The sequence below is a fragment of the Canis aureus genome, chromosome 12 (genome assembly GCF_053574225.1).
Source record: "Canis aureus isolate CA01 chromosome 12, VMU_Caureus_v.1.0, whole genome shotgun sequence".
Lineage (NCBI taxonomy): Eukaryota > Metazoa > Chordata > Mammalia > Carnivora > Canidae > Canis > Canis aureus.
In genome coordinates this window covers 35,818,903-36,101,387 of record NC_135622.1, presented here as the reverse complement: position 1 = coordinate 36,101,387, position 282,485 = coordinate 35,818,903, and the positions used below count along the sequence as shown (strand labels likewise).

Below are 282,485 nucleotides of genomic sequence, written 5' to 3'. Positions count from 1 at the left end.
TATATAACAGTCAGAATTGGAGAAAGGTCAAAATATCCCCACCCTGAGGTAAGGGTCAGGAGCTGGCCCCCTTCTGCATGCGGCCTCTCTGTGACTTCTAAAGCACCACAGTGAATAAGCAGGCCAGATAGGTGGGAAGAAGCAGGGCCTGAGTCAAATCTCTTAAGCTTTCTCAGATTCAGCTTCCTCACCTGTATATTAGGGGTGGGGAGGTGAGCAGAACTTCTTTCCTCATGGAGTTGTTATAAGAATTAAATGAGATTACTTCTATGCAGCCCTTAACATAGTGCCTGGCACAGTGGCACATAGAAAATACTAAAAAAATAAAAAATAAAAAATGCTATATCATTCCTCTAACAATAAATTAGAAACACTGAAAAGTTTGTCAGGCATAGTACAAAAGAAAGGAAAATTGTTAAATGGTGTTCTCCAGAGCCTTTTCACACCCTCTACACTGATGCCCACATTATCAAAGTGCCCGGGCTTAAAATAAATGGATGCACAAGCTGATCACTGAGAAATACTAAGGTCGTTTATAGAGAAGGCAACCCAGTGAGTATACCTTTCATTAATGTTTCAGGCAACAAATTCTATCCAAATACAAATGAGATCACATCAGGCTCTTCCAAGATGTCAACAGCAGGAAAGTTAAGGAAATCTGTTTATGTTCTTTTTGTAACAAACACCCGCTAATTGGAAGTAAAAGACTCTCTCTGGTCCTGCTTCCCAGGTACAAAGCACTATGTCTCTGATTAATGACCCAGGTATCTACAGTAACTACTATGCCAACATTCTCAGAGTCTAACGGAGTCAGCTTCCTCTGCCCAGGTGTTCAACTGATGCCCTCATCCTGGGGGGCATCCGGTAATTAGCAATGCCAGCAGGTGTTTGCACTTGCTGCTGTTCCTGGTAGTGGAACATATGTGTCAGGTCCCTGTTGGGGGGAAAAAAGGGGGTGAAATAGATGATTCACCCTAGCAAGGTCAGCTCTTCAAAGAAAGAAAAAGCAAACTTTCTGCTTCTGCATCTCCTTTCCTTGTTATTCTCTAAAACCTGCAGCTAATTTTGAAGTTGCCTTGGCATTCTCCAGCTGCCATTTGGCAATACCTCCTCATGTGGGCACCCTCCAAATAGCTCCCTTGCAATTTGCTGTGCTCTGGGCCTTTTATTTACTTACTTACTTACTTACTTATTTTTGCAGTTGAAACTTCCCTGTCTTGAATCTTGCCACATTCTCTCAGACCCGACTCCCTGACTTTCCAGGGAATTCTTAGCTAGGCTGATAAAGTAACTCTGCTGAGGTATAGTGAGTGCCCAAGTACTACTTGGAAAAGGGTTCCATCCCACACTAACACTCTTCCCACAGAATATATTCAGATGTCTGCTAGTAAGCTAGCTCACCAGAAGGGGGATTGGGAGAGTGAGCCCAGGTTTGTGGCATTTGCCATTTTGTACGGTGCAAATGCTCCCACCATGGCCAGTTTCAAGCCTCTGATATTGCAGAGTTGTAAAGAGATGCATAGAATCAGCTGAATGAACTCCAGCAGACCCCTGAATGTAATATGATTCATAATGGTTTCTAAAGAAACTGTCATTACTCCCAGGAATGAGGATAGCATGGCAGGATCAGGTTGGCTTAAGAAACATTTTAGGGCACAAGGGTGTCTCACGGAATTCTTCCAATTGCATTGAGGACTTCTGCAAGTTGGCAAAATAAACTTGCATGCTTAATTCCTTTCCCTCCAGGGGATCCTTTAAAAAAAAAAAACAGCTAAAAGATTTTTTTAAGTGTAAACATACAGCAAGAAACAAGGGGATGAAAGCCATCAGAAAAAGCTAACTTTGAACAAATTCTTATGAGATGGAAAGTAAGCATACTACTGATGGATCGATAGCACAGAGCAGAGGAACACACTGCCCCAGGAACACTCGCAGAAGAAACAAGGATGGAAGCCTGACATCCTTGACACCCATGGCAGCCCTCAAAAGGCTCAGCACCCTGGGAAGACTAGAATGGGAAGATGTGAGGGAAGGGGCTGAAAGTTGTAAGGAGTCGTGTAGAAGTCAAGTGGTTTGTGGTAATGGAAATGCTTGGCATCTTCAAGCTGATGAATAACTGAGTGAAGACAGTATAGAGGGAAACAGGAGAAGTTTGGGCTAAGTGGTCCTTAAAGAACTCTCTAATTCCAACCAAATCAAAGTCTTCAGGGATCCTACTTTGCGGATTCGGATTAATCACAGGATGTCAGGGTACCTAGTTATATATAGCTTTGGGAGTTCTCCCAAATGAATGCATACCTGTCACTGAGCACCTATGCCAGCGTGCACAGGAGCAACTTAAACTCTCTGCACTAAGCGAGTGTAGCCCATGCTCAACAGAATAGAGTGCTGGCACTGGAGAGAGACATTCAGGAGCCCATCGAATGTTCTAGGAAACACAGCTTTAAGCTTTAGATGGCAGAGAATTCTGATTTCAGTAAAAGGCTGTGGCCTTAAAGAACTTGCTTATTTAGGAAATGTTCTCATCTCAGAGTCCGTATAAATACCCTGTGCATCCATTAAATAAATATGCATACGCTTACTAAGAGCTGGTTCTCAGCTCCACAGTGCGGAGATAGGGAGATGAATCAGGGCAGGTCTGACATCAATATGCTTAGAGGAGAAGGGAGGGAAAGGGAGGGGAGGGGAGATGTCTCCACAGAAATGTGACACTATTGCTTTAAGAGGAGAGAGTGGTGTGGTGGTTTATAAGAGGAATGGAATATTCCCAGCCTGAGGGAAGCATGGGGTACTAAGGTAGCCAGATAAAACACAGAACACCCAGCTAAACTGGAATTTCAGAACACCATTAAATATTTTTTTAGCATAAGTATAAATATGACAACTGTTGGGGCTGGGTTTCATAGGGCAGGGAGGGTATGAATTGCCATGGAGATTGGGCGCAACGCATTCCAGGCAGAAGGGAAAATAGTTTTTCATTTTCAAGCTTAGAGATCATCTTCCCCTATCTCTTTGTTTAAAATTGCAACCACCCAGGGGTGCCTAGAGGGCTCAGTAGGTTAAGTGTCTGCCTTCAGCTCTGGTCATGATCTCAGGTCCTGGATGAAGCCCTACACTGGGCTCCCTGTTCAGCATTGGGGAGCCTGCTTCTCCCTCTGCTCTCCTCCTGCTTGTGTGTTCTCTCACTCTTTCTCTCTGTCTCTCTCGTATGTGTACACACTCTCTCTCTAATGAAAAAAATGAAAATATAAAAAATAAATCACAACCACCCATTCCTGCAGGATTTTTCTCCATAGCACTTATCACAATATGACATACCATGTGCTTTGTTTTTTTTTAATTGTTTATGTCCCCCTTCTAGAATGTTACAGCAGGAGATATTGTCTGTATATCCCTAAGACTGCAACAATGGACCATGTAGATGCTCAATACATACTTGTTGACTGAAGGAAAGACAAATGAATGCGTAAACAAATGAGGAAAAAAGATGGGAACTGATTCATTCATTTTCTTTCTCTTGTGACTGGCACTTAAACCTGCCTGGTTCATATTGGTTGAAATGTGAAAACACGAAGACAATTCCAGCCCTGAAGTAGCATTTAAGCTATATGGGGTCAGAAAGACATCAGCCAAAGAGACATACGATCATCAAGAAATATAAACTTGGGCAGTTCTGGTGGCTCAGCGGTTTAGTGCCGCCTTCAGCCCAGGGTCTGATCCTGGAGACCCGGAATCGGGTCCCATGTCAGGCTCCCTGCATGGAGCCTGCTTCTCCCTCTGCCTGTGTCTCTGCCTCTCTCTCTCTCTCTCTCTCTCTCTCTCTCTCTGTGTCTCTCATGAATAAATAAGATATATTCTTTTAAAAAAAGAAATATAAACTTAACAAAAAATCACAACTAATGTCCCACAAAACCTGTGTCACTTCAGCCGAGCCAGCGGCTGCTGCAGGGGTTGAGAGACTCAAGTCAGCAGTGACAACAGCATAGAAGGGGCAGATCTGTCACTGGTCTTGCAGGTAGAGGAGGAGACAGAGCTGCTGCAGAGCAGCACCGCCCTCAGACCTCAGACGGCTTTCCTCCACAGGCCACATTTCCCCAGGAGGCAAACACACAGCCTAGCCTCCTGCTACTGCTCCTCTTCCTGCAAAGCAATTGCCAGCTCTGCAGATGCACTTCAAAGATGGTTAAATGTCCAAGTGCAGGGCGAGCCCACACTCCACGGAGAAAGGTAGGAGGTATTGCAACTAGGGATTAGGAGAATGTATTTTGCATTCTATCACCTGTGGTGGTCAGAGAAGGCTTGGAGGTTTCTCATAACCAATGGATGCCACAAACTGTGACAGTGTCCCTCCCCTCCACCTCAGAAGAGGTCTACACAAAAGGAACACCTCCTACAAATAAAGTCGGGCCTGCTTGCTGTCAATCATCTCCCCAGATAACAAGCTGTCTGTCAAGGAAGAGGCATGTGTCTGCAGATGCTAATTGATGGGCAGGTTTGAGACAGGAGACTCTCAGGAAGGAAGAGTCCCTTCCACTTGGCAGCCACCGCATCACTAAGACCTTTATCACGTAGCTAATACAGTTAAGTTTATCCCTATTCTTTCCCAATGTGTAGGTCGCCAAACTGCCTAAATAAACAAACAAACAAATAAATGAATAAGTACATAACAAGGGCACGCAGAGCTGTTTTTTAGATGGCCATGCATTTGTGCCTTTAGCTTCCTATTTTTCTACTTCCTACTGACATCCCAAGGCCTTCGTTCTCCGTTATTAAATTGTCAGTCACTGTCTTTACGAGCTCATGCCACTTCGACTACCACAGCTAGAAAGCAAAAGGGAAGAAAGAAAGGAGGAAGGAAGGGAGGAAAAAAATAAAGTCAAAGCAAGGAAAGGAAGGGAAAGGGCAAAGCCAAAGATGTCGTGGAGTACATGTTTCTACAGGAGCAGTAAACAATAAGAAAACAAATCCAAAACCCTACTAAGACATCAAGAGCTGTCTTCGAGCCTATATTTCTCTAAAACAGTGGAAACTTAACTTTGCTAGAATAAGCCTGCACTACTTAAGGACTTGTTCACTGGCATATTCCCAGGGCCTAGAAGAGGATCTGGCACATTGTAGGCACTCAGTAAATATGCACTGACTGGATAAAAGCATTAATCAGATTATTTACATATTTTAATGAAGAAAAATATCACATGATGGTATTGTTATTTGAAATGTTTTATGTAAATAGAACTAAATGGAACAGGGAACTTTCCATTTAATTAAATCAAAACATCATGACACTGAGGATAAGGAAAAAGTCAATCTTTGTCCAAGCCTCTGCTCGGAGTAGAGTGTGACACCTGTAGCTTGGGATGGCACCACTGCCTGTGTACTAACATTACTGGGAGGAGAATAAGATTGATTCACTGAGTCCCAGCCAACCCTTAGTGGTGTGTTGCTTCTAGAAGGACTACTCTGTGTGCTCCATTTCTATGGAAATTTCTTTTTTTTTAATTCTTTTTTTTTTTAAAGATTTTATTTATTTATTCATAAGTGACAGAGAGAGAGAGAGAGAGAGAGAGAGGGGCAGAGACACAGGCAGAGGAAGAAGTAGGCCCCATGCAGGGAGCCTGATGTGGGACTCGATCCCGGGTCTCCAGGATCACGCCTTGGGCTGCAGGAGGGTCTAAACCACTGTGCCACCAGGGCTGCCCCTCTATGGAAATTTCTATGGAAATTGGAGCATACAGTCCAGATGGTCCTTCCCACTGACCCACCATGTTGGTAGCATGATGCCATTACAATCAGGCTAGGAGATAGACACATTTCTTGTTCTTCTTTTTTTTTAATTTATTTATTCATGAGAGACACAGAGAGAGGCAGACACATAGGCAAAGGGAGAAACAGGCTCCCTGTGGGGAGCCTGATGTGGGACTTGATCCCACGACCTAAGCCGAAGGCAGACGCTCAACCACTGAGCCACCGAGGTCCCCACATTTCTTGTTCTGATACCATAAGCTTAGGTAGGCCAATGAAACCTAAGGAGTTTTGCATTGTTATTTCAGTCCTTACTCTGTCCAACAACTATTGTCTTAATTACAGAAGGCTGTGACAGCATCCATTAGAATTAGGCCAAGTGTGGTGTTCCAAACACTTGGTGTTTCTCAGGAAAGAATCAAGTTGACAGGAGAGAGGCTGGGATGATGTTAAAGGAGGGAGATGTTGAGAGAGGATGGGCAAGAAGCAGTGGTTAGATGTCATTTCTGCCTCCCAGCCAGGAAGTTTAGCCTACAAATATCAGTGAACTGGTTCCACACCATTCAATTTCTTATATGAGGAATGACACTTCGAGGAAAAAGAGACTGAACACATTTCAGAATGTTCCCTGCCCTGGCTACATTACCTGCCCTCATGAACCCAGCTGACAAGTAGTGTGGTTTCTTCAAGGCTACAGGTGGGAGCAGGTCAGAGTAGTGGTTGTTACAGTGGAGAGAGCAGAGAGGTAGGAAAACAAATTAAGGGCAAAAAAAGGATTCAGAAACCTTGCTCTATAGAATCTGTTGGGATCCTCACTTGCTTTTCCTTTCCCTTTTTCCATGAAAATAATTATTTTCTTGAACAGTCAACTCCATGTACTCCACCTTGTCAGGGTTATAAAGTTAAATAAAACATTGTTCAGCATGTATTTCCTGAGCATCTCCTCTGGGCCAGACATGGTGCTAGGTCGTGAGGACACAAAAGTGTTTAAGATATAGACCTTGCCCTCTTGGAGCTTCCCAGTGAGGATAGCAGTTCACACCTAGAATATCCAGTCTCCTTGAATTTGACTTTCCTATCAGAACATCCATATGATGAATATGGCATGGATTTGCTGTGATTCATGAAATCTCCAACCCAGAATTTCTGTCAGAACAGAAGCTTGAAAGACAATGAGATACGGTGAAATATGTCAGTTGGCCATATTAACTAAAGATTGTCAACCAATAGACTAGCAAAGCTTAAAAAAATTCCTGACAGAACTGTACACAAAGCTGCTTCAGGCCTCTTGAACTACAGGTACAGATGACATCATAGAATCAGAAATAATGCACATCTCATCAGCTCTTATCCCCCATCAACTTAAAAAGGGTCCAATCTTCCCTTACTTGTATCTGGAAATGCTCAAAGGTATCTCTCAGGATCAGGAACCAGTCTGTGAAATAAACATTCTGTCCCATTCTCCTTCTCCTCTGCCCTCCACTTGTTGTCCACTCTATTGACTGCATCACCTCTAGCACGGGTACTGCTCCTCTCATGAGAGTAGTACGTCATGATTCATGTCTGTAACACCAATACTCTCCCAAAGATGCCAACCCTTGAGGTACCAGAATGGTCCTGGGAGCAGTGGGGATTGTCTCTCACACATTTATGTCTTACATCATATCTCACAGTGCCCTCATGGAAACAAATCCTTCACCTCCTGCCCCTCTTTCATCGTGGTACTCCACACAGGAAGCCTTGGGGCCATATTTTCACTCCTCTTTCTCTCACGTACATTAATTTAATGAAATAGATACAGATTCCTGTGTGCTTCCCATTCTCCAAAGGGATGAGCCCAGATGCATCTGAACTCAGTGGCTGTTACAGCTCAGGTTAAAACTGGAGCTCTTGATGAAAATGAATTCTGGACTTCTGTGGAAAAAAATCAGTAAATATAAATTTGGTTCATTTATTCTTCAAAGACTATAAAACACGTAATACATGTTAGATATTGGGAACATACTAGTCTTTAAAAAAAAAAAGACACAGGTCTAGTGCTGATAAATCATTCAGTGAGAAACTTTATAATTACTAATTAAGACAAAGCATCACGAAGGAAATGAATAGTGTTAGAGAGATTTTCATAGGCCTGCTAACACACACAGCCAACATCCTGGGGCCAGTTTCAGAGTTTTTGACGGTGCTTTATTGTATATTATGTGTTGCCTAGTGCAAAGCTATTAAGTTGGAACAAAACATCATCCAGGTAATTCTTACAACTCAATGGGCCCTACAGAAGGTAGCACCCTGTACTTTCTCATTTTAATGATAAGCCACAGACTACTGTCAGGTCATTGAAGAGGATTTGGAACGGCTCTCAAGCTTCTTGACTCAAAAGATTATACCGTGCTCTCTGTGTGTGAGCTTTGAGGTGTTAAGCCCTTCCATCTTGGTGCTGTCTGAAAACTTGATAATGCTCATAATTGCCCTATCCAGGTTAGTGATAAAAATATAAAATACTAATCCAGTGTCATCCACTGACAATGTCAATGCAGGTGGATAGATATTAAGTCAGGATTGCTATAACAACCACTTCTTGTTGATGTTAATGCCATGAGGAATGAAATACAACCCATCGAGATCCAAATATGTTGTCTGCATTGCTTTCTCCCTGGGCACACTTCCCAAAGGAAGCTAAAGCCTTCTGACATGCTCAGTGCTCACAGAATGACTGGGATGACCATGAAGGCTCTTCAGGTCTTAACTATGTTTGCCAGTTAAAGTGTTTATTCATTTACAATCCCACATCACAGATATATAGTTTTCCTGGTCCCTTTTTTTTGTTTCAAACTCTATGTGAATTGAGTTAACAGAGACTGTTTAGGTCCCCACCCCACCCACCACCCACACCCTATCCCCCTACCTTCCTATCCCCGCTATCTGAACGTAGAGTTTCATATGAAACCTTTCATAAGCCGAAATAGCATAAAGCAAAAAGCAATTCCTAATTCCCAATTAGCAATTAACTTATTCAGCAAACTCTTGAGCATTCCCAAAACTCAAAAATTACCTTTCTTAGGCTTTTCTGATCACTTAGGACACATCTTGTTAATGGATGCACAGAATAAATCAAGATAAAGCCCAGGTGCTCACAGACACAGTTCACAGCTGTGGAAGCTTGAGGCTAAGATGCTGAGTGTACCCCTCAGAGAAGGAGCTTGCCCTCACTGCTCTGCCCAGGGTGCATGCTGCCTCTTTTAGAGCTCCATGCAAAACACTGAAAGCTATTTTTGCTTTTGGCCTTTTTCTAGTGAAAGCACAAATCCTCTTCAGTCTTTTTACAGTTAACAAAAATGGGTGCTATTGTAATGTAGGTCCTTCATAAAAGCAAAATGGCAAAAACAAACTGGAAAAGTAGGGGATACCCATTCATTTTGAGCATTACTGTGGCTTTCACATTAGGCATTTCAGTATTTTCTTGAGACTTTATGGAAATCAACTACTTTAAAAACTAATAATATCCCAAAGACTTCAATTAACATTTCAGAGAATGGTTCCCACCGGGACTATGTTGACCATGACACATAGAACCCTCACATTTTGAAAGCATCCTGTCTTTCTCAAGGCATGATCTGTATGCAGTTGTAGCTTGCTTTTTAATGTGTTGAGCAAATGGACAAATCGATTCACATGCTCTTCGTCACCAATTCGTCAGCAAGTTAATGCATTTATTAAAATATATCATATTAATTCAGTATTGCCTTGGATGCTCTCACTGATCTGGAAAACCTGAGTATTTAAGAATTCACAAAGTTCATGTTGTCCTAGGTATTTTATACCACCACCAACTTTCCTGTTTACATAAGGTTCCTTTCAAGCAATGTTCAGATTATGCAAAAAAAAAAAAAAAAAAAAACCTCACAAAGATTTTATGGAGCATTTCAGTCCAATTATGCAATTATTTTTAAATGGTTAAATATTAATTGACCACTTATTTACTGATTAGCAAACTTCACAACCAAATTAAAATTTCTAATAAAGTGTATTGATGGTATATATTTCCATCTGGAAACAACAACTGTTAAACAACAGTTGCACAAAAAAATAAAGAATGCATTTTCAAGGAACACACAGCTGGTATGGAAGTTAAACATATGAACAAATACATATATAAGTAATGCACATAATGTGATAATTACTAATGAAATACTCATTAATAGTGATAAGAAAATAATAAATATAATCAGAAACATAATTGGGGCCTTATCAGATTGTATATTCTCACAATGGCTGCTGTACTTACTCTTCCAATAGTAGTTGGAAGGAAAGCCAAAAAAAGACAGTCCATACACACACACCTCTGTATGTGGAAGAGCTTCATAAGCTAAGTTCAAAACAGTAAATTCTATATAAGAGGAGTTAGAATAAGCACCTTCTATTGATACTCAACTCCTGCTTCTAGGATTCATCCCAAGAAAAAAATAGACTCACATGCTAGTAGAAAAACCAGCTCTGAAAATTCCAAACTTCCTCTTCACATGGACGCTTGAAACAAACAGCATAGGTGGTGATCTTTTTCATGCTGATAATAACTTCTTGCCCACCTAACAAATTCTTTCTCATCCTCAACATCCCAGCCCAATCATGTCTTCTGTGTTAACTTCCACATTGCCAAATTACTCCCCCCGACAAAAACATTTTATTCACACTTTACTTACGTTCCTATTGCACCCTGTAAATATCCTGCCTCCCTCAGTGCCTCTATACAGACTGTTATAAATCTGCCTCCCAGCTGGCACAAGAACCCATTAGGACTACGAATTGTATCCACGTATTTTTAACTTCTATCTGCAGTGTCTAATACAATACTTGGCTCAGAGTAGACAAGCATTCAATAAGTATTTGTTGAATTTGTTAAATAACTAAATTAAATTAAAATTGATGAGAGCCTCATTTCTCACCTCTGCCAGAGAGAATTGAATGGAATTGATCTGATACTTTCACTCCTGACTTCACTGAGTTGTTCTATGCTTCTATTGTAGAATTCTCACTTATTTTTGAGTACTTTCCTCACCGTTACTTTGACCTAATCATGTAAATTTTTTGAAAGTATGGATGAACGGAGTGAAATGAAAAGTATCACATGGCAAAAAAAAAAAACAAAAAAACAAAAAAAAAGAGTACAAACTGTAGCCCCAAAGGATGGTTCAAACCCCAGTTCCTGAGTATTCACAGGCAGGTAGGTCATTTCAGTTCTGTGAGTCCAGTTTTTGATTTGCAAGCTGAGGATGAGAATGCCTCCCTCTGGGTGGGATTGTGGGAATCAGGACTCTCATGGACCAAAGCCCTGATGGGACGCCCGGAACACAGTAGGTACTCCATCAATTACAGCATTATAATGTATTCGAAAGCACTTTGTCAGCTGTAGGCACTCTACAGATGTAAGTTACAGCACCAGCCCCCATCCTGGTATTCCACTGTTATCTGGATTCATCAAAATTGTAATATGCAGAAAAGTGTCCAGGAGGAAGCCATGGTAAAGGTGGGTCCCACTGCCCTAGTAGCCAAAGGAGGAAAAACAGAAGAGGAAGACGATGCATGATTGATTGCTTTTTATTATATTCATGTGTTTTGTGGGTAATCACAGGCCTCCTGCCCTCACTGTCCACATGAGTCCTGCAGTGCTTTATCTCTTTATATTCCTGGCAGTCCCACATCATTACCTCATGCAACATATCCAATGGCCATCACTCCAAGGTGGTGACTTTGGTTGTGGCCTCTGCAACATCTTCTTTGGGCCTGTGATGACCTTGGTGTCCACCAGTCTTTCCATTCCTCAGTCCTTCGACAATAATAAAAAGGGCACCTCACTTGGAATACTTTGGGATGCAAAAAACCAAACCCAACTCCAAGTAGTTTGTCAAGATAGCGATCAGGCCTCCACACTGAAATGGAACCAGAAGCTGGAAATACGTTAGGAATCCAGAAGAGTATTGTCTTTGTTTCCATTTCCACTTCTCTCTTCCTGCCTGACTCATTGGGTCCTCATTCTCCATGATCTGCTTTCTCTGTTTTGTGATTCAGTCACCAACCTCCCCTTCCACCTCTTCACCTCTCCATCCTCCACCAGGGCTCACTTTGCATGTGTCTCCCAATTCTGGCCACACATAGAAGTTAACCGGCCTTTCCTAATCGGGTGTGCACTTGTGTTCTCATAAACATTGGCGAAAAAGGGATGAGTGAACCTCACATGCTGTAAACATGGGAGTCAGGCCGGCCCCTATAGACGGATGGGCCATTCTCATGAGTCATCCGGATTGCAGAGCTAATCAGGCATACCTGCACAGAAATTAGTTTATATAGGTAATATATTTGAGGGTCCAGAGTATAAGCAATTAAGTAATATCAGAATCACTCAAGTCAAGTTATGTAGATTTTATTATCTTTAACTATCACCTCATCCCCCTGACCAATGGTAGCTCAGGTTTTAAACTCTCAATAAGTTGTAAGACAGGCACCATTTGTCTTTATTCTTTCTAGAACAACCTATGCTGCTAAGTCACCTTGTTAGCCCAACTTCTCTGGAAGGAAATCTGTATAGTAGTAAGATGAGGCCTGCATATGAGTTCTGATTCCATGACCTCGGGTAAACCTTATTGCTTCTTAAAGCTTCAGGGTGCACATTTGTAAGATGGGGTTAATGCTGTCTGCCCTGCCTACTATTCTTGGGATAGTGTCTATAAATATATGTCAAAAAACATTTTGAAAACCGTAAAGCATTTTATGAATGTCATTAAGCACTGGGGCTAAAACTCTGACTCTGGGGTATTTTTTAAAAATATTTTATTCATTTATTAGAGAGAGAGAGAGAGAGAGAGAGAGAGAGAGAGAGAACAAGCAGTGGGGAGTGGCAGGCAAATGGAGAAGGAAAAGCAGATTCCTCACTGAGCAGGGAGCCTGATGTGGGGCTCAATCCCCGGACCCTGGGATCCTGACCTGTACCAAAAGCTGATGCTTAACCAACTGAGCCACCCAGCCACCCTCTGGGGTGTCTTTGATCTAAATTTAATTCCTGCCTCTACCACTTATTAGTGTGTCCTTTGGGGCAAGTTATCATGCTCTTTAAGCTTCAGTTTCTTTATCTGTAAGACTGGCATAAAAAATACTACCTCACAGGTTTATTGTGAGCATTAAATGTGATGATATGAATGAAGTACTTTGTACGGTTATGTCAGGAATTCAACAATTCTTCATTATTTTAAAACATCATTAATACCTAATAATATTAATATTGGGGCCATAGATTAAATTTTTGCTTTCTATTCAAAGCTACCTTAAGTTTTCAGTCATCCCTTTTACTAGAAAATTAGTATGGCCTTTGTTCTGACTTTAGAGTAACCTATTTTCTTATCTCCACAGACCATTTGCTTCTTGGGTAAATTATTTTTTCTTAATCCACCGTAGACTTGGTCTTTCTGATTTTGTTATCCGTCTTTTCTCCCCTAGGCTACAAGGCTCTGTTTTTGGCTGCCAGGTCCTGCTTTCTAGGCCCTTCATTTCAAAATCAGTCATGTTGGCTCTTGCCTGTTGCTTCATTTATCTCCTTGTTCAATTATTTACCTGTTCATTCATTCAACAAATAAGTACTGGATGCCTAATACATACCAGACACAGCATTAAGTACGGATGATATGTTGGGTGAGAACAGACATCATCTCTGTTTCCACAGTTTGATGGGAAGAGACATGTGATTGGGTAATCATTTTGTGTAATGGCCAACATGCTTATTACCTACTCTGTTCCTTTTCTCTGTGATCCTTCTTCATTTGGGCAGTTAACCACAATGTCTACCACCTCAGAGAAGTATTATCACAGAAGATTAGAGTCTAAAATAGCCAAATTCTTACTTCAGTTTTAAAAGCTAAAATGGAGGTGCAAAAAAAAATTTTTTTATGATTAGCCAATTGATGACCAGGAGGAAGTACTGTATTCTAGCATTCCACTCCTCCAAGTCCATCCTACAAGGGAGAGTTCTAGGACTAGGTGAGAGTGGGGGCAAGGAAAGAAAGACAGAGAGGAATCATGATGAGAGAAAGTCAGGGATGTGGGGCCAAGGGATCAGACCAAGAGCAAGGGTTTACCCTCCAAATTCTGCCCATCTCACTTGCAAGTGAAGCACCATCTTTTGCCAGCACCAGAGAGCCAAATGACACAGGAGTCCCCACTGAACTGGCAGCCCAGTGCCTGTGGCCATCTAAAAACTTTGATTAGTCCCCTTCCAACCACCTTGTGAGGATAACCCCTTTCTTGTCCACACTCACATATCAGATACAAGGTGAGAACCTGGAAATAGAGTGAAATTGAAGTGTGGAAGGGAAGCATATTCATGGGCAGTCATAGTGAGGTTTTCCCTCAAGCTGGGACACTGATTAAACACACCGCTGTTACACAGACATTAACTTTACAATCGTGCTAATATATAACTGCAAACTGAGATAGGTACCCTCAAGGAAAGAAACTTTGAGAGTGCTTAAGAAACAAATCTGACCTAAAATGGAGGGTCAGGAATGGTTCCCCTGAGGAAACAACACTTAAGCTTAATTTTCAATGGTAAATGGCAGTTAATTAGAAGAAAAAAGGGGAGAAGAAACAGCATAGCAATAACCCTGTGTTGGGGATGGGGTACCCTAGTGTGTTCTAATAACTGGACGAAGTCAATGTGGCTGCAGGGGGCATGGGAAAGTGATTCAGTAAAGCTGGAAGGATGATCCAGATCATGAAGGAACTGGTAAGAACATTGGTCATTGGTGCAAGAAAAATGGGAAGACATTGAAGGAATTTAAGTAAAAGAATGAAAGGATCACTCTGCTTGTAGTGTTGAATGTGGATAAAGAGGCAGCAGAATGAAAGCAAGGAGGCAGTTACAGAGATCCAGAGATAATAGGCACAGGTTCAAGGGTTTCTCCTATTCTCTCCAGCTTGTTTCTGGTCCTTAAATGACCTTAGATTTCTGAAAGTTCTTGACCTTGTGAATGACTTCATTCCCACTTTCTATAGATAGTTTCATTTGTATTGTTGATTAATTTTTTAGGATCTTAACCTTCTAAATCTGCCCTATATCGCTTTCCCTTTAAAAAAAAATCTCAGAACTTCCAGGTTGGTAAATATGCAAAGGCTGTGCCAGTGAGCCTGCCCTTCCCCTAGAGCTAAGCCTATGCATCTCTTCCATTTGGACTGCTCCTAGGTTGTGTATCCTTTCGTAATAAGCCATAATCTGGCTTCAGAGGGAGGTTTAATGCTATAGGCATTACAATAGCAAAGCTATTTTCAGAAACATGAAGTTTTATGTTGAACTGTGGATTTTGTCAATGTCCATCCTGAGGACTTCTGTCATTCCAAATGCAGAGGACAGGATGAATTGGCAGGATCTAGCACCAATTTTAAAGGGAACTGTGGAGGGGCAGTTTAATTAATTGCCCTTCTTTTTTTTTTTTTGCCATGGATCAAGTAACCAGTCCATTCAGTGGCCCACACCACTGCCATTCAGTGGCCCACACCACTATGGCAGAATAATATTTTCCTGTATCATACAAAAAGATCAGAAACAGGACTTAAAAAAAAAAAAAAAACAGGACTTACGGGATAATTCTAAATGGGTAGATATCTACTTTAATAGAACAAAAGTTAGATCTTTCTACTGACTGCATACACATAGAATAGGGTATCTTGGGATGAAGTGACCTTTTAATCATTGGAAATATTCAAACAGAATCTAGACAGTCACATCACACAAAGTTGAGGAGAATCAAGCACCAGATAGAGGCTGAAACTGGATGATCTTCACGGTCCATCTAGAACCTTCCTCCCAGTATATATCTATTTCCCCATCAACAACATTAATAGAGGGGAGGGTGGAGTTGGGCCTTATTTCCAGGTCCCAGATGACAGAGAGGAGACCACACCCCTGAAAGAATCAGACTGGTGTTGCCGAAGCATGGGTATGTATGTAGGTGACTGCATTTCACAAATACATCCACTTTTTTTTTTAACCATTAGTTTCACGGCTATATAAATCTCAGTCCCTTTTATTAGCATGGATTATCATTTAACAATAATGCATACTTCCTGCTGCCAATTTGTATAACAGTTCCCACTTAAATCAGTCATCAAGTTGGTAAAAGAAATTGCTATTTTTCAATACATTTTTCAAACAAAATTTGTCAGGAAAAACCTATGTAGATCTCAATTTCTTTTAAAAGCCTACGTTTCATGTTCTTCAGCTATGCAGATTTGGTGCTGTCTATTTAAACCTGGCATGCCTAGCAATTAAGACATAATATTTGGTGATGAGGAGATTTGGTTTCAAGTTTCTTTTCCAACACCTGGGCAATTTAGCTCTAAAGGAAAAAAGCAAAGAAGAAATTGGTCATGTTGACATGATCCTATTGCTTAATTCAGTCATTGTATTTTACCTTTTCCTCATGTCCCCAAACACAGAGTAACAACAGCACTAATTATTGCTCTTTAGATGTATTAAATCTCCAACGCTGAATTCTATCCATGGAGATGGCTTAAGCAGTCTGGTGAAGCCAGAGGCACAAACACACAAGCTCATGTTAAGATCTCCTTCATCATCTTCTACCCCTGTCACCTTCACTCCCAATCAGCGCTTTAAAGAGAAAACATCCTCCTTTCTTATTAACTATCACTTGTTTCTCTTTACTTTCATATAGCCTCTCTTCCTTCCCCAATCCCCACCCTGTGTGTGTGTGTGTGGGCACACGCATGCGTGCACAGGTGCATATTTGCGTACGTACATGCCTGTGTCCCTGGAACCTCAGTGCGATATTCCATACCTCTTCTTTCCACACCCATAATTTTCTATCATAATAAAAAAAGAGGACATCAGTGGAGAACAACAAATAGTAACGGACCAAATGGTGTTCAGATGACCTGTCTTTTAACTTAGAATACATTGATGTCTGGAGCTCTTGAGTATTTTTTCATCTTTGAACACCTGTCTTTGAATGTTTTCAAGACGTGGATGACTAGGATATCACTTAAATATAATAAGAACATGAACTTTGGAGAAAGATACACTTGGGGAGGATATAAGAAGACCAGAAACATCCTGCACTACTGTGGGTATGTACTGTGGTACAGTCATTCCAGAAGCAACCTGGCAGTACTGAGCAAAAGTAAGGAACATATTATATATGGTCCAGCAATACCACTCCTCAGATACAGGGTATATGCTCAGATTCCATAGTGTGATGGTTTCAAAGATATTCACCAAGACATTATTTGTGATAGCAGGGAATTAGATGGATTGCAAATGTTCATCCACTGGTGAAAGTTTATATGAAGTATAGTGGACTCATATCATGGAATACTAATCAGCAGAAAGGACTTGAACTCATATACAGTGACATGAATATATATCATTAACCTTACCATATTGTTGGCCTCCCTAGCATGGCCACCTACTTTATCAAGGCTTCAGAATCTCCAGCTCCAGTCTGCTAATGGAACCTTAAATAATGTAACCTAATCAAATCTAAGCATGAAAGTGACATCCCATCACCTTTCCATATTCTATTGTTAAGAAGCAAGTCCCATCCACAGGTCCCATCCATACTTGTGAGGAAGAGATTACACAAAGATGAATGCCAGGAGCTATGAATAATTAGAAGGTCACCTTAGGGTCTGTCACTCCACCGGGCAATGTTCTAGACAATGAGAATACATCATTGAGTAAAAGAGAAAAAAAACTGCCTTTGGAGGAAGTACAACCTAGTGTTTTATACATATATATAATTAGATTATATATAAATTATATATAAATATATTTTTCCTCTTTTTAAAACTAATAGAATGGAACATAATCTTTTGCATCTTGCCATTTCATCTTATAACCTCGCTTGGAAATTTCTCCTTTCAACTGCTCACAGAATTAGGTGCTTTATAACAGATTCATAATGTATTCAACCATTATCCTATTCATGAACTTGGAGGTTGTTTCTAGTTTTCCCATTTAACGATACTGTAATAAATGCCCTCATACATGTATCACTGAGTTCATGTGCAGGCTGTCCAAACAGTTTATCTTCTTATGGTCAAATAAAGGTTCAAATCTATTTTAGCCTTGGCTCTGCTTCATTCCAGCCATGAGAACTTCGGAGATTTACTTAAGACTGTGCATTTCCTTTTCCTACTCTATTACAGAAGGATAATTTTAGTGAATTCACATTCACACTGCACGAATATAGTGGCTGGACCATGGTAGACACTTCACATACCACCCTTCCTTTCTTGTGCACTTCAACTGTTCCATGAAATACACATCTACCTACAGACCTTCCTATATATTCCAAATTAGATGAGAGAAAATGGATATTCACAGAAGGGTGACAGAGAGATAGGGAACTTTACAACAAAGAGAATATCCCTATTTATTCCCTGTCCTCTCTACACTTCCCAGGCCCTAATCCTGCCCAGTTTGATTATCCTGATCAAGACCTGCCTCTCATTTCTTTTTCTTTATTATTTGAAACATACACCCTCAAATATATGTCCTCTGTGTCTTTCAAGAGGAAAAATGGCTAAAATAACTCTAATATACTTACATAATTTACTGCTAATGTGTTCATGAGGGGCACCATATAACACAGTACATACATCTAAATAACAATGTTCTTACTTACACAGCACACCAAACCCAGCGGTAAGATTTCACTGGTGTGACCTTCGTTCCACGTTGGAAGGACCCACTAATGAAGTGAAGCGGACAGTTGAGGCAAGGGAAACCCTTGCAGTCATAGCTTCAAATCATACCATAAATGTGGCCCACTCTCATAAAGTTTGCTCTACCCAAAAGGGTTCAAGAATCTGAGGAGATGCTCCACTTGACTCTCTGACCACCAAAGGAAGACCTCCACGAGGCTCATAAAACATGTGATTCTTTAGCCTTCAACGTGTGTTTCTTCATCAAAAGCCCCCAGCTTTTTCTTCTCTTTAAACTCAAGAGAAAATTGACACTAGAAGAAGGAACTCCAGAAAGTTTACATTCAGATCTAAATAAAAGATAAATCAAAGAGTTTCCCTGATGAGAAGGGGAAATCAATCATATTGTGTATGTATTGAATCTTGTCTCTACCTCCTAAAGAAAAGAACAGCTTCACCCGGAATCAAGTTTTCTTTCATTTGCATCTGCTCACATAGGGATCTGTGCAGAGTGACACCTAGTGGTCTCTAAAACGCCTGTAATAGCAAGACAAATGAAGAATGTGGTGCAGGTGTGTGTGTGTGTGTGTGTGTGTGTAGTGTGTGTGTGTGTGTGTGTGTGTGTGTGTGTGTGTTTGGGCATTTATAAAGAAGTCTTTTTTTCTTCCTGCATATTCATAAGCTGGGAACAAACTGAGTTCTTAATTGGCTTTTAGGCCAATACCACCACTTTCTGGCCATATTTCCACTTCTTGTTAAGTAGTAGAGAAAATTAGTATTTAATATTCAAGCAGTACATAGAAGTCACCAAGTGATTCTAATGTGTGAGAAAAATGATTTGTCCAAATCTGGAATCTGAAAGACAGCAGAGAAGCACAGTATCCAACTTGATAGATTTCAAAAGACCAATGGTTTTTGTAATTGGATTCCTGTGGGTTCATGCTTCCCACTCTGCCTTTAAAATCTCACCTGAGCAGAGCTGTCCAGTTGCCTATCCATATTCCTGACTGGACTGGAGAAGCTGGGGGACCAAGAAGTTGATAATGGAATAAAGAAATTTCAGCTTCTCCTTGAGGCCTCTTGTTTTCCAAGAACCATTTACAACCGCTCCATTGTGCCAAGAAAGGGATTTCTACTTCTTCCTTTTATCAATAGATGATTGCTGAAGTAGGCTTTGGAAAATCTTGGACTTGGCCTCCTATGCCTGGAGTTGACAAGGACTTCTTTTTAGGTAACCTGCAAAATGAAATTGGAGGAAGCCATCTAGGATTTATCAAGTTTAAATCTTTAAAAATTCCATTTTGAGGATTAAAAAATTGTCGGATATTATAAATAGGGCTGAATTTGGCCACCAAAGAGATAATGAGAGAAGATCCTGGAAAATCATAACTGAAGGACAGAATTTGGTGGGAGAATTTAAAGTAGCTCAGATTCTAGCAAAACCTGAGATCACTGGTTTGCCCAACTTTATAAACTAAAGGTTAGCTGGCCCTAAACTTTGAAGGTCCCAAGTCATTTTTACCTGGGACCTAGTAGCATTTAATTATATTCATATGCTATAGTCAATTTTTTAAAGCTCATGCCAAAGAGGATGCAGAGAATATTTCCTATCACAGAATTGAATTGTGGATGCTCGTGATTTGCATAAGTGTTTCTCTTTGTCATCTCTGCAGGCATGACTCCACCTAATTTAACTTAAAATACACCTCTCCCAACATACTACTTATAAGTTGTTTAACCCCAAATACACTAATTTCCTACTTGATCAACTTCAAAACTGCCCAATCCAAAGGGCAAGCAAGTTTCAGGCACATTTCTCTCTCTACTATCTACAGTTTTATGCTCTTTGTCACCTTAAAGTAAAATCTCTTAAAAACATCAGAAAGCACCTTTGACAGTAAAGCCAGTTATGGGCTTTGGTGCATGAGCTCAATAAAGATTCCCCATTTTTAAAATGAATACAGAAACTGATCATGCCAAATGATTGAGGATAAGGTTGTTAGCAAAATCTTTTTGAGGAGTAACAATTACAAATGACATAAACTAAGAACATATCTAATATTCCTTATTTTTAATCAATATCTTAATAAAGTTTTTTTAATGACCTGGGTACTTGCACTCCTTAACTCTTATTTTCAAAACAATATATATAAATAAAATAAAGTAATAAAGATAAGCATCTTCATATATGTGTATGGCTTCACTTTATTGTCATGCATTCAGTGGTCTTGATAGATGATTGGTTCTACTTTCTTCATCAAACAATTTATAGTCAAACAGAAGCCCAGACACTCTTTTTTTGAAAGAGGTCCATAGCACCAACATTCCTTAACTTAAGGCTGAAAACCTATAGAACATCGTAATTTATTCAGCAACGTAGGTATATATTTTGTAAGTAACTCCTACATTCCCCAAGGTAATATAAACTATTGATATTCTACTAAATTACTTTATACCACACTGGGCATTTGGTTGCACCTTTTTATAAATATTTCTAGAGTGATAGTATTGAGGCCATGATTAGGGGCCAAAGTTTCAAGGTCTCAATATGCTTCCTTAGTGAACTGGAGTGAACCCAAAACTTCTTCTTAAGGAGAGCTTTGGCCCAGACTGAGGGTTTTATCTGTCCTTTTTGGGGGTGATGGGTACCAGGTGAGGAATGGTCTTTTATTTGGGGCATGTCTCTTTCTCAGGTTCCCCCACTTTCCTCAAACGGTATAAACCCCATGCCTAACTCTGCTTACTGGAAGGGTATGCAACTTTCTTTTTAAACAATGTACAAAAACTTCTACATGGTGCTTTTCACAATAAAGATGAGTAATTTGTGGGGCATGTGGGTCGCTCAGTTGGTTGAGCAGCTGCCTTCTGCTCAGATCATGATCCTAAGGTCCTGGGATCAAATCCTGCATCAGGTTCCCTGTTCTGCTGAGAGCCTGCTTCTCCCTCTGCTTCTGCCTGCCACTCCACCAGCTTGTTCTCTCTCTCTCTCTGTCAAATAAATAAAATATTTTTAAAAAAATTGAGTAATTTGAACTCAAAGTCACTCAATACTTACCAATAGTTGAGTTGAAGATAAATAACAATATTACCAGAAAATCTCCAGTAAACTTATGGGCCACTTCTTGAATAAAGAAAATAAGCTAGGAAAAATGAAACTAAGTAAATTTAGAAAACACAAGAAGCACTGATTAAAAATATAAATCAATACAAGAAAAGTTTAGATAGATATATTCTTAGAATGTTTTACCAGAAAATTCTGAATCTCTAATATTTTGAGGTAAAATCATGAAAGATAAACATATGTGTGAGTAGATACCCATGAGAAAATATATATTAATTTGCCATTGACAATAGAACTTTGATGTGCCTGGAGGATATCAGATTCTAGAAGACAAGTATTCTCTCTTCCTTTAACAACATGCACTAATCTCTTTAGGAATATTATACTTAAGGTTCCAAGATGGCTTTGAAAACACACAGGTTCAAATAGTGTTATAGCTTTCTCTACCATTGAGGTAATACTTCCCTCTTTTAACCACAGATGCTGCAGCACAGTTTCCCGCTTAACAGTATAATTCGGCCTTCCACTCCACTCACCACCTTATTCTTTGCTCCAACCTGTCCAATTCAGAGAATAGCTTGGTGCTTATCTGTCAACTTGTTTAACTGTTGCCTAACAGTTTCCTAAATGACTCTTGAAGGAACACAGAGAGCAGAAAAATAGGCTGTTTGAAGGAACATGTAGAGGTGCATGTGAGTGTACATGCTTATGTATGTATGTCTGGGGAATGTGCATTTCTTGATGTTCTCTGCCTCTTAAAAATCCCAAACCAAGGGCCCCAAAACACATAAACAAAACCTGACAGAATTGAACAGAAAATAGACAATTTAATAAGAATAGTTGCAGACTTCAATACCTCACTTCTAATAATGAAAAGAAAAATAAAAGATCAACAAGGACATATAGCATTTGGATTATTATATTATATTATATTATATTATATTATATTATGCTATATTATAGTAATTTTATAAACCAACTAGACCCAGTAGACAACTCTAGACCATTCCACCCAACAAAAGCAGAATACTTTCTTCTCAAGTGCACATGGAACATTCTCTGGGATAGACCGTAGGCTAAAATATACACCTTGATAAAATCAAAATGAGAGGAATGCTACAAAATACATTCAACCACAATGGAATGACCTTAGAAATCAGTAATAGAATACATTTAGGAAATTAATACGCATGTGGAAATGAAATGACACACTACTAAATAACCAGCGGGCCAAAGAGAAAACCAAAAGAAAAATTAGAAAATATATTGAGATAAATAAAAATGAAAATAAAACATACTAAAATTATGGAAAGCAGTGGGAGTAGTGCTGAAAGGGCTATTTCTATCTGTAAATATCTATATTTAAAGAAAAGAAAGATCTCAAACAGTAACTCAACCTTCCATCTTAGGAAATTAGGAAAAGAAGAAATTAGGAAAAGAAGAGCAAACTAAAGCAAGCAGAAGGAAGGAAATAATAAAGTTTGAAGTGGAAATAAATAAAATAAGTAACAGAAAAACAAAGCAAAATCAATAAAATTCAAATTTGTTTCCTTTGATCAACACAGTTGACAAATGTTCAGCTATCCTGAGCCAAGTACAAAGCAAGAAGACTCAAATTACTAAAATAAAAAATTTAAATATGGAACATTATTATCAATCTTACAGAAACAAAAAGGATTATAAGGTAATACAAGTTAAGTTATAGGTTAATAAATGTGATAACCTAAATATAATGGATAAATTCCTAGAAAGGCACAAACGACCAAAACTTATTCAAGAACTAGAATGTCTGAATAGACATAAGAGATTGAATCAGTAATTTTTTTTTTTAAGAAATTATAAAAAGACCTTCCCATGAAGAAAGCTCAGGATGAGATGGCTTTACTGGTGAACCTGACCCAATGTTTAAAGAAGAAAAACATCAATCCTTCACAAACTCTTCTACAAAATAGAAAAGGAGGGAATATTTCCAACCTAATTCTATGAGGTCAATATTACTGACTCCAAAACAAGCAGACATCAGAAGAAAGGAAAGATGCAGACCACTATCTCTTATAAATATGAATGAGAAATCCTAAAAAAAAAAATACTAGCAAATTGAATCTAGCAACAGATAAAAAGTAAGCCTATGGCCAAGCGAGATTTATCCCAGAAATGTGAGGCTGGCTCAGCATATAATAATTAACCCATGTGATCATCTCAACAGACACAGAAAAAGCATTTGACAAAATCTATCACCATTTCATGAATAAAAATACTCAACAAGTTAAGAATAGAAGGGAACTCCTCAACCTTTATAGATAAAGAGCATCTAAAAAAAAAAAAACCCACAGGTAACATTATATTTAATTTTAAAAAGACCAAAAGCTTTCCTTCTTTTGTCAAGACTAAGACAAAAGTATCCATTCTCTACGCTTCTATTCAACATTCTGCTGGAGGTCCTAGCCAGGGGAATTAAGCAAGAAAGGAAAATAATAGGCATCCATACTGGAAAGAAAAAAATAAAATTATCTCTATTTGCAGATGTCATGATTTTGTAAAAATAAATCCTAAGGAATCCACATAAAAACTATTAGGACTAATAAGCGAGTTCAGCAAAGGTTCAAGATACAAGAGGAACATACAAAAGTCAATTCTATTCTTATACACTAGCAACAAATAATCTGAAAATGAAATTAAAACAATCCCATTAGAGTACACTTCTCTTGATGAGTCCTAAGTAAATAAATACAGGATTTTCAAATCACTATATTGTACACCTGAAACAACTTTAACACTATACTACCACTTTAGTTAACTACACTAGAATTAAAATAAAAAATTAAATTAAATTAAAAATGTTTAAAAAGGAAAGCAATTCCATTTATGATAGTATCAAAAAAAGTAAAATACTTAGGAATAAATTTAGTAAAATAAGTGTAAAATGTATTACTTTCAAAGAAATTAAAGAATATCTAAATAAATGGAAATAAACCCCATGATCATGGATTGGAAAGCTTAATATTGTTAAAATGACAATATTCCTTAATTTGACCTACAGGTTAAATGAAATCCATACCAAAATCCCAGCAGACATTTTTTGCAAAAATTGACAAACTGATCCTAAAATTTATATGGAAATGCAAGAAATCCAAAATAGCCAACATGATTTAAAAGTAATATAATTGAAGGAATCGAATAAAGTTTCCCGATCTCAAAACTTACCACAAAGATATAGTAAGCAAGATAGTGTGGTCATAAACATCATTAGAATAGATTTCAGATTCCAGAAATAAGTCTTACGTTTAGCTTAAATTAATTTGGGGAAATCATTTGAGAATGGGGAAATCCATAGACAGAAACTAGATGAGTGGTAGTCAAAGGCTAGAAGAGAGCAAGAAATGATGAGTGGCTGCTAATGATTACTGGGTTTCTATTTAGGTAATGAAAATACTCTGTAATTACATAGGGGTGATAGTTGTGCAATTTTATGAATATCCTAAAATCCACTGAATCGCACACTTTCTAAGCAATGAATGAGTGAATAAATAAACACATGAATATTTCAATCATTCTCAGGCTTCTGGGCAGTTGTTGAAGTTTGTCTTATACGATTGTTTCTGGGCCTATATATTCTCTCCATTTGGACTATATGATGCTTGAGGACAGTTATTCCATATTATTCACTTTTGTACCAGGCAAAGTACTTGTACATGGTAGGAAGATCAATAAACGTTTTTTAAGTAACAAATTGGTATCCCCAGCACTTCAGCATCCCAACAGTTATGTTCCTCAAAGAGCCTTCAAGACAGCTGAAGTGGGCTCTGAACTGCCGATCCAGTGTCTCTTCCTTTCCCCTTTGAGATTTGCAGCAGTTGCTTGCCAAATCATTAGGACCAAGAGCTTGTTTGTGTCAATGTTGATTTTATTCCATTCTTTGAAGAGCTACTTTGCTAGAATGTTTTGCATCAGGAGTTCAGTCATTGATGTCTCTGTTGTACTAATCTTCCAGGTCTCCCAAAAAACGTCCTGACCAATAATCCAGGCTTTCCTGTTCCTCTTGCCTCTCTGCCTCCTCTCTCTTCTTTCCTTCTGCATCTCCTGCTTTCTACAGGTGGAGTTCTGTAGCTAAACCATGAACACTTCCTCCATCTTTGTAATCCCCGTCTGGTGCCAGGCTGCCAGTTACCTCCACCTTCAGATTTGGCACTCATTCATTTATTCACTCATTTGTTCAATAAATACATACCAAGTACCTAGTATATATACCCTACACTGTTCTAGTTGCTGTTGATGATTACATTTGATGTTTATTCGGTGATGTGGGATTGGAGTGTTTGTTTGCTCACGGAACTAAAGGAATTTGTGTTGCAAAGGTAAAAATGTTAGAAGAACTTGTGTTTGTAGCTGCTGATACCTAGTGATAAACTAGCCGACTCACTGATTAATAATTTCCATATTTGAAGGATTTTGGAAAATGAATCAACTCCTTTTCATCTACTATAGGCACTAGTATTTTAATCAATTCCAATTTCAAATCCATCTTGCAATTTAAACAAATTGCCATCTGTTGCTTGGGTTGTACTGGCTATGGCTTCAGTGTTGCTGTTACCTTCACAGCTTAAGTCAGAAAAGAAAAAAAATGTAGAGCACTAACATCTTGCTTATATATGTATTCATGCTGTTGATTGCTGGCAGCTCTCCAGAAAATTTGGCCTAGTTTCTAGAAACCTCTTCAGTCTGTCATATTAAAAGATGCACCATAATTAAATCAATTCAAGAATCTGATTATCCTCACTTATTTTTTTTCTTTTTAATAGTGCAACAAAATCCTACGTTCCTGCTTGAAGGGAGCCCCCAAAAAACTGGAAGATTTCATAAGGGGGTTGCATCCAGTCAGTCTAGAGGGGCCCAGATGCTCCCAAGGTGGGGTTGCCGGAGCAGTGAAGGGTTGCATGGGTAGATTCCCAGCTCCCAGCTGACAGATACAGTTTCCAAAGAGACAGTGTCTGTGTAGTGCTTGCTCAGGCCTGCCTCATTCTCTCACTTTTCCTTAAACAACCATTAGTCCCATTTTGTAGCAGCTGCCTGCAGAGAAACCTTTTTTTTTTTTTTTTTTTAATCAAGTCTCATTTGGTGTTCATGTACAGCTGCCTACTCCGCTGTGGTTCCTCTCGGATTGTATGTTTGCTCTGTCAGGAACTGGCCTTCCTCCACCCACTCAGACCTCCAGTCTGGTAACTAAATGTCTACACCAGAAGGTTCAAGTGGTTTTAAATTCTGACATTCATTCAGGTCATTTTACAGCCAGAAGTCCCCTGAGAGCCTCTTTACTCAAAATTGAGTCGGTGGACCAGTGGTGTCAGCATCATGTGGGTATTCGTGGGTTAGTAGACCCTGCTCCAATCCTATGGAGTCAGAAATTCAGCGAGAGGGGCCCAGAAGTCTTTCTTGTAGCAAGCCCCGATTCTGATACACACCGAATTTTCATAAGTTCTAGCATGTTATCTGTGCCATTCTTAATACGCTTGTCTAAAGCCTGTGCACCTCTTTCCTACACTCTCTGGCTTGGATTCCTGTTCCATTGTTTCTCCTCTCTGACACTTTTTTCCCACTGGGTTAAGTTCCCGATTCTAGCCTCCCTTGCCCCCTCTGGAGCAGACTCCACACCTGCATGCTGCTTCCTGTGTTTATTCACTGTCTCTCCGGGAAGGACAGCTGGAGTCTGGCCTGTTGATTTAAGATAGCCTCCTTCATGCTTTCTTTCCAACCTCACACTCATGCCTACATCAGCTCCTGGCCTGACTGTAGAGGGTAGAACCTAGACAGGAAAGCCTCCAGGTGTGCTGCCCATTAACACAGGTCTCCACACTGTCTCCTGGACCGTCTTTCCCCCATCACTGCCTGTCCTCCACAAAGCTGCAGTTTTCTTCCTAAGGACAAAATTGATATTATTTTCTGCTTTTCAACTTCTGAAAATGCCAGTTTTCTGCAGGATGAAATCTAAATTCCTTCACATGATATCCAAAGCTCTGAACAGGCTATAACTAATTTATGTCCTCAAGTTCATCACTGTTGCCTCCTCTCAGGCCCAGACTTATGCTTCTGACACTTCGCTTGTCAGCCCCAGTGCCTTTGCACCTGCTGTATCACTCCTCTCCCTGCTTCTCCAGCAGGCAAATGTCAACTAGTCTTTTAAGATTCAATCCAGGGGCACCTGGCGGCTCAGTTAGTTAAGCGTCTGCCTTCAGCCCAGGTCATGATCCTGGGATCCTAGGGTCCTGGGATTGAGCCCCGCATTGGGCTCCCTGCCCAGTGGGAAGCCTGCTTCTCCTTCTCCTTCTGCTTGCTTCTCCTTCTCCCTCCGCTAGCTGCTCCCTCTGCGTGTGTGCTCTGTCAGATAAATGAATAAAATCTTTTTTAAAAATTAAAAAGACTCAATCCAATCCATCTTTCTGATAAGGGCCTGCCCCTCTGCAAAGCTGACTCACCTGCACTCTCCACTGGCATTTTGATTACAACTCTTATTTCACCGCATGCTAGGTTGTGTTTGACTTGTCAATTTATACATCTTCTCAAACTGGAAGCTATTTGTGGGCAGAAACAGTGTCTCATCTTAATTGAAATATCCAGACCTTAGTATAGTGACGGGCACATTGTAGCAACTCAATACATACTGTCAAAATGATGTCAGATAAATATGCAGATTCTTAATAAATGTGACCCAAAGAATATTGTTAGAGATTAAGTCACTTTATCACTGTAATAAGGAAGCTTGCTTTACAAAATTTCATGAAGTATACCCTTTGTAAGACAGATATATTTCCTAAAGAATTGCTTTCTGTCTTAGTCAACTTTGACAGCCATAGCAAAATAACGTAGATTGGGTAGCTTCAATAACAGACTTTTTTTTCTCACAGTTTGTGGAGGCTGGAAGTCCACAATCAAGATGCCAGCAGATTCTGTTCTTGATAGGGCCCTCCACCTGGCTTGCAGACCACTACCTTCTCACCTTGTCTTCACATGGCAGAAAGAAAAGGCTAGCTTCTCTTCCTCTTCTTATAAGGAAGGGTCACCACCCTCATGACCTCATCTAATTACCTCCCAAAGGCCCCATCTCCAATTATGTTCACTTTGGGGGGTTTCAACATATGAATGGAGCAAGGGGGAGACACACAGACGTTCATACATAACCCTTTATAATATAAAATAATTAACCCCCATCTTCTCCATATATTTTTATATATATGTTCACATATCCCAACAGGGTAATATGCCTATTATTTTTCCAAGAATATTTAAAATTGTACTGTCTTTCTAATTCGGGAAGTTCCTTGGTAAAATTTCAGTTCCTTGGGATTATTTTATTATGGCCACTGATAGAACAGGCTGTTTTGGGAAAAGACAAGAGATAGTATATGGGTAGTGACTTTGTAGGTATGTGGGATTTTTAATTAAAAAAATCTTTATAAAGCTTAATTTTTAATACATGCAATAAAATCTTGTAGGCTTTTATGAAGAGAGATACAGCCTAAATAATTTAAAATAGTACCCAGCTAAAGAAAGTTGTTCAAGGAAAAATTCCATGTCAACTAAAGTATATACATAATATTTCACATGTGATCTCACTTGAGGCAGCCAGCAAGTGTGTGGTTCCTATCTGATAACTGAGGAGTGGTTCACAGTCTTTGTGACTACGTGCCCTCCAGGATTGTACAGTGCACAACCTGCATAACCATTTTTAAAAAGGTTTTATTTATTTACTTATGAGAGACACAGAGGGAGAGGCAGAGACACAGGCAGAGGGAGAAGCAGGCTCCCTGTGAGGAGCCCGACGTGGGACTCAATCCTAGGACCCCAGGATCATGACCTGAGCCAAAGGCAGACACTCAACCACTGAGCCACCCAGGAGCCCTTGCATTACCATTCTTGGTGGCCTGCTTATGAGATAAAGGCTTTGTCCTTCATCACAGACTGAATTCTACTAGTTCTTAATTGGGCTTCAGCTGTACCAGAGATTTAACCCTGCCTGCACATTAGACCAATTAAACAGACTCTCTGGGAGGGGGACCCAAGTTATCCACTTTTTGAAGTTGTGGGGGGATTTTTTTTTTTTTTGTGGCTACAATGAAGGAAGGCTATGCTCCTGGCACTTGGTAGGCAGAGCCCAAGGAAGATATGCTTCCTACACTTACAGACCAATTCCTTAAGCAAAGAATTGTCTTTGTATCCTGCATCATTTTTTAATATCTTCTTGGATTTTTTCATGTTCCTAAAAAGAATTGTTTATAATTATCTCATCCTAGAACCTAATTCTGTTTTATGTATAAACATATGTAAATATATGTAAACATATAAAAGTATTTTTGCAGTTTTAATATATACTGAATTTTTTAGGAATTCAACCAAAATTTAAACAGAAGATTGTTCTGTTTTAAATTCAGAACTTTACCTAGAGCTCTTAAGATAGTATAGCATGGGTCTTAAGAGCATGGATTGTAGAGCCAGTTTATCTGAGTTCACACTTCCTAGCTAAGTGACTTTGGACAAAACACTGAACCTTCCTCTATCTCAGTTTCTTCATCTATAAAGCAGAGATAATAACAAAATCTACGTGATAGTGCCTTATGAGAAATAAAGGAGTGAATAGATATATATCAGTTAGTTTTTGATGCATAAAAAACTGCCCCAAAACCTAATAGTTTAAAGCAACAATATTTGGCTCCTTATTCTTTGGGTTGACAATTTGCACTGGGCTCAGCCAAGTGGTTCTTGGGCTGGTCTCACCAGGATATTTCATGTTCTTGTGGTCAATTGGCAGTCGTCTGGGGCTAGTTGGTTCCAGATGGCCTCGCTCACATGTCTTATATTTGGCTTAGGTGACAGAGCCACAGAACCCCAACATTTAGCAATGTCACCTGGACTTCTTCATGTAGTGGCTGGGTGCTAAGGGATAGAAATGTGAAGTCCCACACAACTACTCAAGCACTTTTTGAACTTTTACTTGGGTCACATTTGGTGATGTCTTATTGGCCAAAGCAAGTCATCTGGCCAAGTCCAGAATCAAGAGATAAAGAAATAGACTCTACTTTTTGATGAGAAGGTCTTCAAAATATCATGGTCATTTTTTAAAATTACAGTTGGCCCTTGAACAGTGTAGGGGTTAGGGGCATCAATACACACCCCAGTCAAATTTCTGCATAGAACTTTGGCTCCCCAAAACTTAACTAGTAATAATAGCCTACAAGGCTATTGACCAAAAGTCTTACCAATAACACAATTAAAATATATTTTGTATGCTATATATATTTTATCCTGTATTCTTATAATTAAAGGAAGCTACAGAAAAGAAAATATTATTAAAATCATAAAAAAGAAAATATATTTATAGTACTGTACTGTATATTAAAAAAAGAAAGAAAGAAACACGTATAAGGGGAACTGCACAGCAAACACCCATGTTGTCCAAGGGTCAGCTCCACACAAAGCACTTAGGATAGTGGCTAGCACATAGTAAGCAGTCTGTAAGTACTAGTTAACAGTACGTATGGCAACACTTGTACAGATGCTTTATAAGGCAGCCCCTCTTGCACTTACTCTGAGTGAAAATTATACTAAATTACAAAATTTGAAGTACAGACAGGAAACAGAATCAGAAAGAAACGTTCTCGCCCAGTTCTAATTTATGGAAAAAAATGGTAATTCTGCAAAACTTCCAAAGTCTAACTTCACTTACAAGATGCTATTCAGATTTCTGTATTTTAGTGTGGCTTAGTGGGCAGGATCCTGAGTTCTGGGATCAAATTGCCTATGTTAGAATTCTAGCTCACTACTCACTGGCTGGGTAACCTCAGACAAATTACCTAGCCCCCTAAGTCTCAATTTCTGCATCTGTAGTATTGGAGGAATGGAAAGTTTCAATTCCTGAGGTCCTCATGAGGATTAAATGAAGCACAATATATAAAGTGCTTCTAGCATAAAGTAAGCATCCAGTAAATGTTAGCTATTGTTTTTCTTAATGTTTTAAGAATCAAAACTCATCTAGCACAGTTCACAGATTTCCAGCGTTGGAGGCACATGGGAATTACCTGAGGAGCATAAAAATACTGACACGGGTCCCACTCCAGAGATTCTAATATATATGGCGTGGAGGGAGGACATTGCATGGTGGGTTTTGAAAGCTCCCAAGGTAGATCTAATGTGCTGTGGAGATTTAGGAGCACTAGTCTATTAAAGAGGATACTGGAGGTGATCCAGGGCTAACTTGTCATTTCTTAGATGATCACACTGAGACCCAAAGAAGTGACAGGAAGTGCTTAACAACTTCTGGTTGGATGGTGGGTGGGAAAACTGGAAATTAGTACCCAGGGACTCCCACCCCTGGCCTTTCCCTTTTATGTGGCCACTGCAAGGACAGGTGAGTGACAGGGCAGTCCGCGTGACCCTCCTCACCAAGAACCCATAGCTGGGACAGGGGACACTGACCCCCAAAGTCTACTTGATGCCAAGTTCAAGGCCCCTAAATTAACTCCAGGAATGACTTTGTTTTTCCTTGATTTGACAATCTCCCTAAACTTTCAGGTTTGATTCATAAGAGGATTCAGGTTCTGCCTGTGTTTGCTTGAATCAAGCTTATTTCATTTATTCCATTGTTCTTAGCTCAGAGCTATATTTCGGGGGCCCAAACTAGAACCTTTCTTCATTTTTTTCCCTTTCTTCTTTCCTCCCATGCTCCTTTCTCTTTCTTCTTTCCCTCCTTTCATGCTTCCCCTAACTCCATCCTCTGAAGGACATTTGTCTCAGACAACTACATTCCTCCACCCTCATGAATAATCTTCCATATAGGAATCGCCTCGCCCTTTTAAATTGTTTCTGGAAATAGGAGTGTTCCTCAGTTCATAATAGTGATTCTGCTGAAGTGCCAACAATTCTCAGGATCAGAGGGCCAGCTTCACCACAAGGCCAGGAAATGTTGGGGGAATTCTGTGACTGCTCCCTTGGTGAAAGGTTGACCCCGAAGGGCTCAGAGAAATAGACAGCTAGCTGGTAGTGTCAGGAATTCCCCAGGAGCAGGCACAATATTCAAAAAAAAAAAGAAAAGAAAGAAAATTTCATTTACTTTTTTTTCTCTCCAGCTTTAGCTTTTACAAATATTAGTCCTTTGTCGTTTTTTTCAGAGCTTTTAATTACTGAGATTGAAGGGAACAAATTCAATGAGCCAGAGAAAGGTGTATATAGACCACAATTCTCAAGAACCTGGCCTCTAAAAAATAAAAAAGTATTCTTACATAAATAAAATTGGGTACCAAACTGAATATGCAATATGATCTGATTTTCTCATTTTGATATATATGAATATATATATTTGATATATATGTATATCCCACTGAATGATGGGATTAAAGGAATATTTTTTACTGTTGCTGATCTGTAGCTCCTGATTCTTTTATGATGAATATGTATTACTCGTGTATCAAAAAAGCAATAAACCCATTACTTTAAAAACAAAACAAATGGTAAATATTGATCTTAGAATAAAACCCTGCAGGCATTCTTTTTTAATATTCATTATCCCCAAACTGTTTTCATATGATACTCAGGACCTTAAGAGAGTTATAAAATTAACTGATTTGTTTCATCACTTATTGATTTGTGTGTACGTGTGTGCACACATGCCCTGTTGTGTTTTTGTCCTTTATTCCAACCCCCACTTATCACGAAATTTAGGCCAATTTGTATCATTTCTCTGGCCTTCTCAGCCTTTGTGACATTTCCAATTCCCTCTGCAGATTTAATTAATGTCCTGCTTATTCATTCTTCCACATCACTGATAACAAGAGACATAAAACTGGACCGGTACTGGCTGCTACACAATCCTTGATACCTCCCACCACTGGACACATCTTTCTGCTTTACCCAGTTTTTGAGCCAAGCTGATTGAAACTGATTTTGCAAGTAAAATTCACTCAGACATTGCATCCAATGATTTATGAAGTCCACGCAGCCGTGTGGTGTCCCATTAATCACAGACACTACAATAATCTATTTGTGTGCAGCAGTCCTCATAAATCGGAATAAAATAAATTCCACAAGCGCATCTTCGGCTTTTGCGACAGAGCACATGGTATTATTCAGGGCACCATCCACATAATGCAATGTTAGCAGACTTGCAGATTCCTGAGCTTGGTCAAGCAAGTAAAAATATGCATTCTTTTACCGATGCGTGCCAAAGCTAAAGAAATTATGGCTTGTTCAGCCACCGAGTGAGAAAATTTCTTTGGGGCTCAGCTATCTCAATTTTTTTATGAAAACTGATGTAAACAAAAAGAGTATATGAGGCACAACAGGAAAAGTGGCAAGATGATTTTGTCAACAAACAGTCCAGTATTCTATCTTCAAATAAGCATCAAGCACTTATACGTAGTCACCATTTGGAGACTCTGATTTCAATGATGTTACTAAACAATCTTGTAAATTCTCTTTTGAGATTGATCTGTGTTTCACATGACAAAAGGAATGACGTTAGTGGCAAGCTCACTTCATTTATTGTGCATTTTTTATTTTGAATACTGTCCAAAATTGTTGCACACTATGTCTGGTAAAGATTGTGAATGACCCAGCTAGGTATCAGGAATTTTTTTTTCAAATATAAATGGATTTATTTTTGCCTAATTATAAAACCTAACAATATAAGAATATATTGCATGAAATGATAATGGCATAATCTTTAAAAAGGGGGGGGCGCCTGGGTGGCTCAGTGGTTGAGGGTCTGCCTTTGGCTCAGGTCATGATTCTGGGGTCTTGCACCCAGGTCTCCACGGGGAGCCTGCTTCTCCCTCTGCCTATATCTCTACCTCTCTCTCTGTGTCTCTCATTAATAAATAAATAAAATCTATAAAATAAAGAAATTATAATGGTATGAAAATAAAATTTAAAAGAATTGCATGAAGTCTTAACATAAAAATAATCACCCTTAATATATTACTGAATAGCTTTTCCAGAATATTTATTTGTATTTGTGTATTTGTGGGTGGAGCGATATGGAGATAAATAAAATGGGATGAGATTCTACCATAATTTTATATGATTGTATTACACTAATTATAGTTATAATATTATTATATTACTTGCTTTTGAAAAATCAACACTATAAAAAATAAAAACAAACACTATACTGTGGATATTTCTCTAACACACATCATCATTTTAATAACTATAATTTTCCATTACATAGATTAATCAACACACTGTTAATGGACATTTAGTTAATTATCTATTTTTTAAAATATTTTATTTATTTATTCATGAGAGACACAAAGAGAGAGAGAGAGAGGCAGAGACACAGGCAGAGGGAGAAGCAGGCTCCCTGCAGGGAGCCCAACGTGGGACTCAATCTCTGGACCCTGGGATCATGACCTGAGACGAAGGCAGTTCCTCAACCGCTGAGCCACCCAGGGATCCCAGTTATCAATTTTTTAACTATGGACAGGACTATCATGGACATCCTGGTTGCAAGATATTGGTGCACTTGACCTTATCTTCTTCTTCTTAGGAAAGGAGTTTTTTGAATAAGAAACGTTCCTAGAGTAAGAATTATTTTCCTAGAATAAATTCTTAAAATTGTGATATCTGGATCAGGGATATGTCCAACTAATATTTTGATATGTATTGCTAAGCTGACTTCCAGAAAAATTATACCAAGTTATACTATTGTCAATAAGTAATAAGTATTGTCAATTATTGCCCCCATCCTTGCTAACCCTGAATATTGCCAATTATTAAAAATGTTTGCCAACCTAGCAGATAAAAAGTGTTTTCTCATTATTTTAATATGCATGTCTTTGACTATATTTGGTTGAACATCTTTTCATATGTGCTTTGGTCATTTATATCTCTTCTTTTGGGAGTTACCTTTCCTTATGTATTTCCATTTGGGGGAGGCAATGTCCATCAATTTTATTGATTTATAGAACTATGTTTACATTTTTAATCAAAACTAAGGTATGAACCTAACAAGTCTAATTGCCTTGTAAATTTGTAATCAGATCAGAGGTCGGTTCCAAAAATATTTTGAGAAATGGCAACTCTCTTAGAAAATGGGCTTTATTTTCCCAAGGTGATAATGTTAGTGCTTTGAAAAACAATACTCATCTATGTTTCTGATTCTTGAATGTTTGTTTAAATAAAGCATTATAATCCTTAGACTTGATTAAGAGCCTGTCAGGGTGCCTTCTTTGAACCCTGATTCTTTCATTCAGAACCTGGGTGATGCAGACAAGTTACTCAACTATGCTGTGCCTACTTTCCTCATCTCTAAAATGAAGATGATAACAGTCCCTACTGCGTAGGGTTATTGGGGATTCAATGAGAGGATATACACATATAATGCATGTAGAATAGAGCTGAGAACATTTTAAGTGTTCAGTGAGTATTAGCTATATTACTTGCAATATTACATGATTTCATAATCTGCTCAAACCTTAACCACCAGACTCACTGTGAGGCACTTCTTAAATGTATGTTTAGTTAGTCTTTCTGCAGGCAAGCTTCCCTGATGATAGGCTTATGCTCCTCACATTTCATTTTTGCAACTAAAAAATAGAGTTCTAGAGTGAGAAATAAATCAGGAACCAAATGGAACTGTCTCCTTAGTTCTTTGGTGGCTTTTAGAATGTAACAACAGGAGAATAAAGAAAGACGTTTGAATCCTCACACATGTCTGACAGTTTATGCATCACCATAGATATTTGAGGAGCAGGTTAGTTGGATGCTGAGGGGGTGGGAAAAACCTAGAAGCTGGATCAGTAAATAGGGTTTGGGTAAACTCATGGTTCTCAACGGGTAAATGGCTATGGCCCTAATCTTCGAGGAGGGACATGGAAGTACCAAACAGCCTAGCCAAGACGGTCTAATCCTAGAGTAAGATAAACAGATCAGAGTCAATGCACGATGATTTGGTACTGGATAGAGGATACTACAATGTCATAGTGAGGCATGAAGTCACCAAGACCTGGATCTGAATCCTGACTCAGGTACACAGCCTTGGGATATTTATATAATTTCTCTGAGCCTCAGTTCCTCTTCTGAAAATATGTCTGATCAGGGCAGCCTGGGCAGCTCAGCGGTTTAGTGCCGTCTTCAGCCCAGGGCGTGATCCTGGAGACCCAGGATGGAGTCCCATGTTAGGCTCCCTGCATGGAGCCTGTTTCTCCCTCTGCCTGTGTCTCTACTTTTCTCTCTCTCTCTCTCTCATGAATAAATAAATAAAATCTTTAAAAAATATATGTCTGATCATACCATAAGATGAGATTGTTATGAAGATTGAAAGAGATAATATATGCAAAGCATTTAGCATATATATGATTCCATGTGCTCACCCAATGGTTACTAGGAAGCAGAGGAGACATTTAAAATATTTAAGAATGAAACTGTATGGTCACTGGTTAATCAGAACAAATGCCTGACCAGTGAAGCCAATTAGAAGGAATCCCAATGAATTGGGGAGTCAAGCAATAAATTGAGTCAACCAATAAGAAGGGATGCAGCCCCACACATCCAACTGGTGTGCACTGTTTCTGAGAGGTAAGAAAGAGGTTTTCATAGTGAATAAATGTCCTAGGGATTGGGGCTTAGAGAAAGGAGTAAATATTCAACAGGACCAGACTTAGCATGCTATATAAACAGTCCAGAATTAGATGGAGGGAAAAAACAGTGGGGCTGTCTTGTTTTCTAGAGACTCTACTCTGGGACCAGGTGAAGTGCCTCAGGGTGCTATGAGAGTAGCTGGTGCACAGAAAGACAGGTGGTGCCCATCAGAACTCAAGCAGCAATTGTCCAGACAACAGAGCGCAATCCCAGACATCATCACTACTAATCAGCCAAGGTTAGGATGCAGACAGACAGGTGTGTAGGCAAAAGGAATATGATTCCAGCTATAGAGTGAGTCAGAAAGAAGAGAGAAAAACTAATACCGGATTTATTAATGCTATATTGTGGCATTTGAAGGCAAAAGATCCTTTCGCACCGTCTGCTCAGTAGCAGAACTGGAGACAGAACTAATCCAGAGGTAGATAAACAACAAAGTTGCTGATACTGAGGAGGACGAAGGAGGGCTCTATGCCTCACACACCATGCGTACCATGTGAGACTGCTGAGAGTCAGCAAATGGAACATGATTAGCATGAAGGACCTCACTTTCCTCATCTATAAAATGAAGGAATTGAACCTGAACATATTTGAGGCCTCTTCCAATACTTAATATATATTTTTCTGCTATAAGAAATCTCTGGACACAAAACAGGTCCCCTGGGTAGAGTACTAAAAGGGTCTCCAGCCTCAGTGAGTACTTTCCTTACAAAATGCTGATGACTTATAGATGCTAAATAATACTTTTATGCTTAGGTTGTTCATCTGAGAAAATATGGTTTTAATGCAGAGCTAAACGCTTTTTTCAGGTTCTAACCATGTGGTAAAGAACAAAATGGAAAATTGCAAGGTAAGTTTGACCCGTGAAACTCAGGAACTCTTCACCTGTTTTGGATTTTCAAAATCTCTGTGGCATGTTGGCTTTATCTCACAACTCATTGTCTCACAGCTGTGCCATTTGGTAAGTCTCCCTACTAGTTTTCTTGTTTTCATCCATTGTCGCCCTGCTACTCTCCTGCCATAATTTCAACTTGTTAGTAAATATCTTTAACTTGTAAGCCACATTATTTTATATACCACTGAAAAAGAAAATAAGCTACCAATTAAACTATGATATGCCATCAATTGTGGGATGCATCCCACATTCAGAGCTGTTAAAATATTTTAAAGTGTGTCTTAAAGTCAAGAAAATACATTATCTTTATAAAATATGAACCTGATGTGGTCACTTGTCTCTAAAATCTCCAAACATTCCCCTAAAGGATGAAGTCTAAACTCCTTCCTACAGAGACGCCTGGATGGCTCAGCGGTTGAGCGAGCATCTGCCTTTGGCTCAGGGCATGATCCTGCAGTCCTGGGATTGCTCCTGGGATCGAGTCCCACATCCGGCTCCCCATGGGAAGCCTGCATCTCTCTCCCTGTATCTCTCTGCCTCTCTCTGTGTCTCTCATGAATAAATAAATAGAAATCTTTTAAAATAAAAAATAAAATCTTTCCTACAGATTTGATGCCTCTATGGTCCAGTCCAACCTTACTGGCCTTGTCTCCTAACATTTGCTGCCCTAACATTTCCAGTGCCCTCAAATTTCATTTTCCCACAGCAAAAGCACATGTTATCTTACTTCTTTCAATAACATTTATTAAATGCCTACTGTGTACAAAGCTCTATTCTAGGCATGCCACTGTTTTCTTTGCTTGGAATCTCTTCCTCTCCCTCTCTTGTCCCCTAAACCTAGTGTCTATTCTTCCTTCAAGATTCAACCTGACTCGCTTCTCATTCATGAAAAAGTTTTGTGAAACTGTATCCAATTTTCTCAAGTAGGCTTAATTTTATAAAATTCTATACACTATATTGAAACTGTTGACTTACCAGTTGCCCATGCTAGACAGTGGGCCCCTCAAGCACAAGAAAAGACATTTATTTTTGTAACCAGAGTAGTGATTAGAAATGTAGGATCCAGCGTGCTGGCTTCAAAGACCCTATCTTGCCTTATAGGGAATCATGCACTATAAGTGGTGAGACAGACATGAAAAGTACAGACTTTAGGGGAAGTACAGAGTGTAAGGAGTATAATCACTATGAGGTGAAACTCTTGGGTTTGATCCTCACACAGGCCAGAAGTACTACTGTGTTCTAGAACCACAGACTAGACTGCATTTTAAAAGCTTGGAAAATAGCAAAGATTTAGTGAATATTTGAACCTATTACAGGTTTAAAAAATCCCATCATTAAACATGCTAGAAGACTTATTAAGTATCTATTATATGCTCAGAATCCTGTAGATGCCAATTTCCTAAGTAGTTGATGAGAAAAATGAAGCTTATTATAAACTTATTCAAAGCCACATGGACAGTAATAAACACAGTCAGAATTTCATCCCAGGTCAATCTGATTCCCAAGATCATGTTCTTTCCATTAGAGCACTTTATGGCACAAGGTCTCATGATCATTGAGGATATTCCTGATTTAGTCAATAATTTGTCAAGGAAAAAATTGACTAGTCTTCTTCCTTAAACACCTGTGATTGGCATTGCTAGTTGGCTCCTCTCCTCGGCAAATCTAAACAAGAAACATGACATGGTCTTTGACAATAATCAGCTGATAATGGAGACACTCTTGGAATAACTTCATGCCCTATGAACCCAATCTTCCAGTTTTCTTGCTAATCTACATGGTCACAGCTTGCTGGCAATTAGCACTTGGTCAATGAACTTGTTTTGTTGAATGAACTTTAGTTTGAGCTTGAGAAAGTTTGTGAAGAACAACCAACGTAGCTAATAAGATTATCAAGACTAATCAATTAATTAATGGAAAAGAATATGAATGTGATGGCCTTAGAATCCAATACCAAAATATTAGAATATTCATTAAGTCCAAATGATAAGTAGAAGGAGGTGCTGATTTAAAGTCCATAATAAATTTGTGGATGTTGACCTGATGAGGGTAATACTTGGGGTGGGGAGGCTTCAAAGGGCGGCATACATGGACAGTATTGCAAAGAAGGCTTAGAGAGGAAGTAATATATTCTGACAGGGGGTCAGATACAGAAAAACAGAGAAGAATGAGGGTTTGAAGAGCTTCATCATCTTCTGAGTGCAGAGGACCTTGGTAACCCACAATAAAGTCATTGGGCAGGGACAGTATGAGAGTGTGGAAGTTCACTCTCACTGGGTAGCAGAATGGAGGAGGCCACCTTCTCATTTGACTAAGTGGAAAGTTTTTGACATTATTTATTTAAATTGCCACGATTCAGTCCTAAGAAAATGCTAAGATCTTAGAACATTGTAATAATAAAAAAATGTAAATGCCAGAATTAGTAACATAATCATTTCACATCATTCCATGGTCAAACAAAGGCATGTTGATTATAAGTGCATGTCAAAATGGCATTTTGTCTGAGAATATATAATAATAGCTAGAACCTGAATAAACAGTTAATGTTATTTCTGTTTAGGCTAAAATATGTTAGGATGAGCTGACCACTACAACAAACCCCAAATCTCAGTGACTTAGCACAGTAAAGATTCATTTCTCACTAACATCACCATCCACTGAGATTGCAGTGAGGTCTATGTATGTGAACGTGTCTGTACATAGGAGGTCGGCTTCAGATAGTTATTGAGGAATCCAGGTTCTATCCCTTTGGTAGTTCCAAATTTGTCTGGTGCCTCAGGTCCTCTCTGGCATGCTCTGCAGCCAGCCAACAGAGAGAATAAAAAATTATTCAGGATTGTGGAGAGGTTTGAGGCCAGCCAAGGCAAGATCCCCAGCCACATTTCCATCCACATTCCATGACTCTGTCTAACCACAAAGAAGATGCTAAGTGTTGTTTATTGTGTGTCCAGAATGAAAAGAAGGAACATAAAAATTGATGGGCACTACCATTTTTCCAGAAAACAGGTAATAAATTCTCATTTCAATGACAAAACATCTGTATGATATATAGGATATGAATATAAAAATACCAATATTCTGATGAACATTATCATATCAGAATTTACAATTCAAATAAACGATGTCTCCTTGTCAGCAGTTACTTGGAAAAGATGAATGCTGGTTCCATGGAAACCACCAATGTCTATCACTTTTTTATTGAGATATAATAGACATAAAACATTTATTAGTTTCAGTTGTATAACATAATGATTTGATATTTGTAAAATATTGTGAAATGAGCACCATTTTAAAAAAAACTTTTTAAAAAGATTTTATTTATTTCATACCGAGAGAGAGAATAAGAGAGAGTGAGCAGAAGCAGAAGGAGAGGGAGAAGCAGGCTCCCTGCTGAGCAGGGAGCCCAAGGGGAGGGGGGGGGGCTCAATCCCAGGACCCTGGGATCATGACCTGAGCTGAAGGCAGACGCTTAACCAACTAAGCCACCCGGGTGCCCCTAAACTCTTTTTTAAAACATATTTTCTCTGGAACATATGTCAGTTCTTTTAAATATTCCCAAGTATCCATCCTTTGAGGATGAATTTACTAGAGATTATAAAAATTAAGTTTGAGCCAAGTCTTGTGAATGAGGAAGGTAATCTACTTGAGTTATAATATATTGAGTCATATATGGTAGTTAAACAATGAAGCTTACTTTCCCATGGGACTACACAAGGCAATTCCAAAATAAACATTATAAGAATGATTTGAGCACTTTCACTAAGTGTTTGAGGGAGTGTGCAGATAAAAGTTTCTGGAAGGCAATCTGGCTGTGTAAATAATAGGCATACATTTTGATCCACAATTAGCAATTCCACTTTGGGAATTCACTAAATGAAGTCAATGGACAAATGTTTAAAGATTTTGCTAAATGGGAATGCACTGCAGCTTTGTTTACAACAGTGGATGTGTGAAACAAACCCTAAAGGCATATTAATATGGCATTATTCAATATAATATGGTATATCCATGCAATGTAATAATATTCAGCAGTAATAAAAAGGAAGCAGTTTTCATCCTAAAGATCAATGTGCCATTTATACATATAAGTGAAAAAACATTTATAAACCAGGATGTGTATCCCATTTTATATTTTATACTTTAAAGGGGAAAATAAGCCTTCAAGGATGTGTAAGAAATGTTATTAATGGTTAATATTTCAATTATTGGATTTTAGGTGATGTTTCACTTCTTTTTCTTCTTAAACTTGCTTATATTTTCTCATACCCCCCCCCCAATCCCCATGAGCACATATTTGTAAAGAATATATATTAGAAGTAGTGGTCTGTAACATGGATTCTGGAGCTATACTACCTGTGTTTGAAGCCCAATTTTTCCTTTCGAATCGTTGTGACATTGGGCATGTTATTTAACCTTTCTGTGACTCTGGTTCTCCACCTGTAAAATGCAGGTAATTATGTACTTATTTCATCCGGCTATAGTGAAGACTAGTCATGGTAGTATTCTCAGGTAATAAGCAAATATACACATAGTAAATACTTTGTAAATATTTCTTATTCAATAATTAGGAAAACAATGAAGCTATTTCTATTTTGAAAAAAAACACCAATCACTATTTTAACTTTTCATATGCAAATTAACAAAGAAGGCAAGGTCTTGTCATAGATGTAAATCTTAAATTGGGTCTGCAAAAAACAGTAAAACTGAAAAGAAAAGCAATTTACCACTCCCAACTTACTGCCTGAGGCAGTTACATACACAGGCTCTTACCGTATAATAGGACTGGGTTCCTAACTCAACAGCCCTCCACAGAGCTCTAAGACTTTGCAAGCCACACAGCCTTCTGTGCCTCAGATTCCTCAGCTATAAAGGGGAGACAGCATTTAGGCATTGAAGGTAATATCAGGCATTGGCCTTATAGGGCTCTTCTGTACATTAATTAAAGTAACCCTTGTGAAGAGCTTGTTAGCAGGCACTCTACAAAGGTTAGCTATTACTATTATTATCATTATTATTGATGATACATGCTGTGAACTATTATTAATGAACTAACCTTTAAAATAAGACTGGAATAGGTCCAAGAAAATATCACCAAGGCTACAACCCCAGAGCTAGACAGACTGCCAGAGTGGGACCAACAGAAAGATCATAAGAAGGGGGAAACAAGGCAGATGTCACACAGTAATAGGTACTGAGATATCACATAGCAAGGATTCCAGCTTAAGTGTAAAATTTAAGGAGAAACTCAATGAGAAGCTCTCTAAAAATAACAATATTAAAGGAGAACAACCTTTTTTATCCACACTATATCCTGTGTGGGTAGTATTCAAATTTGTCTCCATTTTACAAGGGAGAAACAGATTCAGAAAGCATAAATATCTCGTTCAAACTTTTATAGACAGCACGAGAGAGAAGAGAACCTGTGTGCCTTACTGCTCTTCTAATACCTCTGGAGCAGCTGCCGTACGTAGGCAGGGTAGGTAAGACAGGAACTCCCTTAGTAAAATTGGGTACTAGACTGTGATACCCTAGCCCAAGTACCAGATCCAGAGCCCAAGATCAGATGGCGGAGCCCCCAAAGCAGGGATTTCCCTGCCACATTGGCCCAAGCCCAATGTGAGCCCAGCTGAGGGAGACCAGAGCCAAGGGGGGTGGGGCGGGTTGGAGAAGGTGAAAGGAACAGGTTTCTTGTCCTGGTTTCTTCATAGATCTTTCTACCATGTATGCAACATCTTTAGAAAACAATGATACTTTTTCCTCTGGTGCAATTCAGTTCTAAGAATATGTTTTTCAGACTCCAAAGGCAACTCCTACGTTTTTCTTTTCATTTCAGGAAAACACAAACATCCCAGTGTGGGACTAGAGTGGAGAGGTTGAACTAGGCACCATACCAAAGAGGAGGGCTCTAATACCAGTGGACTGTCTATTGCTCTTTTATTTCCATTTTCTTCTAGGTCCCCAACTGGGCATTTGACTTTTAGACTTTTTCAAGAAGTTAGCAAACTCCTCCCATCCAACCCCCCCAACGGCCAATAGAGGGCGGACTGTCTCTTCTTCCAGACCTCCATCAGAAGTATAGTCTAACTCTCTTTCCTTTTAGACCTGTGGGATTTTGTTTTGTGCATTAACCACCTACACCCAATTTGGAAGGCCCCTTCCTGCCCAACCACCCTTTCAAGGGCTTATTTTAGAGGCATTTACCAAGACCAAGAGAGAAAGGCTGCAGGCAAGAACATTCATCTTTTTGCCTATAATCCTTCCCTCTCTTTTTCAACTCATCCAGGCACGCATACATTCTTCCAAGTCATGCTCCCCTTCCAATAAGCTGACAATTTAGTGGGGTCCAGACCTATTTAGAAAAGGTTTTATAATATATCCTGATAAATGCTACAAGCAGAGGTATTTACAAAATGTTATAGATCAGGAAATAAGCTCAAGACACTTCCCAGAGGAGGAGGCCTTAGACCATATTCCATGTATGGCTCTAACATGTGTATATGCCTTACAGTCTACGTAATCCCTCCCAGTGCACTTTCTCCCTTGACCCCCAATTGTCACCATGTTGGGCCCACCTATCGTTTCTTCTGTATCTTTACTCTGGTCTCTAAAGATGAGGGAATTCTTTTGTGTTTGGGCTTTAATCTCACTCAGCCTTGACTTTTGGCCACCCAATAGTCCCTCCTGGATCTCAGGGAAGAAAGTGCTATTTCATAACTGAGCTCCTAGTTCACACACTGGTTTCAGAGAAGTTCCCAGGCCCTTGCTGGCTTCTTATTTACTATTAGTTTCAGGCTTCGTGTAACTCTGTTTTCTCCTTTGCTTCTCTATGAACTCTAGGGTACAAGACCACATATAACTTGAGTTTTCTAAGCTCATACATCCATCCTAGTCTTAGGAATCTCTCCAGTCCTTTCTAAGGTTAACCTGAATTCCCATAAGAAGCCAGCCTTTATCACCTTGTATTTGACTACCTTCCTCTGGAATCCCAGGAACGATGGATGGTGACCTCGATATCATCCCTTGCCTGTGTTCAATCTCTAGCTTCCCCTGACCCTTAATATAGTGCCTTAAAGAAATAAAAAACACAAACACAAAAGCAAGACCTTGATAATGATCCTTCTTTCAATCGACAGCTTTCTCACTCCCGCATTTTTTTCCATCACCTGACCTTGGCTTTTCCCGGTGAGTCCTACAATGTTATCTGCTATATTTTAATAATGTCTTTATACTTGCATTTGAACAGAAATATAGATAACCTCTCTGCAAGAGTGGTAAAGGCCTTTTAACACAGCACAATGATGACAGTTTGTTGGCAAATCCCACAGTGAAGTGCTGGTGCCTTTTTGGAGTACAAGCAACAATCTTGTTTCACGGCGTTGTGTGTTTTATCTTTCTTGAATTCTAATAGAAAATCAAGCATATTTCAAATGTTTTCACCAATACTTACAATTATAGAATCTCAGGGTATAAGGTCTTTTAGAGAGCATCTAATCTGACCTCCTACACTACTATAGGAATTGCCTCTACAAATCTTTGGAAACCAGTCATACCAATATCTCTTTAAACCCTTCTAGAAAATGAGATGCTCATTCCCCCTTTCTACTTTTGAACATCCTATCACCCACTGATAATCAGTAATAGTTAATGAGTCTCTTCGCCTCAGGACAAAGAAAAATGGTTGGAGAAATGCTTAGTTTTCTGATGCCAGTGACTAGGGACTATTGCACTGGTTAACTTTGGCTTTTTGGTTCAGAATTCGAGTGGTTAAATCCAAAATATCTAGGATAAGTATAAATTTGTTCCGAAAACAGAGAATTTCAAAGGCATCTTTGTTTCCTTTCTCTTTACATTGCTGTACTATTAACTTTTGGTTCATTAGTCACGATTTTCAGGATCCACTTGGCTGCCACCTTTCTGCAGCCAGACTATTCTGGATCAGAAGGTTTGCTGCCCATTCCTACCTCACACCTGCCACAGGACCTGATTTTTTTTTTCCCCCTTATACAGAGGCAAGTCACTTTTTGTTAATTCGCTAATTTTATTGACCTTGGTACATATCCTGTGAATGGTGGGTCATTACAGAGCCTGTCATTTCGAGAACATTTTCTGACAGCTACAGAAGAGCAACCATCTCCACACAGCGCATTTTGCATCACTTCAGTTACTTCTTTACCAGGTTTATCACAAATAATACTTGCCACATACCTTCTTTATTAATACACTCACAGTAAATAAGCCAACGAGAAAGAGGGAGAGAGAGAGAGAGAGGAAAAAAAACAAACCCACCGCTTCTGTCCAGGAGCTTGGGAAAGAACAGGGCAATGTCAGATGACATTAATGATGCATGAGATACACGGGTCCAATCATGTCAAGACTTGTAGTAATCCAGTGTTTGGCCTTACCCAAGGGAGAGAAATTCAGCTCTGCTACTTTGCATTCACCGCCCCCCCTCCCGTAACATAGCACCTCCGCACACACAGCAGAGCGACCAAACACACAGGATGTGGACAGTTAAAATTCAACTCGAGCTGCAGCAGCAGCCCTCCACCGTCCTGCCCACCCCCTGCGGAATATTTACCTAGACCGTTTAAAGCACTTAATTAATTCACCAGCAGCTTCGCTGGAGGCGTCTCGAGCTTCCCGAGACTCCATTACATAATATCTTTTACAAAGTCTCTCCCCAGCCCGGGTGGAAGATGGATTCTCATCCCCTTGCGGAGCTCTCCGTGCATCGGCTCCCCTTGCGATCCGGAGGGTGCCTCAGCCAAGGCTGCAGCAACCCGCCCCCCCCAACCCGCCCCGCCCCGGGCCCCGAGCTTCGGCGGACCCCGCGGCTCTCCGAACCCAAAGCCCGCGCAGGAGGGGGCAGCCGGCTCGCCCTCGGGACGCCCGGGCCGGCCGCGGTGGCCGAGGCGCCTCCCGCCTCCCGCCTCCCGCTGCCCGCGGTGCGCGCCCCGAGCCCGAGCCGAGCCGAGCCGAGCCGAGCCGAGCCGAGCCGAGCCGCAGCGCGCCCGCGGAGCCCCGGCCCGGGAGGCGCGCGAAGGCTCGGCCGCGGGGCAGGCTCGGCGCGCCGGGCTCCAGCCGGAGGAGCCGGAGGAGCCGGAGGGGGAGGAGGAAGAGGAGGAGGAGGAGGAGGGGGGGGGAGGAGGAGGAGGAGGAGGAGGCGTGTGAGGGAGGAAGGGCCGGGCCGCCCGCGAGGGAGGGCGGGGGAGGGGAGGGGAGGGGAGGGGAGGGGAGGGGAGGGGGCCGGCCGGCCGGGGGTGGGGGGGTGGGGGGGCAGCCAATGAGCGGCGCGCGGCGCGGGGGGGCGAGGTCTGGGGGATGAGGTAGGATGGGGGAGGGCGCAGCCCGGGCGGCGGAGGCTCGAGCCATAAACAAGCGCCCGGAGGAGCCGCGCAGGAGTGAGGCGAGCGGGGCGCGCGGAGCGGACGCCGCGGACCTTGTGCTGCGCCACCGCGCCCACTCGGCGGCTCGGGAGGCGGGCACCGGCCCGGGGGCTGCGCCGCCGCCACCACCGCCGCGGGGCCGGCCGACGCGGAGGAGGAGAGGGAGGAGGCGCCGCCGGCCGGGGCTGGAGCCCAGCGCAGCCGCCGCCGCCGCCGCCGCCAGAAGTTTGGGTTGAACCGGAGCTGCCGGGAGGAAACTTTTTTTCTTTTTTCCCCTCCCTCCCGGGAGGAGGAGGACGAGGACGAGGACGGGGACGAGGAGGAGGAGGAGGGGAAGCCACCGCTGGCGCCAACGCTAGTGGGCTCGGGTCGGCGCGGCCCGCAGAGGGGGCGGGGGCCTCGCCCCGCGAGGGGAGGCGCGCCCCGGGGGCCCCGAGGGGGGCGGCGAGGACCGCGGGCTGCGGGTGCGGCGGCGGCGGCGGCGGCGGCGGCGCGTGTGCCCCGCGCAGGGGAGGACGCCCGCCCCGCTCCCGGCCCGGCTGCGAGGAGGAGGCGGCGGCGGCGCAGGAGGATGTACTTGGTGGCGGGGGGCAGGGGGCTGGCCGGCTGCGGGCACCTCCCGGTCTCGCTGCTGGGGCTGCTGCTGCTGCTGGCGCGCTCCGGCACCCGGGCGCTGGTCTGCCTGCCCTGCGACGAGTCCAAGTGCGAGGAGCCCAGGAGCTGCCCCGGGAGCATCGTGCAGGGCGTCTGCGGCTGCTGCTACATGTGCGCCCGCCAGAGGAACGAGAGCTGCGGCGGCGCCTACGGGCTCCACGGAGCCTGCGACCGGGGGCTGCGCTGTGTCATCCGCCCCCCGCTCAATGGCGACTCCATCACCGAGTACGAAGTGGGCGTCTGCGAAGGTACGGCCGCCCGCGCGGGCCCCCGCCCACCTGGCTGCGCCGAACAAAGTTTGGCCGAGACTTTCCCGAGGAGAGAGGGCTCCGCGGGAGGAGGGGGCCCCCGCGCCCCCGCGCCCCCCGGTTCCCGCCCGCCCCCCTCCCTCCCTCCCCCCGGCGAGGCGGGGGTCGCGTCGCGGGCGGGGGCGGGCGGGGGCGGGCGAGGCAGGGCGGCCGCGCGGAGAGCCGCGCACGTGTGGCGGTTCGGGCCGGGACTGCGGGGAGGGGGCGGGCCCCGCGCGGCGAGGTGGGGGCGCGGCGGGCCCCGGGGGAGTCCGGCCGCTGCCGCCCTCCCGCACTGGCGCAGTGTGCAACCGAGTGCTGCGCACCGTCCTCCAAAGTCCCTCTTCTGCTGGCGAGGAGACGTGTCTTCTGCTAACACTCCCAGTGTTACTCGTATTATTTTTCCCTTGCGCGCTTCCTTCACCCCCTTCCTCCTCCTTCGCATGTAAATCAGTTTCGGCTCCGGAATATGTCAGCGCAGGGGAAGTTACAGACGGTGGTTACTCATTTATTTGCCTATTGAGAACAGCCGAAGGCTTTCTCTTGTGAATGGGGGCGGAGGGGGTGGGGGGTGGGTGTTGCGCCCAGGAGTGAAAAGTTGTTGCTGACTGTTCACGACTGCTCTTCAAGATCAGATACCCGCGTGTTTTCTGTCGTGTGGCCGCTTCCTGCTGTTTATTTGTTTGACAACGAGGGCTGTTCTGCTGTTTTGTTTTTTTTTTTTTCCCCACCAGGCGTTGTGCACCTCGGTGCGGAGCCTGACGGAGGGAGAAAGCGGTCAGAGTAGTGAGCCTCCCGTCGTCGGGTGGATCCCTGAGCCCTGCCCGCCTGCCTCGGCCTCCGGGTGCTTGGTCTGGTTTGGGGACAGGAGAGAGAGGCAGGGAGTTCTTTCTCTCTCTGGCTAATAATGGGCAGGACTCGGTGAGCACCAGTTGAAAGCGGGATCCCTGCTTGGGCTGACGTCGGGGTGATGATGCTGTTCTGGGGCATCGTGGTGCAGAGCCGCTGCCTTACTTCTGGAAGAGCAGCGAGGAGGAGGAGGGGGAAGAGGAGGAGGGACAGGCGACCTCTGACCTGATCCCTTCCTCAGGACTCACAGCCGGACCCAGGGCACCAGGGGAGGATTGATTCGGAGGCATCCTCCTGTGTGCGTGTATATGTTTTCCCGTGCGGAGGTAACTGAAAAACTGGTGGCAATCTTAAGGTTACAGTGGGTCTCTTAAGAGACGTCAATTCCGTGATTTTCTTTAAATACACACACATTTATTTATACCTGTAGTTTTTAGAGTTTGGACAGTTCTGGAAAATTAAGGAGGCTTTTCTGGTTTGGAAGCTAGTGGGCGGTAAGGAGTGAAGGCAGCTCTCCTCTGAGGAAAGGGGCCATGCATGCCCTGTTGCACCCTTAGGACATTGGGTTAGAAGAGTTTAGGTGCCTGAAACACAAAAGCCTCTGCCCTGGTGTTAAGTCCCATGTTAAAACATGTGTTATTATTTCTCCCATCAGGAAAAAAAAAATGGCCAGGAGATTAACTTCGATACAATTTTGTGTGTTTGATTTTTGGGAATTCTGAATGAGTTGGACTAAAAGATCCATCTTTGGATCCCACCACTTGGAGTGTATAATTTACTTTAAGCCAGCCTTCCATAAATCTAAAAAGAACAAGCAACGTGAAACGAGGTTAACTGCAGTGGAAACTGCTATGCTCTCAGAAGGACTTTTGGAGGTTTTAACAATTCTAACCCTTGTTTTGTTTCTTCTTGATGGATATCTGGTGAAGGAGATGTGGAGCCCGGGGCACATTCCCAGTAACCCAGTGTTTTGGCACCAATCTTCTGGTATCACAGTATAGAGTTATTTTGGCAATTTGCTGGTGAGCTTTTCATTCCTCTGAAATGATGCGATCCCTTTTAGCTTCCTTTCTTCTGGTAACACCCCATGCACTTGGTATTAGCCTTGAAGATGCTTGGAAGTATTTGTTTCCATGGTTATATCTCAATTAGCAACACTTTTCATTTATCAGGACTGTTTTCAGCTGCCCAAACTAGGTGCTCAGCATTTTTTTAATCTAATTTTTTTTGGAATTCTGAAATCCGTTAAGTTGTATTGTAAATCCATTAAACCAAAGTAAGAGGAACAGTGCTACCTGGCATAATAGCGTTTGGATTTACACAGATACTGTCAGTTGTCTAAAATTTCAAGTATTTTCACTTTACTGCGAGATTTATGGAAAACATAGGATAAGTGACCTTTTTTTCCCCGTTTACAAATTAGCGGAGTCTTTAAATGTCAGTTATCAGAAAGGTGCTGTCTTTTTTTTGTTTGCAAGAAATTTCTCAATGGCTAGTTTTTCCCTCAGTTTCCATTTTTATTCAGAAATTCACACACTGAAGCACGATTATCATAACTGACACGAATAGGAATTGATATCTTTTATTCATGTTGAAGTCTCTTTCATTGCAATTTTTGCACTAAAATGACCCCTACTGGTTGTATCTGTTAATGAAAACTGCTTTGAAAACTTATTTAATTGTCTACACTGAGAAATCATATTGCATGTTGTACAAATATCATCATGACTAATCTACCTGCTTTCGAGGACATAAATACTAGTTACATTGCTCTGTTTGCCAAATTGCAGTAGTTTTTATTTGTGTTCCTCTCCGTTCTGGCTTTGTGGTGGGGGGAAAAGTCATGTTTTTTTAACTGTGGTTCACATAATGAGTTAGGTAAGTCAGGAGCAATAATGGACACCTTCCAATCTGTGGCTCACTGTCTTCAGTTTTTAATGCATACCAGCCCATAATAGGTTCTCAATAAATGTGCATTGAGCAAATGGATGAACAACCTTCTCCATGGAATAGTGAAGAAAAAAATATTTTCTGAAAGATTAAATGTGAAGAGTTGTGTCCTGTGAGTCATGTGACATGCACACTACACGTGGTCATCTTTTCACCGTTGTTTAGGTTGTTATCAGCCAAACCGTTCCTTTTTTAAAAAAATGTTTTGGGTTTAAGTGCATTTTAAAAAGTGAGCATAGAGCCAAGCACCTACCTTTTTCTTTTCTTTTCTTTTCTTTTTTTTTTTCCTGCTCTCTCTCAGTCTAAAAAGTGTTTTCTGGCCCCCAGGAGGGCACAAGTCTCTTTACTATTTCCACTCATTACATGAGTCCTTGTTGCTCTTTCTGACATCCTGAGCAGCCTGTTCCTTGGCTCAGCTGCCTGCCTCCCGGTACATCGCCAGAGAAACAAGTTTGGATTCTGAACTCCTGAGGAAGAAGACTGGATGGTAGATCAAAGACAGAGTTTTGAAAAATTACCAAAGTGTGATGTTCTAGGAAGAATGTTTTGATTGTACAGTAGATGAGATGGGGGTGAAGACCATTTCCCCCTCTTATGTGAAATAGTACATCATACTTCTGTTGTGAGGGATAGGGGCAAGGTAGGGGGAGCATAAGCAGCCTTCTCTGCCTGTGGAATAAAAGGGCACATGATGACTTGAGTTTGACAGTTTGTGAGGACAGTGATTTGGAACCTGGCAGACATTATTGAGTGGCTTTGCCCTGAGAACTTTGTTGTATTAGAGCCAGGTGATTGCTGTCATAGATAAGTACCAACTATTTTCCAGTGCATATTTACTCAGTAGCTTCATCTTTATGGAACTTTCTGTGTGTGTGTGTGTGTGTTTTTACCCTGGGATCTACCAAACTGTCTCCTTCAAAATATAGTCCTTTTATTTCTCCTGGGTATTTTAACTTTTCCTTGCACCTAATATTCATGGGGGCAGTGAGAAGGAAAAGCATACTCTGCTTATGTGGTGAGTGCTTACAGCAAACAGAATGTTGTTTTCTGACACTGTTGCCTTTAGAAGGTTATAATTTCTTTTCACCACCCTGCAAGACCCTGTCTGGGAGGGAGATGATGGCTCCCTGGAAAAGAATGTATGGAGGATCTGAGGTCAGGCCGCAGGAGGCCAGAAAATGTACCCGACCATTTGGTTAATGCACAAGCCACACGGATCTCCTCTCATTGCTCTGAAATGTAGGACTTGGAGTCAAGAGTCCATGGATTTTAATTTTACTAATTAAAAAGAGGGGAGGGGCAAAGTTAATACTCCTATATTAGTATTAGAAAACTTGAAACACCCAGGATTTCTTGTTTTTGAGGAATGTGTTTTGCTTTCCATCTCTTCAGTTAGAGCAAGCTCTCAGAGAAAACCAGCAGAGGGCCTATAAAATTACAGAACTAGGGTATGGGAAGATAAACCGATGCGAATAAACAAGGAAATAATTAGTTCCTCCCAGAAGTAAATATTGACAAAATATGGAGAGACTATTCACTGCACATATACAAATGACAGGCCTTGGTGACCTTCCTTTGACTCTCAAGCTTATAGAATCCTCACTTTTTCAGGAATCCAGTCACATAAAACACTTGGCAAAGGGCAAGTGAATTGCATAGTACCAGAAAGGCAAAAATTGCACATCTAGAGATGGATGCTGCCATTAATTCAGGCTTAGCAGTGACCAGGAGAATCCACATGCAATTATGTTGGCAGTGCAGTTGTGAATAGGTTAATTTATGAAGAAAATTGTCTGAAGAATCCTTAAACTGTGGGCATTACATCCAGTGAGGGAAGGTATTTAGTGAAATGGTGTAGGTTTGTGTTCTGCGTGGCTTGATTCGATGTGAAGACTTGGATAAACAAAGGAATGGCTTCGGGATGCTGGGGATAGATAGGCATTGTGAAGTTGGGAGAAATAAGTAGATGATCCATGATCCTAAAAAGATAATGGAGTGGGAGGACCAAAGAATAACAAATGGGAGGAAGGAAAAATATTGAATTCATCTTAGGGCAACTGTGTCATCCTTTGAAGATTAATCCAAAAATGCATTCCAGACATTAATTGTGAAATTCTTGAAAAAATTTGGGTGTGTTTAACATCTTTCAGGCTTAGGACATACTATGCGGGATGGCAGTGCTGCTTTAGCATGTGAATTCCATCTGATGAGCCATGGTAAGATGGATGGAAGGTCAAGTTTGTTTGGTGAAGCAGGTTCCAATAACAGCGTTCCATATGTGGCACACATAGTATCAGGATTTTGGAGACATCTCAGTATGGCTCAGTTATTCGAAGAAAAAACTGGACTAACCAAGCACACATGAGTAACAAACTAAAAGCCTTACTTCTCAGAGGTTGAATTCTCCAAATCTGAGTTTTCAGATCTGACTTGTGTTTACAGAGAAATCACTCACTCACTCATTGATTTCCTACTCTGTACAAGGCCTTCTGCTGAGAGGCTGGGAGCAGCTGGGGAGCTTAGGGACCTCTCAGATGTTCCCTACCCTCTGCACTCTTCTCATCTCTAGAAAGAGTAAGGTAGCAGAACCTTAAAAAGTCAACATTTTAGGGACGCCTCAGTGGCTTAGTGGTTGAGTGTCTGCCTTTGGCTCAGGTCATGATCCCAGGGTCCTGGGATTGAGTCTCACATCAGGCTCCCTGCAGGGAGCCTGCTCTCCTTCTGCCTGTCTCTGCTTCTCTGTGTGTGTGTCTCACGCATAAATAAATAAATCTTTAAAAAAAGTCTACGTAATAATGCAAGTTCAAGCCAAGTAGAAATGATTTTGCAAGTGTGTGTATATAATTAGTTGGTGAGTGAAATAGGTGGTTAAAATTTGTCCCAGGAATCACAGGATCTGAAATGATCTTTTCAGGCTCTGGTGGCAAAGGTGAAAAGAATTTGAATTCGAACTAGGTTTTAAAGTATGAATAGGAGTTTTGGGGGTTTTTTTTTGTTTTTGTTTTTGTTTTTTTGCTAGGGGATGGGCTCCTGCTCATTTTTCATTCTTCTTAGGGCCTGTGTAGCATATATCAGAGTGTTTCCCAACATCTAAGAATGAGGCTGCATTCTTAATGCTTTACTAGTTGTGGTTCAAAATGGCAAGGTTCCTTTCCAGAGTGATTTTCTCCTTGTTCTAGCTTGTTCCACTAGACAGATGAGCGTGGGCAGTGAGCTGAGAGGTGTCCCTTTATATCAAGCATCTTCCGATCTCACCCACTCTCTGCTGCTTGTCCTGGCCAGTTAGCCTGGTCAAATTACGAAAAACCTCTGTGTGTAACAAGACCTCTTAGGTCTTCTGGTCAGAGGAGTGGTTGAATATACTTAAATTTAAAAAAGCTCTCAAAGTAAACACCTCTAAGTGTTCATTTTGGGCCCTCATGAAAAAAGAAATGTTAAAGGATCCTTTCTTCCTTTTACAAAATGAACAGATTTTAATCCCGTACCTCCCTTCCCCAACCCCAGTTAATTCCCCATGCAAAAGATTTGTATCTTGATAAAAGTATGTCATGGTTAGAAACTTGGTTTCTGAGGTCAAATCTGTGCATCTCTGTTTTCTACCGGTGTGGTGGGGTTAATAATAGGGTTGCTGTAAGGACTCAGTGAATGAATTGTAATGAAGCCCTGAAAGAGTGACTAGCAGGTGGTAAACGCTTATTAACAATGAAGGTACTAATCAGTAGAAGTAAAACAATTTGATATGGGTGCATTCTCTTGTTCTGCTTATTCTTCATCTCCTGAAGTAATGATCGTCACTAGTTAAGGAGTCTGGGCTCTTAGAGAAGGAGCAAATGATCAGGGTCAGGTCCCCTCCTCTCTCCTCCTACCCCAACACCGTAAGTGCATTGAATCAATTCAGTCCAGGGCATGATCCTGGAGTCCCGGGATCGAGTCCCACATCGGGCTCCCTGCATTGAGCCTGCTTCTCCCTCAGCCTGTGTCTCTCAAGAATGAATAAATAAAATCTTAAAAAAAAAAGAGGGGGGGGGCCTCTAAAGCTATTTGCTGCCTTTTTCATGCCCATTTGTTAAACTTTGTCCAAATTGTATATTTTGGGTAAAAATAAGGAGGAACCTGACATTTTTTGCACTAAGTTGTAGGAGTTATAAATGTAACCATTTATTTGTGGGCTGATGTTTCATGTGGGGAAGGGGAGGGCACCTAACCTCACTGTAATCAAGACTGTACATTTTTGGGGCTCCTTGGTGGCTCAGTCAGTTGAGTGTCTGCCTTTGGCTCAGGTTCTGAGATCAAGCCCTGTGTCGGGCTCCCTGCTTGGTGGGTAGTCTGCTTCTCCTTCTGCTCTTCCCCCCCCCTGCTCTTTCTCTGTCTCTCAAATAAATAGGTGTTTTTTTTTTTTTTTTTTTTTTTTTTTTTAAAGACTACATTTTCCTTCACAGTATATTGTGGAGGAGAGTTTGCCCCTGGCTCCTGGAGTGTTTATGCTGCTGGTCACCACAGGATTTGACCCAACTTGAGCTAAGGATGCAGCTTGTGTAGCTGCAGCTCACCTGCTTTGGGGACTCCCAGTCCACCTGCTGCTGCAGTCAGAACAAACTACACAGAACTAGAGGTCAGACGTTTAACCTGTCCTCTCCTGCCTACCTGTTGCCCTGACATCCTTCCACCTACTAGGTACTGAGCAGCTGCGATGGGTCTGGTCTGTGGGCTACACTATAGGGATGCCATCTTTCTAAGCCTCAGTTTCCCTATCTGCAAATAGCAGTAGGTAGCGTGTGTGTGTGTGTGTGTGTGTGTGTGTGTGTGTGTGGTGAGGATTGAGTGAGACAAAATGTGCTTCTGAAAATTTAACGTGTATACAAATCACCTGGCAATCTCATTCAGCATGGAGGTCCTGATTCAAGAGGTCTGAGATGGTGCATTTCTAATAAACTCCCTGGTGGTGCCAAAGCTTCTGACCCTGGGGCATGCTTTAAGGAGCTAGTCCATGTAAAGTAAAGCATCTGGAACAGAGCATGGCATATGAGACCTGATAATGTTACCTGCTATTATGGTTATTTTTCAGCCAAAAAAATCAGATAGGGACCCTGCTTTCATAGATGCCATAGTCTAATGGCAGATAGCTGAGACAGTTGTATCTAAGATAGTTACAGCTGTTAAGCCCTGAGATAAGGAAGTGCTGAGCATCTCAAGAGCCATTAAGAGGGACCCTAACTTTTAACTACCAGGAAGGATTTAGTGGGGGGCAGGAGGCGGGACCAACAAAGTCTGAGGGTATGCTCTCTTCCTTCCTGCTCCTCTGTGCAGGATGTTTTAGGAAAAAGAAAAAAAGGTCTTAATACTAGACAACCTTGTGTTCAAATCTCTGCTCTTATTTTTTAACTGAACAACCAACTTGCCTCATTGTTTTGGGCTTTAGTTTCCTCAGCTGTAAAAATGGAATACTGATAGCTTTCTGTGAAATAGACATTATAGTGAGGATTGGAGAGAATGCATATAAATATGTATACATATGTATATATAGCCATACACATACGTAATTGCATAGATAATGTGTGTGTTGGTGTGTGTAGTGTAAATCCTGGTATTTGGTACACTACAGGATTTTAATAAAATGTTAAGTCTAATATTCATTCTATTTCCCTTTTTTATATTCTTCTTTGTTAGCTTTATGTATAAGTTTAAAAAAAAAAAAAAACCACTTTGTGACACACAGCTCCTTCACATTCACATCCAGTACTGCTGTAATTCTCAGCCTCTTTGCTGTTTCAGCAGAATGTGGACATTTGCTTGATTTTGTGGTTTGAATTCTAGTACCAAAGAGCTATTTCAAACTAATACTTTTTAAAAGGTGACCTGTCTTGATATTGATGGCCTATGGTTTAATGGAAGCGGATTAAATTTCCTTTTCTTGTTAAAAGTTTTCTTTGGGTTTCTGGGCATCACTGGAGATACGGGAGACCCCAGGAGCATCACCAGGGCCAGGCTGGGATCACTGTACTTATGGAAGGAAGGAAGCAGTGGCAGTCCCACCTGGCTCAAGGGCCAGGACAGGTTAGGAATGTGCAGGAGGTGGTGTGCAGCACAGAGGATACCTGCATTGCTTTTCTTGAACCCATGCATTCCAGCCATCCTTCATGTGGACTTATACTGTGGCTTTCCCGTGGACTTGCTTTGTGGTTTCCCTGTAGTATCTTTGTGCTATTGTGGAAGGCTGAGAAACAACACCTAAAATTAAAATACTTGAAGTTCTTGTCTCTTTAGTTCCTAGTGTAGGTGTGGCCTCCGCTTTAGGAAGACAGAACTACTGCACTGTCTTCATGTCTGCTAATGAGTATCATTTTTATCCAGTAAATATGGGCTGAGGACTCACAAGGCAAATGCTTTATACTGCCTCTTATGGAACAAGAAGAAAGAATTTGATGAAGATACAATCCTTGCAATCGATAGTTTACAACTCTTTTTTATTTTCATCTTGACAACTAAACCTTATTATCACACGGTAGAAATTGAATTTTCTTCCAGAAACTCTTTTAGTACCTATCATTGTAGTGCCTCTATCTTTCATCAAAAGTGCTGGTATTCAAACTTGTAACCTACAAGCAAGGTGAGATAAACTTTGAAATTTCAGGGTTTTGTTTAAGGATATGCTTGTTAGATCCAAAAATAACACCCTAATTTGAAATCGCCTGGGAACATTTGTCTTATGAACATTTAAGAATGAAAATTAAGTGTTAATTATATTTGAAGGTGTTATTTTACATTTCAAGTTCCTGAGAAGATCACTTGAAGAGTCTGCTCTTTGGAAATTTTAGGAGAGTCCTTAGTCCTTAATAACCAGCCACTCTAGCTATAGCGAGGTTAAAAAAAAAAAAAAATAGATATAGGCTGTAACTAGAGACTGTGCTTGTCTTATTTAGCATTTCAAAACAAAAACCATAAACAAACATCTCAGATTCAAAACAGAAAGGAATTTCTGGCAGGGCAGAATGAAACCTGAGCCTGCAAAGTCCTAGGTCTACAAGAGGTAACTTATTTAGCTTCTTATCCAAAGGCCACAAGCAAAATGGTACACAGCTGTGATAAAACAAAAGGCATCTCAGAATTGGAGAGTTGTGATACTTCTTTTTTAAGACTCCAAAAGACCTGCCAAAACAAGGTAAAGCTAACTTCAGGAAGTTTGACCCAAGCTAGACTTTCCATATTAAGAATTAGTTGGACTACTTCAGACCTATAACACGTGGGGAACTGTACACATGGGATGTATGTGCTCAGTTCCCTCACTGTGTATTGATAAATCCACACAGATGGAACGTTCCATCATCTGGTCAAATGTAGATCTGGAAAACCTTTACATGGTTTCCCCTTTCCCTCACTTTGCATAGTTGGCAGCTTTGCTTTTTTGAAGATGCAGACATTTCCTTCTGCATAAGGAAAAAGGGACCAATAGATAGTTCTGTCCCTGAAAACCAAAGTATGAAGATTTTTAAATGGTATAAGGAAGACTGTTTTTCAGAACTACTGAGTTCTTCTATTTCAGACAGATTTTAGGAAAATTTATTACAACAGACTATGACATAAAAATGAAAGGCAAAATAAATTTCCATGTTTTCATCAAAAGAATGAATAGGTTCATATATATATACCAGTTTGTTGCAGGAAGGATTTAAGATAACCACACACCGTTCTTGCATGTGAGACTACACCATGATGCAGGAGCCCGAGTAGCCATACTTCAGTTCTGCTTTCATCCCTTAGTAGCTCAGTAACTCCGATAAAACCTTCTCCACCTCCCTTGACTTTGCCTTATTTGTCTAAAGAGAATTAAATAGTTGCCTACCTGAAGGCAGAGGAACTGAACCGATGATATCTTAAGGCCCCTGTGGTCCTAAGATCTAGGACCTAAGATCTAGGTTTTTACAACCTACGTGTGTGGCACAGGAGTCAAATATTACCCTGTGTTTGCAGAGCCAGGGAAGGGAAGAGTGGTCGTGTCTACAGGACTCTTTGCTGAGTGCTGTAGTTGGAAGGGCATGGAGGAAAAGAGCAAGTGTTCTCACATAGTTTGGTTTATGGTGAGGCGGTAGAGAGGGCAAAACACAGATACTGCGAAGTATTGACGTCTTTAAATGCTGGCAGTCTTTAAGCCCTGGTGACTGTTGGCCCAGCCTGGATTTGGGATAGAATTTAAGCCTCTCTTTTCATGAATGTGCTGTTCTTCACTCTTTCTCCATTTCCCTCCTTTGCTTCATTGATCACAATGACTGTGAGGTAGGTAGGTGACAGAGACCGCAAGGGGAGAAGCCTGAGCAAAGACAGGCCAAAACTTGCCCAAATTCACATGCTCATTTCTGCCTCTGACACTAGGAGAGAGTTGAGTAATTGCTGTTCTTCCTAATACTGCAGGCGGCAGCCAAATTCCCAGCATTCTTTTACCTTTGCTGCTGTTTTCACTTGCCAGGGAGTTTCCTCAAGGAGCAGGCTGGATTTAAAGAAACAGCAGTCCTTGCATGTGAGGGGTGGTGTGGGGAAGGGGGAGACTGCCCCCTGGGGCCTTTGGGCGCCTCTTACTGGGAGGAAGAAATGATTGGTCTCCTCGAAGGGACGTGCTGCACTCCACCTGCCACCCCCACCCTCGAACCTCCGAACCTCTGTGTGTTGTGAACCCTGGGAGCAAGCAGCTCTGCGTGTCTGTGAGATAGCAAGGCCACCCTGATGGTGTTCCAGAACAAGCCAGCTATGAAGCTTGGGAACCTGCCTTTGGGGGTCTAGAAACCTCACTCATCCTTTGCATATTGTCCAGGTGGTGTGGACCTGTGGCTCTGAAACTTCATACAACATGATTCATTCCAAAGAATGGGATGCTCAGCCCAGCCTGCAGTGTACACCAGCATTCAACTTGGCCTTGCCTTGTGGATATTACATTTTTGCCAAGAGCAGCCTTCCAGAATGAGGTGCTAGTTAATTCCAGTCGGGCATTTATTCGTTAATAAGTCTGCTGAATGCTAAATACTCCATTTGGGAGTATGCGACTGGAGAAAACTCAGCAGCTAATTATTATGTAGATCTCTTCTGTGATTCTCACTTTCAGTTCAATTACCTAAGCCACCAATCCTTAGCAATGTGAACTTATTTAATTTTTAGTTTTCTGTGATATTTTGCTTTTTGCTCCCAGAGAATTTTTTTTCTCCAGTCTGTAAAACTGCTGTGAGATTATTAATGGATAGACATTTTACGTTGTTTAACAGAAAACCTTTCTGGGTTGTGGAGTCCTGTGGCTTGCCTGTGGCTTGTTCTGTCTTCTTTTCTCTTCCTTCCTTCCTTTCTAGGATGATATCAGAAGTTAAATCCTGTTCCGGATCTTATCCTATCTATCCTTCCAGGGTAGATGTCTGGTTACTAATAATGGTGATGTCTGAAATAGCCATTGAGGGGTGGCTGGTGTTCATTTACCAACCGGAGCTTTTGCTGAAAAGCTAGGTTATTTTCTACTCTTCTTGGTATATCAATAGGTCTTTATTTGGTTTTCTTCCTGCTTATTTGGTATGTATTAGCTTAAGAACTTTTCCAACGGTGGGGGGCAGTAATGACAGCCTAAGTGCCTGGGGCCTTCTCTCCATAACACTTCTCTCTTGGAAGCGGCTGGAGTATTCAGTGTGTGTTTGCTGCCATCAGAGTGTGTGCTAGAAGGTACATTTGGTACCTCTCATGCCCATGTCTCTGTGCTGTGGCCCTCCTTCACCAGTGAATCTCTGCCATGAACCAGTGGGAGCTTTATCTCAAGCACCCTGAAAGTCATACTTTCCAGCAATCTTTCCATTTGCCTCCATATTCTTCCCAGCATGGTTGCATGAAGCTCTCCAGTTATTGGTAACTCAGCTAGTAAGAGAAGTTGGTGCCAGGCATCAAAATACCTGTGACGACCTCTTCCAGTAATGGTGTCTGCACTAGCAGGATGGCAGAGAGAAGTACAAATGTTTGGAGGGGAAGGTGTTTGTCAGTACATGAAATTCATTTGACTCTGTGGAATATGATAATATGGATCAGCAAGTGATAGAAGTTCATAAAACAAGGTTCTTTACAAGGTTGTGGTGGACTTGCTGGCCTAAAAAATGTGCCCAGGATGATAAAGTATATCTGTAGCATCAGCAGCTGGGCCCCTGGTACAGTTACAGATGTGACTTTGAGAGACAAGACGCTATGATAATTCCTTTTTCAAGATGTAAGTAACTTCATACCTTTGGACATAGAGTGAGTGTGTGTGCAGCTGCCGAGAGCATAATACAAAGAATACTTTGCATTGTGTTGCATATGTGCTGAAAGCGACTTGCATAGTTGAAGCAAATTAAGTATACTATCTACTCTGTAGATCAGCAAACTAAAAATGACTTCTTGACAAATAAAGATTGTGCATTGTTTTATTACACTTGAAAAAAACGATTCTAATTAAAGTGCTTTGGCTTTTAAACTATCTCGTTAATTGGGATATCTATACATGGGCAAGTGCGGCTCAGGAAAATTAGTGACTTCATTTCTTGCTGATTGGGACAAAAGATCTGTTATCCATCTGAAGGGCAGTGTGGGATGATTTATAGTAGGTTATCACTAAACATAGTTTTTGGCCTTACACAGGAATTTTAGGTGTGATGGCAGAAAGGAAAAGCAGAAATTTAGGGTAAGAAATTGAATATCTCTATAGGGAAATAAGCAAATAAAAGAATCCAGAGGTGTTTTTAGTTAGAAGGAGATGAAAATTATATTCAAAGACTATGTTGGGAAAAAGGTAAGCGAGCTCTCAGCAACCAAGTTTATTGACTATCTAGTCAGGAAATTGTATTCAATGCTTTGGAAAAAGAAAGGAAAAAAGCTCTGCCAATAGAGTTCTGGAAAACTTGAGGGAGATAAAGTATTTATATGCTTTATAACATAAAGTATGTCCAAAAGAAATATATAGTTACAGCTACATTTGGCAGTGAAAATAGTCATGTATTATATTTTTTAAACTGTGTGTGAATATGTAAGCATGTGCCCTGGAGTCAGAAATGCTTGGCTGATACCATTTCTTGAGAGAATGGAAAAGTAGAGGGTGTTAGTAGCTGCAAAGAGGGAGAAAACATAAAGGATAACTAGTAATAAAGGAGGAACAGTGAATCGTTCTCTCTTTGGAAGGGATATATTTCATGTGCATGATGATTACAACTTAACTTTTTGTAAAAAATAATCCTGGTATAATAAGCATTTAACTTCCCATAGAGCCTTAGTAATTTGCATGTCATTACTAAAAGCTCACAGGTAAGGGAAAATTAGACTCTTAAATTCAGTACCTGCCTATTCTTTTCAAGGTGTAGGTATTCTAATTTGGTTTCAAGTTTTTATGTTGGGCAAAGACCCTTTGAGAATGCAGAAAATTAGGAGATCAACACATGCTTCCTAATATCTGTCACAACTAGAGGTTTGAGGGCAAACCCAGCAACTGGAAAGTGGGTGTGGTGTCCACTTTCAGATTCCCCCAAATTATCTTTACATCTTTCAGAATGTGTTCTCATCCTTCAAACCCTACCATTTTATGCCGCTTCCTTTGTGAGGACTTCCTGCCCTGCCCAGGAAAAAGCAATGCCATCCCCCCACCCCCAGTGCCCATAAATAGCACTTTCTCCTTCCCCTGTTATAACAGTTTTCACAATGTGTTAGAGTTCACATTTCTGTCTCCCTGCCTCATTGTGATCCATTTGAGTGCCAGGATTGTGTGTTATTCTAGCGCTTGGCACACAGGAAGAACTCAATGAGCATTTGTTGACTAAATCTAGATTCAAGGTCATCCAAGATATTATACAAAAACTTTTCCATCTGAGCTGTTTGGTTTGTATTGTGGAAAGCTGTGCAAATGAAAGCTGTTGAGAGAATCCCAGTGAGAAGTCTCATCGTTGCAGAAGGAAGCTTAGAACTGGTCTACTGTGTTCTCTCTCCTGTCACTCACCTCTCCCGCCCCCCACCCCATCAGTCATCCTTTAGAATTAAGTTTTTTAACTTTGCTCTGATAGTTTAGTTTTAGCCATATTTATTTTGGCAAATATTTAAAGGTAATTTTTATTTGTGAGGATTTTTCCTTCTTTGCCAGTTTGCCATAAAGGTGTCACCTTTCATTCACCAACCTTTAATCAGCTTGTAAGAGTTTTCCTCATGGGTGGCAGCTTATAACCTCTTGACCCCCAGGGGTCTAGTACACTAAGCAATTGAAATGCTACCATGATCAGCTATTTGTGAACCATAGCTGATAAACAATGTGAATTATTATATAGACACACTTCAGATAAGTGGTTGTATGAATAATTGATGGTAGTGAATGCCTACACTTCCTGCAAATCCAGGATTATGTCTGAGACATGTACGTGGACTAATCAGGAGGGAGTTTAACTTAACAAATGTGTCTAGAACTTGCAGTCTGTGTGTGTTACACCCATGAATGACACAGGTAATCTTCCAGTGTCCTCAGCAGTTCAACTGTGTACCTTCTTCGGGAAAGGAAGTTTGAAGCCAACAACAGGAGAGTGGAAGTGTGTGACTGTGAATAATAAAAATGCCTCACAAGGGCTTGAACAGGAAGTCCATAGGAATGCAATATAAGGAATTTAAAAAAAAAAAAAAAAGCAAAATTCCATTTGGATTTACTCCAAACCCTATGACTTCAGGAACTGAGGAATTCTTGATGACTCCGTGGCTGGAGTCCCAACTTGTTATTAAGCCGTGTGGAACTGTTTTTCCTTTAGCACCCATCATGAACTCTGTTTACTTTCTTGAAAGTCTTAAAGTGGTTTACAAATTAAGACACTAAGACGTTATACACCTATGGATACAACAGTAAATTACAACCTTTGGTGATATATTTGGTATTAAACTTTTCAACAGCTAAAACAGAGAGATTTGGCCAAGATCAAGTATATAGGGTCATGGACTCACATACCAAATTATCTTGGCGTGAGTCAGGCATCTCTAACGTCCTGCCACTTCAGTGAGAGTGCCCAGAGTCCCGTTGCCTTAGTGTCGCTTTAATTTTGATGTCCCTGGTACAGCACGTGCCTTCAACTTTCCCGGTTTAAGATGCTCATCTGACACATGATTGTAATGGTTGATAATGTTAAGTGCTGTAGCTGGCGGCTTTGCAGCTTTTTTTTTTTTTAGAGCACCAGTTGTCATAAAGGCTTTGGGAAGGGGGAGGAGGGTGAGCTGGACCTGATAGCTAAGTGAGGTTATAGGAGGAGAACTCTAGTTTTCCATGATGCTTCATTGGCGAAGAAAGGTTATGATTTTTAAGCAAGGTCCTTTTTTGTAGCGTCCACTGATAATCTTCCTAAGGCTCCTTAAAAATAGATTTTTTACTTTAATGTGGCTTCATTACTGTTACAAGTTTAAAAGTCAGCTTCTAGACATTGGGGCAAGTCGTTCTCCTTGAAGTATTGCCTTCCCTATGACTTTTAACAGCAGAAAGAGTATTTAACTTGATGGTAGGTACTGCCCAAATTAGAGGTGGGTGTGTCACAAAAACCTGTGGCTCTTTTGTTAATTTTAGGTAGAAGGGTAAGGACCCAGAACTGTTCTTGCTGCCAGAAGAGCGTATTTACTCTCAGTCTTAATAAAATAAATGAATGGAGGCAGAGAACTGGGAAATACACTTGAAGGAGGGAGGGCCCCTCTTGTTGTGAGCCAAAGTAAACAGTTTTGTAACTGAAACGTAGACTATCAGGAAGGTGAGAACCAGAGAAGTAGGTGTCAAGTGCAACCGGCAAGTACCATTTGCAGCTACAGAGATAGCCAAGTTTCCCCGAGTCCCAAAAAGAACCTCTCAGAGGTGTTTAGGGGAAATCAGTTTCCTGAACTGGCCTTTCATTGGCCTACAGCTGGACCCAAGGTTAGGGCTTGGGGAGAAAAGGGCACATTTCTTCTGGAGAAAGCAAACAGATGTGGCTCTCCAAGGGATAGAGATGAAGTCCTCCTCAGTGACCTAGGGAAAAACCTCTCAAGGGAGCCTGGACATTGGCAAAATGCAGTGGGTTTTGCCAGAGTCTGTGCATGATTTTAGAGTTAATGGAAACAGAGGCATTTTTTTCTCTGTCTTTTGTTATGGTGGAAAACTGTGTCATTAGAGTGGATAGCTGCACACACGTTGCAAATTATGTGATGTGTACATATACTTACACACGTCCATATATGCAACATGCAAACATGTAAAAAGAATTCCTCACATGGTCACATTCCTTGCCCTGATAGTTTCCTTGTGTCCATTTTTCTACCATGATAGCATTTTCTTCTAATTGGAGCTGTTAGACTTTTAATTCCAACAGAAAAAAATGATTCTGTCTCTGGCCATCCTTAATTTATATAAATAAATACATGTAGATTGTCTCCTGAGAGGCTTACATAAAGCTGTGGGTATCTCATTCCTATGTTGTTTCTTCTGGAGTTCATAAGATACTTTGTCAAATGTATAGTTGCAGATGCCTGTTAATGCCATGTGTCAAGAAAGGTAGACCATCAAAAAGGATTGATTCAGAAATTTCTTAGAACTTTTTATACTCAAATATTCTTGGAGCACCTGGGTGGCTCAGTCAGTTAAAGCATCTCCCTTTGACTCAGGCTCAGGTCATGATCTCAGGATCCTGGGTTCCAACCCTGAATCAGGCTTCCTGCTCATTGAGGAACCTGCTCCTCCCTCTCCTGTTCCCCTTGCTTGTACTCTTTCACCCTCTGTCAAATAAATGAATAAAATCTTTTTTTTTTTTTTATGAATAAAATCTTTAAAAAAAATTCTTGGAGCTTTGTTGTGTGTTGGAAAGTGTCTTGCCTTGTTTTTAAAAAAAAAGTCACTTGAATGGTCACTTAGAAGGTGTTATCTAAATTCCTTTTCTGTAGTTTTATTTCTTGAACATCTTAATTCCCTTAACTAGCTGTGTGTGCTAGGGCCAAATATTGGGTGCAGTGCCTTCTTAAAAAAACATATACTTTACTGGGGAATTTGGGAAATAGAGAAGAGAAACCGTGATCCAAAATGCTTTTGTTAGAAACTCAAGAACTAGTTTCATGTTTTTGTGTATGTTTATACCCTGTCTAGTCTTCCACTGTGTACCTACATTTTTAAAATCACATATCTTGTATAGCTTCTTTCCATTAAAATTGTATCAAATGAATTTTCCTATGTTGCTACATACTCTCCATCATGATAGTTTAAGCTTAACCAAGATGTGCTGACTGTTATCTTTCTACTTCATTTTCCTCACACCTTTCCTTTCAGGATTATAAAAAAGGCAAAAAGGGGGGAAAATTCATTTCAGGTAAATTTAAGGCAAAATTCTATTTGTCTTAATTTGTTTCCATGAGTGCCTAGGCTCACCAAGTAGGTGACAACAAGTGAATTCTCTCCTCTCACTGAGGATTTGATCACTTTCTACCTGTGGTTCTTTGTGTCTAGGGCTGTGGTATGAAGATGGCCCGGATTTGTTTTGTCATATATCCTTGCTACCACCAGGACTATGTTGACTCTGAGGACGTTGAAGCTTTTTTTAACCTTTTCCTCTGTTAAGTAATGATTTTTTTGGCCTTGTGCAAATAGCCAGCCTACTGGGTAGGAACATTTTTGTTCAATTGTTTTTTTTTTTTTTTTTGTAGTGCATTATTGGATTGCTAAATATTTATTTAGAATGAAAGATGGATATAATTAACTGCATCCTAAATAGATATTAAATACTAACTTCAAGATGAATGTGCAACCTTTGGGCTTTGCATGCCTAAGACATAGGCTCTTGCTACCAAGGATTTTATTTGAGAATTTAAAAGTTTTCCACTTCTACCAATTTATAAATGAAAACTGGAGGCCTACAAGTTATCCTGTGAGACACATGTGTAAAATTTGGAAAAACTCGAATCACTTTTGGAATTAAGTTTGTTGAAATTTTATCAGGGAAATAAACTTTTTCCCTCTTGTATTATTATTGGCTAATATATTAACTAGTTTTTACAATTCAGGTACTGGTTTCCTATTCAAAAGGTGTAGACAGCATCTGTTGTAATATTTTAGATTAATTTCTGTAGTCCTTGTTTAAAAATTTCTCATTGAAAACCAATTGTACAAACAGTATGCAAAACCAAAACACCAGGCTTCAGATATACTTTATATAAATATGAAGTGCTTTTTGGATTATCAAAAGGAATACAAAAATTTTGATTACCTCTTTAAATTAAATGACTGTTTCTGAATTATAAATCTCTCAAAATTTATAACTCATGCATATGATCTCTACCAATCAATGTTTCCAGTCCAGAAAATACTGAGCATTTACCTGGCTGCTCCTTGGTTGGAGAGAGGACCTGTGTAGATGCCATTAAACCACAGCATATAGTTAAGTACTGCATGTGCACAGCTGGATTTTAAATACTTTTTGGATCAACATATTTACTTAAAATAAACACACATTCTACTGAGAAAGTAACTTGAAGGTGAAATCACATTAAATTTAGTAGTTTAACCTTAGATATTTGTAACTTTAGTTAATATTATGGAAGACTAGGATTCATTAAGGTCAAGTATATAAAATCTTTAAAAAAATTAAGGCACAAAGGTTAACAGATATTCATATTCAACAGTACTAAAGCCAATATTTGATACCCACCACCATCACCAAAATATGTGTGTGATATTGAGTCTTCAGGGTGAATAAAATGGTGTGGGAAAGCTAACAACTTTTAAGGAAAAGTTTTGTCATGGGTGAGGGGTGCGGAGCATGGGATTCTCCTAAGGTTTGGCTAAATAGAAGTAAGGCCTGTCGTTTCTCTTGTAACAAATCTATAAAAATTTATTTAAATCTTTTCATCAGTAGATTATCTCCAATACTAAACAGTTAATCATTAATCAGCTGATCTCTATCATCAACCAAAGCCACTTGCATTTTCATTACAAATACTTCTTAACAATGTGATTATAAATGTTTAAATCAATGGGGAGTGAAATCGATGTGTATGTTCCTTGTCATATGGTAGAGAGTATAAAGCTTCTGGCTTTTGGAGAACATTTCAGCAGTTGGTAAAGGCCAGTACAGTGTCCCTGGGCTGCGTGGTTTTTTTTGTTTTATTTTGTTTTGTTTTTTGCTTATAGAGCTCTGGAACTTGGCCAGTTTTGATGAGGGGGAAGAGGGAAGGTTTGAGTTTGAGAGCCCTGGGTTTATTTCTGGCAGTTCAGATGTGAGACAGTGGGAGAAGGCATAAATATAGTTTGAGGGAGGTCGCAGACCCAGAGCTTCATGCCAGGGGTAAATAAATGCTGGATGGATTTGTTTATAGTGGCTTCACACTTTTACCCTTCAGAGTTGGTGCTTCCAAGGGATGACTCTCAGTGTTTCTATCTAGTGGGTGTCTTGAAAGTCTCTCCTAGTCATAGTCCAAACCGTAGCCACCCCTTTCCTTTTCTTTCTGAATTTGTAGTCAAATAACTACATTCCTGACCTGCCGTGAGACTTGATTTTTAAAGACCTAACACGTGCATCTTGGAGAAAAGCAGTTATGTAAATGCTAACTGCATATAGCATTGGGGCTGGAGTTGTGGGAGGTAGTGGTTGGTGGCTCTGTCTGTGCATCATTAGCTCTAGTGCACAGCGAGAGATGGGCAGACACACCCACTCTGGAGCCCCCAAGCCCCATGTCTTTTGTCCCTTTATGGGTGGTCACTGTTTCCCTATGCAAATTTTTAATCCCTTTCTCTTGTACCCACCCCTGTTGAGGAAGTCCCACTTTGAGCCACTGCCCACACTTAACCCACGGCTCTGCACATAGGTACTCTGCTGTTGGCAATTTGGGGACACTGCCCAGCCAGCCCTATCACAGCTCTCCTCATTGATGCCTCTGGCCTCCTCAACCCTCTTGCTTGCTCCCCCGCTGAGCAGGCACCATGATCTTGGGGGCATTTTACCCACCCATATGGCTAGCTTGTGTTCCTTCTATCTGCTAGGGAGCATTAGGGATGCAGTCTCAGGAAAACCTGCCCAGAGGAAATGACTTCCTCAGGAGAAACCATGTGTATCAAGAAGAGGCAATATTGTGTACTAGCAGGAGCTCAAGCTCTGAGGTCAGTTCATAGTCCATCTTAGTGACTTGACTGGTGCCTTACCCTGGCCAAGCTGCTTGACTTCCACGCATAGCTTCCATCTGTAAAATGGGAATGATAATAAATAGGATCTACCTCATTTAGGTTGTTAGGAGGCATAATTAAGTTAACTCATTTGTGTACAGCATTCTACAAGTAAGTTATACACAGTAAGCACGCGCTGAATGGTAGCTGTCATTGCATCATTTGTTTATACCTTAATATTGAACACTACGGCCTCTATAAAGCAGGTGTTCATTAAATATTTTGTTGCTTAAATGTAATATTCTGAAGGTGGAGAGAAAATTATTTCTCCCCTATAAAATAAAAGTAATATTTGGTTACAATAAAATATTGTCCACATGAAGATACGTACCCTCCTGGCTGGGCAGGGTAGTAGGATGTTCCGAATTAAATATCGGTAACAGTGTGCCATGATCTGTTAATCAGACCTAACATACCTAGTCTGTCAGAAGTTTGATTAATGTTTACTGCCTCCCGAGATAATTTTGTAAGGACAAAACAACTTAATAGTGAATTCATTTCCAGTAAGCATTGTTACTGGAACAAATATACAAACATATTTGATGGCTATATTAAAACAGTCTCTGTCCTTTATGGGTTCACTCTGTTCTAACTTTTGTTTGCCTTTAAAGTGAATGATGAGTAAAAAGATACTAATTGAATAGGTTCCTGCTTTTTTTGTAGACAACTTGGTGCCTACCATGGTGCCAACAAAAAAGTAACTGTTCATTAAATAGTATTTTAAGTTAATTAGTAAATTGATGGTGCATTTTTCTTTACATTATATCACATCGATGGCTTGAAGGTACCTGTGAGGAGGTCTTGTTTATGATTTTCCCCCAGGCAGGTGCCCTCAGATGATGGTCTCTTGCTGTTGGGTGATATAGTATTGAATTTGAGGGCTGCTCTCAGAGTTACTGCTCATCTACTATGAGAGGAACAAATAGTGTTTGTGGGGTCTAGGTAGGTGGTAGAGGAAGAAGCACCACCACTCATCTTCAATGAGATATCTGAGCCATATCTGGGATGAAAGTCAGAGCTCTAACAGGAAGAGGTAAGTCATTGTTTTCTGAGTTAAAAAAGTTTAAAAGTTTATGCTGATACTATTTCACATGGCAAAGGACTAAAGGAGATAGATCTTTGTGTTCTCCTGGTAAGGACTGTGATCCTAAGACCCAGACACTGGAGATTACAATTTGGAAAAGATGGTTTTAAAAAAGTGATTGTGTCCACAAAGGTGACAAGAACATGAACCCAAAGTCCTTTGTCAGTGGTTTGTAAGTGCTTCTTTTCATTCTAAAAATATTTATTGATTCAAAAAATGATTTATGTGACAGGATTGCAACAATAGAGTCCTTTTTCTTGATGGAGAAATTGGAAGAACTTTAACGCATATACTTACTCAAAACCGTCTGCCCTGCCTTTTTAAATGATATTTTTGTTGTCGGTTTTCATTTTAGTGATGTTTCTTTTCTTTTCTTTTTTAGGTCTTAGTGTATTCCAGGATTTTTTTCTTTGTATCATTAAGGTTCTCCCTTGTTGCCTAACTTTAAGGAAATAAATTTATTATTTCAATGCAAATAAATGCTGTATGTTTCTTATGTGGCGAGACGATTTCACAGGTAGTTTGAAGGAGTCATTGTTTTATAAAAGGCATAGAAGAGTGTAGACTGCCTTTCCTCTTTCTCACATCTTTCTCACTGAAATTGAAATGGCCCATTTTGAAATCTGACCTTCGTAACAGAAGAATACTCTTTATGGGCCATTGGACTGTATCTGCTCTAGGTGCACATCGTCCTCACATGCAAGAATCAGCCCTGACAGAGGAACTGTCTGTGGGCAGTACTGGGGAGCACCACATGGTGGGAACTTGTGCATTTTACTGAGTGGAAAGCTGAACCTTTTTCTTAGGAAGGGTAGTGTGTACTTGGGATGGCAGGAGGTCATGTGTCCTGCCAGGGGGAGGGGGTCCAGATTGCAGTTAGTTCCAGATGATTCACCACATAGAAGGCATATTCTCTCACTCATGTTTGGATCTTAGTAAATAAAAGGAGTATTCTGTGTTGAATCCTGGTTTGACAGGAAGGAGGTGGTAATTGATCAGGGATTCTGTTTCGTTTGTTTTCAATGAAAGGGATTACTTAGATTGATATGACTCTACATCTGGATACCTTATCGTAGGATCGTTTTTATCTTTTATACAGAAATAATCTTTGCTGTTGTCAGACCTTACTCATAGGGACTGATTAAAAAGAATTGTTGGTTTTCTTTTATAAAAGGGGGAAAGATAGATATTTAGTTGAAGTACAGTTGGTGGATTTGACCACTCGAGGGTGTTTTCTCTGTGGAGTGTCTTATAGAGGTAGAACCTGGCTGACAGATGCTTCTTATGACTTTGTTTGACACATGAATGGCACCCCTAAGTGGTGCCACCCATTCATTCTCCCCAGTCTCCCTAGCATCAATTCTATTTTCCTTCCCTCTCTAATTCTATTCCCATCAGTTAATCAGGTGACTGATGAGCAAGCTGACCCATGTCTTAAGGATGGCAGAATCCAGTCTGGCCATGGGCCCTCACTGCCCATCCTCCAGGAGAGGACAATCACCTTGACTGTCTTGGGAGGGAGTAGGAGGTCCTGATCCCAGACTGAAGTTGGCAAATTGACACACTTCTACATACACAATGACCAGTTGGGCCCCAACTCCTCAGTCCTGTCCAGCCTCCCCAGTTGGGTTCCAGTGGACTGGAACTTCTGTTTGAGGAGTTCCATAGTGGGCTCTGTGTCGTGGTGTCCCCAGCTGCCCTCCTTGAGTCCAGGTGGTAAGTCCCATCATGCTGCGGTCCTCAGCTCCAGAGGGTGACCTTGAAGGGACATACATCGTGGAACCTGATTTCATGAGCCTTGGGGCTCTGCAAGCAGAACAAGTTGGGAAGCCCTCGAGAGGCCAGAGCCTGAGGGTTTGAGCCCAGACCTCCACAAGGTTAAAACACGAAGGACACAGAGATCATGAGAAAGGCACCGAGAGAGTCTGAGAGACACTGAGTCAGAGGCAAAGGAATCTGATTTTGCAAGAAGACGTTTTGCTCTGGGAGGTTAAAGAAGCTTGGTTGCCTTCTAAGTGAAAGTGGCATCCTATTTGCTAGTCAGAATTACCTCAGGCTATGAGAATGAAGGAGGTTAGAGAACTGTTGCTACACCAGGAATCAGAGAATTATGGAGTTGGAGGGGTCCTCAGAAAAGTGTCTCGAGGCCAGCCTGCTCATTTTACAGATTGAGGAACCGAGGCCCATAAAAACCATTGTGTCCTCTTATGCTTTTTACAGTTTCTAGTATGCCTACAGTGACAGCTTCTTTTGAATCTCAAGAGATTGAGTGGCTGCTTCTTGGCTGTTCTGGAGGGACCTCTCGGGGCCCCTGTTGCCCTCGCTGCCCCCTGACCTTGGTCCCCAAGTAGTGGGCGCAGCAGGCTGAATCCTCCTCTGCTGAACTTTTCCCTCCCTGCTTGCCTTGCCCCACTTCCACCCCCCATGAAGGAATCCAGAATCCTCCTTGCATGTGAAGCCACTGGAATGTAGCACTCTGACCCCTGGCATTGAGTGTCCTGGATGGACCTGGCTTGGGAAACAGGAAGGACTCGGGAGGGAGGGGGGTGGTGAGGGAAGAGTGCCTCATGGCCTTGGAGTGGGACGGAGGGAAAGGAAGTGCTGGGAAGTGTGACCTCCCCAAGGACGCCCAGCTGACTCTCACAATGTGGGCCACCAGGCGGGGGTGGGGTGGTGGGCATTGGGCTGGCAAACTGAACAGGCAGGTTTCCTCAGGCCAGGCCCATAGGTAGGGCCTCTGGCAGTGCTGGGCCCCAGGAGGTGAGCTGCCAGGGGAATTGGGGTGAAGATGAAAGGATTTGAGGGTAAGAAGGGAGGAGCAGACCAGAATGCGGAGGAAACCATTGTAACAGGACGTGATGAAGGTGAAGGTGGTGGATGGAAAGAAGGAATGTCCAGCCACTACAGACTGAGTGTGTGTCCCACTTTAGAAACCACTTTAGCAGGTGAGAAAGACTCTGTTAAAGAAGCTTCCATGCTACTTTGAGACTGGGCTTTTTTAACATGCTTGCCCGTGGCAAGGCAGGGATAGTAGAGAGGGTGACTGCACATTCAGGTGTGAGGCCAGTTGACACTTAGCTGTCCCTTTCTGTCCTCGTTCAGTGAGGGCACCTTGCCCATCCTCAGACGGTTACCAGCCAGTTATCTTCATTGAAGAGATTTTTGAAAAAACTGAGTCTCAGCCTCAAGTGACATCTCCACCAGCTCTTTGCCTATTCCAGGATAAGGGAACCTTCCTTCTCTCTCTGCTCCTTCCCAATTAAAACCTGCTGCAGAACTAGGGTGCAGAGCAAAGGATTGGGACTCACCTCATGGGGCCCTTGAGGAGCCAGAGCAGATCATGCCATAGCCATGCTACATGTGAAGTGCATCAGAATGGCAAACCAGCTTTTTATTGAGGGTGTTTAAAATTAAATTCTGTGCTTATGGAAATGGAATAGGAGCTACAGGTGGCAGAGTGTTTCTGAAACACTGTTCTAAGAGGGGAGAAATCACAACTGCTACCATGCCTGAAGGGATTGGGTTTCCTTTCCTTCTGGAATCTCTTGGTGGTGAGTCAGTTGAGTCTTCCCTTGCCTAGGGTTGCCTTGAACATTTAATGTTCATGGTCATGCCACTTCCTGTCTGAAGTGAGGATGGTAGTCTCCTTTCCTCTTTTCTCAAATGACATGGTATAGAGCCCTAGGAATAGTGGACCTGGTGCTGAGGAAAAATGTCTTGGTTATTTGACTCATTCATTGGGCCTGTAAACCAGTGTATGTGACACCCCTTCCTCTACCCAAATAATACCAAAAGCCACCAGGTGAGGTCCAGTAGGATGCTGTAAGAAGGTAGGCAGGTCAGGCTCTCAAAAAGTCCACCCTGAGAGCCTACTGATTTTCCCTAAATTTGGATGTTTAAAACAACTGAATTATTAAAGGATACATTAAACGCTTCTATGTAAGTTTAAAGCTACTTATCTCTGTATACTCTAACCCTTTGAAAATTGATGATTCTTATTGTTAGTTAAATAGGGTACGAATTTCATCACAGCATCCTTTGGAAATTGCGTTTGGCATTTCCTTTTATATCCTAAAAACCATTAGCTCTTGAAACATATATTGAAGTTAGTAGACAATAGTTTTTAACCTTTCAGGTAGGAGTTAAGGTATATGTATTTCCACAGACAGCTCATTTGAGCAGTTTTTCATGATTTACACCGTGAAGCCTAAGTAGAATAACATTGCAGAATCATGATCCACCTGCCATGTTGCGTATGGGAATACGCTGTGGCATGTAGAAAAAGGACATGGCTTTTATTTATGTTTCCTTTTGGAAGCAGATGATTCTGTGTGTATGTGTTTATGCATGCATGTGCTTTACTTTAAAATTTAGAAAACATATCAACTTTTTTCTTTAGCTTTGACACTGCAATGTTTTAAAAGACCCAAAAGGTACTTGCTCCCTAAGTCCCTAGTAGGTATGAATTACTGTTCAGTTGGGGTTTTTTTTGTACCTCAGACATTCCAGAAAGATATTAAATATAAATGTTACAGATGAATGCATAAGTGTTGGCAAACTTAAGCAAACTGTAATCTTAGATATCCACAGAATATCTTTAAAGCTGCTGCTTTCTTCTTCCACATGAGATTGTTAGTAGAGAACATCCCTTCATATCCGTCACTTACTCTAGTTTACCATTCAGCAAGTTGGGATTGGGGCCCATTGTTTGCCTACCACTCATCTCAGCAGGGAGTGACTGTAGAAATGAGGAAGGCACAGTTTCTGCCTCTAGGAAGCTCAGAATCTAGCTGTCAGCAAACAGCCACAGTGCCTTGGGATAAGTGAAGGGTTTGTAGGTGGGAGAAAAAACAAGTAAACGTTGAGGAGAACATGTTAATTGGTCACAGTAAGATAATTGCAGGTTTCCAGGTGAATGGGGAAAGAAGGGGATGGTGCTTTCTCAGAGGAAATAGAATCAGCAAAGGCCCACCAAAGTGAAAGTACGTGGTCTACTAAGAGAATTGAACTAATTCATGTTTGTGGAGGATCTACTGTGTGGTAAGTCCAGCTCCAGATGCAGAAGATAGAGATGTGAACAAGACAGATCCCTCCCAGCCTGGAGCTTTTGATATAGGGAGACAACATGAACAAAATTAGTCATAAAACTTGTATGATGCCCAAAGAAGATAAGTGCTGTGCAGAAAAACAAGGCAGAGAAAGAGAACAGGGACTGTGTGACACATTTGGTTTGCAGTTTTAAATAGAGTGGTCACGGAAAGTCTCGCCGAGAAATGGGGTGTGATCAGAGACCTGAGCAAGTGGCTGCAGGGGGTGTGGGGGAGAGTGTTTCAGGTGAAAGGGACATTAGTGCCCAGGCCCTAAGGCTTTTTTGGACTGGAAAGAGAAGAAGTGCTGTCTGTGCAGTGGGAAGTAACCTAGAGGTTAGCTGGGGCCAGACATAGGTCTGGTTTATCAATAAAAGGGTTCGACTTGAGGCTGTGGGCACGTGGGAGCCAGTAAAGATTTTTGGATAGTGTTGGGCACCTGGGTGGCTCAGTTGGTTAAGTGTCTGCCTTTGAACTCAGGTCCTGGGATGGAGCCCCACATCGGGCTCCCTGCTCAGCTGCGGTGTCTGCTTATCTTTCTGCCCCTCTCCCAGCTCATTATCTCTCTCTCTCTAATAAAATCTTAAAAGATTTTTGGATAGTGTTAATAATCATTACTATTGTCATCACTGAGATTCCCAGACCCAAGTACCCAATGTCTCAGAGCTTGGTGTCTATTAGGCATAGGGGTCCAATTATTATACCAAGGAAACTCTAGTTTTATGAGAAATGTGCAAATATATTTTCAAACACATTCTTACAGGTTCTTCATCTTTTTGTGGTCTTGTTATGTTTACTTCATATGGTCTATTTCACATGAATCTTAGGGATTAAATCATTGCTCTGTAAAATCATTGTAACTCCCAAAATATTAATGTTCATTTCCTGACCTATCCTAAGGTGAGAGTCCTGCTTTTCATTGTCCCCTAATCTACATTTGCTTTTAGGTAGAGTGTTCTAGGATGGATTTCAAGGAATTGATGCCTTTAAAAGTCAGTATATCAGATAGGCCCTATGTTGGTGAGGTTTCTTAGAGGCCACAGTTGTCTCTCTGATTTTCATTTCTAATTTATTGCATTACTTCCCACATACAAGTATTATAGCAGTGTGGATTCTGATGATATTCTAAGAAAAAAAATGTCTAGACATATACATCAATCTTCCATGTATGATGAAACCAGGTAACAGTAGGATATTGTAAACCATGCACATAAAACAGTGTTCGTTGAATATTACTGACAAATTGTGCTTTGTTTCCAGGCCCAGGTAGCAGGAGATTCATGGCATGTGTAGCAATAAACAAGATCAAATATAAAGATAAACTTGCTTCATTGAAGGAACTTAAAGGTTTGGGAGTTTAAGGCACAGTATTTAGGAATGATATTTCCTTGACGAACGATTCTAGAGTTAGTGGTAAGGATGAAAAAAAAATCATTGGAATTAATCTTGATCATTCTTTTGCTTCTTACCATCTTCCACTTGGTTTACTTTCAAGAATTCAGATAAATTATTAAGGTAAAGTTCACCGCAGTGCTCAAGTTGATTTATAAAAACATTCCTTACAGGGTGATTGTTAACTGATTCCACAAAATTATTATCCTGAAAAGATTCCTTAATGCTACTTACAGATCATTACACCTTTTAAAAATCATCATTTGCACCTCAAGAGTGTTGCTATTTATTTATTTATTTATTTATTTATTTATTTATTTATTTATTTATTTTACTAAATGACTTTTTTTTTTAAAGATTTTATTTATTTATTCATAGACACAGAGAGAGAGAGAGAGAGAGAGAGAGGTAGAGACACAGGCAGAGGGAGAAGCAGGCTCCACACAGGGAGCCCGATGTGGGATTCAATCCCAGATCTCCAGGATCACACCCCGGCTGCAGGCGGCGCCAAACCGCTGCTCCACCAGGGCTGCCCAGTGTTGCTATTTATGAAGGCATTGTTGGCTTAACAAAGAAACCCTTGTTTCTGGGATGATGGTGCAGTTGAGATGATATGTCACTGAGTTTTCTATTTTGATGTTTCCAAGGGTCCTCTTGCAACTCCACTCCTTTGGGCTTGGAAGGTGTCGTCATGAGGCTTCTGCCCCTTGGGTAATGACACCAACTGTGGGTCTCTAGGCCATATTCACTGGAGATGGGCTTCACCAGAGTAACATGGGAAAAGTAGGAGTGTTCCTCCTTCCTTTTCCCTGATGCTCAGGTCCTCTGAACTCACTCAAACTTGAAATTTTGCCCAATCCTTTGAGCACCTTACCTCCTTGTTCCTTTAATTCTTCCTCTCATGGGCTTGATGATAGTCTCTGCAGAATTCAGGTTTAGGTTGCTGAGCTTCTGTCCTTAGCTAAATGTGTTTGTGAGAATTAAGCGCCTCGTCTAGTTCTTGGCACGTAAAAATGTGACTCAATAAATATTAGTTGTTATCAGATTCATTTCTGGGGGGTGTGTGTGTGGGGGGGGGTGAAATGTGCCTTGTTACCTGTGCTAACTGTTCAGCTAGTATAATGAAAAATTTATATCCTTTAAAGTGCTTATTTTCAGAATGCCATGTTCATTTTGTTGTTCTTGTTTGAAATTCTGGTCACATTTCTTCTTTTCATTCTAGTGGTTCACACTTTTGGATGAGTGCAATCAAGAAAAAAGGCCTTCCCATATCTAGTCTTCTCTTTTGCTTTCGGTCATTTGACTAACAGATTTTAGGTTAGGGCATACATTAATATTTATAAAATGGGACCGTGCATTATTCATATCCACAAGTACCTTTCTGGCAAGAAGCATTAATTTGTGTCACATTATCTCATTATGGTCATGATAGACGAAAGTAGTAGAAAGGGGAATAATAGACTTTATTTACTTAACATAGTTGAGGTATATTCATTCATTTAACATGTCATAAATATTTATTGATATGTGGAAGTTTTGGTTAATAATGTTGAGGTTAAAAGAAAATTTGAAGTAGTATTAATACTTTATAAGTAGGAAGATTGGCATCCAAAGATGTTTCTTTCTCCCCTTACCGCCAAACTGACTTTCCAAAAAAAAAATTTGGCACTGAAAGATTCAGATTGCTCTGTCCTCTAACCCATTCCCGTTCATTCCATCTGCAGGCACTTACTTTGTTAAGCTAATATTTGCCAAGTCCTAAAGTCACCCAGTGATAAAAAGAAGAGTAAAACTAGTTCTTTAGCTTCAAAGAACCCACTTTCTGGTGGAGGAGATTAGATGAGCAATCTCATGATACTGCCATAAGTGAAATAATTTTAATAGGTATACAATAGAAGTCCCACAGGGGAAAAATGCTTCATTCAGTCCCTATGGAGTGGATGATACCTGCAGAAAGCGTTAATAACTGAATAGAAACTTTCAAAGCAAGTAAGCTTTCTAGGCGGAGAGAACAATTTGTGCCCAACCAGGGAGTCAGGAAGCAGCTTGGGTCATTCAGGGAGCACGGGAGCACGTAGTCATGAAGTATGGTGAATATTGTGAAGTGGGGAGAAATGGAAGAGGTGAGGTTGAAGAAGTGGATTGGAATCAAATCTAGATAGACTTTGTCTTCCGTGCCCAGGAGTTGGCTGGCCAGATGTTGGACTTTATTGGCTGGCCAGATATTGGACTTTATTTTGGAGACCTTGCTTCCCAGCTCCATATCCTTAAGAAGTTCAGTAGGGCTATTCTTAGAACATCCCACTGTGCTTTTAATCCTCATGCACCTCTGTAGGAAAGCAGAGCACTGTGCACCAGGTACCTAAGAGATGGCTCATCCCGGGCTTTAATCCTCGAGGGCTTTTTGAGTATCTAGGCAAAGGAAGGAAATGGACACAGGCCTTCCACAAGATACTGTTTTCCCTTGGCCAAGGTGTATTAATTATTAAGCAGCAGTTCATTTGATAACTGAAAACCAGTATTCTTTGAAGCTGGTGAAACATGGAATTACATATTTTAACAGACATTCAAGCTCGGAGGAGACTGTATTACTCCATAATGACATGCACCTGAACAGAAGGCCAGTTCAGCACTGTCCAGACATGGACCAGGTGAGCAGGCCTGAGATTTTCCTTAATAAATATTGGGATCTAGGCCCAAAGTAGGAGAAATGTAACGGAGTTAAGTTTCTCACCATAGAGTACAAAATAATTGTAGCTCGGGAAACGTTTCTATGAACAAACCTTCATGATTTAAAAAAAGTTTCCAAAATGTAATCATTTAACATCTGATTTTGAGTGACTTCCTGGTAAAACACCAAAGAGAAACTGATGTGAAAAAATATATATTTATAAGGGCACCTAGGTGGCTCAGTCAGTTAAGTGACTGCCTTCGGCTCAGGTCATGATGCGCTGGGGTCCTGGGATTGAGTCCCACATGGAGCCTGCCTCTCCCTCTGCCCCTCCCCCCTGTCCATGCATGTGTGCTTTCTCTCTCTTTCTAATGAATAAATAATAAAATCTTTAAATAAAAAAATAAATATTTCTGTGTCACAGTATCTGAATGAGTTGACATTCAGGACTGTTTATCATAAGCCATTTATGAGATGTCTTAGTAATCTTTTTGAAGAGCCAGTTTTTAATTTTGTTCATCACCTCTGTTGCTTTTATCTCTGTTACATTGATTTCCCTCATACGTTTATGATTTCTACCCTTCTTGTTTCTTTGGACTTACTCTCTTGCTTTTTTTCTAATTTCTTCAGTTGAATGCTCTGCTCATTTTTTTTTTTTACCTCATTTCCTGTGAAATTTCCCTTTAAACTCTGCCTTCCCTGTTTCCCAGCAATGTTGACATAATATTTCTATTGTTCTTCATTTTTAAGTATTTGGTTAATTTACCTGTAATCTCCTCTTCTTTAAAAAAAAAAAAACAACCTTTTTATCATAGAAATTTCTAAGTCTATATAGAGGTAGAGACAATTGTAATATGACATTGAACCTCTACAGTTATAAATAAATTCATGGCCAGTCCTGTTTTAATATATTGAGACGTCACCTAGTAAATCCTCTAGGACTGAGATGTTAGAAAAGCCCTGCAAGGGGATCTTTGTCATAGTAAAAGCACCCTTGGCTTGCCTTCTGTGCATAGTGACTATTTTCCAAACTTCAGACTGGTCCAATACATGAGAAACTGTTTTAAATTTAAATTGTGACCACTATAAGCATTTGATTCTCTGACACTGTTCCCAATAAATTATTAGCATTGGACAGTGTCAACCAAGATGGTAGAATCAAGGAAACATGAATATGAAGTCTAAAGGGACCTCAGGAATTGTCCATTACTCCTCCTTTCAAGTAATGAGAAAAATTGAAGCCTTGAGGGTTTAAATGGCTTGTTTGAGGTTGCTCTCCTCCTCTTCTTGTTTCATGAATTCCTTGCTTCTAGAGACATTTCTTGCCTTCTCTTAAGCTCCTCTCTGTTCCTCTTAGCTTCCTTATATCAAAAAGGAAATTAGTATTATTTTATTCATACATTTAGTATGATTTTGGTTAAAAGGGCAGAAAATTGTATTGTGAACTCCTGCTTCCTAGCATCTTGAATTCTTAGTACCTTGCTCAGTTCTTGATGTGTAATAGATACAATTATCTGGTTGAGGAACAGATGATTGGAAGGAAGGAAGGGAGGGAGAAAGGAAGGTTGATTGGTTTGTTGGATGGCTGGATGAATCTGCATTCTGTAGCTCATCTCTGGATGAGACCTCTTCTGGACCTCTTCTGTTAGATGTATTGCTAAGGTGTCTGACAAAAATTACAGCAGCAGAACATATGCATCATAAATTGATTTAGTGGGGGATCCCTGTGGCTCAGCAGTTTGGCGCCTGCCTTTGGCCCAGGGCGCGATCCTGGAGTCCCGGGATCGAGTCCCACGTTGGGCTCCCTGTATGGAGCCTGCTTCTCCCTCTGCCTGTGTCTCTGCCTCTCTCTCTCTCTCTCTCATGAATAAATAAATAAAATCTTTAAAAAAATAAATTGATTTAGTGAATTGGATCAGTCCTATTTGTTTTACAGAGAATTCCCCATTTGGACATAATATGAATCAGTGGTCATGTTTGTTTCAGAGATTTGCATCAGTTTAAGAAGTTAGTCTTCAAAAAATAGTTGTGAACATATTTTAGTATTCCCATTGTTTTCAATCCAGGCTTTGTCCACTCTGGTTTACAGTTACATATGCTTCACATAGTTTCATTTTGTGGAAATGCCTGTAAAACAGATTTTTGTAACATGAATCATTTCTACTGATAACCATAATTTTGCCCTTCCTGCTCTGCACTGATTACGGCACCAGGAAGAGAGAGAGAGAGGGAAGCACTGGCTTTTGGAACATCCGCCTTAAGCTTGAAGCAGAGAGAATGAACGAATGAACGCTCACAGCATTAGATTCCTCCTTGAGCAGAACTGAATGCCTGATAACAGCCAGCCAGGAGCTGGGGGAGTTAAGAGCAGCAATTTTACATTACACTGGAGTTTCTAGGCTGGCATAAAAAGAGATGCCAGTATTAGCTATTTGCATCTTACTGTAGCCACAGGGATATGTGAACAGCTGGAGAATTAATTTGATATATATTCCCAGAAGCTTCTTCTCTGCCAACAGAATTCCATTACTGTGAGCTTCTGAGTGTGTGCTGTGAATTTGTTTCTTGCCTTTTAATATCTGCTATAGCATATTTCTGGTAAGTGGATTGCCACATAATGGGATGTAGCTATATCTTGGTTTGGAGTAAACTCCATTAACCTAAGCTGATACAGGGTAGAAAAGGTAAGCCTTTGAGTATACAAATGCCTGTGCCTTCAGGAAGTCAGAGATTTTAGATGAACACATAGCAATGTGTCCAGTAAGTGCAGTCACACCTGAAACATTTTATTCCATATTAGTGGAATTTCAGACACCAGCACGCAGATGGAAAGATATTTTGAAGGGCAGAGAGGTGGAATCCAGGATTAGTCAGGCCAGGGTTGCCATGGCTGGTTCCTGGAGCTGCTGCTTCCCACATCTGGGGTCACATGTCTCCATACCTCTTGTGAAACCTCTTTCCCAGTGCTTTCTTTCCTCCCCTCAGGATTAAAACTCCTAACCAGCCCTCACATTTAAAATCTTTTATGTCAAATGCAGAATGAAGGCTTTTCAGGCATCGTTGAGAATACTGGAAGATGCTTTGTGAAACAGAAAGAACCAATCCAGGATAAGACTGAATATGGCTGTTGGAAGGACAGGTGTTTTTGCTTTGGCACCACATGTGTGCTCTTAAAACAAAAACCAACCTTCTGCAAAATCATTTACTAGGCTAAAAATGAAAGAGGTGTTGGGGAAAGATAGGATTAGGGATAGGTCGCTCAAAACCTATGGAACTGTATACAGAAAAGTTAAGTCTGGACAGTAAGAATCCAAATAAAAACACTGACACAGGTGGTAAGCCCCCCACAGCATTTGCATCTGACACCTGTTAAGCCACCTATAGCACAGCACAGCCCATCCTCTGCAGCCCTACTTCCAAGCTCCTATTGCTTCCTTCAGGGCATGGAACCTTGAAGACATTCACTTGTAATGAAGACCAGGTTCATCAGAATTAAATCTAAGATCCAAGGGTAGTTTCTTCCTCATGATACTTAAATACAGGGGGAAATATCTGTAGTTTTTTTCATTTGCATTTGCAACCTCCCTGGGTAGTTTAATGTCCTGGAAAGTTCAGCCAGTAGAACAGTCATTTCTCACACTGAAGGAAGGAATTTAAGATTATAAGCCTTTTCTTAAGGTGTTCGTTATTGCTGAGAGTTTTCCTTTCATTGTGAGAAAACTTACTCTTGATATTTTCATAACACTAATGTGCTGAGAAAAATCTTGTATGAATCAACACAACTTTTGCATCTTACTGACTTCATTTTCCCTTTTCCTGATTATACATTGGCTGAAGCCCACTAAAGACGCATGTCTGTTTATAGGGTAACCATTAGGAGAAGAGATACCCAGTATCCTTTGTTATTTCTCAGACTTGAATCCTATGCTGCCTTGACCCAGGTGTATCAGCAAGACATGCTCTTTAGAATGGCAACCCCAGAGGGACCCAAGACCAGGGAGTAGACAAGGTCCAGACTATTTTCATAGCAATATTAAAATGTTTCTTTTATTCTGTGTGTCAACATTTGCCCAGTGGTACAAAGGCAGTGGTGGTCACACGACTGGCATCTTAACGTGAATAGAGGCAGTGGCACCAACTAGTGCTAGTCATTGCCTTTGTCTCACCACTTTTTATATTACACATTTTATTACCATTCTGGGGGATGAAAGGGGAAGTATGTGTGAAATAATTATGTTGCATACTGAAGTACTGTGGTTGAGATGTCTTCTAAGCATCCGAGTGGAGATGTCAGGTTAGTAGTTATATATAACTGTCTCTTCACTATAATACTTAACATATTTGGACATATTTGAACATATGTGAATTTTAATTCATACATAAAATTATTAGATTTCTCTCATATTTAGAGAAACAAATTTAACATGCTGATTTGATATCTTGCAGAAGTTACAAACTTAAAAATACATTTGCAAGGGCACCTGGGTGGCTAAGTGATTGAGCATCTGCCTTTGGCTCAGGTCGTGATCCCAGGGTCATGGGATCGACTTCTGCATCAGGCTCCCCACAGGGAACCTGCTTCTCCCTCTGCCTATGTCTCTGCCTCTCTCTGTGTCTCTCATAAATAAATAGAGAAAACCTTTAAAAAATACATTTGCAGGGGTATCTCAATTGTCATTTCAGGCTGGAGACTACATTTTGTCATATGGAGAGTACCAGGACAAAAGATTACTTGAAATAAATATTTAAAGTGCAATAATCCTGTTTTTAATTCCTTCCCCACCCCTCCACCCCCCACCAGTCCAAGGAGAAATCAGGAATCAGAGAATCAGAGCTTTCATCCTTGCATTCTATATATGGATTTGCTTAAGAGAGATTTAGAAACATCAAATTTGCCAAGCACTGTCCGCAGAACTGTTGTGCTCAGATTTGATTTCTATAATCAAACCTCACTAAATTTTTGCTTTGAATCCCTGTTGGTTGGCTGTCAAATTATCTTGAAGTATAATATTCTGTAATAGAAAAACATAAAAGCATTTGTCTCAGAAGCATGTTGTACTTGATCCTATAAAGTAGTGGTTGCTAAGGGAACTATTTGCCAAGAAGAGAAACAAAGTATTGGTTAGGGTGAGGGTAGAGAATTTAAAAGTTGCCCTCTCTAAAAAGAAAATAAAAGAATATAAGACATTTTGGGGTCCAGAGTCCACTGCTTCCTAACTGGACATGGTAGCTACCATTTTTTGAGGGACAGTCAGGCTTGGCTTACCTGTACATCTTCACACACAGCCTGTGCTGCTGCCAACAGGCTTCTACTGGAAACAAAGCAGGAATCAGTAAAGAGTCAGGGAGAGCGTCAACAGCAATTGCCTTTTAATTCTGATTCCACAATCAGAGAAAATGGTCTTCCGAGACAACACATGGACAGCAGCATTGACCGTAACCAGTAATGAAATATGTGGCTAGATAGGTAGCATAATACTATTATATGTAATAGTACTCTACATATAGTTAACACTATACTAGGTTCTGGGGTTTAGGGGGTTCAAAGTTGGATGAGACCTGGCTCCTGCACACAAGGACTCTACCTAGTGGAGAAGTTTGACTTACATAAAGCCATTACCATAGGGGACTAGAGATCTGTGCACATGCCTGAGGGAGCATGAAAAATAGAGCAGCTCATAGTGGAGAAGACTTCCCAAAAGAGCTTTTGAACTGGGTCTTGATGGATGAATCGGAGTCATCGTGGGAAGGCGGGAAGGGGAGGTGTTCTAGGCAGAAGAGATTCTATGAGCAAAGGTGTGGAAGCAGTTATTAAGGGTTTTAGTGAGAATCTTAGTGTGCTAGAGCACTAGGATATGTGAGGGATCGGTGAAAGAGGAGTCTGTAGAAGTACAAGCCGTTTCATGAAGAACCTATTCTTCTACCGTAGAAGTTTGGGCTTCCTTATTGGCAAGAGAGAACCATTGAGCAGGTTTGTGTTTTGAGGATGAGGATTCTGATGATGGCATGGGGGAAATGGGTAGTGGAGGGACAAGAGGATGGTGGCAGGGAGACAGGAGAGAGGATGCAGTCCTTCAGGAGAGGAGAAGGAGATCTTCAGGGAGTTCAAGTTCTAATGGAGCGAAAGGAAGTTTGCCGTGGGAAAAAAAAATCATGAGAATCCACTCAATTTGGTGATAGATCAATATAAATAATAGTAATAAAGATTTCTTCTCTGAATATGATGGGGAAAAAGAGAAAGGAGAAATAGTTTTCCAGTGGATCAAATATTACTTGATTTCTTACAAGTTTTTAAGTTCCTAGGTTTGAACTAACTTTGGCTACAAATTTGGGTATAAAGTCATAAAAATTCCTTCATGACAAATCTCACTGAACAGGATTACAAGAGTGGTACTAATAGCATGTTCAACCAATAAATGTAGAGATGGGAAATCATTTATGTGTGCCATGTATTATATATTATAGTTGAAGACTAAATTATCACCTACTTTCCCATGTAGAATTGTTTATTATGTTCTTTTCTGGTTTTCCTTTCAGGACAATTTAGTAATTTCATTGTTGTCTTGAAGGTAGGAATGTACCTTTGTGTGTTTAATGTAAACAGGAAAACATCTTAAAACATATTGTGTTTTGTTTAAACTTCTAAAACCATTTTACTAAGAGCTGAGACTTTGATCAAGTTAAGTGAATCTGACCTTCTGAAATCAGAACAGAAGAGGTTTTCAAAGAATTTGTGAAGCTCTTTGTATTATGATATCTTTCTAAAGACCCCTTGACAAGAAAATTATTTATTTTAACAAGGGAGAACAGTCTTTTGTGGTAAGTTAGTGATGTCACCAGAAGTAAAATTTAGCTCTAAAAAAACTATAGCCATCTGTTTACACTGTCTTCTATGAAAACACATTAAGATGGCTTTATAACTGCTTTCGTTTGAGCAACAGGCTTAAGATATCTTAAATTCAAGAACTCTTAAGAATTCTCTCCAGATATGGTTATCAGAAACATGTTTACTATTTAACAGGTAGTATCTAGTTTAAGACATGATAAAAAGTATGATTTCCTGTAAGAAGTGTTTCAACTATGAGGAATAGCATTAAGCATTGAGTCAGCCTATGGGTTTTTCATGCTTGTTACATTTGAGCTGGATCTCATGAAAGTAGTTTTGAATTCTGCTTTGTTTCTTAATAGTCTACGACTATTAAAAAAAAAAAATAGTCTACTACTATTATTCCATGACCAGGATAGTGATTTGGTCTCAGCTTCAGCATACGACTTCCTCAGCTTCTTACTAAGCTGTAGCCCTCAGTTTTGTTGTCATCTCTGGCTTTGGTTTTGGGTGGTGGTGGACATTATCATCTGAACTGAAATCCATTGGAGAATCTCCACCATTGTATCCGTTCTTTTGGTGGTGTCTGAGGTTTTACGTTTATTAGCTGTCTTGATGTATTAAGTTGCAGCTGTTTTAAACCCAAAGCTAGTCTTTACCTGATGGACTAAAAAAACTGTAGGTATATTTGAATCAGATTGACAGAAGTGTTTCCTATAGTTTTATTGAAAGTAGGCAAATCCAGGAATCTTTGTTTAAAATAACACATAAGAGAAGTGGTGGTTTTTGATCATATGCATTTGTGTATGTGGTTATTTAATGTCTACATGTATGGCTGTATTTCCTTTTTCTCACTTATTAGGGAGTTGGATTTCATTCATTTGTCAAATTGCAGCCAAAACCACCTTTTTTTGTAAATTGGGGTGTCAATCAATATCACGTTAAACTTGACATCTTTGCACATTTTTGCTTTTAAACAGACCTTTGAATGAAGGTGCAAGCAAATATTCTGTGGTTGTTAATTGTTTTACAGATGAGAACTGGGATGATGACCAGCTGCTTGGTTTTGAACCCTGCAATGAAAATCTTGTGTCTGGCTGCAATATAATCAATGGGAAATGCGAATGTGACACCATTCGCACCTGCAACAATCCCTTTGAGTTTCCAAGGAAGGATATGTGCCTTTCAGCTTTGAAGAGGATTGAAGGTAAGTACTGATTCTCACAATTGTAAGGCCTAGCACTGTATACTATTGAGGCAAAGACACGCTTACAGGGATTGGTAGCTTTTATGATCCCAAACAAAATGCATAAAGTTGACCAAGTACTGATGTGATGATGTGTGTGAGCCTGTGCATTTGTGTTTCCTGGGGGCTGTGGAATTGGTAATGCTGTGGTCTCATGAGCAGGGTAGTTTATGCCAGCTTGCCTAGGTCACCTCTGCATTCTGGATGATTTCACAAGTGGTGTGCTTGAGATCGGCATCTGTTGTCACCAGGTCCATTCCGCTTGATTTACCATAGCATGGTGCTCCATGAGGAGAGTGCTAATAAGAAATGCAGCTCATCTGGCAAGAAAGTGTGTCTCTTTAGCAGAGATGGGAGAATTGCACAGTGATGGTTAAAGGATTCTGTTCAAAGCTAAAGCATGGCAAAACCACATAGGTGTGGATAGGTCATTGGGTGTTTTGCCTGTGGAATGAAGTCAGAAATTACATTAAAATAACAAAATTATACTAATATGGCCTATATTTTTTGTACATTCCTGCATAAAATCTAGACAAAAGATTGGAGACTTAGAAGTATGATTCCTAGCTACAGTGATAATGAGTTGCATGCCCAGAGCTTGTACCATGGCTTGCAACCAGGATTAACAAAGAATAAGGCCCCAGACCAGCATGGTACTCCTATCTTAGCTCCATGTTCCTCTTGAGGAAAAAAAAAGAGCCGAACAAGACATTCTTAACTTTACCTGTTATCTCTAAAATGATATCATCCTAAGATGGAGAGATTAGTAACATGATTTGGAATACCAAGGATTTGTGAGATCTTCTAAGGGCAGTATGGCAGGACTCAAGTTTTTTATTAAGTTTCCAACGCATATTTAAATGGTAATAAAGCATAAGAAATTTATAGTAGCTTCTAAAATAGCTTTTCTATCATATTTACCAATTTTGCTAAATCATAAAAAGAAATTACAGTAGGAAACAAGAGAAATAAAATTTTAGAAGTACAGAGCATGTTAGGTAACATTTAGTCTGGCCCTTAAATTTGAAAATTGGAAAATTGAGCTCCATGCAATTGGTCAGTAACAAGCCCAGGACTGACCATGTAAAAGTATTCTCTCAACTACATCGTGACATTGGACAACATGCTACCTGACTCAGTTTTACCATCCTGTGGCTCTTTGCTCATCCTTGTCTCTACCTGATTGCTTCTTCAAAAAGAGTATTTTGCCAATTTTAACATATGAACTTGCGGGGATATAGATGAAGTGGTCAAATATCTATTTAAATATACATATATATATATTTAAAATCACACGATATAAAATAATACAGCAGTTTAGATTATCTTTGCCACAAACTTGGGTTTGTTTTTTTTTGGTGTTTTTTTTTTTTTTCAAACATTTTGGATGTGTCACTGTCACCGTCTTTGTTCAGACTACCTCCTAAGTCCTTTAACACCCTGTTCCCTGGCACACCCTCTTCACTGCTGTCTATCCGACACGCAGCAGATTTCGAATCTACGTTATCGTGAGAAGTTTTGTTCAAAACTCAGTGTCCTTCCACATAAAAGTGGGACAGTTGCATTTTTAATTAGGGGTATATTTATGATCTTTACAATGTGGAGATTAATGGCATTGGTTTTTAAAGTGATTCTAAATAGGCTGTTTATAAGACCCATCACTTCCAATTTTGAGAGCGCTCCCTCAGGAATAATTACAATAGCTGATTAAATTTCTTTACTTTTTTTTTTTTAACAGATTCTGTCATATGGCCTCTTATATAATCAAAAAGTAGAACTAGTTGATCTCATTTAAAGTTAATGTATCTTCTGCAACGAGTACTTTGTTTCCTCAAAATAAAGCACCCTGCAACATTCAAGATCTTATAAGAGGTCAGCATTAGGGGCAGCCCCAGTGGCCCAGCGGTTTAGCGCCGCCTTCAGCCCAGGGTGTGATCCTGGAGACCCGGAATCGAGTCCCACATCGGGCTCCCTGCATGGAGCCTGCTTCTCCCTCTACCTATGTCTCTGCCTTTCTCTCTCTCTGTGTCTGTCATGAATAAATAAAAAAAAAAAATCTTTTTTTTTTTTTTTTAAAGTCAGCATTAGGGGGTTTCCTTTTCTGAGAAACAAGTTTGAAGGAGAAAGCCCCACTTTTATCCAAATGTATATTGCATATGAAAGAATAGTGATGATCTAGAACCGTATACAATTGAGTTGTTGTTATTAGCAATGAGACTTGGAATGCTTCCTTGTATTGTGACCTGGAATTGCAGGGTAAGGTGGCGGGGAGGAGGTAGAGTCTGAACAATTTAGAATTTGCATGGTGGTGGATTCTAGGAAGGAGGACAATGTAGATAAAAGAATGAAACATAGAAGTGAGCTTTGCATGACTTTCATAAGACATGGGGGATACTGATCTAAAAGAGCAAGGTTTCATGTTGCTAGATTAGAGGAAATAAAGATGGGGAGCAGCCTGGGACTGGATGATGGAGTGTCTTCAGCATCTCAAAGGGAGCTCCAGCCTGGTGATAGTGGAACTATCAGAAACCATTGCAGGTTTGTGAGCAGAGAGAATCAGAACCTGGTGAATTCCACGATGGGCTGATGAGGGTTGAGAGGTGATAATGGAGTGGGTTAGCAGGGGAGATACTGTGGTCTGGAGGCCCACAGAAGAGCCCTTTCAATTATTTAGATGTGGTGCCACTAGAGACTGGACTGGGGGCTAGTAGGGAAATAGCAAGGAAGAGATGGATGCACACCATTTTGCTGAAAGAATCTGCAGTATCTCCTAACAGATAGAGGAGGGTGGAGAATGCACAAAGATGATTCTGGGTTCCCCATCTGAAATAGCACAAGAATGATAGTACAAGTCACAGAGGTGAGGATACTTTTGAGATGTTTCTGATGAAGTGGAACTGGAGAATGGGATGTTTGTTTTAGGGAGATAGTGGGTCAAGAGGGGCTTTAAAAATATGAGAGATATCACAGCATGTTTGAATGATGACAAGAATGATCTAGTAAAAAGCAAGAAAGCAGTTAATGTAAGAAGGGGCATGATTGCAGGAGCAAAGTGTTTGAAGAGAGAGGAGCAAACTTGCTTCTTTTTCTCAGACATAATAAGGCAAGGTCATCAGCTGGCATAGAGGAGGTGGGAGACAAGGTGTGAAATACTGAGGAGGAGGAGAAGAATGTAAACTAGACATCTCAGAGAGGGGATGAGTGCATTAACCAGGGAAGTAGATTAGGGTTGCCCACTAGTGCTGACGGCTTACTTGAGGCTGGTGGTTATACATTTGAAGGGCAATCAGCCAACCACTTGTGTGCTTCCTCCTGCTCCAGTGCAGATGAAGTAGTAGGTGCAGAGGTGGATTTGCCCAGGGTTAGGATTTTTCCTGGTATGGCTCTGATAGAAGGAAAAGGGCCCAGAGATTGAGGGTCATGCAGGAGAGTATTGTTGCTGATAGTGTGCAACCTGTGCCAGGAAGAACAAAAGCAGTGAATAGGGACGACACAGTTCCATGCAGCAGGCACAGAGTCTCATTGCATGTGCTTCACATGACTGAGGTTTTATTTTTTAAAGAGGAAAAGGCAGCGTGATCTGAAAGTGGCAGTGAGAACAGAGTGGACACCGCCCTACCCTCAGGTTTGTGGAGTGTGGAAAATGTAGCCATCCTTCTTGAGAGGACTTCAAGGGACAGAGGAGCCAAGGAGTACCCAGGTTTCAGTTAAAACATGGAGGTGAGGGGAGCATGATGGCTGAGGGGATTGTGGTGATGACAGACCACGAGTTCTAGAATGCACAGTAGAAGGATTTGGGAGTAAGGGTTGTGTAGGGCATGAATGATTTTTCAGAGCCTAGTGATGATAAGAATCCAGTAATGATGAGTAACCTGGTAGATGAGACGTGGTTCTTGGTGTTCTTTTGTGGGAAAATGAATAGTTCATTCTAGCTAAAGCCTTCTTTGTAGGTCCATTCTTCTTGGCAGCTTATATTGTTTAGGTGTGCGGTGTGCAGGAATAGTATTCTTGCCAGAGCATAACGAGAAAACATGGGTCTCCATTTCTATGCTTTAGGAGTAAATTCTGAGCATGAGTTCTAAACATAACCACAGCAACATTTAAAAAACCGTGTGGAAGTCATTGCAGGGCATTTCAATTTCATACTTCTAGATTTATGAAGAATACTGACGATTTCTGGGTATTAAAAAAGTTCCCGCATATTACTTACATCCATTTAAAAGGAAAGGAGTTGGTCCTGGATTTTACCAAATGGTTTCTTTCCTAAAATACATGAGCACATCACCATGAAACCAGTTCATCACAAACGTAGAGGCTGTAGGACACTGGGTAACAGCCAGCCATGGTTCTGTGCAGAATGGCTTATCAGAATCCTCTGTATTTCTCCAAAGAGGAGGAAGTCTGATAAAGGGAATGACCTATAAGGTCTTCCCACGATGATCTTAACAAAGCTTATAATTTTATGCCCCATTCTCTGTTCATCTTTGATTTGCTATATGTTGTGCTGAGCTTCACAAAAGTTAAATTGACCTACCATCAGAGGCGGGGACAAAACTAGCGAGAACTGTACCAGTCCCTATAAGTGCCAGGTTCTCTGGAGGAGCCACTCTGAGCTAAGTAATTATAGTCAGAATAGCTACTAAGGATTTAAACAATACAGTGAATAAGGTAAACCTTCAACTGTGTATATGCCTCTACGTGGTGGTCAGTAGCTTATTTTCTAAAAAATTACTATACTTCAGAGTGGTCATAAAATCAAAAAGTAGTCAGAAATACAAAACCAAGTTCAGAGAAGGATGAAAAACATCCTGGAAAACATTCAAATGTTCATTCATCCAACAAATATCTATTGAGTGCCAAATATGTACTGGGCACAGATCTAGTGGATAGAAATACAGCTGTCATGGAACTGACATTCAGAAGGGGGGGATGACATGAAAACACAAAAATGAACAGAAAATATTGTCTAATGTGATAGCAATGAACAACCGTAGCTAGGATGATATGAGAATTACTGAATTAGTGAGAAAATTGCTTTTACATACAGAGGTCAGGGAAGTTTTCCATGAAGGGAGAGTATTTGCATTAAAATCTGAATGTAAGCATCAAATTTAGGATGATCTGACAGAGAATTCTGTTGAGAGAGAGCCACAAGTGTGAAAGTTCTAAGCTATCTTGGTGTGTTGGAGGAATAGCAAGAAAAAGAAGTCTGGGGATCCCTGGGTGGTGCAGCAGTTTAGCGCCTGCCTTTGGCCCAGGGCGCGATCCTGGAGACCCGGGATCGAATCCCACATCGGGCTCCCGGTGCATGGAGCCTGCTTCTCCCTCTGCCTGTGTCTCTGCCCCTCTCTCTCTCTCTCTCTCTCTCTCACTGTGTGCCTATCATTAATAAGTAAAATAAAATTAAAAAAAATTAAAAGAAGAGCTCTCTCTTTATAAAAAAAAAAAAAAGTCTGAGAGACTGGAATGTCATGGGGGAGGGAGAGAAAGATGGGGGTTAAATCACATAATGCCTTGTAAGTTACAGTGAAGTGAACAGATTTTGTGATGAGAACATAGGAAAGCTATTAAAGAGTTGTGAACAGAGTATTACATGATTTGTGTGGCTTAAAAAAATGAATCTGGTGGAGCAGAGATTTGGGAGACCATGAAATGCAAGAATGGGAACAGAGTCTCAAGTAGGGGTTCTTTCAGTAGCTCAGGGAAGAGGTATGGTGGTTCAGACTTCAGAGCTAGAGATGAAGGGATGGGTGGATTTGAGATATAATTTGGAACTAGATTTGTTGATGGATTGCATGTTGAGGAAGAAGGAAAGAGGAATCAAGGAGTTCTCTTAGCTTTTAGGTTTTAAGCAAAGTGTGGTGCCTTGTACTAGAAGCCGGGATAGATTTAAGAAGATTCAAGAGTTTTGTTTTGGACAAATTAAATCTGACACCCAAGTAGAGCTCTTTGTCACTAAAGTAATTTTTAATGTAATTAACTCAGTAAGTAACATTCAGGCTCCATGGTTAAGTATACTGAGGACCAGAAAGATATATATCCCTGAGAGGAAATCAGCCCTTTCCACAAGGAGGTATAACTTAGTTGGAAATTCTAGAGAAAAATAAAATCAACCCAGTCCACACAGAGGAGACTAGCTGACGAGGTATCTGTGCGGGACCCATCAAGTGTGTTCTTAATACACTTTTTAGGCATTGCTGTATCACACGTTATGTGGATTACTGGAATAATACAGATTATGTGGAACTTACTCCTGTTTGGAGACACACAGTGAACATTTTGCAAAAGGAAGACACTTGGGGTTTAAGAAATTTCCCCTTTAGTTTAGCTAAAAGCACTTAGAGGAAATGTCAAATGGTTTATAATTTGGGGCTGTATTTATTTATTTTTCTCTACAAGATGTTTTAGAGGAAAGATAAAAAGAATTAGTGTGTGATACTTTACATCATCTTATATTGAACAGACAAGATTACTCAACATTCATAAGATGGCTGAATCAAGGAAGGCTTTGTGGAGGAATTGGGAACTGAGTCCAACTCAGAAATGCATTGGGTGGCTCAACAGAAGGGAAAGGAGGACGAGTAAGAGCTGCCTTGGAGATAGAAAAGAGAGGATGGATAGAAGGGTTCAAATAGGAGGAAATTAGAGTGGTTAATGCAGTCTAGCAGTTGATTGACTTTGAAGCATGAGAAAAATTGAAGACAGCTAAATTTGAAGAGGAGAAGGTGATTGTCAAGGTAGGTGCTCGAGGGGTGCGATGGCCAGAATAGATGCTCAGGGTCAGGAAGATCAGGCTCTTTGGCAGTGTTCTTTATTAGAATGTGGACCACAAGAAGAGCAGCTTTATGGGAGGTTGGATGAGGTGGATATTGAGTTTGTTTAGTTGTGTTTGAGGTGTCTATGGAGATCAAGGTGAAGATAGAATTTAGGAGTCTGAAACTCAGAGATCTGGCTGGAGATAAGGACCGTGAGTCATCTCCCAGGGAGAGCATGCTACTGTTAATGAGTATGTAAATGGTGTGAGGAGTATGAGCATTTGTGACAGTAATGTGCATCCTGGAGGACAGATGTGGCTGGCCGTGTTAGCACACTGAGGGTGAGATGAAAGGACCCTTGTGATAATGGTACAGGGAGAGAAAGCCTACAGACCATCACTGGCGGCCAGCTGGAGTTAGCCTCAAACACAAGTGTCGGTGCCTCTAATAGTGGGAGGTATGAAATGGAATATATCATTTTAATTATTAATTATTGGTGGATTGACTGATTTGTACTCCCTTATTCAAAAAAGCCTTTAAATGTGTTTGAGAGTACAGGAGCTGGTCAGACCCACACCTGAGATTAGAGCCGTCCAAGGTAGGACACTATAGACGAGTAAACAGTTGGATGGGAAAGTAAAGTAACAGCACTAGAGTTTTTGACTCTTTTGGTCCAGAAGAATCCTCTCAAAATTGTCTGGAACCTTCTGAGGCTACTGCTTTCTTTCTTCATTCATCTTCTTTCTTTCTTTATTTATTAATTCAAAAAGTACGTATGGAGTCCACTCTGTGTCACTACATCTCAGATTCTACCAGTTTGACTTTGTTTTGCATTTAACTTAGGGGCCATTTTCTAAATGACCCGAATCATAAATAGAATCATATTTTAGATATGCAATGGGAGCTTGTTTTTTATTTTTTTTAAAGATATTTTATAAATGTCTTAAATGATGTTTTGAAGCATTAATCTGTTCTGTAGACTTATGTTGCATGGAATATATGTGCTTAGGCAGAAATTGAAGGTTAGAAAGAAGATGAGAGAATTTATGTAACTGGTTAGATTCCTGCATTTTTTTATCTTCCGAAAACAAAAGGAAGATTGATTTTTACATGATATGGGCTGTATCTTCTGACATGAAACTAATTTTGACACAGATGACTTCTGTTTGACAGAATTTTTTTTTTCAGTTTTTAAAAATCTAACAATTGCTTCAGAGCTTCAATTTTTATTCAGTATTTTCTGTGCTCTAAATTTCCTCTTTCAGTTGTACCCAAGGAATGTTAATATTATATGAGCTTATTCATTTTTAGTGTTTTACATTTCTCTTATTTTTTTTTCACACAAATGTAATTGCTACATTTTATTCTTGCTCATCTTTTCTTCATTCTGCAGCCCACAGTACAACGTGTGCTGTGTGTGGCCTCATCAGATAGTCTGCCTTGTGACGCCATCTGTAATACTTGCCAGTAGACAAAAATTTAATTAGTATTTAGAAGGAAATAGGATACTGAATGCTTTTATTCACAGAACTTTTTTCTCAAGTTTTGTGCTGGAAGTAGGGATGGTGCTTACAAAAAACATTCAAGGAGATGTGATCAAATGGAGATGGGCACGTTATTTAATATCGGTTCTCTTTTTGAAATAGTACAACAGAACTCCTTGACCCTCTAGGCTCTGGAACTGTGCTAGATGAAGGCACTCACTTCCAGCCGTAGCGGGACATTTGCTGCCATCCCATAATACAAGTACAGGGATGACAAGGCACCCAGCTCTGCCCTGGCTCATGTTCTCACATGGGGCTTGGGGTCCATGGGGAGGCCTGGGCATCATGCACACAGGGAGTTTCCTAGGTTCCTTAGACTTGAGAGAGCTTAATGGACATGCCGAGATTTTGATTGCAGGGACTGGACTAGGACTTGGGGAGTCTGCATTTCCAGTGAGCCCCCAAGAGAAGCTGTGCTGACAGTTCTTCACTATACTCTGAGCAGCCAAGAGGGTTTATGCAAATCTGCCTCCCTGTGGAAGAGCATCTTATCCTGAAGTGATCATTGGACTTAATGTTGATTTCTACTACTTTTATTGTTTTTAAAGACAGAGCATAGGTTATAAAGCCTGTCTTCAAATGTTAATACACAGTAATGGTTTTATTATATAATTTTAAAAACTTTTTTCCAAGTAAATATTAAAAGAATATAATTAAATATAAGAGTAAATATAATTTTTCTATCATACATTGAATATATTATATATTAAATTTCTATATAAATATATTTTTAGATATTTATATTTAATTTTAATTATATTTAAATATAATAGTATTTAAATATTAAAACACAATTAAAAAAATAAAACCCAATTGAGGCATTTCATAGTACACACATTGGATCACTTAATGAGGAACCAAACAAATCGCAAGACTTGGATGCTGAGGAAATTGTTTTTAGTGGAGATGATTCCTTATAGAAGTTTACCTATTTGATCTTTGCTAAACACTAGAAAAATATCTCAAGCCTTAGGTCTGTGGATTTTTTTCACAAAAATTATATTGAACTGCGTAGTATTAAATGTTATTATCCGGGATCCCTGGGTGGCGCAGCGGTTTGGCACCTGCCTTTGGCCCAGCACGCGATCCTGGAGACCCGGGATCGAATCCCACGTCGGGCTCCCGGTGCATGGAGCCTGCTTCTCCCTCTGCCTGTGTCTCTGCCTCTCTCTCTCTCTCTGTGACTATCATAAATAAAAAAAAAAAATTTAAAAAAAGTTATTATCCTCAGATATTTCCTACTATAGTATTGACTGTAGTGAAAATGATCCAGTGTAATCATTAATTCATGGGATCAGAGGTACTGAAAGTCAAATCATATGTTTCCCCAAAATATAACTGCTGTAAAATGTAAGATTATGATAGATAAAATTTATAAAGTCCTTACAGTTTATCAATGCCATAATTATTTGGTTGAAGGGAGGGTAGAAATGGGGTGAGGATAGAAAACATTTTAGGGAAAAAACCTTTGGGAAGTACTTGGCCTTTCAAATCTGCTATTATACAATGCTTGATAATGGAATATATGTACTTAACTAGCAAACTAATAATAATACAAAGATAACCTCTCAAATTCTGATCCTTACTTCTTCTGAAGCCAAGCATGCTGTGTTGCAGCAGGGGCTGTGCCTTCTCTACTTCAGGACTTCCACCAATTCATAATTTTTAAGTTAGTCACGCGCTTCATTAAAATTACACATTGCACATTGTTTTCCTTAGGACAGTTGTATCTGAAACCAGTATTATGCTTATGGATTACTTTAGCTCATATAAATAGTTTTAAAAATTATTTTCAAGGAATTCAGTTAACAGTGCTTATCAAGTATGGAGACACCAACCCTTCCCTTGTCTAACTAGATAAAGCCATTTAACCTTAACTTCCAGGTAGATGAGGGTCCTTATTACCATTAGGGTCCCGCCAATTTTGATTTTTCCTTTAGCTATCCAAGTGTCATTAAAGATGTGTGCTTAATTAAGACAGTGAGGTTTTTATGCAACATTAAATCTGTATCGCTGTCTCCCTTTGTAAAAACAATCAGAGATTGGTAATGTGATCTATCTTTTCTTTTTTGGAGTACATGTACTAAGTGACTTTGAGATCTAAATATGTGTATTATTGTTTTAAATTCCAGCAATGCCATAGGGAAGGAAAGCATAGGCAACCATTATTCATTTTCATAAGCAGTAGACTTTTTTATTTAAGTTGACAACGAAATCGGTATTTTAGAATTTTTTGTTATAGGCATAAATTGTTGTTTTGATATCTTGATAACTGGTACAGGGGGAAAAAAAAGCTCCCAAAAGGCGGAAACCAGTTTCGAATATCTGGGAAATCAAAACAGGAAACTCAAGGAACTTGGCATGAGACCAGTAGGAGAGGAGCAGTTGCTTGAATAATTATACCTGCATTTTAACTGTTGGAAGTCATACAGTGACCTTCTGGTTGTTGTGATTTCTTATGCCCAGCAAAAAAAAAAAAAACAAAACCAAACACCATCATGATTAAATATTTTATATTCCAGTGCTTAAGAGGGGAGTGTGTGTGTTTGTGTATGTAGAGGAGCATTTTATTCAGCCACGTTGGGGTTACACTAAACGGTGTAAAAAAAAAAAAAACCCACAGATCTTTGGTCTCACCCTCAGAATGGTGCTTTCTATGCAGCTACATGTAAATAGCCAACAATGTTCTGTACTGCTTATTGATTACCCCCCTACCAAAATACCCAATTCCTTTACTTTAACTCATTTTCTGTGCTCTCAAGCCATCTCTTCTGTCCAAATTGTGTATAACCTAGATGTCTGTCCTCTTCCTATACCTGCTCCCAGGTGTTAGTACGGGAGTACCAGAAGTTATAAGTGAACAGTTTTTGCTACAAGTGTATGTTTGTTTCAAGACTAAGTACCATCTATTTAGTATGTGTTTTTTAAAACACACTTATTGTGAAAAGGATGAAAAAGAACCTGACATGCACAGATAAACAGTATTCTTTGGGGCCAAGCTTAGAACTTTTCTATTTCCATCTACCAAAGACGCTTAAGAAATGTCAGTCTGAGGCTTGCCTTTAGCAGGTGAACATTCAGCTTCTGGGTAACCCTGAGCAGGCCCTTGCATATTTGTGGTTTCTGACTTGGCTGGAGGTGACCTTTCAGTTATTCTCAGGGCTTGGCATGTGCTCTATGGTGAAGAGCTGCTGAATTGCTGCTTTGCCCAGCTGTGTCCTACTGAAAATCCTGGCCCCCACAAGGTTTTTTCCTGACATGAGCTGAAAGGATCTGGAATCCTGGCCTTCTGAGCTGCTACAAAGAGAGCCTGACCACTCCCCACAGCAGGGCTCCCTTCTTCTGAGAAGAGTTGGAGTTGGATCTTCTGTGTCCTCCTGCCCCAGGTCACCTGTCTCCATCAGCCATTCAGAGGGTGTGGGCCTTCAGGAATGGTCATTCCCAATCTCAGGCCATTAAATCCTCATTATTTTTAGTGTAATTAGTATTCCAAAACCAGAATTTGAAATCTTGGACAGCTCAAGCAAAGTCAGTGGTTTTCATTTGCAGCCCATCAGAAAGTGATCATTTCAGATGTTCTTATAATTTTATCAATATAGGTAAGAATTCTCTGGTAGATACTGTGTTTTTAACCTTTTTCCAGCCTTGCCAATATTATATAGTTACTACCACCTTGATTAAGAGATCCTCAGGGGGAAAAAAAACTTTATTGAATAAAGAGGGTTTTAATTTTTAAATCTGTGGATGGAAGGCGACAGGGCGCACAAGGCAGGCAGTCACACCTAAAGACCAACTTCGAGTCAAAGCTACAATTTCTTCCACTTCTTAGTGAAGGTTAATGGAGCCAACCTTAGGTGAAAATAGTGAAGGTCGCCAACTTGTCTTTTTCCCTTGGTGGCTGCCCCTTTCATGTTTCATGTTTTTCCCCCCACTTCATAAGCCAGGCATCCTCTTTCTCTCTTTACCCCCAAGTCCTGTAATCCAGGCAAAATATTACATTATTTATTCTCATTGATTGATTACATTCTAGAATGTTACCTCAGCCAGCACTTGCATTTAATACTTTCTAATTGTGAAATGCCTGTGAAAGGCATTCAGCCCAGAAGTAGGGAAGCTCTTCAGAATGGACTAGGGATCACCAGGAAGTCAGCCCTGCCCCTTCCTGAGCACATCCGCACACCTGAGAAGTATGGGCCTGGGGCTACCGGGCTGCATGGCTCCTGGCTGCCTTTGGGAGTGACATGGAAAGGATCTCACCCTGAGAAGATGGCTGTAGTAAGAACTCAGTGACCATTCCCAGTCCGAATAGGGGTATACATGGGGGGGCCTTCTAGAAGATACTGAGAAACAAACAAACAAAAAAAGCTATTTTATGATCCATAGACATTATGTTTACTCTTAGAACTGGTGCCTATATATCTTCTTTGTGAAATATATAACTTTCTCAAGAAAGATATTTAAGAGCACTAAAATTCAATATGTGGGGCTTTTTAAAGAAATATACTAATAAAAATAAAATGTGGCTCATTCCTAGTTCATTCTAACCACTAAGCATGCTCTTCTGAGCATTTGAATAATTTTGAAATCTACGAGACCATTCTTTTAATGGTGCGTGCTCTCTAAGATAAGAGTAATGGATTCACATCAGTTGTTGATACTTCTGAAGGTGGGGATACGTGCTTTTATAGAGTGCTTTCCTGCTTTTGATTTGAAGTCTCTGTTGCTGAATGTTTTTTGCATCAGGAGGAAGTAACAGCTATAAGTAGTGCCCATAAAGCTGGAAGAGGGGTGGAATTAACACATGATGAATTAATATTTGTGTGAATTTGTAAGAGACTGGAATGTTCCTTTAAATGGTGCATATGTTTTGGTTTCTGGCGGACAACTTCCTAGTTTTCCTACACTTCATTATTCTTTTCTCTGTCACTGGAATTTTTTTTTTTTTTTTAATTTCCCGAAAAGCAAGTAAAGTGCTTGCTCCTTATCAGTAGCCTTTCTTTTCCTGTTCCAATAACAAAAGAACAATACAAGAATTTAATACTGTTAAAAAATTGATGCTTCTTAGTCTTAATATATCCATATATTTGTAGATAAAATCCAAGTTTTATAGACCCAGAAAAAAAACTATATGTCAGTAAAATGAGCTCATATTTTATCATGTTCTTCTTAGGTTGTTGTTGTGTTTTTTTCCCCTTTTATCCAGTTTGGAAGATGAAATGATTTTTTTTTCCTTTTCAAAATCTGTTCCCATGTTCTGTCATTGAGAATAAAAGTCCTGGAAATTAGAAAAATAGGTAAGACTATACCGGCTATCTCCCTAGCAGAAGAGGGGTAGGTATTTAAAATACATTCTGACCTTGTTTACATACTTATATATTCTGGTTGCTTTGGTGCCAAAAAAAAAATCCAATCTGCCTCACAGAGCTTTTATAAATATCAGGGATGTGTTTTTGCAACATGAAAGGACACTTGTTTCAGTGTTTTGATGCAGTTCGAGTTCATGACAGAGGTACATTTAAATTGGTTTGTGCAAGTATCCTTGAAACCAGGTTGAGCAAGAGCACTGGTGACCTGTCCCATGTCCCATGGTGGTCCTGCTCTGGCCTCAGGGGACCTTGCTTGCTTATTTTCTAAGGCATGAAACAAAAATCTCATAGTCTCAGTTGTGTCTGACCCAGATCTGGGCAATTAGTGAGGTTTTCATACTCTCTGAATACCTTGCCTGGAACATTTAAAGTCCTATTTATCTCTGTGGTAGTAAGAGGAAGATGCAATATGACTGCATTTCTGTATTTTCACTGCCTTTTGGCATTCTCATTGCTAATCACAGCAGAACCTTCTGAATGTTTTCTGAGAACCAATTTGTTTCTGTTCTGTCAGGAGTTTTTCAAAGCAAATTAGGCCATAGTGTCACACCTCACTGCAACATGGGACTTCCAAAAATGTTACCTATGTGCTTTTTCCTGCCTCCTGGCCTGGCTTTGTGTCTGCCAAAATTCAGGGCTTATTATCATGTCTTCCTTGGGGGTCATTTGGATATTTCAATAACTAAGCAAACATCTTTAATCTGGAGTGTGTATCCCATGTGGCTCTCTAATGGTGAGTGCCCATGTGTGTTAGGAAATGTGTTTCTTTCTGTTAAAAAAAAAAAATTCTGTCACATGTGTATTTATGTATTTCCTGTACCAAAAGTGCATTATATACACACATGCTCCATGTGTATGCATGATTCTATAGCTAGATATATATAAACTCTTATGTATACATAGCATTTATACATGGAAATAGTTAAACCACATGATAATTTTTATCTTTTTATATATCTATCTATATTTATAAATCTACATTTACCCATAAGTTACTACATGTGACAGTGCTGCAAATAGTGTTAACATTCTCTGATTAACAGTTTCCTGAAAATTTTGCTCTTTGATGGTAGAAGTTAGTCCTAGAATGTAACCCCTGGCTGTACGTTCCAGCAGTGCTTTGTAAGAATCGGTGTAATATTATGCACTTTGTGAATAGCTTGTGGAAGATAAGGCAAGAGTCTTCAAATAAATATTATTCCAACTTCTTCCACTTTCATTTCCCATATCACCATAACAACCACACCCAACTTTGCTATTAAGCTGTATTGTCTATCTGCTTCCCACACACTGGTGAAGCTGACCCTGTTGAGTAGCAAGGGAAATATGAGAGATAAAATTGAAAACTGTCTTCCTTTTGTTGACATTTCTAGAGCAACAAGTCAGAAAGCTTTTCTTCCTCTGGGTAGGCAAGAGCTGCCACGGGTCAGGATTAGATGGTATGTCCTTTAGTAACCATGATGACTCCCAACAGAATTATTTAAAACATTCCAATAAATAACCCAGAATTCTGGTAAACAAAAACGGAGTGGTGTTAGCTTACCAACCATGTTTTAATTTTCTATATATGGGAAGGAGAATACTGGGGAAGAAGGTTAGAATCAATGTAGGATGAAGGTACCTAAACTTCTGAAATGAAGCTATTCTGGACCAGCCTAAGTGAAATGGTGTTTTTTTTTGTTTTTTGTTTTTTAGGAGTACCCATATTTGGCCATTCAGATCTCTGCAGTGGGAGTTCTTTGCTATGTTTTATTGTTCTCTTGGTTGATGTGAGATCTTTATAGTATCTTTTAGTTGTGTCACTCATCAATTTAGAGGGATTTTTAATTAAAGCATATACTAACTTGATGCTCTATGATTTCGTGTCATCTGCTTTCCAGTCATATTAACATCAACAGTTTTGCCATCTCTTAAAAGAACTTCTTTGTGATAGGAGTCATACCACCAAATGGGGGGGCCCATTTGAGAGACATTTTCTTAGCGTAATGTAACCTAATTGATTTTGCTACGTGTCCTTTGGGCTGAGGTCTTTATAAATCTTATGTCAAGTACCTCCTTGAAGAGAAGAGAAATAAAACACTTATATCTCACATTATTTACTGTTACATGTAGCATCAAAATAAACAAATGTCCCCAGAAAAAAAAGTTCTAAAATGACAACACAAACATTAGGAGGATTAGGAAGTAGTCAGTGTGTGGTGGTGGGCTTATGAATGACTTTATTTTCTTTGCTGGCTTTGTGGAAGGACTCAGGCTGTTAGGGAAATGAACCAATCTGTATTAATATAAAGCACTAGAAATTTAAATCAATCTTGCTGGAAAGCGATACCAGGATTTTCTTTGAATGCTGCTGAATAAATGCTGCATGTGAAATCACAGCTAAATATATGTCACTGGCGCACATAAATGATGGAGGAGGGGCCACAAAAATATCCACTCTGGGCTTTCAGATATTTAAACTCTTTAATGTTCTTTTGACCTTCAGTTAAAGGACATAGTCACAAAACAGAGGAAATGCCTTAAATTCTAGCATCTGGGTTTGTTTCTTTATACTTTTTTGGCACAGTTACAACACTAGGGCTTTTCTTTCCTTTAATTTTTTTCACAGTACAGTCAACACGGTCTTCTCACATAAGCTGGAAAGGACAGTCGTGAGGCCAAAAGCAATATGTTTCTGCCCTCTACTCCAAGGCAGGGCCTCATTGAATGGCTTTGCTGTTGCAGAGGAAGCCTAGAACTAGAGAGAGTCCCATACAAGTACAAATGTCGTGTAATATTAGGTACCTACACATGCGCATATAAATAAATGCACTCACAACTTAATGCTCTCATACCCTATTATTTGGAACATCTCGAGTCTTCAGCATTATATTCATGTTATTTCATCTGTATGTGATTTGGGATCTTCATCTGGTTTCTCAGCTGCTTGAAGACATTTCTTCAAGAGTTTCTCCTGTAGCTGAGAACCTAGTTTAATTAAAGTACCTATAAAGTATATGTATCTCGACATGAGTGCTTTATGTTGGCTCTGTTTCAGCCACATTTGTCACTTAGCACCAGCAACAGCGCACTTAAAACTTTAGGGAATAGAGCAGTGGCATCTGCTGTTCCATTAATTTAAATACTCCTGTCAAAACAGTAAGCTTGGGGACATTTTCACATTTATATGTTTTCTTAGCTTTACATCTGATAGGTTTGTGTGTGTCAGTGTCTCTTAAGATTTTAAATAATATGAAACAGTATCCTCCAGGTGTTCTTTTTTATAGGAGTTGAGTTTTTAGCCTTTGCCTCTCTTAATGGCAGTCACCTTAGCCAGTCAGTGCTGCAGACTTCAGGCTGTGGCATCACCACTGCTCATGGGTCATTTGTGGGGTTCTGACACGAAAAGGTTAGGAAGCAATACTATCATGCACAGATGTTAGCCGACTTAAAAGTAGTACCCCAAAGCCATCAGACTCACAAAAGCTTGTTTTGCCTGAAGTTTATGGATTGAATGTATTTATCCTATAAACTCATGTTGAGGGGGATACACATCTGCCCTTAACAAATGCCTATGTAGTTTCCCCTAATTCCTGCATTCATTTATTCATTTAATAAATACTTACTGAGCACCTGCTCTGTGTCAGACATTGTTCTAGATACAGGGTGAACAAAACCAACAAGGTCCCAGTCCCTTTGAGCTTCTAGTCATATGGGGAAAATAAAAGCCATAAATGAAAGTATATAAGTACAGTTGAATAATAGAATGCCAAGACCAGGATAAGATGGTTTGAGAAAGTATGTCTCTGAAGAGATGATGTTTAAGTTGGGCTGAAGGTTAAAAAGGAGTGAACTGTGCAAGGAAGCTGGGGAAGAACATTCCAGGCAGAGTGAACTGCATGTTCGGCAACCGGGAGTAGGAAGGAGCTTTGTGAGCTGGCGGTCTGAGGGGCTTGGTGGGCTGCAGGTCTTGAGGGAGGGGGAGGAGAGCCACCCAAGGGAAGGTTGGAGAGGTGGGTGGGACTAAATCAAACAGACTCTAAGGCCAGGAGTTTGGGTTTTATTCTAAGTGTAATCAGAAGCCATTAGAAGATTTTAATCTTTAGCCAGAGATGATAGGATGCCCTTTTTAAGAAGATCAGCTTGGGCTGCCGGTGGAAAATATCTTCTGGGAGGAGGCTGGAGTGGAGCCAGGGCACTGATTAGGCTGCTGACGGAGACCAGGAGGGTGATATGCAGCCAGACCAGGGGTCTGCCAAGAGGAATTGGAGAGGAGGAGGTGGTGGGATTCTGTGTCTTTTGGAGACATGGTTACAGTCTCAACTTGATTGAATCTGGGGGTTATGTTAGAAGGTAGACTCCATGTTGACCCCAGGCTTCTGCCTGGAATGGAGGATATTATTTCCTGAGATGGGGAAGACTGGCCAGAAACTGGGTGGAATCAAAATTAGCCTTCGAAATGCATCAAAGTAGAGGTGAGTTCTGAGTTCTTTTCTTTATATAGTGATGACATTTGGAAATTAAGTCGTTAAAGTCTTACACTGTCTGGAACACATGAGCGAAATTCCAAAGATTCCAACTTGGTGCCTCTTGGTGGCACTTACTCAGCTTGGTTTTCTGCTGACTGGTTTATCTAATCCTTTATCTCTTCCATTTGAGGCTTCTGTTTCTTCTTTCCCAAGGATGTCAACAAAACCCATATCCCAATTTGTTTAGTTTCCTTTTAAAATTGTCCACAGATTCTTTTTTTTTAAGTTTATGGCATGTGTCTCCTCTCTTGGGCATGATTATTCACACCCTCGAATCCCAGGCCACCTAAGAAAATTGCAGGTGAGTATGTCACTTCTCACGCACACTCCTGAGCTTAAGAGGAAACCCCATTCTGTGTAAATCATTCTCCTACCTCCTTCATGGAGACCTCTGTTTGAATGTGGTGGGACCTCTGGATGTGTATTTATGCTACTAGATTTCTCTCTCCTGCATGCCTGCCTGTTTCCCCCAAAGGCAAAGACAGGGCTGGGCACCTTGAAGGTAATTAATAAATGTCTCATGACTGAAAATGTGGAGGCTCATAAGCAGAGGGGTTCAAATAGAATGTAATGAGGAGGTACTCTAAATTGGTTATCAGAAAGTCTCTTTAAGCATAAAACACATTCAGAATTTGGAAATACTTCAGGATCATGATCATGAATATTCATGATCATCGACCCAATAAGAAGTATGTAATTATTGGAGATTTCTAGGTGGTAGAAAACAGGACAGTAACTCATACTGTAATACTCTCCATTTGTCCTCTGAAAGGAAGAGACATACTAAGTTTAGTATTGTTTGACCTGTCTTTGATTTTACGTGTGCCTAATTTCATTCAGACTTACCCTTTTGGCTCTGGTTGTGTATTTCGTTTTGGTATTATTGCTGCCCATTTTTTCAAACACAAAGGCAAAATCATACTTGTTGTATGCAGTTGGAAGAAACCCTGGCACAGATCCTCCAGAAACCAAAGAGAGAAATTATTAGCAATATCCAGACCAGTAGCTGACTGGCTCAGATTCTTCCTCCCATGACCATTCCTGATTAATGGGAGAATCTGTTCTGTAGTTGAAAAGCTGCTTTCCTGAGCCCAGTCTGTCCTGGCTTCAGAACATGGCCAGCTGCACAGCTAAAGCCATTGCCAGGGCTCTGTTTCTGATTCCACCCTCAGCAAGTCAGATGTGGTGGTCAGAGAGCAAAGAGGTAGAAAGAGCATCCAAATCAATTTAGATATTTCAAAGACATAACACCCTTCAGTCAGAAGCCCTTCACTCACACTGGACACTGTGTCCCCTTCAGAAGCATGCTGTTCTCCTCTGAAGATGTTGCAGTTCTTCCTTCATTCTTTCATTCTTGATTTCTGTCCAGGCCACTTAGCTCCTGAGTCTATAATGATTAATTTGCTCTGGAACTTTTCCTGACATTCTTTTCTTCACCCTTCCTGTGGCTCTCCTATCCTCTCTTCCCCCACACTTGTGATTTCTGTTTGCCTTCCATCATCTCACCTCTGTATCCCCCCCACCCTGAAAAAACCTTGTATGTTGGCGTATTTCCAGCAATATCCATGCACTTCATTTTTTTTTCTTACCAACCTAAAATACTTACCAACTTAACAAAGTCAGTGTACTTGATGGCAGCATTATAGCCTGAAATAACATAATACTATTACAGCAGACCGTATATTTAATTTACCTTTCTCTCTTATTTTCCCTATTCTGGACTGCATCTGTTTTATTTCAGGGGCCTGTTATCTGTGTCATTAGAGTTTGAGATCCTTGTACGGTCTTCAGAGGTAGAGAGTTATGTCCACTATACCTATAATACTTTAAAAACAATAATAGGAAGATGCAGAAAAAAATCTGTAACAGTTGAACTCTTATCTAGGGAGATTTTAGTGCAATAAACATTCACATACACACATACACAATAATGGGTCATGTATAGTCCTAACTCAAGATATGTCCAGTTTTCTTGGGGAGATAGGCATGAAAACAATTGACTAGAATAGAAAGTAGAATGCAATAAGTACTTTGTAATTTTAGAGGTACAAGAAGTCTGTAAGAGTACAGAGAGAAGTGATATTCTGACTGGGAAAATCAGGGATAATTTTCCTTTCCAGAGAAGGTGGCATTATATTTGAACCTTGAAGGATAGACAGGATTTCAGCCGATGGAAAAGAAGGACAAAGGGTCCTTGAGACCAAAGAGTCTGTGGCAGGAGTGGAGAAATGCTGTGTGTGGAGGGGGAGTGCACAGATTCTGCAGAGCTTGGAGCGGCCTGCGCACTGCACATAAGTGGATATGGACTCCACTTTCTAAAAAGTTGCGGCCAGAGGAACAGGGTAGATTAAATTGTAGCCTGCAGGTAACTTAAGATCTAAAGGGAGAGTGTTTTTTTTTACCTGCTACATGTTAGAAACTTGAGCATATTTCTAAACAGAAGGGAAAGAACCAGCAGAGAGCAAGAGATTCAATGCACAAAGCAAGAGCACAAGGCCCATTTACTTTCCTTTGGGTCCTAATTTCTAGACTTTTCGTGTGTCAGCCCTTGCTCCGCCATGTTCGGCCTCCCTTTACCACATAGCACAGAGATAGTGAGGCTGCTAAACCAAGGAATTAGCCCCCCAAATGAGGTCAGGTTGCCTTCACTTGATAGCAAATCACGGCTACAACTCTGTGCAACCGTGTTGGTAGAATTCCAAGAACTGAAGTCTGTCTTGATTGAAAGTTTTGTTTTCTGTTGGGATCCCATTTCTGTTGTGACGTTGGGTAGGTTGCTTAACCTCTTGAAGGCTCCCTCGCCTTAATCTGTTAAAACAAGATGGTGACCCTGGACTGTGTCCGAGGCCGCTGTGCCACACTGTTCGAAGGTGGATTCGCATCCAGGCTCTATCCATTCTATCTCCTCTCCTCCCCACACTTCCCTCCTCCTCTCCTGCTGTAGTTCTGAACCTGACTTATCCTGATGCTAGCCCTGCAATAATTATAAGTGGATATTGCTATCTCAATACTAACATATTTAAAGAAATTTTCTTGTGATTCACTAGAAACCTGAGTGGTTAAGGCTTTCATGTCCAGGAAGGTATCCTAAAGTTTAAAACTAAGGTTCTGGTCATCCATACATTTGTTAACTATTTGGATGACGTTATTTTGTTGAGGGAGGACTTACCTGCAACATTAAAAGACATAAATGCTTCTCTTGGTTTCATTAAAAGCTTTGTCCTTTTGATTTGCATTGAGTCTGTCTTTGAAAAATTGAATTTGACGTCAGGACTAGCAGCATATGGTTCTTAAAGTACTTATGTGAACAGTATAGTCTCCTATTTGCATTATTAATAAGAGTAGGTTTTATTGCCACTTGAAATGGAGTCACTGGCATCCCAGAATAGATAGTTTTGATACTGGTTAAGGCTGCACCCGGGCCATTCACATTCCACATTCCTTGTCATGTGCCAAGTGCTTGGTGCACATACCTTATTTATCATGTTGAGGAGACAGAATGCACTGATTTTCAGGAGGTCTTTGCCAGACGAGCCAGTTTTTTTTAACGTTGCTTTCCATATTCCTGAAACTGATGTTAGAATCCGAGCATACAGTTTCATTTTCTTTTCTTTGGAGCCAGTTATTGAAAGATGAGAAATGTACGCGTTAATAAACCAAAGAAGGACTTTTGGAGACATCCTGACACAGGTGCTCTGAGCCCCACATCTGAAATACCTGGAATGTAGTCGTGTCCAGTGGTCCAATTCAGTAGTGAGACCACGAAATGATGGCAGCTCATAAATAACCTTAATTTATACCAAAGTGGTAGCATTAGAGCCCAATGAGGTGATTGATTCCTTTGTTCTCCTGACCTACAACTTTAAAATCCCGTTTGATTCTCTGCTTATTTTAAAAACTTCACTTCTAACTCTTTTTTTCCTCTTAGTCTGATTGTTTCCTATCTTTGTGTTTGCTTGGGGCTTAACTCACAGGCAGCTTTAATTCTCTCCCTCCAATTTCCTGCCCTCTTTCTTTTCATATCTTGTTTTTCAGATCTTCCCTGCTTAAAATGTCCTCTTGCCCATCAATGAACTATACTAGTTTAATTCATTCACAGACCTCTTATTTCTGAAATTGGGAATTCTGTGAGAAAATAGGATGTAATAATAACTAACATTTATAGCATGCTTACCATGTACCAGATGTCCCTAGGCACTTTATGTGGGTTAATTTATTTAGTACTTCTGAGAACTTCATAAAGTAAGCTCAAGGGATGAAGTAACTTGCACAGGGTCACACAGTCAGGTAGAGCCAAGGTGGGAACCCATACCATGTGCTTAGCCAACTCTGTTACTTCATTGCCTCAGCTGTTCAGTCCATCGAGGTTTAATGATCACCAGTGAGGCCACAACATCATGCTAGATACACAGACACTAAAACTGTAGCAAAGACCCCTTCCTCTTGCAGTACGGAACCCTAAGTGTCATGTGAAAGGCATGTGTGGATACCTCCATTATACCTATGTATGACAGTGCTTAACTCTTTCCAAAGATCAGGGAATTCTTCACCCTTATGGAGCTGAGGTTTGAAGGGTAATTAAGTTGGCAAGCTAGGAAGGAAGACAAGGCATAGAAAGATGAAAGAGGAGAGGATAAGACATTGAGGGAGGGGTGAATCTCATTGTAACTGGAGCAAGCATAGTTCCTATAATAATGGAGAAAAGGAGGCAGGGGTGGCAATGAGGCATGGGATTGGTCATGCCCAGAAGTCAAGGACTTCAAGTGCCATGGTAAAGGGTTTGGACTTTGTTCTTCACACATTAGGTAGCTGGTGTAACCAGGCCATGTTTGCCTTCCTGAATGCCTCCTGCTGGTGTTGCCTCATTCCATGAGAAGCCCCTGGAAATCCCAGGAGCTCCATGTTGTTTGACATCAGTAGCTGAGATCAGTTTAGAGGACAGTTTATTGCCATGGCATTGTAAAGACTAGTATTTTCATACAATCTTTTGATCCTTGGTCCTCCACAACTACTATGAAATTAAATCCAGAGCTATAAACAGAAACTTAATTTCAGTGTTTATATTCTTAACTTGTAAGATTAATACAGAGATATTTTCCAAAGAAGTTTTTATGTAAGATTAAATGTATGGCTTTTATGCAGTGAGGGTTTGTTTCTTCTAATTAAAGTTACTTTTTTTTTTTTTTTTTTTTTTAGAAATTGCACATTTAAATGGTACTATGAAGAAGCATTTGGATATTGTTGAAGAGCTGTAATCACTGGTTTAAAATCTTTACTTCTGTTAATTACTGTTTAAAATTAACCTTCAGAAAGCAAGCATCTTTCTTGATGGCATTTTTTTTCAAAAAACATTTTTATCAGTCATTTCTCTGGTGTTAACAAGATGACTAGATATGGGCCCAATTTTTTTTATTTTAAGCCCATTCTTTCCTGCTTTCAGAAAAATAATCCATAAATTAAAACATTTCAGTCAGATTGCAAATATATTGCCCTAGCTTACACACAGAAAGGAAATTATCAAACTGGCAAAAATCATAGAATAAAATATAGTAAGGTATACCTCACATTGAGATTCTAAGGTGGGGACTATTTAAAACACGATCAAATGAATTTTAAAATATAGAGGATGTTCTCCTGGCAGTCCATGTGTTGTCTTGGTGAGGCAGCCCTGCCCTTAAACAGAGGATGGAGGTTTTTCATGTTCCTTTCTTTTTCCCTCCCTCTCTTTGTTTCTTCTCTGTCCTTCCTTTTTTTTGTTTTTAATTGCCTTCAGGGTTTGTAGCACTTCCCTTTTAAATGCCTTTGGTAGTGGCAAACTTTCATTTTTTGAAGTTGGATTTTATTTTGGGAAATAGCCAGAAGGTATACGAAATCATACCCGATTAATAAAATAGGTGAGCACTTAGGGGAACTCTGTTTTTGCTAAAATATAAGCTAGAACTATTAGGCACTGAGGCTGATTTTATTATGTACCTCATGAACTGCTTTTAAAGAAAATGTCAAAAGGGACATTATAGAACTGTGTTGAGAAATGGCAGATTTGGAATAACTATGTAACTTCTAAGGTGATTTTCTTGGTAGAACACGATTTGAAAGTAATAATTCCTGTTAATTTTTTGGGGGGGGGCTTTGTCCCTTTAATTTGCTGTCATATTTCATACATTAAATATATTTAGTATTTTTTAATTCAAAAAGAACTTTAGAATACATGAACAGCTTTGTTTTTAATTCGAACATTACTTAGTATAATACTGTATATGTGAAGACATATCTGTTAATAGGAGTTCCAGTAAGTAGAAAGTATCAGGATAACCTTCTTTCTCTGCATAAATGATGGTTGTAAGTGCCATTTGAAATTCTGAATATCTAAAAGATTGTTGGACTCTGATAACTGTACAGTCTGAGAAGCCTTGCTCTCAGTAACTGCCAGAGTTTATACTGTTCACTACATATCCCTCCTCTGATTCACCCTGAAGTAGTAATTTACTCATGTGGAAAGGGATAAGCTCTGTTCTTGAGGCCACTATGATACTAAAGGTTTGGTTTGTTAGTGACATTACCTATGATGGGATGTCTGAGGCAAAATATTTTAGATAATGCAGTATAAGTCAGCTTCATGAATTAAATTATCTACTGCTTCTCTCTTGGTTCTTCCCCGCAAAATTAATGGTGCTTCTTTTATTCTTTTGATTTTCTCCCTGAAAATCCCTAAATGTTCTGTTTGATACTTTGGAAATGGTTGTTCTCACCAGGATCTGCCCTGTTACTGCTGTGAGACTCAGTGATGGGTCTCAGGCTAAAATTTGTTCTCTTGACGCTTATCTGTTGTCTTCCTTTGTCATATTTTCTTAGCTGCCTTCAATATGTCCACCCCAAGGACTGGTTACAGGAATACTACAATACATCATCCCATCTAAGCCTTTTTTTTTTCTTGCAAATGAGCATTTAAACATATAAAGCATATAAAATATGTTATGGAAACAATATTTAGGGCACTGGTTAAGAAAGGAATTGCTTTTATGCTAGAGTATTTTATAACTGTGATGATGAGATCTCTTAGTTGTCTAAATAAGAGACCTTTGCATACTTTAGTTCATTTCAGTACACTATAGCCCTTTAAAAATTACAAATAAATTGATGTAGTTTGTTTTCAGAACTGATTTTGAGAATTTCATTGTACTTTAAAAGATAACTGGTGTCATACAGGGGTCCTGAGCCAGAGTTGGTCAAGACTCATTGAACCACCTGCCCACTTAAGGCTTTTGGTAGAGCATGTTTTTAACTTTTTAAAAAAGTTACCTTGCTGATCTGGAGACCTTTGAAAAGCCCATAAAGGTAATTACAGTGTGAGACACACCCTTTGCTCAGCTGCTTAAGCACTGTATCAATTCTACAGTGTTCCTTTGTTAACAAAATCAATGTGGTTGACGTACAGTATTATAATAATATGCAGTTCATTGCGTGCAGGCATTTCTAAAGTAAGATGATAGTAATGACTACATGGTTATTTTAAAAGTTCAGAACCTTTTGCTATTATTGTATAGTTAAGATAGGGAGGCTTTGGGAACTTGGTACATTTTTGCATACTTTGGGTTGGTGCCATCTGACAACTGTGCTAAATTATTTAGTCCATTGCCCTTGTATAATTTGATTCTTTGACTTTACATTGTTGATTTTTGGTTCTGTGACTTATAAAAAGATCTTAGAACGTTTTGGTAACCATTTTAAGATTGGCAATTAATGATAATCAGAGCTAACAAGAGGTGCTCACTTATGTGCCAGGGATTGGAGTAAGAACATGACCTCTCAACAAACCAGTGAGGTGGAGACTTTTATTATCCTCATTTTACAGATGAGGAAACTGACCTAGGAGAGGTTACCTAGGGTCATACGCTAGTTGTAAGTAGTAGAACTTAGGCAAGTGGGTGGGTAAGTAGATAGGCAGGCAGATAGGAAAAAGTAGAGATGTTAAGATTCATAAGGGGATTTAGTGAGACATAATAGTTCACTGGCTGCCTACTATGGTCTAGGCATTTTGTTGGGCAGTGAGGAAATGAAGAAGCACAAGGTTCTAGTCCAGCCCTCATAGAAATTTGATCATGGAATGCCAAAATATAAGTAAGTAATGATGCCATGTGAACATTTTATAAAATTGATTTATGTATGAAGTCTATAAAAATAGACTAGAGGAAGGAATCAGACTTGTGAAGGAGACTGAGCTGAAGGGATATTTCACAGAGACAACAAACGACTTTTATTTGAACACAACTAGAATGCTCTTAGAGGACAAAGACCACGTATCTCCAACCTAGCAAAGTGCCGGGGGTAAGGAGTGCTCAGTAAATGTTGGACAAATAAATGGTGGCAGTCTGGCCAGCAAATGTGGGGAAAGAGCACTGGAGGAGATGCCCTGCTCCCCTCCTTGCCCCACTGAAAGCACAGGGACAAGGAGGGGTGCAGTATGCTCTTCAGAGAGAGGACTGTGAGTATGTAATTGGGAAGTGGTTTGTTTGGGATTGGCAAAGAAGCTTTCTCAGCAGCTGCCATGCAGATACTCTCTCCTTCCTCCCAGCACTCTGTCTCTGACATTCATTTGTCACTTAATGGCATATTGTCTTAGGTCACCTCTTTAATTAATATATGTTATTTAATTTTTCCTCTGTTCTACAATACTTATTATGAAAAGACCCTCAGAAATAATTTTCTAATCTTCCCATTGATAAAGAGGAACTGTAAGCTCAAAGAGTTGGAAAGAATTGCACGGCTTAAGTAAGCAGTTAGATTGAGTCTATCCCCAGAGCCAGGTCCATGCTATCTGAGTGCTCTGCTTTCTCCTAAACTCAGTAGTAAGTTTGTGGAGGCAAGGAACCATGTATCACACTTAGTGTGGACCAAGTAGCTGCCCAGAAACATTTGTAAGTGAAAAAATGAATATCACTTTTGCTCTCTGACTAATGTAAAGATAATGTAGTTCCCAACGAATAAAATATCATCTAGGGGATTGAACAAGAGAGTAAGACCTCAGCCATTAGATATGTTTGTTCAGGGGGATCCCTGGGTGGCGCAGCGGTTTAGTGCCTGCCTTTGGCCCAGGGCGCGATCCTGGAGTCCCGGGATCGAGTCCCACATTGGGCTCCCGGCATGGAGCCTGCTTCTCCCTCCTCCTGTGTCTCTGCCTCTCTCTCTCTCTCTCTCTCTCTCTCTCTCTTTGTCTATCATAAATAAATAAATCTTTTAAAAAAAAGATGTTTGTTCAGAAATAATATCAGAAGAGCAACTAACTGGACGTTTTTCTTGTTAATTTCACTGGGAATATTGTTAAGAGATGGCCTTTGATTCTTACTTTTATTTTATTATTTTTTAAAAGATTTTCTTTATTCATGAGAGACAGAGAGAGAGAGGCAGAGACACAGGCAGATACAGGCAGAGGGAGAAGCAGGGTCCATGCAGGGAGCCTGATGTGGGACTCGATCCCGGGACTCCAGGATCATGCCGTGGGCCGAAGGCAGGCGCTAAACCACTGAGGCACCCACGGATCCCCTGGATTCATTATTTAAAACTCACTTGAACAACTCAATCAGCTTTATATATTTCTAACAGCTTAAACTTAGGTTGTTCATTTTTAAGTTGTGATTAGAAGTTAGTCTAAGTTAATTTCCAATATAAAAAATCATTTTCTTTATAATTTTTGCTTCACATTGACATGATTAAGAATGGAAATTAGATCCCGCAGTGCCCTTGGAATTACTAAATGAGAAATCCTTCTCTGACTCGAAAAGAGGCTTACTGGTGACAAACTATGTTGTCCCCAACATTCTCATCAGAGATTCAGCTGAGGTGGAGCCTTCTAAATGCATTCTGAAGTGGACAATAAGTAGAAGAGTTAGGTATGAGGTTATTGCTAAATAGGAATAGCCATGACTTATGCAAGACTCATTACAGAGAAACCAACAGAGTAGACCCATGTGATTCATTGATTTAACATTCACAAATTCAATTATTCATAGAACAATGACCCAGAAGATCCGTGACATGTAGTAATTTGTCATTTGAATCAGGTGTGCTGTGAAATACCTGTGCAGGAGCAAATCGCTTAGCTGGTAACAAACTAAATGCCCAATGGCTTTTAGCTCATTATCCCATATGTGGGAAGTCATGAACTAGTCAAAACGTTTTTCTGTCTAAAAGAAAACCAGAAGAAGAGGAGTAAAGAAGTCCTAGAAAGTAATGGTTCCTTACCAGAAAACAGAAATCTGGGACAAATTAAAAAGCTGGTGTGCTGTATTTGGCGGTAGATTGAATCTCTGAAATGCCTGGTACGAGAACAAGGAAGAGCAGTTCCTAGAAATGCCTCAGTAAGTGTACTGGCTAGTGTAATATTGCACTTTTTGGAGCAACTGTAATCAGTGGCATTGTGCTCCAATTAGTGTCTTACAAAGACCTTGAGAATTCTCTCTTGTGGAAATCCTGAGTCTACTGTATTTACTATGTTTTCATCCTTTTTTCCTTTTGGAGGCCCCCGTAATGACATGCTGACTAAATAGCCTTTAATTACATCATTAATCTTGCAGATCAGTTGCAGTGTCTCAAATCTCCCATTGTTTAAGGCTTTAAGATCAGGTTGAATTTTTAGCATAAATAGGTAGACACTTGTATCAAACACTGGTTTTTATTTATTTCTTTTTCTCTTTCTTTCTTTCAGAAAGGAAAGGAGAGGGAAAGAGAGAATTTTAGCGGGAGGTTCCACACCCAGCACAGGGCGACCGACACTAGGCTCCGTCTCCCAACCCTGAGATCATGACCTGAGCCAAAATCAAGAGTCGGATGCTCAACCGGCTGAGCCACCCACATGCCCCAAGAACCTGTTTTCCTGTTTTTGTTTCTTAACAACAAGAGCAAAACACCTTAGAATAGAAATTCACATATAACCAACTAGTAAGCTCCCAAACAAACCACTGGAGGAAGCCTGTGGGATCCCTGCCTTCCCTTGTTTATACCTGACCTCCTTCTTTAAGGCTCCCCCCACCTTCCAGGGCAAATTTTTATACTCTCAATTATAAGGATAGTATTAACAAAAACCCTAAATTCTAAAAAGTAGCTTTTCTGTACATATGGATAGCTTATGTAAGGATAGCTGAACATACCAAGAATAATAAGAGAGGAAAATAGAGAAGGAATAGAGAATGCTGGCATTCTCCTCCTTTGCTCCACAGGGGACCCACAGTTCCTTGGCCAGCAGAAGCCTACACTCAGTATTGGGACAGAGGCTGAGTATCACGGGTCACATGTTATCAGAGGATTTCAGCCATCACCAGGTGCAGGTATCCAGATAAGTCACGTCCACCACAAAACCAAGGAGAAGAGCATAGAAGTGCTGTTTAACATGTGAGGAAGCCATGGCAACCTGAAGAGTCAGAAGGGCTGTTCAGAACTAATTCTGAGTTATAGAGGCCATACCACATCCAGATTCTGAAAGCAGTTACTCAACTTCCACATGAGGCTTTTTACCCTCTTTAATGCTGAGAGACTGTCTGGTATTTATTTCCAATTCCCCTGGGCTTAGAGTTTCTACTTTTCTATGACTAGGCTTCATTTTCTGAGTGGACGGGGGGAAATTGCCAGAGGTCCAAACTTCCTGGGGGTTGGGTTGTTACAGAGGAGCCCTATGAGTCCCTGTGGTGTTTTTCCAGGTCCCCAGTCCCAAGTGCCTTGGTGTACACACAGATTCCGTCTTGGCAACCCTGCTATCCCCCCTGTTCCCAGCCTATTTGTACTCTGTGTCTGAGAGCTTCTCTGCCTGTGTGGGCGAGTAGCCTATCAGCACCCAAGTAGTGGACAGCACCATGGCCACCTTAGGACCAGAGGTTGCTCTTCTGACCTTTCTTATGCACTCCACTTATAAAGGGTTACCTTTGGTTTGATTTGGTTTGTATATTTAACTGACTTCATAACAAAGGAGCTTTGTAATCAAAATTTTAAGCTGGATTCTAAGCAATTTTAAGTATTGCATAAAAGATGAATTAGTATCAGGGAAAGATGTAGACTAGTCCAAAGGACAAGAATGTTAGTATGACCAGGTGTCTTGGTGGAACCAATTTAAATTCCCCAGGAGACCTGGCTTCTGGCCCTGTCTCAGTATTCATTAGCTAGATGACCCTCAGGCGAGTCATTTGGCTTTGCTAGACCACTGTTTTCTCCACTTATATATAAGAATTTCTGACTGAGAAAATTTTTCTTTTTCTTTGACAAATACACATCCTGTAGATAGAACCATTCTTACATTTTTATCCAAGGACAAACATATTAATTCCTCTGCTTTCTTGTAGTTAAACCTTCAAACCTTCAGTCCACCTGTATTTCATACTTTAATTGTAGGATTAGATTGACTTGTTGAAATTAGAGCATTTCAAAAGAAGCCTGGGCTTTCTGCTTAATGTTTATGTGCATAGAAAATCTAGGCTCACAGATGACTAAGGGTTTTCTACATATAGCCTTGCTTATAATGAAGTATATAACTTCTGACAATGTCTCTTACATGGTATTCTTTAAAAGGCAGTATACTTCCCTATTTACACAGTTTATTTTCTTAGAAAAAGAAAATATTGTAGAGGTTTCTAGTCCCTGCGTCCATATATCCATTCTCCTCTTCTTCCGTAGGTATAAAATTTTGGCTATAGATATGGCCATCCAAGATAAAGGTTACATTTCCCAGACTCACTTGCAGGTAGGCATGGCCATGTGACTAAGTCCAGGCCATGTGAACAGAGCAGAAGCCATAATGCAACTTCTCAGAGTACTACTTAGAGTTTATCCTTCCCCTTCCACTTTCCTCTCTTTCCACTGGTTGGAAGACTAGATGGATAAGGGTACAAGTTAGGTATTAAGAAGCAAAAACATGAAAGGAATTTAGATCCCTAGCAACTTTGTGGAGTCTAGTCTCTATAAGACATGTAAAGTTAAATTTCATGACACTCTTAATTCCAAATTATCACAAATTACCAGTTATTGGAGTGTGAATTTGTGGGAATTGGTTCATCATATACTACTTTGTTCCCTTTAATTCATTCTGGTTAGACTTAGTACAGTGTTCACTGGCAGCAGTCTGAACCTCTCTGATGTCACCTGAAGGTCTGAACTTTGTGCCTGCTTTCTCCTTGAGCTCCTCTCTGAATTTTATCTCATGTTTAAGATGGTAGTTCCATGTGGGCTGCTATTTAACACAGAAGAGGATAGGGGTCCCTGGGTGGCTGAGTTGGTTAAGCTTCCAACTCTTGATTTCTCTCAGGTCATGATCTCAGGGTTGTGAGAACCACCCCGTGTGCAGCATTGGGCTCCACACTGGGTATGGAGCCTGTATATGATTCTCTCTCCCTCTGCCCTCCCCACTTCCCAGTTGTGCACACACAAGCAAGCACTCTCTCAGAAAAATAAAAACATAGAAGAGGATGAGATTGGCTGGGACCTCTGTATTCAGACCCATGTGGTTCATCACCAGCTCTATTCCCTATCTACAGAGAGAGAAAGAGAGAGGCAGCTGTCCCTGGGGGGAGGAGAGATGGTGGTAGAGTTCATAAGAGATTAAAAATATTCAAATAGGCATGGTTTAAAGCAGCAGTTCTCAAATCGTGGTACCTGGACAGCAGCATCCGTAACCTGTGAATTTGTTGGCAAGATACATTCTCAGGCTTCAGCTGAGACCAACTAAATCAGCAATTCTGGAGGCAGAGCTCACAGTCCATGCTTTAAAAAGCTGTCTAGCACACTCAAGTAAGAACCACTGTTCAGAAGAATGTCAGAAAGCCTGGGAATGATGACAATGGCCATATCCTGATGGGAGTAGAGTCTAGAAAAACTTTGGCTAGAGAAGAACAACCAGGTGGGGAATGAAGTGAGGAAGCACACTCTTCAGATAGAGGAGTAAGAATAGTCTGGGTTCATCATACTCCTGAGAGGAGTCTAAGTCCTGTACTCCTGTGTTTGGTGCCTGGAGCCTATCTGGCCTCTGCTTCTTGGTTCAGGTACTTCATGAGCCAGAGGTGGAGAATTGCCTTTGTATCATTCCATGCACAAACTGTAATTCTTAAATCACTGGTATTTTTGAGTGGAAAAGGTGCCATAGACCCATGCTGACTATGATGAATAAGGAGGGCTCTTCAACCACCTGCCCGTCAGCTTCGCAGGCTGACCTTCACCTTGCCCTGGAAGAGGGTTTTGAGTCAGGAGCCAAGCCCTTTAATGGCTATGAAGGAAAAAAAAAAAAAGTAGAATTTCCATGTAAGGGCTACCAAGAATATAAGTGCCTATTTAATAAATTATTTTTTGAAATGCCTTTTCCATTTTGGTAGTTGAAGTTTGAAAAATGTTTGGAGTACTATAATTATCATTTCTGGGAAAAAATACACATTGCAGTATTTTTGTTTTTGCTGCAGGTCAAGTTGTCGTTCAGGATGGAAAGTAAACACGTCCCTTTGCTCAGCTGCAGCTCACATATTTGTAGTCTCTGGGTGCCCTCTTGGCGGTCGTGGTAGATGAGGGCTTACGCCGTGGGTACACAAAGAATACAAAGACGGCATAGAAACGTGGGGCCCTTTCAGGGGCTTGGCCCAGCACAGGGCTGATTAGGAAGCTAGTGCTGGAGCCGAAGGAACAGTCAGAAGGGTGGGGAGGCCTTCAGAGAAAGAGTGTGGGAAGGGAATGAGGCTGTTCTGAGAGGCCCTGACCACCAGAGGTGATCTGCCAGAAGGAAGCAGGTCTGCCTTTCATGGTGCAGGTACAAATGTTGGGCGGAGAGGGAGCTCTGTAGGTTTGTTTTGGGGACAAACAAATGACATTCCATCTTGTCAATTTGCTAACTTTGTGAGCCAGGCCCATCAGCGCATGTTCAACACACAGAGTTGGGGAAGAATCTCCAGGGAAACTACCTGTGTAAGGCAGCTTCCTTCCTTCTTGCCAGACAGAGACGAGACTATTCTCTCAAAAAAATGGCCTTTTTTTTTTTTTTTAAAAAGGATTTAATAAAGAAAGTCATGGAAGATGACAGAAACAGCATTTGGGTAAAACTTTGGGCATGCAAAGATGACTGGGGGAGGGGAGCGTGCTAAGAGATTTTGGATGTGGGGATATATATGGTGCGCGTCTCAGAATCAGCTTCACCTTTATCGAAAATAGCAAACATATGATGATCACACCCATGTCCCAGGCATTGTGTGGGGTATTAGGTTTAAAATAAACTTGAGAGAAGAAGTGAGCCAGTATGAGGGCCTAAGATAGTGCCCTGTGTGTGTGCATGTGTAGACACACGTGCACATGTAAACATTTAATTTGAAATGTTTTTTATATTTACATAGCATATATATTATAGACATTGTTACTTATGTAACATAAAAGAATGAATATATTCTTTTAATCTCCAAAAATAGGGCAGCCCCGGTCGCTCAGCGGTTTAGCGCCACCTTCAGCTCAGGGTGTGATCCTGGAGGCCCGGGATCAAGTACCATATCAGGCTCCCTGCATGGAGCCTGCTTCTCCCTCTTCCTGTGTCTCTGCCTCTCTCTCTCTCTCTCTCTCTCTCTCATGAATAAATAAATAAAATCTTATAAAAAATTAATTTCCAAAACATTCTTGTAGAATAAATATTTTTAGGCCCCATTGAACACACAGGTATACTGAGGATTCTGAGGTCAGTCTGACTCAAAGCCTAGACTTTTTTTGTAATAATTGATGAAAAGATCTATTCTATTTTGGACGCTTAGACATGCCAGGCAGAGGAATACCTGCAATGTATATTATTTCACTTAACTCCTACAACAACCCTGAGGAAACTTTGACAACAGACAAGTGTCAGGAAACTTGTCCAGGATCACACAGCTACTTGTAGAAGAGCCAAGATTTGAATAAAGTTTTTTCTGGCTCTCAAATCTTAGTAATAAGCCAAAAGGTGTACTGATTCCCATATAAGATAAAAAGTATCTCAAAAGTAACCTCTGTTAAATAGCAAGCAAGTGGTACAAACAAGTATTTTATCTTAAGTAAAACAAATAAAGAAGAGAGGAAGAGAAAGAAGAAATACATGGCCAAAATAATGTTTTCAAAATCGACTTTTATATTTTTAGCCACATGGGTTATGTTTTTTTCCCAGAATGTGCAACTACCAGTGAGAGTAGTTCATGAGAACTACCAGTTGAACAGTTAAATAGCCTGCTGTTCTTTATTTGTGCTGCTGTTGTCAGCAGAGACAAAACAGTAGCAGTATTTTGCAGTACTCTGTACCCATCCTTTATTTATGCTACTCTGTGCCCACCTTATTCTTGATATATCATTTTTTTAGAGAGCATGCCCCAGTTGGGGGAGGGAGAAAAGAGGGAGGGGCAGGAGAGGGAGGGAATCCCAAGCAGGCTCCATGCCCAGTGTGGAGCTTGATACAGGGTTCAATCTTACCACCACCCATCCCCGCCCAAGATCGTAACCCCCCACCAAAATTAAGAGTCAGATGCTTAACCTACTGAACCACCCAGACACCCCTCTTGTTATATCATTTTATTCACATAAGTATAGTCATTTTCAGGAACTTCTGAAGACTTCCCGATCAGCACATAATAGTCTTTGGAGTCCTAAAGACTTTTGAAATCCATATGCCACCTCTGAGACTCAGGAATGTATTAACAATACCCTTGGTTTTCTGTTTGTTGTTTCTTAGTCTCATAAGATCATGTTTTAGTACTAAAACTCTACATTGTTAACAAGTCCTGGGGTTTTAAAAGAAAAGGACTGGTTCCTCCTTTAATTCAACAATTATTGTTGTTCCTCTTTAATGGAACAGAGGCCCGGAGTCCCTGGTTGCATAGGAAGGGCTCACAGAACTCCTTGCCGGAGGACACCCATGGAGGACACCCACAGTGCCAGCCCCCATATTACAGATGAGGAATGCCAGATCTTTCCTTCTCTCATTCTTAAAATCTAATGTTTTGTTTTATTTTTCCAAATATGTATCATGATTACACAAAAGAGGAGCCTGCTTTGCAGCATCTCTTCCTCAGTGGAAGAAAACTTGAAAAATAGAAAGCAACCCACCTAAAGTCAGAATCACTCCGCAAAATAGAGGCTTTGTTTGTATCCTGTACTGGATGTTGCCTTCCGTTTAAACACCACCCCGGGGAGTTCTTCCTTTCTAATGGTCATGCCTCTGTGGCATTTTCAAAGTGTTATGAAGATTCCTCTTAAGATGTTGCTGAACCAACTACACAAATTTAGTTCATTTAAGTTTTCCTCATTAGTCATTTTCCCATTCTCTAATAATTTTCATTTCTTTTCTGTGGGCTTGTGTTTATGGCAAAAAGGGAATGAGGTATTCAAAGAAGTTTATTAGGCAAAATTAGTCTTTTTGAAAACAATCTTCAGATCTTTGTACATTTATCCAACCATCCTGAGGCCTTATTTTATTGCCAGATTTTTAAAAATAAATTCATTGTTACATTTTGAAAACATGTTACCATGTATGAATATATAAATTTAATTATATGAATGGCAAATCCCTTTGGAAGTAAATTGAATACACGTTCCTGATGTGAATTAACAGATGATGAAATAAAATGTTTCTGGACTCAGAGTTCTAACTTTGGTAAACTGATTTAAAATTCAGTAGAACATATACAGGCCATTTTTGGGGTCTGTCTCTACTCCCTATCCTCTTAGCTATTTTCACTCCTCCAGGGAGCTCTGATCTTTTCCAAGAAGACTGCAGAGAACCCGTTGATTCAGATTTCCTAAGAATTAAAGCAGCCTCAAATCTCCTGGCAGTGAGGAGTATTGGTGGGGAGAGGTACATGGACCAGTGGATCAACTTTACGAAAGTTGGGCGACTTTACAAAATCCTGATACCAGCATCCCATTTCCAGTAATTCTGATTGAATTGGTCTGGGGTGTACTCTTGAGCTTCTGGATTGTTAAAGCTCCCCAAGGATTCTCATGTGCTGCCAGGGTTGAGAATCATTATTCTAGCGCTGTGGCTCTCAGACTACAGTGTGTATGAGAATCACACGGAGGGTTTATTCAGAAAAATTGCTGAGCGCCTCTTCCAGAGTTTCTTATTCTGTAGGTCTAATGCGGGATCTTAGAATTTGCATTTCTAGCATATTCTCAGGAGATGTCAGTGTGCCTGTCCATAGCCCATTGTTTGAGAACCATTACTCAACACAGCTGAGTCACCTGAAAATCTTGCTAAAATGCAGTTTCTGATTCACTAGGCCTGGCCCAAGGGTCTAAGTCTTTACAGCCCCAGCAAGCTCCCAAGCGATGGTGATGCTGCTGGTGCAGGGGCCACCCTTTGAGTAGCAAAGCTCTAATCTAAAGCATTATTTTCAACCCAATTCTGTAATATCCTGCTTAGAAAAGATGTGTGGTCTGGGAGACTCCTGGAGGTACCAGGGGGCTCAGTATATAGCTTAGGCCATTTAGTGGCAGACAGAAATCTGGAGGGCTCAGTGATGCTTTGGCGTCTGGCCAGCTGCCATTTGACAGGATGTTTGAACATGCCCTTGGCAAAGTTCTGTTGTCAATAGGGAACTTCATTGTAAAGATTCCCAGTTTGCTTGGAGGAGTAACACAGTAATTCTGAGCTCTAATCACACAATAGAATCACCCAGGGAGCTATTAAAATACATATTAATTCCCAGGGTCCTCCCTGAGAAATTCTGATTTAATTGATTTAAGGTGGCTTGTAGACAGTGCTATTCTTAAAAGCTTGGTAAGTGATTCTAATGGACAGCCAGCATGAGAACCACTAAAGTATCTCATGTTGCAGTTTTACAGATCATTTAATTTTTTCCTTATATTTGGCTAATTTATATTCTACTATGATGCAAACTAACTTTATTAGATAATGAAAACAATTTACTATGGCACTTTTAAGAAATTGCCAAGAAGAGGGCATATGTAGATTCTCTCACTGTTAAATCCTAAATTCAGAGTAAAAGAAATTGCTGGGAAAGTACAGCTGGTGTTTCTGAACAAGCTGAAATAAGAAATATTTCTGGGACTGTATCAACAAGCCTAATTTTTTCCCCTCGGGGTTATGATTGTGTGGAACAAGTCTTCACTGCGAAGCTTGCCAAAAAAGGTTATGATAAAATCATGGAATGTGAATGAAGAGAATTCACAGTGTAACTTTAAAGGAGTCAGTCTCTAAATTTAAAAATGTAGGGATGACATATGTCTTACGTTTGTAATAGAAGTTTTCAGAACAAAATAATGCTGGAAACAAAAAAAGCTCCACCTTTTATCGTGTGACGTCTGCAGGGCCAAGGAGCAAATGAGTTTGGGAGGATGGCTGAGCAGAAAGTGTTGAGGACAATACCAAAGATCCTAAACCTCTCATTGCAAATTAATTTTGTATTCTATAGGTGAGCAAAAGTGTGGCCATTTACTAAATATACAAGTAACAGGAGAGCTGATGAGCAAAGTTGAAGTTCCTTTTGCTTTTGGCATTGTGGACCAGTGGGAAGATTATAGACTTTGGAGGCTCTCTGCATCTTGCTTGACTTTAAAACTTGACTTTAGTCAAGCTTCTTAACCTCTCTGTGTCTAGCTCTTCATCTGCCAAGTAGAAATGAAGATGTTCTCTCTTTTCCCATGGGAGTATGAAAGAGGTGTGAGAAAAGGAGAGGCATGGTGCCTCATGCATGGAAGGTACCCCATTAGTAAAGATTGTTTTCATTTCTCTAGCATAGTCCTAAGAATGGAATCCTTAATAAGAAACATCTGTCAAAATACTTTTCTTATAAGCCTTTATTGGTATTTTCTATCTGTGACTTACATGGATTTAGATTTCTTTTTAATAATTGTGAGATGTATTTTCTATTTGGAGAGATAGAAATACTCTTCCTGGTCCCTGCATCTGAGATACTCCTGCCCAACTATTTGCATGCCTTCTCCTTTCTTCATTCAAGTCTCTGTATAGGTGCCAGGCTCCGTGAGATCTGCCCTCACCCACCTGGTACACCCACATTGCTGATTCTGCTTCAGGGCATTTGTCACCACCTGGCACGACACTGTGTAGCTCTTTGTTTATTGTCACAGAATTGGGAGTCCGGGAGGGCAAGGACTTCATTTTATTCCCTGCTCTAAGCTCTGTGCCCAGAACCCCTGGCACATGGAAGTCATTCAGTAAATATTTGTCCAATGAATGTGTGAGAGAGGGATTAGAGATCTCTCAGGCAGCACCTCAGCTGGTACCATGAGGAGATTTGCCACCCATGACCACAAGTGGCTCCTGTGATCCCCTCACTGATGCCATAGCTACTCTAAGACTTCAAATTATAAGGGAGGGAGATTATCAGAGATTACCAGATTACCTGAGATGTAGGGAAAACAGTGGTCCCAGATGCTTTCCCTCTTTACTCTGTGCTCTCTTTACTAAATTCTGTGATACCAAGTCTGACCTAAACTTCTATCCCTTGAAATAACTGTGTGGTTGGAACTACCAAGGATTGTGTCAGAATGACCATGTACTCCCTATGTGCATTTGTGTGTGTGAGAATTCAGGAATAGATTTCAGGAAAAGGACAGAGCACCCAGCAGTGTTGACTTTGTAGTTAGTTACCTGTCTAAATTTCAGTAGTCTGTTTTATGGTGCCTCTTTTCCCTTAAGCAAGTGTGCAGCATTTTAGGTGACCATTTTAAGAGATTTTGAAAGAGGAAGAAGACTTCAGTGTCAGATGTATGGGACTCTGCAAAAATCAGATATAGTGCCAATCTGGCAATATAATGTTTCTCTTCTGTTTTATCTTCTCTCTTTTAGTAGTTTTCATTTCTGGCTTTGGTTTTATTTAAATCCGTGTTTAAGCAGAAAACTCTTGAATGCGATTGCTGCTTGTAGATCATGATTATACTTTCCCTGTTGACATAGGGACCTGGAAAAGATCTACAACTGGCCAATGTGTGGTCACACAGGTTAAAGTGACTAAGATTGATACACACTTTATTGTAAAATCATTCTAATACTAGGTGACACTGTCAATATCTTAAATGCTAACCTCTTAAAAGAAGGTAATTAATATGATGAAAGAAGCTATTTTCTCTCAATGACCTCTGTTACAAGTGGTACTTTCACTTTAATCTTTCTGTATCTGGGGTAGTTTTTGTTCTTTTTTAATTTTTTTTTTTTAGATGCCAGTTGCGAAGTGTTGCCAAGGCAACCAGACTGAAAAGCTTGTTAACTTAACTATTATATATGGATTTGTTAGACACCATAGGGAAAGAGTTAGGAGAGGCTTCTTTTCAAGTGGATGATTTTAAAATTCAGAGGTAATATCAGCAGAACCTTCTAAATGAGGGAAAATACATGTGTGGCTATAGTGTTCATATATTCTTCATGGAAGAGAGATAGAATGGAGATATATGTGAATGAGCGAAATCTATAGGATGAATTAATTTAGAAATGGGCGGAGAAAAGAAGTATCAGAAAGATACTTCCTGAGGCTATGGTAACCATAGTTGGGTGTAACTCATAGGTGATAACTGGTTGAGGGGGAAGGTAAAAGTTCTGGATAATCCAGCAAGATGTGAATAGAGGCTTGAAAGAAGAGAAAAGCCAAGAATGTTAACAAATACAGAATAAAAAGACACAAATCTTAGAAATCTAGATTCTTCGAAAGCATGATTTTACAACTTGCCAAGTCCGTATAATAGGCTTGAGTCGTATGCCTGCTAGTCATGGAGTTAAGAACACAACCTTAAAAATCTAAAGTAAAAAATGCTAGAAAAACAAGAAGTTATTGGTTCATAATGGATAATTTTAATAGATCCTTCTTAGAAATTTGATAAAAGAGGTGAGATGTAAGTGATCTGAGTGTCATAATTAAGCTTGATTGAATAGATTTACAAGTTTATATCCAATAAACAGAGAATACATGGTCTTTTCAAATATTCATATATTTTTAAGTTGACCTTAGGCCACATATGCCAAAACATAAACACACACACAACACACACACACAAACTCAAGAAATTAACAGAAGTAGAAAATTGTACAGCCTCCATTCTTTGCAACAAAACAATAAAGCTATAAAAATTAAAATCAAGAGGAAAGCCAAAAATACTTATCTATGCAGAAATTTAATAGCATTCTTCTATAAAGTCTTTAAGAGGGAATCAAAATTAAATTATAGGGATCCCTGGGTGGCGCAGCGGTTTAGCGCCTGCCTTTGGCCCAGGGCGCGATCCTGGAGACCCGGGATCGAATCCCACGTCGGGCTCCCGGTGCATGGAGCCTGCTTCTCCCTCTGCCTGTGTCTCTGCCTCTCTCTCTCTCTCTGTGTGACTATCATAAATAAATAAAAATTAAAAAAAAAAATTAAATTATAGATTATTTAGAAATGAGTTGCATTGAGAGTAATGCATATCAAAAAATCAGAATATAACCAAAGGAATATTTGACCTAAAATATTAACACGACAATTAAAATTATTTACATTTCTAAGAAAATAGGAGAGAAGTAAGCCCTCAAGAAAAATCAGTGAAATTACCTGAAGACAAGTGATTCAAAAACTAACAAAACTGATGAGCACATCAAGTACAAAAAAAGAATGCTTGGTCATAAAACCTGAAATGAATTTGAAAATCTAGATAAATTAGATACTTCTTACCAAACAGTGTCAGTACAGATGATTCTAAAGGAGGTAGAATCTAAACACAGAGTTCTGATAGTTTTGTAGTTGGCTTGTATGAAAACATCAAAGAATGTATAATTCCTCAGTTTTATAGCAGAGTAAGGTAGAATGATAAACAACTCATTGAACAATGTAGTATAACTTTAGAGCTGAGACTGGATGAGGGCCGTGCACGTGTGTGTGTGTGTGTGTGTATGTCCATGTCCATGGCATGTGCCCACACACACACACCCAAAGAGCTACAGGTGAGTATTATTCAAGCTTATACATTTAAAAATCTTAAAATGTTAGGAAGTCAAATCCAGCTGGATCTTCAGAAAGAGGATTTAATCTAAGAAAACAAGGATAATTTTAAATCTACTAATTGATTATATAATAAAGGGCAAGCCAATACAATCATCTTAAGAATAGTTGAAAAAGCACTTAATAAGATCTAACTCTAGTTTTTAACATTCCTAACTAGAAATCCCTCAGACAGTGGGGGATAGACAGTGTCTATGTAGCCTATCTTATCCCATTTATATTACATAGGCAGTTCTTAAGCAAAAAAAATCTCTCCAGGTTTGAACTGCAAAATAAATCAGTGGGTGACAACATTGAATATGTGAAACGTAAAGAGTGGAATAAATAGGAAGATCTCATATGTTGGGTAATAATGAAAACATGTTCTATTGAAGCATAGATTTGAAAATTCTGATTATATATACCAAATATTTTGCAGGACAACAGTATAATAGAATGTGATATGGAATAAGTTTATTGCAGCACATGAACAAGAGTAGGAATTACATGTTATTTGCAGTTAAAGTCACGGAGCTCGTCTTACGAGACAATGTGTTTGTGTTGCCAGATAAGCCACCCACTTAATGTACTTCACAAACTCCATCATCAGTCCCCATAGCCAAGATTCATTTTCTCTTCCTCAGCAATTTGATTTGTTGTGTCCACACTGTTGGCTATCCAAGAGTGAGATTGCAGTTATGTTCTCTTCTCAAGGCAGTGGCTTGGGGATATCATAGGAAAATAGGATGTATGCATTCTCCATATATCCTCCTGCAGCCACACTGGCCTTCTTTCTCTTCCTGGGACACACAAGAGTGCATTAGTTGTTTCCTCTGCTGGGATGCTCTTCTCCCAGATATCTCCATGGCCCACCCTCTCCCTCCTTCAAGTCTTTGTTCAGACATTGGCTTCTCAGTGATGCCCATCCTAATTGCAACTGTCCTCCACTTCCATGCACTTCGATTCCCCTTTGCTCTGCTGCATTTTTCCCCATGGCACTGATACCCTTACTACTACACAGTTTGCTCATTTACAACGTTTGTCCTTTAATTCATATCCTCCTCCATGGTGCTGTAAACTATATGAGGGCAGGAATCTGTGCCTGTTTTCTTTTTGGTGCATCCCAGGCTGCTAGAACAGCAGGTGCTCAATAATTATTTTTTGATGAATTTACTAGAACTTGAATACAAAGGCTTTCCTACACTGTATTTTGGTTAGACAGGAAGTGGACAAGGAAGATGGTCAGTGAAATGAATGATACAGGATTCAACATAGGAATGACCTGAGGGACCGTTGGTTTGGGAAATAGATCTACTTTTGTAATACAAAGAGCCGAGTGAACTGGAAGTGAGAAGACCTGGATTCTTGTTTGACTTTTACCACTGGCCACAGGCAGATCACTTAAACTCTTGGGCTTCAGGTTCTGTAATCTATAAAACAGACTACAATTTTTTGTTTAGAAGGCTAAACTAAAAAAAAAAAAAAAAAAAAAAAAAAGGCTAAACTAGGTGATCTGGATCTGACCCTGCTTTTCTGATTCTGTATGGATTTTACTGAGGAAAGATCGAACTAGTGATAACCTACCCCAATACCACGTGGCATCATTTTCACCCAGCATTTTCTGAACCCCCTTCTCCCCCCAGAGATCATGGGGGCTATGATAATGTGCTACTCTGGGTTTGTTTCAGCCTTTTCCTTAAGGATATAATGTTGGTATAGGTTTCTTAAAAGCTTAAACCAAGAGACTCATCTGTGGACTAGGGCTCCAGAAGCTAGGGCTTTGCTTGATTTATTTTTCTTACCTTTTTTTTTTTTTTTTTTTCTTACCTTTTAAAATGGAGGTGCAGTAGTGGTTAGTACATAATATCAGAGAAAGGAGAGAGGGGCATTTGATGGATCTCTGCCAGAGAGAGACACGCCAGATGGCGTTTGGGGAAGTTACACGGGAACTTAGCTCATTCTCCATCTTGCTGAGCTTCCACATCATAGAATCCTATAATCTTAATAAGTTCATCTCTTCAAAATTCAGGGCTCGGAGATGGAGTTCTTTCATGTTGATTATCATGTACCTTGTCTCCAGTCCCTGAAGGAGCCAGATTAATTCGTGGATCTATTTCGGGGTTTTAAACATACACTGTTTTCAAAGAGCAGCCCTTAAAACTTGTTTTTAATTCAGAGATCTTTTGGTCAGTGATGAAGTCCAGTTCCCAGATTCTGCACATCCTGCAGGCACCTTCCTGTGCCACTCTTGATTTTGGCCATTGTGCTGGACGTCGATTACTCAGCCCAGGTGGGTGGGAGGGTGGAGAAGACCAATGCGGCCTCACACCCCGCCGTGTGGTGAGCACATCTCAGGGGAGATTTTTACGGTCGGGAGAACCGAGTGTGACAGTTTCCACCAGATTTCTTTCTTTCCCCTTGTCTTCGGTCAGTAAATAGATCCTCAGGACTGCCTGTGCTTCCAACACCAGTGCCCCACGCTGCCCCCAGGCCTGTGCTAAATTCTTTCTCTCCCATTTAGAAGAGAAGCCAGATTGCTCCAAGGCCCGCTGTGAAGTCCAGTTCTCTCCACGTTGTCCTGAAGATTCCGTTCTGATCGAGGGCTATGCTCCCCCCGGGGAGTGCTGCCCCTTACCCAGCCGCTGCGTGTGCGACCCTGCGGGCTGTCTGCGCAAAGTCTGCCAGCCGGGATACCTGAACATACTAGTGTCAAAGGCCTCAGGGAAGCCGGGAGAGTGTTGTGACCTCTATGAGTGCAAACCAGGTATGCGCGGGCATCGCCTCAGCAGCCTTGCTGCTTTGTGTCGCAGGGTCACAGGCCCCTCTGCCGCTGCCGGCCTCACAAGGAAGAGGAGTAATAGCAGCCTGACTTCCGGCCTTCTAGTCAGAGAACCAGAGTGATAATCTACTGGTACATAAGCGCCTTCACACAGGGACTTTTTTTTCTTCTCTTCTTTTTCTTCTCCTTCAAGTATGCTTGATGGGGGAAGTGGGGTTAAAATTTATGATAATATAGCTACGTGCTTCATTCCCCCAGAGGAGTTCAGAGCCCTTACTTGTAGACACAGCAATCACTTTATTACATTTAAAAACAATCATCATATGTGAACAGAACGTTATTTTTAGATAAATATATGCATCAAAACGCCAGATGTGTTGTAATGAAATTCTCCGCCCCAGTCTTTCTCCCTGCTAGCTTCTCACCATCCATCCCGCTGACTTTGAGAGCATGTGCTGAGTCTTCTTGGACTGTTCACTCACCTTCTTTGCTACATTTGATTTGTTGTCCTGTCCCGGCTATTTCTTGCTCTATATTATTTGTAACATCCTTGTTCTTGTGGCATTTCTGATTTGGTCTGCGAACAGATCTAGATGATAGTGATTTTCCTCTTTGCAAGTTTCTAACCATTGGTCAGAGTATTGTTCGTTTTATTTCCTAACTGCTAGATAAATGCCTCAAGCAAAACCATCCCTTGACCATTTCTTGCCCTGTTCCACCAGAAGCACCTCTGGCTGACTCTCCCTAGCCCCGTAACCACCACTGGTGTCGCTCCTTCCCTGCGCTTCATCCTCACTCCTTGATGTTCTGTACCCTGCCTTCCTGGCACAGCTGTGGGACATATTGCAGTCCTGTAATGTTGGCTGAAATAAAAATGTTCTAGGAGAGGGCTCTGGGATGCAAGGAAACTGCAGACCGACGCAAAGTGCCGGTGTTTCATTTTGAGACTCAAAATGCAAATGAATGTGACCGTAAATGATGCCTCTGTTTGCCTCTGTCAGTTTTCAGCGTGGACTGCAGCACCGTGGAGTGCCCCTCCGTTCAGCAGGCCGTGTGCCCTCTGGACAGCTACGAGACTCAAGTCAGACTCACGGCGGACGGTTGCTGCACCCTGCCAACAAGGTTGGTTTGTCATCAGCTCATCAACTTTCCTCCTTGGTCCTGTGTGTTAGTACAGTTTCAGGCATCCTGTGTGTTTTCCCCAAGTCTCAGGGAAATCTGAAATTCTCCTGTGTCTGTGGAGAAATCTGAACCGTTACTGGGACTTGGTATTTACATGTACGGTTCCTTGGATCAAAGCCAGGTGTCATCAGGTGAAGTCACTAAAGCCTTACAGATTCTTCTTTACTGAGGTGCCTGTGCACTTCCATAGGCTGGGAACCGTGCAGGCGAGTATGTCCCTCATGATGTAGCCAGGGAGGCAGCCAGGTATTGACCATGGTAGGCATGTCAGTTGATCCTCCACAGTGAGTCTTAGAGCTGCTTAACCATTGTGTCCCATGGGATGAGACATTGCACCCCTCATGGAAGTGCTCCTGACAGATCCTTAACGTTTGCAGTCACACAGTTACCCACACTTGTTACTTGCTGAGGCAAAGAGGAGTCTAAATGCTTTTGATGCCTTCCAGAAGAATAAACACAGCTGTCTTTGGCCTGATGAGGGGAAATGTTGTCATTTGTGTCATAGTAGTAGGACATCCACTTAGCCCTATAAGACCAGGTTCACTCCAGAGTATGAGGATCTCCAGGGCTTGTCCTTGACAGTCTTCAGAGCACCACCATGGAGCTGGCCCTCTGTGCATGGCAGTGGGGAAGATTGTGCTTGGAATACAGAGCTTATATTCTGTTTCTCCTGGTAAGATGCCCTCCCCTCTTCCCTGCCATGATCTCTCCTCCATCTTTCCCAGGCCACTAAGGCATCGTTTTGACTAGATCAGTTCATTTCTTTCTACTCTGCTCTGCATTTAACATCCATGGTTGAAATGGTGCCTCCTTTTGCTCCCTTTCTAACCTCTGCCTATCCCAGTCCCAGTCTCATGGTGGGAACCTCCCATTTGTGTTTGTTTTAGGAGTAGTTGTGATTTTATAGATGGCCAGATAAAACAGGAATATATATGGTCTGTAGGTAAGTGCCAGTTATGGAGGAGACATCCAGAGTGTGTTTTGATAATTACTTGTCTTTTCTTCTCTTAAAATACATTACCTTTTCCCTAACCTTTGTCCTGTCCGAAGCTCTAGGAGTCTTTCAGATATAATTTACACCACTCATCTTGTGCTTTATACTATATCATGAAGCAGATACAAAGATTTTTGTGAAGGTAACATACCAACCGTGGTGCAGCGCCTTCTTATGGTATTACAATGTGATAATGTATGTGAAGATACTTAGAAAGGGTGAAGCACTGTGCAAACATAAGGTATTACCAATTAGTAATGGAAAAAGAGGGAGTGCTACTAGCTGTAACAGATGTCCCTTCAAGGTCTTCATGAAAAGGAAGGTGGCACATTGCATTACAGAATCTAATTAATCGAAACTAAGCTGGTGGTTAATTAACAAGTCCTTTAGTGAGGGAAAGGGACAGTTCTCAAGTTACTGTTATAAACATTAACATGGCACCATCTGCACGTAGGAGGCACAGTAGGCGATTTTTTAGTCCCTCTAGGGGGTCGAGATGGGTAAAAGCTACTGGAAGACATATTTAATCTCGGCTTAAGGAAAAAAAATTCTCACAACTAATGATGTACAGTGATGAATTGGGCTGCTTCCTGAGCTCCCCGGAGCTGGAGAGATTTCTTTCCGTCTGGATGGCCACCTGCCAGGAATGCTTAGAAGAAATGTTACATTGGAGAGGAGGTTCAACTAGATGTCTTCCGTTTTTTCCCCAAGCTTCTGTGAGTCTTGTAAACATAAACTTTAAGATGGTTATTTTGGTGTTGACATAATTTTGACTTTGACATTCAGGACTAAATGATCAGGCAGCTAAAGATGCCTCTAATGAAGAAATTGTAAAACAGAGAAGGAAGTCATTCAGAATCCCACTGTGAATTGTTTGCACGGAAGGTATAAGTTCTCACAGCCCTTTAGTTTCCCATGTTTCTGGTAGTCCATGACCCATGTGCACTCTCGGCCCCTTCTCCACATCCATCCTGTGCTCCCACCTGGATGAGACCGTCCCTGTGCTTGCTGCTTGCTGACACTCATGTTCACAGGGGCCCACGCTCACACTCACTCAGAGCCCTTGTGGCTGCCGATGACTTTCCTTTTTTTTTAAACTTATTTATTTATTCATGAGAGACACAGAGAGAGAGAGAGGCAGAAACACAGGCAGAGGGAGAAGCAGGCTCAATGCAGGGAGCCTGACGTGGGACTCGATCCCGGGTCTCCAGGATCACACCCTGGGCTGAAGGCAGCACTAAACCGCTGAGCCACCCAGGCTGCCCTTCTGATGACTTTCTTGAGGGCCTTCCCCTCCTACGACCTCTGTTACCCTTTCAGGACTGCATTTCCTTCTCTTTGAAGTGTTCTCAGTTTTACGCCCTGAGGATGACTTAGGTGTCCTTCTCTCCTGCTCGTAAACAAATGCCCATGGATCTCTTTAAGCACTTTTTATAACAAATTGAAATCATTGATTTTTTTTGGTCAATATTTCCTACTCTGTGTGGTTTTCAAGGGAAGGGAGTATTTTATAGCCTCCAGTAACTAGAATAGGAATTGCTGTAATATGTCTACCTATATCTGTGGATGAATGAATGAATGAATGAATGGAAGAAGGAATGAGTAAGCCCACTCTAAGCCATGTTGATTTATTTGTTGAAGAAGAAAAAAAATGAATATTTTTAGTTTCCTGTTATCCTCCTACCATTGGGTGGTAATACTAATCCTTGTCTCACTTTAAAAACCTTGTGATTTTTCTCCACCCCCTTCTTTATGGCCCACTTCTCAGTACTATAGAAACTCTCCATTCCAAGCACCAAGGTCACCTCTCAAAGCCTTTATCTCTCCCTTCCACCTTTTCTAATATTGTTCACCCTGCAGGACTCCAATTAAATTCCACTTTATCCAAAAGGTCTTCATGCTTCAACCAACACCCATCCTACTCCCTAGGAACTTCTAACATATTCTTTTCTGTGTTGCCAATTAATCACATATTTCCTTGCATTGTTATTTAACTGTTACATGCATAGTCTTGTCTCACCACCTAAAGGACATTTCTAGAGGAATTGTGTCTTATTTCTTTTCCTCTGTATATATGCATTAATACTGAATGAAGGGGTTAATGCAGAATATGTTCAGACTGTGGCTAAGCCTAGGTTAGCATATTAAGTGGGTTCTCACTTATTAAGGAGGATGATAGGTCATACTTTGGCAAAAGAATAAAAATCCAAACAATCATGCAAAAGTGGAAATAAGGAGAGAGCCCAATATGGAGTAATAACGGTATTTTGAGAGAAAAAACTTTCATTCTTTTGTGTGATTTAATGTCTTTAAGAGCATGGTGTGTAGGTGGAAAGAAGAGCATTGTAGAATACATAAAATTCTGTTACAATTATTTGATATTTACCAGCGTATTTATAAAGAACATTATTAAGAACTTAGAGCCATTTCAGATCAAAACCAATCATGTGAAGAATTCAAGGGGAAAGCCCTTTACAGTTAGGGTGAAGGTAAAATACCAGTAGTGATTTATTTACCTTAACAGCCCCTTTTTTGTAAGGATCTATTGGACTTCCAAAGGCAAGGAAGGGAGCTTGTGGACTTGTTCTCTCTCGTCTTGAGGAACAAATTCCTCTCTCTCTCTCTCTCTCTCTTTCCCTGTGAAGGCTGTTCTACCACTGGAGCCCCTAACTGCCCTATTTCTGTGTGGGTCCTTTTTTTTTTTTTTTTTTTTTTAATTTATTTATGATAGTCACACAGAGAGAGAGAGAGAGAGGCAGAGACACAGGCAGAGGGAGAAGCAGGCTCCATGCACCGGGAGCCCGACGTGGGACTCGATCCCAGGTCTCCAGGATCGTGCCCTGGGTCAAAGGCAGGTGCTAAACCGCTGCGCCACCCAGGGATCCCTCTGTGTGGGTCCTTGCGCAGTTTGTGAATTTTCTTTTGAGTTGTCTGTTTTTGGTCATTCATTCGTCAAGCATTAATCAAGCCCCTGCAAGTGACAGACACTACCCTCTAGATGTCCTCATCGTGCACAGATATCTCTTTCCTCTTTGCACGGAAATCTCTTTCCTGTTTTGTTCCTGACAAACCCTTACCTTACCTCTGCCCTTTCCACATACAGCTTACTCCTTTGCTTGCTGCGTCTCTGTTTTTCCTTAATGGCCCATCCTTCATCTTCCCGTCTTCTGCTGGCTTTTCCTGAACTTCATCCCATTTTGACATCATTCTTACATATGATATAATTAACTCTTGACCATTTTTAATTCTTCCTTCCTCAGCTAGGTTTTAGGTTTCCAAGCACCCTGCCAATTCTTTTCACCCTTTTCTCTTCCTTTGGCACTGGAGTAGGATGTGAGCTCATCGCACCTTTCAGGAGACAGTGAAAAGGAATGGGAATTAGCGGCTGGGGGCCTAAAATGTTCAATGATGGCAGAAAGGAAAACCAGGACTGTCCACGGGGCTCAGGACACCTGTGGTCTTTGGAAGGCTCTGTGTACATGTGTACATACAAATGCCTCTATGCAAAAGGAGACTTAACAACAGAGGAAGTTATGTCAGATACATTGATTCAAATGGTGTCTTTATAGGGAAGGACAAGGAATTTAAGTAACGGTGAAGGTGGCAATAACAAGGGTAGCTTAACTGTGTAATGTGCCCTGCTGTTTACAAACCTTTTCCACATTTGTTCTCATTTTATCATTCTGATTCCATGAGGAATTTATGGATACGAAAACAGAGGCTGAGAGAACAGGTGACTTGTGCAAAATCCTAAGTGTTCTTTGGCATAAGGATCAGAGCTGGGGTCCAAGTCTTCAATCCAGCCTTGTCCTCTCCACTGCAGGTTTTATGGATAATGGTGTTTTGCTATTGCCCAGAAAATACATCAATGATTATGAATTTATGTTTCACCAATGTATGTATTTATTTCAGCATCATACCCATTAACAAAATATGCATAGATGGGTGTTACTCATTGTTTCATAACAAGCAGGTTGTCTGGAGCTGGGTGGTCAACAGTGGAGTCACTCCCATGTCTGGGAACTCAGTCAGGATGACTGGAAGGGCCTAGTCACCCCCTGTGGGGTCTTTCATCCTGGCCTCCTCCTGGTAGTGGCAGAAGCGAGAGAAGTAGCAAAGTCTTAACAAACCGGGACACAGAAGTCACACAGCTTCACTTCCACCACGTTCTGTTGGTCTAAGCAAGTTATAGGGCGGCTTCTGATTCAAAGAGTTAGTTAGCAGTAGATTCCACCTCTTGATGAGAGAAGCTACAACGAATTTGTGGCCATTTTTAATCTACCGTAATATATATTTGACCAAAGAGGTACCCTTCAGATTTCATTCTCTGCTTGTAGATATTTGGTGGAGTGCTTGCTGCGGCTATGGGATTTTTTTCCAAAGACTAATGTCCTTCCGAGCCTGGGGTTCTGCATCTTCAGCTGTAGTTCAGGTAACCTGTAGCCAAGCTTTTTCCCGTCAGCAGCTACCTTTCTGGCCTGCCACTGGACACTTCCTCTGGGAGTAGACATGTGATGTAGGAGCCTCTGGGCACCACCTCACCTTGGGCATCATGTAGCTTACCATTATTTTTAACTCCTCTCCTTAAAGTTGTGACTACCTAGTTAAACTTGGTTTAACAGGGAATGTCATTTTTGAATGCCACAAGATCTGCCTGGTGAAACAGGTCAATTTTAAAAACAAACACAAAGCATTCAGAGATGTTGCACAAAAATACTCCTCTATAATGGTTGGTTATATAATGGTTGCCTGAGAGAAATGGACCTACAACGTGTAGGTGGAGGATAGGTCCAGCCTGGGATGTAGCTCTGTGCATCCCACATTCCCCTGTGTCAGCCAGTCCAAACCTCCAGGCAATTGGGCTGTTTCTCAAGAAGATGGCTCCTAGATCACAATTTTTTTTTCTACACTTCTCTCTCTTTGTTATGTGCCTGATTTTACAGCGGCTTCCCATTGCCTCTATAGTTTTTCATATCTTTTTAGATACAGGCTTATAGGGCAGACATTAACTAGTTAAAAATCTAGACTCTAATACCACCAACCTTATTTCCTCTCACTATAAGTCAAATGAGTTTTTCAGTACCCTTATGCCTTTTATCTTGTTTTTTAACTACTTCCATATTTTTATTAAGAAGACGAATGTAATGTATTACTGACAGTCACCTTTTTGAAATTCATTTTAATGAGATTTGTCCCAAAGGTTTCGTTCTGAAACCATTCTGTGATCAATTTCTGTCTGTAAATAGGCATTCCTTAAAAGTTATTGAGAAAAGTCCAATCTGGTTATTTTGAGGTGAAAATCAATGAAGTCATTGTTTATGATGTTCAAACTTAAAATAAGGTTTTTCCTGGGTTGTACACGGTGCAGCCAGCCAGGTTCCCAAGCTCCCACCTGGCTCCAGCGTCTTTCTGACTAACAGGTCTGACTCCCTTCCAGAACCTATATCCGGAACATTTATATCTCTGCTTTCTGAGACACTACACTGAAAAACCTGTTTTATTTTTAAATGAAGATTTTGAAGTATTTTAAACTTTTTTTTTTACTTATCCAAAGTAATCAAAAATTTTAAATTGTTAGGCCAAATGTTGACTAATATGTGACTTTGGTTTTTACCAAAAAGTTTAGTAGAATATCTTGAGCACATTATATTCCAAGTGTGGTTCCACTGGCAATGTTGACAAATTCGAATCATAGTGCTCCTCCTCAGCTGACAGGTTGTATGGTTCTCCTGTTTTAGAGATGAAACTTGGTGAGCTAGGATGGGTCCTGCTTGGTGAGTGGTAGAGCCAGGTTGTATGAGCACAAACCACTAGGCTCACTGTCCCCTGTGGCCCTAAGCTCACTCCCCACCCACCTGTCCCTGGTCCTACCACTTAGGAGACCCAACATACCATGTCCTATACTTCCCTTTGTTGTGATAGTCTGGGAGCAGATGTGTGCACATGAGTAAACTGTCCAACAGTTAAGGAATACTTACCCACATGTCACCTAGTGCCCTGTAAAGAGAGTACACACCCGAAGGTTTCGTGCTAGAATCCAAGCCCACTTCTGCATGAATTTGAGCAAGGCTCTCATACCATCTGGGTCTGTGTTCTCTGAGAGAAAACGGGAAAGAGGGATTTGATGATCTGAGAAGTAACTTCTATCTTTAAATTCTCTGACTTTCCTAAGCCCTTTAGAGGGGAAAGAACCCAAGCCACTGGTGCTAGGACACTCCCGGGTGAGAAAGAAGGAACATTATAGAAAATTCCTGGACTCCAGGTAATGGGAAAGAAATAAGAGTTTGCATGGTCATAGGAAGGGAAGAAAGTCTAAATGAAGTCATAGAAGAATTTTGTTTACTTTTTTCATTTTCTAAAAAAAAAAGACTTAGGAAAGGCAAAATGAAATAAACTTATAAGACTAGTGATTTAAATCAGGGTAATCAGACTGGTTCAGTTGTGAAAGCTGGGTGATAATCCAATAAAGTAAATTAGTGGCTAATGGAATACTGCTAGTTACTTTTTTTAAAAAACATCTGTAAATAGTCCCTTATGTAGCAGGATTGGAAACTGATTCAGTCAAAGGCTGACTCCATAAAAAAAGGGCTTACTTCATTAAATTGGAAGATGGACATCTCTGCCTGTCAGCCTGCCTTGCTGGATGTATCTTGAGGATATGATGTGTCCTCCTACCCCCAGCACACTCACCGGCAAGAACTACAACCTGTGTGTGGCTGCTTACTGGCTCCCAGACCATGTTTGTACTTGTTTCTTTGAGGTTTTATCTACTACTTGACTTTCCCTGAGGTTTTATCTTTGTTCTGTCACTCTTTATTCAGCTCCCCCATGTTCTTACTGCGTGTCTCTGTATTTTATTCTATATTGTATATACACATAGACACCCACACCCAGCATTATATGGGTGGAAGAGCATTAGATTCTCTATTCTGGATTATGAATGGATCATTTCTTTCTATGACTCTTAAAATAAAGGATCTACTGAATTAAGTTCCCTTTTCTTTGTTTGATCCTCAGTTTTATTTCTTTCTTATAAGACACTGACCTTAGAAGACAATTTCCCACTCATACCCTGTCATATCATAACAGCTTGAAATACTGCAATTCCAGGAAAGGAAATAAGATAAAAGGATGCCAACCCCATTGAATCTGAAGGATACATCAGATAACACAGCCCATGACCAGAACAAAAGTCATAAAGTTCCTTTACTTTCACTGTAACATCTGCATGTTTGTATTCAGCTGCTACACGTTGAAACTCTAGAATGCTTAGCTCCCATTCATCAATCTTGGTTTCTCCGTACTCTCAAGAAAAATCCGTCTTGAGGTGCCTGGATGACTCAGTCGGTTAAGCGTCTGCCTTTAGCTCAGGTCATGATCTCAGGGTCTTGGGATTGAGCCCTACATCAGGCTCCCTGCCAGCAGGCTCCCTGCTTCTCCCTCTGTCCCTCACCCCTCTTATGTGCATGGTTTCTCTCTCTCAAATAAATAAAATCTTTTAAAAAAAGGAATAGAAAAATCTATCTTGTTGGTGCTACGTTATGATAACAGAATCTTAGGACATTGTCACACTGTTTCTTAGGATGAGCTTCTTAGAGAAGGAGCTTTCTTTCTGGGGTTCCAGAATTCACAGCCTGATATTGACTACACCAGACAAGGCTGTCAGGATAGAGACTTTGGCAGGTTGTCCCTTCCCTTCAGAAGCACTTGAGTTCAATAAAAACTAATTTAACCACAAAGCTACAGTTTGTAAAAACAAAGTGCAGCTTTGAAAATGTCAGATGTCAAAGATCACTGAAGGCCTCATGGAAGACTGAGAACACTGGGCTTGGTCTAGTGTGGGGCATGGTGATGAATAAGATATGGCCAAGGTTTGAAGGAACTCAACACCTTACAAATGTCAGCTCTGCCAGTTTCACAAAAATGTTCCAGACTTTTGCAAGGTAGTAAGTAGGGAACACACACAGATATCCGCTTCTACCACTCCCAGTGACGTGAAAACTATATGATCTCAATATTTAAAGCTATAGGCAAATAGGGAGGGATATGAAAAATTATCAATCCGTCCACTTCTGAGTAATAGTTTGGAGTGACAGTGTCAGGAGTCCTTTAGCTTCCTTTGGCTAACGTACTAACGTTTGGGTGGTTGAACTTTCCAGAGCTCCTCAGCCAATTGTCTCCAGAGCCTCAGTCTGTCTGTCATTCTGCATTGAGCCTGGAAGCCTTGAGGATGGTATTGTGGGGGATAGGGGTTATACAAGCACTAAGAACACAGAGGGTAAGACTCTCAACAGAAAACATCAGCCCAACCAAACACAGGTGTCAAAGTCAGAAACTTCCTGAGAGTGGCTTGGAACTGATAGGTTCCTTCAAAGCTCAGGGAGCACTCTCCAGTTCTTAGTGTTCTTTAGATCATCAAATAATATTTATTATAGATGCATATGCTTTTAACATTGGGCTAGGTAATTAATATTGGTTGTATCACATCTAGCTATCCAGTGGAAGTTGTCCCCAAATAGGCACTTTCAAAAGGACTTCATCAAATTAAGAGCCTTGTAATTAAATGATCATATCCATCCGTTCCCAAAACATTGTCTCAAAGAAGATGGCATCTAATAACATTTTTTTTTCTTGGTAAGATTAGTCTAGGACAGATTTCTCTAATTCAGTTCCCTTTTTGGATGTTCTCTTGAATTTGGGTAATTTATCCAGCTGCTTTTAGAGAATTTATAAAATTAAATTATACAATATGTAAAATATGCATTAGCATAGCACAGATTTAAAACATTCCTGACTCTTGACATGCTATCATGGTAGCATTCTCTCTGTTTTTAAACACATCCAGAAAAAAATGTGGAAATATATTTGAAGTCCTTCTTTCTCAACCAAGAAAAGAACATCTATTCTGTTGCCCTCTGCCACAGTGATTTTTGGCCCAAAAGAGCAAGTCAACTCATAACTAAAAAAGCCAGAGTCTATATTAAACTCTGATGTTTTTAAAACAAAATAATTTTAGGAATTCCATGTTATTATTGGACTTAGCCCCAGATTGAAGAAAATATGCTTTCCTAGAAGTAAAGCCCTTGTCCATGGAGATGAACTATCTCCATAGTAGAGAGTTTAATTTGTCAATAATTCACTTCAGATGTGTAAGCTCTATTCTTCCTATGCTAGTGCTTTATGCCTGTTGTGTTTGACCATGAAAATGGCCAGTATCTAGTCATCTTTTGTATTGGTTTAAGTCCTGAAACAAAGTTTAAGGCTCTCTTTGAGTGGCTACAGTTTGGTCTGAGTGGGCCTGGCCATCACCAGACATTCAATACCTGGCCATCTCGCTGAAAGAACATAACTCAGCTGAGTTCCGTAAGACTGTCTGTGAAGTTGTCAAGTAGACTCCACTGCACAGATCCTATTGACCTTCAGAGGACTCTTCCCACCCACTTTCATTTGACATTATCATCATCATGACACAGGCAAATAGAACAGCTCCAGGCGGCTTTGCGAAAATATTTTGTGATGTTATTCACGTAATGAATAAGCAAATCTAAAATGTCGGAAATTCTCCTCCTGGAAATGCCCAAAGCAACCACAGATTTCAGGGACAGTGTATTTTACTGTTCATGTGCGCCTGTCTATAAGATGTAAGTGACAGTGCTGCTCATTGTGTAGACACTGTTTGCAGAGAGTTGGGGGTTACATTTGCAGTAGACATTTACTGCTTAACTGCAGGTAACGTGAAGGCAAAGACAGCTTGTTTCTCTAGAACTAGATGCTCACTTAATCTGTGAATGTATCACGCAGATAAGTGAATCTTAAATTGCCCTTTCCTGACTTTGCCAGGGTGTGTGTGTATGTGTGTGTGTGTGTTTGAAAAGGAAAGAAGTTGTAGGTCATGACTGGTGCTATGATCAAGTACTTTGATTGCCATAGCTAGGTCATGGACTCCTGAAGACTCTCCATGACACTTCCTGAGACATTAGATTGTGTGCTTTTCAAGGGCAAGGGTGCACCTTCAATATCTCTTTCACACTAGTGCTGAGCACAGGTAAATAAATACTCAATAATTGCTTTTAAGTAAGTTTATAGGTAGTTGATCTGTGGCAGGTCCTAGCATCAAAACCTCTTAGTGGTTTTGGTCTGTTCAGGGAATGAACATTTGAGTGTTTATCAAGTGTGGACATTGTGCTACCTGGTGGGAATGAGACAAACACAAATGTTAAGGAGCTTATAGTCTAAAGGGAAGGCAAACACGTATAAATCATTATATTTCAAAGTGCTGCATGCTTTAGCAATAGAAGTGTGCAAAAAATCCGCTCATAGAGCAAAGAGATACTAATTCTGATTTGACTTTTGAGCTGAATCTTTAAGAATGAGTCAGAGTTCAGCAGCTGGAGAAAGAGGAAAGGGCATTCTAGGCTGTTGTGGTCATTGATTTTTAAACTTTTCATGTGACTTCCAGCTTAAAACAATATCACTAATCCCCGTCTTTCTTTATGATTCAAGAAAAATGGAATTCATGACAATGTTGATTTTTTCCCCCCTCAGAGAGCCACCCCTTTTCAGGACTACATCACTTGTTTAAGATGGTTTATTACTTTCCTATTGTTTTCAATTAAAGATGCTTCATAGTATGGTACATGAGGTCCCCTCTTACCCAGCCCTGGGCTACTTCCCTAGCTATGTCCCCAGCAGGTCCCCTTACAGTATATCCCCCAAGCCCCTTCCCAACACATACTGTGCTTCTAGTGGGCTGAGCCATTTGCTCCAACCTATATACATTATACTCTTTCTTGCCTCTGCAAATTTGAGTAAGTTCTTCCTCTTCCTGGAATGTCCTGACCTCCCCTCCCTGTTCCCCCATGCCTGATAGATGCCTGACAGCCTGTGCCCACTCACAGTCTCCCTTCACACCTTCACACACACATACACACAGCACTAGGTATTTATCTTTAGGCCTCTCATCAGAGAAGGCATCGTGGAAGAAATGACTGTTGGAGTGAATGGAGGACTATTAGGCACGGGAGGGACCTAAGTATTGAAGATGTAGAAGACAAGTGTGCTTTCCTCCAGAAACCACCAATGAATGGCTAGGGCATATGTACGGCACAGGGAGGTAGCTGGTTGATAGCACAATTTGCACTTGGCTACTTGTCAAGCTTGGGGCTGAATTTGATCTCATGACATTTTTTCTTTGCTTCACTTTTTTTCTCTTATCTTTAATTATTCATGTCTTAAAACTGGGATGCTTCATGTAGAAATATGGCTTCTTTTGAGCAATGGGAAGGTGTAGCAACATTGTACATGTCATCATGGAATGAAAAATAAATAGACCTTCTTGAGTTGTCTACGACAGCCCTTTCTGCTTTCAGGATTCCTGCCTGACTCCGAAAGACATTCAAGTTTGGTCTCTGGGTTTAGCTAACTTGGGATTGGTGTCGAGGGACCAGATGTGGATGGAGGTTAAAGGGGCAAGAAGTTTAAAGATGTCATGAAGATCAGGGCCCAGGTGGACCCTGGGTTTGGGGCTGTATTGCTAAGGAGTTAGTCAGGATGAGACCCAGGCTGAGGAGAAGAGGGAAAGATGTTTGGGGCGCAGCTGTCTTAGAAGCTGAGAGTCAGGTGGTGGGAGCATGGGCATGGAGGTCCGGGAGCATGAACCATTGTGATCAGTAGGTGAGGTGTTTGGCTCAGAGATTTTAGAGGGCTGTGGCCTGAGGAACAAGTGGCAGAAGTGCAAGACACAGATTCCAAAAGATCAGGCAAGCTCAGGGAGTTGAAAGTGCTTCATCCACATAGACATGGAAGCCTTCCAAATTATTATATAAAGTAGCTAACAGGTGGTGAGCGCTTCTGTGTTCCAGGTACTACCCTGTGTGCTTTTCATATACCAGTTTATTTAGTTCACAGAATAGTTCTAGGAGATCTGAGTGCTTTAATCATCTCTAGCTTACATATGGCACAGGTGGAGCTAAGAGAGATGATGTAATTTGCCTGAGGTCCTCTAGCTCCTTAGTGGCCAGAATTCAGACCTAAGATTGTCCTAATGTCCAAATGCATTCTCTGAAACCCCTTAGGAAATGGAGAGGAGACAGAGCCACAGAAAGGGAGGGCTTGCATAAGGGAGGAAAGTGTCAGCTTGGGGGATATAGTGTTGACCTCCCTTCCAGCCCAGGTGAAGTGTGGGGGAATTCACTATCTCAGTAAAGACAGCCGCAAGGAAATAGCATTTGGGAGAGAGCCAGGTAAGTGTCAGAACAGATTTGAGTGGCATGCTTTGTGGTGATATTCAGATACCGAGTTTGTCTGCAAGGGAAAGGTTGGGGAAGGCAGAGAGGTTTGAATGGGAGAATGAGTCCCAGGGAAGCAGAGCAATACTCAGTAAGGATGTACCATTCCCTTGAGGACAGGAAACCAGAGGATGTTGCACTTTGCACTGATGACAAGGATGAGAGGTCTGGGAATTGACAGCCCACAAGGGTCCAAGTGGACACATGCTTAAAGACACTCGCTGTGTCAGCACCAGCTCAGGCCCCAGGTGGCTCTAGAGGCTTGAAGGCATGTCCCGAAGGCTGCCCTGACTGTTAAGGTTTTCAAAGAGAGGGTTAGTCCTGATGTGGTGTTTGCTCTTTCTGTGTTCTGGAGAGGAAATGGAATAGTTCACATGCCACTGTGTTCTCATTTGTGATCATACAGCCTACTCCTTCCTCAACTAAACTCCCTGAACTGAGAGCCAGAACCCTGTGAATCCCTAGCCCCACCCAGCCAAGTGCCTCCTGCTTGTACTCACTCAGCAAATAGTTATGAAGTAGTCGTATGTTCATAATAAGCTGATTCCATGTTCTACAACATCCATTTCTAATGCAGTGAGTGATTCCAGCTCTGAGATGGGAATACCGTATGTTGCTATATTAAAACTTCCTCTCCACATCTAAACCCAGCCCTTCCTCTTCCCAGCATGTACCTTGCAGGGGTCCCTGCTCTCTTCTTCTGGCTCACTCGGTCCTCTCTGTCCCTCACTCCTGCCCCTTCACCCTCTTAGGCCATCCTGCCCACCAGGAGAGCAAATGCCAGTGTTTTGCTCCCAGACCTGAGGAGGTGAAAGCAGAGAGCCTTCCGTTCCTGGAACTCGGTCATTTTCAGAAGGCTACACTGAGTGTGGTTTGGGATGCCTGCCAGATCCGAGCTCTCCTGTTTCAGTGGGGGCCTGGGCCCCGGGGAGGCCTTCCAGCTGTGCCTATGCTCTGGTTCCTTTGCTGCCAGGACTGAATCCCTCTGGAACTTTTGCGACTCTCTTTAGCCATCATTTTGAGGCATGTGGTGTGTGTGAAGTGCTGTTGCCTCCTCATCCCACCTGCTTACTATGGAGCATGGTTCTAGAACATCACTAGATGTTCTACATCTACATAAACACTTTTACATCTACATCTAGATCGACATCTACACTTTTCTTTCAACTTAGCCCTGTAAGATAAGATTCCTGAACTACATGCCAGCCTTGAGGAGGGAGCTGTAATCAACTGCCATTGAACACCAGAAGAGAAGAGCTACAATGACTATTAAGGTCTTAGCAATGGACCTTGTCATTATTACTGATATTAGAAATGCAAAGGAATATTTTACCTCATTGCCCTCAATTAGTATCTTCTTTGTATTGAAGCATATCCTGTGATTATTCCCCACAGAAAAAAACAAAACATCACAATGATGCAGAGTGATTTTACTATTGTCTCTGAAGGAAAAGTGGGGAAGAATGCAGCTTCTGGTTGTGAAAATGAGGGGGGACAGCTGCTGGAAGGAAGCGTGTGATCCTGAGAGCTGGGCCAGATGCTTGTGCAGCTAAATAATGCACATGGTTAGCTGCCCGGATGGTGGAAATGCAAGGAGATGTTGCAAGGAAGAGTGACTAAGGATTTGGTACTAAGTGAGTAGCAAGTCTCTTATGGTGAGAAATGAGAAAAATTGTGATCCTAAGGAACTTCTGAGGAAGGAGTGCAGTTCTATATAAGGATAGTTGGACCCAGAGGAGGGAAACCCATTTGTTTTGGGATGTTTTATTTGCAGTATCTCTCTTTTTAATTTTTTAACTAAAGCATTCTTTGAGAGAGGTAAGAAATTAAATCAGTACAAAAATAGTACATCAAATTTATTTAAACTTGAAGCTACTTCTCATAGAATAGAATGTTTTATTTGTATTGTAATTTCTGTTCCTGACAGTTATTCATTAATACACTGAGTAGAATCCTAGTAGTACAAGTGCTTTTTACCCTTTTATTTCCACATTTCTCCTTGTTTTCCTAGCTAAAGGGAGGGCTCCCTCCTGCCTATAAATAGTCATTCCTTATTTACAGACCTGCTTCTCCCCTTACAAAGGGCTTCAGCATTCACCCAGGTGTGGAGTGCATCCAGGATTGGGAGGTGCTGTTTGCAGAAGGTCCCGTGGAGTTGTTTTCCCTCTAGGATGTAGGCCAGGATATGGGTCTGCTTGGGGAAGATGAGGTGTCCTCGGGTACTCTGTTGCTTCCACATTTCCTCCTCTGCAGGAGTTTATTGTAGGGGGATGTTAGAATAACATTTAGCTGCTGCTCTGCATGGGTCCCAAAGCAAGGCACTCCTGTGCTTTGCTGCATGGTAGTGGGAATGGCCTGGAGGATTCCTCTCCTGTGGCCTCTTCTAACCCACTCTGGTTTAGTCTCCTTTATGGTGTCTCCAGTCATTCTAGTGAAGTAAACTATTGATTCTTCTAACCAAACTATTGATTCTTATTAACCATTAATTAAATGTTTATTCCAGATTATTGTTTTGATGGCTTTATCCTTTATTTTTTCATTTACAAGACAAATAAGACATGCCCTCTGCACTAGGGGGATTCAACAGGAGAGGTATAAGATTTTGATTTCATTGGATAAGCATGTTCAATCCCAAGGGTTTGGTACTCATGTCTGCTATTGAAGGTCCAAGGTCCAAAGAGAGAAAATTCCTCCTGGTTGCCTTTTTAAAAAATGTTTCAAATTTTTATTTAAACTTTAGTTAGTTAACATATAGGGTAGTCCTGGTTGCTATTTGATCAGAGAAGGCCTTGTAGGGTGAGTGGGCTTCACATTGTATGGAATTCACAGGGGCAAAAGAACAGAGTTAGATTGCACATCTGAGCTTTGGTGCTGGGGGCGAGTGGGGAAGACTTGGATGAACGGAGTTGGTGAATGGCAGATTGCCCTTGCTGCTCTGGTGCTGCAGATGGAGCAGCCAGTAGAACAGGGAAGCTCAAAAAAGAGGAGAGGCTAGACTTGCAAGCACTCCGTGAACTGTGCTAGGACTCTGGCCTGCCTGGGACTGTCATCCAGGAAGCAAAGGACAGAAAGGGGGAAAGCATTGGTATACATTGCCTTTCAGGCAACACAACCAGCCAGCCTTTGCCTCCTAAGGAGGGGAGTGCCCTCTAGGGGCTTAGATGATTTCTGAGTGCTGTTTATCACTGTTACTCCGGCGCTCAGATGCCCACTAAGCTGAATCCATTACCTACTCGAGAGAAAAAAGACAGCTTAAGCAACCCACCTGGCTGCAGCTGTGATTACATTATGCAAAAATTTATTAATGTGGTGCCTTGATTGATCATTATCTTAATACTGAGGATAACATTAGAAGCTTGATTTTTCTGGCAAATTGCTCATACAGGTTGCTTCTTGTTTGAAGTTAAAAAGCCCTTAGCCGGAGTATTATATGATGCTATGAACTGTCCCAAATAGGCAGACCCGTAGAGATAGAACACAGACTTGTGGTTGCAGGGTCTGGGAGGGAATGGGAATACAGGGTTTCTTTTTGAGGTGATGAAAATGTTCTAAAATTAGGTAGTAGTAATGGTTGCACAACCCTGTGAATATAAAACCATGGGATTGCACTTTAAAGGGGTGATTTTATGGTATGCTAATTATATTTCAATAAAGGTGTTATTTAATTTATTTATTTAAAAAAAAAAAAGCCTTTCTTCTCTTACGTGTCCTGCAAATAGCTCTGCCTGAAGTAGCCTTTTTGAGCTCATGGTATAGAAATATCAATGTTTTGCTTCTCACTTTCTCTTTTGTAGTTTTGTTTAGTGGCTATTATCCCTCTTTTATTAATTTTCCTAATTTAGGAAGTATTTATTAATGACTACGCATAGTAGATGTGAGGAGTGCTTGTGGTAAGATTCATACTTACCACAAAACAGAATGAGCAGAGCCTTAAGGGAAATACGGTATCTGGCAGCTCTGAGAGAAGCTGTCATTTGAGGTTGGCCCAGGAGGACAGATGGCATCTGGACAGACATCTGGTTGAGGGTGTTCAGGAGGGAGCAGGGGCGAGTGGTGCAGAGGCAGCAGAGTGAGGGCTTATGCAGAGAAGAAAGGAGTGACTGGAGAGGAAGGAAAATGAAGAGAAAGACCATGGAATAGAATTGAGGGGAAAGGCACGTGACTGTGTTGACTGCCAGGCTGAGAAATTGATCAGTTAAATAAGGAGCAGCTGAAGACTTGATGCTGGAAGTACAGGGACTGGGCCATGGAATGGGTGTAGTGAGGGTTGGAAGGAGAGACTCGGGTGGGGGTGGGGGGGAACAGGTGAGAACCCAGAAATGGGGAGGGGTATGATTTAGAAGTGGGACCAAGTGTCAACATCCATGTCATGAGTATCTCTTTCTCATGTCACTCTGTTTCCTCTGTCACTGATCCACACATTTTCTACATTTTCTTGCTTGCTCTTTATCCAGACGCTGGGGTCAAGGGTAGGAGGAAGACTGGGGAGACGGCTGAAGTTTCAACCGAATAGATAGTCGCTTGATAGATACCTGATGTGTGTGAGTCCAGGTTTCACCTTTCTGGTTTCTTCGTAAGTTCCTTCTTTATGAAGGTGCTAATAGTCTTTAATACCTGTTCGTCTTAGGTTCAGGGGAAACTGAGAAGTCAAAAGATAGTAAGAAGTGAGAGGGCTTGCCAAGGGGCTAGTCCAGAAAAGGCAAGGAGCTAGGAGCAGACCAGCCAGCAAAAACCGAGACACCTGAATCCTGGGAACTTAAACATGTAGTCATTCTGGGTTAGAAGCAAAAACTCATTATCAAGGGTTTTCCTTTGCTAAGTGGGTTACTAGGCACTTGTACGTGATTTCAGACCTTCTGTAACATGTTGCGGACAACATTTGTGAATCTCTACAAAAGCAGGAGAGAGAGCTAAATGTTGGGAAACAGGTCAGATGTAAAAGGAGAAAAAAGGAAACCATAGTGCAGACTCCATTATGGTTTTCAGCTTGGTGGGATTTCTGACCGCCTAGCAGAGAGCCTGGCCCACATGTGCCCATTCGTGTCCGGTAAAGGTCACTGAAGGGCTGAAGGATATCCGAAGAGGTGTTTTTTGGTTTATTGTGCACTCTCTGGTGTTTGAATTAGAATGATTCCCTAGAACACATCAGTAGGGAGGAATGTGGATCCCAGAAGATGTGGAAGAAAAGGTTAGTCAGCAATTCTTGGAGGATGCTTTCGTTGTGATCACATCCAGATACCAGGATCAGGGCATGGCCTCTCAATCCCCCTAGCCTCATTACTCTGTAGAGCCTGAAGAGCTGAACTTGTACAGAGGATCAAAAATAAGTGTAAACAATATATCATTACTGTAATATCACAGGGATAGGATTATCTGCTTCAGACTGCAGGGACAGGCACAAAAAAAAGTCAAAGACTGTAGGATAACCTTTGCAGGAACTAAAAACCCAATTCATTTTGACTCTGCCCTATAAGGTAATTATCCTATGGGGATACACATCTCCCCACTCAGGCAAACGTTTATCTTAAACCATAGGAAGAAACACCATTGCAGCAAAACCTTAATTACCTGACCCGCCTCTTCTCCCAGGTGCCCAGCATAACTGTCACCCCACTTGGAAGAAGGCTGAGAGGGCCCACCTCGAGAGGGGTTGTTCACACCTTTCCAGTGGCTTTCATGGTCTTTGGTGCAAATTTTAATTTAAATTGGTTTCCTTTTTAGTTTTACAGTTAACCTATAAATGTGACTAAACCTCTGGGCCTTGATTATTGAGGGTACTCATGGATTATATGCATATTTTAATTTGTTAAACATCCAAAGAACAATAGGAGAACAAAACAGTCAAGTGAGAAAGGTGGAGTGGGGGTATGGGAAACAAAACCAAAATGAATGTGCGTGTTAAAAGTTCTCCCCTGCTTGGTGTTACCCTGCCCTGATCTTGACCTATGCACAAATATCCACATACTTCCTGCAAGGATGTCTCTTTTTAGGGTGCCTTCCTTTCACTCCTGTCAACCCAGGAACTCCCTTCATCCTCTCTGGACTCTGGCCCCACTTCCAGCCCCAGGGGAGCTGCGGGCTGGGGTCTAGCTGCTCCTTCCTTTTATTTCATGTATCCTGACACCCTGCTGCCCTGAGCTGCTCATTTCCTGCCTAGTTCCTTGTAATAGATCATCAGCAGACCGTTGACAACATTTTGATGTCCTCATAGGGATACCCACCTCATACGTGTACCCACCTCTTACTTTCCTGTGTTTAGGTTGGTTTCCCAGTAGAGTTGAAGTTAAGTAAGGGTGAGAGCCGGCAGATGGAGCTTGCAGTTCAAGGAGCACCTCATTCATGCGTGTAGAGATAAATGGATGTGTAGTAGCTTAGGAGATCCCCCATATTAAGACTTGCAGCTTTCAAGTAGCTGTCACAACGTCCACTTACTGAAGCTTATGTCATTTATAAAGAGCTCCTCAGTCTTCAGTTATGAAGTCTGTTTCTTCCATTATGCACGATTATAAATTAATGTGGCTAAAGATGAGGCTGCTCCTAAGACCCAGTCACACTGACAAAAAGAGACTCAAAAGCCACTAATTTCATAGCTAAAAAAAAGGGTCAGAAAACTCTGAAAAACACCAAAAGGTCAATAGCAACAAAGCAGCGATATAGGACCATTTACACAGGAGTACCCCTCTGTAAGAGCCCACGTGAGCATCACTGATTTATGGGTAACACCATAATGTGTGCACATAAACATGGCCCTGCATCATCAAGAAAATGCTTGTTATGCTAGTCTGGTTAAGTACGAAATGATGTAATGCATTTTTGGAATATTTCTGTCAAAATGGTTAAAGTTTAAAATATGGGTGTATACTAAGGAGATGAGCCTCAGTTATTTGGAATGCAAATTGTGTTAGCATCCACCCCCCATTTCCCAGTGACCCCAGATAAACAGGACAGTATCCTATAGACAGGCTCGTTTGCCACAGCCACTGCCACTTTGTGGCCTCCCGACTTCTATGTTGTTGTTTATTCATGGGGTTTTCCTTCCCTTTTCTTTGGTTTCAGATGCGAGTGTCTCTCTGGCTTATGTGGTTTCCCCGTGTGTGAGGTGGGATCCACTCCTCGCATAGTCTCTCGTGGAGATGGGACACCTGGAAAGTGCTGTGATGTCTTTGAATGTGTTAATGGTACGTGGGGTTTCTCTTGTTCTCAGAGAGTGTACATTCGTGCAGGAGGAGGGAGGGTTCCATCTGGCCACTTCTGCCTTTTGTAAGGCAGGGCATATATTCAGGGACCTAGAGCAACTCATTCAGAAAGAAGGTTTGCTTGAGATCCCACAGTGCAGCACAGGAAGTGAGGAACAGGGATCTTCATTCCTTCCATCAGAAACAGAATTTTGGAAGTGGAAGCACAGATTGCATGTGGCTGTCACATTCTGCTATATTTCAGTAGTGCCGAAATGTTAGGATTTCAAGAAAAGGATCAGGGAGCCTGTAATCATATTGCCACTACTGTCAGGAGCCAGTCTGGGTAACTAACACCACATTGAAGCTACCTCAACCTGAGACAGGAAAGGCATTGTTCATCTAGTTGAATATTTTCCTACTTAGAGAAGCACATCTTTGACCAGCGCTAGGTCATTCGTATTGGCCTGCTTTTGGCTTGAGCCTTATGGCCCAGAGAAAGCTTCTCCAGTCACAAGATTCCTTCAAATAGAATCTGCCTCTCCCTTTCACCTTTCACAAGAGGGCTCAGTGTTTGGTGACATGGTGTTGATTGAATTCAGATGCTAGAAGGGAGGAGAACCTAAGACATGCCCCTCCCTCAGAATTTTCAGAAGGCAAACAAACAGAGGAAAAGTCAAGCCAGTGAATGTCAATAATTCTAGCACTGTGTAGACAATACCTAGACACAAGGAAAATGGAGATACACTAGGACATATACAACAAAATCGCACATGCAGAAACTGCTATAGTAACTGCTGCCTCTAAGACATCAGAGTTCAGAAGAATTTCTGCCTTCTCTCAAACCTGCCCTTTCCCACGAGAAGGGGTTATAGTAAAACTGAGTCCTGTTTCATTGTGTCCTATAGCTTTTTAGTCCAGTGGCCACCTGTTTTGTTTGTTTTGCTTTGAGGAAACACTTGCAGTATGGCTTTGTGGTTGAGAGAATGTAGATTGGAACCAAATGATCTCACTTTGAGAACTGGTTCTTCCGCTTACTGGCTTTGTAGCTTGGGGCATCTCTTAGTCTCCTGGGGCCTCAGTTTCCACATCTGTCAAATGGACTGAATAATAGTAATTTCAATGAGGATTTATATGTGAAGCACTTGCATTGGTGCCTCAAGAACTGATGGTCTCTATTGGGGTGCTTACCTCCTGTTGATGTCCATAGACAATGTTCTGGATATTTCAAGGATGGAGAAGGTTAGATGAGCTTCCTGACTCAGACCTCACGAATACAAGCACAAGTACAGAAAGGCTCCATGTGCAGAAATTTCTTTTCAGTGTTTCTCCTCACCTGTAGCTGTATATGCTAAACACCAGCCAGTGGCCAAGCTTTTTCTCTGGTACCGCTGTGTATAGTAGGTGACATTTTGTGAGAATTTAACTCCTACCATATGAGACCAATAGTTGCTCCTTCCCCTGGGCCCCTAGCATCTCAGATGTGCTTCCTTCCAGGACTCCTCACTCTGCAAATACTTTCATGTCTGTCTCTCATTCTCAAATCTGAACCGCCAGAGGGCAGAGAGTCTGTCCTTGTGTCTGTGGGTGTTAGCATATTGTCTGCCTCACAGAAGGCACCCAGGTTTTCTTGGGGGAGCAAATGAGCAGATTTATGTCATATTAGTTCCCTCTAGAGGTGGCTATTAAATACCAACCCATAGAGGGATGATTTGTGGGAATCCTCCATCTTTTAGTGCCCTTCCTGAAGATTAAGCTTAAAAGTCACTCGTCCCCTGGAAATACCACCACTAGTAATATAATTTGTTGTTGTTTCCTCTGGGTGAGGAAAAGGAGTGCCTTTCTTCTTTCCTTGCATCTCGATTTAAGAAATTCATTGTCCTGCCTTTCTTATCAGGAAGTTAATTTCACTTCTTACCCCAGTGTATGTGATTCAGACAGCTAATTACTGCACCCCACCTCAGTGGCCTCAGATGAATCTTTGTGTCTTGCTCCTGTTTATAGCTTCACTTTTTGTAGAGCTCTGAGTCCAGGAATAGGACTTGCCATCTGCCATGAGAAAATGAAGGGATGACAAGCATACTCTCTGTGTTTTGGGGGGTGCCTCTTTCTTGCACAAAAATCTTGGGTCATCTTTGCTTTATTTATTGTCCTGTTAGAGTGTCTCTATTACTATATTAGTCACTGAGTTGTGGGTGGGACTAAAAACTTTAATGCCATGAAGATTCATAATCCAACAATAATGTTTAAAGACACTCTATCTCAAAGTCTATATTTTACTTCTTTTGAGATATACGTACATACACATAAGCACACGCACACACACCTGTGTGTGCACATGTGCGTGTGTGCGCATATTTGCGCCCTTCTCCCCCCTAGTGCCATGAGAAAAATCTTACTATTGTCATAAGGTCATCATTAGAGGATATTACATATCAAAAACTCATTGTCATCACTTAGAAAGGCAGAGGTCAGTATATTTATATTTATAAACCTTTGCTTATCCACAAGAGATTTCAGGCAACTTTATAGCAAAAACAAGTAATAATGGTAAAATATTAATGAGAAAAGGAGGAATCATAGAATTGTACGTAAAAGTTGAAAGTGAAAACCAAAAAGTAAGTGCCCACAGGTACGTAGGCCGTAAGTGTCTGTCTTTGTAATTGCCAGGGCTAAACATTAGCCATGCTCCCAAACTCCTGGCCATCAAAGTGAAAAAAGGAGATAGAGTCAGATACACAATTCTTATTTTTAGAGGAAAGAAATCTACTGGAAGGGGCAACTTTCTCCTCACCTGGAAATTTAAAAAGCTCTAGATGATGCACTAGGTCTATCCTTAGTTTTTTTCGTACCATCAGTGTGGGTAGAGGTTTCCTGTCTCAAGAGAAAGCAAAAACAAAATATTAAAATGCAACTTAGTGAAAACAGTTTTCAGAGATCAGTGTGACACACAGCTGGAACCTAGGTGACTAGAGCACTGTCCCTTGGATTTTGAGAACTCCTTAAAATGTAGGAATAGCTCTAGAAAGCCCAGTTCAGGAGACATGGACTGAATGTTGTTGGGTTTTGTTTTGTCTTAAGATTTTATTTATTTATTTATTCGTTCATTCATGAGAGACACTGAGAGAGAGGCAGAGACAGAGGAAGAAGCAGGCTCCCTGTGGGGACCCTGATGTAGGACTGGATCACAGGACCCCAGGACCGCGACCTGAGCCAAAGGCAGATGCTTAACCACTGAGCCACTCAGGTGCCCCAAGTAGGCTAAATGTGAACATAATTAACCCCACGTGTAGAAATAGATATACCAGCTCTCAGTTCCTAAGCTGCCATTAAGGTGATCCACATGCTTGTGTGTGTGTGTGTGTGTGTGTGTATGGGCGTGTGTGTGCACCTGTGTGTGTTTTAAGACAAGCATTCAAGTGAAAACACGAGATTAAAAATGTTCACAGAAAATTGAGAACTCCTGAATTTTGAAAACATTAGCCTGGGTGAATGAATAGAATATTCTCCACAAATACTATTCTCTTTTTGGTTTGGTTTGATTTTGGTGGTGGGACTGAAGAGGTGCAAACCAGATCCAGGCAGTTTGTGACTGTATTCTCTGATGAGAACCAAAAGGAGGACCTACGAGGTGTTGGTTACAGGAGAGGCCTGGTTAGAAACCAATCAACAGGTGGTATGGGGATCCCTGGGTGGCGCAGCGGTTTGGCGCCTGCCTTTGGCCCAGGGCGCGATCCTGGAGACCCGGGATCGAATCCCACGTCGGGCTCCCGGTGCATGGAGCCTGCTTCTCCCTCTGCCTGTGTCTCTGCGCCTCTCTCTCTCTCTCTCTCTGTGACTATCATAAATAAATAAAAATTAAAAAAAAAAAAAAAACAGGTGGTATGATTGAGCTTCTTGTATGGAAACTTAGAAGTCATCAAGGTCATTAGCTGGAAGGATGACTTCCATAGTAGTAGTAGTAGAGCTGTCTCAAGTCCCTTCAGTTCTGTGTCTGCTCAGGCCCACAAACGAAGGTTTTATCATCAGTCAGCGGGAACTGAGTGATGGCTTCTACTTTTATATGGGCAGTGTTCTCCATCTTGCTAACACACACCATGTTGTCTTACACTACTAGCCCACCCCTCTAATTCCTGAAAGAGTTTGGATTTGAAATCTCAAGCATAGAATGTGGAAGCGATCATCTGGTTGCTTAGATATGTGATCAGTTGTGTATGTATATGTACAAACATCTGAATAAAACAGAGCATCTCAGTTTGAGTTAATAACTAACTCTTCCAGCATCAGACACCAATATGTGAAATTCACCAGTCACGGGAGAGCCATACCCAACGTTGGCTTGCTCTTTGTGTAAAAATTTGGCATAGAAAACTCAGACCTACAGTCTTCTAAGACGGAAATTAGTGCAGAAACATCTATTGAGAACCCATTATCTGTATAGCTATAATGCTCAATAATGTTTCTAGAGACATAATATTTACTTCTACAGTAATGAAGAGAATACTACACTTTGAAAGAAATATTTCTCATTATGCACTTATTGACCACCTGTTGTGTTCCTGGGGGCCTTATCAAGCTGATCTTACTTAAGAGGGCTATCACTTTTTTGCAGTCCTTTATAAGGCTTGCTCCCTTTCCTTTATCCTGAAATAGATCTTGGGTGTACTGTAGTGCACACACTTCCTTCCTCCATGGAAAAGGGCTTTTTCTTCTTCAGGTATGTAGGATTGCATGTACCCTGTCTTTGCAATCTATCTGTTTGCTCTTGACATATGGAGAATTTTTCAGATGTGTCTCATCTGACACATAGTTGTCTCTCATTTGGTTTATGCTGTCTTCCCACTGGGTTTCCTACACAGCTCACTCACAGTGAAATGAGACCAGAGACCAGATACTGGCCTTTACCTACTGAGAGATTAAAGAGAAAAAGCAATAGAAGTGTATCTATTTGGATTTTTCTTCCACTTTCACATTTGATATAAAGTTCTGTGTTTTAGTCTTTTCCTTCACTAAAATTATATGCCTATCACCATCTGCCAATCAGTGTAATTTGGCAGGCAGTAACGTTTATTAACCATCTATACTATAAGGTTATTTTTCAGGAATTCTGGAATATATTAAAGAGGGAACAGAAGATTCCAGAACTTAAAATTTAATTGGGCAGACACAGAACAAACACAAAAATCACTAAAAACACACTTTTATGCATCTCCATATTGAGAAGTGCAAATTACATAGTAAATTATTTCCTTATAATATTTTTCATTTCCACGGCCACTTAAATTGTCCTCTTAGAGGGGTACTGGTAATCTCCACACTGTTCTGAGATTCCCATCTATTCCCTAAAGGCAGGGGAGCAATTGGTCACTGATCCTCAAAGACCACTGCCATCATCTTGTCATATATTTTTCTAAAGAGCCTCTATAAATTTCTCTCCACATCAGACAGGGATCTCATTTATGTTGTGTGTGAGGTTTTCTTTTTAATCCTAAAGAACTGATTATATTTTCTAGGCTGGGTTTTTGGGGGTTCCTCAACTTTGAATTCCACCCCCTTGCTCTCTGTATATTCCCCCCGCTCTCTGTAGCTGGTGAGACCTAACTGCCAAGTCCTTCATCAACCGCATCCCCTCCCACTGAAGCTTCTGCACACCCCACCAGAAAGGCTCTCAGGGGCAACGTTGCTCATAACCATACTCTTCCCTCCTCACATCCTCAAATCTTGCATCGAAATCTGTAGCTTCATAGAGATGGTAAATGTGGCTGATTCATGTAACCAAGTAATTGATACGGACAGGTTTATGCATTTTTTTTCTTCAGTTTGAATGGGCACTCAGTGTTCAGTTAGAGTATGCTGTTTTACCTCACTGCACATTGTGCGAGTTTGATTTGTAAGAGTACTCCTGACTGCCCTTTCCTTCCAGTCCCAGCTCAGATTAGTATGTTAACTGAAAGATACAGAAGAATTCTGAGCTGTAATGAGATGTTACTTTGTAACATAACCTTAATTTTCTAAAAAAAGAAATACCATATATAGCAAGCAGTAGGGAAGCCTTCACACGTGCACATTTGCCACCTGTGTAAACATGGATATACTGGTCCCTTCATACCCGCTCCCCTCATACCCGTTATGTGACTTTGGGCAAGACACCTAACCTCTTGTAAGTTTCATTCTCCTAATCAAAGAAGTGGATATTAATACTTGCTCTGTCTTCTGCACTGGACTGTTATAAAATCAGATCAGAAAGTCATTGTCCTTAAGTATTAAATCAAGTGCAAATATATTCAAATTAAATTGCAGTGAAAGTCTCTTTAAAAATTGTGAATATGCAAGGTGACATATTAAATAATGTTGGGACGGAGAAGCCCATCAGAGGTGCATGTGTTATAGTCCAGTTTTTCCCACCTTATTAAACAGCATACATCAGCGTACATCAGCTGAACTTTCTTCAGCTTGGGAGTATTTTTATGTTTCCAGCTTTATTTAGACACATACCATACAATTCACCAAGTTAAGTTGTACGACTGTGGTTTTATGGTACATTCACAGGGTTGTGTAATCATCACAATCAATTTTAGAATACTCATGAATCGCCACAAAAGCTCTCAATTCATTAGCAGTTACTTTCCATTTGCCCTCAAAGCCCCCAGTCTTAGGCAATAACTAATCTAATTTTTGCCTCTATAAATGTGCCTATTATGGGCATTTCATATAAATAGAACCATACAATATGTTGGGGTTTTTTTTATTGGCTTCATTAATTAGCATAATATTTGCAAGTTTCATTAATGTTATAGTGTATATCAGAACTTCATCCCTTTTTATGGCCAAGAAGTATTTTGTTGTGTGGATATACCACATTTTGTTTATCCTTAACATCAGTTCATAGACATTTAAGTTGTTTCTATGAAGTGAAGTGGTGTTTTGTTAAAGTCCCAAGTACTATTAAAATTATAGATTTATTAAGCTAGATAGAAAAAAGAATTTAGGAAAGAACACTGGAAGAACATGAAAACATCAACTCCAAAAGGACCTAAATAAATTTTTGGAGGCAGAACAAAACCTAATGTTAGAGACATGATCATTGATTTAAGGCAGAGAATTCTTTAACAAAACAAATGTAAATTCTTTAAAGCACATTTCAGATAGGTGAATTTCATGGTCAAAGGGGTACCTTTGTTTGGAGTAAGGGTAAATAAGGCAGTATAGATTTTGTTAAGGAAGAATTTCAGTTCCTTGGGACAAAGAGGATAGCATTGTAATTTTTTAAATTTTACTTCATTTGCATTGCCTTATTGCTTCTATTATTAAAAAAATCATATTGAGTTTAGTAAATTGCTGTAAAATTTTAACCTTTTGCTGTCAGAATTTTCTTGAGGCTGTTTGAAAAACAAAAGGACACCATTCGGAAATGATTTTGAATAGACTTTGTTTGCTTTAACTCCTTTCAGAAACAAAGCCAGCCTGTGTATTCAACAACGTGGAATATAACGATGGGGATATGTTTCGAATGGACAACTGTCGATTCTGTCGATGCCAGGGGGGTGTTTCCATCTGCTTCACTGCCCAGTGTGGTGAGCTGAACTGCGAGAGGTATTATGTGCCCGAAGGAGAGTGCTGCCCAGTGTGTGAAGGTAAGAAAGGGTGCTAATTAAAGATTAATAAAAATATGCATGGCTCAGAGTTTTAATATCAAAATCAACCCAACTCAGTCTCATCCAAAAGTAGAGGAATATTGAAGAAGTTCCCTTTTTATGACGTCACGATCCATCTTTTAGGACTTTGGTAATGCCAGGTAAACTGTGTGAAAATCTCTCCCCAAGGGAAATTACATCCTGGCAGTAGACAGTGGGCCACCTATTTATACAGCTCAACATGAGATTTCCCAGAAGTGCTATTAGTTACTTCCCTGTGGTTCCAGCAGTTAGTTCCTCAGTAAGTTCTGGGGAAGTTCTCTTCAGAAATTCCCTCCCTGCTTTCCTCAGATTGTTTAGCTAGAACAAGCCAGCCCTAATCACTGACCATCTCAGATTCAGCTCAGAGAGGAGCTTTCCCTATTTACTTTCCATCACCCATACTCTACCCCTTCAGGTAGATCAGGAATCAGCTGCCTACCCCTCAAACACGTGTGTTGGTGAGAGTGGGCTGTGTGGCATGGTGGTGACACCAGCTTAAGGCCTAGCCAAATGTCAGGTGTGGCCCTGGGTGGAAGGTTCTCAGGGGCCAGCTTTCTCACCCCTCCCAAGAAGAAGTAGTTTCATGTTCCTCCAAAAGGCTTTATCCTCCCATCTCGGATATTTATAAATAATAAACATTTCAGAATAATAATTCTGAATATCCATTCACTATAACCAACACATTTTAAGGCTTATTAGGAAACTAAAGTTTAGAAAACTAGAATCGTTTTGAGTTTATAATAAAACCAGGAATAATACCCCCACACCTAACTGTGTCTCTGCTGTGACCACATCACACTGGTTCCCCAGAAAGGAGAGTCACATGAGCCTTCTTGTCCTGACTGACAGGGTCACAGGCCTTCAGTCTGGAATCAGACCTGTCAGTCTCGTGTCTGAAGTTCACCCTGCCTTTATGTATGCACGGGAAACGGGAGAACAAAATGTCATGCCACGTTCCATACCTTTTTGTTTTCCTAAAATCCTTTTCAATGTGTGAGCTGTTTACTGCATAATTCTGAAGATCTGAAAATGTTTAAAGTATACAAACTGCATTCCTAACATTGAACAATTGTTTATAACAAGGAAATTCTTTCTCCTGTTAGCAATTATTTTAGCCAACATAGGAGAAAGGTGGTTCACTTTTTAGATGTCATTGGGGATTAATTTTTTAAAAATCGCATCAAACTTTTAACCTTTCCAAATGATCTCTTCCCTAGCTGGCCCCAGTTTGTAAGAGTCTCTGAAACTATGTAGCAGTTGGTGGTGTAAAAACATAGATAGGAACCTCTGTGTAATAATCATAATGAGTTGTCTGGGCACGGATCCGGTTATGTCTCACTTCCTGGAATTGAGATCCAGGCTCAGAGTAGAAATGAAGTATGCAGTGTAATATTTTTTATAAAGAAATTTATAAAGTCTTATCTAGCTCAGGTCTTTTGGCTGCTTCCATTTCTGGCAGACTGACTTTCTAAAGCTGTGACTGCATTATTTTAACTTTTGGCATTCTAACATTCTTATTAACGCTGTTACTTCTTTAGACTAAAGAGGACGAAACTCATAACTGCCTGGATTTTCCTCCCAGCTCCGCAGCCTTTACTTTTCGAAGCCAGATTTTATGTGTTTCTGAAAAAGAAAATTGAGTGGTTTATCTGGTTGCTCTTGTCATAATGGTAGTTGGGGATTTTGTATGCAGTCTGTACATCCTGCCTGGTCAGTAATGTCAGAAAACATTTTTTGTTTTTTTACAGTAACCTTGGCTACTTTTGTTCCCCAACCTTGGCTACTGTTTGGCCACCCAGTTCATGGGGAGAAAAATGGCCTGGTTCACAGCCTTCCCTCCAGGGTACAAGCAGTGATCCACAGTATGTCTTAACCAGCCTTGTCATGAATAAGGCCACAGCAGGTGCCTGCTGTACCCCTCACCTGGATCTCCAGGTGCCCTGAGATAGAGTTAAGTTATCCAAGAAGCCACAGTATCTCTCTGAGTTGGACAGGGGGCATTATTCTTCCACTTTACAGGTGGTGAGATTAAAGTATAATAAACATAAAAATCGACTTTGTCAAGAGCCTAAAATGGACCTGCCTTTTGTAATTATCCACCCACAGCTCTGTCTACAGAGCTTTCCAACTGTGTTAAGTGGCAACACTTGCACATTGATTCTTATGCTACAGATCCCCTGCCCCATCTGCAGTGTCAGGATGGGTGGATGTGAATTCAGAATGACAGCTGCTTTTGTGTGTCCCCCTGGAGACACCTGATGCCTAGAACCTGGGGGAAATGTCTCCAGGGGCAGGCAGAGATGAGATTGAGAATGCCCTCCATCTTACTTGGAACTTACATCTTTCATTTAGATCCGGTGTATCCTTTTAATAATCCTGCTGGCTGCTATGCCAATGGTCAGATCCGCGCGCACGGGGACCGGTGGCGAGAAGACGACTGCACTTTCTGCCAGTGTATCAATGGAGAACCCCACTGTGTGGCCACGGCCTGTGGGCAGAGCTGCATGAACCCCGTCAAAGTGCCTGGCGAGTGTTGCCCTGTGTGTGAAGGTAAGCCTTGTTGATTCTAATGAGTCCCTGGCCAGTGTCTCATGTTGGATAAGCTTCTGCCAGTATGTGCTTGTTTGTTTTTTATTTCCTCAGGCATAATGTCTGCTTCATGCTGTTACCAGTTGCAGATGAATTTATTATACAGCCAAAACTAATCGTTTGGGGCAAATGTTGCAAATTTACTGTGAGAACGGTGTGGTCTTTATTTTACTGTCACAAATATGCTTATCTCAATACTTTGACAATATAAGAATATATACATTTCAATTCAGTTCACTTCAAGCCTAATTAGCATCCACAGGTCAACGCGGTGAAATAGAATGGGAAATAAGACCCATGACTCAAGCATAGCATGTTTGATTTATGATGTTTCCATGAGCCTAGGAGTCGTGATGGCTAGAGGAAAAGCCTGCAACCATCAAAGGTAGTTTGCTCTCCCCACTGCCTTCACTCTGAGCATCCATTCTGCTTCTGGTATCCTGAGGCTTTTACTTAGGTCTTGGTTGCCTGCATTCACTAGCTCTCTTTCTGTTTTAATGGAGAGTAGCCCAAGGCCTCCTGGGTTAGCCTTTCCCAAGCCCTATTCCAGCCCATTTCCCCCATCCTGGGAAGTTTCTTTACACATTCAAGTCAGCCTTAATCCTCTGTGTCTGTTAGTACAGATCAGAGAGTGAATATTTACAGTGACAGATCCAATAGAGAGTATCCATCATTAAGAAGCACATTTGCATAGTAAAATGAACTACAGTGGATCATGTTGAAGATGGATCCTTCTAGAATTTTTTAAACCAGCTATTAAGGAACTGACAGCCCTTTTCAGAAACTCATTTGACTAGGGGCGCCTGGGGAGCGCAGTTGGTTGAGTGGCCGACTCTCCAGCCAACTCTTGGTGTCTCCTCAGATCATTTTCTCAAGATCCTGGGATTGAGCCCCACATAGTGCTCAGTTCAGAGTGTGCTTGAGACTTTTTATCTCTCTCCCTTTGCCCCTCTGCCCTGCTCTCTCTCAAGTAAATAAAATCTTTAAAAAACAATTCATTTGACTAAATCCTATATCAAGAAGTCTTTTGCTTCTACCTAAATTGTAAGAAACTCAGACTTCAGAGTTTGCCTGACTAGGTTTTTTAACCTCTGAGGGCTTAGAAGTATAAAGAACTTAAAAATCATATAAAAATTTAAGCTGGAGGACTCCAGGTCTATTGACATCACCAAATCCCTTACCATTACTCTGCTCAGAGTGCAGCTGCCACACTCCAAAAGTTTATAGCTTCCAGATGACCAGTTTTGTAGAAATCACCCACCCCTCACACATACACTCCTCCCATCCCAAAGCAGTGTTTCAGTGCTGGAAAAAGGAGTGGATGGAAATACATATGATGGTATACGGTTGGCTTTATGAGAAAGGGTGCCTTGCTGAAACAGAGGTGGAAATATCTTTCCCTGAGAATTGGGGACAGACAGTCTTCTGTCAACTTGAAATAAACTTAAGTACATATACGTACGTGATAACTTTAAGAGAAATTTAAAGCCTACATGTATTAACCAGCAAACACTAATCCTTTAACTTCATGAGTCTTGAATTATAAATTGAAAAGAAATCTAAAAAGCTTATAAAAAAAAATTAAGGTCTTCTGTCTGAAAGTAAATGAAGGGAAGGCAAGCCCTTTTGCATGCATTAAGCTACCTACCACTGCAGTGCTGAAGCAGGCAAACTGTCCGTGAATAGGAATGTCTGTGTGCGAAACATCTCAGACCGATCGATTCCTACATCATGTGGATATTTGGATAGGGAGTGAATGTTAGAGTGATTACTTAGAGCTTGGGCTCACAGCATCTGTGTGGAGTTATAATCTAATCTTCCACTGTTTGAGGAAGGAGTGATAGTTTGGGTCAGCTGTTAATTTCCTAAGATATATTAAGAACTTCTGATCGTCCAAATACAGCACTGGGTGCAAAGATAAATAAGAGACAACTCCTTGTTAAAGTCAGAGAAAATATTTTAGTCTGTTTTAAATTAAACCAGGAGAAAAGGTGTGCCTGTATTTAGCTACTCTGGGGTTAAGTGCTTTGTATTTGTACCTGATGTTATTTAATCTTCTTGATAACATTGTGCTGAAGGCCTCATCATCTCATTTTAAAGATGAAGAAACTAAGGTAGAGAGATGTAGGTAATTTCCTCCAAGGTCAGTGGTCATTACATAGATGTGATGGGATACGGAAGTCTTGTCAGATTCAGCTACTTTCTACCTGGGTCCCACATTCCTAGATGTCGTCTGTTTGCTCTTGTCCTTATTTTCAGTTTCCTTATTCACCTTCCTTCATCTCTGGTTCTGGCCACTGTGTTAGGGGGAGACAGGAATGGGGTGGCAGTTTGAGGACTGCAAGGGGAATGATGCCTTTGAGACCCAACACAGAGCTCCTTCCCAAGCCTTGTGTCCAGACAACCTTCTGACCAGAGCTTAGTGTCTTAATTTCAAGTTTCTGCCGATCTCCATTCCCCTTTTCTCTTTAATCTAGCTTTTACTGCATTCCATTTTCTTGTCTTCAGAGAACTAAATTATCTTGAGTTTCTTTTCTTTTTTTTTTTTTTTTGTTCTTAAGTGTGAGTTTCATTTAAGACTGTGCTTGCTCATTTTTAAGACATAATAGGAAGACAGAGATTCTTTTGGTATGGGATCAAAAAATAGTGCACAGCTTAAGAATAAATACTAAAAGGTTTAATAATAATAAACTTATAAAATAATGCAAGGCAAATGAATCTTATTACTTAGTTTAGAGGACCCAAGAAAAGACATTTCTGAAATTGTTCGAAAATACCTTTGTCAGCAGCATATTTAAGTAGAGTTTCAAGTGTTCTCAGAATAGTGAAAAGATTAGATGAAATAAGAAAAAAGTAAGGTGTTAATGTGTGATAAATAACAGCCACAATTATTTGGAGAAAACCAGAAACACTGGTGTTTATGCAGTTTGTACACAATAAATTCCTCTGTGCACAATTGCATAACAAATGCTGGCCTTCACTCTATTAGCTGCAGTCTGGTGGTACATAGTCAGAGCCTGAAATTAGATTAAAGAGCCCACACAAAGATTGTGGTTGGAGATTCTTTCTGAATAAATTATGTGTTACCAAATATGATAGGTCAGGACCTGCAGGGAGGGCAGACTTTGCTGTGAGCATGTTGTTACTGGAGACCCATACCTTCCAAGTGACAACACCGTGTGTTTGGTTACTCCCAGAGGACTGGGGACTGGAACCTGGGGGCCCTTCAAGACTCAGCTGTTACTTGACAGCTAACTTGATTCACAAGTACCTAAGTGCTTTTTAAATTGGCACTTAAGTACTCTTATGACTGAGTCTTACCAAGTTATTGTCAACACCCAATTCAGGTATATAGATAAGCCATCCTGTTCTGTAAGTCTGTTACTGATTGTATTCTTGGGTTTTGTTCTGCTGGCTTTTCTCTCCATTTCTTCTTCTTCTTCAATTGCATGATTTAAATTTTCTGGCCCTTCTTAAAGAACTAGGATGGAAGAGAATGGAGTACTATATAAAGTTTGCAATTTAAGTGTACAAATGGAAGATATGTCCTTATCTCCTTAAAAACTGAAGACACAGGGGCCCCTGGGTGGTGCAGTTAGTTGAGCATCCAACTCTTGATTTCAGCTCAGGTCATGATCTGAGGGTCGTGTGATCAAGCTCCACATCGAGCTCCATGCTCAGCAGAGAGTCTGCTTGAGACTCTCCCCCACACGCCATCCTCCCTGCAGTGCACAAGTGCATGCGTGCTCGCTCTCTCATTCTGTCTCTAAAATAAATAAATCTTTTTTTAAAAAAAAAAACCCTAAAAACTGAAAAGGAAGGTGGCAGAATTAGGTCTTCCTCAGCATCTAGCACCGTTTGTGTCATCTTATTTATAGCCCAGAATGACAGTAGCTAACATTTCTCACACACTGACTGAGCCAGCCTGAGTGCTTTAAGAGCAACAGCTCATTTGATCATCACAACTTCCCTCTGGTAGCACTGTCCTAATTTATCATCATAGAACCCAAAGTTGAGAGGTTGTGTAACTTGCCCAAGGTCAGACAGCTCAAAAATGGCAGAGCAGTATGTTCTCAGAGGATTGGCTCCAGACCCTGCAGGTGTCCTACCTCTGAGACCGACCATGTGCTGTACTCTAGGGTCACAGTGGCCTGAAAGAAGCTACTCCCCCACGAGCTAGGAACTTAGCATATTCTTTTGAATCTGTAAAACAGCACCTGACATGTAAGTAGAGGCTCAGAAGTTGTTAAATGAATAAATGATGAATGAGCGAGCAAGCAAGCAAGGGAGAGAGTGAGAGCTTGGAGTAGGAAATCAAGCAAACTCATCTTCTAGATGTCCTTCTTAACTCATGAGGTGGCGTACCCTGATAGAGGGTTTCTTAACACTGATTAGATGAGGCAAGAATAATGTTAGGATGCTTTTATTTGAAAATACACTCTGAGAATAGAAAGCAGAGTGTTAGATGGAGTGTGTTTGGCACACAGTGGGCCCAGATGTCTACAGGCAAGTTAGACCATTTAGCTTCACGTTGACTGTTCATCCTCCTGATGAGCACTGAGCTCTTGACTCCTTCCCAGGGCAGCCAAGGGGCCTTCCAGCACTGGTTTGTAAATGGCAGCTCATCTCTCTTCAATTCAGCCCGTGTCCAGAATCACAGAATTTAAGTGGGACTTCCGCAGACTCTACAAGGCTAATAATGCTCAATGTCATGTTTAATGTACCACTCTTAAGATCTGCCTTGCGAGCATATAGGTGCTGCTGCCTTTACATCAGCTAGAATTTTAATGTCACAATTCAATATTGAAAATACTTTTTTTCTCAATAACATCAGATATCAGTGCTGCCTATGCTGATTCTTAATGTCAGAGGGATGTCCCTTAAGGACATAGTACTACTTTCCATTAAAAAAAAAAATCTATTTTAAAATTAAAGGTAAGATAGGTGTTGGGGAAGAAAATTTTGGCTCTAAGGTATATATGACATGCCCTTGATGACTCAATAAGAAAAATGCAAGAAATGTGAACAGGTGTGAGGCCAGGTTGGCTACCATACCTGATGCAAGAGATAAGAATTTCATTGTCACTTAGAAGTCTTGATGTCAAGCCTAATCTGCTGTGCATCTTGGGCTATAGCTGGACCCCACCCAGGTGGCCACTGTGACCTAAGTGTTCTTCGAGCCCAGTGTGTACAGTCTCCTGCTGGGAGGATTTGTTTGTTTTGATGACCTGGGGGATTTCAGAGCCAACACCAAGAGTATCACCTTTCAAAATTAGGAACAACGTGGGTAATATTTTATAAGGTAATATTCAATATTATGACTTAGATTTCCAGTAAATAAATTCCATGCCTCATGGAAATAACCTCATAAAATGAAGAGTCTGGCAAATGGCTAGTTTTTTCAACTAGTTCTGTTTCTCTGAAACAAAAGCAAATCTATTTCCCATCTCAAGAAATCAAAGAGTTATTTGTAGTTTATCAAAGCTAGATATTGGGTATATAAGGATCTGTCATATTATGCTATTTACTTCAGTATTTGAAAAAAAATTTCCATAATAAAAACTTAACATGTGTCTTATTTGCAGAGTTATTTTATGAAACTGAACGAAGTTTCAGAAAGGCCTAATAATTCCCCTAACCTGAAGTAAACCAATTCTTGAAGTAGAAGGTTAAGAGCTGCCTTCTGCATTGATTCTAATTCTCTGGACTTAGGATAGAATGTGATTGAACCAATCAACTATCTTTTGTCCCAGCCCCTGGCTTTCTTGGATCTCTTACTTGAGTAATCCTCATCCTACTTGAGACAGTGTTGAAGAACTTGAGGCTTTTCTTGACCTGTGTGGCTCTAGTAAGCCACTGCAATATCAGCTCACCGAGTAGAATGCATGCTGTGTACCTCCAGGGGACTGGAGGTCTGTCAAACATACTGTCCTCCTCATTATCAATCCTAATTTTATAGGAATTTTTATTTTCTATCCCATAAATGCTGATGATATCACTTGAATCAAACCGCCCTTCAAATGAATTTTCTACTGGGCTGCCAGAAAAGTCTGTACCAGGCACATATCTGGGTGGGAATTCCTTAAAACAAGAAAAAATGTTTCCAGCCCTGCCCATAATACTTCCTCACTGAACAGTATCTCAAATGATTAAGCTACTGCTTCTGTGGCAAGGAGTCAAGCATAGTTTCACTGACCCAAGAGGCAGTGAAGTCAAAGATGCCACGAGGTCACATGATATTAACATTCTGATACATCAAACAGGGATCAAAACTCAGTTTATGGGTGGTATTGCTTCAGTGCCATCTACGGTGCTATTATTAGTAGGCCAAGAATAATAAAATACTCGTAATATCTCAAAGACCGTTAGGCATGCTGTTTCATCTTTTAACTCTAAGTGTCCTGGAAACTCATTCCATAAATGGGAATTAAAATACAGCACAGTCTGTTTTTTAGCTTGTCCAAATAAGGTCCTGTGTTGGGTAACAAATGCACAGCAGATGACTGTGTGTTAACCTAGGTAGGTTTTTAACCTAAAGCATCAAAAGTTTTTCTTGAATGAATTTCATAATATTTTGGTTTTCTCCAGTAATTTAAAATAGCTTTAGATATTTCAAGTAACATTAGAATATTATTGTTCAGAGCGTATTATGAAACACATGATTAGAAAAACCTCTGACTCTGATTTCACAGCTTCCAGCAACCCCGGCTCTTAAGCATTTTCCTGGGGATGTGGCCTGCGAGGGGCAGGTTGCTGTTTATTTCTCCTGCTATCGACTTCCCATACCTAAAAGGGCATTATTGCTAGGTGTCTCCTAATTTTCCTACGCAGATAATAATTGAATCTAATAGCTTAGACTTGGGCCTGCTAATTTTCATCTAATCAACAGAGGCAGGAAAACATAGTCTGGAATGCTAACTATGTGAATGAAAAATATTTAGTCATTCTTGAAATGATAGGAATGTTTTTCCAACAAGCTTAAATAAACACAATCTCTACTGAGACTGTGTTAAACTTTTTTTGGATAAGAGACAACTCTTAGGCAACCAAACAGAAGTTAATGAAGGTTATTAAGAAACATGCCCGTCAGAAAAGACTCGTGGACTTTAAAAAAGACAGATCTCATTTTCTTTATGGAATAACCATTGACTCAGAAGTAGCAGAATTGGTTTCCTTTTATCTTTTGTCAGTTTGATAGAATTTAACATTTTAGCTAATAATCACATTGTCTAGCTTTTCAGAGATTTTCAGCTTTACCTAACCATGACTCTATTAGACCATCTTATTTTAAAATCCTCATCTTCATCTCCTTGCACGCTTTACCTCTGTTCTAGAACGGAAATGGAATGGACTCAACACACCTGAGACCTGTGTTCTCAGTGCAGCACTTTTTATATGAAGCTTGTTTGTTTATACCAATATAAGGTCCAATGATAAAGTAGCAAAATTATTTTTAAATGTACCAAGATTTACATATCCAAGTGAAGTGTGTTTCCTTTCAAAATAGTTCTCTGGGAAAACTACGCAGTTCCTGCAGAAATACAATCATTCAGGACATTTTTGATACTTCTCTGTTGGAACTGGTATTAGAGCTTGTGGCACATCCTTTTGAATGCCCGTAGCTTCTCAGACCCCTGACTTTAAAGGTTTATCAGACTCTAGGAAATAGTCAGAGTCATTCATGTCTAAGTCTCGTGAAAAAAAGTGGATGATCTAGCTCAGTAAAATCGTTCAGGGGAAGCAGAAAGGGACAGTAAAATAAAGGTACTTTGTCTTCTATGACATAGTAATTTGCTCTGAAAAGCTACTCTAAAAGAGAAGCTTCAAATAGAATTTTAACATGAATAGCATTTTAGCACAAGCATATAGCCTCTGAAAGTGTGCTTTTAGCAATAACAACTTATTTGTAAGTATAACTCCTGGTGTGTTTATTTTTTAAAAAAATCAATTCACTTACTACCTAGTATTTTTATGACTTTTAGGGGCTAGAAGCATTTATTTAAATGGTCATGTATTACAACATTTTTTATGATGTTACAGGTGCTCCATTCAAACATATTTTCAAATAAATTAGACTAAAATAATTTCCCTGTAGAAATAACTCTTTTAAGAGACTTAGTGATTCCTCCAAGATTTATTTTTAATATCCTAGCTCTCTAACTCCACTTCTGGTTGTACCATTTTAAACTTTCACTGTATGGTCTTAAGTTTATCTTATAAGAACAAAATGATTTCACATTATTTAATATATGAGGGTTAGCTTTAGAGATTGTAACCCAGTGAATTGTTTTAGAGGCCCTCTTTAGAGTATTTCCTGTGCTGTGTCTGTCTGATTGTTGAAGATAAAATGTCACTCAGTGTATAAAATGTGTGCTACAGTGTTATTATTTAAAAAAAAAAAAAATCAGGAGTGAAAATGTCTACTAAAGAGTGTCCCTTAGCCATTTGTGGATCTTCCATTAGAGGTAGCTCCTGAGGGGGCAGGGAGCTGAATGACATTCATATGTCCTCATCTCCATTTGGTACTCCTAACTGCTCCCCATAACCATCAGCATGCACTGGGAGGTCTACCAGGGACTCAGCTGTGCCATACCATAGTCCAGGGGACCTACCATCAGTTTATTCTAAACTCAGTAGGTAATCAGTGATAATGAACATTGAGTAATTTTTTTGAAATTTGTCAGAAGCATGAAGTGATGGTAATGCCTTGGCATTTTTTTAATTCGAGTTGAATTATTAGGAGTTAGGCCAAATTACCATTTGTACCTACAGAATACCTTTTTACACATCAAGTGAATATTACTTTCACACCTGAGAGATTAGCTGGATTTATCACATTTGTTTGAAACAGAGCCCAATTCAGGTGGCCAGACCAGAGACCACAAAATGTAATTAATGCTGGTCACCAATCGAAAATAAGATTCAGTACAAGGCTCTGTCTTTTATTTTGCAGTGCCACTGTGAAACACAATCAGGAATCCCCAAGAAAGTTCTGAGGCCAACAAGTACTTGGCTCCTGGGGAGTCTTAGAGTCCTGAGCAGTCTAGATTTGACTCTTCACCTTGGCTACTGGAGCAAACCAAGAGCTGTATCTGTGAGCTACGTCCCAACCAGGCAGGACCTCACAGCATGTGCTCTGGGTGCTGACCTCATCCCATTTACTGGCTCCAGTAAATTCTTTTCTACTAAAAATTTACCTTGGCCTTCATTTCCTCCCTTTTGAAAAAGTATACATGCATGATATAATTTGAGGCTGCTTTGGATCTGCTTTGGAACCAAGCAAGGTGTATTTAATGCTTGTTTGGGTCTTTGGTACTTGCCATTTGCCTATACCTGTGCTTTTATACTGTGACCCTGGCACCATTAGTTTGGCTATTGTTAAGAAAACAAGAGATGATATTCTTTTTCACCCTATTAGAAAGCTGTGGCCCTGCACATCAGTTCACTTTTTAAAAACAATTCAAGGAGTCTCTATTTTATTCAAAATTTTATCTAAAAAATGCTTAGCAAAGATAATAAATAGTTTGGGATGGATGGCCATATGCCTCATAGATTGAGAGGGATCAGTAAGTTCAGATCTTTTCAAGATTATGACTCTTTCATGCTTTCTGGGAACCAAGTTTTAGAAAGATTCCATGGAGATTTTAGGCCAGATTAATTCAGTAGAGATGCTTTACAGTCCTGTGACAGACACTGAGCACATTATTATTTGAGTGAAATGCCCCCAGTATTGTTAAGAAAGTACTGGTTGAACTGTCTCTTACTGTTGACATAAGTCTTATTCAGTCATACATCTGAAACTAGGATTTGTTTATCAAAGACAGCTTTTAGAGATGGGTCTTCTGTCTCCTCTTGCAATTTGAGAGTGGCAAGACCACTGGCAAAGCTACCAAAATATTCCGTATTTTAACGTAATGAGTTTGCCCTCCTCCCCAAAGATCCAGCAAGGCCCCCATCATAAGAGAGGAAGAACGGGGTCAGCCAGGCACACAGAACCATTGTTTCAACTCACACTGGATAAGCTGATTATGAAGAGATTTCTGTTCTCTTCGAGACACCACGGATATAGTCAAATGCGGAACAATGATATCAGACTGCCACTCAGCAAATGTGAAAGGCGCCAGTGGCTGGTCACTAACACGCTCCAAAGCTTACCAGACCATATGAAAGGATGCCATGGACCAACCCACATCCCAGATGCTTTTCATGTTATCATTGGAGATAGAAAAGGATGCTTAGGTTACAATGGACCGGGTTCAGAATGCCAAACCAGTTGTCATACCATTTATCAGCTGAACATTTAAGGCCTGCAAAAGGGCACATAATTCATTTACTCAGCCATCCTCTTGAGACCAGTTGTAGCTCCACGCGGGCAGGATAGTCATGACAAGAGTAATTATAGCAACAAGTAATAGCCATGTAACCCCTAGAGTTTATTGTCCCCTCTTTATGATCTTATTTGAGCCTCACAGTGATATTGTGAGGTTGGAATAATGGATATTCCCATTTTATAGAAACCCAAAGGGGTTCAGCATCATGTGTAAGACCATGAGAGAATAGAGACTCAAGCTAAATCTCCTGTCTCCAAGTCCATGTCCTTGGCATAGCTTCTCTTTAGACCCCCATTATGAAAAGGGAGAGGATGACAAAAGGAAGTTGGTGAATATGAAAAGTACTTGACCATCCTGGCTCAGATATAGAAGCCATTCTTGCTCCTGGCTCTATTCTCAGGTACTGAGACCGTTACTATTATTCTGACCTTTCTGTGGCCTGGCCTTTGATCCTGTTAGATTTCCTGAGCCTCTCCCTGGCTCAGGAATTTTGACCTTGCTGTTCGACCTCCAGGAAAGCCTATTGTGGCTGTGCAGGGACACAGGCCCTACCCGAGGGCACGCAAGCCGCGTTCCCCAGTTGTCTCAGTGCTCACGCTCCCCAGCTGCCCAGCCTCGTTCCCATCCAGGCCCTGGGCCCTGACCAGTGGCACATCCCGACTGAGTAAAGTAAATGGGCTCCTCAGCTCCCCCTCCAGGTGCCAGGTGCTGAGATGACATCATCTGTGCACTCTTTCACATTCAGGAGCCCACTCGTCCCTTTTCTCCTTCTGACTCTTTGCCACTGTTTGTTTTCGTCGCAAGGTAAATTTGCTGAGCACTAAGCAAAAGGGCCCATTCTTCATCCCCTGCTTGTTGTATTGCTGAATTGAGTGTGTGCCCAGCTCTTTGCAGGACTATTTTCATAATACTTTATTCGGCACCATCAGTGAATTGAGATAGTCATAGAAGTGAATTCCTCAGAAAATTGAAATTTCAGGGTGTCAGATTTTATGTTAAGAATTTTGAGGGAGACCTACGCTGCTTTGTATATTTGTCTGCCTTCTCAAGCCAAAGATACAGATCATAATCGAACCTGTTTCAGGCAGTTGCTTATCATCACTGGGTTTCTCGCTTAGACTGCTTGGATTTGGGGATTTTTGCTCAGTTTTCACTATTATTACAGTGTCAGGTTCACAGCAGCCTTCTGATCTAGCTTGCTGCTCAGGGGAAGCTCATTTAGTACCAACTATGTGTAAGGGACTAGCGCAGCAATGAGAATCCTAAAGAACTTACTATCCAGTCCTCCAAAAGGTAGTAAATGAGGGATTCAGCCTGTTAAGGACAATATTGAGTGGGAGCCCTTCTTCATCAAAAAAGTGTATGCTGACTTTCGGTGCCCAGGCATCTTTTTTCTTCTTTATTCAGTCATTTAGCATAACTGTGGGCCAAATACTAGTCTTGGTGCTGAAGTTATAAATTGTGAATAAATCATCATTCCTAATGCAGGGACCATTCCTCGAGGGTGTGTTGAGATACCAAAATGCTGAGCACCTGACACACAGTTCAATATAGCTGTTAAAATATGTGTATACACACACATATACAGATGTATTTATGTGACCCATTATTTCTGGTTAAAGATTACCAAGCTCCATCATCTAAGAAAATGAACGATAAAATAATATAAAAATAAAATATAAGACTCATATAGAAGATTTAAAGTATTCTTGGAATCTTTTTTTTTTTTTTTTTTTTTTTTTTTTTTTGTTTTTTTTTTTTGGTAAGATCTCTCAAGCTAGATTCTTGGAAAAATATATCCTTTATATAAAAAAAAAATTTGTCTTTTGTGGTCTTTGAATAATAACCTCAGAATCCTACTACTGTCTTTTCCTATTAAATATGAGATTGATAAAAGAAGAAAAATATCTCCAACAGCCAAGTTCCTTGGAAAAAAGCATACAAAGTTAATAAATAGGTCTAAAGTAAACATATGATCACTTCTCTATCTGACCATAAAATAATACAGATCTTGGGGACATTTTCACGCTATTCATTTTAAATAAAGAAACTGCTCTCTAAGTACTTTAAAAATTACAAGGATGTAGGTGTTGTTATGAGAAATATATACAAAGGAAAAAAGGATCACTAAGTGTGTAGTGGCTGAAAGAATTTGAGAACTCCAGCTGTAGTTATTTTTCCATGACTTCATGAGACTTTTTGTAAATACACATCCATACCCCCATGGAAATCCCCACCTTCCAGGTTAGGGGGGTTTTGTATCCTCAGTCTCTTTCTTCTTATCATCCACATTAATAGTTTCCCCTCTAATTTCATTTGGGAAAATTTCATCTTTATACCACTTCTCTTCCCAGGCTATAATTGTGTTGACAATTTGGTGATTTATTGGAATGGTTTTCTGACCAGTTAGGGTCACATTTGAAAAGCCACTGTGGAGGACGCCTGGGTGGCTCAGTGGTTGAAAAGCCACTGTGGTAACAGAATGACATATGAAGACACAGTAAAGCAGATAAGCTATCTCCTTTGGTTCTGTCTTGTCCAACTTTATCTACAGTTTTATGGCCCTGGCCAGCCTCACAGTAACTGGTAGGCTATAGGAGGCCTGATATACTTAGCCTTAGAAAGTTAGGGAAGCTTTAGAATTTTTCCATTCATTAGATATTCACATGGCTTAATGAAGTGCAGCCCTAAATAAATAAACAAACAAACAAATGATTTTTTAAAACTCCTAAGAGAATGAATTAGGACTGAAAAGAGAACAAAATTGTTCATCTTTGTCTCTCACAATCAAATAAGCAGGCTTGTCAATTTACAGAGAAGAGCCATGTGACGTTATGCAAATCATTATTAAAGTCCAAAAGGAGAGGTAAATACTGTGGGCGCATGAACGTGTATGCATGCACATATTTTCATTGGAGTCAAGGGTGCTAGTAGATAGCTGCTCCTCACCTCCAGGCCCTCCAGACCTGCCATGCACCCAAATGGCAGCAGGGTGATGCAGCACTCCCAGAGATGATAGAAATCTGGAACTAGAGCTAATCCCCAACACCACCCCCCCACCACCACCCCGTCAGAGGCGGTGTTCCAGACAGACCCAGGAGGGATGGCTCTATATGTCTTCCACAAGTATTTTTCCAGAAATCGCCCACCCATACTCAAGAACTACTAATTGACTGTCAGCCTTCCCAGGGTTGCTAATCAGAAAGAGTGCTTCACACCTTCCTCAATGGAAATAATTAGTATTATTTGCAGGAGATAAACAGCTCATAGTAATCAAGGTAATGAGAAGAACTTTGTATGCATTATTTCAAAACCAGAAGTTCAATGGAGTGATAAAGATTAGACACCAAGTTAAAAGGATCCATTAACATTTTCATTTAAGCTACAGTTGTTCAAAATGTAAAAACTAGTGATTATATAAATTATTTCAGGAACAAATTCACATTATTATTACACACTTTAAAATTATTGAAGATCAAAATATATTCTTTTTAGTTCTCTTGTTGTCCCAGATGTGTTGAACTATCTGATATGACAATAGGACTGATATTAAAACTTTAGCGTCTTAAAAGGTTAAATTTGAGTTTCAACTTCTTCCCTTTCTTTTTGGAGAATTTTCTATAAAATAACAAAAAGCAAGAAAGTAGAGAGTTTAGATTTAGTTAACCCATTTATATCTCCTAAATAATCAAATATATGTTATTTTTGTGGCCTAGTGCTGTGGCCTTGGAGTTAAAATACTGATTTTAACTTTGTGCTCCTCATCCAATTAACTGTGACCACAGCACCTTAACATCTCCATTGAGTAGATAAAATTGCTCCTAGGAAATATTTGAACATCAATGTAAAATATTGGTGGTGTTCCTCAGAAACTTAGTTTCTGGGGCTCTCTAAGTCTTAAAAAAATATGAATGTTTTCCTGGAAATATTTTTACTAGGAAGGGCTTTGTAGGGCTTTCTAAGATATGAAAAATAGTTATCTCTAAATTTTGAATAAATGTAAAATAAAAAACCATTATGTATTAATGTTATTGCATATTATAATAGGTCTGCTTCCAGAATTTTGTTCTCTAAGGCTTAGGATAAGAATTGGTGGCTGAACATCTGCACTCCTGACACAATTCCAAGGGTTCTTGTAAAAATAACTCTTCTGGACAGCATAAGGTGCTCAGAGGGTCTTTAAAAATCATTCAGGAAGACAGCAAGCTGAGAACAGCAGTCCCCACTCAGATGCGGGGTAGGAAACAGCAAGCAAACTGGATGTAGATGTAACAAACACCCATTTTTGTTCTTTATTGCTTCTAGGCTCAGAAAATATTTCTAGAATTCTTCTCCACAAAGAAGCTGTTCCAGGGTTCCCTTTAGAAATAGTTGTAGCCAAAGACAATGAATTCCTGCTGTTTCAAGCCTTCTTCCTTTGGAGGACATTAAGGTATTTCTTTAATTCCTCAGCTGATTCAATACAAGATGAGATGGAATTTCAGGCTGATCCTGTAAGCAGAACCTCACTGAACTTCCCCCTCACCAGATACCCACCTTTGTGCAAATATTTGCTCATTCTCCTAAATGAGGAGATCTGAGACAATTTTTCTCCTTTGAAAGGGGCCCACTAACACATCTCTGCCCAGCCAGTTTGAAGGTGGGGGGGGGACAGTTTTCTTTGCTCCAAGCAACAGGCATTGTATACCATGATGCATCATTGTCTCCAAAAGTCTTAGCAGGACCCCTGTTCAACAGATAATACCCAAACCTGCCAAGGGCACAGCATCACCATCATCCTTCTGGAAAGGCATGTACTTTCTGGCCTATCATTTCAGTATTCCATGTAATATAAGAGCATAGAAATGTAGGATTTACATGAGAATCTTCTGGTCTTCAGGCCAAGACTCATCGAGATATTCTCCATTTTCAGAACACTGTTGTACAAAGTGTGAGATAGGAACAGTCCCTGACACACAGAGTACTCTTAACAAAGCAGCTCACATATGTCACATATGTCACCAACACTTCCTCCAACTTCTTTGTGTGGATTAGAAACAATCATACTATGATACCATGATTCTAGATTCTTTAAAATTACCTCTTCCCACCCTAAGAACTTCCTTGGATAGAAACTTTGCAAACTGTCTAACTTTTGGTCATTACTCTATAAGGACTCTAAATGTAACGTTGATTTTAAATGCTCTAATTCAGGATGGTATCAAATGGGTCTCACTTTGGAGTTCATTATTTGGAATAAGAAATTGAATTGCAGTGGTTTTTCTTTCCCAGAACACTGTCCTTATGTTAGTAAGAGCACCACTCCTGAGATTACATGTGAATGTTTTGGACTGAAAGCGAACTCTCAGATTGGTTTATGATAATATCAGCTCTTTTGCTAGATAACTTGTAGTTACATATTCCTGTTGTAATGTTCTTACAGAAATTTAACTGTGATACAGAGAGGGCCTCACAGGGTAGGACACCAGGCCCTAAAATGTTGAGAGAATGATGGAAGGGAATAGAATGTAATGCATGACTTCAGATGAAATGTTAGACAGCTAGTTGTCTACAAATGTGTCTCTTACATGTAGATCACCATTTCCTCCAGTGACCTAGGACAACAGCAGTAAGTACCCACAAAATCATGCGTCACCACAAAAAGCTTTAAAATTTTGTTCCAGTTTGTACTTGAAAATAATACTTGTTTCTTAATGTCATAAAAATGAGAGGACAAGTGTTAAAATGCTTTCTAAAAACATTTAGACTTCTATCTGTATTGGCTATATCACGGTGAGAGTTGTTGTATTCAGCCAACGTATGAGGGGAAATTGAATAGTTCTAGAGTAAATTGACAATTTCCATGAGTAAATGGTTTTGTTGAGTTGTTCTGTGTTTTAACATTAAATGTTGAGCAAGACATAATTTGAAATATATATACTTCCAATTTCTTCCATCTAATGTATCATAAATGAAGGAGAAATATAATTTTAAAGGTGCAAAATAATTTTTTCTTTCTTGCCCTTGACCATATTATCTGGGACTTGGAAGACATCCAGTAAGGCTTGTTTTAGCTTAAATATTTGCCAGCACCTAATGAATAGCTCTTCTGTCCATTTTCTTTTAATTTGTTAAACTGAGAAAAAGCTATCACCCTCAATGTTGTAGGAAAACATGCTCAGCGGATCTCCTTTCCTGGAGAAATGTGTGCTTGATGGACATCTGTGACTCTCTACCTAGATGATGAAGCTATTTGGATAAGGTGTGGGACGGTTCAAGTCAGTGGCATGGTTCTGATCCTCAGACCATCCCATTTCTTTTTCCTTTTACTTCCTAGCCACAGATCACAATTCTGATTTCATGCATTAAACATAATAAGTATCAAACAAAGCATATACAGCACAGCACTATTAATTCTCTTCACAAATCATTAAAATTCATTAAAAGTAAAATTTTACACTACCCTATGATTATTATGCATTTCCAGCATCGGTATAATCTGCCCAAATACATTTTTCCATAATGTATTTTCTGAAGGCAAAAGTTTTTTGTGAACTTAAATATCAGTAAAGACTACAAAGCTTTGGTCCACGTAGATATGTTCAAAACACTTCTTTACCCATAAGCCATTCCCTAAAGCACTGAGCATGGATTTCAGAATCCAGCCCTGGTTTTTGCTCTCAGAACTCTAGAGCATATACCTAACTCCTTTGTCTTTGGGATAATCCATAGTGTAGTTCCTTAAAAGTGATTCAAGTCCTCTGTTCTGTCTTACGTTTGTGGTTAGAATAATGTTGACAAAACATTGTCTGTCTTGTGGCCAAAGGCTGAAATGGAATCAGTATTTTGGGTGACTAATAACAGTAATGATAAAAGAAAAGCTATGTAGGTTCACAAACCAAAGATGTTTACAGTAAATTTTAAGAGAATATCAGAAAGCAGCACAGCTGTATTTAATTCATGGCATCTTAAAACTTGCCTAAACTTAAACTACTTTTTGATGTTTACAGTTACCTGTCAGAGAGGATACGTCAGTGATTTAAAGAAATTAGAAATTTTACAGCAGTGGAAAGTTCACATAAAAATTTCAGGGAGATGTTCTTCAAACTGTGTTGCAATAAAAATAGAGAATGTGCCTATACCCTCTTAATACGTATTTTTACAGGGAGAGTGCTGATCAAAGCATCTCTTGAGTAAGTCATAGTTGCCTGCTACCTGTGAAGGGCTGAATCATTGGCCTCTTTTAGCAGATGGATAAAAATGTAGAACTCTTGATCTTAGCAGTGGCAGTTAAAACACTTATTTTAGTCTCTCTTCCCTGGTAACGGGAAATGAAACTGGAGAAAGACAGTGTGAACTAATGGATAGAGTGTTGGACAGGAGGTCAGGAACCTCTGTTCTGTTCTATTCCCAGCCTGCCACTGGGTTGCTATGTAAACTTAGATAAGCCAGTCACCCTCTCTGCACCTCATATTTTCCATTTGTAGAAACATAGGTAGAGACATTCTGTACTTAGCTCCTCACAAAGATATTGTGAGGACCAGCTTACTCTGAAGAAGTTCATAGTATCTTTTGGTTAAAAAGAAGCTACATAAATATGTCAGTGGCCCTATTCCTTTTGAGGACACCCTTCCCACAATCTTACATTATATAAGTTGTCACTTAGCTGCATTGCAAAACAAGGACCATTATGATGGGCTTTGTACTACACAGGTGGCCACGATTGTGACCCTGGAGCCAGAATGCCTGGGCTTGAGGCTTGAGTCCATCACCTACTAACTCTGTGATCTGGAACAAGTGTGCCATCCTAGATTTTCTTATCCATAAAATGGGGGAAATGAGAGCATTTGTCTCCCTGGAGTGTGATGAAGCTTAAAGGCATTCATAAAGAGCAGTATAAACATACAGACCCATAATGCACTTTATGTAAGTGTGCAATTACTTCCCTAGGACAAATCTTCATTATTAGCATGACAGGGTAGGTACACATCACCTTTGGCCTTGGTTTCTTCTATGCTTTTCTTCCCAGAACGGCCGCTCACTCTTCCTGCTGACCGGCTGCTTGTGTCTGACTCTGCCACTCCTGTAAGCCCTGGGTCCTGAGGATAAGTTCCTAGTCACTATTATATCCAACATATCATCTGTAGTAATTGAAGGGTTGTCCTATAAAAGATAGGAAATCCAGATTTCAGAAGAGTTATGAAATGGAGAGATAATTGACAGGTTGGAAACTGTGTCCTGATTTTCATAGAAAATAAACTCTGAAAACATCAAGCGGAAATAGAAGAATAGTTAACAATTAAATGGAATTAATTTAACCTCTTCTGTGTGCTTTCTATGATGGTGACCATTGGAGAAGTATTATGTGAAGATACCAAAAAAAATACAGACAAGCCCAAATGTAAAGAAAAAGAATTCTTGGATTTTCAAAAATCTAAATAAAAATCTTTCTGTTTCAGGGGTTAAAAACATTATGAAAGTATAAAAGTTTAGAGTTTGATAAAAATGATTGATTTTTTTTTAAATGATTGATTTTTTTTTTTGCAACTTACTGTAGTGTGGGATTTCAAAGATTGAATAGCATCTAAGAGGTAATCATATGTTTGATTGATTTTTTTTCTCTTTTTATTATTAGAGCCAACGTACATCACAATTGATCCACCTGCATGTGGGGAGTTATCAAACTGCACGCTGACAGAGAAGGACTGTGTTTATGGTTTCAAACTTGATCACAATGGTTGTCGAACCTGTCAGTGCAAAAACAGTAAGTCTACAGAAGACTGCATTTTGTTCTGGGCCTAATATGATAGTGTCAAAGCATATTATGTGATTGAATATCTTTTTCATTCCTATTGATGACATTCCTTTAGCAACCTGAAAGAAGAAAAGAAAATTTGTATTTAACACAAACAAATACAGAGTCATTTGGGGGCAGAAAGGTGCTCCTTTATTCTCCTTTTCATGTTCACTGTATTCAGATACTACCTGCTGTCCAGCTGCATCATGGGTCTTTGGAGTATATATCTTTCCAACCACCCAGTTGGCTCTCTCTCTAACACCGTTGCTGGAATCATCCAATGACAATGACAAGGTGGTCACCTGCATAAAGGGTGTCACATACTACATGTGGCAGCCATAATTCTTAGAATGTGCTTCACACTGTTGATCCCAGCTCTCTTCCATGTAGATTCCAATCATGTCTCCAGGCTATGACCTCTGAAACTTTAGATAGAGTATATTGCATTGCTTCCGGGGGGGGGGGGGGGGGGGGGGGCAATGAATTGCTCTTCATGTTTAAAATGACTTTGAATCCCCCAATTCTTCTGCTAGAATAAATATCTTCAGTCATGTCAGCCATTCCACATGTGACATAGTTTTTAGAACTTTCTTGGTCCTTTCCATCTTCCACATACTTAATAGGTCACTATCTTTGTGTGAATGTCTGGCCCAGAAACATATAGAATACTTCAGAATTTGGTCTGATCAGTGCAGGGGTATTGTATGGCCTAAATTCAGATTAGCTCTTTGAGTTTCACATTGTTGGGTAATACTGAGTTCACAAGTAGACAGTACCACTGGGTGCTTTTTACATCATCTACTGTTAGGTGGTTCTCCATTCATTTTGTATTTGAATATTTTTTTAAATGATACAAATATAGGGCCAAATTAAGCAGGAAATTATCCTGAGAGGGTTTCTTTTTCTTTTCTTTTTTTTTTTTTAAGATTTTATTTATTCATGAGAGACACAGAGAGAGGCAGAGACACAGGCAGAGGGAGAGGCAGGATTCCTATAGGGAGTCTGATGTGGAACTCGATCCCAGGATCCCGGGATCATGATCTCAGCCAAAGGTAGAGGCGCTCAACCACTGAGTCACCCAGGTGTTCCTATCTTGAGAGTTTTAAACTATTTCCCTACTACTTGGAATATTTTTGAATCTTGATAATGTGATAAGCATAATTTGCATGTCCTCGTCCAAACTGTTAAACTGAAATAAATTGTACAGAACCAAGGACAGATCCCCATTGCACTTAAGACCTACCTGCACAATGACCCTGAACCATAATCCTCACTCCCTTAGTGAAGCTATTCAGCTAACAACATGTCAGCTCCATCTCCACAAGGATGTCTTGAGACACTCCATCTGTGTCTCATCTGAAATGAAAACACATTACATTTGCAGCGCTCTTTTGCTGGAAACCCTATTTTAAGCATAAAATGAAGGTAGTGGGGCATGGCTTATTCTTCATGAACCTACACTGGCTACTGCTGGTCATTGCTTTCCTTTCTAAAGCTCACAAATCATATGTTTAACCATTTTCTTCATAGAATTTTCAGTTGTGAATGTCAAGTTTGGTTCCTGTAGTTTGAGAATCCTTTGTCCCTTTTGAATTAACATTTGGTGGCCTCCTTTAGTTTCCTGAAATCTCTTTCCATTCTGTCTGATCTCTCAAATATAGACAACCCTTCTATAATAAGCAGGTTCTCTGTGACCCTCCGGGTATAATTATCCTGGGCTCAGAGGCTTGGAATTACTTAATGTAGGTAGATGCTTACTTTCTGATTTATCAGTTATCTTGGGCTTTATGTCCTCTTAACCTTAATTGTCCAACACTTTCTTTTATAAGAATACTCTGATGAAGAAGACAGACACAAAAAAGAAGTTGAGTAATTCAGTTTTTTTCAGTTACATATTACCATCACTCCGCTTGCCTGATGGAGTTGGTGCTAAAACGGAGTTTATAAAACTGCTGTTGTGACTTTGATTGTTTCCGTCTTTAAATGTCCTATAAGCTTCCACGCATCGGGGCTGTCCTGGCTTCATACCTCTTGGAAAGCTGACTTCATTAGGGAGCTGGCTTGCCACCTACACATGTTTGCTTAACTGGCCAACTTCGGGTTTTTTGACACCAAGATAATTGGTATTATATTCTGAAGAGTTTATATTTTAATACTTCTCAACTGTCTTGAGCTGCACATCTTTCTGATCATGGGAGCATACCTAAATTTTTTTCTGAACTTTTTGAAGTCTAAAAATACAGATTTCATTGTGCCTGGTCTCCCTGCCTACCACCTTCACCTGGGCTTTGCTGTTAGGAACTTTTTCACCACATGATTATGCTTATAGAAGACCCCTGGCACTTCACAAGGAACCCTTTGTAGTTAAGTCCAAAGAAACAATTTTCCTTCAGTTGCCATTGAAGCAAGTCAAAAATGGATCACTGACTTTTTGTAAAGTGAGACTATTAGGAAAATTCTGTTCTGCCTTTGTGTTTAATGTTCCTTCTGGCTTTGTATCAGGAACTTGTATGCATACTACCTGTTGGTGCCTCCACTTCAGTAACATGTGGGAAGGGATATGTACAGGAGACAGTTGCATTTTGTGTCAATGTTTTTTTTTTTTTTAACATATAAATCTTTATTGCCTGTTGATTATCTGCAAATTTTATTTGCAGGGATCTCTGGTCTTCTGCCCTCCTCCTTCCTTTCTTATTTTGCTTCATATAATAGAGCACCTGCTGAGTTCTAGGTACTGTACTAGGTATTCATGCCACAAACATGAATAAAATACAAAATCCCCCCTAAGAAAAAAGTTTCTTGTAACCAGTACACTAATGAAGTATCACCATTTCAAATCAAATTCTGTAATTTACAATTCCTATTTTTTTTAAGATTTTATTTATTTATTTGAGTGCAAGAGAGAGAGCAGGAGTGGGATGAGGGGAAGAGGGAGATGCAGACTCCCCACTGAACAGGGAGTCTGATGCAAGGCTCAATTCTGGGACTCTGGGATCATGACCTGAACCAAAGGCAGATGCTTAACCAACTGAGCCATCCAGGCACCCCTTACAAGTCCTATTAAAAGGAAGCTTTGGTCCTGTAAAAGAACCCAGACACATGCTGACACCAGACGATGTAACTGACCCATTTCCCAGGGTCATGCTAGGCACTCAGCAGATGTTGGTTGAGCTGAATTAGCAAGAAGCCATCAGAATTGGGAATGCCATTGGACATCATTCTTGTTTGAGATCCCCTTCTGTGTTCTTGCCATTCTGACCATGTATGCATTTTATCACATTTATTCTTGACCTGGGTTAATCTTTTGCCATGTCACTTGCTGCCACTATATACCTAAGTACATAAATAAACACCAAGTAGCATTTGTCAGTTTGTATCATACAGAAGTCTGGTCATAGAGCATTCTGCTCTCACTCCCATCTATTGGCAATCCGGACACCTTTGGAAGCCACACCTTTAGAAGGTGAGTAAAGCAAGCTTCCAGATCCTTAGCGGTCAGATCCCTGTCACTGTACATACCTAGCTCTCTTCCTAGGCTCTGGCTGCAGACTAACCTGCATCTAGCTCATTGAGAAGTTGCTTTACTACTCTGGGCCTCTGTGTCCTCATCTGTAAAGGGCAAATAATAATGCCTAACTAATGGGTTATTCTGAGGACAAAATTAATGAATGCAAAGCTAGCTTTACTAGCTGACATAGGATAATTATTACTCTGTTTACAGAAAATGATAGCTGTTTTATAACACATCCATTTCTGAGTCAGCTCAAGCTGGCTGTTATGGAAAGCCCCCAGCTTCCCCTCCTTTGTTCCAACACAAACCTGCCTCTGGTTCTTCCTGTCCTCCAAGGACCCTCACACAAACAATTTTCCTTTTACCTTTTAATTTTAATCATCAAATATTCCTGTTCTCTTTCACCTGGTTTTAGAAAAAGCAAACCTCCTTGTACTAAAAGATGGCATAAGTATGTTCTCTTTCCCATTGCAGCTACTTGATAAGTACTGAGTTTGTCTAAATTTTGCATCCAGCCAGAGCCCATTTCACAAATGCAGTGGCCCTAACCATACATACCTCAGTTTTCTGTTAGGGATTAGACCTTTTTTAAATAGACCACTGGCATCAGGATTTCTTAAAATAAGACCAGTGCCCAATAAATATTTCTCCCTGTTCATTGCTTTGTTGTTCATTCTTTTTTCATTTAGCATTTGTTGACTGCCTACCATATGCCACAAACTAGGGATATGAAAAAGACAAAAATGGACTTTATCCTCGACTAGCATTGTTAGCATGTCAGTATGCCGTCATGATATTGCAGTAGAACCAAGCATATTCTACACAACCTCTTTAAGATTGAAATCAAAACCCAGTGTTGAGGACTCCTTCAAAAACCACATGGAAGGTATAAGACAAAATATTCTTTTGTGTGAACACACTGTAGCTTTGCTATTTTAACCTGTAACAAGTAACATAACACTGCTCAGCAAAGTAATGCATCAAAGGCATACAGAGAATTTAAATTATTCCTGAGTCATTTTCTCATATTTAGAATAAAGAAAACAAATATGGAGGAAGATGTTTAAGTACGACAGCTACAGAAGTTAAAGCTAAAATCATTTAGGTATGCTGTTAGTAACCTAACACTTTCTCAATGTAAACTATTAATAATATCATTTGTTAGCCAAAAATGTTAGCTTTGTACAGTGGCAGTATCGTAGCCAATGAGGTTTATCCGAGGCACGATTATTGCTAATTGAAAACTTAACCAAAAATGTTGGTTGCTGTCAGATAGACATACTACACTTTGGCTTACTATAATGAACTATCTGTAGTAAATGACATCAGTGAATTAAATGCTCTCCATCTCTTGGCAGCTTATTTTCTACACCTTTAAATCAAGTGGATTTGACTGGATTATTTTTAGCTTCTCTTCCAGTTTTAACATTCTGTAATTCTAGGAATTAATGTTTTTATTTAGAAACTGATGCAGGCATAGGAAATTAATGGTAGCAATAAGAAAAAGCCATCCTATTTTTAATGAAATATATGTATATGAATCAAGCATCTAAAGAAGGTTGCAGCATCAGATACAGGCAAACAGGCTCCATGTTTTCATAACTCAGAACTAAAGAAATAACTAAAGCTCAAAGTCAAGATTGGGGGACAAGCATTTGTAGTGTTGCATTTCTTTATTTAATAGTCTTAGAACCTTCCTGATGTTTTTAACTGGGAAATGCCAGTGTCCAAGAGTGTGAAGGGTGCAGCAGAAGTGTGATGCAGCCCCAAGGGACATGGTCACATTGTGTTCCATATGCAGTTACATGGTACTCGCTTAGACTAAAGTACCAATATAGTTGTGTCATATTTTGGCCTTGGGAGCAAACAACACTTTTTTTCTAGAGTAAACAGAGAGTTACTACAAAACTATCAACCAACTATGCTGCACAGGCCTTGTACTTTGCAATTATTTATCACTTTCTCTTCAATGGTAATTCTCCCCTAAGATTAGAGAGCATTTTTAGATTGCAGTAGTCATAATGCTGAAAAATTATGAACATAAGGACACCATTCTTTTATGCTGCCTCATGTGATGTACTAAAGGTTTTCAGACAAACTTATAAACCCCCACCCACCTATAAAAAAGATATTTTTACTTTGTTCTGCTCTTGATGTAAACACCTGAATTAATGATACACTTATAGTAAGAAAAGTCTGTAATTGATATCAGGATCTAGGACCAAAAGGCTTTAATATCCTTTCTTTCTGAGTTAGAAGATGGTATTTTGAGATGTTTAGTTAAGTGCCAGTATTTTAGAAGATTCTAAATACTAGCAAAGTAAGTTTTTTTCATCTTATTTTTCTCTTACTATGGCAGCCTCGATGAGAGTGGAGGAGTAAATAGCAAGAACATTGATTGCTTCATTCATTCAGCAAATGTTTATTGAACATTCACTCCACGGTAGCTAGCACCTAGGCTGTATAAATAAAGAAAATAAGGCCCTACTCTAGAGCCCCCTTCTGATGGGAAACAGAATGGAGACAGGCCCGCAGCAGGCCAAGCGGTACCAAGCCAGGATAACATTAGAGCATCCTGCCCTAGGTGGCATAGCGTATCTCCTGTCCTGAGTACCCTCTCATTTGTTTAAAGGTTAGCAGCCTTTGTTTGAAATTTCCTTCCATTGCAAAATAGAGTAGTTCCAGACAAATGTAGCTTTTATTAGTTTGTTTCAACTTGGTAACAACTGTCTTTAAGAGTGAAAACCCTTCTAGATTGAAGTCTGTGGAAAAACAGCTTTTTGATAGGGCCAGAAAAATAAAGGCACAAAGTACTCAGACTCAAAAAGTTTGAAGGAATTGAATCCCCAGGGATGCTGACTTTGGGGTGTTGTCAGAGTGTTTTTATCTTCTATTTCCCAACATAATCTGCTTGGTGTTGTGACTTAAAAATTCATGGAATAGAAAAATGGGTTCACAACTTCGATTTCAGTGTCAGAGAAAGAAATGTGGCTCTTTCTTCTCCCTCCTTTATCATCCCTTAATGATGGAAAGAGATGAAAACTGATGACCTTTCAAGTCCTATAATTACAAATTTTTAAATGAGCCATTTAGAATTTCTCTTTTAAGGATGCAAATTAGTAATCATTTGCTTCGCAGTGTGATACAGACCCACAGGGTTATATTAAATATGTGTAATGAAAGGTTTATGATCAGGACAAAGTAGAAAATTATACCATAAATCACATTTTCCTCTTTAAAAGATAGCAAATTAAATATTCGTGTATTGCCAGCTAAGATTCACAAAAGATGGTATCTTAAAATATTTATGTAAAACCTGAACCCTTCCCATCTATTAATTGTAGTTCAAGGTTTAATTTTAGATTATAAGATTTGCGTGTGGAGGGGACATGTGTTCTGTTTTTCTGGGTAACGTATGCATTATTTACAATATTTATGCTTTTAAGGGTGTCCAAATAAAATATAGATTCATTTATTATTCCGACAAAAATAGTCTCTGCTTCCCATCTTGCCAGTCTTTGCGGAGCAGTTATCAAACATTGCTGTACTTTTGCCATCACTGTGTCAGCTTCTTTAAATTTGACTGACTTTCAGACTCTGCATTCAGTACAGACAGCCTCAAGTTGCTTTAGCATACCACCAAGCATGCTTTTCTTACTTAAACATTTGTGTTCCTTACATTACTCTGTTAATTCCTACCTCACACCTTTTTAAATCTTTCTAGAAGACTCTTACAAAGCTAATATCTCTATTAGTTCCTTTTGCGCACCACCATAGCTTCTTCCCCTTCTTTTTTGAAATTCTAAAATAATGTTACTAACAGAGGACAGTTAAACATCTTTCCAAATTCTAACAGAGGAGAGTTAGAACATTTCAAATAGTGGATAAACATTAATTAGACATTTTTAGCACATACACTTTTGAGTCAATTAAGTTTATCCAAAGATATGGATATCTGTCAGTTGGAGAGAAAAAATATCTAAATGAAACAATATTTCACTATTTCACTTTATATCATGTTATTAGACTTGTTTCTTTTTAAAGAAAGGGTATAAAATCCTTTAGGCTGCATATAATATACAGTATTATAGGATAATATCTAAAGCTCCTAAGAGAAAACATTGTGTGAACACTTAGGAATGTGTGTTACTGTGAGCATTTAGTAGGAGTAAAATGTATAATGAAGTTTGGGTGTAAGTTTCTAGTTCTCATATTTTTACAGTAAATGGTAATCAGTAGTTTGAGGAACTCATAAGAACAAATCTCATGAAAAAATAGCACTCAATTTTCATCCACACCTCAAATAGTAGTTACTAGCATGCTCTTTAGCACCAGATTGGAATACACTTCAGAAATCTATTTTTCTGGGCATTCTTTTCTGTATTAGTACCAAGACGTGAAGTTACATTGTGATAACCGTGGGATGGTGCCTCTATAATTTTTAAGCATTCCTAATGCTGTGGTACAGGTAAGAAATTTCCATCTGTGGAAGAGGATCGGGAGATTAGGGGGAGGCATGGAAGTGTCAGGATATTCATCAGCACCTTAGGCTCGCTGCTTGTCTTCACAGGGGAGGAGCTGTGCTCGGGCCTCAAGCGAGGCTGTACTTTGGACTGCCCCTTCGGCTTCCTGACTGATGCCCACAACTGTGAGATCTGTCAGTGCCGCCCACGGCCCAAGAAATGCAGACCTGTAATCTGTGACAAGTATTGTCCATTTGGATATCTGTAAGTATTTCTTAATTCAGAAGATCTGTTCTTAATTATCTGTAAGTTAATGAAACGTCCATACTTATTTTTGTTAGCTGTTTCGTGTCTGTGTGTGTGTGAATGGATCAATGATGCACTGAATCCAGAGTATCTATGCTTGCTTTGTTCAGTGAATCAGAGAGCAGCAAAAGGAGGGTGTCTCCAAAGATAAAGATTCAGTGCTACTCTTACTCTTTTGTTAAGATGGACCAAAGCCTTGATTATACCACTGTCCTTTGAGCCTCTCTGTGAGACTTTCTCATTGCAAAAGCCTTTGGACACTGCTGGGGGGCATGGAATTGTCATGAGATCCTAGTACTGTATGTGCCACAACTCTTCATAACTGTCCCAGTGACGGTTTAGTGATGATTTCTTTAGTGTGTACTTCAAGATCACTGGACAGCCACTTATTGGCAACACGGAGCGTGCTTGCTTGCCATGCCTCAATATCTTATCTTGGTGCTGGTCTATAGTTTATAATATTTTTTCTTCATGTAGTAGTACATTTTATGGATTTCCTTAGAGATAAGAACCATGACTTTTATTTTCAAAAATTTCTTCATTGAGCCAGACTCCATGAAAATCTAGATTATTCCAGGGGACAAAGTACTTGACATTTGTTTAGTGTCTCTATTAACATCTATTTGTGCCTTTGTATTAAGTTGGTTCCTTCAAAAAAATACCTTTCATCATCTTGCCTATCATTTTTTCCTTAAAGATTTATTTTAGAGAGAGAGAGAGCACCTGCACAGGTGGGGGGAGGGGCAAATGAAGATTTATTTATTTATTTGAGAGAGGGAGAGAAAGGCAGGCAGCAGTGGGGGAAGGGCAGAGGGAGAGGGACAACTCTCAAGTGGACTCCCTGCTGATCACAGAGCCTGATATGGGACTCAGTCTCACGACCCTGAGATCATGACTTGAACCAAAATCAAGAGTTAGATGCTTAACTAAGCCACCCAGGTGCCCCATCCGCCTTTCGAATTTTTAATATATTTTGTAGTACTAGTAATTATAAGGGACTTAGATTCATCATCTCTTGCCTACCATTGTAAAGTTACCATTTTTTATGGTTCCTCTTAGGAATTCTAGTTTAGCAGGGATAGGGGAGTAAATTGGGAACACTCACTCTCCTTTAACAGGTCGCCAAATTAACAAACTGTCACTGTTCTTAATCCTAAAATATGACTGTGATAGCCAATAAAAATATTATTTCTCAGCTTTACTCCTAATATACAATAAAGTGTTATTAGCATCATAGTGACTATAACTGCCTGCTGCAGTATTATAACAGCTCAGAATCAAGGCTGAATTCAAGTCCAGCCTTCACCTTGGAGAGAAGTCTCTTAGAGGACTGTAGAGTCCATGTCATGTTCCTGTCAGTAAGCACATTTAGGGAGGACCGAGTAGACCACCGTAGACAAATGAGCACTTTATCAGCTAGAATATGTGTTTCAAGGACAGCCTCTGAAAGAAATGTTGAACACCCACCTTATGGGAGCGTGAGGATGACGGCAGTGGTCAGGGCCCCCATCCATACCTGCTAAGTGGATTGTTCCTCTCTGTGTGCAGCAAACACTTAGAAAAGGGGGAGGGTGGGCAGGTGGATGGATGGAGATGTAAATGAATGAACAAACAAATCAGGTAAAGCCTCAGTAAAGCTTAAAAATAACATAGCTGGACTGAGTATGAATAATTCATTAGATTCTCTGTTCTTGTTATGTTGACATAAATAAGTAGACCCCAGCACTCCATTCTCATTTCACTTAGCATATTGTAGTTTAATTGTCACTTGGGCAGTGGTATACCAAGGGTTTCCCAGAGAGCTGTCATCTCTCAGAGTCCCTTAATTTATCCACGATGAAAAAGAACAGGTGTGTGTGTGTGTGTGTGTGTGTGTGTTAGTTGAACACCACTGTTGCCACTTAGGACTACTTGGGATGAACCTGAGGGTGAACAGAGTGACTCCTCCTTGTCTGAGGCCCAGTAAGCCAAGTAAGGCAAAGCCTGTAGAGGAGATGTGGAGCCTAGGAGTAGACTCAATCCTGTGGCTGGTAGACAGGAGACAAAGTGAGCTCCTCTGTAACATTCTTCTTTTAAAGAAAATCAGGAATGTCTGTTAAGAATTTTTTTCCCCAAAAAATCTTTACTTAAACCGCTGTGATATATTTCATAAGCACCTATTTATTTATTTCACATCATCTTTCCCATCACAAAATTTAGGCACTCTAGTTTATGAAAGTGCAGCCTTTCTCCTTTATCCCACATGCTTCTTTCTACCCCATGTATGGAGCCTTGTTCAGTTTATTCTTTCCTAACTAGTGAAATAATGAGTGAACTTTGATCACAGGGCTTCTCAAGGCTTTTATTCTTTATCAGTTTTGGTCTGGCATTCCCAGATCCGTGGAGCCTTGGGTTCTCCTTTTGTCTGCTCTAAGTTCAGCAAAGCATTCATTAATATTTCTACTGGTGGGGTGCTTGGGTGGCTCAATTGGTTAAGTGTCTGACTTCAGCCTGGGGCCATGATACTGGGGTCCTGGGATGGAGCCCCACAAGTTAGGCTCTGCTCTCAGCAGGGTGTCTGCTTATCCCTCTGCCCCTCCCCCTGCTCCTGCATGCTTACTCACTCTCTCTCAAATAAATAAATTTTTTAAATCTTTTAAAAAATATTTCTACTAGTGTCTGAAATTCTTCAAAGATTATGAAGATTGGGAGGAAGGTTTACCTTGACAAAAGGAGGACTTTTGCCCCAATGCTGGCCTCCGGTATTGACCAGCAATATATCCTTCACCATCCTATTCATGGAATTCTGCATTCATCTTTTTTATACTATAGTACTACTTTTCCTCAATTAAGTCCACAGCCACGTCACTGGGATTCTGACAGTCACCTCCCAGAAGCACAGTAGTGCTGGGGCAGTTCTTGCCCTTGGCCTTGGGTGGGTGGTGGTCATGGCCACAGAGAGCTACTTACACATCAGTCCACGAGTTTTTGAGAACATAAGTCAATTCATCCTGCTTAATAGTAGAATCACTTTGATGACCCTTGGTCTGAGAGCTTGGATATCATTTGAGACTTTTGGATTTTCTGACCTCTGACAAAATTTTAATTACCCAGGAAGAATAAGCATGGCTGTAACATCTGTCGCTGCAAGAAATGCCCAGAGCTCCTGTGCAGTAAAATTTGCCCCTTGGGTTTCCAGCAGGACAGTCATGGCTGTCTTATCTGCAAGTGCAGAGGTAAGTGTGATCCCGTGACCCTTCTTCCCCCCGCCCCCTCAGAGCAGCCAGGGCTCAGAAACAGGAGGACATAATGTAAATGAAACCATTTCATTGATGATTGTCTACTGAGACACAAATGTCACTTTCTGTGGGTCCATCCCTTCTCCTTCCATCTCACTAGAATGAGAGCTCAGAATAGAACTTAAAGTAAGCATATCATGGACAAGCACATTTGACCAAATTAGTGACTTTGCAGCTCTTCATTTTTACCCGTCTTAGGAACGTTAGCCTAAAGGACCTTTATCATGACCTTCGTAGAGTCTGCTTCTGTCTAGCAGTGGCTTGATACAGTTGATGCAGCAGAGAGCCCTTTCCAGAGCCTATGCGGGTAGGCATGGCTAAGCAGCCTGCTTAACTCTTTTCTGGTAATGCAGTTTTCTGTGGGAATTTAAACTTTTGAATAAGCACCTGCCAACCTACGTCTCTACATATGCACGAATCCTGGGCATACATTTTGTCTGGGACTTCCCTGTTCAAGACTTCCCTGAAGCCACATGAGCGTGCACCCTAACTGCCAGCTCTGCCCTTCCCCCAGCTCCAGCCTGGCTACCTACCCCAGGATGCAGGATGTTTTAGTTGCCAGAATGATCCACAGGTTCAGAAATAAATGATCCTTAAAGTTTGTCATATTTTGGGGGAAGTTAAGCAATTACCACCCTTAGCGGTGTGTTAGGGATCAGAGTAAACAAAAATCTAGTCACTGATTCAAGTGTGCCACTGAACAAAAATCTGTTAGATTCAAGAGGCCCAGGATTTCCCCTCTGGGTGACTTCTAGAGTGATTAATCTGCATATATTAAACATATATGTACCATTTGCTGTAAAATCAGTTCTTGTTTACTGTGTAAGCCATGAGGATGTGGCGTGAAATGGGGTAAGAACTATAATCCCATCGAGAGGAGAGACACATATTTGCAGGTTTTTTTCCTATTTTTCTTTTTTTCAAAGTTGAGAGCGTATTAACCTAAATTCTTACCAAGAGCCTTTCCCGTGTCATAAACTGTCCTTTGTACACGTGATTTTTGGTGGCTGGGTCGCATCACCTGTGAGGACACTACTACAGGCTGTTTCTCCTGTGCAGTAGCTGCTTCTTTACCAGGCTGCCTTCTGTCTGTCCAGAGGTCCTTGCTTCAGCCGGGCCACCTGTCCTGTCAGGCACATGTCTGTCCATGGATGGCCATCATCATAAAAATGAGGAAAGCTGGCATGATGGGTGCCGGGAATGCTACTGTCACAATGGACGGGAAATGTGTGCTCTGATCACCTGCCCGGTGCCTGCCTGTGGCAACCCCACCATTCATCCCGGACAGTGCTGCCCGTCATGTTCAGGTAAAAGCTGGCTGCCATCGTGTGTGCTCCCTAAGCAAATGACTTCTGCCTTGCAGGGCCTCATTACATCTGTGACTCTGGGGGACATGCAGGTGATGACCCCTGGAGCACATTTCAGTTCTCTGTGGCTTTTGTCATCTCTAGCCACAGAATCAGCCAGGTGCTGTCAGTGATTTGCCAGAAACCAGAGAAAATGCTAAAACTTACCTAAAAGGATTCTCCTCGCTTTTTTAAGGTTTATTCAATTATATTGGTCTTAGAACTGTATTTTTATAAAGGTTTGCAGACCTAGTATACTTAAACTCCAGCTCTCCATTTTACAGATAATGTATTAAGGCTGAGGTTTTAGTTAATTGGAGGGGATAGATGCTAACTTTATTACATAAAAGCTTATTATTTATAAAGGAATATTTGACAGGGAGAGAATTATTAAAGTCTGTGGCTTTTGCCCTTTTTTAAATCAATGGCTCTGTGGTACTCTTGCCAAATGGAGATATTTAGAGTGACCACACATCCCAAGCATTTAAAATCATAATGATGGTAATCAAGAGAAGTTGCTAGAAGAACAGACCAGATTATATAACTCATGGGGGTCTGAATTACGGTTGTCAATAACAGTAATTATTACCATAATACCTCATCTACTGCCTTTCATCCAAGGAGCTCAACATAGTCTTATTATCCATTATTTCTTCCTCTGTACAGGCCATTTTGAGTTAGAGAAAAATGCACTCAGGCAGTTTTTCATTTGAAAAACAGACACGGAAATACTAACTCTCTTACCCAAAGTCAAATAGTGTGTCAGAAGGCCAGGAAGAAGTGAAGTCTACTGATCTTGCATCAGATCTCTTCTAATGTTGGAATATATGTAGTGTTAGATTTCAGAGTCTAATTACTTCTCCTCTGGCCAGTCCTGTCCCACATCTCCCTGTGGGTAGATCCACCTAGTCAGTGTGTGCAGTCAAGAACCCGAGACGCATCTTTCTCCAGCAAGGTAGGCCCAGCCTGAGAGGGGAGGTGGCCTTGCCTGCCATGGTGGGAGCAGAGAAGAGGGACAAAGTCCCTGTTAGCTCTGACCTTCTACAACTCTCAGTAACTGAGGTATCAAAGTGCCAGGCAGCCCCCAGACCCCTGTAGAGGACCAGATGATCATGTTTGTTTGTTTTCCCCATAGTTCAGTCATATGTGGCCCATACTGAAAGTTTCTCTTTTCACATGCTTTGCTAGTTATATGTGAAAAACCACTAGTGTCCATTGAAACAGAAGATAAATGAACAATTTAATGAAATAGTTCTGTGTTGACAGACAGGAAGGAAAAAATCGTTCGTTCCAATGAAGACCCCATGCCTTAATTTTTGGCATGAGTATGTGGAGTGTGGACCACACCTAGGTCTTTGCTAACCTTGTACCCAGTGAAGAAGTCTAAGCTAGATTGGTTCAAATGCAGAGACATTACCAAGAACAGACGATCGACTTAAGAACTGAAAGTCAGTGGAACCAAAATGAGTTTTCTGTTATAGGACCAGGGAAAATTCTTACTAAACGTATACAGGATTATTGACGTATTATTATGGGTAGTGAATATCTAGATATGCTTCTATAAACACACACACATATATAGATACGTAGTTTTTTTTTCAGAAATCTGTAGTGGATTACCACTTATGAATAAAATGTTCTGATGAGAGACCTCAGAGCTGTTGCATTCAGGGACTCTTACTTTTTTTTCTTTCTAAGATTTTATTTATTCATTCGAGACAGAGAGAGCATGAGCAGGGGGAGGCGCAGAGGGAGAGGGAAAAGCAGACTCCCTGCTGAGCTGGGAGCCCAAAGTGGGGCTCGATCCCAGGACCTGGAGATTGTGACCCGAGCCAAAGATGCTTAACTGACTAAGCCACCCAGGCACCCCCAGGGACTTCTGCTTTAAATATTTTCTCCCCTCTTCTATTCAAGGATCAGCTGTATTCCTCTCTGGGATGGGTGAGCAACCCCCAAACTCTCCTGATTGATTTCACCAAATGCTACTGTTTCTTAGGTGTTTTCTTTTTCTCTCCCTCTACATTTGTCTCCATCTCTTCTGCCACTCATGTATTTGCCCTGAGGCACGGGGTATGGTAGAGAGGTTAGCAAGATAAGATGCCTGCAAACACTCAATATTTTCTTCTGACCATTTCCCTTGTTTGTTTGTTTTTTAAGATTTTATTTATTCAGAGAGACAGAGAGAGAGAGGCAGAGACACAGGCAGAGGGAGAAGCAGGCTCCATGCAGAGAGCCCGACGTGGGACTCGATCCCGGGACTCCAGGATCATGTCCTGAGCCACAGGCGGCGCTAAACCACTGCGCCACCGGGGCTGCCCTGACCATTTCCCTTGTGTCAGCGTTTAGAAGGGCAGTAATTGGCGAGCCTCTCTAAGTCCTTTTTGAAAGGAGAAGGCAGTAAGGGAGCCTTTTCCAACATTAGTCTCTTGTCACTCTTTCAAACAATTTTGGTCTTCTCTGTAAAACATCTCGTCCCAGCTCACTTTCATTCCGATTTCCTTCCTCTCCACTTTGCTCATAACTGCAAAGTTTGGTCTGGTAGCAAACATAAGCACTAGCTAGTGTCTGTTCCCTGTGAGATCTCCACTCCATCAAAGTTCCAGTCTTTACTGGTTCCTTTGAGACAGAGCTCAGAAGGTAACAGCTACCTTCTGAGCTGGAAATCAGCCCATACCCCTGAGTCTCACTGGAGTTGTTGACTCTCATGCCAGCCACCACTTTGAAAGTAACATCATGGGAGCTCCTCAGAGATTCCAGTTCTGAGCATCTCTGCAAGACAGGGTAGCTGACCTGGGGCCCAGTTTCCACCGGGCTCCAAGTATGAGCTGGCCCCTCTATCTTCAGACTGCTTCTCGGCAGGGTTCATCACTGTCAACGCCTTCTTGAAACACTTGTTATATTTGGATTATACGAATATGGTTAATGTCCTCATACTTCTCATTTCCCCAGCACAACTTTAGGGCAACTCCCAGCACCTCTGCAGACATGTTAAACATTAAATTCCCTCTCTATCATTATCATCTCACCAAGACACCAAAATCGCCTCTCCTCTGAGGAAAGAAATCATAGTTATCATCGGTCTCTGGGCATTGACCTCTCTTGATGATGACATCGTCAAGCAAATGTTTAGTCTCAGGTGAGGGTTTCCAGACTGTTGACTCTGAAAGAGCATTCCTGCTCAGTTTGCTGGCAGCTGGTCTAGGTTGGGGTGTGGCCCGCTCGGCAGCGGGATGTATTTCCAACTATAAACGTCCCCAGAATCCTAGAGATTCATCCTAGATGAAGCGGATGGGGCACAGATCAGTTGGAAGTCATGTTTAATCTGGAGGCATATCTGTGATCCAAACAAACATAATCTTGGGTTCAAATTCCTTGTCTGCCGTTAATACTGAGTCTTCTGTTCGTCGTATGTAAAATAGGATCCAATATCTACCTCACAAGGTTGGTGTAAGGAATAAATGAAATAACACAGAGAGAGCACTTAGCGTGGAAATTGGACCACAGTAAGCATTCAGTAAGTGAGACATTGTTATTCTAGACACTTCTCACACATTCAGAGATCCCCTAAGAGGCCCTGTTCTCTTCTCGACAGGAAGAGTCCTCTCGAGGTAATTGAATTCCCTTATTGAAGTCTGTCATTACTGTTGACAGACTGGAACCACTTGAACTTCACTTCTTGAAACCAGCTCTTCTGCTCTTGCCTTCTGTTTCTGTGCACGGGATATTTCTTCAGTATCATCTTGATAAGAGTAGAGGGAGATACTCTACAACCACTTCTTCTCTGTCCCTTCAAGCAGACAACACCAACTTCTTCCATCGGTGGTGAGACTGCCATTGAATAACCTCTTGTGTTCTCATTTTCTCTCATTTCCCAGATGACTTTGTGGTGCAAAAGCCAGAGCTCAGCACCCCCTCCATTTGCCATGCCCCTGGAGGAGAGTACTTCGTGGAAGGAGAGACATGGAACATCGACTCGTGTACTCAGTGCACCTGCCACAGCGGGCGGGTGCTGTGTGAGACGGAGGTGTGCCCACCGCTGCTCTGCGAGAACCCCTCGCGCACCCAGGACTCCTGCTGCCCGCAGTGCACAGGTAACGGTGCCAGGCCCTGGGCTGCCCCGCATGGGGAAGGGGACACCTCATGCACTGTCGTCCTGCAGGACCCCTGTGGTGGCTGTGGTGGGGAGGAGGGGAGGCACAGTTGCCTGGAACCTGGAATGAGGGCAGGAACCTCATTGGCTTCAGTCAGCTGCGTATTTGTGTCATTAATATGTCTGGCTGCTGTGGCGACTTTGGGGGAAAGATTGTTTCTTTCTGCCTTTCTTTTTTTTCTTAACAAGAAAATCATTACAGTTTTGTAATGAAAGTAGCACTTGTAATTAACACCAGAATATATTTCTTTTTTCTAGAAGGTACTTTGTATATGTAACATCACAAAGTTGACAACACAACAAGTTTTATTTTGTTGCTGCTTAATCTTTGGTCTTTTCAATTTAAATCAATAACCATTTACCTTTTCAATATTTTCAGAGGATTTCTGCTCAGTAAAACGTAAACCTTTATGTTTCATTACTTATTTTCTTTTATCACTCTTCTATCCATATGCAAACCTTTGCAATGTTTTTCTCTTCAGTTCCTAAGGGGAATAGACATTCCTGTGCACCTGGCTTCGAGTTTATTAACTTACTCCTGGGTGCCTTGTCCTTTTTTTATGTATAACTTGAGAGATGCTTCAGTGATAGCCTTCATTTTAAACATTAGGACTTACTGCTTTATATGTCAGTATTCCAAAGGTTCTTACATCTGTGTATAAGAGCATCTCTGGAGGGCTCTTATTTTAAACTAAGTCACCTGTCCCATAATTGATCTTTCTGAACTTTCCATTCAGAGTTGTTGCAGCAATTTTAAAAAGTCTTCAGATGCCAAACATCATTTTCTTCACAGTAAATTTCAACAGTAGCTTTGATAAATAGTGTATTTTACATCTGGAAAAAGACCATCTCTAATCTTAGGATACTTGCATCCTAACAGAGTCCAGAAATGATATGTATGAACCGTTAGAAGAGTTGTGTCCTCCCCCATAGTGATTATTTCACTATTATTTCACTTGCTAGCTGGGGGTACAGCAAGGTTTGGAAATGGGAAGGTTCACAAAGAAAGATCAGGTATCCCTGTGGGTGGTGATAGTTCACCAAAGTAGGAAAAGGAACAGAATAATACTCCTTTTTAAAAAGGTATTGAATTTCTTTCATTCTTTATTGCGTAGAGTTGGGAAGCAGCATATAGCACAGAAGAGAGAGGGAAGTAGAATAGAAATAAAAAGACTGAATGAACACCAGTGAAGGAATAAGTATAAACAAAACAAGAGTTAGCAATTGGAATTGTAAGAATCAAGAAGGAGTCCCAGGGGCAGGAAGAAAATAGGAGAGGCACAAGAAAGAGGGAAGATAGCATTGGGCAAGATTCCCAGATGACCTTCTCAGCCAGGATTGGGTTAGGGGGTCTCCTGCCCAGACTCTACATCTCAGCATCAGGTCCCACTCTAGGACTGACCACATGTCTCAGTGTACTCTGGGGTCTTCTCTAGGCCTTAACAAGAGGCCTCTAGGCTCTAGGGAAATCATTTCACCTGTTGTGTCATGGCTTCATCATGGTTGTCCCTGCTTCCTCTTCTAAATTTTTAGATGTGAGGGTAGACGCTGCTAGCAAGGAGTTAAGTTCTCATAGCCCAGAGAAATGTGGTGATCAAATTATCCCTGGACATGGATGACCCCAAAAAGTTTACTGAGAAAGTAATCCCCTCTCACCACCTTTAATCCATATAGATGTTGTCTGTGGGACCATCCCTAAAATTAGACCCAGAGAACATTTGGTGCAGTGAAACTAGTGTCTCTTTTTCACTTGGGACTGCCTTTGGGACTGTCAATAGGAGATATGGTTATATGACTTAACGAGAGGACATAGGCCCATTCCATCTTGCCAACTTCCCTGTGTTCCTCCGAGAGAACCCAAAACAAAGCAGTTGCATTGCTTCTCAAAGAAGCTCTTGTCATAATCAAGCTGCCTGGCTCTGTGATGTATTCGTGAGGTGGAGAGGAGAATGTGACAGAGCTTCTGCATCACTGGGATGACTGCTTATCTACCTCAGTTAGTTCTGGAAGTAAAAGTAGCAGACTTGATGAAATTGATTCTGAGAGGCGCATATAATTCTTTGATCGTGTGGCCATTGAGGAAATGTAGAGGTTTGCTATTTCTAAGCTCTTGAGTGGTGCATGTGGTTAGCAGTGCTTTCTCTTACCAGCACTATTACGACATTTCTAACCTAGGAACCTCACTATCATGTTTTTCTTTGTTATATTCCAGTCAGGTCTCTGCTTGAGGTTACAGCTTTTTATGTAATTTCAGTGGATGCCAAGACCCAAAGAGATATCTGGGTTTTCTGGTAACATTCTTTTCTGTTTCAAGTTGTAACTATATCTGGGAGCCCTCTGGTCAAAGTCTTTAAATAGCAAAGACATAAACAGCTTGCAGATGATCTCTCTGGGTACATCCATATGAGTGATTTAGATTTCCCATCATCTTTCAGCCATTAACGTGAGTACCTGAACTTTGGAATGTTACATCTAGGTATTTCAGTAGGTGCAGTGAAAGTCTGTTTGGATATTGATGAGTTGGGACTGCTCATGGGCACAAGTCAGAGAAAACCCAGTGACAGTTTTTAAACAAATAGAAGTCTCTTTTCCATACAGGACAAGAAGTTTGGATGCAGATGTTTATCAGCATTGATTCGGGGTCTTAGAAAGACAAGGTCCTTCTCCCACATGTATGATAAGGATATTGTAGGTGCAGGCAACACACTCGGATTCAAGGCAGGAAGAGTGTGAGAGTATCACCACATCTGCTCTTCTACTAAGAAAATAGAAGCTTTCCCAGAAATCCCTTCATTAGCTACAACCTGGTAACATGGCTACCTGGAAAAGCAGGGAGCAGGATTTGTCTTGTTTGACCATCTGTGGTGACCCAAATCCTCACTTCCCCACCCCACCCCATTCCTGAAAAACCAGGATTGTGTTAAGTGTCTATAGAGAAAGAGTAGAATGAATATTGTACAAACTACTAACCAAATCTCTGTAACAGGTCTTTTGTGGTCTTTATTGTTTTGCTTTTAAAATGTAAGAGCCTGCACAAATCAGACTCGCTGTTTTGTTTCTAAGTCATTTTTACAGGAGGCACACAAAGCCCTAGTGACCAAGTATGCTTTGAGTGAAACTCACTATGTTGCACAGTTGGTGGCCAGTAGCATCTTCTTTTCCCTGCTGACCTTATGTTCATTTTTCCAGATGAACCTCTTCAGCCTTCCTCATCCCATAATGACAGTGTGCCTAGTTACTGCAAAAATGATGAAGGGGATATATTCCTGGCAGCCGAGTCCTGGAAGCCTGACGTCTGTACCAGCTGTGTATGCATGGATAGCGTAATTAGCTGTTACTCTGAATCCTGCCCTTCAGTATCCTGTGAAAGACCTGTTTTGAGAAAAGGCCAGTGTTGTCCCTATTGCATAGGTAAGACCGAGAAAAAAAATCCTTTGTTTCTACCTTTGGCCATTAAATCTACATTGACAGCCATTTGCCTAGATCAGTTCGTGTTTTTGACATGCCACACAGACCCAGCGTAGTACTATTAGGCAGGAGAGTGATGTGAAGGCTGTGTTCATGAGGTAAAACATACTAAAAATGAAGAAATGCTCTCTCAGAATGTTGTGATGTTATAGTACTGTCATCTTCTGTCGGGCTGCTTTGCTGTTTCGGGGTTTCCAATATTGAACTCTCTTTTTCCACCCTGTTATTTACAGTGGTCTTTTTATACATGTAGAAACATCAGGTCCCATATTAAGGTACACTTAGCACTTAAAGCTTGCTGCTGCCTTGAGATCAACTAAATGCAAAATACTGATTTAATGTCCCAGTTTTCCTCTTGTCCTCTGACACTTAATTGATTCTGTGTAAACCATGCAGTTTGTTGTTCATATTGAGGGCCTAGGGACACAAAGTGAGGCCTGAGAAAATGACAGAGACCTCTCTTTCTTGTGACCCATGGGGATATAGCCTGTCAACAGAAGACATTCATATGTTTGCCCATGACATCTGTACTGAAACCAGTCCTAAGGACATAAGCCAGATGCTATTCTGGAGTCCAGAAGGCAAGGTTCAGACAGCTGGCAACTCTAATAAAGCCACAGTCCCCGCTCCCAAGGCTCTCACTCTCTTTTATTGCTTCTGTATTGAGTAAAGCTCGTGAAGTCAAGTGAAAGACAGTGATACAACTCAGTCCAGTAGTGAACCTATAATCAGAATAGTAGGTAAAAAATCAGTCAAGCTAGGTGAATCTCAGATATTGTGCATTTACTGTTGGGAGATTTTTGCATGCTTTCTGGATACAAGTAATGATGCACATTTGGGGTGATGCTTAAGGAAAAGGAGACATCGTCTGGCCACAGTGCTTTGTAGCAATTCCTATAGATGAACTGATGAATGGCATTTAGGTACATGTTGGCCATAATTCCAGCTTATCAAGACTGCCCCCTTTCCTTGACTATTTGACCTCTGGTTGCTAGATAGACCACTTCCTCTGAGTTATTCTGAATGTTGGTATATAAGAGATGGAAAGATACTCTAAAAACACAATTTCTGCTCTCCGGAATTTTACAGAGCTAGATTTTTCTCAGTGTAATGGCCAGAGAGTATTTAAATGTATGTTTGAAAGCTGAATTCTCTTAATACAGTGACCACCTATGTAATTTATTCTTCAAACTATGATGCATTTGAGAGGGAAGTGAGGGTTGTTAGTCATGATGGGGCAATAGCTCTAGACCAGGAGCATCCCAACCAAATTAGGACGTACAGTTGGCCTAACCTCTTAATGACCATGAAGCCAAAAAAAAAAAAACGTATCAAGGCATATATCCAACTAAGTGCTACTTAGTTTTTCAAAGAACTGACCAGGATTTATAAAAAAAACTGTCACTGCCTTTGGTGAGATCTAAATAAAAGGTATAAACTGGCTTCTGTTTCAGGCCAGGGGATTGGCAAAAAGGAGAGATATACAATCAGTACTATCATATTTAAATATCAGAACTTCTGTACAGTTTATAAATCAATCAGGGGCACTTAGATCATAGTTAGAAACCAGGGCCCAGGAGCCTGCGAATTCCACATTACCTTCACAGGAAAAATCTGGCAGGGAATCTCTCATGTTGAAAATTCTCAGATAATTTTGTTGAGATAAAAAGCTATTGTCTTTTGCTACTTACTTGGTAAATTTCTAATTAGTAAATTTATTTCCATATGATAAATAGTAAATCACTTCTTTTTTAAAACCAGTTTAACAAATTTAAACTCATGGAAAGAAACCTACAAGTCCATATTCTGTGTCTTTCTTGTATTTTGTTGTTGTTTTAGGGGTTTTTGTTCGTTTGGTTTTTTGGCCTTCATATTTCCTATTGCAATTCCTTTATGATTTAGACCAATGCTTCTTTGGTGTGAAGAGAGAAATCCAATTTGGTCCAAATCTTTTACTTTGTTTTCAAGTTAGTTTGCAAGCACTTTCACTAAATTTGGGTTCATATAAGCTCTATAGTAGTAGAGTGGAAATTATATTTCTGTTGTATACACATAAACACACACAATGTTGCAGGTATAATTGTATCATATAAATCTAAGGCTTATCTTCAGGGGAACATATTGGGGAGACTTACTTAACATTTGATGAGTGATGCTGTATTGTTACTGTTTTATCTTCACGCTTCATACATGTTGTTTTATTATTGAGTCACTGAGCCCCTTCTATATACATCATACCCATTTTGCAAGTAGCCTTGTTAGATTGGCCTTCATCCTTTCTCCCCTTTATGTCCAAGCATACAAAGTTAAGTTCAGTCCATGACTGTGATAGGAGGATTGGCCTTTTTAGGTTTGTTCCTTTATCAGATGCCCACCAGCCTGTCCCTCTGTAAGGGCTCCAAGCCTGGGCAGCGCTAGCACACTGCAGGCAGTTTCTGGCTATGCCTCAGTAGAAAAGCCTGCATTACCATGCAGAGACCATGTAGCAAAGGAAAAGGACATGATTTTGCATTTCCTAAAGCACCTGATTATGTCTCCAGCAGGCCCAGAGGACCAGGCCTTGCATCGTCTCCTATTTTAGGTGCTCTCAGTTTGAAACCAGCTCCTTAACCTAGATAAACTGTTACCAGGATCACATTTGCCTCACCCCAGCCTGCAGTGCTGACCTCAACATGGCTTCAGGTCCCTGAGTGAATATTCTCCCTAATTAGATCTCTCCAATACAGATTTCTAAAAACCTCAAACCAGCCTTTAATCTGACTTCTCTTTTTAGTGATAAAACCCCTAAACAAAAGCATGCTTCTTTTACCTTGTGAAGTATCCTTTTTTCTTACCATAAGAGAATTGAAAAGTGGTGATCCTATGAAAAGTAGTATAATTATGAATATTTGTGTTCTTTTCAGCTAAATTATCAAGTCACTAATGTGCAGTGATAATGCTTTTCTTTTGATGTGTGAAGGCCTCATATTATGTGTGCTAATTTAATAGAATGTGTAATACAGACATAATTAATAGGATTGATGATTAATTTTGAAAAGTGAACAGCTTTGTCTCATTACTTATAATACCCCTCATTTGGGAACTCATCCTTGTACTAGAAAGAAACTAAGTAGTAATTACCCAATCATTTTAATGGAACACTTTCAGATTCCCTAATTTTTTTTATATTCCAGTTTTTACATAAATACACACAAATTTAGATTTTACTTTCATAGGCTTTTTGACTGTAATGATGGCTTAAGGAATGGGGAGCGAGAAGCAGAAGATGACTCGAGCATATCAATCAGGTGAAGATAAAAGGTCTGGTGGGAATTCTCATGTATGATGGCAGATTTGATATGTGGTTCCTCGTAAACAGCAGATGCCTTCCGTATGACACACTTCATCATGCAAGATAGCATCGTGGCCTCATCACAGACTGCATCCTACCTGCCTTTCTAGAGCAAAACCGATTTCTGTGAGGTCTTTATTCCATCACTTGTAAATGACAGTAAATAATTCGGCTTGCAACCCTTACTAAGTGCCTGTGGGGATGCTGGCCCTGACCCCATCACCCTCGCTCTGATGTTTGTGCTGGTGATGCTTCTGCCAAGGACAAGACTCTAGCAGCTTCTCTGAGGGGCACCACCATCAGCATCCCAGTGGGCCTTCATCGTGTTCAGAGGCTTAGTCATTTCTGGACAAATATTATAAAGAAAGAGCACTACACTGGTCATAAAGATCTTTCTTAATTTAGCTTATGAGGTCTTCAAATCCATATTGCTGCAGCGTCATAGCTGCTGTTGACTCTGCAAATGAGGATGCTCAGGTGTGCCCCCTCGATGAAGCCAGTCTCATAGAGCAGGATGTTCCTGAGTTAGCACCTCCTGTGTTGGCCAAGTCCTTATTACCCATGCATAGAATATTGTTTTGAAACTTGGACTTTGGCAAGTATTTATTTATTAGTAACCATGTGTTATTTTAGAAAATATTTGAGGTCAGATATTTAAAGTCCTATTTGTTGGCTGGAAATCTCCGAGTCAGTACATCCTTCTCACTTAAGAAATTTTTGTCAAAGGTCTGTTCTTTCTGGATGCTCGTTGGTTCTTTGTATCTGTGTGTGTATATTTCTGTAGAGAGATGAAATTATATGCTTATATGTTATAAAAGTATGTATGTGCAAGTTATACATATGTGTGATGTAAACAAAATTAAGGTACTTTCTAAATCTAGTATCTTTTAAGTGTCTTTAAGTATCCCATACCTTTAGGGGTCTATGAAAGTGAGTTCTGTTATCAGCGGCACCCGGTCATATACTTTTCTGATTAGAGGTTAGCTATTTTTTTTTGTATTGCATGTATCTTATTATTTGATATAGAGCTTTCATGTGGAGTTAGGCTGGCTTGGCACACTCCATTGGTTGTGATGGTATGATTCTGCCTCCCCTTTATTGGGATCTTCAGCTAGAAAATGATTAATAACATATCTCCCTAGCAGGGCAGTGTCTACAGTTTGTCAAGCCAGTCTTATATGACATTCATTTTTGTTTAGATTTATGTTTATGATTATGCTAATTTGTTGAGGTATCTTTTCTTAGAGATTACAAATATAAATAGTATCTCTGTGGAACATCTGTTGACTGTTGTGTATTTAACTCAGCCCAGAAGTCAAACATAGCAAATATTTAATTCTACATCTCTAAGACATACACCCACAGAATTAAATGTCATATATTTTTAAGCCATGTTATGATAACTGGCATCTCCATTGCAGCATTTTTCACAGCTGTTTCTCCAGTATGTTTTCTTAAATACTTCTCTGTATTGGAAAGAGAGCTTACTTTGGAGCCAAAGGGTACATTCTAGCTTTATGTGTCAGTGACATAAGAAACCCTAGCTGAATTTCCCATCTATGAGATGGGGGCAGTAATATTGTTCTCTGCTTCACTAAGAAGCTATGAACAGTAAATGACATGGTGCACATATGTGAATATATTAGTCAACACAATGTGAATTGAGGCTCAGCTCAGTTCAGTGACAGCTCTTCTAGCACAGAGTGCAGCTGATCTGGGTCACATGTCAGATGGGTTCTGGTATCGCACTTTGAATACAGCACCTGCCTCTCTGCGAGCAAAAGGTCTGGACATAGCATCCCGATGATGAGCTATTGGAGGATGAGAATATTTTAGATAATACTTCCATGGTGTACCTCACGCTGCACACTCTTGGCTTGAATAGCCGACCACTGCTTTCATCACCACATTGTGATCCAGGAGGAGACAGCATGCTTTCTAAGGCTTTGTAGTACAGCTGGCTTGGGGCAGCACCCTGCACCCAAACCTCAGAGCTTTACTGTCCTTTCATACCGCTGGACGTTACCAAAGGAGAAAGAATGGAGCTCTTTTAGTTCTGTTTACTTTGGAGGCTAGTCCCATTTGAGGAGTCCGTGAACTTGCAGTGCATGATCCGCCATGATTCCTCCAGAGTCCAGGGCATCTGTAACCAGAGCATGCTGTCATCAGGAGGAGCCCCAGGGTCCTTCCTGCACATTCTGCAGAGCTCTGGGTTCCTGAGGTCCCAACACTGCAACCCCGGTGGTCCCAAATAGTGCGGAAGTGATTTAGGTAGAAGGGAAGGGGAGTGGGACGCTTTTCTGTGTGCTCTTTGAGGGGCGTAAAGCTACAGACATTCTGGTCATTGTGCACTGTGCTAACTTTGGAATGGGTCTCAAGTTGTCGCAACAGAAATACAGTGTTTGATTTCAGTTCAGGTCTTCTCTGCACCCTGGGAAGCACCTCATCCTGTATGCACCATACACTGCTTTCTCTTCACACCCCAATGTCCCTTTCAGGCCCGAGCCATGTAAACAGATATTCCAGTTTCTGTGGTTAACTTCAGCTAAACCCCTGAGTGGCATTGTCCTTGGGCTCCAGCACACAGTCTGATTTTAAAGAGGTCTGTTGCACAGAGGGGAGGCTGGCACTGGTGTTTCCAAAGAGATCTACTAGCACATGCCTTTCACCCCTTATTTCTGTCTGGTGATTGGGGAAAGACTTTCTCCCTACAGAGGGTTACATTTCTGATGAGGAAATGTGATCAGGCCTGAAGTCAGCGGCAGACTCTGGTGGGGTACTCCCAATCATACACAGGCTGTGATGACAGGAACCTTCTCTGGGAATCCAGTGGGTTCCACTCTCAGGTTTTATTAATAAGATTCTGTACTCTGTTCCACAGATGACATCTATCCTAAAGGAAGTATTCTGTTTTCCTCATTTAGGCCACCTTCATCTTCATTGTACCTGCCTCCCTTTTAAAATGAATACATTATATATTTCCAAAATGGTTTCTGTGTATAATCTCCATGGAGGATTGTCAGCCTTGTAAGAGATGGGACCTCAGTTAAAGTTGAAAATGGAATATTTCCCTGAATTTCCATATATGAAGTGCTTAATTGACCCATAACATACACATAATGCATGGATTAAGTCCTACCACTGAGAAAGTCTGTCCTTTTTTCGTGCAGCGGGAATCAACCAAAGTCCTCGTGTTTACCAATTTGGTGAGGTTTCTGCTTCATGGAGCTCTGGAAAGTTTTTAGGTTTTTTTTAGTAACTTTATTACTTACTTTTTCCGGTATGTTGAAGAAACTTGAAAGGTTCTTTTGGTCTCTAAAATACACCTAGACTCCCTCCCCAAGAAATAGAACAAAATAAAGCACAAATGGACTTCCAAAAAAGGTCTTAAAATGGTGGCCAGATCTGCTTTCAAAGTATTTGAGACATTATATATAGAGGTAGGAGTTGGCCTGCATGGCAATATTTGTCTCAGTTTTCTCCTTCTATATAAATGAATTAAGAGCAGATGTTTTACTTATTAAAAGCTAGAAGTTACAAGGTACTCAAGTTTTTAGTTAAATCAATAAATATTTTTTGCATTTTTAGCCAAAAACCTTTACTCACGTGCTGATAGAATACTACGTATATTAGATCTGTGCCTCGTTGCAGTTGTCTGTGCTAACCTGCCTTTGATTTTAGCAAGACTTCAATTGAGATCCGCTTTTCCATTCTGCTCCAGTCAAGAAAGGTCCAGTGGGCTAGCTTATTGAAAATCAGTCTTAATCTGTGCCTTTGAGTCTGTGCACCTGTTGGTGACATGCGAATTATTTGCTCAGATTCCTTCTTTGTTGCAGTTTCTGTTTGTCTCCTCTTTATATTAACAAAAGTAAAGCTGGTTTCTTAAACAGGAGGCACATATATTTGATTTCTTCTCCAGACATAGGGTTTGTGCCCAGCACATGCCCAACTTTGGGATACAGAAATGAGGATGAGATAACAGGCCAGGGATCTGGATATTTTATCTGTTAAAAGAAGATAAAATATAATAGTAGCATTTTATTCCTCTGTGGCAGTTAGAGAAAGATCACTGCAGTTCAGTGTTAAATTTATAAGCTAAAATTTTGGAAAGTACTTTCCCTACACTTCCCAGAGTCAGCTGCTTCACTGGTCATTCTTGGCTGCCTTTGTCACCCCCTTTTCTGAGTCCCTCGATACCCATTAGTATACCTCGTACCTTCTCACACCTGCCTGAGTGATCTCACTAATGCTTTCTGTAAGTCCGTCAGACCTCAAACTTAGGAAACTGCATTGAATTAGAGCACTGTTAGCTGGGCCTGCAGTTTGCACAGCTTTCCAAAGGATTTAGCACATGAGCCTGGACCTGGAATCCTATAAAGCCGATGAGATCCTACCAATCCAGGAGGGTCTCCTCAAGGCAGAGGCCTCACCTGCTTTGGGCACCACTACGTTTCCAGTGTTCAGGACTGTGCCGTCCACAACAGTGTGTAGAAAGGACAAGTACCCCCTTCAGTACTGCATTGAATTATTTTGTGGTGAGACTTATTCTGAGAATAAGAACTGCATTTAGTTTCTTGGCTTCTGGGATCCCAGAGCAGATTACTTCTCAGGACTCGAAATAGTGCCCTGGAAATTTGAAAGACCTGATGCTGTTTCTATAGCTGCCTACCTTCTTCCCAGGAAGTGACTCCCACACCGACACTTTGACTTCATGACCACCACAACTAGATTTAGAACCTAAAGTATCTATACAGGAAAGTCGTCTCCTGGCAGCATTTGAAGAGCCCAACTGTAGTGCAGGTTCAAGTGGATCTTTGTTTTCAGATCCTTCCACTGAGGAAAGGGGAAAAAGTCTGAGACTCTTCCTTTTCAGAGGCTAATGTATATTCCTCATCGTAGTCAGATTCCAAGCAAAGCCGGAGCTACCACATCAGTGATTTGAAACACTAAATTGGATCTTTCTAGAGGAAGGAAGAAAACAGCACAGCTGTGGATTCTAGGGTTTCCCCAGCTATTAGTTGGCTTTATGGTATAATTAGTAAAAGAGCTCAAGAGTAAAAGCCAAGTCCCACTTTAACAAAAGAAGAAAAGAAGATGGCAAAGTTTAAACAGTTGGAAAAGTCGGCTTTGAAGGAGTTAACATTTCAAGACCTTGCACTTCTTCCTCCCCTCTTGTGTGAACCAGAAACAGGGAAAATGAAAACAAAAACATGGAGTTCTCCAAATTCCACCACTGAAAGACCTGGCGTATTTTTACTGTAGTCATACGGGATGCCGTGTAACAGCGTTACTTATATTTGAATCCAAAAAAGATAAAACATGTCTGTGTGCTCCTGGACTTAGAAAATTCCTTGGAGGGAGCCACCACGCACGAGCTCTCTGGGCTCCTGACACGCTGTTGGTGATGACTGTGGAAGCCAAACTCCATCCTGCAGTGGGGACTTTGTTTCTGAAGGAGGCCAGAAGTCGTTTAAAGCCAGTCTGACGGATGAGAGAGGCCAGAGCTGAGGAAACCAAATACCGAAGCTGATCTAAACCAAGGAGTGGCCATAAAATAGTAACTATCTTCATTGCATGTGTCAAAACTTGGATGCCTCTGCAAAAGGAAAATTCTAAAGCTGTGTGAAGCAAGGGCAGTATTGTGGGAATACATTTATAGCCCTCTACAGTGACTGCTTAGAAGGGGATCATATTTGTTTGGATATATAACTCCTGATGTGTTTGTCCTAAAAATAAACCTTATTATATTAGTGTCATACCTCATGTTTTTCTTGGAACATTCTCCACTAATCCTCTTCTTCCGAGAGAGATGTTAGAGATTTGCCTAAGGAAGACCATGAGTCCTCAGTAGCCACTTCATTATCTGTGTTCCTTCACAGGACTGTGCCAGATGTATGATGCAGTCAGTTGAAGGGTAGATTACCTTTGAAGATGAAGGCCTTAACCCCCAACAAATGCCAGGGGCAGAAACTCTAAGTACTCATGTTTTTAGAGTTAGTAATCACCACGTTCATTTGTGTGGCACCAGGATGTGGCCCTTCCCGAGGTCACTCTGCTGGGTACGTGGTGGGCAGAAGGTGGGTGGCAACTCTGGAGCCTCACCTACATTGGTTCCTGTCCTGGCCTCGCCACTTCCTAGCTGTGCATCTTGGGCAAGTCATGTAATCTCCCTGTGCCTCGGTTTTCTGTGGAATTGGGGTAATACCCCATTCCATTGGGCTGTGGAGATCAAATGGAACAGACTCCTTATATAAATCACTTAGCACACTGGCCGGTACATAGACGGCATTCAACAAATGGGAGTTCCTATTATTAGGTATCAACAAATAAAAATAATGTCCCTGTCAGTGTAAACAAACCAGTTAGAGTGATAAATAGAACAGTCAAAATTAAATGACACAGTCCACTCTGTAGCCAAATATAATCCGTGTAGACCACTTTTAGTTGGATGTTCCCATGTCTCTATTTCTACATCCTTCTTCAGCCAGAACACTTAAAATGCTCTTGTAAGTACCTTCAGTTAGCCTCTGCTCCTTCTCACAAAAGACCACAGTGACTTTATTACTTAGAACCTCGAACTGTATAGAACAGCCACCGTGTCTCCCTCTAAACTAAGTCATTTCTAAAACTGACAGCTTTCTCAAATGTATCCACATGTGCCCTGGAACGAGGTGGTATCAACAGAAAGACCATGTAAGAAATCAGAGACACCAAAACCCATCAGTGAGCCCAAATGACTCCATGGTTTCAGGCCTCTGTTTAGATCTTTGCCTTTCAGGTACAGTGTAGTCAAAAGCAGAAATATTTTTATAAAGCCTCATTAACCAAACTCTAATTAACTAATTTGGGCCACATAGCGCCTGGAAAAGATTAGTCAGGACTATGCAAAAACCAAGAATCCTCCATTTATTTCACCGGAAAATTCAGTAGAGTCTTAACTATGGCTTTGTTTTTAAGCACGTTTGAAGAAACCAACTTCACCGTTATGAAATGTATTGATAGTGTAGTTCAAACTGATTAGATGTGAAGATATCTAGGAAACACTCCCTGCAAGCAGTGGAGGGGAAGCGTAGGTACCACCCTACCTCTGGTAACCACAAGTCTGCTCCCATTTTCTGTGAGTTTGGTGTTTTGTTGGTTTAGATTCCACATTTCAGTGAGATCGTGTGGTGTTTGTCTTTCTATTTCACTTAGCCTAATACCTTCAAGGGTCCGTCCATGTTGTAACAAGTGGTAGGATTTTTTTTTCATTTTTATGGCTGAATAATATTCCATTGTATATACATAACACAACTTCTTTGTCCATCCATCCCTTAAAGGATTGTTAGGTTGTTTCCCCTCTCCTGACTATTGTAAATAACGCTGCCATGAACCTGGCACCTCCAGTTTTTTAAACTTCCTGATCTCAAGGTGGGATTAATTTAGTTGAAAATAACCTTGAAGACAAGATGCTTCCGAGATAATCTGTGATGAGCAGAGCCTAAATGGAAGAGAGAGAAATACTAGAAGTATTTCTAGAAGTACCTGGAAATTCAGTCCTTGTCAGTCAGCCCACTCCCTGAGGGGAATGGCTTTATTGCGACCACTGAAGTCCCCAGACGTAGGACCAGTCTGCCTTGCTCTCTGAACAACTACATGGACCTGCTCCCGTGTCTCTCTGGGGGCTCCCAGCATAGTGTATCTCAGCCTTCCTTGCCACTTTGAATTCTTAATCTTCATTGAATTTAGGAAAAGATCTATTTTTGTAACAAAATTGAATAAGGAACTTTAGTTTCACCCAATATATATTCAGAGTTCTTGGCTTAGAACCCATCAACTCCAAGTCATTCATACTCTCTTATGTCATTTTATAAATATTCTTTTAGGCAGTGATCTACAGTTGCTGATCAGTAGTTACACGAACACTGTCCTGCTGGAGCTCAGCATTTGATCTTTGGTGTTTCTTCCATGGTTTAGTTTTCTTCCAGTCTGCTCCGATTCTTAAGAGTGGGCTAGTAGCATTCAGAAAGCACCACATCACATGGCCGGGGCTTAGCACCAGGCTCCAGTTACCCCTCACTATTTTCGTGTGTGTGTATTTGGGGTGCTGGGGAGTCAGGTGGGTAAGGCATGATGTGTGTGTGTTTTCATTTTGCTGCCTACATACCAAAAGTAACTGACACTCATTGCAAAAAAAAAAAAAAATGGTGAGACAAACTCACTTGATTCTAACAATTATTATTAACATTTTCATTCTTTTTGGGCAGTTTTTAATTTTCCTCTTTACGTGATTGAGCTTGTGCTATACATGACACATTTTAATAACTGCCCAGTATTCTCTCATATGATTGCATTGAGTCATTTAAACATTCTCTTATTGTTAGCAATTTTTCCCCTAACTTCTTGCAGTTGTAAATAATATTGTGATGAACATCCACCAGGAAACACTTACTTTTAGGCCTTTTCTGATTATTTTCTTGGGATAGATTACTAGAAGAATTATTGACTCAACGGGATATGAATTCTGTAGAGTCGTAGGAAGGGTACTCCCAGTTTTGCTGGTAACCCCCATGCTCCACTGCTTTCCTACGTAAGCTCCCAGTGACTGAAATTTGTCCTCTTTGACCTTGTTGCACCCCACATTGACTGTCCTACCAGCAGCTTCCTGCTTGTGCTCACACAGAGAGGCCTAAGAGTTGGAGGATTGATCACTGCATTCTGACTAATCTACTGGCCTATCAGGAGGAGTTTGATAAGGCCTGACCTGGGCCCTCACAGACCCACCAGCTATTTCTCAAAGCAGTAAAATGATTCATATGTTGGAATTACCTCTGCATGGCCTCCAACGCGAGAAGGGTTGGCCTTTGTGCATCCTCTTCATCAGCATCCATATCCTGACAGCTGTTTCTCAGAAATCTCTCAAATCTAGCCTTGCCTGTCCATCTCCATCCACTCTGCCCTAACCTAGCCCATGTCACATCCCTGTGAACAGTATCCTCAACGTCATCTGCCCATCTAGTCCTCCATGTTGGCCTGTTCCAGAGTTCTCCTCTTACCAGCAAAGCTGGTAAGGCCCCTCCCCTACTCTATAAGAAGGAACCCGAAGGTGCCCCTCATGGCCTCTCACCATCTGACCCCAACTCCATCTCCAGGGTGGTGCGTGTGTGCACACACACACATACACACACACACCCACAGCCTGACACTCTCACTGCCCTTCCAACGTGACAAGCTGTTGGACACACTGTCTTCTGTGTGTTATACCTCCCCCCTCCAGCTTCCTTGTCTTCTCTCATCCCTGAGAGTAAAACATGAACATCGAGTCCTGAGCAATGCCTCCCCCTGCTCCTCCGCAGGTGGTTTCTTTGCCCTTAGTGCCATGCAGCTCTGTGTTGAAGTCACAGAAGCAGCAGTTACTGTTGTTGTTCTGTGGAGAGGAGTCCAGTCCCCAGGCCTGTCCCACCACATCTCTGCCGTCTGCCGGCTCAGGGTCGCCGTCCTGCCTTCTTCCCCATGGACGAGTAGAGTTTGTATAATCAACGAATGATGTCTTTATAATGTTTAACATATGATTATTCTTAATATCAATGTAATTTTGTATAGATAATTTTAGCCTCATAGATGTGGTAGATTAATTAAATAACTTAAGATGTGTCTTTGCCTAGGTCCTGAGAAAATACAAACCAGTGGTTGGCCTTGACTTGAACCCCTTTTTACGAAGTCCCCATCCTTCCTGAGTTCATGCCTAGAGTTCATTCCCTTGCTCCTTTTCTCTAAGAGGACTGGCAGAGATGTCTTTGGAAGGAAAAGCACAACAGAAAGTGCTGGACGAGATGGGCAAAGAGTTTAACCTTCTCTCTTCTAAAGTCCTTGCATAGTAATCCATTATTCAAATTTTATGCCATGATATTGGACCATCATATGAGCTGTTACAAGGTTTATGTAAAATATAATCAGTGATATTGCTTCATGAAGAGATGTTTCCTTTCATAAAGAATTCTCTGCGTAATAGACTCTAGATTTGATGGCAAATCTAATGTCCTCAATGAAAAGTTGGCTGGAGGTCAGAATATTACTCGAATTGAGTTCATTAAATGATTCTACTGAGCCATTTGACATGTGCATTTGAGATCTCTTAATGAAGTTGCCTCCCCTGAGGATTCCAGGCTAGCAGAAACTTCTATCATGGGTTTGGTTTCAAAGCCTACAGTTCAATTTTTAAGCCTAACCATTTTGCACCAGAAGACTTTCTATGGAACATTCAGAAATAGAACAGAGTATGTTTTTTCATATATAATGAGAAAGCATTTCTGTTTACAGCTAGAACTTCCTGTGATTGCTCAGTATCTCTTGTTGAACCGCAGGCAGCAAGAGAAACTATGAAGAAATGTTGAGAAACAGAGAGATTGTGCGTTCTAACACGATGTAGATTCCTTCCTGCACCTGCTTACAGAACTCCGCAGCGAACTAGACTTAGCTGTGGAAATAGAGCATAGTAGAGGAATAGGAACATTATCAGCACCATTCAGTAAGGCACATTGTGCTTGAGTAATTGTTAAGAAGAGAACGTGGACACCAAATACAGATGAGAACATTTCTGTCAGCACCTCTGGAAAAGCTCAGTGGGAAGCTTTGAGCTGGGTCTACACAGACAGCGGCCTCTAGCCACCTCAGAGCATATGGCTGTGGGTTGGGGTTGCTCGAAGAACATGACGCCTGATGCCCACACGTTTCTCATCACTCCCACAGGCATTGTAGGCTCCATCCTCTGAGTCTGGGCAATAGCACTGTTTCTGGTTAGAGCTTCCCAGATGCCTTCCAGGAAGAACCTGAGCCTCTAATATCACTCCTTTCCTAAGGAACTTTCCTCCCAGATTCCTTTATAGTTTTTTAATTATAAAAAACCTGTGATCTGGGGATCCCTGAGTGGCTCAGCGGTTTAGCGCCTGCCTTTGGCCTGCCTTTAGAGTCCCGGGATTGAGTCCCACATCAGGCTCTCTGCAGGGAGTCTGCTTCCCCCTCTGCCTATGTCTCTGCCTGTGTGTGTGTGTGTCTCATGAATAAATAAATAAAATCTTTGAAAAAAAAACAAACAAACAAACAAACCCTATGATCCATGGAGCTGCCTTTAGAATCTGAGCATAGAATTTCCTCAGGGAGCAGGAGTCATCCAGTTACTGGCCTGTCCAGTGAAGAGGAAGTGCTGCTGCCCATTACCCCAGTGGTAGGCTCCATCTTAGCTGGCCACTGGGACTTCACTCTGAGCCACTGTCCTTGAGCTCTAGGAAGAAGGACTGGCTGTAAAAATGTGACCACTCATAAATAAGCTCAAGTAAACCAGGAGGCAGCACTGAATCCAAGAGAAAAGAACTTTCTAGAAAAAAGTTGGGGGAAGGAGGAAATGAGGATGGCAAGAGACTGGAGACGGAAGAAGAGCAGAGGATTTTAAGTTATAAATTCTTACGCGTAAAAATAACTTCTAAAAATATACTGTTGTCAGGGCACCTAGGTGGCTCAGGTGGTTAAGAGTCTGACTCTTGGTTTCAGCTTAGGTCATGATCTTGTGTCTGAGATCGAGCCCCATGTTGAGCTCCACGCTCAGCACAGTCTGCTTCAGATTCTCTCTCTCCCTCTCTCCTCCCCCAACTCTCTCTCACAGTCTGTCTCTAAAATAAATAAAATCTTAAATATATATATATTTGTCAAAAACCATTGTTTGCTGGAAATATGGTTTGAACTAAAGTGAGGTTGTTCCTAAAATAGAAATGCCTTTGTTGACAAGAGGGAAAATCCATCCAGCATCACTGAAGAATGAAGGAAGTGGTTCTGTCGGCATCTGGGGCGGCACAGGAGACACACTCGTACCCCGTGGCACACCACTGTCCTTCCCTACTCTGAATCGTTTACAAAAAGATGAACTGAAAGTAGGAATTTCGGGAGTCTGCTCTGTAAATATATTCAGCTGGACTTTTTTTATCTCTTTCCACGTAAAACATCTGAACATGCCTCTACCTATTTGTATTTGTGTTTTATTCCTGTAGTATGTTCACCAGCCACCCAATGTGATTGAATTTGTATTTTTTGCAAAGGTGACCCAGTGATGCTTACCCAGTGGGTCCCATTCCCACCTGGGTGCAACAGTCACTGCCCGGTGTTAGTCTCCATGGCCCTAGGTCATGTTCAGGCCACAAGAGGAGAGCCCCGAAGCCTCTCCTGAGCCAAGGAAGCTGGCAGTAGGGAACAGGGGAGACCAAAGTTTCACCACAATCTGGCAATCCTAAATCATCTGTCTGTGCAAAGCTAGACAAAGCTGTCCCAATGTGTTGAGATTCTGTGCTTTATCACATCAAGCGACTCGACCATTTGCTGTTCTTTTCACTAGAAGACACGATTCCGAAGAAGGTGGTGTGCCACTTCAGTGGGAAGGCCTACGCCGACGAGGAGCGCTGGGACATTGACAGCTGCACACACTGCTACTGCCTGCAGGGCCAGACCCTCTGCTCGACCGTCAGCTGCCCCCCTCTGCCCTGTGTCGAGCCCATCAACGTGGAAGGCAGTTGCTGCCCAATGTGTCCAGGTACGTCAGCCGCTGTGGCCGAGCTGTAGTAGTGACGGCACGCGAGAGTGCCGCAGACTCAGAGGCTGCCCCACTGCTTCGTGAGGCCCGAGCAGTGCGTGCGCCCAGCCAAGGGCTTCCCTGAAAGATGGGTTTGGGGGTTGGGGGCTATCTTGAGAGAGTGACGACAACGTGAGTGCCTGTTTATGGTTCCCTGCGAGGATTGCTCTGGTTCTTCGATTTGCATTCTCTAAATGTTGGTGGCAGTGCAGCCTGATAGACGTAACAGGCTCTCGATGGCACTTGCCCTGTCTGGGCAGCACAGGGGTGGCACGGCACCGGGCTAGCCTGGTGAAAATGGCCCAAGGTCGGACACTGCAGGCAGTCACTTAAGAGATGTTACAACGGGAATACGTATCAGAACCAAAGTGGAAGAGCTGCCTTTAAAGGATGCAGCTCAAAAATAAAGTAAAGGTTGCAGCTCTGTTCAGTCTTTGTCCAGTACCTCAGTCCCAGTAGTCCCCAGGCTGTCCCCAGCTGCCCACTCCAGAGCCGTCTGCCCAGCCATGGAGCACCCTCCCGCCCCCCCTCCCCGCACCAGGCCTTCTCCTCCTTTCCATGTCTGTGGCTCATGCCCTAGTCCTCTGCCCCTCATCCCAGCAAGGTGGGCCCGAGCCCGGCAGGGGAGCCTGCAGGCAGCTGTCCAGACCTCCAGCCCTGAACCGACTCCCCAGCAGTCCAGACCGCAGAGCGCACACTCTGGGAGAGTCAGGATCCTTTCCGTCTTCGTCTTGGTATTCGTGTTTCCTTGTTGCACTATGTTAGAGAATCTTATTCCGTGCCGTCTGGTAAGCCAGGGCTCATGCCAGCTGTGCATCCGTACTGTGTGGTTGTTAATGGGATCGTCAGTCAAGCCCCACGAGTTTCATGGTTTGCATTCACTCACCTTTTGTGTAGGTGCTGTGCAGACCAGCCCTAATTGAGCACTTCTGGAAATGTCCGCTTATCCCTGTGAAGGAGGGGATGTTTTGCCAGGTCAGGAGGCTGAACCCTTTTCTGCGCCTTCAGTTGTGTGCTCTTCTTCCTAGTTTCATCCCGTGGGCCTGTGTGAGGTATAGATGGAGGGTCAGAGGTTCACTCTGTGGATGTATCACTCTGTCTACACCTGGGAGAAAATTAAATCCTTGAGTGGGACACCAAGACCAAGGAAGACCTGTATTTCTCCTGGGGGTTAGCATGTCTGCTCCAGAAAACTGTGTCTCACAAGTTCCAGACCCACCTTCCCAGGCAAATGCTTCTGAGGTACAGATGGGGAGACCTGACCTTTTTATTCAACAAAGAGTCATTAGTGCCTGTTGTACGCCAGCACCATTCTAGGCCTGAGGAGACAGCAGAGAAGGAAACGGTGCCCGTCTGCCCAGAGCTGATGTTTTCGTGGGGAGGGACAGGCAGCAAACAAGGAAACGGCAAAGAGCCTCTGGGGTGAGGCGAGGAAAGTGTCCCCAGACAAGCGGCAAAGGAGAAAGCCCAGGTGGTTTTGTTTTACACGGGATGATCTGGCAAGGCCTCACTGTGATCAGATGACATTTATAATGAGACCCCGAAGAATTGAGGACTCACAGGGAAGAGGAGAACCCTCTGGGTACAGACAGGGCAAAGCCCCAGCGTGGGAACACGCTGTGCACGTTCAAGGCCAGCCAGGAGGCCTGTGCGGATGGGCCCAGTGAGCAGGAGAGCGAGGCAGGCAGAGAGGCCACCCTGGGAGGGGAAACCTGCGGTCTCACAGGATCGCAGGATTCTGCTGAGTGGGAGAGAAACTTTGGAGGCAAAGAAAGGAAGCTGTGTGGTGGATGTGGAGGGTGAGAGTGGAAGCAGAGACCCACCGGAGGCTTTCTCGGTAATGCAGGCCGAAGTCGGGAGTGGCCTGGCCCTGGGCAGTGGCTCTAGAGGTGGAGAAGTGCTTGGGTTCAGCAAGCACTTTGTTGTAAACAAAGAATTAGTAGGATTTGAATAGATGTGAGGAGAGAGGAAAGGAGAAGCGTGGATGGCTTCAGTGAGTTCGGGCTACAGCAGAGATTTACGGCTATGGGGTAAAGTCAGTTTGGTTTGAAGCAGTTTTACTTGGGAATCTCCACTAAGTGGAGAGAGGGAGCAGACAGTACGTATGCAAACTGGGGTTCCGGAGAGACTGGGAATGGATCTGTGCACTGGAACTTGTCAGCCACCAATGGTTTTTAAGCCTTGGGATTGACTGAGAGCCCCCCAGGGAGTGAGTGTGATGGAGAAGAGCCGCCAGGACTGAGCCCAGAGACCCTCCAACTTTGGGAGACTGCGGGGGGAGGAGGGAACCAGCAAAGGAAACAGAAGGAGCCACAGTGACATGGAGGAGATGGAGATCTGTGACCGGAAGCCAGGGAGAACTGGGGAGGGATGGGGGAGGTGGATGGGGAGCCGTCAGGCATCCTCACTTGGAGACGTGGAAACTAATCGCTGTGCATTTAGCACTGGCCCAGTCGCCCTGACAAGAGCCATTCTGGCACAGCGGTGGAAGCTAAGTCTAATTAGAGTGGTTTCAAAAGAGAAGGGGTGGGGTGAATCCGCCCTTGCTACGGGGTTCCCAAGTAAGACTTCCGTCGGCGGAGTGGCCTGCGGCTCCCCCGGGATTCAAGCTCGACCTTGCAGGACAGCTGGGCTCTCTCTGTTGGAGTGAAAGGAAGAGTGTAGATGCTTTTTGGGAGTAGGGAGGCTCATCTTTGAGCAGGAGAATGACACGGTCACGTAGTTGCTTGGGGAGGATTAACAGGTGATATGCAGGAGGGACTAACGCAGAAGGAGAGGCCAGGATGACTGTCCCTCACATTGCAGATATCCCAGGTGTGAGACAGCAAGGGCCCAAATCCACATGGTGGTGCTAGGAATAGAGGTAAAGAGGCACTCTCCTTAGTTTGTGAGGTTAAGAAGGTCTGAGAGAGTGCATATATTGCTAACATTATGAAAGATTTCTCCAGTGACTTCTTAGGATTTACTGTGGGATTGAAACTCAATTCCTGTAACTCTCCTTTCTGCCTCTGATGTACTGTTGATGAATCATTTCTCCATCTTTTCTCTAAGCAAACTTTGCAATCAGTCGAGCTTTGCCACCTAACGTTTGATGAAGTGTGTCCTTCCAGGAAGGTGGATTCCTGTCCTGTCCTCTCACTGGCTCACTGTGTGATCTTAGGCAGGTTCTTCACTGGCGTTCCAGGCTTCCATTTCTCATCTAGGTAGTGCATGGCACCTCCCTCTCTGCCCTCGGCACATAGCGACTACCGTTCTGGATAGCTTCACTCTTCACAAAGCATTTTTCCCCCACTGCTGTCTTACGTCAAGGGTATAAAACCTGTGAGCTGGTTAGCCAGTCAATACGTGTCCCATTTTACAGAAGAAACTGAGGCTCCTGAAAGTTTAGTGGATTATCCAAAGTCAGACAGCTGGCAGCCCGTTGGCAGCCTTGGGAGTTCTGGTCCTACACTGACTTCAGGTTCTGTCTCCAAAAAAATGGTACCTCAACTTGTGAGCCCCAAGCATCCTGCCCCCATATTCCAGGAAAGGACATTTTTAAAGAAGGGGGCTCTTACAATTGGCCGGATGCCTCTGAAAGTAAAATATCTCCCCACTAAGTGGTTTTGGGTCCGTCTGAAGTTCAGATCAAATACGACCACAGGAGTAATTCTTAATTGTGACCATGTGTCCTGCCCAGATGGAGTTTCACGTCAGCAATGCCAGCCGCTGTCAAGGGCTCTTAAAGTAAATGCCAGAAGGGCCTGGGTCTAAGCATGGAAGTACAGTAGCTCCCATACTTCTTTTTGTTTGTCTAAGTCGTTTTTTGCTGAAAGACTTCTCTTTTTTTGGCACAACCACTCAGAGACTGTGCCACTTGTGAGTTCACACGAAAGGCAGTGACCCTCTCTCCTGGCACAGGAGCTGCACCAAACTAGAGCTCTGGCTATCTTGTGACAAAGGAGGAGGTATAGGTCGACTTTAGTCGAGACTTTAGTACTGAGTTTCATGGAGAAGACAGTACCGAGGGCGGGCTGGAGCCGCTCAGCGGCGAGGAGCACCTGCCGGCGGGAGAGCACGAGGGCAGGACGGGTCTCGCTCGTGGCCGCCTCCCCAAAACGTTGCCCATGAAGGGCTCAGGAAGTGTTTGTGGATGGGGTGATATAATCAATCACTCTGTAAGGCCTCCCCCCTCATCTAGGGCAGACCCTCTGCCTTTTCCAGTTGCCTGCCAGAGCCTTTCCAAGCGCCTGCAAGAGCAGGACTTGACCCCTGCACCCCATGCATCTACGCATGTGCAGATGGGAGGCACGAGGATTTCAAGACTGCTGCTCTGCTGCTGTCACCCAGGAAAACCCTGAGGTGAAGAAGAACCGATCCCAGCTCTGGGGGCCTCCAGGAAGGGGCTTTGGCTGCTTAGCTGTTGATGCTCCCAGGTCCAGTGGAATAGATCTCATTGGCCTTTTCTGCTGAGCTCCCTGACGCCAGTGGTAGGTTGGCCCCTGTTGTGATGGGGAAGGTTCAATGCTGCGTGCTGGACCCTCAGGGGGAGGCGCTCAGGGCTGCTGTGGCATGGAAGGAGGTCACCTACATATCAAGGTCACTTCTCTTTCCGAACTCTTCTGAGAAATTCCTATCACGTAATCAGGGTTTCTCAGTGGGTGAACTAAACACCATGCCTACACACCCACCCCGATCACCCACCGTAGGCCTACAGAACCAGGCCCTGTGAGAATCAACACATTTTATAAGGTCTTTAGGTGATTCAGATAGGACAGGAAGGTTTGAGAGTCACTGGTTGCACCAGGCCCCTGCTTCTGTAAATAATATTGTCAGTAAATTCTCTTTTTAATTCTGGAATTTTCAGGTATCCTTTTGAAACTGTGTCTAGCCCTTGCCATGTCTGAGGTGCCAATCCTGCACACTCAGAAATCCCAGTATAACTTTTGACTCTCCAAAAACTTAACTACCATGTAGTAGCCTACTATTAACCAGAAGCCTTACCGGTATCATAAACAGCTGATTAACACATACGTTGTATATGTGTCATATACTATATTCTTAAAACAGAGTAAGCTAGAGAAAAGAGAATATTAAGAAAATCATTAAGAAAATACAATACCATGCTGATAAAAGACCACATCTGAGTAGACCCAGACAGTTCAAACCCAAGTTGTTGAAGGGTCAGCTGTATTTAAGTAAGAAAGCAGAAGACTCAGGGATGAAGGCCAAAATAACTTTATCCTCGGGGACACCAGAAGACCCAGGCTGTGGCATCACGGAACTGGATCTGAATCCCATCCCTGCCAGTCCCTGGATTCGTCACCATGGGTACTTCACTTAACCTCTCTTTCTTCCCTGGCAGGTACTCCGTTAACACACAGTGGAAGCAGAGCAGATACTCTGTTCCCTCTCATTTTCCCCTTCTCTCTAATTCATCTTGTGGTTCACTTCTTGAAAGGCAGGGGACTGTGGGGTAGGCAGCAATCACTGTGAGCAGAGAGAATTATTAGTTGTCTTAACTCCTATAACTCGTACTTTATGTATCTTATTTTGGACTAAATTAGGCCACTAGTGAATACTTAGTATTACCAATGTTGAGTAACCTTATGAAAGTTAGTTAATAACATGCCAGAAACTGGCCAAAAATAGATATATGATTGATGCAGACTTTTGTGTCACCTTTTGAAAATAGGGGTTCTCAAGAATTATTTCTCTAAAAAGGTTATTAGCTGGATGAAAGAATATATAAATATATTTGCTAGGAACCAGGGAAAACTCTGAACTTTTTTCACTGGTCCATTTTAGAACTTAGCTTTAAAAAGAAAAGAAAAAAAAAACCCTGATATTTGGGATAAAGAGTATTATTCTTCTTAGTCTTGTTTCATGTTGTAGTATCTTACTGATGAGAGTGCCTACATGATCAAGTTAGATAATGGAAATCTGTTTACTGAAGATCATGTTCCAGTCCACATGGTTCCAGTGGTAACCAAGTTGCCATTTAGTACTTGAGCCAGGCCGCATCGCATCGTGGGGGGTCTGCGTACAGTCTCTTCCCATTTAGGGGAGGGACTGGAGGGAAATTGGCTAAGAAATGCATAAAGAGCACAAGATGCTTTTACTTTTTCACTTCCTATGACATGTTTTATACAAATGATTCAACACTCATGGAGGAAAGAAAAGCCGTTATTAAGGTATAGTATTTAGCTGATGGAAAGCAAAAGAAATCTTTCCATTCTAACCAGTCCCTATCAGCTTGCACAGAACTACAGGACCAACATGAAAAAGAGCTTCTGACCCTGGTGGAGGAGAAAACTTTCTCTCCCTCTTTTACATAAGACATGTTTCCCACACTTGCAAAGGTAGTGGCTCTCTAGCAGTAATGATGTAAATGCAGAAACTGGATCTTTTCATGTCCCAGGACATATTGTACTGAATTGAATGCACCATCCATTTGGATTGAGGAAACAAAAGTCCACAATAAGTAGCTCCTCCATCAGCTCTTATGAAAAATGTGCCTTTCTTTTAGAAATGTATGTCCCAGAACCAACCAATATACCCATTGAGAAAACAAATCACCGTGGCGACATCGACCTGGAGGTTCCCTTGTGGCCTACACCAAGTGAAAATGACATCATCCATCTTCCCAGAGGTAAGCGCCAAAGTCAATTGAGATCTCTGTAGTCTTACATATGATCTATTTTTTAAATTTTTCTTTAATGTCCTTTAGATATCTTTTTAAATGGCAGGCCCAAGTAATTCAAGTAACCACTCCAGGGAAGACCTCCCTGGCTATAACACAGTTAACCCAGAATGATAAAATAAGTCTGCAGGTAACTGGATAAAATGCCTCTTTCTGGCCCCAAAAGCTCAGAGACTAAGTGATGATGGAAAGAAATATGTTCCTTATCCTAAAAGCTTGGTATCTGGAACTTCTAAGCCAGCTCTCGTATTTGTATGTATGTAAGGAAAGTAATAAATTATTCAGTCCCTGTGGATTCTGGGCTAAGCATTTATGCATTAGGTTACCCTCTGCTTCCAGGTTGTTTTCTCTCCATGAGAGTTCAATTTATTACATGTGTTGATTTTTCCACTCATCAGATTTATTCCATGCTTCCCCCCCACCCCCCAGCTCTGTCCTTTCAGTTGTGTATAATAAGCATGTTTATTCTGTCTCTCAGTAGTTAAGTGATAAAGCAAGGCAGGGTTCCTGGCAATATTGCCTCCTCTATAAAAGCAGACCTCTTAATCAAGAGGTCTTAGCCATGACTCAGTACTGCCTCCTGTCTACTCAAAGGACATTCTCAAAATCACTACTATACACATATTATTTCTTTTGGGAGAAGCAATATTCATTGCTTGAGAGACTAAGGGTCTGTTGTTACTCTAGATATTCTGAATCTTTAGATCAAGCCATTTAACCAGAGAGCCAGATTCCTGGACCCAGAGTTTTGGCTACTAGTGTAATTGCTGTGACTGAATTGTGCTTTGTTATTACGTTTGCATTCATCCAATCAGTAAATATTAGTGCCTACTCCGTGCCACACACTGTTCTAGATGCTGGGCTTTAGTCATAAGAACAGCCTTATTTACTGCAATACATTAAGGACCTGTGCATTATGTAGTATCTGTTACAAAGTTGCTGAGGAGAAATTTCCTCATGTGTCAGTAGCAGAAAAATTTATATTCTCCTAAGTAAGATTATTTTTAATTAAAGTTTATACTTCTCCTAAGTAAGATTATTTTTAAAGTTGAAGACATTGTGAATCTTGATGATACTTGTTTCCGTTTTTGCTTTAGTTGCTGGGAAGCACAAAGCTAAATTTTATGGCCTTTTTGCATCAGAACAGAACTTAAGGACTGAATTTTGTAAATAGACTTCAGTTGAAGCTTCCTTTTCCTTTCACTAAGATTTTCCTTAATTTACTTTTAAATTTCTTTGTAATGACATGATACTCCTGAAATCATTTGCAATATCATTTGGAGTGTGATAAGAAAAGTTCATTCCTTTATCCATTGTGTATTTAAAACCTGAATTCATCAATAGGATGTTATTTTGACCTTTCGCATTTGTCTTGATGCTGTTAAATATTAAAATATGAAATATATTAAAATGAAAATATGAAATTATATGAAAATTAAACTTCCTATAAAGTATTACCATCTACAATGGATGGAATGACCAGGAAGTTTCTCCTTCCTGTGCCCCCAACCCTCCACACACAGAAAAAGCCTATTATTAAAAAATCTGATTTTAAAACCATAGACAGTCTTAATATCACAAAGCTGTGTTACTATGAGCTGAGTTTCCAGAACAATTTAAGAGCAACTCTTTTTGATTATGTAATCCCTCCATCTTTCACTAACCTGGTTTTTGATACATTTAGACAACCTGACCACATGGTTTATTTAAAAGAAAAGTAAGGAAACTTCCAGGAGGTGCTCCTGATTGTTACAGAGTTAACCCTGCAATCTCTGCAACACTCCTGGCAAGAATGATGATTTAAAGGAACAGAAAGACCTTCGTTCTTAAATGTTGTCCCCTGTGCAGTATATTAACTAAGGCAGGAAAATTAATAGGTCTAGTGAGTTTGCAACAAGTTTATGAAGAGGGAAGCATTTTTGCTTAGAGCTCAGGAAACCAGAATATCAGCCAAAAGGCCAAACTCTCGATTCCGGCTTCATTTTTACTATTACACTAGTGATTAGTCTTCACTGTCACTCGGGTTAGTCTAAGAGGATACTTTGTCCTCTTCTCCTGTTTGCTGGTAAGCAGGGAGCTAAGCTAATGTTCCTGCTTCAGAATCTTAAAGACCATATAGGTTAATGTTAATACTTTCAGCAATCTAGTTTTAGTCACTTTATAAAGTCTCATAACGATTTTGTTTTCTGGGCTAGCTAGAACCACCTTCATCCTGCCCAGTTGCTGACCTTCTCTCACCCTAATTTTTCCTGTCTCACATCCGTCCCTAAGAGCTCTGCACTCTCGTAAGAGGGCTTTTTGGATCATTACACTTGAATCATGGTTAGCCTGAAAACATTAGGAAGAAATGAAAAAATGAAACCAAGTTCTTGAGCTCTATTTGCAGCGTAACTAAAATAATCCTTAAAAATTCTTGTTTAGGTAATAAGTGCTTATAACTGTTTTCCTCCTAGACATGGGTCACCTCCAGGTAGATTACAGAGATAACAACAGGCTGCATTCAGGCGAAGATTCTTCACTGGACTCCATTGCCTCGGTTGTGGTTCCCATCATCATCGGCCTCTCGATTATAATAGCATTCCTGTTCATCAATCAGAAGAAACAGTGGATACCACTGCTTTGCTGGTATCGAACACCAACTAAGGTATAGTCTTGAAAAAGTTTGTGCCTTGTGTGACTAAACGAGGAAGGCTTGTGCTTGTGTGCTTCTATTCCCTTAAATTGCTTGATGTCTTTTTTATTAGCCAGTGAAAATTCTGCTTTGGTCGTCTTGGCCTCAAATTGCATAGCAAGCTGTAGCCATCCCAATACATATTACTTGCCTGGGGCTGGAGCAGTCACTGGATGAGTTAGCCATCATCCATTGGTTAATGAATCCTGACCTCACCACACATCTAATTTCAAGTTTTCAAAAAAAGAAATACTTCTGGACTGATTGCTAATATTAGAAATTAAAACTCAGTGACCTACCAGCTTAGAATTGGGAAAGAAATCCTAAAGAGAGGGTGGCCACACTTGGGCAAGAGCAACAAGACAGCTAGAGTGTCATGAGTATATACGAAACTCCAAAGGACAGGGAGACGTATCTAGGGCAAGCACACTAGTGAAAGGCAGCAAAAGATCCTGAAGAGACTGTAAAATAGTAGTAGACCAGGCAGAGAGAGGCACATTTCATATTGAGAAAGAAGGAATATGTATTTGTTGTCAAATCAGCCTGTCCTAAAAGCCAAGAAAATTCATTTTTTATTAAAGGGAAAAGTTATGATTGTCTCTAGCCCTAAGCCCACTTTTTACATTTAGTTTTTTTCTTAAAAAAAAAAAATCCTATACCCTTAAGAATTGAAAACAGCTTGAATAATTATTTTAATCCAATTTCTCATCTAGATAACTCATCCATATAAAATTACTGTCAGGTGCTTTATCCTGCCTCTGCTTTTCTTTCAAGAACTACACTTTAGGCACCACCTCTGCTGGACACGTGCAGGGTCAGGACACGGGGCTGAGCAAGACACAGTCCTCGCTGTGCAGAGCTGGGAAAAGGGACCAGCTCATGATGTGCGTAGAGTAGCTGGATACAGACTGGGGCTGGCCTAGCTTGTGATGCTTTTATACAGCGAGTGATTTAAGATTGCCCATTTCTCTTATTTCTCTTAAATCTACCTATCTGGTGACTCCCACTCCTCCTCCCACCCTTTTGGGGGCTAGACTGCACCTTAAGGATTTGAACATAGTTCTGTGGCTTCACTCAACTCTTTTCTCAGTCCCTTCATCCACCCCATTTGACAGTATTGGCATTTCACTTTTATTTTTTTTATTTTTTTTAAAGTTTTTTTATTTATTTATGATAGTCACACACACAGAGAGAGAGAGAGAGAGAGAGAGAGGCGCAGAGACATAGGCAGAGGGAGAAGCAGGCTCCATGCACCGGGAGCCCGATGTGGGATTTGATCCCAGGTCTCCAGGATCGCGCCCTGGGCCAAAGGCAGGCGCTAAACCGCTGCGCCACCCAGGGATCCCGGCATTTCACTTTTAAACACAGCTTGTCGGGCAGGATCCCTTACAAAACTACTGGTGGTGCTAGAACGAAGTGGAAACACCACGTCCAGCACCGCCCCAACCCCCACCCCTGTCAGTGTCCTGTAAAGCTCTTACCTCACTGGAGTCAGGACCACATTTGTTAATTTGGGATACGTAAAATAGCTCATTCTTTGTGGTTTTTCCTCCTCTCATTAAATAGCCTTCTTCCTTAAATAATCAGCTGGTGTCTGTGGACTGCAAGAAAGGAAGCAGAGTCCCAGTGGACAGTTCACAGAGAATGCTAAGAATTGCTGAACCAGATGCAAGATTCAGTGGCTTCTACAGCATGCAAAAACAGAACCACCTACAGGCAGATAATTTCTACCAGACAGTGTGAAGAAAGGCGACGTGGATGAGGTTTCAAAAGACAGAAAAACAACTAAATCTGCTTTTAAAAGTAAACTAGAATTTGTGCACTTGCTTAGTGGATCGTTTTGGATTGTGACTTGATGTACAGCGCTAAGAACTTACCGGGATGGGCTCTGTCGACGGCAGTGTGCAGAACAAGCATTCCCACTTTCCTCAAGATAACTGACCAAGTGTTTTCATAGAACCAAAGTTTTTAAAGTTGCTAAGATATATTTGCTTGTAATATAGCTGTAGAGATATTTGGGGGTGGGGACAGTGAGTTTGGGGAGACGGGTTGGGAGGGTGGTGTTGGGAAGGCAAATTGGTCAGCTGGGCTCGGGGAGAAATCCAGTAAAATAAAAGCAGTTGAGTGGCCCAGAGGATAATATTTTCCTGTTGCTCTGAAGACTGCACGGGTTGCTTCAAAGCTCAGGCCTGAATGAGCGGGAAGCGGAGGCCTTGCGATCCAGCGGCCATAGCCACCTTAGGACTGCCAGACGAGCACGCCAGAACCTGTTGCTAGCCATCCCCGGTCTAAAGCCACGAGTTCCTTTTCTATCCGGTCACGCTGCGGTGGGCGGTGAGCAAGCAGGAGAAATGTGATGCGGCATTTCCCTGCCGCGGGTTATTAAGGATATATACAGTTAGACTTTTTGCTGCTTTGTTTTCTTCCAAGCCAATCAGCCAGTTCCTAGTAGAGTCAGCAAGTGAACAAGACCTAAGTCATTTCTTGATGCGAGCACTGGAGCTTTTCTTACCACAGCGTGGCAGGAAGGAGGGAGAGGGTGAAGGACACCAGGTATTTCCAGGGGCTGTACTTCATTGTTTGTCGTGGCTTTGTTCCCTTGTTGGTTGTTTATAGTTTTTGTTGAAGCTCTAGCTTAAGAAGAAACTTTTTTTAAAAAGGACTGTTTGGGGATTTTTTTTTCCTTATTATATACTGATTCTACAAAATAGAAACTACTTCATTTTAATTGTATATTATTCAAGCACCTTTGTTGAAGCTCAAAAAAAAAGTATGCCTCCTTAAAACTTTAGCAATTATAGGAATATTTATGTAACTATCTTATGCTTCAAAAAAACAAAAGTATTTGTGTGCGTGTGTATATAATATATATATGCATATATATTTATACACATACAATTTATGTTTTCCTGTTGAATGTATTTTTATGAGATTTTAACCAGAACAAAGACAAACAGGCATTCCATATCAATGCTTTTGATCACTTACAAATTTTTAATAACACAAAATTTCATTCTACCTGCAGTTTAATTGGGAAGAAAGTTGTGTTTGTTGAGTGTGTGTGAGTGTGAGTGTGTGTATGCACACGCCTTATGCAGTCAGCATCACACCTGCTTATGGAGAAGGTATTCCTTTATTAAAATCTTCTTCCTTGTTTGGATAGGCTTTCTGTTGGTTTTCAATTTGTTCACTGGCCAGAAACAATGACGGCAGTTTCTCTGCATCACTCATCAGCTCCTGGATTTTTTTTTTTTTTTTTCAAACAACTGTTTGAAACAACTACTGGAATATTGTCCATAATAAGCTGGAAGTTTGTTGTAGTTTGCCTCAGATATAACTGGCTGTATACTATAGTGTTAACTTTTCAAACAGCTCTTAGCACTTTTATACTAATTACCCATTTGTGCATTGATTTTTCTTTTTCAAATGCTTGTTGTGAAAGACACAGATACCCAGGATGCTTAATGTGAAAGGAAAATGTGTTCTGTTTTGTAGAGGAACTTTCAAGTATTGTTGTAAATACTTGGGACAGAGGTTGCTGAACTTTAAAAAAAATTAATTTATTATTATAATGACCTAATTTATTAATCTGAAGATGAACCATTTTTTTTTGTCTTAGAATATCAAAAAGAAAAGAAAAAGGTGTTCTAGCTGTTTGCATCAAAGAAAAAAGATTTATTATCAAGGGGCAATATTTTTATCTATTTCCAAAATAAATTTGTTAATGATACTATGTTACCAAAATAGATCTACATCAACCTGATTAGTATAAAATTTTGTTGACAATGAATCCATTCCTGGCATAAAAAAATATATATAGATCAAAAAAAAAGTTGTAAATGCTTGCTTTTTGTTTTTTCAATCATGGCCATATTATGAAAATACTAACAGGATATAGGACGAGGTGTAAATTTTTTTATTATTATTTTAAAGATATGATTTATCCTGAGTGCTGTATCTATTACTCTTTACTTTGGTTCCTGTTGTGCTCTTGTAAAAGAAAAAATATAATTTCCTGAAGAATAAAATAGATCTATGGCACTTGGAGTGCACTGTAGTTCTACAGTTTGTTTTGTTTTCTTCGAAAAACAAAGCCATAAGGGAATTATTTGCAGCTGGGTTCTTGGCAACAAATAAACACTTTGAATCTCAATTTCAAAAAGGACTGCTCGTCCTTTTGCGTGAAAGTCGTGAGTCTGATGACCGTCCAGCACCCCAAGCAGCTCTGGTGCTGCTCTCAGAGGGCAGGGCCTTTCCCCCCACAAACCCTTATTAAAAAAAAAAAAAAAGAATCCTGCTCAGGATGGCACTTCGATGCTGCTCCTTAGGGAGACAGCCTACCTGTTGTCCCTCACAAATCAGGAACGTCCTCCTCTCCTCTCATTGGTATCAAAATCCATTCATCATGTGTGCCAGTGAGGTAAGAAACACTGATAGTTCACCACTGAAAAAGCAAGTTTATCAAGCAAAATCAGAAATCTCATTACACAGGGACTGGGAGTTGAAAGGACGTACACTCCAAAAGCATCAACTTAAGAATGAACTATAAACAGACCACTATTGAATCTCCACCAAAAAATAGACCCTCAAGGACTTTTGACTCTCTAGTAGTAGGTCTTCTAAAATGATACTTCCTTAGTATAGTCAAAACTTTTTTTACAAATTTGCATCATTAATTCAGTTGAAGTTAGTTACTTTATTGAAGTATGCAACTTCATCAATTGAAGGGCAAGGGGCAAGTCCCACATTCTCACTATCAAGGCACTGATTGATTGATTGATAAGACAAGGAACCAGCTCAGGCTCACCTTTCCCCAGGTCACAGCTGAGCTGCCAAGTTGCCCTCCCAACTCCAAACTGAGCTGCTGCCTTTGCAGCCCTGGGGTCCCAGTTACCAAGTGAAATGAGGAATAGGAATGGGCCTGTGTGCTCACAAATGTTTAAGTGGAATTTTAAAGTCCCCTGCCAGGTCCTCTGAACTCTTTCCACACCTCTGTCAGGGAGGGAGCTGCCACTGCCGTCAGGAATGTCTCCCAGACCCAGGAAAAGAGTAAGACTTCCCGGAAAAACCCCTCTCCCCTCTCCTTCCCATCATGAAGCTAATCGGGATTCATCAGCTTCCACACTGTAGTGATGGACAATGTGTAGAATGGTAAAGGGAAGAAAAATCTTCAATACAACAGAAACTCAAAAAAATCTCTCCAACATGCAGTACCCTTTTTTCAACATTTATTAAATGGCAATGACTTGACTGGAACTGGCAGAAAAGTGTTTCATGACCAGTGCCGGATCGATGAGCTGTTTCCAGGAGTAGCGCTTTCGGGAGACACTCGGGCAGGAGTGGGGACAGGGCGCCACAGCAGCGCACAGGATACTGGAAAGCACCTTGGAGGACACAGGCTCCTTGTCAAGGACACTTCTTCACAGACACATGAGGCAAGACATATAAACATCCAAAGTTCAACAATACAAGGTTCTGAAAGTGAATGGCAACTGAATGGTTAACGTCTCAATAGGGGTGAAAGACGCAGCAACCTCCAATATCAGCCCTCTCCCCACTGGGCCTCCAGGCCTCGGCCTTGGTCATCGAGGCTCTTGGTCATCATCATTGTTCGTAGTTGTTGTCACTGTCATCTGCCATAGCGCACATTCTGGTTCCCCTTCTTCAGAGAACAGCCCACGTTTCAGTTTCTGTCGCCCTTGACAACACTGTAGGTAATATTTATCCTGACAGTCCCTTTATAAAGAACAGCGTCGGTTCTTGCCACCACCGAAGAACAGTTACAGTATAAATCTCTCAATGCTTTAATCTAGTTCTTCAGTGCAGTGCAGATCTAGAAAGCCATAAAAACTCAACTGGGCATACTGTCAGTTCAGGAAAAATATAACTGCGCATGTACAAACATTACTCCCCCTTACTCTACAAAGGTGGAGGAGAGAAGAGTTCATAATTGTTAGTATTTAACAAAAAAAAAAACAAAAACAAAAAACAAAAAAACAAACACACACACACACCTCTAGAATTCAGAACAGTGCCATACTTCTCTTGTTCATAATATAAAGAATTAGTGAAAGCATGATCTAGTTAATACTGAATCACAAACCCAAGTTCAAGTGTGCTGAGTTTCCAATAGCAGAAGGGAATGGTAGCCAGGTTTCAGAACAATGCTATAGGAAACCTAGCTTGTAGTCCACAGAAGAGAAAGCTGTTCCTGACGCGGTGCTGCCCTATGTAGGACAGAGCACTAGAGGAAGGAAAAAACTTTTAAATAGACATGCATATTTTATATGTATTTACACAAGATGTATATACATTTTATATACATTTTATATGTATATAAAAATATACTATTAAATCAGGAGAACAAACAATGCAAAGATCTACAGTATCAACTTGTTTTAAAAGGCTACACATTTTCAACAGTGAAAAGTTCTCTTGACACATTATTGCCCAGAAATGAGATACCAAAAGGCCATGTCTCTTAAAATGCTACTTAGAGATAAGAGCCCATAACATTAGACTTATACATCAGGCTTGTAACACCACAGAGAGGCTCCCCAGGAAGTGAAAGAAGGGTGCAAGTCTCCACACACACATAGCAGCAACCCTGTCTACACTACCAGCCTTTGGTACAACCTGGAAGGCGAGGTGGCAGCAGGCCACAGTGGGGTAATTAAAGCAGGTGTGAGAAAAAGCTCAAGGAGCCCATAGAACATCCATCCCTCCTTTCTCAGGCCAAATGAGGCCACTTTTCTACCTTCTTTCATTTCATACCTCTGCAGTAAAATGAAGCTTGGTATGTTTAGCAGCCAAGCCACAGTCCTTGTTGTTAAAACAACTATGAGGAAGTCCTGCCAAGAAGGCAGAAGAAGAGTTCCCCCTTAAGCAGCTGCACCTTTTATGGGGTGGGGTCCTGCCCCCTATGGTAGAGGAGTTGCTGATGGCTGTGAACTTCCAGGATGGGTGGAAGAGAGCATGTTTGGTCAACCCCTGTCTATACACCCCTCATCCATACCCTCCCCATGCGACTGAACACCTCTGAGCATCACACACGCCCACTCACGTGCTCAGACTGCAGAGTCACCACCTTGGTTTGAACCCTAGCTTCTTTTCCACCCAGTCCTCATAAAGCCAAGGCAAAGCAACAACAAATGCACACAAGCAGCTCGTGAGAAGCAGCTATAGTACAGACGGCCTGGCTCACAGGCTGGAGCCTGTGGCACAGAATTAGCAAAGTGCTGCTTCCCGAAGGCATGTGGTACAGGTTCAGTTACAGGCCTGGGTTACAGGGGAAAAACTTCAACATCATTCGCCCACAGAGCACTCTGTTCTCTGGATCATAAAATTCTTTCATGCAGTCAGTCAAATGATAAAATAGCCAAAGAATGCTTCAGAAGCTTGTTCAGAGCATCTCTGGTGCTCACAGTAGTGCCCTAGGGACCCCCTATAATTAAGACATGTTCTTTATGTTCATCTCATTCCTGTGTCACATCTATAAGAACAAACCTCAGAACAATCCAGCTTTCATACCAATGCTAGCACAACATAAAAAGCAAACAAAGGTATCAGGTATTAAAAAAGAAAATTCAGAATGTAATAGGAAGAAAAAGCCCTTCATCAGAAGAACACAGCTTACTTAAAAATTCAATATATTCTTTTCAACCCCCTCCCCCTACCCCTAACCTAATGACTGGCTCCACTCCAAGTCTCTTACAGGTGATATTTAGTATATCACTGACTTGGAGCTCCACTGAGGTTCTCTCTTTATGAAGCTATGGCTGAAGAAACGTCCCATCTGAGTTACCTAACATCTCAGAAATCCCAACCTTCCTATGATTCAGCCAGCAACTCTGCAGAGAAGAGAGAACCCAAAGGACAGTGTTACCAGAAGAGGACTGCTCTCAATACTGGATCACACCCTATAGGGTGCATTTTATGATGCTTGGAATAACTCACCTGAATAACTGCTGCTTTATAAAAAATAATTTCACTGAAAAGTATTAGTTTTGCCTATAATTAAAAAGTTCATCAGTTCCCTCTTTATCTTCCAAATTTTGCTCTTTACTCACCAAAGTAAGTGACCTCATTAACATCTCAAATGACTTTCCTTTACCCCATCACTGTTCCCAACCTGTGATCTTGATCTCGCTAAGATTTATGGCTCATTTTCTACAGTCCCAGTTGATGAAAATCCATTCATTTTCTCCCTCCCCTCCCCATCCCTTACAACTATCCCTTTATTATTCTCTCTGGGACTCTTCACTAATGTGACTGTCCCCTCTTTCATCCATCCTCACAGATCTGTCCTCTTCTTTCTACTGTCCCCAAGATGGCAGAGACCACCCTACCAACCCTTCCAGTGTCAGTGAACACCCCAGACTCACATAATTGTGGGAAGTCTCCATAATATTTCCTCACTGCCTGCCTCCATCCATGCTCACAACTGAGCTATGCAAATTACTTCCAGTTCAAGACTCCAAATAAAAGTTGAATTTTATAACCATAATTCATGTGAGGAACATCAGTAAGCCATGCATCTATCCTCACTATGCACAAATGAGACTGATAAAAGTGTGTTTGGAAGCTACTTTCTAATCTATTAGCAGGAAGCTACTTTCTAATCTATTAGCAAGATGATGCACTCGTCGACTCAACACTTCCCAACCATCACATGCACAACATCATAAAACTCACCTTTCAGTATATAATCAGTTAACAAGCTTGGAACCTTTTCACTGTCCTCTTTCATGGCACGAAGAACTGTAAAACAAAGGAGACAAAGACAAGGCAACAATTTCAAATTCAGATCAAGAATCTCATTTATGTTGTAGCCTTAATTACATGGCACAACCCACCCATGCAAATGACTGATAAATGGAAATACAACTGCAAAGGCTCGAGAACACACCGTAGCCAAGTAAGTCCTTATTCAGGTGAGAACATTCCTGTTACCTGACACTCATCTCCCGGATTTAAAACTTCCAAGCAGTGGAATCTGGAAAAAGGAACTGGGTCAATTTCACAGAGCCTCAGGCCTGTCACCCTAAGTACTGGAAGGCGAGGCACCATCGTGAGCACTTCCATGGGCCCTGGGGAGTGGGAGAACCTCAGTCTGCAGATCTCACAAGCTGGAGAAAGTCCTAGATAAATGACTAGTTAGCTACATTCTCCAAGGAACATGTCTGTCAGCCTTCTTAGAAACCAAACTGTGAGAAACCAAAACAAAGAACGGACCTCACAAAGCAGCACTCAGCCAGGCCGTCTGCTCCTGTCTGCTCCTATACTACAGAGGAACCTTAGCGAATTAGCCTCATCCCTAAAGGCAATCTTTGACAATTTTATCTCTAAGCAAAGACTAATAGGATAATCAGCTATTAGAGTGGCTAAAAATCTAAGCCACCCAGGAACACATGGATAAACACTACATGAATAAATGCTACCCTTGCACATGACTGCCAACTCACTGTCTCCAGAGCATCCTGAGGAAATGCCACACTCTTTCCCCCCCGGACATATGACAAAACAACATGGGGTAACTGGCAAGTCAGTCCATCTGGGCCTAAACCCTAGCTTTCCCACTTCCTAGCTGTGGGGCTTTGAGCAAGTTACTTGGCCACATAGTGCACCAAGTTCCTCGGCCACATAGTGCACCAAGTTCCTCATGTGTAGGATGAGACTCCTCATCAGACCAGTCTCAAAGGCTTGTGATTACCAAGTTACTACTTCAGATGTGAAGGCCTTAGAATAGTGCCCCACATGGTATATATGCTATATAAGCATTAGCATGACATTATTCTAGTTCTTACTACTGCTGTGGAATTCTAGTAGCTTTTCTAAGGACGGCGACATAACCAGAAACGCTACACTAGTCTTCCCAGGGCTTTCACCGCAGCTAACATCCTAACATCTACAAGGCAGCGGCAGAGGCCCCGGTTCTCCCCCAAGTTTTTAGGAGATAACCACTTTTTACTTTCAAAGTGAAACTCATACTAACTGGGACATTCACTCACACCCGCTACACACGTTCACTCATCCAGAGATTCCAAATGGTGTTTGTCTACAAATACATCATCTAAGAATCAGCCTGACATTCTGTGGGAATTATGTGACTGGTTTGGCCAAGTATGTTTGTCCATGATCTGAGAAGCCAAGGTCTTTCAGGAATTCCTAGCTTCTAAGGCAATAGTTATGTTCCCTTCTTGGAGGGCTACTCTGTTCAGTATTTCTGTTTCCCATCATGTTTTAGATTTGTTTTCATTTCTACATAAAATCACATGCCATAAGCTAGCATTATTAAAAAGCATAGTGGATTGGGAATTAAGAGACCCAGCCCTATAATTAACTATTCCCCTGTTTGATCTTGGACACTCCTAATGTCATGAGTTCCTCCGGAAAAATCAGAGGGCTGGCCACCCAGTTAATCTCTTCATTCTCTACTTCAGACTGGCTAGCATCACTTGATTTATCCATATTTTAATATAAAAGACTGTGAAAGTATTGTTCACCAAAGGAAGGAATAACAACTTCACATAGCAGGCAGGAAGCTCCCTTGCGCTCACCCCAACCGTGCCTCCATATCTCTAAATTCTAAAACAAGTCTCATCACCAAGATCTATTCCTGTGATTTTCTCTTATTTGGTTCCCTCTTTAATCAGCAGTTATTACAAATATTTACAGTTAGAAAGAATCTAACAGGTCAGCAAATCTAGTCCCTTCAAGGAAAACAAACAGACTTACCCCAAATCACCCATATGTTATTTACAATGAGGGAAACATAGCAAATATTTTTATCCTTGTTTTTCATTGTGACCAAGAGAAAGTAAGTAACATCCAAGGATGTCACTGTAAATAACAGGGATAGAACCAGAATTCATGACTCATTTATGGTTATCATAAGAGATATTCAATGGAATGTATATTTAAGTCTAACAAATTATTTCAAAATAATAACTGCCTCTTGAAGATGGCGGTATTTTTGTCGACTTTGTTCACTAAAGTCCCAGAATGCAGCCTGGCACAAAATAGGCTTTTTTAATATTTGCCAAATAATTCTTAAAATATTACTAGCAATTCAAATTCTATCTATGACTATTACCTTGGGTTCAGGGTTCTACATTCCTAAAAAAGGAGAGCATTTTAGGACACATTCTAAATCTTTCCTATTGAGTTACTGACAGTCATATTTATAGAAGATCCATGAAGCACCTTATTTATTGATGAATGATCTGTTCTTAAACATTCAAGAGATGATGGAGAATCAAGTTACATTTTTTTTCCCCTCAAAAGTTCAGCTTGCAAATATTTCAAAAGGTAAGAAAAAGCACAAAAAATACAAATCAACTCTGGATTTAGGGTCATGGTTGATGCTATAGCCATTTATGGTTCATTCTCAATAAATGATAATATCTATCATTTACTATCTTAAATTGACAAAACAAAACAATAACATCATCAATTAACCAACCAAAATTAGTATTTAGATTCAGCAAAAGTAAATATGGTTAACTGTTTAATTTTGTCTTTGCTCACTTTTTGTTAATATTTGAAGATCTTCAACAGATGGTGGTCCATTTTTTTTCTCATAGGGAATGACTGTTGTCAAGTACTGCCAAGTGAAAAAAAATATATGTCACTTAAATCTGAATGACCGTATCTGCACAAATTTGATACAGTTACATAAGGTCTATTTTATAACATGAAACATGAGCTATTTTAATAAGGAACATGTGTATCTTACTATCTCAGCTGGAACTCCTATTTTGCCCAATTCTATCTGCTTCATTCAAGCCTAATGTTAACATAAACATCTATTTTTTCACCTTTCAGTTATTGAAAATTTACTAAAATTAGGTCTGACGGTAATTTGTTCATTTTAGTCTTAACATTCTTCTTGCATATTTTCAACATACTTTGAAAATAGTAATTTCAAACTAAAAACGGAGTTGCAACAGTTCTGCATAACCAAATCATTCCCAACAGCCAAATAATTCTGTTTCAGACCATTTTTTTCTGATTGAACAAAATGGTCACGTGGATAACTTCACAACTTTAAAAACACATACCAGCTTCTTCCAGAAGCTAACATAGACACGCATATCAATTTTAGAGGTGTATTATTATTATTTTAAATTATTCAGAATGTTTAAAGGCATTAAAGGAAAAGAGAAAAGTGAAAGGAGAGAATGGCCTAGTGAATAATAAATATTTACGTCTGATACTGAGACAAACGACCTTGTTCACTACTGTAAAGGCTCACGAGTATCAGAGTTATGGCCTATAAGTATGTCCCATGAAAGCAGAATCTAAAAATTATTGTCCAGATGTTCCTATTCTGACCACTCCACCAAAAACTATATAGTTCGGTGTGGTTTGCATGTGCTCATCTGGAGATCTACTGTTTTTACTCAGAATCTTTTGAGACCCAGCCATTAGTCCTTGCCCTAAATCTCCGCTCTATTCCTAACCCTCCATGAGTGATTTCATCCTTGAGGGACCTCATAATCAAAAGACAAGGTAAAATGGTTTAACAAGAACTGGCTCCCTAGGTACAGAAAAGAAAATGAATTATTCATGTTTAAGAAACAATTCCCACCATCTTTTTGGTGTAGACTTCTCCAAGGTGACACCAAATTGTAGAACTGAATGTTTCCTTGTGAATAATACACAGGAAGCCGGAAACAAGCGCCCGTCCCCCGCCCCCGGGGCTTCATGGACAGCGGTGGGGAAGCGGCAAGCTGGCTGGTGAGAGCATCAGGAAGCTGCGCCCCTACCAGCACACTACCTGGCTACGCTCTCAGGCTTCCTGTCCCACTTGCGTGTGTAGGTCAGTGTGGAAGTTATTTTGCCATCCTGTGAGTTTGAGAGAGGTAGAGGTTCCAGAATAAAAAAAAAAAAAAAAAAAATTTGTACCATCCCTTAATGGAGCTGTAAATGTCAATGTGAAGGATTATTTAATACTGATTATTACCCTTCTCAGGTAATACAGAAACTATCTTTTAGCAAAAACTCTATGCTCAAATGCTTTCTTTTGATAAACTGCCAAAAGCTACATTCTGCACACTTTCTCAATCTTCACTTAAAAGCCACATTGAAGTTTTCCTTTTGAAGTGAAAATTTCAAATTGTGAAAGGTAATTTTAAGCACACTCATTAATATAGATGTGTTTCCCCTGTTCATGATCCTCCTCAAATCATTATACAAAAATGTTAATGTAAAGTAAATTGCTACACATTTGGCCAGGTACCTATATCCACAAATAATTTTGTATAAATCACGTCACATGCCTCATTTGACAGACAAGTGTGTTGGCTGACTACATGATATACCTTAAAACTGCCTGAATTTCACTTAAAAGGAGGTAAAATATTTATGTGTTTGTGTGTGTATATATATATATATATATATATATTACATGTTTGACCTAGAACTCTAGTCAAAAGACACCAACACCAGCTTTCTTCCCTCTCAAAAGACATCTTGTTTCTCAAACTTTTAGAATTAGTGTAGCATTTTCTAGTTTAGTTATATATTCTATACATGCAACTCATTATGTCAATGCAATTTGTTTAAAGATAGTGGAAAATGGAGCTCTAAATCATATAGTAAGAATGCATTTAGTCTATTGCCAATTTGAAAATCGCTTTTTCCTAAAGGGAATTGTATGCATTATTGAAAGTATAAAAATGATAGACTTTCACTTCTCTCTTTTAAGCAATAGTCTTAGTAAATTAGTAAAATTGCCAGCTTTCAGGACCTTCACTTACACAGGAAATGAAAAAGCAGAGAATGAGGAAAATAAGGATAACCCAGCACCTGTTTCTCTCCACCTGAATTTCCAAAGGTGTGGCGGAGGCCATTCTGAATGACATTTGAGATCCCTTCCATGCTGAAGCGCTAAAGGCAGCAATATACGGCCCGGCCCGGAAGAAAAGGACAGAGAAAGAAGTTCAAAGACTATTAGTAAGAACGCACCACAATGATTTATGTGCCCAAGAGACAAGCCGTTAGAAAATGCCACTACTCGTTCAGATAAAGCAGACAAAATCATGCTGTTTTTAAAATGTTTTTTTGCTTCCATTTCTTTGCAAATGCAAAAACAATTGCTTTTATGCTACTATATTCATGAAGACTTTCCTCATGTAGCTGATCAATTTGCTCCAATGTAAACATCCTAAATTGTACACATCTTTGTCTTATGCAAAATTAGCGCATAACTTTTAAGATACCTTTTGATATTGTTTACCTACATTTTATCAAAAGTCTGAAAACTTAATACGAACAGTATGCATATTTTCTGCCTAAGTTTGCATATTTCTACCACAAGTTTGCAGAAACATTAACATAACATTTGGCAAATGAGAATGCTGTTACTTGGAGAGCTGATGACTGCTTCCCACTCACTCTTCAGGCCACCTGCCATTGCCTTGGTGCAGAAAACTCGAACTGGAAGAGCACATATGCTTCCTGGAGAGCAGAGTGGATCCCATGTGCCAGCAGGCCCCTCACACTTGCGCAGAGACTTTCCCACTCTGTTTCCCACTGTTTCTAGGAAATAATTCTAGCTTCTTTCCCCCAGTAACCTCCAAGACTTCCTAGAATTCACTGTACTATAAAGGGAATATTTTTTCCCTCAACTACTTATCTTGATTTGTAACCAGTCTGCAATGTCATCAGACACAAGGAAAAGAGTCCAGTGGCACCACTCTGGCTGCTGAGTCAAAGGCCTGAGATGGATTCTTACGGCGTGACTAATTTAAGGAGGAAGGAAAGGGAGTTTAGTCCCCATTCACCAGATGGGTCCTCTTTCTGGATTTTTACAGAGGAAAGTTGAATCAGTAAACACATTTGAGGAGTCAATATAACGAATATTTACCGGGCCCCAAGGAACAGAAGAGGAAACCAAGGCAATGGTCTCTGCTTTCAAGAAGGTATGGTTAGGCGAAGGGTTCTCAAAGTATGGCCCAGGGACCCCTCCCAGAGGTCTCTGAAAGATTTTTAGGGTCCATGAACTCAAGATTATTTTCTCAGAAATACTAACATATGATTTGCCTTTTTCACTTTCATTCTCATGACTTACAGTAAAATATTCCAAATGACAGGCTGAATGCAGAAGCCGATTTAAGACTCTAACTCTCTTGAATTAAGCCAGGTATTAACAAGATTAACAAAAATGCACAGCAATGTCATGGTTTCTCACTAAATTTTTTAAAATACAGTTATTTTTCATAAAAATATGCTTTTTGTATAAACAGTAAATTTCTTATTGGTGTTTTTAAATGAGTTGGTAAACTTTTTAAAAATTTTATCTAATACAGTAAATATCTATCAATATGACTTAGATAAACAAAGTCATTTGGGGTCTTCAATGACTTTTCAGAGTATGAAGGAGTCCTAACAACAGTAAGTTGAGAAAACGCCAAGAAGTTTAGTCTTTGAAGGAGCTAAATGCCTCTTCATCAGTCATATACTCAACGGTATTATTGAAAATCAGAGTACCAAATGTTACCATCTTTGGAGAACGTGTACAACCATGCCTCTCCTCCTGAATGGTCCCTCCCTACCCAGTCTTCCCAGAAAGCACGCCATTTTGTTCTGGTAAGACTAAAACATCTGGTCCGGACACTGTGGACAAGCTTCGCTTTGCTGACAGCCTTAACTATTACCTTTGATAAAGTTTTAAAAGAAAACCTACATAAAATTGTTTTGTAGATCTCTGTCCCTTGTAGCTTTTTCACGTGTTGTCATGTAATTTGTTCACATTTTTAAGCAGATTATCAAGAGATGAACTTCTTAGGCTCTAGAGGCTAGAGCCATTCTTTAAATTCTATCAAATGTATTTTCTCTCAAAAGCAACAAAGAGAAAAATACTTAATTCTCTATATGACCTGACTCCATTATCTATCATGTTAAAGTTGGATACAGACAGAAATTACCAAGCAAGGTAGGTGAATAGTTTTAGCATCCCATACATCAGGAGATGAAGGTATACTTTACATTTGAACAGCATGTTCTAAAAACACTAGCTGTACCTCCCTGGTTGGAAACCTAATGACTGTCACTGCAAAAATAAAAAGATGGATGCACATTCTTGGACTCCAAGGTTCCAGATGTAATTTAGGTTTCCTTATTAAATGTGCAGTTGCAGGCTCTCCTGAGCCATTGCAACTACTGGTAGCCTGACAACTCCTGAAAGACAGCTTTCACGCAACCAGAACACCAGGCTTGGTGGCAATAAATGGAAACACAATCGGGTGAAGCCGCAGCAACCAGGAAAACTACAAAATTAACAGCTGATCTAAGTAAATGAAGTAAAGGAACTCTCCCTATAACCTGTGCCCTCAGGCTGGTGGCAGCTGAGCCAGGAGCTGTGACCAGCAGGGAGGCAATGTGGCAGCTAGGAAGGTGATGCTGCCTCCCACTCCACTGGGGAAAGGACAGCACAGGAAAATCAAAAGGTGTGAAGGAAATACAAGGAAACCAGCTAACAGAGATGTTTGAGAACATTCCTCCACCAGTGCTCCATCCCTCCCCACACCAGAGTCACACAGCAACCATTTCTTCCCTTTGCTGGATTTTCACTCTTCCTCCTATCTGCTCTTTCTCAGGGGCAACTTTAACTTTTCAAACCCTCAAACCATTTCCTTCCTCCAGGGTTTCCTCAGACAGCTCTTCTCAGGTCACTTCTCTGATGCTGAGATCCAGGGACACTTTTCAAAGCCCTCTGAGAGCCCGTAAGCTTTCCACCTGCCCCCTCCACCTCCTGGATTCCTACACACGATCCTCTCCCTGAGTTCCCCCCTGCCCCTCTGGGTGACTCTTTCTCTGCTCAGCTCTCATGTACTGGGGTCCTCCAGGATTTTGTCCCTGTTGTTCTTCTCACACATGCTCTCTGAACATTCCCACCCCACCAATGTACAGCTAGCTCCATTTTCCTGAGATCAGGACAGGGCTGAGCACAGAGCCTGGCACTGAGGAAGGCTACGGTACACATTAGCCAGCTTTACTGCAACTATCTAGCTGAGTGTCACTTGTGTGTTTGAGGCCTACTGGCCATCTGTACCTGGACATTGCTAAAACTCATCATATCCAAAAGTGAACTCATCTTCCTCTCACCCACCACAAATAACTTGTTGTTTTTTTCCTCCTGTTCCTCTTTCAGTATTCCATACCTTTCTCGTTCATTTATCCATTCGTTCAAAAAAACAGGATCCAAATATTATAGGTGTTAATGACTCAAAGTGAACACACCAGCCAAAGTCCCTCCTACCCTCGTGACCTGACATTATAGAAGAGGGGCAGGAAAAGTAAAACAAGTCAATGACCTAGACCGCTGCAGATAATGTGTGCGCAGCTGATAGCTATGACATGTCAAGTAAAGAAGGGATGCCTATTTTATATTGGGAGGTCAAAGAAAAGCTCTCTGAGGTGACATCTGAGCTGAAACATGAATTCAACACCCTCCCCAATGAGCTACAAAGGACAATGGACAAAAGAGATCCTCTCAGAGAACAAAACCAAAAGCAGCCAAACTGGCCAACCCAGAAGTTCACTCTGTGGCCAGTGCACAGGGGTCCTGTTACTCTCCTCTAGTGGGATGTGGAACAGCAGCTACTGAGGATTTCCATTCCTCCTTCCCATAGCAAGTTTTCATTGTGGCAGCCCTGTTCGTGCTCCATCTTGGGTGGATGAGCCAACATGGCAGGCTGAACCTCTGCATCACAGGGGCCACATCCAGAGCTGATGGGAAAAGCAGGCATCCCCCAAAATGCCTGGCCTGAGGCTCAACAGGGTTGCTATTAACAAGACCTGCATATCTCCCTCCAGGGAGGAGATACACATGTTCTCCCCACGCTTGCCCAAGTCAGGAATCAGTGACCCAACCCTTCATCCTCTCTTCCCTGCTCCCCAACCAATAGATCCCACCCCTTTCGTATCCCTGAAATGTAGCATTCTCCTATCCTGTCACTTCTTGGCTCGGCTCCTACCAAAAGGAGCATACCAGCCTCTGAGTCAATTTCTCTCTAGTTGTCACCTTCCAATTATTTCTTGAAACACTGAAGTTTTCTTCCCAAAAGACAAATCTGAACAGGTAATGATCCACTTAAAACCTCTTTTTGGTTTACAACAGCCTTTGCACAATGACCAAATGCCTTAGCATGGCATACAAAGCTACCCATTTTCTTTTTTTTTTTCTTTTTTTTTTTTTAATTTATTTTTTATTGGTGTTCAATTTACTAACATACAGAATAACCCCCAGTGCCCGTCACCCATTCACTCCCACCCCCCGCCCTTCTGCCCTTCCACCACCCCTAGTTCGTTTCCCAGAGTTAGCAGTCTTTATGTTCTGTCTCCCTTTCTGATATTTCCCACACATTTCTTCTCCCTTCCCTTATATTCCCTTTCACTATTATTTATATTCCCCAAATGAATGAGAACATATAATGTTTGTCCTTCACTGACTGACTTATTTCACTCAGCATAATACCCTCCAGTTCCATCCACGTTGAAGCAAATGGTGGGTATTTGTCATTTCTAATAGCTGAGTAATATTCCATTGTATACATAAACCACATCTTCTTTATCCATTCATCTTTCGTTGGACACCGAGGCTCCTTCCACAGTTTGGCTATCTTGGCCATTGCTGCTATAAACATCGGGGTGCAGGTGTCCCGGCGTTTCATTGCATTTGTATCTTTGGGGTAAATCCCCAACAGTGCAATTGCTGGGTCGTAGGGCAGGTCTATTTTTAACTGTTTGAGGAACCTCCACACAGTTTTCCAGAGTGGCTGCACCAGTTCACATTCCCACCAACAGTGTAAGAGGGTTCCCTTTTCTCCGCATCCTCTCCAACATTTGTTGTTTCCTGCCTTGTTAATTTGCCCCATTCTCACTGGTGTGAGGTGGTATCTCATTGTGGTTTTGATTTGTATTTCCCTGATGGCAAGTGATGCGGAGCATTTTCTCATGTGCATGTTGGCCATGTCTATGTCTTCCTCTGTGAGATTTCTGTTCATGTCTTTTGCCCATTTCATGATTGGATTGTTTGTTTCTTTGGTGTTGAGTTTAATAAGTTATTTATAAATCTTGGAAACTAGCCCTTTATCTGATATGTCATTTGCAAATATCTTCTCCCATTCTGTAGGTTGTCTTTGAGTTTTGTTGACTGTATCCTTTGCTGTGCAAAAGCTTCTTATCTTGATGAAGTCCCAATAGTTCATTTTTGCTTTTGTTTCTTTTGCCTTCGTGGATGTATCTTGCAAGAAGTTACTATGGCCGAGTTCAAAAAGGGTGTTGCCTGTGTTCTTCTCTAGGATTTTGATGGAATCTTGTCTAACATTTAGATCTTTCATCCATTTTGAGTTTATCTTTGTGTATGGTGAAAGAGAGTGGTCTAGTTTCATTCTTAAGCTACCCATTTTCATGCTTCCACTTTGCTACTACTTCCTCATCCTCTTCTTGAGTTACTTTCTCTCTCGCCTTCAGCTTTCTCTCTCAACTTCTAGCCATGATGAACAACCCTCAGGGCCCCAGATGTGCCTGTCACCTCCCAATGGTTGCCCACACCACTCCCTCTGCTTGGTATGCCTGTCCCTTCTTCTTCTTGTCCTCTAGATTCAATGCACCCTTTCCGACCCCAATCCAAACTCGGGGCAATAGTGGTTTATCCACACCTCTATCATGAGACACTGCCAGGCACAGAACACACTGAGAACACAGAAGCTGCTCTGAATACTGCCATTACCACTGTATACCTAGGTCTCTCAACCTTGAGAGTACTGACATCTGGAGTCAGATAGTTTCTTTGTTGTGGGGGCAATCCTGTGCACTGTGGCATGCTGAACATCATCACTGACCTCTACTCAGAATTCTAGCACCCCCTCAGAATTCTAGCACCCCTGCCCCTCCACTCATCCAGTTGTGACAGGGACAGCTGTTTTGGGACATTGCCTAAGTTGTACAGGGAGGCAAAACTGGCCTGGTTTTGAGAATCACTGCATAAAACGCACTACATGCTGTGTTAGCTGGATGCCCAGGCTATGCCCCTGCATGCTGGGATTTACTATGCATCCTTAACAGTCAGGCCTGACACTTAATTAGAGATCAATATATGTTGGTCTCATAGTAGTAAAAGAAAAGATAATCCATATATTTTTTTACAGTGGGGATGAGGCACAAGATCTAAAGAAAAAAAGGTCTGGGTTAAATGTTTGGTTTTTAGAGAGAGAGAGAGACAGACAGAACATGCACGCTGACAGTGGGGGAGCAGAATAAGAGAGAGAGAATCTTAAGCAGGCTCCATGCCCAGCACAGAACACAACGAAGGGCTCGATCTCACAATCCCGAGATCGTGACCTGAGCCAAACTCAAGAGTCGGACACTTAACCAACTGAGCCACCAAGATACTCTAGTTTGGGTTAATTTTTAATAAGTTTAACTAAGTTCTCACAATCGTTAAGAGTACAAATAATGTCAGATACTTCTTTTGTGTGCCAACAAAGCACAAACCCATCCTCAGCATGCAGGAGGCATTTGATGGCTAGTTCCTGACTTAAATTAGAAAATTTTTTAGCAATTAGTAAAATATGTCCAGAATTGAGGATGAAACTAGGAATCACACCTTACTCAAAAGCATGTGGAATCAGAAAAATTTTCAAGAGTCAACTGGGATAGAAAAACACTGAACTAGAAAGCAGAGGTCAGAGTTCTCTCCCAGCCTTGTCACTGATGTCTGACAGGAGAGCACACCCCCGTTTCCACACCTGTGAAATAGATGATTTAATAATATCATTTGTAAAGGTTTCTTCTTTGTAAATTGTATAAATAATTATCTCAACCAAGGTGATCCATGGTTTAAGAAGGCAAATCAAAAGACACACACAGGGCACCTGGGTGGCTCAGTGGTTGAACATCTACATTTGGCTCAGGTTGTGATCCCAGGGTCCTATGATCAAATCCCACATTGGGCTCCCTGTGGGGAGCCTATTTCTCCTTCTGCCTCTGTCTCTGCCTCTCTGTGTGTGTCTCTCATGAAGAAATAAATAAAATCCTGAGGGGGAAAAAAAAGACACACATACCCACACACCAGTTTGGGTCCATGAGGTCACATAAGGTTATAATGTAACTGCTCTAGAATAACAAATTTGCACGGCCAAATGATACATTTAGAGTTATCTACTCCAGTGGCATTTATACATTCTGCTAAACCAGCGTTTATCACTTATAAGACCAGAGCCCAAGAGTCTTAGAGCCCGGGATAACCATATTGACCATATTGTGAGGAGACAAATTTTTCCTCTTCTTGCAGGAGAGAAACTTTTTTTTAAAAGAGCTAAAAAGCAAAAATAATCTGAAGGCAAACAGAAGAAAGATGACATGACAAAATACAAAGTTATTTGTCAAGGAAGTCCACGGACAGAATTCTGAAAAAGTCCACTGAAGAACCTGGTGGAAAAAGTCAATGTGAGATTAATAAAGTAAGACAAATAATCTTGTTGACAAGGTTTGTAAAACAATGGAGTGACTAAGAAATACAAAACCCCTAGGATAACAGAAGAGTAGCAAGCAGAAGATCAATGAACTCGAAGGATCAAGGAACAGAAAGACGGGGCAGGAGGACAAGGAAGAAATAGGAAAAGAGCTCCACAGAGCACACAATAGCCAGTTTTACAACTGCTCTATAAATCCCAAAAAACAATACACCCTTTTGGAAGGCAAAATGAATTTTAAAAAGATAAAACCTCAGAGACAGATTAAATTTACTTTTTAGTAAACCTCACCTCATTGAGAAACATTGCATTTTTAACCTTGAGAGCAGATGTGGTGTGATTAGGTGCTTTTGGTACTAAACTGGGCCAGAGGGAAGATTTTTGTCTATGCTTAAATTTTACGGGGGGGGTGGGGGGGGTGGGGGGATGGGGGTTGGGTGGAGAGAAGGAGAGAAGCATTTCTTTGTTGGATATCTTCCAGTAAAAGTACCACAGACACATCAAAGCACTTTCAGAAGTCTCATGGTTAGTTAGGAGCGCTCAATGAAATAAAGGACATTAAGGATATCTTACTTTAATTTAGCTTAACTAAAATAAACTGAAATATAAAGTACATCAGAAAGCCTAATCCTGCCTCCATTTAACCTGCCATTTCTAAATTTGAATGATCCAAATGTTCAAATTCAAAGTAAAGAGTTAGGGGTGCCTGGGTGGCTCATTCAGTTACATGTCTGCCTTCAGCTCCGGTCATGATTCTGTCCTGGGACCAAGCCTCACCCTGGGCTCCCAGCTCAGGGGGGGGAGTCTGCTTCTCCCTCCCTCTCTGCCCCTCTCCTCCCCTACTTCCATTTGTACACACTCACCGTCTCTCTCTCTCTCTCTCAAATAAATAAAATCTTTGAAAATAAAGTGAAGCACTACTGAAGATTCTGGGAATCTAAAATTATTTTGTAATCTATCCATCTGTTTTCCACCATATCTTTACAAAGGAGTTGACAGCTCTGTAAAATGCCCTTCTCAGAATGGAATTTTTGATAGGAGCCTATTTATAAGCAGGAAAATGATTAAGCATTACAGTATTTACTTTATTGTTTCCCTCACTGCTGACAAAGTGCCAAAGTAACACAGTGACGAGGGGGGAAGAAGTTTACTCAATCCTGAGCTCCAACCACATGATTTACAATGAGAATACTGCCAGCTACCTCATGACCATTTCCTTCCCTGGTGTGAATAGGTATTAAGTCTTAAAATCAGTCATTCCAGTCATTGGAATCTTTTCCCATACAAAACCAGGAGCAACAAAGTATAAACAAGATATAAGAGATTAAAAACAAAAATTACAGAAATCTGAAAGAAGAGAGAAAGGAGCCGAGATCTCCAAGCCACAGACAAAACGCCTACACAGCTTAGCAAAAGAAATGCAGGGCTTAGGGTCCCTAGCACACCCCTCTATATGATCACATGTGCTCAGGCCAGCGTACACATGCTCTGGGAGCTAAGACTTCTGTTAAGTTTCTATCTATCCATTTATGAAATGGCAGCAATATTAATAAAATTTACAGGGTTGCTGTGAGGATTAAATGAAGCAGTAGTTCAAGGGAATCACTTAGCAAAGTGTTCAGCAAATACAGATATCCAAAAATATTCAAAACATTACCCTAGAAAGGCTAGAACATTTGGGACGTAGCTCCCAAAAAGAAGTAACCACATCTTTCTACTATTCTCCAGAACAAGTAATGAGTAGTTTAAGTCCTCCTCATATAAATTAAATATCACCTGAGAAAAATAATACACTCTGACTATAGTTTCTAGCCTAAGCAGCTGAAGACAACATGAAGAAAAGACACTACTAGGACTAAATATACAAGTCAAAAGCTTAAACTGAAAACAAGTAACACTTGCATGTAATTCTAGGTCTTTCTGAACAAGAAAAAGAAGAGCTAGAAAACACTGTATAAATTGAAAAACAAAAAATCAGATACAGCGATATGGTTTGTTAATTCCTTCCTGGAATCCTAAACCTATCAAATCATTCTCTGCACAGAACATTGACCAGCTTAACTAAACTCACAGAAAGCAGGATCTAAGACAGGGAAGAGCAAAACTGACCAGGGGGCCAGGAAATTCAGCCTCTTCTTGCTACCAGACTTTTCTAGTAGCCTTAGCTGACACTCACTGGCACAGATCTCTAACTAGACAGGAAATCTTTTAAAAATCCCAAATTCAAAGTTCAGTGTCAGAAAAAAAAGGTTAGGAAAAGCAATTAAGAAATGCTTTTAATCTATTTCTGACTCATATCCTAATGTATGTTCTGACTCCATTAATATTTTTTAAACTCAAGAGGTTCAAATGAAGGTGAAATTCAATTATTGTTCCTTGTAAATCACATCATTTGCAACAGCTTGAATGACATGATTTTCAAATACTGACTTACAGAACAAGTTTTAATTTTTAAAACCTTAAATTAATCAAAACACAGAATACAAGAAAAAAGAATTGAAACCAATAGTTAAATGTAAAAAAATTACAATGCAAAAATATTCATATAAGGTATTACCTACGATGTAAAAATTGAGTCTGCTTATTTGACACTTTTCAAATCAAATACTTTTAATGTGAACTATAAAGCAGTTATAAAGGAAATTCTACTGAAAAATAGTTTCTGCAGAAAAAAAAGAACCAGATCCAAGTAAATTAGAAAATATGAATTATACCAAAGCAGATAAATATTTGAATATGCCTTGAATACTAAACACTATTTTGGAATTTTGCTCTCAGAACAGAAAGATGTGGTATGTAGATTTTCAAGATTAGGAGTTAGATGGAATAGTATCGATTTAATTTGTTGTATTTGAAGGTCTTTTTAAATTTTTATGTAATTTAATATTAATGTAGTAATTAAGTGTTGGCAAACATTTTCAAAGTTACTAAAATTAGAGTAAAATAATTAAGCCTGGTAATTTTATGAATTATTTCCTAACATTTATGGATACTTTAAGTGTATAATAAGAATACAATTTCCTGGCATAGTATGGCTTTTATGTGAATTTGTGTTATATTAAAAAACAACAAACCTCTCCAAGGCTTAAGAAGTCAAGAATAGACGCCTCATTTTTAACTGCTGGGTCATAAAAGTTCAATTATTAACAGCCTGTCACCAAAGACAACTGCAGAAAACAAATAGTACATGATGATAAACAAAAACTGATGGTGACCCCTATTTCTCTAGACAATACTATCTTTCATAAAATAAGTTTTATAGCTAAACTAATTCATAATAGGTGTGAATTATTAAAACCATAAGCATGTTTCTCTCCACCCTACACTGACCTTCCATTCTATGGCCTTAACACTAATTTTTAGGAATGCCCATTAAAATAAAGAAAAATATGAAGGATTACAAGAGACTACTATGAAAAAAATTATATGCCAACAAACTGGAAAGCCTAGAAGATATGGATAAATTCCTAGAAACATACTATCTTCCAAATCTAAATCAGGAAGAAACAGAAAATCTGAACAAACTGATTACTAGTAACAAAATTGAATCAGTAATCAAAAACTCTGAACAACAGAAGTCCACAAGTAGGTGGATTTACAGGTGAATTTTACCAAACATTAGAGTTGATACCTATTCAAACAATTCCAAAAAAAAGAAGAGAAGGGAAAGCTTCCAAATTCATTCTATGAGGCCAGCATTACTCCAAAACCAAAACCGAAACCAGAGGCACCTGGATGGTTCAGTGGGTGAGTGTCTGCCTTCAGCTCAGGGCGTGATCCCAAGTCCTGGGATCAAATCCCACATCGGGCTCCCGATAGGGAGCCTGATTCTCCCTCTACCTATATATCTGCCTCTTTCTCTGTGTCTCTCGTGAATAATTTTTTCAAAGATTTATTTATTTATCTATTCATGACAGACATAGAGAAAGAGAAGCAGAGACACAGGCAGAGGGAGAAGCAGACTCCACACAAGAAGCCCCACATGGGACTCAATCCCACGACTCCAGGATCATGCCCTGAGTTAAAGTCAGACGCTCAACTGCTGAGCCACCCAGGCATCCCAAATAAATAATATTTTTTTAAAAGACACTACAAAAAAAGGAAAACTACAGGCCAATATTCCTAATGAGCATATCTGCAAAAATCCTCAACATCATATCAGCAAACCAAATTCAACAATACACTAAAAGAATCATTCACCTCGATTAAGTGGGATTTATTCTACAGATACAAGGATAGTTCAATATCCCCAAATCACATTAATGTAACAAAATGAAAGACAAAAACCATACAAGCATCTCAATAGATGTAGGAAAAAGCATTTGACAAAATTCAACATCTGTTCATGATAAAAACTCTCAATAAAGTGGGTTTAGAAGGAATACACTTCAAGATAATAAAAGCTATATATGACAAACCCACAGCTAACACAACTATAGAACCAGAATACTAGAACTAATAAATGAGTGCAGTAACCCTGCAGGATGCAAAATTAACATACAGAAATCTCTTGTGTTTCTTTACACTAATAACAAAGTAGCAGAAAGAGAAATTAGGAAAACAATCCAATTTACAATTGCATCAAAAAGAATAAACTACGTACGAATAAACTTAACCAAGGAGGTGAAAGATCTATACTCTGAGAACTTTTATAAAACTTTGATGGGGGGGGGGGGGGGACTTTGATGGAAGAAAATGAAGACAACACAAATGGAAATATATACCATGTTCATGGACTGGAAGAACAAATATTGTTAAAATATCCATGCTACCCAAAGCAATCTACAATCCCTACCAAAATACCAATAGTAGGGATCCCTGGGTGGCGCAGCGGTTTGGCGCCTGCCTTTGGCCCAGGGCGCGATCCTGGAGACCCGGGATCGAATCCCACGTCAGGCTCCCGGTGCATGGAGCCTGCTTCTCCCTCTGCCTGTGTCTCTGCCTCTCTCTCTCTCTCTGTGTGACTATCATAAATAAATAAAATTAAAAAAAAAAAATACCAATAGTACTTTTCATAGAACTAGAACAAATAATCCTAAAATTTGTATGGAATCACAGAAGACCAGAATAGTCAAAGCAATCTTGAGAAAGAAGAACAAAGCTGAAAGCATCACAATCCCAGATTTCAAGATATACTACAGAACTATAGTAATCAAACAGTATGGTACTGGCACAAAAATGGTCATACACATCAACAAAACAGGACAGAAAGCCCAGGACCTGAATAGACATTTTCTCAAAGAAGACATACAGAAGGCCAACAGAAATATGAAAAGATGTTCAACATCACTAACCCTCAGGGAAATAATAAATCAAAAATTCCAATGAGATACCATCTCACACTTGTCAGAGTGGCTAGTATCAGAAAGACAGGAAATAACCGTGTTGGTGAGGATGTGGAGGGAAAGGAATCCTCCTCATGCACTGTTAGTGGAAATGCAAATTGAAGCAACCACTGTGGAAAACAACATGGAGACTCCTAAAAAAAAAATGAAAAGTAGAAATACCATATGATCCACTACTGAGTATTTATACAAGGAAAACAAAAACATTAACTCAAAAGATATATGCACCCCCACATTTACTGCAGCATTATTTACAATAGTCAAAATACACCTATCGATAAATAATGGATAAGGAAGATGTGTTATATATACATAATGGAATACTACTCAGCCAGAAAAAAGAATGAGTTCTTACCATCTGCAACAACATGGATGGACCTAGACGGTATTATGCTAAGTGAATAAGTCATACAAATTCCATATGATTTCACTTATATGTGGAATCTAAGTGGACAAATAAACAAGCAAACACCAGAAGCAGACCCATAAATGCAAACAACAAGCTGGTAGTTGCTGGGGGAAGGGAGGTACAATGGGTGAAGGCAAATGGGAGCTACAGGCTTCCAGGTATGGAATGAATAAGTCACAGGATGGAAGGTACAGCATAGGAAATATAGTCAGTGTTATTGTAATAGCATTGTATGATAACAGATGATAGTTACACTTGTGATGAGCATAGTGTAATGTGCCAAGTTGCCAAATCACTATGCTGTACACCTGAAACTAATGTAACATTGTACATTGACTCTACTTTAAAAAAAAAAAAAATCACACAGAAATGCTCAAATATAACCAACAAATTACTGTTGAAAATGTGTTAATATTTACATTTACATAAATAGGGCAGACTTTATCCTCTTGAGTACCACTACTTAGAAAAAATGGTGAAGTGGGATCAGCTCCTTTCCACTTCTCCTCTACCTTCTTTAAACTACTTTTTATTACTGTCTATAAGTAGAGTGTACCCAGAGGACTGCCAATATTTTTAAGTTTTTCATTCGGCCCCAAATACTTGACAACTGGTCTACCTGCTGGCTGTCTTCATTTAGCTACTGGGAATCTGATACATAGAGCACAAAAGTCTATTGCTAGGCAGAGTGCCTTAAAGCAAGTGGCTTGGAGATGGACTGGCCAAGGCATCACTGTCTATAGGTACTCAGGTTGCTGGATGGGGCCCTGAAGAAAGGAACAATTCAACACATTCTTAAATAAAACAAGGCTACATTATATAACAAATTTTAGTCATAATATAGTGATCTTTTTTATACAAATCCACTTTAAATGGAGTTTGCATCTTTTTTTCTTCAAATTTTTAGTTGTATTAAATTTTAGCCTAAATCAGGGGTTGGCAAACTTTTCCTATAAAGGGCCAGAGAGTTAATATTTTAGTTTGCAGTCCACACAGTCTGTCACAACTATTCGATTCTGTCCTTGTAACACCAACATTGCCAAAGACCATATGGAAATGAACAGATATGGCTATGTTCCAATAAAACTTTATTTATAAAACAGAGGGCCAATTTGGCCCTCAGGCAGTGGTTTGCCTTGTCAGCCCTCAGTCTAAATCATCTTAGCAAATTTAAGAAATTTGAAAATTCCAAATTAAAAAGAAGAGTAGAAAAAATCCAGGTCCAACTTATTTTAAACAAAAGCCCCAAATTCAAGTAGTTGTGTCAGAACAGATCCTTCCAAGTTAAGAGCTAGAATAAATTGGAATAACTTTAGAACAATCTAATAAGAGCTACCTAAATGAAAATAAATTTCTCTTAAAGTCAGCATTGGTGAAGATTAAATGAAAACCTATTACTGGGGCATTTTTGCATGTGAAAGAGAAACAAAATAGATTTGACTATTTGTCATAATATGAGCTAAGTGAGTCATAAATCCAGAGTAATACATCTGTAAAAGAAAGATACATACAAGAAAGAGTATCATCTAAGTCCTAGCTGTCTGCATCTTTAAGCAGTTATCTCCCCCAAACCCCAAAAGCAATGGGCCAATATTAATTCTTTTGATAACACAGTTACTGATTCCTAATACCCCAAAAGTTTTCAAAATAAACTTCTTCAGGTTAGACTGAAACAACTACTCATTTTTGCTGGTGCTAAGTCCAACACAGGAAAACGCTCTCTCAAAAGCTCTTTATTTGCTCCATGGCAAACAGAAAAAGTACTACAGATTCCTATCTTCTCAACCCCAGATTTAGAAAACACAACCTTATATGTGACTTTTAATTTGAAAACATTACTGGATCCTACAGGAGGAAGTATGTCCATTTCATCCATCAGTATTTCATCATACTGAAGTATGATGCCAAGCAAGTAAACACTCTTTACAACTTCAGGTAACTCTAGGTGACAACCTCTGGGTAGATCTCCAGTTTATTGTTAAAACAAGAAGTTTTAACAAATTAAAACTTATCTGGTGTACTTTGACTTGTTCTTGTACTCATGAGAACTGCCACTGAAATTCAACAGTCTATGACTCTATTCAACACAAACAGAAGACTGGCAACAACAACAACAAAAAATCCCTGATAGAACAACAATTCAAATAGGACAAATCCAAATCCTCTGGGATTCTATCTCCCCTATAGTGAGTGAAGTTTCAATTCAACAAACAGGCATTAAGTGATGTGCAAAGAACAAAAAATTAGGTGAGATGCTAAACAATGAAACAATGTGAATGAGCTTTTGGGAAGGCTGCATTCCTTTCAAGGTGATATTTAATCCAATGATGATAATAGAGTATGACACTATGAGATCAGAAGTATGTGTATCGTCATAAATACCAAAAAGTCTCAAATGTGACTCAATAGGCAACTCACAAAAGAATATAGAAGTCGACAAATCAAACCATTGTTTGCCTTTCAGATCAGTATATATCAAAAGGCTAACAATACCTTCTGTTGGTTGGACATGTGGGGAAATGGCTCATTTATGCCATTACTGAGTTTCATTTCTGTAGAACAATTTGAAAAGATGGTTGTTTAAAGCCCTCCAAAAACTGCATATCCTTTGACTTAAAAATTCCACTGACTTCAGTGAATGAGTAGACCGTTCCATTAACCAAAGGAAAAATATATAAGAAATAAATTCAACTCTAGGAAAATGATAACTTTAGTTTGATAAATTTTAGAGAGAAATATCTAGTAAGCAATTGGATATGTATTAACTAGCATTTACTCAGGATATATGCTAGTCTTACATACATTATTTCATTTAATCCTCCCAAAACTCAAAACTCAAAGGGAGATGCACCCAGTGGCAGGAGCAGGATTTAAACACAGCTCTTAACCCAAAATTCTTAATCACTAGGCTCCTCAGCCTCTATGGGTTTGGCACCTGACAGAAAAATCCTAGGCAGAAATACAGATTTGCAAGTTTATCTCTTCCACACATTTATTAGAAGAAATTTGTTAGTACCTAATGTTACACCTAAGGATATAAAGTATCCTATCCTTAGAGAACCATGACAGAGATAGACATGAAAACTAAAAACTACAATACAGTGTACAGTGCCAACAGAAATAGTCAAGAGGAATAATATTAACCCCAAAAGAAGAAGAGACTGGTCAATTCTGCATTGGAGGAAGAGCCATAGAGGAAGCTTCTAAGAAAGGAAGACAATGCTTGTCCAAAACGTTGAAGTTAAAAAAAAAAAAAAAAAAAAATCTACCAAGTGGACTCGGTGAAACAGGAACAGAGGGCCACTCCAGAAAAGGGAGTGGCATATATAAAAGCACCAAGGCCCAAAAGAGCATGGTCAGTTCAAAGAAATGCATGCAGGTCACTATACTGATTAACAATACAGTACCTGTCAACCATTGTCTTGGTGGCCTTTATTACTACCAGAAATTACACTGTCTAGTCTTCCTTTCTTTCTTTATTGCCTGTCTCCTTCATTAGGATGTCAATTCCAGGAGGCCATGAGCCTAGTCTGTTTTATTTGCCACTGCATCTTCAACAGTGCCTACCTAGCACAAGGACAAAACTCTGCAAGTATTTGTTGAAGGAAGATATACTGTTTTATCTTAACCAACATGCGGCAGATTTTAAAAATTATAACAATATTTCACTTTTATAAAATACTTGATACTTTAATATTTTTTTAAAGATTTTATTTATTTATTCATGACAGACACACACAGAGAGAGAGAGAGAGAGAGGCAGAGACACAGGCAGAGGGAGAAGCAGACTCCATACAGGGAGCCCGAAGTGGGACTCAATCCCAGGTCTCCAGGATCACACCCTGGGCTAAGGTGGCACTAAACCACTGGGCCACTGGGGTTGCACGATACTTTAACATTTAATAGTATTTCCATGCTCCCCAAAATTGTCTAATGTTCTAACTAGCATCCTAAGCCCCCAATTCTTTTTTCACTACAGAAAATGTTTGAAACAAAATGTCTCCAAAATCAAAATTAACACCTAAAGAGTTTAACTCTGCCCTACTCCCACCCAAGTATTTTACAGTATCTTTGGATCAAAGAAGACCTAGTAAATATGGATAAAGTGTCATACCAGCTACAAACTGATGTTTTGTTTCCTTAAACATGAAACATGTTACATGAAAAATGGAAGGAAGCTATTCTGCGCTTAAGGAAAGAAAGTCAAGTCCTGCTAATAAAACAAAAATATCTAAGGTGAAAAGAAAGAAGTGACCAATGTTATTAGAAAACAGATAATGCATGGTTATTTGTAAGAAGGTCACCAATTTTTAGACATTTGTATCACTGATGATAGCTAATTCACAAAAAAAGGCCTTGGCCAAACTGCATGTTATACAAAACGTTTAACAAGGTAATACTTTTTGCAATCTGTTTATCCAATTGCCTGCTTTACTTCAGGGTTCTTTTGAGCCATCTACCACTATTTTCAGAATCATAGATTTCAACAGACAGGATGGTCTTTTTCCAGCTTCTAGGAGGTACTACTACTACAAGCTTAATGATGCCATTAGTGACTTGATTAAAGGTTTTGTTACTAATAGTAGATCAGTACTCAAGAAGTAACTTCACAGGTCCAAATGCTGTGGAAAAAAGTGACTACTACTATGAATCTATTTCAAGACTCATAAAGGTTCAAGTAAGATCTAAATGTTGCCTTGCCAAATCTGTTTCCCAATATAAATGCCACGTACAATTACACCATGAATCCACTCTAACTCTTTTTATATGGGAGTTACAAAAAGAAGCCTTTAAACCCCTCTAGGGATAAAATTTATTTCCCTCAGCCAAGTGTTAACACCAATAAATGGAGGGTTTACATGTAATTCTAAAAAGCAGGCAGATAAAAATTACCAACCATGCTATGACTTTTTAACTAGGCATTTCGTTAAATCACTCTGAATAACAGGGCAATTTATTTTTTTTAAATATATATTTATTCATGAGAGACACAGAGAGAGAGAGAGGCAGAGACACAGGCAGAGGGAGAAGCAGGATCCATGCAGGGAGCCAATGCAGGATTCGATCCCGGGTCTCCAGGATCACGCCCTGGGCTGAAGGCGGCGCTAAACCACTGAGCCACCTGGGCTGCCCACAGGGCAATTTAAAATGTGCGATTTCTTAAAAAATATGACATACAAATTTTGCTCCAGAAATTGAAAGCAAACTTTCCAGAACTGTATATTCAAAGGTTTTGGGTTTGCGGGTTTTTTGCTTCCCCAAAGTAGTCACTCACTAGAAGCAACTAACACCTCTTTAATCAACACTGCCATTTCTCAAAAAATATTTGTACCACTTCTGAGAACTTTTTCAAAGCCAGTTCATGAGCTATGTCCTTTCAACAAGCAAGTGGACATTACACTAAGAAAATACCCATTTACTCACAGGTCAAAAGCAGACAATGAAAAGGCTAAACGGTGGGATTCTTTTTGTATCAACTGTTCTTTGGTGATCCAGCAACCTAGAACTGCATTCTCTTTTCTGGATTCCATCAGAGTCTAGTTAATGGAACCACTTCTCTGATAAAGTATTCTTTAGGAAAAATAAATCGAAACTTAAAGACGTAATTTGCATTCTTACAAACTATAGTAGCTAGTTTGTGGTAATTTGTATTATTATGTTATCAAAATCATGAATGATAAAAGTACATTCCTTTAAGAACATTGGATCCCTTTGCCCAACAATTATACTCCAAAAAAAATGAAATCACATACAAACAAAATGATGGTGGCAATATACAAGGTCTCAACTGATCAAGGAAAAACGAAATGGCTCTAAGTAAAGAAAATGCATCTCATATAATTAGTTACTGTTTATGATGGAGTTGAATTACATGAAATAGGACCACTTAAGAAACGTGAAAAAGCAGAAAACAAGAAATTTCATATTGAGTCAAAGATTCAAAGATTCATATATTCTAAATTTTTTTCACCAGTCAGAAATATTATAATCTGCCAAATACCAGGGCAAATGGCTGATGTCACATAATCGCCTCTAACGCCTTCGTATTCCAACTCATGGAAAGATCAGAAGTTGATTACAGATCAGTCTATGATTTTAGGCTCAGCACAGTTCAGCTACCTTGAAATGCAGCCCCTTTTAAGGCTTTTATTATACAACTCATACAAGACCAGCAAAAACAAAATAATACCATTCATAAGCCCACCAACCAAACATAAATAAGCACTACTAACATTTTGCTGTATTAAAATGGTCACCTTTAAGATATCCTCCTCTTTCTTCCACTCCCCCCATTCCTTCCATTGATTCCTTCCTGGACATCTCAGTATTGAACTACCCGGATAACCATCCTATGCTCACCAAGGAAACACCTTTCTGCTAGAGCTGAGCACAGCGATGTCCTGGCCCATAGGCCCACCTGTGCTCCAGTGTGAGCAGTACACATGCCTGCCTGCACCCCTACACGCGTACACACACACACACACACACACACACACACACACAAGGGCCCTGTTTGCCTTCAGCCCAAGGACTCCCGCAAAACACCACTTACTGTGCCGGGCATATGACTTCTCTCATTCTTCCCATTCTGAGAGCTGCCATTCTTGAGTTTCTTTTTCTTCTTGGCTGTTTCTTTGTGCTCTTTCTGTTTGTTTTGTACTTCAATGAGAACAGAAATAAAGCTGTTTTTCACTTCCTTTTCAAACTCCAGCTCATCTCGCAGGGCCAACTGCTGCACCAGCTCTTCAGAATACTCCTTGATGGCACTCTCAATTTCTTCCAGGAGTTCATTTAATTCACATACAGAGAGCCTTTTGACTCCTGTGACCAAAAGCAAAGCACAGCAAACACTAAGACAAAAAAATGTTTCAAGAGAGCAGCACACAGGGCGTTTTATACCAAGAGAGCAATGGTTTTATACCAAGGATTATATTCTAAACAGTTAAACTGCTGGAGATCTTCTTGTAATCTTAAAACTTCTGGTGGGCAGGTCTGAGCAGAGGCAGATGGGCAAAGTTACTTCTCAGAAGGCTGAGAAGTGTAACAGCATTCTTTACTTGTCTAACTCAGCCATCCCACAGACAGCACTCTGGCCAACACAGAAAAGGCTCACAGAAGAAGAACAGACATGGAAGCCAAGGAAGAGCACAGAAACTGCCTGCCGATGAGAAATTGCACACAGCTGAGCAGGGTTCCAGCACTTTGAGAGACACGAGTGGATTCAAAAGAATTAAACTAAATACATACTTGATCATATGCACCCCAATGTGTGAATTTTTTTTGAAGATTGAGAAAATGAAAGACTATTCACTGAAACCCCCTTTCCATTTTTTTTTCTTAGCACTTCTCACATGAGTGAGGCTAGGACATCACTGAAGCCCTCATCCCCAGTACCTCATCCCCAGTATGTGGCTGTATTTGAAGATGGGGTCTTTAATTAAGTTAAAATGAGGTTGTTAGGGTGGGCCCCAATCCAGTATGAATGGTGTCCTTATAAAATGACAGGTTAGGACAGGGACACACAGAGGGAAGACCATGTGAGGACAGAGAGAAGACAGCCATCTACAAGCCTAGGAGAGAGGTCCCAGAAGAAACCAAGCCTGCTGACACCTTGATCTTGAACTTCTAGCCTCTGGGCCTTTGAGAAAATAAGTAAGCAGTAAGCCGCGGGCATGTGTGACTTTGTTACAGCAGCCCAAACTGACTAGTATCCGAAGGTGAACATGACAAAGTCCCTGACCAATGATCAAAATATGCCCTCGCATTACTGGAGGGCTGAAAAGGGGTGTGTATCACAGCCAGTGAAGAGTCAAAGCTTTCTGGAGATGGTGTGAAATACAAAGGAAGTATGAAGAGCATGGATTTAAGGAGGGTGTCTTACTCTCTTCGTAACTGCTTGTGCTGGACCTCTGAAGAGTCTGGATTTCCTGGGACAGCATTGACAGCCGATCTGACTGGGTTGGCGTTTCATCATCTTCTGGGTCTGGAGATTCCTGCATCATTTCTTCAATTTCTTCAATAACCTTCCAAAATATACATACCACTGTTAATCAGAGATACTTGGGGAAAAAAATCTATCTGCAACACGATGCTCACCTGAGGCAACCTCCACTAGCCAATGGTGTGCAGGAGGAGCTGATGCTCTGAATTACCAAAATTTTGATTGTATGAGTGAACACATTTTATCAAAAAAAAAAAAAAATTTACAATATGCTAAGCACAAATTAAACAGAGTTTGATTCAGCATGTCCATCATGATTCAGTATGCCCTATTAGATCTTGCAATGTCTGAGAAACGGTGCAAAAACACACATATAATTTACTTCATATGTGCTAGAACCAGATCATAGTTAGTCAAAAGAAAGCAAGTGACAGAAAATTTACCATATGCCACATGCAAGTGATCAACCTAAAGCATTTCATCAAATTGACATAAAACTTAAAAAACAGAACAGTATAAAAAATTGATATATAACGCAAAGAATTATCTCTATGGCAGCAAAATTTTCCTTTAACAGCAGAAAAAGAATTTCATATATTAATTCAATGGAAGATTAAGAGATACTCAAAAATTACTTGAAATATAGAAGTTCAAAAGAGAGGGGAAAAAAAGCTGCACAAAAGCAGGAAAATTTCAGAACTATGCCTTTCAAACAAGGATCTACTGTCATGTGCAACACTACTCAAATCTTACGATGGCACCTTGTACTGCTCCACGTTTAAAAGTTGAGAAAGATACAGAAGTCAGTGAGAACATAAAACCAGAAAAATCACTCAATGGTTAGAAAAAAATAGATCTAAGAGTTAAAAAAAAAAAAAAAAAGCTATTCAGAACAGAATGAATCAGCAAGCTTAAGATGTAATACTTATACTGAGGAAAAAGAAGAGTAAATCTGAAGGAGGTGGGATTACGTTAATTAGCAAGATTTTCTAAAATGGGCATTGTAAAATAGCATAAGGGAACACTGAAGAAGACTACAGAATCTACTTCTCTAAGTCTTAGGAGCAGGAGCAGCTTATGGCACTCAGGCAGACAGATTACTGAGGAAAGGATGAGATCTCAGGGTCACGTATTTCCCTAGGATGTCATACTCCACCTCCCACAGCCCTCCACCCAATCATCTGGACTATAAGCACTGTACTCTTTCCAGGCCTAGAAGAATCCAACCACAAATATGATGACAGAGCGTCAAAATGGCACATTTTTCACGGACTCTCCCCAATTTTGCCATAATATCTCTCTTTACTGACCTCATCTTTCCAGCCTAAAAATTTAATGCAGTAGTGTTCACAGTCAGAGTGGCCATGAGCATGTTATTTCAGGAAGGAGCTCTTGCCCCACACATTGACGACACAACATAAGTGGGAAGAGTATTCAGACAATGAGAAAGCTGATTCAAGTGGTTTAAATGAATACAAGGTTGACATTATTAGAGTATTCCACAGGAATAATGCTCACTTCTTTCTGGGTGCACAATATGTACTTCTAATAAGTGCTAATCATTTTCACACAGGCTTTTAGAGAAAGTAGCTAATTTCCACACAGATACATTATAGTTTGCCAGGTCTTGCTAACGGTTAAAAAAAAGTACAAGATTCACAGTATTTTTTATGATTTCAGTTGTAGCAATAATTCTTCCTTAGTAACCTGCTGCACTGTTTTAACAAGGTACTATCTTGGAAAAGCTTCTGAACTAACACAATCCCATCTGCTTCAGATTACATACACCTTCTTCTTTTCTCAGTGGAGGAGTTAACTGATAAGCCTACAGAAACAGAAAAGGCAGGAAAAATAAGTAAATTCTAACAACCCATCACTTATTGCTGCAGTTAAGACATTGTTTTTGGGCTCGAGGTTCCCTTTTCCTGTCCTGGATGAATTTCTCCTCTATACCTGATCTGCAGTGAAGAGGGGCTCTTCATTAACGCAGGAGACGATGATTGAATGCATATCCAGCTGTTCTCTCAGCTCCTCATCGTCTGATGTATCAAAGAGCAAACTGTCACTTATCTGAAAGCAAAATAACCCAGCGTGAAAATCAGGACATTGTGATCGCAACAAAGTCAGTGTCTGGTAAAGGAGAGTCTTCCCTTGAAAGGGAGAGATGCTTACAATCACTCTGTGCCAGGCAGTGTGTGAAGTGCTTTACATATTCATCTCCAGCACAAACAGAGGGAACAGAGAATAAATATGAAATTGCCAAAGAGCTACATGCATACCCTAATGCCCAATACAGACACACATTCAGTTGTTTTTTCCATGGGGAAGAGTGTTATATATAGCAATTGTTAGGAATTTGTTGTGCTCGCTTAGGCAGCACATATACTAAAAATTGTTAGGAAGTCATAGGGAATTATAGGAGATGGTGGAGGGAGGTAATGGGTGGGTTTTTAGTTAATGATCTAACAGAACCTAATAGTAAGATTGCTTTGTGTTAAAATTCCAAAGACAACATAAAGTTAATTACTTGCAGACTAACTTCTAATATTCAAGGTAAGATAAAGAATCCCTGGCAACTGCCCACAAGTGTCATACTTTGCTTTACAGGTGAACATCTCTTTTTCCAAAAATAAAATCTCAGTAGGTTCCAAGAACATCTTTCAATCTAACTGTGCTGCAAGTTTCCATTTGCCTCACTGCCATCTTCCACTCTGTTCTGTGCGGGCCTCAGGAAGCTGAACTTTATGGACTAAATCAAAGGATGCCCTTGACTTCTCGATTCTAGTTGTGTTAAAAACCACTGGCAGACACTGGCAGGAGACTGGCAGGTAGGAGCATGAGGGCTGGACATTTATTATGCTGTGTCCCTCCTGGCCAGACTGCCAAAAGCAGCAGATCCTGTTAAGGAGACCTCTCCCTCACAGCTACTCTCTCTAGGTTCTGGTAACTTCTTCCTCTCCTTACCTCTTCATGGTGCTAGTACTGCTTACTGTTGCCAGCCCTGAGTTATCACACCATGCCCATCTAGCTGGTGTCCCTTAACCCGCCCACGCCAATCATAATGACCTAGAATTTATACTAGTAATTGTAAAGTCTTACCTGGAAAATGCAGCAGATGAAAATGGACAAGTCATCATCTACCTATCATCTATCTACCATGACATGACTGTTCAGATGATGAACAAAACTAAAATTAGAACTCTAGTCTTCAGAAGGAATACCACTCACTGAGTTCCTGAAGAACAAATGGGCAATGAGAAACTATGTAAGAAGCAACCACGCATTTCTCTGAGATAGTATATAAAGAATAATATTTTACCTGAAAAAATTATCTTATTTGCCAGTGCAGAGGATATACATAAAATTGAAGACACAACTGAGGGGATGTAGGTCCCTACTGCCTCCCTAGTTCCTCATACAGGACTATCGGAAGTATAATGGTGAATACAACCCACAGAGTGAGAAACCTGAAAGGTTTCTGCGCAAGGAACCGCTGGTGTCCTGCCTTTCAGAGCATCAGGCTAGGAGAGAAGCCACACCAGGACTCTGGGGTCTATCCTACCACATACTGCAATTCCATGCTGTAGCACAGTGATGACACACCTCTTTATTCTCATCTTCACCATGCTATCAGCCTAGAAAAGGCCTAGACATGGCCTTCGGCATATCATAGTGATATGATATGTCACAGTGTTAACTGCGAACATTTAAACAGCCAATATAATGTGTAAAAGAAAAAACACTGTGTAAAAAAAAAAAAAAGATTCTAAGAGCTTCCAGAGAGAAAAAAGCCATCACATGGTAAAAAGATCAAGAATCAAAATGTCTTTTGAACTCTTATCAGCAACAAAAGAAGTGAGAAAAAAAATCCATGTTATTTACATGTTTCAATAAATTTCAGCCCACTGGAGGGTATTATGCTGAGTGAAGTAAGTCAATCGGAGAAGGACAGTGTATGTTCTCATTCATTTGGGGAATATAAATAATAGTGAAAGGGAATAGAAGGGAAGGGAGAAGAAATGTGTGGGAAATATCAGAAAGGGAGACAGAACATAAAGACTCCTAACTCTGGGAAACGAACTAGGGGTGGTGGAAGGGGAGGAGGGCGGGGGGTGGGGGTGAGTGGGTGACGGGCACTGAGGGGGGCACTTGACGGGATGAGCACTGGGTGTTATTCTGTATGTTGGTAAATTGAACACCAATAAAAAATTAATTTATTAAAATAAATAAATAAATAAATAAATAAATTTATTTCAGCCCAGAATCCTATCTCCAACTAAACTAAAATTAGTTAGAGCATAGAATAAAGACATTTTTAGGCATTCGAGGTCTCCAAGTATTTTACCTCATACACCGTTTCTCAGAAAGCTACTACAGAATAAGCTCCATTAAAACCAGGAGAAAAACCAGAAAGGAAGCAGACCTAGGATCTAATACAAGACAGAAGTTGGGGAATTGTTGTAATGATAGCAAAGTAAAGATCCCAAAATGATGGCTATGAAGCTCAACTGGAGAGTCACCAGATCAGATTACAACTGTTACTGCACAGGGCATCGAGAAAAGCACAAGAGAAAGTCAGAGAAACTAACAGATTCTCTGATGTATGTCACTTATTAAAATGAGTTTTATGGCTTTGTTGAGACTGCATTTATGAGCTAAAGACAGCTTAAATAAACCACAAAAAAGGCAATGAATATTACCCTAAGGGAAAAAAAATTATAGGAGGTAATTTACTCATGATGTGCCAAAATGGGTCAACTGTGAACATTTAAACAGTCAATATAAATGATAAAGACTAACTGAACCAAATATTTTGATAGAATGATATTGGGAAGACAAGGGAAGGGGAAATTTTCGTGAGGGTTATGGTGTTGGGGCTAGAGGGAGGACTGAGAGACCTAAACCCTCATCCTCTGTATACAAAGTAAATGGATGGACAAAGTCTAAAGTCAGAAAAAAAATCAAGTAAAATGATAAGAGCATGTTACCTGTCAGAAAAAAACAGTTCATGGAGTTGAAAGTGGCTGCCTCTAGTAAGTGGAAACCAAGGATGAGGTAAGTAGGGCAGAGGCTTCTTTTTCACATTAAGTCCTATAATGAGTTCTAGTACTTTTTAAACCAATGCAATTAACCTTTTAATACGGAAGGTGAAAGACCAAGAGCTTAGGCTCTTGGTGAGAGAGAATGTTTGACTTCAAGATTATAGAGGTGGAGATGAAAAGTGCCACAATCTAGTTATAAGGGTGGAAGGATGATGGAGTAGATCCGACAATTATCTTCATGGATCCTTAAATTTCAACACTTCCCAAAATCAATTTTCACTATAACCGGAGGACCATACATTTATTTTTCCCCTTACAGACAAATCAAAGTTTTCATTTTAAAATGACTTCTATGAGGGCACCTGGGTGGCTTAGTCAGTTAATTGTCTGCCTTCAACTCATGTCATGATCTCAGGGTCCTGGGATGGAGCCCCCCATCAGGCTCCCTGCTCTGCGGGGAGCCTGCTTCTCCCTCTCCCTCTGCCTGCCACTCCCCATTTTTGTTCTCTCTCTGTCAAATAAATAAAATCTTTAAGGTAAATAAATTAATTAGTTTAGTTAAATAACTCCTAAGAAAGATATTATCTTCTTCCTGCCTCTACTCTTGAAGATAAAAAGGTGCATAAAACAAAGTCCCAGTCCTTGAATAAATGCTCATGGTAGGAGGAAGGCAGCACAGGAGATGTTCCTAAAGCAAAATGATTTAGAAGCCGTCTGCCCTATAAGCATATTCACAAATGGCACCAGATTTAGAATAGTTTTTATAGCTATTGCCAAAACACATGAGTGATACCAGTAAACCATTAGAATGAATTTCCATAACAACAGAAATAATGATCCCAGATCATCTTTCCAGGGACTGAGCCAAGTCCATTCCCCACAGAGATGGCATATGTTAAGAGCTAGAATCCCTTTCGGGCTTTGAAAACTAACCTTGGCTGTCATGGGTATCATTATTCACTCTCCCATTTCGGCATCAGTGTGTCTTCTCTTTGCCAAGCATTCCCATCACTCCTTCCTGTGCCAGGTTAGATACAGAGCTGGTGGTTCTATTGCCCTGTACGAAACTGAAGCTGCTTCAAATGGAAAAAATGTGCCCATGTGAGAATCTGGAAGGTACTAGTTGCCTTACTGTAGAAAGACTCCTCAAATTTAGGAGTGTGCCATTTTAAACCTGAATGAAAGAATAATTAAAAGCTGAAATGTGGCAAATGGTGGTTTTCCTGAATGTTTTTCTCATCCTAAAGCAATAGAAATATCTTCTCACTTCGTCAAGAAAAAAATTTCCCATAGATCCTGTTTAACAAATGGAATAATCTGAAGAATGCTTCCAAAGGCAAATTTTAACATAATTCAGTTATGGAAAGAATAGAGCACACAGTTGGCAATGCTAAATAAAATAACTCAGATTGAAAAAAATGTAGTAATATGCTATCTAATAGAAAGAGAAGGTTGTTTCTTACGTAGTTCCTTGTTCTTCAGGAACTTAACATGTGCTACTCCTTCCTGAGGAAGAGCATTCTAATTTCAGTTCTAGTCATCACCTGGGTAGTCATGTCACAATGGGTAGATGATGGATGGATGATCACTTGTCCACTTTAATCTGCTGAGTTTTCCAGATAAAGCTTTTATAATTAAGATCAGTTACTAGTACTAAACTCCAAGTCACGACTAATCACTACGCTTAGCTATACTATTACTCCCGCATTGAAAACAACAATCAAGGGACACCTGGGTGGCTCAGTGGCTGAGTGTCTGCCTTCGGCTCAGGGCGTGATCCTGGAACCCCAGGATCAAGTACCATATCGGCTCCTTGCATGGAGCCTGCTTCTCCTGTCTCTGCCTCTCTCTCTGCCTTTCTCTGTGTCTCTCATGAATAAGTAAATGAAATCTTAGAAAAGAAAAGAAAAGAAAAGAAAAGAAAAGAAAAGAAAAGAAAAGAAAAGAAAAGAAAAGAAAAGAAAAGAAAAGAAAAGAAAAGAAAAGAAAAGAAAACAATCAAAACGCAGAAAAAGGGAGCGACTTCCCAAGATGCAATGTAAAAACAATAGGAGATACACATTTTATTCAATGAAACTAAATTACTATGTCCCATTCATGCTGCTAATGCACTTCAATTTGAAACCACCATGAGGGGGATCCCTGGGTGGCTCAGCGGTTTAGCGCCTGCCTTCGGCCCAGGGTGTGATCCTGGAATCCCAGGATGGAGTCCCAGGATGGAGTCCCGCATCGGGCTCCCGGCATGGAGCCTGCTTCTCCCTTTGCCTGTGTCTCTGCCTCTCTCTCTCTCTCTCTCTCTCTCTCTCTGTGCATCTGTCATGAATAAATAAATAAAAATCTTTAAAAAAAAAAAAGAAAGAAAGAAAGAAAGAAAGAAAGAAAGAAAGAAAGAAAGAAAGAAACCAACCACCAGGAAAGGATCTCTTCTATGCTATTTCTTAATATGTCAAACAAAAAAAATACTCACTGACTGGCTATCATGGACTTAGCATGATGTTAAATAATATAAAAAATAACTTATTTTTTAAAAAAAAACTTTCCATCATGGTCTCTGACCTTATGGTCTCATTGATGAGATTAATTCATTGACTCAACAAATACTTGTTTTAGTACTCATTATGTGCCAGGCACAGAGGCAGTTACTAAAAAGACAATTACAAAGATAGCTAACAGTAAATCACAATCTAAAGACAGACCCTGAAACACAGGATTAATAAGAGAACAAAGTAATGGTCTGAGACATGGACAAAGTGCTGTGGGGGCTAGCACCCAGGAAACCACGGAGCTAAATTCCATGGGACAGATAAGTCCTTGAAGATTTTCACACCCCACCGGTGTAACTGATTCCACAGAGGGAGCTGCCTTTTCCTTCCATGCACGGATTGAGGCCATGGCTAAATGACCATCTGTCAGAGAGGCTGTGTATGGGGATTCCCCCCAAGTGAGAGCTTGGATTAAGTGTCCTTTAAAGTAGCTTCCAACTCTAAAATTGTATAATTCCATGAGATCAGCAAAGGCTAAAACGGTAATAGGAGGCTTCAGAGAGGAAGGGAAACTTGAACCAAGCCCAAAATGATAGCTAGGGTCTAAGTAAACAGAAGACAAAGCATAAGGTATGCTGGCCTATTCCTTTTCACAAAACCTATGACAGGGCAGGGCAGTCAGCAGAACACTTTAATGGGGTTAATAACTGGAACATACAGTAAGATTTCTGTATCTACTCCAATACTGAGAAATACAGGCCGAAGTCTATATTTTACTAGGAAATAATGGGCTGCAGGCTGTCCTGAGTCATATATTTAAGAAAATCGTTTTCATAAAACATTAACAATACTATTTAAAATACTGACAGCCCCATTGCATTATACTCTCAATTACACAAATACACTTAATGAAACACAGAGCATGCCAAAAGGTCTGGCATGAGTTTACACTGTTATATGATAAGGAACTTAAACAGGCTCTGAAACTTACATAACTTGGCTGTGTTTCTAGTCACCTTTAGATAAACCTAACGCTGTGATTTTCCACTTAGAACAATGACCTTCCTTCCGAAGCCCGTCCTCCAGCTGCCCCATCACCTGTGCTCACACTTCTTACTCAAGACACCTTCACTGTACAATACCAAGGTATCCACAGCATCCTCGGACAGTTAGCCAAGAACTCTAACATCTTTTAAAGGTTCTTCAATACAGGAACACACAGTCTTCAGAAAACATGTCATGTCCAGCAAGTCCTTAAATTCATCAGAAAGTTAACTCTATGTTGCTATTCCAGTACCCTCCGAGTCTCCTCAGCACACCAAAATTGTGCTAGTTAAGTTCAGAAAAAAATGCTGATCTTTGGTGTTCATACACAGGTGATGAAGACTGGCTAAACATACAAAAGTGAGTGTGTGTTTGGGAAGAACTGGAGGAAAGTGCTAGCAAGCTGACAGCAATGGAGCTAAGATGGCAACAGAGGGCCACTCCAAATGCTATGAACTTGGAAATAAGAGGCAACACAATGATTTGTGTTCAACAGAGAGGCTATTTTTTAGTTCTATTATCAGAATCAGTTATTCAGAAATTATTAGCTCAGTTCCTAACTTACCCCTTTTTCTGAGAGGTTCAGTGTAAGCAAATGCAAGGTTCTGGTGTGAGATGACTTCCAGTCTACAGGCATTACGTTTCCATAATTATCTGTCAGGGCGTTCCAAATCCTTAAAAAGAATAAAACTACAATCAATGATAGTTAACATCCCACATGTCTTTTATTAAACAAATACAACTATAGTGAAAGAAAGAACAAGACATTTCAAAGCAAAACAATGGAAGGCCTACTGTTTTCCAGAAAAACACCAACAAAGAAGAGCCTCCTAAAGACGACTAAAGGAAAACCAGATAATTGGGCTGACAAGAAGAGCTGAGGGAAGACACAGTGGTATTAAAAACTCTCTCAAAATCGACAGCTCACATTTCCACTACACTAGGTGCCAGGCACCGTCCTAAGCAATTTATATATATTAACTCATTTAATCCTCAAAAACAGTATTATGAAGAACCGTTATTACCCCATTTTAAAGATGAGGAAATTAAAATACAGGGAGTTCACGTAATGTTTCCAGAGCCAAATGGGTAGTACATATGCTGTGTTTTACACTTATTTTTCTTCTGTAACTTCCAAACATATTGATCATTTCATAGGGTGAGTAATCTTTCTCTAACCAAAAATGTGTTGTCCTTTCTGGAGAAAGGATTCAGTCTCAATGTGAGACTGGAGTTTAATATCTATTTTGTAATATAATAGGCTAGGACAGATAAAATAGAGGAAAGAAAGGGGCATTCACAATAAAATGCACAAAGGTAGCCAATGCAATGGAAGGGTACTTCCTTATTGTCAAACAGCATTTTGGGGAAGCAACAGAGTAAAACGAAAGGGTGCTTGATTAAAATTCAGGAAACATAGACTCTCGTTTCCATTCTTCTTCAAACCATAAGTCTTTGGCCATGTTCCTTAACCATGCTAGTTAAGAGCTACCCTTCTATAAAATGAGAGGCTTGAGTAACAGACATTGCTTCCAACTCTATTACTCTAAGCAGTATTTCAAATGAGTTGTACTAAGGAAAGTCCCAAGCCACACCGGATAAGGACAGCTAACTCCAACTTCATGACCAAAATTCAGATTTCAGTACCAAAGTAATCACAGCATAATAAAACATGACACTGTATTAAAAAATGACTTCAGAGATATAAATGAGATTAAATTTAATTGGGTAAGTTAAACACTACATACATTAAGTTATTTAATGGGCAGAAATACATAGATGTCATAAGGAGGAAAAAAGCATTAAATAACTGGGTTGTTGTTTGTTTTGTTTTTTTCCCAAGTGTCTAAGCCACTAAGAACTAGACCACTGGAGGCATAAAAATAAGAATGCAAGCTTAAAAATAAAGAAGCAATATACTTGATTTAATGAATTTGGGATTTGGTACTAAAGCGAAGTAATGGGACCATAAGTGCCAAAAACATAAAATCCCAAAAATGATGTTTGGCTTTGGAATGCATATTAGCCTCAATGAAAATGTGAACCCAAAAAGCTCTAGGAAACTGGCTCGTTTACCCAGCACATCTCCCATATGCATAGTTCATTTCTACTCTCCTCTCTGTTAGAATCACAACCTTCTCCGATGCCAAAAACTCCTATAGAAGGCAACAACTCTGGACTGCTAAACTTCATGGGTTTTCTGACCCCTACCTTTCTGGATAAAAGATACTCAAATACTGAATAACTGACTATATACCTAACCCTGCTTAGGAAATCAAGTAGGATATGCTAGCAGGTGAAGACAGTCCAGGATTCGGGGACTGCTTGTTTGCTTCTCCTTAATTGAGGCTGGAAGAAGACAAGTGGAGTGGAATATTTCACCCAGTAGAAGAGACTGGGTGATTTTCACCTTCCAAGAAAGTGAAGGACAATTAACAGTCCTCTATCTCCACCAAGGTCAGAACAATTATAGCAGGAAGGACACAGGGCTGACTGAAGTGAATGATTTCCAGATTTCTCCAGAACAGACATGAATTGCCTTTATCCTTATCATAAAGTATTACAATCAGTCATAAACAACCAGCAGGACAGCCCTTTTCCAGGGAGATCAAAGTTCTGTGACATGGAATCCTACATGATACCCTTCTAAAGTAAAACCAGTAGCAGATAAGCGCAATGCAGAGTTAGCCAAAACTAAAAGTGGGGCTCAGAGAAATTAAATAAAGTGCCCTAAACCAATGCAATGTCTGAGTGAAAGAATTCTCAACTCTCTCTAGTGAGAGGAGCAGGGCCATGAGTCTTTGGCCATGTTCCTTAACCATGCTAGTTAAGAGCCACCCTTCTATAAAATGAGAGGCTTGAGTAACAGACATTGCTTCCAACTCTATTACTCTAAGCAGTATTTCAAATGAGTCGTACTAAGGAAAGTCCCATTGCTCTTATCAAGCAATGGAGAGATTTATGCAACAGAAAGGGGGCAGTGAGCAGTGACCAACCCGGCCCCTGGAGAGAGAAATAGACAGGTTACACATTCCGAAATCAAGAACCATGAATTCCTACCAACATATCATCTACTAAAAACCATTATCAAGAGTAACAAAAAAATTTTTTCAAGCTTTACATCACCCTAAAATTTAAGCAGAGACTAAAATAAACTACGTTCTAGACAGTACAGGCAAAGCAAAAATAGGGAACCTTAGCATTTGTGTACAAACCACAAATCTATTCTGAGGAGTTACGTCTGACAAACCCAAATGCATCATAACTATCATTTTTTAATTCAGAAGATGTCCTGAGTCCTAGTGACTCAGAGCCTCTAAATCTACATATATATATAAAACTATCTTCTCTAGGAACAGACTTTCCAAAATGTCATCTTCTGCTACTGGCTGCATTCGTGCGTGTATAAAATCCAGTCATAAACTCTTCCCTTCACACTGGGTGGAACACTGTACACGGGTGCCAATGAAATGATATGGTCCCCAACCTAGCTGGGGTGGAACACCCACTAAGTCATGTTCACAGGCCCTCATCCCCCCAATCCCTCTTCTCAAGCTTCCTACCATATTCACAGAGGAAAGGAGGCCATCAGGCGGAAAGGCCCTTTCTATGCCTGTGGATCCTTCTCTCTCTCTCTCAAGAATCCTTCCCTAACCTCTAATCTCTCCATTCCATCAAGGCTCTAAAAACCCATCCCTACCTATTCCACAGTGTTTATTCCATTCCTTGCACCCTCAGCTTCCCCAGACCTTTCCATTCCTTGCACCCTCAGCTTCCCCAGACCTATACAATATGCTCAGCTCCTTTGCTCTCACCATTCCTTTTACAATCTTTTGGGGGTGAAACCGTGGTACATAATCACAACCCATTTTTAGACAAATTATAACTGGGGTTCCAGACAGTCAAACAAAGTGCCCCCTCCCAGGCACTCTGCCTCCCTCCCCCTTAGGCAGCTCTCACCAATCCCTATCAATGTCCTATCACTGCACTTATATGATTGTATAATAACTACCTGTTAATGCATGCCTTGTCCCACCAGACTAGGAGATCCTTGCTATTAATAACCACAGCCTTTCTTTCGTTTGTTTTTTGTTGTTGTTGTTGTTGTTGTTTTTGTTTTGTGTGTGTGTGTGTGTGTGTGTGTGTTTGCCTCTGTGGGGATCTGCACGCCACCTGGGCTCTCAGATGGAGCCAATAAATTCCTATGGCATAAGAGCTGCTTCAGCGTTGGTACCTTTGCACGTGCCACACCGGCGAGCTGTCATGCTAGCTAGACTTTTCTTCATCTGCCAAACTCCCACTCATCCATCGGGATCCAGTTTTCACATTTCTTTCCCTATGAAGTCTTTCCTGCCTCTCCCACACATCCCCTTTTAAATCTCCTAGATCAAAAAATAATTAAATAAATAAATAAATCAATCAATCAATCAATCAATCTCCTGGGTTTCGCACGTTATGTCCAGGACAGCATTTGTCACAGCCACACCAAATTATCTGTTGACAAATCCAGGCCCCTTCCTACGTTGTGCCCTACGAGAGAGGGGTCCGTGCCGTCACCTGGGTCTTCCCTGCGCGAAGCAGCCCCTGGCACTAAGCGCTTAAATAAAAATAAACGCTAGTTGAATGAATGAGCGGCTACACGCGTGCCCGAGGAGGTGCAACGTCTAACTCCCGGCTCCGTGGACGGAGGCTCCCCTCGGAACCCCGCCTGGGGACCCTGGGTTTCCAGGGAGCAGGAGGAGGGCAGGGGACCAGGGGGAGGGAGCGCAGGGGAGCGGGGGATTTAAATCGCAGGGCGCGCGGGGCCGCAAGCCCCAGGGAGCGCCGCGGGGCAGGAAGGAGGGCGGGGCCTCGCGGGCCCGGGAGGCGGAAGGAGGGCGGGGGGCGGGGCCTGTGGCCGGAGCCCGCCGAGGCCGCCGAGCCGGGGCCAGAGGGCAGGGCGAGGGCAGCGCGAGGGCAGCGCGAGGGCAGCGCGAGGGCAGCGCGAGGGCAGGGGAGGCTCCCGCCCGCTCCCGCCGGGCCCGCACTCACTCGTCCCCCTGCAGGAGGCTGCACTCGGTGATGGGCCGCACTGCCGCCCTCGGGGGCTCGGCGCCCGGACCCGAGGGGCGGAAACACAGGCTCAGCTTCTCCTCCAAGCTGCAGGCCAGCGCCGGGAAGCCGTCGCCTCCCCCGCCCGGCCCTGCGCCGGCCTCGGGGCTCGCGTTACAGTTCTCCTGGTCCTGGAGGCTCCGGGCTGGCTCCTGGAACTCATAGAAATCCTGCCAGTCCCCGTCCGCCGCCATCGCCGCCCGGCGCAGTGGCGCGCCCCGCCCCGCCCCGCCGAAGGCCCCGCCCCCCCGCAGGCCCCGCCCCCCGCAGGCCCCGCCCCCGCAGGCCCCGCCTCCTCCGTCCAGCTCCCACGTGGGCCTGTCCGGGCCGCCCGGCCTGGGTATCTTTCCCTTTCCTGAGTCTTCTCCCAGGTGATTGCGGGTCTCTGTGGAATGGAAAGCCTTAATTACGTTGGGTCACTTCCTATAGTCTCTATCGTCCAGGAATAGCTTCGCTTAGTGGGAAACTGGCCGACATGTGACTAAAATAAAGGGCTTCTTTAAACTTGCACCCTAGTATCATCACATGGTGCCCCGAGTAGGACCGGCTCCTTTAGTGACTTTCCAACCAGAAGAACAAACAGAGCCACTTGGAAATGCTTAAGTCTTACCAGGATATTTTACATCTGACACGTTCAAAGCACTTTCTAGACCCTGGGGAATCTACAAAGATGAATAATTATATGAATTAATTTTTTTTTTTAAACAAAGTTTATTCTTTTTTTTTTTAATTTTTATTTATTTATGATAAGCACACAGTGAGAGAGAGAGAGAGAGAGGCAGAGACATAGGCAGAGGGAGAAGCAGGCTCCGTGCACCGGGAGCCCGATGTGGGATTCGATCCCGGGTCTCCAGGATCGCGCCCTGGGCCAAAGGCAGGCGCCAAACCGCTGCGCCACCCAGGGATCCCAATTAATATTTGCAAAGTACTTGAAACGGTATTGGAGAAGGTAACTGAAAAGACGTACCTGCCAGTTGACCCAAGGGCTAGACCCAGGCACTGGAAGTCTCTTCACCTCCCCCCCCTCCCTCCCTGTCCTTGGAATGGGGTTCCACTTGCCTTTCCTGCTCCCAGAGGCTGCTCCAAGAACATAGCCTTCAGAAAGTATGTTGAGAACACTGGCAGGGTATACTATGAATGAACCCAGTTAAGGCCTCCTAATAAGCTTTTAAGATTTGGCAGGTGGGTGTGGAGATCTATTTGTCTTGTTGTCCCTAAAGGCAAGCCTCTTATGTATGTAAGTTCCCTCTGCTTATTAAAACTGCTACATATCAACTTGGAGTGACCTCTTCTTTCTTAGTCTTTGCCCTCCACCTAAGGAGGCTGATTTCAGATTGCATCTGGGAAGCTCCCAAGAGGGTTGCAAACCAACAAACAGTATGAATCTTGTAGATGTTATGCTAAGTGAAGCCAGAGACAAAAGGACATATGTGGTATGATTCCACTTGTATGAGGTACCTAAGTAGTCAAAATCATAGAAAATAGAATGGAGTTGCAAGGGAGGAGGAGTTAGTGTTTCATGGATACAGAGTTTCCTTTAGGGATGGTAAAAAATTCTGGAGATAGATGATGGTGATAGTTGCACATGAATGTACTTAATGCCACAGTACACTTATGTATTAAAATGCTAATTTTTGTGCTATGTATATTTAACCACAATTTTTTTCTAAAAGGTGTGGCTTTAGGGCAGCCCTGGTGGCTCAGCGGTTTAGCGCCGCCTTCAGCCCAGGGCATGATCCTGGAGACCTAGGATCGAGTCCCACGTCAGACTCCCTGCATGGAGCCTGCTTCTCCCTCTGCCTGTGTCTCTGCCTCTCTCTCTCTCTCCTCTCTTGTATTCTCATGAATAAATTAATAAAATCTTTTTTTAAAAAAAGGTGTGGCTTTATTAAATCACTTGTTAGAACTGTCCTATACATATGTGCCTTGCTTATTTAACATCTGCTCTCCTTAAAAGTGGATCCAAAACAGACATTTAAAATCAGTGCATGCATTGTCCATGGTAATTATTGATAAATTGCTAACTTGTTGATCACCTCTTCCACCTTTCTGTTTCATTGAAACTGGATTTTGTACTAGAATTATGTAAATTAACTTCAGTAGAAAGTAATCCAAAATTAATAAGATAGACTGTTATTGAAGACTTGAGTCTGAGGGACTCATTCTGAGAAGAAATTCAGGGGAGATGGGAAATCTCTCTGGCCCATACAGGAAACAATATGAAGGAAAGAAAAAAAAAAAAGGTGCCAAACTTCAAGAACACAAAGTCCACATCCTATGGAATTGGGAAGAAAATGAATGAAAAAATAAAAGTAAGAAAGCTCTATTGAGCACAATGACACACTGTCAGAAGATGACACTATGGAAGACTGACAGTGTGCATTCAGGAGATGAGGTAGCATCATGAGGCTCCACCAGTCTATAGAAAGGAATAGACACAGACAATTCAGCGTAGTTTACCAGAGAAACTGGGAGGGTTCGGTCACATTTGAATGATATAAACTGATTCTGTAAATGATTTTACTTTATGTCTGATCCCTGGATCACCTGTTACACATTTAATGTTGCTCATATACATTACACTCTATTTTCCAGTATGCTTATTAATATGAATTTCTTTTAAAGTTACTGGCCCCAGATTTTCCATAGTCTCAATGGTGTTAGGACAAGGGAAACATAGCATCCAGCAATATTCCACAAAATCACCCAGAGTCCCCCAAAATTTACAAAGATGAGGGTATTACAAGAATAAGCATTAAAACTGAAATACCCTACTTCCTTGGAGTTGTATTTTCTCAGGTCCTTTTTATTCTTCTCCCTCCAAGGTTTTGTTTCTAGAAATGTTAAAATTCTTTGGCTGTAAATAAATACAATTAAAAGAAAAAAGTCCCTCCTCCTGCATGTGCACTCACACGTGTGTGTGCTCTCTCTCTCAAATAAATAAATAAGGGGCACCCAGGTGGCTCGATTAAGCATCTGCCCTCAATTTGGTTCATGATCTTGGAGTCCCTGATGAAACCTCATTTGGGTTCCCTGCTCCTCGGAAAGTCTGCTTCTCCCTCTCCTTTTGCCCCTCCCCCTGCTCCTTCTCTCTCTCTCTCTCTCTCTCTCTCATATAAATAAATACAGTCTTTAAAAAAATCTCAAATAAATAAAATCTTTAAAAATTTCTTTTGCTATCTTTGTAGAAGGAAAAATTTGTTGTGAGTGGGGTTGTGATAGGTGAGACTAGGAGTGAAGATGCCTGTTCTACACGGAGTATTATAATTTTAAAGCTGTAAGTATAACATTTTCTTTTTTTTTTAAGTGATCAAAATGTCTTGTCATCAAAAAGCTGCACCAATATTGCTCCATCAAAATAGCCTCATCAAAAAGTTAAGAATCTAATATCACCTCACACTTGTCAGAATGGGTAAAATCAAAAACACACGAAACAACAAGTGTTGGCAAGGATGTGGACCAAAAAGATCCTCTCGCACTGTTGGTGGGACTGTAAATGGGAACACCCACTGTGGAAAATAATATGGAAGTTCCTTAAAAAAATAAAAATAGAACTATGCTATAATCCAGTAATCACATTACTGGATATTTACCCCCAAAATACAAAAACACTAAGTCCAAAGGATATATGCACCCCTATGTTTATTGCAGTATTATTTACAATAAGCAAATATGGAAGCAGCCCAAATGTCCATTGATAGATGAACAGATATAGATGTGGTATATATACACAATAGAATATTATTCCACGATAAAAAAGAATGAAATATTATCATTTGCAACAACATGGATGGAGTTAGAGAGTACAGTGCTAAGTGAAATAAATCTGTCAGAGAAAGACAAATACCATATTATTTCACTTATATGTGCAATGTGAGAAACAAATGGACAAAACAAAAAGGCAAACCAAGAAGTGGACTCTTAGTTACAGAGAAAAAACTGATGGTTACCAGTGTTGGGGGGGGTGGCGAGGGGGGTGTGAAATAGGTGATGGAGATTAAAGAGTGCACTTCTGATGAGCACTGAGTAATGTATAGAATTGTTGAGTCGCTACATTGTACACCTATATAACACTGTATGTTAACTATACGGAATTAAATTTTTAAAAAATTTTAAAAAAATTTTTAATGCTATGGATCTAAAAAAATAAACCACTTAAGTCAGATAAGTTGGATCTATAAAAACAAAAAAATGTGGCCTATGAAGACGATTGTTTGTATAATTTAAGCAAACACACACATAATTGCTCAATTTTCTACTTGACTAGGGTAGACACAGAAGTAAGTGAATTGTTTCTAATCTGATATTAGACAGTAAAGACTAGTTGTCTTGGGAATTTCCTGTTAGTTTTTAAAGAAAGAAATGCTATTTTAATTAAATGTGTTGAAAGTAATTGTAACTCTGAAGGACTAATTTGCCCTTTGGAAGACTGGATCTGTGTATACACCTTGAAAGTCCCTGCCTTTCACCAAACTGAGAGTTCCAGTGTACTGAATTAGCATCAGTGCCTACAAGTCACAAGCTCGGTCATCCCCTCTGGTCTGCCTGCAGTACTCTACACCAAATCTTGCTAGGTGAGGATGTGCTGGAGGGGGCCAGCACCCTTGGGGTTGCATCTAGAGGCCAGAAGACCTGAGTCCTCCTAGTACGGACTGACTAGGGTTCCCTCAACATTCCTATGTTGACGTCTTAACCCCCAGTACCTCAGACTCTGACTATATTTAGAGATCAGGTATTTAAAGAGGTGATTAAGTTAAAATGAGGCCTTTAAGGTACAGCTCTAATCCAATCTGACAGTATTTTTATAAGAAGAGAAGGAGATCTGTGGGGCATGTCCACACAACAAAAAGACCATGTGAGGACACAGCAAGAGGGCAGCCATCTGCAAGCCAAGGAGAGGGGCCTCAAAAGAAACCAACCCTACTGACACTTTGATCTCTGACTTCTGGCCTCCATAACTGTGCAGAAATAAATTTCTGTTGTTTAAAGTCACTCAGTCTATAGTATTTTGTTATGGCAGTCCTCACAAACTAACATACCTTCCAATGTCTCCCTAGTGGCTTCTAGGAGTCCCCAAAGGGTACCGCACTTGAGCTCAGGACAGGTACAATTTTGTTCCTTTTTTTGGCTTCCTTGTCACCCTTTGAGTATTCGTCTCTCCTAGAAATAACAGTAACAAGATGTTCAATGAGTGACTTACTAATAAAGAACAAAACCAGAACTTTCCCTGTACCCTATTACCCATCTACAGGAGATGAAACTAGAAATGATAAAGATGGTTTAGTGTCATGGAGACACAGCTGC

General features: G+C 40.7%; 2 protein-coding genes and 1 non-coding gene across 8 annotated transcripts; 2 read left to right on the top strand and 1 right to left on the bottom strand.

The window, feature by feature from the left end:
• The first annotated feature begins 47,934 nt into the window (after nt 1–47,934).
• CRIM1 (cysteine rich transmembrane BMP regulator 1) lies at nt 47,935–232,397 on the top strand. Of its 3 annotated transcripts, XM_077843628.1 has the most exons (17): nt 47,936–48,315; nt 87,419–87,592; nt 131,272–131,514; nt 132,531–132,651; nt 153,049–153,170; nt 160,619–160,801; nt 163,196–163,393; nt 182,378–182,506; nt 190,621–190,777; nt 193,913–194,034; nt 195,195–195,404; nt 199,319–199,534; nt 202,783–203,004; nt 218,754–218,948; nt 225,496–225,618; nt 228,123–228,313; nt 229,907–232,397. In XM_077843628.1, the coding sequence occupies exons 1-17, from the start codon at nt 47,985–47,987 to the stop codon at nt 230,081–230,083; spliced, it is 3,114 nt and encodes a 1,037-aa protein (XP_077699754.1). In that variant the 5' UTR covers nt 47,936–47,984; the 3' UTR covers nt 230,084–232,397. The 3 variants fall into 3 exon arrangements, with proteins under 3 accessions (XP_077699756.1, XP_077699754.1, XP_077699755.1); XM_077843630.1 differs by lacking the exon at nt 195,195–195,404 and having other exon boundaries at nt 47,935–48,315; XM_077843629.1 differs by lacking the exon at nt 87,419–87,592.
• LOC144281451 (U4 spliceosomal RNA) lies at nt 187,227–187,367 on the top strand. Its single transcript, XR_013349979.1, has one exon. It is a non-coding gene; the product is annotated as a U4 spliceosomal RNA (small nuclear RNA).
• Nucleotides 232,398–233,546: 1,149 nt separating the features above from the next.
• FEZ2 (fasciculation and elongation protein zeta 2) lies at nt 233,547–277,412 on the bottom strand. Of its 4 annotated transcripts, XR_013349438.1 has the most exons (10): nt 277,122–277,412; nt 272,656–272,764; nt 265,475–265,591; nt 263,462–263,603; nt 262,133–262,401; nt 242,153–242,233; nt 239,870–239,945; nt 237,035–237,100; nt 234,444–234,584; nt 233,547–233,815 (listed from the first exon to the last, which is right to left on the bottom strand). XR_013349438.1 is itself a non-coding variant. In XM_077843625.1 (9 exons), the coding sequence occupies exons 1-9, from the start codon at nt 277,373–277,375 to the stop codon at nt 234,568–234,570; spliced, it is 1,131 nt and encodes a 376-aa protein (XP_077699751.1). In that variant the 5' UTR covers nt 277,376–277,412; the 3' UTR covers nt 233,547–234,567. The 4 variants fall into 4 exon arrangements, 3 of the variants coding, with proteins under 3 accessions (XP_077699751.1, XP_077699753.1, XP_077699752.1); XM_077843625.1 differs by having other exon boundaries at nt 233,547–234,584; XM_077843626.1 differs by lacking the exons at nt 233,547–233,815; nt 234,444–234,584 and adding an exon at nt 235,850–235,875.
• Between the last annotated feature and the right edge of the window lie 5,073 nt (nt 277,413–282,485).

Bases quoted from the DNA above. Each gene is read 5' to 3' on its own strand.
- CRIM1 (XM_077843628.1), top strand. From the start codon at position 47,985: ATGTACTTGGTGGCGGGGGGCAGGGGGCTGGCCGGCTGCGGGCACCTC. The intron at 131,515-132,530 runs GTATGCGCGGGC...TGCCTCTGTCAG, and splicing joins CCTCTATGAGTGCAAACCAG to TTTTCAGCGTGGACTGCAGC. The intron at 203,005-218,753 runs GTAAGACCGAGA...TCTTTTCACTAG, and splicing joins GTGTTGTCCCTATTGCATAG to AAGACACGATTCCGAAGAAG.
- FEZ2 (XM_077843625.1), bottom strand. From the start codon at position 277,375: ATGGCGGCGGACGGGGACTGGCAGGATTTCTATGAGTTCCAGGAGCCA. The intron at 265,592-272,655 runs GTAAGTTAGGAA...TTTTGCTTTCAG, and splicing joins TGAACCTCTCAGAAAAAGGG to ATAAGTGACAGTTTGCTCTT. The intron at 239,946-242,152 runs GTGCTGGGTTAT...TTCACTTGGCAG, and splicing joins ATTCAGGTGGAGAGAAACAG to TACTTGACAACAGTCATTCC.